Source organism: Stegostoma tigrinum, chromosome 2 (assembly GCF_030684315.1).
Source record: "Stegostoma tigrinum isolate sSteTig4 chromosome 2, sSteTig4.hap1, whole genome shotgun sequence".
NCBI lineage: Eukaryota > Metazoa > Chordata > Chondrichthyes > Orectolobiformes > Stegostomatidae > Stegostoma > Stegostoma tigrinum.
In genome coordinates, this window is record NC_081355.1 from 108489304 (window position 1) to 108750786 (window position 261483).

A 261483-nucleotide genomic window follows, 5' to 3' on the forward strand; every position below is an offset into this window, starting at 1 on the left:
CAAATTTTGACTAAATGTCATTTTCAAGGAGTTCCATGGAGTGTTTCTCTCCACTAGTCCTGGCGAGTTTTCTCACACAATTTTATACTGCTCTCCACATTCAGTATGTATCCCCCTCTCATGCTGTTGCTCTCATGGAAACTTGTGCTCAGTTATGCCTGAGGTAATACCGTGTCAATATTCCGGAGGAATGTACGGCATTACAACAGGAATGTCACTGACCTTCTGTACTCCACAAGGATAAGTCCCACCATCTTCTCTCTGCTACCTCACTCTCACGCTGATTTTACTGATACACCCACCTCCCATCAAGATCTACCACTCTCACGCCTGCATGCAGCATCCTCACTCAATCATTCTCACCCATCCCATCTCCCCGAACTATGAAACTCTCCTACTCTCTACAGTCCTCACTCATGTACTCAGGATACCTCACTACCTTTCCTGACTGTGCAAATCACCCCAAGACTGACCAAAGATCTCCCATTGACCTTCATTTTGATGTTCAAATGTAACCATTTGGTTCAGGCTTGCTCGGAAGGAGCTCAAAAGTGGACTGAGGAGGGCCAGGAGGGGGTACAAAAAAGGCTTGGCAGGAAGGATTAGGGAGAACCCAAAGGCATTTTACTCATACGTGAGGAATAAGAGAATGATCAGGGAGAAGGTAAGGCCGATCAGGGATAGCGTAGGGAACTTGTGCGTGGAGTCTGAGCAGATACAGGAAGCCCTAAATGAGTTTTTTGCTTCGGTTTTCACTAAGGAAAGGGACATTCTTGTGAATGAGAACTTTGAGGAGCAGGAAAACAGGCTTGAACAGATCGAGATTGAGGAAGTTGATGTGCTGGAAATTTTGGCAAACATTAAGATTGATAAGTCTCCAGGGCCAGACCAGATTTATCCTAGGTTGCTCCGGGAAGCGAGAAAGGAGGTTGCTAAGCAGCTGGTGAAGATCTTTGCTTCCTTACTCTCCATGGGAGTCGTACCGGAAGATTGGAGGGAGGCAAATGTTGTTCCTCTTTTCAAGAAAGGGAATAGGGAAATCCCTGGAAATTATAGATCAGTCAGTCTTACGTCTGTGGTCAGCAAGGTTTTGGAAAGAATTCTGAGGGATAGGATTTATGACTATTTGGAAAAGCATAGCGTGATTAAAGGGAGTCAGCATGGCTTTGTGAGGGGCAGGTCATGCCTTACAAATCTTATTGAGTTCTTTGAGGAAGTCATAAGACAGGTTGATGAGGGTCGAGCAGTGGATGTGGTGTACATGGACTTCAGCAAGGCATTTGATACGGTTCCCCACGGCAGGCTCATTCATAAAGTCAGGAGGTATGGGCTACAGGGTGATTTGGCTGTCTGGATTCAGAATTGGTTGGCTGACAGGAGGCAGAGAGTGGTTGTAGATGGTAAGTATTCTGCCTGGAGGTCAGTGCTGAGTGGTGTCCTACAGGGCTCTGTTCTTGGGCCTCTGCTCTTTGTAGTTTTTATAAATGACTTGGATGAGGAAGTTGAAGGGTGGGTTAGTATGTTTGCTGATGACACAAAGGTTGGAGGTGCTGTTGATAGTATCGAGGGCCATGGCAGGCTTCAGCAAGACATTGACAGAATGCAGAGCTGGGCTGAGAAATGGCAGATGGAGTTCAACCTGGATAAATGCGAAGTGATGCATTTTGGAAGGTCAAACTTAAATGCTGAATACAGGATTAAAGGAAGGATTCTCGGCAGTATGGAGGAACAGCGGGATTTTGGTGTTCAAGTGCATAGCTCCCTCAAAGTTCCCACCCAAGTGGATAAGGTTGTTAAGAAAGCATATGGTGTTTTGGCTTTCATTAACAGGGGGATCGAGTTTAAGAGCTGTGAGGGTTTTGCTGAAGCTCTACAAAACCCTGGTGAAACCACACTTGGAATATTGTGTCCAGTTCTGATCACCCTAGTATAGGAAAGATGTGGAGGCTTTGGAGAGGGTGCAAAGGAGGTTTACCAGGATGCTGCCTGGACTGGAGGGCTTGTTTTACAAGGAGAGGTTGACTGAGTTCGTACTTTTCTCTCTGGAGAGAAGGAGGAAGAGAGGTGACCTGATCGAGGTGTACAAGGTAATGAGAGGCTTGGATAGAGTCGATAGCCAGAGACTTTTCCCCAGGGCAGGATTGACTGCCACGAGGGGTTATAGTTTTAAGGTGTTAGAAGAGGGTATAGAGGAGACGTCAGAGGGAGGTTCTTCACCCAGAGAGTTGTGAGCGCATGGAATAGTTTGCCAGTGGAAGTCGTGGAAGCAGAGTCATTCGTGACGTTTAAGCGACTGCTGGATATGCACATGGACAGCAGTGAATTGAGGGGAATGTAGGTTAGGTTATTTTATTTTTGGGTTAGGATTATTCCACGGCACAACATCGTGGGCCAATGGGACTGTTCTGTGCTGTACTTTTCTATGTTCTATGCATTGCAGCCATATAACTGCATGTTCTGATTACAGAATTTTCCTGTCCATTGAAAGTAACAGATGTAAAATCATAAGCTGGAGCTCATGCATTTTCATGATGCATGCTCTCAGTCCGAATGGAATTTTTACTTTATTGTGCCACTATTGCTGATTTTGACTCAGAGAATTTTTCTTTTTTTTGTCATTACTGCTGCAGGAAGTAATTTTATTTATCAATGTTCAAGCTGTTCAGTAGTAAAATGTAAGATTAGAAAATAACAACCACATATTTTAGAGACAGGTCAGGTGCTATGGCTTGTACATTATTCTGTTTTGGTTTAATTGGCCATTCAAATTTTAGCCTTCAAACAATCATCAACATTTTTACTAACTTGTGTTGAAAATTTAACAGCTGTCAAAATTTTGTTCATCTATCTGCATTTGTTTGTGGTTATCAGCTCACAAAACTTTATTATGTACTGGTCACAAATTAAAACACAAACATTCCAATCAGACTTCTTACACTGAAGAGGGGTCTTGACCTGAAACATCAAGCTTTCCTGCTCCTCTGATGCTGCTTGGCCTGCTGTGTTCATCCAGCTTCACACCATGTTATCTCAGGCTTCTTACTCCATAGTATAATGACTATTGAAGAATGATCTCTCATTTGGAGACAGAAAGGCTAATAACAGGCCATCATATTTATCTGCAAACACTGCAGGAACTTCATGTGAGACCAGGTGCAAGATTAAAATTGGAAATTCAGAATTTCCTGTTGGTTTTGTATTTCCACTGTTAGCATTACCAACATGTCATGACTATGTCTGTCTTAACATTGAAATAACTTAGGCAGTAAAACAGCTTAGATTTTTATCAATCTATTTTTCTAACCAACCTGTTCAGAGATGTTATTACACACCCCAGAAGCAGGTTGGACTTGGACCAGGGTCTCCTGGTCCGGGGTAGGGACATTACCCCTGTGGCACAAGAGGGGCCCCCTACCAATATATGGTAGATTAAAATGAAATGAATCATAGAAGGTTAAACTGAAAGTGTAGATACATTTGCATCTGCCATTAATTTGCCTTCTCACCCAACCCATCGAGATCATGTTGAAGGATCTCAACTATTTTAGTTTAACTACATTTTTAACAATGTGGTAAGTGGTATTTTATTGGCAGTCAACCTCTGTGGCACTGGAAATTAAACATTGCTTCAGTGGAATCTCATTCTTTCAGATTTACCTTGTTGGAGATTTTACAGTTTTCTTCTGTTCCTTTTCTCACTCTATCGATCCAATTTTGCTTTCACACTTTATTTTACTTTCCGCACTTAGTGTTAAATTCCCTCGCTCCAACTTGCATTTTAATCTAAAGACTTACATGGTTAATTTCACAAGTCTTCCGATTGGCTGATGAGACACATAGTTGCTTGTTCTCTCAGCTCCCAGGTTTCAGCCTTCCTTCATTGTGTGGTTATCAGCTTGCATTTTCAGCCGCTTGCTACACAAGTCTATGTCAAAGTTTAATTTGAAATAGCAGGTCTCATCAATGGTTTATGCATTTTGATATCCTACCACTGTATATTGTAGCCCATTGAGAACACTGAGTTACTAGGAGTCACTTGATGTGAGATCATTTTTCTAATAATCACAGCCACTCACTGAGATAATGTTATTTTTAAACTGTAAAAGTAGGTCTGGCTCATTGATGCTGTGAGGATGGTGTTTTAGCAATAACGGTTCCCACGGCGACTGCAAAGAAACTTCTGTTACTTTGTCTGCATTGGGATTATTACTGTTAACGTGAAAAAAATGTGATCTACGAAAATATTGGAACATAAGGGATCAGTGCAGGGCCCCCAGTTATTCACAATATATATTAACAATTTGGATGAGGGAACAAAATGTAACATCTCCAAGTTTGCAGATGATACCAAGTTGGGTGGGAGGGTGAACTGTGATGAGGATGCACAGATCCTTCTGATGATCACAATGCATTGGGTGAGTGGGCGAATCAATGGCTGATGCAGCATAGTTTGGATAAATGTGAGATTATTCACTTCGGAAGCAAAAACAAGAAGGCAGATTACTACCTGCATGGTTGTAAATTGGATGAGGGGAGTGTGCAGCAGGACCTGGGTGTCCTTGTGCACACCAGTCGCTGAAGGTAAGCACGTGGGTGCAGCAGGCGTTAAAGTAGGCAAATGGTGTGGTGGCCTTCGCTGCGAGTAATTTTGAGCACAGGACCAGTGATGTGTTACAGTTGTACAGGGCCTTGGTGAGACCACACCTAGAATATTGTGTGCAGTTTTGGTCTCCTTTTCTGTGGAAGGATGCTCTTGCTCTTGAGGTTGTTCAGAGATGGTTTACAGGCTGATCCTGGGAATGGCGGGACTGATGCTTGAGGAGAGATTAACTAGGTTGGTGATAATGGGAACTGCAGACGCTGGAGAATCCAAGATAATAAAATGTGAGGCTGGATGAACACAGCAGGCCAAGCAGCATCTCAGGAGCACAAAAGCTAACGTTTCGGGCCTAGACCCTTCATCAGAGAGGGGGATGGGGTGAGGGTTCTGGAATAAATAGGGAGAGAGGGGGAGGCGGACCGAAGATGGAGAGAGAAGAAGATAGGTGGAGAGGAGAGTATGGGTGGGGAGGTAGGGAGGGAATAGGTCAGTCCAGGGAAGACAGACAGGTCAAGGAGGTGGGATGAGGTTAGTAGGTAGGAAATGGAGGTGCGGCTTGGGGTGGGAGGAAGGGATGGGTGAGAGGAAGAACAGGTTAGGGAGGCAGAGGCAGGCTGGACTCGTTTTGGGATGCAGTGGGTAGAGGGGAAGAGCTGGGCTGGTTGTGTGGTGCAGTGGGGGGAGGGGACGAACTGGGCTGGTTTTGGGATGCGGTGGGGGAAGGGGAGATTTTGAAGCTGGTGAAGTCCACATTGATGCCATTGGGCTGCAGGGTTCCCAAGCGGAATATGAGTTGCTGTTCTGCAACCTTCGGGTGGCATCATTGTGGCACTGCAGGAGGCCCATGATGGACATGTCATCTAAAGAATGGGAGGGGGAGTGGAAATGGTTCATGACTGGGAGGTGCAGTTGTTTATTGCGAACTGAGCAGAGGTGTTCTGCAAAGCGGTCTCCAAGCCTCCGCTTGGTTTACCCAATGTAGAGGAAGCCACACCGGGTATAATGGATACATTATGCCACATTGGCAGATGTGCAGGTGAATCTCTGCTTAATATGGAAAGTCATCTTGGGGCCTGGGATAGGGGTGAGGGAGGAGGTGTGGGGGCAAGTGTAGCATTTCCTGCGGTTGCAGGGGAAGGTTCCGGGTGTGGTGGGGTTGGAGGGCAGTGTGGAGCGAACAAGGGAGTCACGGAGAGAGTGGTCTCTCCGGGAAGCAGACAAGAGTGGGGATGGAAGAATGTCTTGGGTGGTGGGGTCGGATTGTAGATGGCGGAAGTGTCGGAGGATGATGCGTTGTATCCGGAGGTTGGTGGGGTGGTGTGTGAGAATGAGGGGGATCCTCTTTGGGCGGTTGTGGCGTGGGCGGGGTGTGAGGGATGTGTTGCGGGAAATGCGGGAGACGCGGTCAAGGGCGTTTTCGACCACTATGGGGGGAAAGTTGCGGTCCTTGAAGAACTTGGACATCTGGGATGTGCGGGAGTGGAATGCCTCATCCTGGGAGCAGATGCGGCGGAGGCGGAAGAATTGGCAATAGGGGATGGAATTTTTGCAGGAGGGTGGGTGGGAGGGGGTGTATTCTAGGTAGCTGTGGGAGTCGGTGTGCTTGAAATGGACATCAGTTACAAGCTGGTTGCCTGAGATGGAGACTGAGAGGTCCAGGAAGGTGAGGGATGTGCTGGAGATGGCCCAGGTGAACTGAAGGTTGGGGTGGAAGGTGTTGGTGAAGTGGATGAACTGTTTGAGCTCCTCTGGGGAGCAAGAGGCATCAATGGGGTTTGGGGCCTGTGTAGGTGCGGAAGAAGGACTGTTCCACGTAACCTACAAAGAGGCAGGCATAGCTGGGGCCCATGCGGGTGCCCATGGCCACCCCCTTTGTCTGTAGGAAGTGGGACGAATCGAAAGAGAAGTTGTTGAGGGTGAGGATGAGTTCGGCTAGGCTATTGAGGGTGTTGGTGGAGGGGGACTGGTCGGGCCTGTGGGACAGGAAGAAGCAGAGGGCTTTGAGGCCATCTGCATGAGGAATACAGGTGTATAGGGACTGGACGTCCATGGTGAAAATGAGGTGTTGGGGGCCAGGGAATTGGAAGTCCTGGAGAAGGTAGAGGGCGTGGGTGGTGTCACGGACATAGGTAGGGAGTTCCTGGACCAAAGGGGAGAAAATGGAGTCCAGATAGGTGGAGATGAGTTCGGTGGGGCAGGAGCAGGCTGAGACGATGGGTCAACCAGGGCAGGCAGGTTTGTGGATTTTGGGAAGGAGATGGAAACGGGCCGTGCGGGGTTGGGGAACAATGAGGTTGGAGGCTGTGGGTGGGAGGTCCCCTGAGGTGATGAGGTTATGAATGGTGTTGGAGATGATGGTTTGGTGCTCGGGTGTGGGGTCATGATCAAGGGGGCGGTAGGAGGTGGTGTCGGAGAGTTGGCGTCTGGCCTCGGCGATGTAGAGGTCAGTGCGCCATACTACCACTGCGCCACCCTTGTCTGCGGGTTTGATGGTGAGGTTGGGGTTGGAGCGGAGGGCTGCCCGTTCTGCAGGGAGAGGTTGGAGTGGGTGAGAGGGGTGGAGAGGTTGAGGCGGTTAATGTCTCGACGGCAGGTGGAGATGAAGAGGTCGAGAAAAGGTAGGAGGCCTGGGGGTGGTGTCCAGGAGGAGGACTTGTGTTGGAAATGGGCGAAGGGGTCAGTGGAGGAAGGGTTAGGTTCCCAGTTGAAGAAGTAAGCGTGGAGGCGAAGGCGGCGGAAAAACTGTTCTATGTCCAACTGTGACTGGCATTCATTGATGTGTGGTTGTAGGGGGACAAAGGTGAGCCCCTTGCTAAGGACTGACCGTTCGTCCTCAGTCAGTGGGAGGTCTGGGGGGATGGTGAAGATGCGGCAGGCCTCAGTGTGGCTGTCTCCTCTGGGGTGGCTGGCTGTGGAGGTTGTGGACGGAGCGATGAGGTCGTCGGCCGTGGGCGGGGTTCCATTGGCGTCGGCCGTGGGCGGGGTTCCGTCGGCGGTGGGGGGGGTTCCGTCGGCGTCGGCCGTGGGCGGGGTGGGCGGCAGCAGCAGCGGTGAGGGTGGTGGGTGTGGTGTTGTAACTGGAAGTGGAGGTGGTGACTGCAGCAGTGGTCCCGGAAGTGGTGTGCCCGGCGGTGGCAGATGTGATGTCATCGGCGGGGAACACCGGCCGTGTCCTCGTGGTCAATGGCAGTGGGTGCATGGTGGGGGAGGGGCGGGGACAGACTCGGGCTTTGGGAGGCGCAGGAATCCTCTTGTGGGTGGCAGGGGCCAGTGAGTTGGTTGTACTTACGATTTTTGGTGTCCAGTAAAGCTGAGTGGAACTGGGTGTTCAGTCTGTGGATCCTGCGGAGGATAAAAAACAGCAGAGGTCCCTTTGCAGGTCTGGGAGAGGGAGGATCTGAGCTGGGGCAGGTTGGATTGCAGTGTGTGGAGGTGCCGTCGCATGGCCGTGAGTGTCTGTTTCAGGACTTGCAGGGAGAATCACCTCTGAAGGGTCTGAATGTTCTGGGTGTAGAGGTGGTCACGGCTGGGGCCAAATTGGGAAGGCTGAAATGTAGACTGTAGTCCCTTGGGGATGATCTGGTTTCGTAGGCAGGTGCTGAGGAAGGTGATGTGGCTGTGGTACCTGGTTTGCTTCAGGATATGGTCGAGAAGTTTCAAGGCCGAAGAGATTACAAGAGAGTTGCAGTGGGAGAGAGATTCCCTGAGGTTGGTATGGAGGGAGGAGGGTAACTTCTTCAAGTTAGGCATCCCCAGAAGAGGCTTCGCAGTGGGGTTAAAATTGTATCAGTGATAATGGGAACTGCAGACGCTGCAGAATCCAAGATAATAAAATGTGAGGCTGGATGAACACAGCAGGCCCAGCAGCATCTCAGGAGCACAAAAGCTAACATTTCGGGCCTAGACCCTTCATCAGAGAGGGGGATGGGGTGAGGGTTCTAGAATAAATAGGGAGAGAGGGGGAGGCGGACCGAAGATGGAGAGAAAAGAAGATAGGTGGAGAGGAGAGTATAGGTGGGGAGGTAGGGAGGGTATAGGTCAGTCCAGGGAAGACGGACAGGTCAAGGAAGCGGGATGAGGTTAGTAGGAAGGAGATGGGGGTGCGGCTTGGGGTGGGAGGAAGGGATGGGTGAGGGGAAGAACAGGTTAGGGAGGCAGAGACAGGCTGGGGGAGAGATAATGGGAACTGCAGATGCTGGAGAATTCCAAGATAATAAAATGTGAGGCTGGATGAACACAGCAGGCCAAGCAGCATCTCAGGAGCACAAAAGCTGACGTTTCGGGCCTAGACCCTTCATCAGAGAGGGGGATGCGGTGAGGGCTCTGGAATAAATAGGGAGAGAGGGGGAGGCGGACCGAAGATGGAGAGTAAAGAAGATAGGTGGAGAGAGTATAGGTGGGGACGTAGGGAGGGGATAGGTCAGTCCAGGGAAGACGGACAGGTCAAGGAGGTGGGATGAGGTTAGTAGGTAGATGAGGGTGCGGCCTGGGATGGGAGGAAGGGTTGGGTGAGAGGAAGAACAGGTTAGGGAGGCAGAGACAGGTTGGACTGGTTTTGGGATGCAGTGGGTGGGGGGGAAGAGCTGGGCTGGTTGTGTGGTGCAGTGGAGGGAGGGGAGGAACTGGGCTGGTTTAGGGATGTAGTTGGGGAAGGGGAGATTTTGAAACTGGTGAAGTCCACATTGATACCATTGGGCTGCAGGGTTCCCAGGCGGAATATGAGTTGCTGCAACCTTCGGGTGGCATCATTGTGGCACTGCAGGAGGCCCATGATGGACATGTCATCTAAAGAATGGGAGGGGGAGTGGAAATAGTTTGCGACTGGGAGGTGCAGTTGTTTGTTGCAAACTGAGCGGAGGTGTTCTGCAAAGCGGTCTCCAAGCCTCCGCTTGGTTTCCCCAATGTAGAGGCAGCCACACCGGGTACAGTGGATGGAGTATACCACATTGGCAGATGTGCAGGTGAACCTCTGCTTAATGTGGTTTGTCATCTTGGTGCCTGGATAGGGGTGAGGGAGGAGGTGTGGGGGCAAGTGTAGCATTTCCTGCAGTTGCAGGGGAAGGTGCCGAGTGTGGTGGGGTTGGAGGGCGGTGTGGAGCGAACAAGGGAGTCACGGAGAGAGTGCTCTCTCCGGAAAGCAGACAGGGGTGGGGATGGAAAACTGTCTTCGGTGGTGGGGTCGGATTGTAGTTGGCGGAAGTGTCGGAGGATGATGCGTTGTATCCGGAGGTTGGTAGGGTGGTGTGTGAGAACGAGGGGAATCCTCTTTGGGCGGCTGTGGCGGGGGCGGGGTGTGAGGGATGTGTTGCGGGAAATACGGGAGACGCGGTCAAGGGCGTTCTCGATCACTGTGGGGGGAAAGTTGCGGTCCTGGAAGAACTCGGACATCTGGGATGTGCGGGAGTGGAATGCCTCATCGTGGGAGCAGATGCGGCGGAGGCGGAGGAATTGGGAATAGGGGATGGAATTTTTGCAGGAGGGTGGGTGGGAGGAGGTGTATTCTAGGTAGCTGTGGGAGTCGGTGGGCTTGAAATGGACATCAGTTACAAGCTGGTTGCCTGAGATGGAGACTGAGAGGTCCAGGAAGGTGAGGGATGTGCTGGAGATGGCCCAGGTGAACTGAAGGTTGGGGTGGAAGGTGTTGGTGAAGTGGATGAACTGTTTGAGCTCCTCTGGGGAGCAAGAGGCGGCGCCGATACAGTCATCAATGTAACGGAGGAAGAGGTGGGGTTTGGGGCCTGTGTAGGTGCGGAAGAGGGACAGTTCCACGTAACCTACAAAGAGGCAAGCATAGCTGGGGCCCATGCGGGTGCCTATGGCCACCCCCTTAGTCTGTAGGAAGTGGGAGGAGTCTAAAGAGAAGTTGTTGAGGGTGAGGACGAGTTCAGCTAGGCAAAGACAGGCTGGACTGGTTTTGGCCCTCCGCTTCTTCCCGTCCTGCAGGCCCGACCAGTCCCCCTCCACCGACACCCTCATCTGCCTAGCCGAACTCGTCCTCACCCTCAACAACTTCACTTTCGATTCCTCCCACTTCCTACAGACAAAGGGGGTGGCCATGGGCACCTGCATGGGCCCCATCTATGCCTGCCTCTTTGTAGGTTACGTGGAACAGTCCCTCTTCCGCACCTACACAGGCCCCAAACCCCACCTCTTCCTCCGTTACATTGATGGCTGTATCGGCGCCGCCTCTTGCTCCCCAGTGGAGCTTGAACAGTTCATCCACTTCACCAACACCTTCCACCCCAACCGTCAGTTCACCTGGGCCATCTCCAACACATCCCACACCTTCCTGGACCTCTCAGTCTCCATCTCAGGCAACCAGCTTGTAACCGATGTCCATTTTAAGCCCACCGACTCCCACAGCTACCTAGAATACACCTCCTCCCACCCACCCTCCTGCAAAAATTCCATCCCCTATTGCCAATTCCTCCGCCTCCGCCGCATCTGCTCCCACGATGAGGCATTCCACTCCCGCACATCCCAGATGTCCAAGTTCTTCAAGGACCGTAACTTTCCCTCCACAGTGGTCGAGAACGCCCTTGACCGCATCTTCTGCATTTCCCGCAACACATCCCTCACACCCCGAACCCGCCACAACTGCCCAAAGAGGATCCCCCTCGTTCTCACACACCACCCCACCGACCTCCGGATACAACGCATCATCCTCCGACACTTCCGCCATTTACAATCCGACCCCACCACCCAAGACATTTTTCCATCCCCACCTTTGTCTGCTTCCCGGAGAGACCACTCTCTCCGTGACTCCCTTGTTCGCTCCCCACTGCCCTCCAACCCCACCACACCCGGCACCTTCCCCTGAAACCGCAGGAAATGCTACACTTGCCCCCACACCTCCTCCCTCACCCCTATCCCAGGCCCCAAGATGGCTTTCCATACTAAGCAGAGGTTCACCTGCACATCTGCCAATGTGGTATACTGTATCCATTGTACCCAGTGTGGCTTCCTCTACATTGGGGAAACCAAGCGGAGGCTTGGGGACCGCCTTGCAGAACACCTCCGCTCAGTTCGCAATAAACAACTGCGCCTCCCAGTCGCGAACCATTTCCACTCCCCCGTCTCATTCTTTAGATGACATGTCCATCATGGGCCTCCTGCAGTGCCACAATGATGCCACCCGAAGGTTGCAAGCACAGCAACTCATATTCCGCTTGGGAACCCTGCAGCCCAATGGCATCAATGTGGACTTCACCAGCTTCAAAATCTCCCCTTCCCCCACCGCATCCCAAAACCAGCCCAGTTCATCCCCTCCCCCCACTGCACCACACAACCAGCCCAGCTCATCCCCTCCACCCACTGCATCCCAAAACCAGCCCAGCCTGTCTCTGCCTCCCTAACCGGTTCTTCCTCTCACCCATCCCTTCCTCCCACCCCAAGCTGCACCTCCATCTCCTACCTACTAACCTCATCCCACCTCCTTGACCTGTCCGTCTTCCCTGGACTGACCTATCCCCTCCCTACCTCCCAACCTATACTCTCCACTTATCTTCTTTTCTCTCCATCTTCGGTCCGCCTCCCCCTCTCTCCCTATTTATTCCAGAACCCTCACCCCATCCCCCTCTCTGAAGGAGCTTTTGTGCTCCTGAGATGCTGCTGGGTTTGCTGTGTTCATTCAGCCTCACATTATCTTAACTAGGTTGGGATTGTTTTCATTAAGGTTCAGATGAATGAGGGGGGCATCATGGTAATGAGAATTAAAAAATTCAACAGGACTAGACAGCGTAGATGCAGGGAAGATGTTCCCGATGGTGGTTGTGTCCACAAAACAGGGGTCACGATCTGAGGAATCAGAGTAGGCCATTAGGACGGAGATGAGGAGGCATTTCTTCACCTAAAGAGTGGTGAACCTGTGGAATTCACCACCACAGGAAGTAATTGACGCCAAAGCATTGAATGTATTCAAGAGGCGACTAGATATAGCACTTGGAGTGAATGGGGTCAAAGGTTATAGGATCAAAGCAGGATGGGGCTATTGAGTTGGACGATCAGCCTTGATCATGAAGAATAGCGGAACAGGCTCAAAGGGCTGAATGGTTTCCTCCTGCTCCTATTTTCTATGTTTCTATTTTTGGTGGCATAGTCCAGTGGATGATTTTAGATTACATTCCCGACTCAAACAAACAATATCTGGTGAAATATACTTTGCATAAAGAAACCACAGATAATAAGGACAAACCTAAATAGTACACTTAAAGAAATAGAAAGTACTGGAGAAACTCAGCAGATCTCGCAGCTGAGAAACAAAATTGATATTCAGTCCATTATGTCATATTGGTAACCTACTGATTTAATTCCACTTTGACAACAAGTGTCACCACTCTAGCATTTATTATACTTTTCCAGATTAATCTGTTTGAGACATTGTTAGCTATTTTGGATATCCAGCAAGAATGGCTCTATTTCATTAAATCAAATCTGACACCAAAAAAAAAGAACAGGCAAAAAGTCATCTGTCAAGCCTGGCCCGTTTGAATCTTCTGGAGAAGTGGACCTTCTCTCCACCAACCTTAGGGACCTATGAACAGGAGCAGACAATTTAATCCTTCAAGACTGTTCCACAATTCAATGTGATCATGGCTAGCCTGTGACTCAAGTCCTTATTATCAACCTTTGGCCATACCCCTTAATACATTAGGTTAAGAAAAAATGTATCATTCCCTGCTTTAAAATTAACACGTTTTTAGCATCAATTGCCATTTGTAAAACAGAGTTCTGACCTTCCACCACTGTTTGTGAAGGGATTTCACCTAAATTTTACCCCTTTAAGATGTAATTTTTGGACATTGCCTCATGAGATGGCATGGTTAGTTCTCAACCAGTGGTTAGCTCTACAGCCTCACCAAACCTGGTTTCAATTCCAGTCTAGGATAATAAAATGTGAGGCTGGATGAACACAGCAGGCCCAGCAGCATCTCAGGAGCACAAAAGCTGACGTTTCGGGCCTAGACCCTTCATCAGAGAGGGGGATGGGGTGAGGGTTCTGGAATGAATAGGGAGAGAGGGGGAGGCGGACCGAAGATGGAGAGAAAAGAAGATAGGTGGAGAGGAGAGTATAGGTGGGGAGGTAGGGGCGGTAGAGGTCAGTCCAGGGAAGACGGACAGGTCAAGGAGATGGGATGAGGTTAGTAGGTAGGAGATGGAGGTGCAGCTTAGGGTGGGAGGAAGGGATGGGTGAGAGGAAGAACAGGTTAGGGAGGCAGAGACAGGTTGGACTGGTTTTGGGATGCAGTGGGTGGAGGGGAAGAGCTGGGTTGGTTGTGTGGTGCAGTGCGGGGATGGGACGAACTGGGCTGGTTTAGGGATGCGGTGGGGGAAGGGGAGATTTTGAAGCTGGTGAAGTCCACATTGATGCCATTGGGCTGCAGGGTTCCCAGGCGGAATATGAGTTGCTGTTCCTGCAACCCTCGGGTGGCATCATTGTAATCCCAGTCTGGGGTGACTGTGCAAACTCCACACAGACATTCTCCGTGTCATTGTGGGTTTCTGCTGTTTCTCTGATCTCCACCCATAATCCAAAGGTTTGCAGGTTAGCTGGATTAGCCATGGGAAATGCAGGGATGGGTCTAGGTGGAATGTTCTTTGGAGGGTTGGTGTGGACTCACTGGGTTGAATGGTTTGCTTCCACGCTGTAGGGATTCTGTGATTCTTGGACCTAAACTTAACCATAGGAAATAGTTTGCCTCAACATATATCTGTTTTTCTTAATACCTTTAAATCTTTGATGAAATTACTTGTTAACCTTCCAAATTTCATGAAATACAACCAGTTTTATAATTTCTCATCGTATCTTAATTCTTGTGTCATCATTCTGGTAAGTCTACCCTGCACTCTCTCCCTAAGGTGTAGTACCCAGAATTCCTCGGTGAACAAAAGAGAAATGGATTCTGAATTGTGGGGCACTGGCAACAGTATTTTGGGGGAAAAGAGGCCTGTTCAATTGGAAAAGGCTTCATTTGGTCCATACCAAGGCTAGAGTCCTGGTAAATCATGTAACTGCGGCTGTAGTTAGGGTTTTAAACCACTAATGGTGGGAGGAGGTTTCAATTGAAGAGAAGTTTTAAAAAAAGTTTAAGAAGAAACAAGAAAAGTTGCAGGGAAATGAGAAGGCAAATGATCGTTAAAGTATGACGGACAGGGATAGAAAAAGTGCAGCATAAGTTAGAACTAGAGTAAGTAACAATAATAAAAAGCCAATGCTTGGGTTCTTTATCTGATTGCATGCAAGATTTGTAACAAGATAGAAGAATTATTGGCACAACTAGAAATAAATGAATCTGACTTGATAGCTACAAGGAAGATGTATAAATCAAGCAATAATGAAAGTTTTGAGAAGATTTGTAGCTCAGGTTGAGGTTCTGGATGTGAGTTTGCTCGCTGAGCTGCAAGGTTAGTTTTCAGAGGTTTCATCACCATTCTAGGTAACATCATCAGTGAGCCTCCGACGAAGCTTCGTCGGAGGCTCACTGATGTTACCTAGAATAGTGACGAAACGTCTGAAAACTAACCTTCCAGCTCAGCAAGCAAACTCACATCCAGAATAATGAAATTGTGTAAGAAAGGCACTGCAGTCATAATGGATAATCTTAATCAGCATATTGACTGGAAAAATCAGATGAGCAAGGGTAACATAGAGTATAAGTTTGTAGAGTGCAGGGGCGGCATGGTGGCAAGGTGGTTAGCACTGCAGCCTCACAGTGCCAGGGGCCTGGGTTCAATTCCATCCTCAGGCAACTGTATGTGTGTGGAGTTTCTATGTTCTCCCTGTGTCTGTGTGGGTTTCCTCTGGGTGTTCTGGTTTTCTTCCACAGTTCAAAGATGTGCAGCCTAAGTGGACTGGCCATGCTAAATTTCCTGCAGTGTTCAGATATGTGTAGATTAGGTGTGTTAATGGGAGGTGGCTTTGGGTGGGATGTGCCGAGGGTTGATGTGGACTTGTTGGGCTGAAGGGCCTGTTTCCATGCTGTAGGGAATCTATAACTAGGGCTTTGTAGAATTCAAGCATTTATTCCACCCCTCTACCCTATAATTTAGTTACAACTGCCTGCATTCCTTTAGTCGCTTTGAATTTTTTTTTGTACCTGTACATGACATTTTAAAGATCTATGAACAACAGCCCCCAATTTTCTTTGGATGTTAATTTGGGACCTTTCATAGTCACACTATTTTCTAGATAAATTCAGAAAAATTCTGCCACTAATTTAGGAAAAGCTTTTGAGTCCTGCCTTTCCCAGTAATCTTGGCATCTCACACTTTAACTGGAAATAGCTTCCTCGCTCAGAAACTTGTCTGACTCTCTTTCAAGGGGCCATAGCAAATTAATAATCACCAGATGCTTTGATAATCTGCTTCTGCAGGCATTGTCTGTGATAAATACCTGCTAAAGTCTAGTCTAGCACAAATCCAACCTGATCAAATCTAGTCTTTTCATCAGTTTAAAACATTAATCGTGTCTCCACTACGGCTAGATTCTTCCAAAAAGAGATTTCCTTGAATCTATTTTGACAATCAAATCTCTCAAAATTAGTTAGGATATTGACTGCTCTTCTCTGTATCTTCTCCAGCCCTCAGAATCACTTAAAACAAAGTACTGCAATTCTGAAATTTTGAAAAAAAACAAACATAATCTTTTGGAATGAACCAGGTCTAGAATTTTTTTTATTCATTTGTGGGATGTGGGTATTGCTGGCTGGCCAGCATTTCTTGCCCATCCTTAGTTGCCCTTGAGAAGGTGGTGGTGAGTTGCCTTTTTGAACTGCTGCAGTCCTCCTGCTGTGGGTTGACCCTCAATGCGATTAGGGAGGGAATTGCAGGATTCTGACATAGCGACAGTGAAGGAATGTTGATACATTTCCAAATGAGCATGGTGGGTGACTTGGAGGGGAACTTAGAGGTGGTGGTGTGGCCTTATATCAGCTGCCCTTGTCCTTTTATATGGAAATGGCCGTGGGTTTGGAAGGTGCTGTCTGATGATCTTTGGTGAACTTCTGCAGTGCATCCTGTAGATAGTACACACTGCTGCTATTCAGCTTCGGTGGTGGGGGGAGTGGATGCTTGTGGATGTAGTGCCAATCAAGGGGGCTGCTTTGTCCTGGATGGTGTCAAGCTTTTTGAGTGCTATTGGGGCTGCACTCATCCAGGCATGTGGGGAGTATTCCATCACACTCCTGACTTGTGCCTTGTACATGGTGGACAGGCTTTGAGGAGTCAGGAGGTGAGTTACTCGATGCAGTATTCCTAGTTTCTGGCCTGCTCTTCTAGCCATGCTGTTAATGCGGTGAGTCCAGTTGAGTTTCTGGTCAATGATAATCCCCAGGATGTTGATAGTGGGGGATTCAGTGATGGTCACACCATTGAATGTCAAGGGGTGGTGGTTAGATTGTCTCTTATTGGTGTTGGTCATAGCCTGGCATTTGTGTGACGTGAATGTCACTTGCCACTTGTCAGCCCAAGCCTGGGTATTGTCCAGATCTTGTTGCATGTGAACATGGACTGCTTCAGTATCTGCGGAGCCATGAATGGTGCTGAACATTGTGCAATCGTTGGCAAACATCCCTATTTTGACCTTATGATGGAGGGAACGTCATTGATGAAGCAGCTGAAATTAGCTGGGCCTAGGATGCTACCCTGAGGAACTCCTGCAGAGATGTCCTGGGGCTGACATGATCATCTTCCTATGTGTCAGATATGACTCCAACCACTGGAGAGTTTGTCCCCTGATACCCATTGGTTCCAGTTTTGCTAGGGCCCCTTGATGCCACACTTGGTCAAGTGCAGCCTTGATATCAAGGACTGTGACTCTCACCTCACCTCTGGAATTCAGCTCTTTTGTCCATGTTTGAATAAGGCTGTAATGAGATCAAGAGCTGAGTGGCCCTGTTGGAACCCAAACTGGGTATCACTGAGCAGGATCTTTCTGAGCAAGTGCTGTGTGATAGCACTGTTGATGACACCTTCCATCACTTTACTGATGATCGAGAGGAGACTGTTGGGGCAGTAATTGGCCAGGTTGGATTTGTCCTGCTTTTTGTGTACAGGACATACTTGGGCAATTTTCCACATTGGAGCACAAGTCTTCAGTACTATTGCCAGAATATTTTCAGGGCCGGTAGCCTTTGCAGTATCCAGTGCCTCCAACTGTTTCTGATATCATGTGAAGTGAATCGAATTAGCTGAAGACTGGTATCTGTAATGCTGGGGGACCACTAGCGAAGGCTGAGATGAATCATCCGCTTGGCACTTCTGGCTGAAAATTGCGGCAAATGCTCCAGCCTTATTTTTTGCACTGATGTGCTCGGCTCTTCCATCATTGAAGATGGGAATATTTATGGAACCTCCTCTTCCCACGAGTTGTTTAATTGTCCACCACCATTCACGACTGGATGTGGCAGAACGGCAGAGCTGAAATCTGATCCATTGGTTGTGGGGTCGTTTAGCTCTATCACTTGGTGCTTTTGCTGTTTGGTGTGCAAGTACTCCTGTTTGGTGGCTTCACCAGGTTGATACCTCATCTTCAGGCAAGCCTGGTGCTGCTCCTGGCATGCCCTCCTGCACTCCCCATTGAACCAGGGTTGATCCCCTGACTTGATGGTAATGGTTGAGTGGGGGATATGCTGGGCCATGAGGTTACAGATTGTGATGGAGTACAATTCTGCTGCTGTTGATGGCCCACAGCACCTCATGGATGCCCACTCTTGAGTTGTTAGATTTGTGCGAAGTCTGTCCCATTTTGCTCAGTGATAGTGCCACACAACACGATGGATGTTGTTCTCAATGTGAAGGCAGGTTTTCAGCTCCACAAGGACTATGCAATGGTCACTTTTACCGATACTGTCATGGACAGATGCAACTGCAGATGGCAGATTGGTAAGGATGAGGTAAAGTATGTTTTTCACTCTTGTTGATTCCCTCACCACCTGCCACAGACCCAGTCTAACAACTATGTCCTTTAGAGCCTGACCAGCTTGATCAGTAGTACTGCTGCCGGGCCACTCTTGGTGGTGGGCAATGAAACCCTCCACCCAGAGTACATCTTGTGCCCTTGCCATCCTCAGAGCTTCCTCTAAGTGTTGTTCAACATTGAGGAGTACTGAGTCATCAGCTGAGGGAGGACGGTATGTGGCAATCAGGAGGTTTCCTTGTCCATGTTTAACTTGAAGACATGAGACTTCATGGGTTCCAGAGTCAATGTTGAGGACTCCTGGTGCAATTCCCTCCCGATTGTATAGCACTGTGCTGCCCTTTTGCTGGGTCTGTCCTGCCAATGAGACAGGACATATCCGGTGATGGTGATGTGTGGGACATTGTTGGTAAGATATGATTCTGTGAGTATGACTATGTCAGGCTATTGCTTGACTAGTCTGTAAGACAGCTCTCCCAATTTTGGCGCTATCCCCCAGATGTTAATGAGGAGAACCTTGCAGGGTCAACGGGTATGTTGCTGCTGTCTTTTCCAGTGCCTAGGTCAATGCCAGGTGATCTGCCCAGTTTCATTTCTTTGAGTCTTTACAGCGATTGGTACGACTGAGTGGCTCACTAGGCCATTTCAGAGGGCAGTTGAGAGTCAAACACATTGCTGTGGGTCTGGAGTCACATATATGCCAAACCAGGTCAGGGTGGCAGATTTCGTCCCCTGAAAGACATTAGTGAACCATTAGTGAACGGGATTTTCCTGACATTCGGCAATGATTTCATGGTGATCAGTAGATTCTTAATTTTAGATTTTTTAAAAATTCTAATGCCACCATCTGCTGTGGTGGGATTCAAACACATGTCCCAAGAACATCAGATGGGTTTCTGGATTAATAATCTAGTGATAATACCACTAGGCCATCACCTACCCCACTTGGACAGAATGTTTCAATGATTGCTCCACCTAAGCTCTGAACAACCCATTAATGATAATCTCAGTTTCATATCACACTGTAATGCCAGTACAACATGAAATATTTTTTTCAAAATTTGATACAACTCAATGGTCAACTCCCATCATTGCATTTAATCTGAATCAGAATTGAATTTAATATAACAAAGTGTGGGGCTGGATGAACACAGCAGGCCAAGCAGCATCTTAGGAGCACAAAAGCTGATGTCTCGGGCCTAGACACTTCATCAGAAAAGGGGGAGGGGGAGAGGGCTGTGAAATAAATAGGGAGAAAGGGGGAGGAGGATCAAAGATGGATAGAGAAGACAGGTGGAGAGGAGACAAACAAGTTAAAGAGGCAGTGGAGGTAAGTGTAGGCGAGGAGGTAGAGAGAGGATAGGTCAGTCCGGGGAGGACGGACAAGTCAAGGGGGTGAGATGAGGTTAGTAGGTAGGAAACGGGGGTGTAGATTGAGGTGGGAGGAGAGGATAGTTGAGAGCAAGAACAGGTTAGAGAGGGGGGGATGATGTGGGGCCTGGGATAGGGGTGAGGGGATGCTGTGGGTGGGAGGTAACCTGAGGTGATGAGGTTGTGGATGGTTTGGGAGGTGATGGTTTGGCGCTTGGAGGTTGGTCCAACCATCCCCCCCTTGTCTGCTTTCCAGAGAGATCACTCTCTCTGTGACTCCCTTGTCCACTCCACACTCCCCTCCAACACCACCACACCCAGCACTTTCCCCTGCAACCGCAGGAAGTGCTACACTTGCTCCCATACCTCCTCCCTCACTCCCAACCCAGACCCCAAGAAGACTTTTCACATCAAGCAGATGTTCACCTGCACATCTGTCAATGTGAAATACTGCATCCGCTGTACCCATTGTGGTGTCCTCTACATCGGGGAAACCAAGTGGAGGCTTGGAGACCGCTTTGCAGAACACCTACACTTGGTTCGCAATAAACAACTGTACCTCCCAGTCGCGAACCATTTCAACTCCCCCTCCCATTCCTTAGACGATATGTCCATCCTGGGCCTCCTGCAGTGCCACAACGATGCCACCTGAAGGTTGCAGGAACAGCAAAGCATATTCCACTTGGGAAACCTGCAGCCCAATGGTATCAACGTGGATTTCACAAGCTTCAAAATCTCCCCTCCCCCCACTGCATCCCAAAACCAGCCCAGCTTGTCCCCACCTCCCTAACCTGTTCTTCTCACCTATCCTCTTCTCCCACCTCCATTTTCTACCTACTAACTTCATCCCGCCCCCTGGACCTGCCTGTCCTCCCCAGACTGGCCTATCCCCTCCCTACCTCCCCACTGCACTCACCTCCACTGGCTCCATCCCCACCCCTTTAACGTTTCTGTCTCCTCTCCCATCTTCTCCTCTATCCATCTTCGATCCGCCTCCCCCTCTCTCCCTCCCCCTTTTCTGATGAAGGGTCTAGGCCCAAAACGTCAGCTTTTGTGCTCCTAAGATGCCGCTTGGCCTGCTGTGTTCATCCAGCTCCACACTTTGTTATCTTGGATTCTCCAGCATCTGCAGTTCCCATTATCTCAGAATTGAATTTAACAGTTTCAGATCATTACCACTGCTCCTATTACCGTCAGCAAATTTTATTGACAGCTCTCCTATTCTAATTTACACTTCATGTAGACCCATGTTTTGTTTATTTTCCCCAAATCCATTTGCCTTCGACCAATATCCCTTCAGTTAATTTCTCCTTCGCTGCGATTAACACAGATCTTTTTGTTCTTTCCTTAATAGGTTAGTAACCGGAAATGTTTTTTCTGCTTTTTTCATGACAGATACCGTCTGATTTATTAAGCATTTCAGCATTTTCTGTTGCATTTTTGATATATAGTTTCTGCTGTATTTTCTTTTCCAATTTTTAATGAATCCAGCTGTATCAGAAGATCACCTACAATGGCTTCTCTTCCTCATTACCATTACCACACAGATGCCTATCCTTGCCCCCCCCTCCTGTTTTTCATTTCCATTCTGCCCCTAGTTATAGCATCCAGTGACCTGACTGAACTCTCATTATTTTATGTCGCTTATCAACCAACAGAAACTCCCTGAGAAAGACAAATAGAAGCAAAACGCTAGCCAGCAGCAAGAGTCACCATAATCATTTCAATAAAAGAACCTAAGATCACAGACTACAGAATTGTATTTCCAGCTTTATTCCCCTTTGCCCATAACCTATTTAACCCTATCGGGCTGTGCATGCACTCGTGCATGTTTAATGGGGTAGGGGGAATTTGTTTGGTGACTAAAATTTTAATTAGCAGTGCTACATGCCACAAATTTATAACTGTATACCTGTTGCTATAGTCTAATAACTCGTAATAAAGTCATTATTTTTTAGTGCAGAAACCTGGTCCATGCTTTCTATCAAACTAGTTCTGAAAATCAAGTAGATTGAGGAATCTTGCATACTGTATAAAATCTTTAACTTTTGTGATGATTCAGAATACTGGGGGTCCATTTCCTATGCACTGCCCAATAAAATTTGCAGTAAGTATGATCCACAAATTCTGCACAGCTGAGCCTTTCCAGAGGCATCGCACACAACTGGAAAGAGATTGAATGGACCTGCCTCTAGCTCAAATTCCATCTCTCAGGTCTTCGTACTGACGTACATATCCATTGAAAGTGTATCTCCATGCATGGAGTATTAGATACAGAATGCACCCAAGAGCATGTTTGCCCTGACCAACAGTCTACCTGTTTATTAACCCAGTTTAACCAAAATTGTGGGAAGCCTCACCTCATCTTTCAGCACTTCAAGTGCAACAAACTCTTGGCTAGCAAGGAAATGTTGGCGGACCACAAGAGAGATACAAGTGGAGACTCTGCTCAAAGTACTTCTATTGCCTTGTCCACAACCCACTCATTCAGAAACCTACATGCAGTTTTCACTTGTGTTAAATGCAGTCACATATTGTCATGGCAACTCAGGCAGTTCAGTGGAGAAAAATTGGACATGGTTGTGGAAATGATAAGAGCAGTTAACACTTACACTAATTTCAGAATTTTTATACCCTTACCAAGCCAAAGCGCGCACTGCATTTTTTTTTCAGTTTCTCCACAGAGTGCAGAAGAATTATAATCACATTCAAGATCATCAGGTTTTGAAAATTTCTGGAGTTAAAGTTCACCTTAATTTCTACAAGTCAACTTCACACCTTCTTCCTCGTAATTTTAATTTAATTTTGCCCAATCAATATAATCTTCAGAGTAGAAGCCATACAAATAGATGTGTATCACATCAAAGGATCAATTCAAAATTACTTTTCATTAAAACAATTATTCTGCTGCCCCATTACAGCAAAGACAGTGTCAAATTTTATAAAAGTACAACTTCAACTTACAAAACCTGACAACTGAGAAACTACCAAGTCCTATTTAGAATTGACATTTTAAGTCTGATCAAGAAAACAGAAAACAAAGAAAATAATACACTTAGAGAAATTCCAAGTCTTCTCCAATTACAGTAATTTCTAAATAGTTAAAACAAAAAGTACACACAAACATTTCATAGGCAATTTGTTTTTTTAATGTACAAAATTACATTATTGTACATTTTAATGTACAATATTCCCAACATCTGCAAATCTGTTTATTGGAGGATGGAGATTCGGCAACTTGAATCTAAATGTGGCACAATGTACAGATCCACAGAAAATACTTAGTAACATACAAATACCATATTTAAATTGAAAAAGCTCACCAACATTCTGCAGAAATTGCAATCTCATGTCAAAAATAGGTCTTGCCATACTAATTCTAACAAAGGTCAAGACTAAATTTCTGGAGTTCATGAACCTCACGCAGACAACTTTGAACCCAGTGATGTGGCCTAATGGGCAAACTTTGTACTTCAGACATGTTAAAAATGAACAACAGCTCGCCGGTTAATCAGGCTAAAGTTCAGCTAATATTGTACAAATACTAACTTATTTTAAGAAAGATTTGATGCCTTGGCTATAAACTGTTTCCTATTGATTCTTTCACCGTTATTGCAGGGGTTGGTCCAACACGAGTCCAGATGTACCCTTTCTCAGGTCTGGTTGGAATAACTGGAAAGGGAGTAGATCGTGATTTGAAATATTCTGAAGGTGCATGGCAAATAAATTCAAAATGTTCCATTTTTCTTGGTAGGTCTTCTTCTGGCCCTATAGTTAAAGGAAAATTTTGTCATAAAATCTATAAAGGTGGCTATCACTAGTACTGAATACAAGCAGCGCAAACGGTTTGTTTGTGAGACTTACCCATGATTCAAAACAACTTTTAAAACGTTTGTTTTGTAATTTGTTACATTTTCAAACTGCTGATTCATAGTAGGATTATGCCTGTTACAATATGCCATATAGCAGCTTTCGAAGTGAAAGGCTTAAGGACAGCAGGTGCTGAATATATTGCTGATATAAAACAATTACGCTGCAATGTCAACAAACTTTTTTTAATACAACTTCCATCATGGATTAGTTGAGTCATGGAATTGTAGTGTCAGTGAGGCTTTGTACCTTCAACACGTTAGAAGACAATGTCACGTTAGAGACAATGTCACACACTGGGGCAGCATGCTAATCACTGTGTTAATGGTTGGAGATTTTTTGGCACTTAGCTTTTGAACTGCTACCCAATGAGTGAAAGCCATTCTCTTCATGGTTTTTAGATGTCAACCTATAACCTACTCAATGCCACACATTTGCAATTCACTAACATTTTCATTGCGTCCAGACTAGCAGATTGACAGAAAGAATTAATTTTGGGCTAGATCAGATCCATATTGTATTAGCACCTGTCCCCTGAAACTACAGTATCCTGCTGGAAAGTGGTCTGAGAGATCCTAGCAGCATTCCAGTGTTGGTCAGCTATTTCACTGGTGAAGAACTGCATGCACGCCTCTGGAGAATTTATAAAGGCCAGACATGCCATTTTCAGTCAAGTCCCCCGGATAGCGATCAGATAGAGCAACGCAGCTTATCCTTTCCCGATTAAAAGCAAAATGCTGCAGATATGGAAATCTGAAACAGAACAAGTGCTGGAGAAATTCAGCGAATCTGGCAGCATCCATGGAGAAAGAGCGGTAATGTTTCATGTACATTTGAGGAAGAGTCATATCGGACAAGAAACTTCAACTCCTCTCTCCACAGTTGCTGCCAGGCTCACTGAGCATCTCCAGCGTTCTCTGTGTTGGTTACCTTTTCTCTTCCAGCCAGTCAAAATAGCCTCATCGATAAATTTAACAAATTGGAGCTAAATAGCAATCAGCAATTAAACTGGGATTTTCTGGATTAAACAATTTAAACAGCACCATTCTTGCTCGACCGCTGTCATGAAAATTCATGTACTAAACAACCAGTTATAATGTACTTAATTTTCTTTTGGGTTTCCTTTCATCTGAAATGAAAAAATAAATGACAGCAGTTATTTTCTGGTGTGAAAGACCAAATGGTTAGTTTATTCCTAGAGCTTTTTGAATGTTGCTTTAACAGGCTGGCTTGGATCAACTGTGATCTAATATTCTCTCCTTGTGGAAAAAGACCTGGGTTCCACGCTGTACTTTTAACGACAAAAGAGACCTAAAATAAAAACAAGTGGTAGTGAAACTAAGCAAGTCTGGCAGCATCTGTGGACAAGAAAACAAAGTTGTTGTTGAGAGTCTACTGAAGAAAATTGTGTTTATTCATTTGTTACGGAACCCTGTTCTAAAACATGGAACCTCGTTGGGTTATTGTTTCAGCTATCACTTGTAAGTTTAAACCGCTCTTTAAATGTTACAGGTCTCTATGGGGATTATATCTTATCATAAAGACTGCCTTTATTGATGATTGTTCATATGTTAATTTCAAATAAAAATCACAGTCTCGAATGTAAAATGCCACAGGCCGCATTAGAAACTAATGCATAGCTGACGGAAAGTGATATTTTTACAACAGTTTTGAAAAGATGTGTGAACAGAATGTAGTGAAGGGATGAAATGAAAGGTTCTAGAATATTTCACAAAGAAATCTATTGTGCTAATTATGTAGTTTACAGTTGTGCTCATTAAATACACCTAGCCAACAGCTGTATTATATTGACAAAGTGGGTGTGAAAAGAATATTTCCTCTCGTGGAAGAATCTCGAACTAAAGGCTCACTTTTTAAAAAAGTGGTGGCCCACTTAAAAGAGGGTCGTGAACTTTTCTTTCCACTGCCTTTTGAGGAACAGGGTTTCAGTCTTTGAATATTGAAGGCAGATGTAGATAGACTCGTTAAATAAGAGATGGAAAATTATTGGGGTAGGGAATACTGAGTAATCAGATCAGCTGTGATCTTATTAAATTGCACAGCAGGCTCAAGGGACCAAGTGTCTTACTGTGCTCCTATTTCGTATATACGTTCATATCAGAAAATACTGGGTGGTGTTTCGGAATGGCAACTGGTGACGAGTGGTGTCCCGCAGGGTTCGGTGTTGGGGCCACAGCTGTTCACCTTATATGTTAATGATCTAGATGAAGGGACTGGGGGCATTCTGGTGAAGTTTGCCAATGATACGAAAATAGGTGGACAGGCAGGTAGTACTGAGGAGGTGGGGAAGCTGCAGAAAGATTTAGACAGTTTAGGAGAGTGGTCCAGGAAATGGCTGATGAAATTCAATGTGAGTAAATGTGAGGTTTTGCACTTTGGATAAAAGAATACAGGCATGGACTATTTTCTAAATGGTGAGAAAATTCGCAAATTGGAAGTGCGAAGGGATCTGGGAGTGTTGGTCCAGGATTCTCTAAAGGTTAACTTGCAGGTAGAGTCCGTAATTAAGAAAGCGCATGTAATGTTGTCGTTTATCTCAAGAGGGTTGGAATATAAAAGCAGCGATGTGCTTCTGAGGCTTTATAAGGCTCTAGTTAGGCCCCATTTAGAATACTGTGTCCAATTTTGGGCCCCACACCTCAGGAAGGACATACTAGCCCTGGAGCGTGTCTAGCGGAGATTCACACGGATGATCCCTGGAATGGTAGGTTTAACGTGTCATGAACGGCTAAGGATCCTGGGATTGTACTCATTAGAGTTCAGAAGGTTGAGGGGAGATCTAATAGAAACTTACAAGATAATGTATGGTTTAGAAGGGGTGGACGCTAGGAAGTTGTTTCTGTTAGGCAGGGAGACTAGGGCCCGTGGGCACAGCCTTAAAATTAGAGGGGGTAAATTTAAAACTGAAATGAGATGACATTTCTACAGCCAGAGAGTGGTGGGCTTGTGGAATTCATTGCCGCAGAGTGCAGTGGAGGCCGGGACACTGGATGCCTCCAAGGCAGAGGTTGACAAATTCTTGATCTCAGAAGGAATCAAGGGCTACGGGGAGAGTGCAGGGAAGTGGTGTTGAAATGCCCATCAGCCATGATTTAAATGGCGGAGTGGACTTGATGGGCCGAATGGCCTTACTTCCACTCCTATGTCTTATGGTCTAAGTCAGCTAACCGAAGCCAGGGCAATGACAGGGGCGTGAATATTAGGCTCAGTGCTTGGGGGAAAACTGATTAATGCTGAAAGCCTAATACGGATATCAGATAAAGGTAGTTTCAGAAACAAACACAGAAAGCTGCAGAAGCTTAGCAGAACTGGTAGCATCTTTGGGAAGGGGAACAGAGCTAATGCTTTGAGTTTGGCATGACTCTTGCTGACGTTTACCAACATAATTCACATGTGATGGCCTCATTATAACATGTTGAAAGACTAATAACACCTTAGAAGCACACCAGAGTAAGATGCTTTCACAGAAACTTTAGGAGACTGCATTGCTAAGATGAGAGGAAAAAAATAATTAACATTGTGAACCAGCAAAACAATGCAACTTCTAAGAGTATAGAGAACAATTACCAGTATAAATAACCCCTCCAGTAAGAAAACCTGAAACTGTAACAGGCACTGGTGACGTAATCCCAGTAAGTGCACAATTCTGGATTCAAAGCATTGAAAATATTGGCATCCCTCTAACCAGAGTAGATTTAAAACTTAAATATGTCCACCTAAATCAAATCAGAACTTATCCAACTTGAATGCAGATTTCTAAAAGGTGGGAAACCAGGTAGGGAAGGGCCTGAACTTCAACGACATCCGACATCTTCGTGAGTCAAAATTATTGACAGTCTCTTTAGAAATGCTATGAAGAAAGTTGCTGTGCCATAACATTTTTGTTATGTGGCCTGATGGGCAAACTTTGTACTACAGACATAAAAAAAACTTAATACATACCAAGTATATAAGTTGCTGCATCGAAGTGATCTTTGGAGCTTGCCCGAGTTGGGATAAGCCATGTGATCACTGCACTCTTTTCACAATATTGATCCTGCACGAATCCTCTGATCTGAGCATAGTAAACCTTTTCATCATCTTCATCCACAACAGAGACGATATCTCCAATTTGGTAGTATATACCCTAAAACACATTGAAAAAGCACACATCTTTAAATAAAATATGCAAACTCTAAAGTTTCTGAAAATCTCAGTCAATTTGGGGTCAGTAGGTAAATGGACTCGGAGTCCAAAAACTCAGAGTACAGAGTAGTAAGCTGTTGACAACAACACCCTGGCAGATATATAAATTTAAAAGTACAAAGTTTTACAAAATAATTGTGTTTTAGACTACATTTTTAAGACAAAATGGAGTGAGCTGTGTGTTGTTATAACGCATATACCAGGTTCTAACGTCTAGCAACAAAAGACAGAAGCAGATGTTCCTGATAACATTGACTTTGACAGATTTTGAACAGAAACAGAGAGGGAGAGATAAGGAACAGCAGTTACTGTGACAGATTGCTGGGAAAGCTAATCCACTGGTTTAAAACAAGAAGTCACAGTGATTTAAGGATACTGGAAGACTTGACTGGAGTCAGAAGAAGAAATTACTAGAGTAGACCTTGCTGCTGAAAATTAGTGCAAAAATCATCAGAGGACTGTGAAAGAGGGCTGTCAATTATTGTTGGACATTACAACTTGACAAAACAGGAAGTTTTGGAAGCTTCAGTCTTTAGAATGTTTCCTGAACAAGACTACAATTCTGCAAAAAAATTCAGTACCGTACATTCACAGCACAGAGTTTGTTAAAGCAAAGTCTTAAAACTTGACATGTTCTCATGTGAAAGTCAGGAATAGGATATTCAAATATCTTTTTATAAGTTATCAGTCTCTAAAATGATCGTTCATATGAAGGACTATTGCTCAGGAAATAGGTTATTTAAAATAACGTTTTAAAAATATGTATAATAGCAGATGTTTCCTATGTAGCAGTACAAAATTACATACTGCTGAAAAGTACTTACCCCATAGAAAATAGATTCACTTGTGATTATTGTAGACACAGATTTTGGAGCTTTAATTGGCTGCAAAATATCACAGTAATCTCAGTAAATGAAATTTCAGACCATTCCAAGCAAGCATTCAAAATACTACTTCATATTATTCCAGGAGCAAACGATCGTGCATCACAGACTGAGCAGCAGGACTAACTATCACGACGATCTGCAAGTTGACCATACTTCCAACTATCAAACCATGATCTAGATTCGCCTTGTTAAGTATATCAGTGCTATATAAGGTTCAGCAGTTTTCTGTTACAATTCTGATAGCCAATAGGTCCCTTATTAAATGTCAGTGTTAACATGCCCCAATTCAAAATGGAAATATTACTCATAATAAAGCCATATTGATATTGCTACAATTTTTTTAGCATGCCTTCGTTAGAAGGTTTCATTGATTTAACAGGGAAATATGGCTTAACCCATTGCATCACGTCAAAGAATGACAAACAGTGGGCGAAATATACTCATAACAATAATACATTGCTAGAGTACGTAAAGGCCATAACTTGAGAATTCTCTGCCAAACACAGTTCCTGGGATGGCTCGTTACAGGGTCAAAAATTTAAATACACACTGCAAAGCAATCATTTCAGCAAGTTTTAGTAAAAAAAATTGTAATAAATCATAGAAAAATATATTGACAAAGTAGTCCTTCAAAAATATCCTGATCCTTTTAAGTTCTAAATTTAATAAGGGATCCATTACTTACCAGAATGCAAAAAAGATTCCCATCAGCAATTCAGGATGGAGATTTACTTTAAAGAACAAAAATAAGGCATCAACAATTAATGAGTCTGCTACACAAGAAAGATCATCTGAAAAACTGAAAATTTGAAAAATTATTTAATAGACAACACTATAATATAAGCTTAGGACCACTGTCTTACCAATTGAAGAAATGTTTTCTTCCCTTCCCCACCTAATCTTAAATATGCCGATGTTGTACTTTTTTAATAGACTTACGTTTTTTAATTTGAATATATGTCTACGCCCCTTTCCTTTTGTAGAAACTTTCTTTTCGGCAGGTGGCATGGACCTATATTTTGTGTTCCGTAACCTTGCAGACCGCCTATGAATTTCTTGCTTTGCCTGTCAAAACAGAAGAGAAAATAAACAAGGACAAACACAGTATCGGCAAAAAATTCATAGTTACTCCAAAATTATTTATGAACAAGGAACAGTATGCTGTCTATCTCCTTGAGCTTGCTCCTTTATTCAATAAGATCACAGGGGTTGAATTTTAATCTCAACTCCACAATCTTGCTTACTCCTGAATTCATTATGGAATAACATAACTTCAACAGAATAATGAACACAGTCCAGTACAATAAATTCATTCTCGAAGTAAAAAGAATACTTGCGGTCACGTAGCGAAAAAGGCATCTCTTAGCGTGAGATAACACGTGTGAAGCTGGACGAACACAGCCGGCCAAGAAGAAGGGTCCCGACCTGAAACTCCTCTGATGCTACTTGGCCTGCTGTGTTCATCCAGCTTCACACCGTGTCATCTCAGATTCTCCAGCATCGGCAGTTCCTACTATCTCTCTTCGTCTGAGTTTATCTGTAGTTATTCAGTGACAGCACGTCATTCGTCTCATTATGCTATTAATACTGAAGAAACACCGACATAGATCAAGTTTATTTTGCTGAAACCACTTCAATAATGGCCTTAGAAAATAAAATATCAAAATGCAGAGACAGTAGGAACTACAGGTTCTGCAGAATCTGAGATAACAAGGTATAAAGCTGGATGAACACAGCAGGCCAAGGGTCTAGGCCCAAAACGTTAGTTTGCCTGCTCCTCTGATGCTACTTGGCCTGCTGTGTTCATTCAGCCCTACACCTTGTTATATCAAAATACGAGATGGCTTTGAAAAGGAAACTAAATGGGGGCATCCATAGAAAGTAAATCTAAAACTATACAAGATATTAATCAGACCAGAGCTGGAACGCTGAATAGTTTTGGGACCCTTTCTGGGATTAACAGATCAGCCAAGATCTCAATGAATGCAGGAACAGACTCTATGGGCAGGACAAGTCATATTACCATAGGACAGAAATCTCTCAATGAGCTAAGCTCATAGAAGTTCCTATAACTTTCACTTCTAGTTGGTATTGAATCAATTCAACCAGAAAGTGGAATACTAAGACTACTCAAACCTGCTGGACTGGATGAAAAATGTATCCAGTTGTTTAGATTGGGAAATCCATGTATGGATGTTTGATAAGAGCCAATCAACCTCAATAATAGGTCTGATGAAAAGATACAAACCTGAAATATTAATCGTGTTTTACCTTCTGCAGATACTGCCAGGTCTACTAAAGTACTGCAAGCATTTTCTGTTTTTACATTGACTAAACAGCCAGTTAATGCTGACCATTAAGGCAGGAATTTCAACAGCATTTGAGGATCACATCTTTCATCCCTGTCCCCAGTTTCTCATAAAAGATAAATATTTCAGGTTCGATTAAGCTCTAACATGTCATTAAACATGATATTATATGTCTTCACACTCTGCTGTGCAAAGGCAAAAACAGTGACTGCCCAGTCCTGATATGACTCCCAGTCTCCCTCTTCTGAAGTTACCCCCACACCCTGGAGTCCATGGAAAAGGAACATGTGGTGTCCACTGAAACAGTCAAGGACTTCTATGGCTGTTGGAAAATGGAGGGGCTCCAATGTATTATTACTTTCTGAAAAGACAACTTAATTTGAGCTTTGAGATAGTAGGAACTGCAAATGCTGGAGAATCTGAGCTAACAAGGTGTAGAGCTGGATGAACACAACAGGCTTAGGCAGCATCAGAGGAGCAGGGAAGCTGATGTTTCAGGTCTGGAAGCTTTGTTAACTTACATTTTGAACCTCCAGTGCCCCTTTTAGGTTTATGAAAGCTTTAATCTGATTTAACCGCCATCTTGACAGAGGGAATGGACAGGGTGAAAAGTTAAGGTTTTACTCCACAGGGTAGGAAAGTCCAAAACTAGAGAGCATTGGTTTAAGATGAGAGGGGAAAGATATAAAAAGGACCTAAGGGGCAAATTTTTCACAATGAGGGTGGTGCAAAGACGGAACGAGCTGCCAGAGGAAGTGATGGAGGTTGGTACAATTACAACATTTAAAAGGCATCTGGACGGATCTGTGAGGGTTGAGAGGGATTATAGTATAAATTCGGACAAGTGGTACTAGATTTATTTAGGATATCTGCTCGGCATCTACGAGTTGGACCGAAGAGTCTGTTTCCGTGCTTTACAGCTCTGATTCTGTTTGATTTAACTGATGAAAGAAGTACTCCTAGTCTCAGGCTGGCGCCTCTTCCCCAGGTCATCCTCTACCCTGGACAGGAATTTGAAACAGCTCAGAGCGGCCTTCTCTTCAGGCTTCTCCCAGCCTCAGAGATAATGGGAACTGCAGATGCTGGAGAATTCCAAGATAATAAAATGTGAGGCTGGATGAACACAGCAGGCCAAGCAGCATCTCAGGAGCACAAAAGCTGACGTTTCGGGCCTAGACCCTTCATCAGAGAGACCCTTCTCCCAGCCTCACCTGTTTGCCGCCTCCGCCACTGCCGCCACCGTTGCTCTGCTGAGCAGCCGGAGCTGATCCGGACCCCGCGGTCAAGCCTGAAACGGAGACGGGTCCGGGGCTTTTGCCAGCGCAGTTGTTGCAGATGATCTCGCCCTGACTGCTCTTCCTCCACATGGCCGAAGAATTGGCCTTGCACACACTGCAGGACGGCTTCAGACCCAACGGCATGTTCTCCGCGTCTCCAGCAACAACCCACACAGACGCGGCCTCCCCTCCCCAGATACAACGGGATCGCCACCGCCCCACCTACTGGTGGGAGGACCGAGTGACCGTGACCGTGACCGCCACCGCCACCGCCCAGAGCCTTCGTACAGGAGGGAGGACCGAGTGCCGGCGCTCCCCTAGCGGCGGGAGGGCCATCTAACTGCGTCCCCCCGCCCCCGAGAGGGAGGAGGCGACCGGGACGCAGTGAAGAACTGGGAAACGCCGCCCCCTTGCCGCGAGAGGATTAAATTCGCATGGAAATGAATCATAGAATTGTTACCGCGCGGACCATTTGGCCCATTGTACCCGCACAGGCTCTTCAAAGTAACATCATTTACTTAGTGCCATCCGCCTGATTTTCGCACATAACCTTTGCAAAGTATTTCTATCCAAATAATCATCCAGTGACTTCTTGAATAGCTCATTCGAACCTACCTCCACCACAGTGGCAGGCGGTGCATTCCAAACCTGAATTTTGGATTGTTACATGTTATTTTTCCAACGTTACAATGATCACTATCTCCTAAATGATCTCCTACTGACACTTGATCCACCTCATTTCCAAGGAGAGTCTAACTCTTTACCAAGGACCAGGTACAACAAAACTCACTCTTTCTTGTTGGACCCAACATTTATCTCCTAAACATGTTGAAAGGGGGGGGGGGCAGATTTTTCTTTAATTACCCAACTCTATGCTAGGAATCTGAAGTCCCTCATAAAAACAACTCATAGAATGGTGGTAATAAAGTGTGGAGCTGGATGAACACAGCAGGCCAAGCAGCATCTTAGGAGCACAAAAGCTGACGTTTCGGGCCTAGACCCTTCATCAGAAAAGGGGGATGGGGAGAGGGTTCTAAAATAAATAGGGAGGTAGGGGGAGGCGGATCGAAGATGGATAGAGGAGAAGATAGGTGGAGAGGAGACAGACAAGTTAAAGGGACAGGGATGGAGCCAGTAGAAGTGAGTATAGGTGGGGAGGGGTTAGGTCAGGTCAGGGAGGATGGACAGGTCAAGGGGGTGCGATGAGTTTAGTAGGTAGGAAATGGGGGTGCGGCTTGAAGTGGGAGCAAAAGATAGGTGAGAGGAAGAACAGGTTAGGGAGGCAGGGACGAGCTGGGCTGGTTTTGTTAGGCAGTTGCGGGGAGGGGAGATTTTGAAGCTTATGAAGTCCACATTGATACCATTGGGCTGCAGGGTTCCCAAGCAGAATATGAGTTGCTGATCCTGCAACCGTCGGGTGACATCATTGTGCCAATACAGGAGGCCCAGGATGGACGTGTCGTCTAAGGAATGGGAGGGGGAGTTGAAATGGTTTGCGACTGGGAGGTGCAGTTGTTTGTTGTGAGCCAAGCGTAGATGTTCTGCAAAACGATTGCCAAACCTCCACATGGTTTCCCCAATGTAGAGGGAGCCATAACGGGTACAGCGGATGCAGTATACCACATTGGCAGATGCGCAGGCTGCACAAGGGATCCAGGGAGAGCTAGCTAATTGTACACAGAATTGGATTAAGAGTAGGAGACAGAGATTGGCAGTAGAGGTAACACAGTGTGGAGCTGGAGGAACACAGCAGGCCAGGCAGCGTCAGAGGAGCAGGAAAGCTGATGTTTTGGGTTAGGATCCTTAGGGGCAGCACGGTGGCTCAGTGGTCGGCACTACAGCCTCACAGCACCAGGGGCCCGGGTTTGATTCCAGCTTCAGGTAACTATGTGTGCGGAGTTTGCACATTCTCCCCGTGTCTGCGTGGGTTTCTTCTGGGTGCTCCGGTTTCCTCCTACAGTCCACAGATGTGCAGGCTAGGTGGATTGGTCATGCTAAATTGCCTGTAGTATTCAGGGGTGCGTGGATTATAGGGGGATAGGTCTGGGTGGGATGTCGCAAGGGGCAGTGTGGACTTGTTGAGCGGAAGGGCCTGTTTCCACACTGTAGGGAATCTATTCTTCAGAAATTCAAAACATCAGCTTTCCTGCTCCCTTGATGCTGCCAGGCCTACTGTGTTCCTCCAGCTCCACACTATTATCTCTGATTCCAGTATCAGCAATTCTCATTATTTCTTGGCAGTAGAGGGTGTTTTTCAGACTGGAGGCCTATGACCAGTGTGCCACAAGCAGTGATGCTGGGTCCACTGTTGTTTGTCATTTGTATTGATGATTTGGAGGGGAATACAACAGGCATAGTTAGTAAATTTGCAGATGACACCAAAATTGGTGGTACAGCAGACAACAAAGATGATTATCCAACAGTACAATGGAACCTTGATCAACTGGGTCAGTGGGCTGAGTTGTCGCAGAAGGAGTTTAATGCAGATAAATGTGAATTGTTGCATTTTGCTCAGTGTTGTTGAACAGAGAGACCAAGGGGTACAGATACATTGTTCCTTGAAGGTGGCATTACAGGTGAACAGGATGATGATGAAGGCAGCATTTTGCACACTTGCCTTCATTGGTCAGAGGACTGAGCGCAGGGATCGGCCGTCATGTCACAACTATAATTCTGGTCGTCCCAGAAAAGGGTGTAGAAAAGATCTACAAGGATGTTGTTTAAACTGAAGGGTTAGAGTTGCAAGGAAAGGCTGGGATTTCTTTTCCTGAAGAGTGGGAGGCTGTGGGGGTGACTTTATAGAGGTTTATAAAATTATGATGGGAATAAATAAAGTGAACAGCCAAAGTCTTTTACCGAGGGTAGGCAAGTTGAAAACTGCAGGGCATAAGTTTAAGGTGAGGGGGGAAAACAAATTTAAAAGGGATCAGAAGGACAACTGTTTCCACACAGATGGTGGTACACATATGGAACGAACTGCCAGAGGAAATGGTAGAGACAGATACAATTACAACATTTAAAAGACATTTGGACAAGTACATGGTTAAGAAAGGCTTAGAGGGATATAGGCCAAACTTTGGCAGATAGGACTAATTCAATTTAGGAAACCTGATCAGCAAGGACGAGATAGGCTGAAGGGCCTGTATCCATGCTGAATACCTCTGATTCCTATTTGTGTACTCATTTGTACGTAACACTGGGTCGAGGTTTATTTGGACTGTTTATTTTGAGGGGAGAGCGATAGAGGTTTTCAAAATCACGAGGGATCTAGACAGAATAGCCACTGAGAAACTGTTCCATGTTGATTACAGGACTGAGAACCAGATGGCACGGATTTTAAGAGATAATGGGGACTGCAGATGCTGGAGAATTCAAAGATAATAAAATGTGAGGCTGGATGAACACAGCAGGCCAAGCAGCATCTCAGGAGCACAAAAGCTGACGTCTCTGATGAAGGGTCTAGGCCCGAAACGTCAGCTTTTGTGCTCCTGAGATGCTGCTTGGCCTGCTGTGTTCATCCAGCCTCACATTGGCACGGATTTTAAACTGGTTTCCAAAAGCAGCAAATATGAGATGAGAAAACGTTTTCAATAGGTAGTTGGTCTGGTCTAGAATGAATTGCATGGAAGCATGGTAGATGTGGGTTCAATGGAGGCATTCAAGAGAACATTGAATTGGAAACAATAATCATCCAATATTCAGGGTAACAGGGAACAGGCAGGTATTTAGCAATGCTTAGAGAGCTGTTGCAGTCACAATGGATTGAGTGGCTTTCTTCTTCACCCTAACATTTCTGTCACAGTCCTGTGGAAGGATCACCGCACCTGAAATGTTAACTCTGTTTTTTCCTTCACCGATGCTGCCAGACCTGCTGAGCTTTTCCAGTAACTTTGTTTTTATTTCTGTCACCGTGTCATGCATTATTCTCTCATCATTTCTCTGTAGCTGCTGAAATGGTGTATCACCTCTCCTTACTACTACAGTTTCATCATCCACAGTGTTGTGCTTTAGTGTTAATTACAATCTGTTCTGCATAAAGTTTATGCTTTAGTGGCATTTGAGTTTTAAATGTTTTGACACTTCATGGTGTTGCAGGATACTGCTACTCAATCTTCCTCAGATAATTTCAAACTGTTACAATGCAAACAGCTCTCAAAAGAACACATCCGCTATCAGGAATTCACCTGGTGTTCCTCAAACAAACTGTTGGTAATACTCATAATTCAGAAAGCATCAATGCGTAATGACAGAGCAATGTTTCAGGTTGACTATCTTTTCTACTGATCTGAACTGTTAACTCAGTTTATCGCTCCAAAGATGCTGCTTGACCTGCTGGAGTATTTTCTAGTACCTAGTTTATGTTTTATATTCCAACCATTTCCACGTTCAGATTTCATATTAATAGTCTACAATACATCTAGCAATTGTCTCAGTGCTCTTGGTGGGAACAGTGTGTACAAATTGGCTGCAGGTTCCTCCAATAAAACTATGATTACATATCAAAAGTACTCAGATGTACATCTTACCTCCCTTCTTCCAAGTTTCATCATACTTTGTTTTGCAATTTCTTTGCCATTTTTATATCTCCCCTTTCATTTCTTTATTAAATTGGGAAAATTGCCACGTTAGGAAATGTGGAATGAAGCAAGGTAAGAGGGAGGAACAGACTGAGAAGAGAAAGTACATTGCAATAGAAGTTAAGAACATCCAAAAGTAGATTGATTATCTGTCTTGACTCCTTTCCCAAACCCCTAATTTCCTCAGCATCCAAAATTCTATTTATTTCAGCCTCAAGTATTCTTTAAGTTTGAACAACCACAGCCACAGATAGACAATTCTAAAGATCCCCAATATTCAGTGTGAAGAAATTTCTCATCTCAACATTAAATGATCAGTTCTTTATCCCAAGGCTAAGACACATGCAGTGCTTGAGATTCCCTAAGCAGGAGAAAACAGCTTTTAATATCTACTCTGTGAACACCTTCAGAATCTTATGTTTCAGTGAGATGACTTCTCTTTGGGAAGCTCTTGTTATGACTAACTATCTAACACTGGGGACAACTGAAGAGCTGCAACTATAACCGCTGTACTTCCCCATTGGGTAGGCAAGGGCTTAGTGGTATTATCGCTGGACTATTAATCCAGAGACCCAGATAATGTTCTGGGGACGTGGGTTTGAATCCTGCCATAGCAGATGGTAGAATTTGAATTTCATAAAAAAAAATCTGGAATTAAGAATATAATGATGACCATGAATCCATTGTTGATTGTCGGGAACACCCAGCTGGATCACTAATGTCTTTTAGGGAAGGCAACTGCCATCTTTACTTGAGTTGGCCTACATATGACTCCAGACACACAGCAATGTGGTTAACTCTTCACTGCTCGCTGGGCAATTAGGGATGGGCAATAAATGCTGCCTAGCCAGCGACACCCTCATCCTGTGAATGAAGTTTTTTTAAAAAATCCATCCATGAATGCTACCCAACTGCTCACATGGTACTGCTCAAATTAAGTCACAGTTGTTTTACAACAATAGAATTATGTATTCCATGCAATGTATATTATCAAACAGCCAATATGCTGTTGTATCAAGACAACTGCAAGTGCAGACAGCAATATCAAGATCTACATATGCTGTTAAGAAATTTAAAGCGTAAACAAAGACAGTCAACCTAGTCCGTGGCCTATTCTCAAAGCTAAGATGTTGGCATGTTTGAACAAGTTATTCAGATTCTAAGATGTCTGATGCCTTTGTGTTAAAGAGTGCCATAAAGCAAGGATACATTGTGGCTCCCTAACTCTTCATTCTTATTTGCAAAAATTGCACAGACATATTCACAGGTGTTATTAGGTTCTGCTCAGTGAAGTTCTTTGATCTTTCCAGACTCTGTGTCTCTAACAAACTCTAACAGGTAGCATTTAGAGAGTTTGCGTGCACAGTTAAGAGTGTTCTAATTGCCCACAACAAGGAAGACATCCAGAATATGGCAAAAAAAATGAAGTGCTCCCAAAAATCTTCAAATCATATTTCAAGGACTTAAGCTCATGATTTATGTCAGTCAGCACTAAGGACATGGTTATGAAGGACCACACTTAATCATGATTCGGAATAAGCATGATGCTGAACATTACCCAATCTTTAAACATTCTCATGTCTGCCTTTATGAAGGGAAGGTCATGAATGGAACTGATGAAGATGGTTGGACCTAGCATTCTGCCTTGAGGAATTTCTGTAGCAATGTTATGCAATGAAGAAGATTGACCTCCAACTTGCATGTTAGGAACAATTTCAACCAGCAGACAGTTGTCCTGATTCCTATTGACTCTGATTTTCCAAGGATTTCTTGATACCACACTAGGTAAAACACTGCCTTCATGCCCAGACCAGTTTTTTGAACCAAAGCTGTAATGAAGTCAGTAGGTGAGTGGTCTTGTCAGTTGCCAAAGTGAACATCATTGAGTGGGTTAATGCTAAGCAAGCACTGCTTGATAGGACGACTGGGGACACTGTCCATCATTTTCCTGATGATCAGGGGTAGACTGCCGGGACAGTAATTGACCAGGTTGGATTTGTTTTACTTTTTGTGTACTTGCAAACAAAGGCAATTTTCCACATTGTTGGTAGATGCCAGTGTTGACCTGCTTTGATATCGCTTGGCACATAAGTAATCCTGTGCTAAGCTTTAACTGGTTGACAACTCATTTTTAGATATGCCTGGTGTTGATCTTGGTATGTCATCGTGCATTAATCATTGAACCATGGTTAATTCTCTGGCAGAGTATGGGAAATGCCAGGGCATGAGGCTACAGATTGTTTGAGTACAATTCTGCTGCTGTTATCCCACAATGCCTCATGGATGTAGAGTCTTTCATTGCTAAAACTATTCAAAGCCTTTCCTATTTGGCTTTGGTGCCACACAACTTCCATCTAAAATTGTAATTGACTTGAGTCTTACAATTATAGTCAAACTGTTACACATTTTCATTTGCATTAAGACATAAAAACATCCAAGTCTGGGCTTGCAAGTAGCAAATAACAGTCCTACCACACTAATGGTGGGCAATGACCAGTCCAATTAGACATAATCAAAGCATCGCTATTTGATGTTCAACAGCATTACCATTGCTGAATTCCTCCTACTATCAGCATCCTGAGCTTTTCCTGTAAACAGAAATGGAAATGATCTGGCTCAAGCACTGAGGCTACAACAGCAAGTCAGACTCAGAATTCTGCAGAGAAACTCACTCCTGTCTTCCCAGTCCCTGTCCAACATTTGCAATGCACAAATCAGAAATATGGTGCAATTGTTTCCATTTAGATTGTGTAAGTCCAACAACACTCAAAAAGCTTAATTCCATTCAGAACAAAGTGGACTGTTTGACTGGCACTCAATCCACCAACTTCAACATTCATTTTCTTCCCCACCGACACACAATGGAAGTACAATGATGGTTGTAAATGGTACACAAACTCACCTATGGTTCTTTGACAGCACCTTTCAAACATCTAACCTCTGCCACCTAGAAGGATAACATCAGCAGATGCATGGGAACACCACCACCTACAAATGTCTCTCCAAGTTTCACACTATCCTGACTTAGAACTTTGAATCAGATCTCCACTTTTACCACTGTCACGACCAAGAATAGTAGGAGGAATTCAGCAATGGTAATGCTATTGAACGAAGAGCGATGGTTCAATTATCGCTTCAGCAATTTAATTAATGACCTTTGTTCTAACACAAGGTCAAAAGTAAGGATATTCATTCATGATTGCAATGCTTATTATTATTATGAAATCCTCAGTTATTAAAGCAGACCATATCTGCATGCAGCAAGATCCAGGAATAATTTAAGCTGGGGCTGCTACATGGCAAGCAGCATCTATGCTACCCAAGCACCTGGCAATGAGTGCCTTCATGAAGAGAAAATCTATCCGTCTTTCTTGGACTTTCAATGACAATCCCATCACTACATCACTCTCAACCAACATCTTGTGATGAATGGTTTACCTTGGACTAAAATCATAGGAATGTAGGAGTGGGAGTAGGCAATGCAGCCCTATGGACCCACTCCACCATTTAACATGATCATGACTGATCTTATCCTGGATCCAATTCCACATTCCTGCCTGTTCCCCTTAGTCCTTTATTCCATTTTTCATCAGAAATGTATCGACTTCTTTTTTGAATCTGTTGGTTGCTCTGCCTTTATTGGTGTATGGGGCAGTGAGTTCTGCAACCCCCTGACAGTGGTAATTTCTCCTCATCTCAGTTTTGAACCTACCTCCTCTCAACCTATGATTGTCCCATTAAGGTGAACATCTGTTCAACGTCTACCTTATCAATCTCCTTTAGCATTTTATATACTTCAATCAGATCGCTCCATATTCTTCAAAAGTCCAGCAAATATAAACCCAAGCTTTTCACTCGCTCCTTGTATGATAGCCCTTTCATCCCTGGAATCAATTGGTGAACATCCTCTTGAACTGCCTCCAGTGCTACCACATTCTCACTGAATCAAATCAACAGTTATGGGCAGTGAACACTTCAGAGGTTTGGAATTTTACGCTGCATAACTCATCTTCATATTTCTAATGTCAGTTCACCTTTGACAAAGTGTAAGTCAGGAATGTGATGAAACTCTATCCATTCCCTGTATTCCAGGTATAGCTGAACAACACAAATACCAACACCATCCAGGACAAAGCATATTGCTTGACAGGAAAATAATCCACCACCTTGAACACTGACTTCCCACTCCATCAGCACTTAGTAGCAGCAGTGTCTACGTCAATAAGAAGCATCTTGACAAAGTCTTTTCAACAGCACACGGCAACCAATGACCTCTACTAACCAGAAGAATAAGGGCAGCAGATGCATAGTAGCGCCACCACCCGCAAAAGCCCAAATCCAGGGCCATACAATTCTGACTTGAAATATCACTGTTCCTTTTTTGGCACTATGCCAAAATTCTGGCCATTCCTCTGTAATGGCACTGTTGATCCAACTATATCATGAGTCAGTGGCTTTAAATAGATTTTTTTTATAGAAGTAATTTTCACTTATTAAACGTTAAATTTTCCACAGGTGGAGGGCTAGATACGGATCTAACATGCTTAACTGGTCATGAATCAATTTTCTGTCTACAAAGAAAATGGTATCAGGTTACTATCTTTAAACAGAAAGAAGAATACAATTAAATGCAACACTTAAGTTGTTTTAAGAAACAAAATAACTGCAGATGCTGTAATCCAGGTAGACAAACAGGAGGCATATATGAGAGGCGGGGAAAGGGTAGAGCCAGAATGGTGGTGATAGGTGGACATTGGTAGTAGGCATGGCCTCATTGGTCAGCAGGAGGGATCAATCCGGTTGGTGGCCATCTCCCACCCATCCCCTGGCTCCCCTTCCAACCTCACCTCCTCCCTTCCATTCCACCTTCTGACCCTCCTTTCCAGCCACCAACTGGATTCATCCCTCCTGTCTACTGACCAGGTCTTACCTACTACCAGTGTCCGCCTATCACCACCATTCCACCCCTCTTTATCTGCAGCTGTTCCTACCCCCACATCCAGTCCTGAAGAAGGGTAATATCCAAAATGTTGACTGCTCCTTTCCTCTACATGCTGCCTGCCTTGCTGTAATCTTCCAGCCCCGTTTTAAGAGACAGCCTGATTGTATTGGTTCTTTGGAGATCTTATGCTTGGAAGCATGCATTTCAACTTAGAGACAACTTCAGGGAAAATTCAGTTTGCAAAAACTAATGATTTGCATCCAGTTCACAGACTCTACCTAAAAGGACAAACTCTTGGCTCTAAGCCTTCAGGTTCTTTTAATCTTTTTAAGCAGTATGTTCATATTTCTGTATATGGTGGAATATAATCATTGAAAGTGAGGTGATGACTGCCAGAAGTTTTTGGATAATAACCACTTTTTAATTTTGTTTCTAAAAAGTACATGGGGCCATTTATCACACCCTGACCAATGCCTCAAATTCAGACTAGTCAGCTCAGCAGTTTCCAGGGACTCAGCCAGAGACCAGCCTTGTCCATATACGTTGCTGCTAACTGGATCACTCTTATGTAAAAGCAATCGAGCATATCTGCAATTTCAGCATTATGCCAAACAAACATCAACTATTTCTATTTTAAAAAGTTCAGAAATGTGAATTTATTATAAATATTAATTTACAATTGTTGCTCAAACTACTATCCACTTCCATGATATTACATTTAATAAAAGGAAATTATACTTTGAAAACAGTAAATATAGAACTGCAGTTTTCACTGAAACCAACAACATGAGAATGAACTGAATTTTATTGTTTGACTTCACAGGAAGAGTATTGGCTTGCAAAATTTAAAACAGAATTATAGGAGCTTGAGAAAGAAAGAAAAATGAAAATTCAGGTTTTCTTCACAAATCCAGGTAGGTGGTCCGACTATGAAGTTAAACAATTTGCAGATTTTCGTTCTTTAGAACAATATGTCCAATTAAAAGCTTAATTTTGTACAGTTTAACTGTTTTAAGGACTTTGCATTGGCCAAGCATCTCAATATTACTGTTATCAATATATAAAGTGGGAATGTATCAAGTATAGTACTATGAAAGTGCAAATAGTAACATTTTTGCAGAGAAAAATCAAGGTTAACAGTTGGCTTTATTATAAAATTCCCATTGTCTTAAAAAATAGTCTTGCATTTTTTTCTGATTTTCAAATTATTCCAAGACATTTAAAATTTGTAACAGAATGTACAATTTTAAATCCGAATGACCTTGTGACCATGCACAGCCAACATTACATTGAATGGACCATGGTTCAAACTCCACAAATTAAACAATGCTTTTACAAAAACAAAACCCCACAAAACTACTAACTCCATATATAACACCCTTACATATCTCAACTTTGCAGTACATATTCAATGCCATGTAAAACATCTCTTTTTATTTCCAATACCAAACTCAAATTACTTCAATATACTACATTGTCACAGACTGACTCAAGGTAAAACTGAACTGAGAGAGAAACATCTCAAACTTAAAACCAGTTACACATCTTGGGCTTTGCATGGTTGATATTTAAGCTCCAAATTTTAAAAACTGAATTAAATTCTCCAAGTTAAAAAAGCAACTTGGTTTAAAGCATGATGGTTTTAAAAATAAAAACTTTTCTAATAAAAATTAGCACAATTAGTTCATTCCAGATAATGATTTAGTCCTTGGAAAAAGCTTAATTTTTTTTGTATGACAACCAAATTTTAGCATTCTGTGAAACTTATCACTAAAAACCTCCACAGAACAATACCCAATATTTGATGCAAAACTGTCCACCCAAAATACAACTGGCAACAATCAAGCTAAAGTATTTTCAAAGTCATACTTGCGTTCATCTGATCTTAAAGTGATAGTCTCTGATGCTTCAAAAATATGTGGCAACCAACCAAGTGGGTCAGGCAAAGGCACAATGATGGACTGACTGAGTAGGCCAGACTTTTGATTGATTGTTGTGGCTTTCATGTCATTTGTATTTTTTTTTGCCTATAAGGGATGGCTTTGCATTAAAGATTTCTTCGGCCTATATTTCAAGTCTGTTAAGACCAGTGGCACTGACAGTGCTTTTAACTGAATACTTCTTTATAGTAAGGAAAAGACTCTACGATTGCACTTACAATAAAGTGTTTATGGAGTTCAAACGCAGTGCGCCTGTTAATATCCACTTCTGATTTTAAAAAAATGATCTGTTTTAAAACAGCAACCACTGAACAAATCAAAGTATGAGCTACATTTCTGCAGCACCCATGCCATTTGAGTTCCAATTAGCATCAAATTCCATTAAAAGATGCCACCTCCTGGAGATGACTCCAAAGAGTTCTGATTCGTTCAGACTAGTGCAGGCACAAGCTGAATGTAATAAAGTTAGATTTACTTGGATTAAACTGCTTAAATTTTGGCACCACATTTCACTTATAGTAGGCAGTGCTTCCTTTTCTTTGCAATCAGCTTCTACGTATTCCAAAAGGCTCTCTCTAGTGCATTTCTTGGTGATAGCAACAGTACTGTTGGATAAGATAGCCTCTTTTCCATGTTTCTACCAGTAATTTTACTTTAGTTTAGATCCTTTAGAATTGCTAGTTGGTAAGTACAATAAGTTAAAGACCAAGGATCCAAAAGTTTTATGCTCTTCATTGAAAACTCAGGGACTGGTGTGGGACTGACAACTGAAACAGCCTTTTGAGAGCTCAAACCTTTTATGGATCCCACTACCACTGATGGGTTCCCCATCCCTCCTAAATGATACATCAGCCTAGGGTCCGTGCTGAACTAAGCTTTTGGGACAAAACGTAAGTGACTGCAACAGATACCTACACTGTTGCATTTACACCAAATGAATTTGTTCTTCCCATTCATTTGATGACGTGTTAATCTGCTGGGAGTTATCACCCAACAACATTACACTTCTGCTGTCACTCACACCTGATGTTTCTGCTTGTGGCTCAGATTTTGTAGCACCAATACTTTCTGAAACTTCTTCAACTTGGGTTCCTTTACCTTCACTCATGACTGTAGCCTCAAACAGTGCATGGTCCTCGTGAAGGCTCTGGAGCATCTCAAGTCTGCTTGATCCTTGTTCCTCTGCACTGCTGAGTTGCTGAGAATTTATGTCAGTTTCAGAAGATGCTGAAGGAATTAATGCAATGCTCTGAGGATTCATGTCATGGAACCATGCCATGATATTCCCAAGGAGATTTGCATTCATGGCAGGATCTGCATCTGTGGATTCAGTTCCTTCAGCAGACAAAAATAATCTACTTTGTACATCAAAAGGCTGAGAGCCACCAAACCTGCTGGAGTAAGGATCACTGTTACCCAATCTCATAAAGCTGTCTTCCAAATCCGTCAGCTGAGAGTTGCTCAAAGCTTCAGCAGTGTCTGTACTTCTCTGGGTTGCATCAAGCTTTGAGGGTAAAGAAGTACCAATGGCCCCTAAAGATAACTCGTTGCTAAGGAAGTCTTGCGGCTGACCACCGACTGCAAGGGCAGACTCTTGCAGAGACAGCTGGATAGCTAGCAGGATATTTGGGTCATCATCATCAAGTGAGCTCAAAGCCTAACAGAAAGGAAACAATTGTATCATAAATGCCAAGACTTTGTCAATGGTTTTCTTCTATGCTTTCAGATATGCAGATTAGAAACTATTTTAACGATTTGAACAGAATCTTACAATGAAAAACAGCAGACTACCCAAAACACAGTAATATCGAGTTTTGAGAAGATTTGTAGCTCAGGTTGAGTTTCTGGATGTGAGTTTGCTCGCTGAGCTCGAAGGTTAGTTTTCAGACATTTTGTCACCATTGTAGGTAACATCATCAGTGAGCCTTCGATGAAGCTTCATCGGAGGCTCACTGATGATGTTACCTAGAATGGTGATGAAACGTCTGAAAACTAACCTTCCAGCTCAGCGATCAAACTCACATCCAGACACAATAATATGTTTTAAGAATGACAGGGTTGGAAGTACAAGTCCATTTCCAATTAAAATCTATGGATGCAAACAGAACAAACAAGAAATACCATTTGCTAACAACAGTAAGCTTTACAAATTGCAGGCAGACAATTAATTGTTACACAGGACTTTGGGGGGAGAAAAGGGGTTCATCTGAGTGTACTTTTTGTTCAAAGTGGCAGGTTGGTATAATGTCAGATCTTTCCATTGACAGATAAACCGAAGTAATGATGCAAAGTAGTGCATTCATAATTCCCGACACAGCAAATTTCCATCCTTGTTTGGCCACACAGATGCTGAGCAGAGGTGAGTACCCACCCACAGACTGAAAGATAAGTTACTTGAGTTGTAAAACAAAATCCTCCTTTGCTTACTCCTGCCTACCATAATGCAGAGCAGCTTTTGTAGAAAACTGGCAGCTCAGCACTGCGAAATCAAATACTTGAAGAAAACCAAAGTCATGGAGCAGTCAATAAAAAAAAAACCCAAAGAAATGAAATACATCCAAACAATTTTCTTCAAGTATTCTGATTCTGTACCTATTCAACTTCAAAACTGAAATGGCTTAATTTTTTTAAAAATCTACAATCTACAGATAATAGTTACACAAAAATGCTCATTACAATCCCTCTGACAGGTTTTTTGTGGGATACTTAATAGGGATTTATCACATTAATTACCAGCCCTCAACTTCAGTTTCTGTTTCAGTGATTAGCAAGTTCAAGGTTTGATATTACCGACGTAAGTACAAGTGACTTATGGCAGAGTGTGATGTCAGTTACATAACCAAAAACTAGATTGTGAAGAATTCTTTCCATGGATTCTCAAATATAGGCAATTTAGTTGTTTAGTTGTGAATCACTAAATATCTGATAAATTGTAGAACATTAATCAAAATAAATGCAACTGTGCAAAATTTATGACTTTTCCAACCTAAACATGCAGCAAAGCAAAAACAGTTGCAAGATAGTGGATCGCACTAAGAGAAATACCTGTAGAGAGTCTTGATTCTCAGAGTGACTGACAGGTGTATACTCATGAAGCGAAGAGCTGTGCAAAATACTCATGGATGCTGAACTCACCATGGAAGCATGTCGTCTGCTGTTACCTTCATGGGTATCTAGAATGAAACAACAAAACAAAATACAACTAAAATAGTAGTTCTAAAGTGAACGCATGTTTGGATTGGTACGAATGATCATCTTTGTTCTCTGTGGAAATAGCTCATCAATAACTTCTATATTTAAGTAGATATTTCCTGCAACTTGAACAAATTGACTAAAGCATAATAGAGTCAGATATATTGCCATTGAAAAGATAACTAGCTCAAAATAAATAAGGCTAAAAATGTACTAAACTATGTTCACTTTTTATTCTTCATCTATGTTTTGACCACATGCTGTAATCTGAATTGAATATCCTAATTTCTTTGGCTTTATGATAAATTCATGGGATGTGGGCATTGTAGGCCAGCATTTCTCATCCTTCAACTGCAGAATCTTGGAAGACAGTAAAAAGACCAGCTAAGGATAGCAGATTTCTTTATTTTCAGGCCTTTTACGACAATCAACAGTGGTTATATGGTTAACATTATTGAATTCAAACAGTCTAATTTATTGAGTCTAATTACAATCACGTAATCAAGTTGACCAGCACCTGCTATGGTGGGATTCGAACCTATGTCCTCAGAAAATAGACCTGTGTCCCTGGATTAATACTCCAATGACATAATGATGACACCACTACTCATTAACCACTGTTCACATGAATTAAAACTGCTGGTAAAAAGGACTTTCAAATCATGCAGATTAAGCATTGACAGCAGAATAAAAGTATGTAGAAAAGCATTGTAACTAAAAAATACCTTACGTTCGCTGCACCAACAAGCATTTCCAGATTTTTTTTCAACTTCATTCATTGACCACACTCAATTTCGGAGGAAGTGACTGCACAAAGACTCCAAGTGCACACGAGTCAATTTTTCGTTTGTATGAATAATGAGTTAATGCATCCCTTCCTTTCCTAAGCTATCTCCAAGAAATAAAATACCAGGCTCTAGTTGACTGAGCAGGTAACTACTGCTGCCATGTAACAAATTTTCACAGGCTCTTGTGGTGCAATGCTAGTGTTCCTACCTCTGGACCAGGAGACCCCAGGTTCTAGTCCCATTTGCTCCACAGGTGTGTCAAAAGCATGTACAGACAAATTGATTAAAAGTACTATAAACAAGCTTTCACAAGTGAAACATCAGTTTTCAGCTAGAATCTACCCAACGCCAGAGATTTGGAACTTATTGTGGGTGAATCTCTGGATGAATACACATACATTGTGTATGCTGTCACAGACACAATGAAGTAGTATAGATGCAGCACTCTAAAAAAAATTCTTTCATAATCCGCACAGCTGCTGGCTAATACTATTGTACTCAATTGTTTAAGGACTTGTCGATGTTGTTGAGGTTGGTTGGCTTGCTGAGCTGGTTTGTTGTTTTGCAGACTTTTCGTTACCTTGCTTGGTAACATCCTCAGTACAGCCTCCGATGAAGCGTCGGTGCATTCTCCCACTTGGTTTTTAAACTCTGGGGTCCGTTGAGATGGATTGCCTCACTTCCAAGTTTCCTTCATAGTGGAATGTATATGGGATCGAATCCAATGGGTTTATTAATAGCATGCTTTGTGGAGTGCCATGCTTCCAGGAATTCTCGTGCTCATCTCTGCCTAGCCTGTTTCAGGATCTTGGCGCTGTCCCAGTTGAAGCCGGGTTCTTCTTGTCCATGTGGATTGAGATGAGTGAGTATTGGTCGCGTCTTTTTGTAGCCAGCTGGGGTTCATGTATTCTTGTTGTCAATTTCATTCCTGTTTGTCCGATGTAGTGTTTCTCGCAGTCTCTGCAGTGGATTTCGTAGATTACATTAGTCCTGTCCATGGTGGGGAGTAGGTCTTTATTTCAGGTGAGCAGTTGTCGTAGGGTTGGCGTGGGCTTGTATGCCACTCTGATGCCCAGCGGTTGTAGGAGCCTTGTGGTGAGTTCTGACGTGTTCCTGATGTAGCGTAGTGTGATGAGTGTGTCAGGGCGTGTAGAAGCTTTTTGATGCTGTTCTTGTAGGCATCTTCTGACCTAGTTTTTTGGATATCCATTATCCTTGAACACTTGGAAGAGGTATTCTTCTTTCTCTTGGCATAGTTCTGTGTTGCTGCCCTTTTAAACAGTGTTCACACACAGCTTTGTGTGTGTGTGCTGGGATGATTACTATTGAAGTTCAGTACCTGGTCTGTGTGTGTGGCTTTACGGTGTACTTTCGTTTGCCGTTCCCTACTTGTCTTGCACTCTACCATGATGTCCAGGAATGGGAGCTGTTTGTTCTTCTCCTCCTCTCTGGTGAATCTCATTCTGGTGAGGGTGTTGTTTATAAATCTGTGCGTCTGTTCTAATTTGGTGCGTTTAATGATGACATTCCGCTATGAAGGAAACCCAGAAGTGAGGCAATCCATCGCAACAGACCAGAGTTTAAAAACCAGGCAGGAAAACCGAAGCTTCATCAGAGGCTGCACTGAGGATGTTACCAAGCATGGTAATGCAACGTCTGCAAAACAAACCAGCTCGGCGGGCCAACCAACCTCAACACCCACAACTTCAGCTTCAGATCTACACTAAAACCTTAGTGTTGTCTAAGATACTGCCTTCAGGTTCTTGGGTACTGTAAAAATACTTTTATCTAATTCTGTGGTAAATAACATAAATACCTCAGCATTGGCATTGGGATGTGTTATTGTTTAAAAGTTTGAAGAGACAAAAGGGAGAGGCAGGAATGCATCGTTTTAATTAAAAACAATTACACATTTTAGGCTTTTGTTTTATCATTTCAAAACAACATTGTTATAAAGTAACTCCTGATATTTGAGTGGCTTTAATATTACAATGTCAGCATGTGATCCAAAGCCGTGATGTGTGAATCATGGAATAATAGAATCCCTATGATTTGTGACTTGAAGACTTCAGAAATATACGACTGGAGGAAAATTTTCACTGTTTGCACATCTGCAGGAAATCTTAAGACTAAAAACCAACGCATACTAATTTGAGCTTAAAAATAGTGTACCTAATTAAGCTAGCATTTCTATTTTAAATAGATCATGAATACAAATGCTATAAATTTCTTGCACATTGTCCAAAAAATGTTCAAGACCCAAATTCATAAGAATAATTAGATTATAGTAGTGCTTAATTTCTGTACCCCTTATTTTCCAAGTAATACTGTTTTCTGAATGAAATGCAGTTTGGTGTTGTGGAATCAGCAAGGCTAGGCTGAAGACTATCCATGCTGAGTTTTATTTGGAGTTTTACTGCCAACGGAGTGAAAAGTTTGTAATTTCATCACTCTGGTCCTAGTCCGAACTTAGTTTCTATCAGTGAAATAAAAAGTCAAGTTCACCAAATAACTTAGAGTACAGAATAAATGAAACTTAATAGCAGCTTAACATTTTTAACATTTAAAAAAAAATTCAAAGTTTTGAAAAATAAGAATAATGTGAATAATGAGTTTTCACTGTTACCTATGGTGCTATCACTGGGCTCTTCGGGATCTGGAGTATTACTGCGAAGGCTATGCATATCTCGCCGCCGTTGTCTATGTCGTCGTCTGTACTGGAATTCAGCATATTCCTAAATTCAGCAAATAAGTGGTTGCATCTTCAGGAACAGATTGCACAGTACTTGAACATATAGCTATAAAACAGTAAAAATGTAGCCAACACCAGCCCACAAAAATCTTACATCTTGTCAACTTCTGCCATTAAGGTACAACAATATCCTTTGATCTTTTCATATTGCAATTGTACCCAACTGCCAATGCTGACACAGAAGTACCTTGCTTTTGCACCCCTCAGTTCTTCAGCCTTTGATGTTTGTACTGTATGTACAGAAACTTCTATGCTAAAGTTGTGTACTCGATAGTTTTGAAAACTGTTCTATGTATTACTATTTAAGTATAAACACAGAATCAGAATAAGTCATACTGAAATAAAAACCAAAGTCATGGCTTGTTATTCTTCATCTTTAAACCTATTTAAATGGAAAACCACATCTGGTCCTGATGTAGTTAATAATATACTTAAATGATTGATATAAATGCACTAGTTGCAATTTGCTGGAATGCAGTTTCACAGTTAATTGAGTACAAGGCAATACAGCACAGCTGAGGCCAACTTGTTCGCATCTTAGTACCAGATACCTATTTTCTAGGTGCCACTGAGAACCAATTGAGGAGAGGGACAGGAAACTTCATCTTTTTCTTTATCTGAAGACACCAAAGGCTAATTGTAACAAACTAACTCTGCTCCTTTAATCAGCTGATTTAGTACAGACCAACAAGTGCATCTTTGACCTTTGGGTTTGTATGGCTTTGTTCCTCATGCAGTATACCTTGTCCAATCAAATTTGTGTTGTTTAAATGACACCAATTCACCCAGTATGCAGACTGCAATCAGTAAGGATAGGTGACATCTCCTCCACAATAATAGTCAAAACCAGCAGCCCACAAAGCTATACTCCTAATACAGTCACAACTGTGTGGCCAAATTCAGCTCTAACTCCACCTACAAATTTGCTGATGACACCACCTCAGTGGATCGGATGTCAAACAACGAGACAGAGTACAGGAAAGAGATAGTTTACTCGCGTTGTGTAAAGACTACAACCTCTCTTTCAATATCAGCAAAACAAAAAGTGCCGGTCACTGACTTCAGAAAGTGGAGTAGAGGACACTCCCCTGTATGTATCAATGGTACTGAGGCAGAGGTGATGGAGAGCTTCATGTTCCTCTGTGTAAATATCAGCACTGATATATCCCTGGTCCATCAAGATCAACATGACAATCAAGTAAACACACAAATGCCTCTACTTCTTTAGATGGCTAAGGAAATTCAGTGTGTCCACAAAGACTTACCAATTTTTATAGATGCACCATAGGAAGCATCCTATCCGTATGGATCACAGCTTGATATGGTAACTGCTCTTCCCAAGACCACAAGAAATTACAGAGAATCGTGACTGCAGCCCAGTCCATCATGAAAACCAGCCTTCCTTCCACTGACTCCATCTACGCTTCCTGCTGCATCAGGTGTGGCCAACATCATAGACCACCCCCAGCCCAGTTATACTTTCTTCCACCCTCTTCAATAGGGTAGAAGATACATAAATTTGAAAACACATACCAACAGCTTTAAAGCTGACGTTTCAGGCCTAGACCCTTCATCAGAGAGGGGGATGGGGAGAGGGAACTGGAATAAATAGGGAGAGAGGGGGAGGTGGACCGAAGATGGAGAGTAAAGAAGATAGGTGGAGAGAGTATAGGTGGGGAGGTAGGGAGGGGATAAGTCAGTCCAGGGAAGACAGACAGGTCAAGGAGGTGGGATGAGGTTAGTAGGTAGCTGGGGGTGCAGCTTGGGGTGGGAGGAAGGGATGGGTGAGAGGAAGAACCGGTTAGGGAGGCAGAGACAGGTTGGACTGGTTTTGGGATGCAGTGGGTGGGGGGGAAGAGCTGGGCTGGTTGTGTGGTGCAGTGGGGGGAGGGGACGAACTGGGCTGGTTTAGGGATGCAGTAGGGGAAGGGGAGATTTTGAAACTGGTGAAGTCCACATTGATACCATATGGCTGCAGGGTTCCCAGGCGGAATATGAGTTGCTGTTCCTGCAACCTTCGGGTGGCATCATTGTGGCAGTGCAGGAGGCCCACGATGGACATGTCATCTAGAGAATGGGAGGGGGAGTGGAAATGGTTTGCAACTGGGAGGTGCAGTTGTTTGTTGCGAACTGAGCGGAGGTGTTCTGCAAAGCGGTCCCCAAGCCTCCGCTTGGTTTCCCCAATGTAGAGGAAGCCGCACCGGGTACAGTGGATGCAGTATACCACATTGGCAGATGTGCAGGTGAACCTCTGCTTAATGTGGAATGTCATCTTGGGGCCTGGGATGGGGGTGAGGGAGGTGGTGTGGGGGCAAGTGTAGCATTTCCTGCGGTTGCAGGGGAAGGTGCCAGGTGTGGTGGGGTTGGAGGGCAGTGTGGAGCGAACAAGGGAGTCACGGAGAGAGTGGTCTCTCCGGAAAGCAGACAGGGGAGGGGATGGAAAAATGTCTTGGGTGGTGGGGTCGGATTGTAAATGGCGGAAGTGTCGGAGGATAATGCGTTGTATCCGGAGGTTGGTAGGGTGGTGTGTGAGAACGAGGGGGTTCCTCTTGGGGCAGTTGTGGCGGGGGCGGGGTGTGAGGGATGTGTTGCGGGAAATACGGGAGACGCGGTCAAGGACGTTCTCGATCACTGTGGGGGGAAAGTTGCGGTCCTTAAAGAACTTGGACATCTGGGATGTGCGGGAGTGGAATGTCTTATCGTGGGAGCAGATGCGGCGGAGGCGGAGGAATTCGGAATAGGGGATGGAATTTTTGCAGGAGGGTGGGTGGGAGGAGGTGTATTCTAGGTAGCTGTGGGAGTCGGTGGGCTTGAAATGGACATCAGTTACAAGCTGGTTGCCTGAGATGGAGACTGAGAGGTCCAGGAAGGTGAGGCATGTGCTGGAGATCGCCCAGGTGAACTGAAGGTTGGGGTGGAAGGTGTTGGTGAAGTGGATGAACTGTTTGAGCTCCTCTGGGGAGCAAGAGGCGGCGCCGATACAGTCATCAATGTACCGGAGGAAGAGGTGGGGTTTGGGGCCCGTGTAGGTGCGGAAGAGGGACTGTTCCACGTAACCTACAAAGAGGCAGGCATAGCTGGGGCCCATGCGGGTGCCCATGGCCACCCCCTTAGTCTGTAGGAAGTGGGAGGAGTCAAAAGAGAAGTTGTTGAGTGTGAGGACGAGTTCAGCTAGGCAGTAACCAGCTTGTAACTGATGTCCATTTCAAGCCCACCGACTCCCACAGCTACGTAGAATACACCTCCTCCCACCCACCCTCCTGCAAAAATTCCATCCCCTATTCCCATTTCCTCCGCCTCCGCCGCATCTGCTCCCATGATAAGACATTCCACTCCCGCACATCCCAGATGTCCAAGTTCTTTAAGGACCGCAACTTTCCCCCCACAGTGATCGAGAACGCCCTTGACCGTGTCTCCCGTATTTCCCGCAACACATCCCTCACACCCCGCCCCCGCCACAACTGCCCCAAGAGGATCCCCCTCGTTCTCACACACCACCCTAACAACCTCCGGATACAACGCATTATCCTCCGACATTTCCGCCATTTACAATCCGACCCCACCACCCAAGACATTTTTCCATCCCCTCCCATGTCTGCTTTCCGGAGAGACCACTCTCTCCGTGACTCCCTTGTTCGCTCCACACTGCCCTCCAACCCCACCACACCCGGCACCTTCCCCTGCAACCGCAGGAAATGCTACACTTGTCCCCACACCTCCTCCCTCACCCCTATCCCAGGCCCCAAGATGACATTCCACATTAAGCAGAGGTTCACCTGCACATCTGCCAATGTGGTATACTGCATCCACTGTACCCGGTGCGGCTTCCTCTACATTGGGGAAACCAAGCGGAGGCTTGGGGACCGCTTTGCAGAACACCTCCGCTCAGTTCGCAACAAACAACTGCACCTCCCAGTCGCAAACCATTTCCACTCCCCCTCCCATTCTCTAGATGACATGTCCATCGTGGGCCTCCTGCACTGCCACAATGATGCCACCCGAAGGTTGCAGGAACAGCAACTCATATTCCGCCTGGGAACCCTGCAGCCATATGGTATCAATGTGGACTTCACCAGTTTCAAAATCTCCCCTTCCCCTACTGCATCCCTAAACCAGCCCAGTTCGTCCCCTCCCCCCACTGCACCACACAACCAGCCCAGCTCTTCCCCCCCACCCACTGCATCCCAAAACCAGTCCAACCTGTCTCTGCCTCCCTAACCGGTTCTTCCTCTCACCCATCCCTTCCTCCCACCCCAAGCCGCACCCCCAGCTACCTACTAACCTCATCCCACCTCCTTGACCTGTCCGTCTTCCCTGGACTGACCTATCCCCTCCCTACCTCCCCACCTACACTCTCTCCACCTATCTTCTTTACTCTCCATCTTCGGTCCGCCTCCCCCTCTCTCCCTATTTATTCCAGTTCCCTCTCCCCATCCCCCTCTCTGATGAAGGGTCTAGACCCGAAACGTCAGCTTTTGTGCTCCTGAGATGCTGCTTGGCCTGCTGTGTTCATCCAGCCTCACATTTTATTATCTTGGAATTCTCCAGCATCTGCAGTTCCCATTATCCCCAACAGCTTTAAAACCAGCTTCTTCTCCACTGTTATCAGTCTTATGAATGGACCTCTCATATGAGAGCTGATTGTTCTCTGCACCTTCTGATTGTAATACTATATTCTGCATTCTGTTCTGTTGCCCTGATGTAGTTATGTAAGGTATGATTTGTCTGATAGCATGCAAAACAATACTTTTCATTGTATCTCCATACATGGGAGAACAATAAATGAACTCAAAATCAAATCATGTATTACAGTATATTTAGTCACACACATCTTGAATGCAAAACAGGTAACTACTTTACATGTACATTTAAGTAACAAGTATCTACCTGCATTCAATGTGAATGTGGCAGATTCTTTATTAAAGTTTGGCACAAATTTGCCAGACAACACATTCTCGTGAAGCTACATTATATCAAAAAGATGCACATAACTGGAATCTATATTAGAAGAGAAGTCACTTAAAGGAGCTGTCCTGTGTAGTAACTGCAGCCTGAAAAGGCTTTTAAATATAAATCATGAAACCCTTACCTGCAGGCCTTCTACGTCTTGTCCTCCATACCTGCAGGCCGTTTTGCATAAAGAAAATAAGTAAAAAATTATTTTTAACGTATCACACCCACAAAAGGCTGACATCTGGCATATGTGGTCTTCCCGGGATAGACAGACAGAAAGTAGTAGCGAACCTACTGTGTCTGTGTCTAAACCAAGATCAATTTATAGAAATGGTGTCAGGCTGCAAAAATAGTGCACTGAAGTGGAAAAGCCTGGCACAGAGAAAAGTAATAATTTTAGTTAATACAAGGTAAAACAAAATCCTACATTTTAAAATTAATGATCATTGGCCCCAGAATTGGTGGTACCATTCACTACCAGCTCCTATTCAGGATAGCTCCTTTAAATAAAGGTCCTCCTATAAACTGTGCACTGAAAGGGCTATATGATATAACCACAAGCAGTGGATACCTACCTCTGGTGATGCAAAACCTAAATATTCCCAATCCCAGGTTCCACCAGCAAAACTGTAACAAACAATTCAAAATTCTGTCAATATGGCACTTACTTAATCTAAATTGAGTTACATGGGCAGCCAATAATAAGTTTTTGAATTAATGATCAACATCTGTAATTTACTGACTTGTTTTGAAGTAAAAATTCAAACATTCAGTTGTTCTACAGCTGTTTATAAGTTAATGTAGCTTTCAGAGTACAATTCAGGGCTAACACTACACATGTAGTTAACAGCACTGTGCTATGTTTAACTGAATATCTATACATTATTAAATAGTTTAAATTAAGTGGGGTGACTGAAATTTATGTGAAGAATTTAACAATTTTCTACTTCTGTTAAAAATAATCTACTGAGAGCCAAAAACATGGAACCTCCAATTATGAGATATATACAGACAAAAACTGTACCCATATTTATCGCTACATAACAGTGGTTCTCAGGAATGCACCATATATGATTAATATACCAGTATTCTACATATTTGTGATCAGAGATAATGGGAACTGCAGATGCTGGAGAATCCAAGATAACAAAGTGTGAAGCTTGATAAACACAGCATGCCAAGCAGCATCTTAGGAGCACCAAGGTTGACGTTTCAGGCCTAGACCCTTCATCAGAGGGAGGGATGGGGAGAGGGTTCTGAAATAAATAGGGAGGGGGGGGGAGGCGGACCAAAGATGGATACAGGAGATGATAGGTGGAGAGAAGATCTTCTCCTCTATTCATCTTCGGTCCGCCTCCCCCTCTCTCCCTATCTATTTCAGAATCCTCTCCCCATCCCCCTCTCTGATGAAGGGTCTAGGCCCGAAACGTCAGCTTTTGTGCTCCTAAAATGCTGCTTGGCCTGCTGTGTTCATCCAGCTCCACACTTTGTTATCTTCTACACATTTGTGCCCTTTTACAATTTCTGCAAAAGAAGAATGCACTTTTGCTCTAGGTCCCAGATGTTTAAATGAGATTTCAGCTTCACATGTTCCTCAGCAAAAGAAAAATCTATGGTGTTTTCAACCCATTCAAACCGACACCAAAGATTACACGGTGTGAAGCTGGATGAACACAGCAGGCCAAGCAGCATCAGAGGAGCAGGAAAGCTGATGTTTCGGGTCGAGACCCATCTTCAGAAATGGAGGAGGGGAAGGGATTCTGAAATAAGTAGGGAGAAAAAGGGGAGGTGGATAGAAGATGGATAAAGGAGAAGACAGAGTGACAAGGACGCAGACGGGTCAAAGAGGCAGGGTTAGAGCCGGTGAAGGTGAATGTAGGTGTGGAGTTAGAGAGGGGATAGGTCGGTCGAGGGAGGACGGACAGGTCAAGGAGGCAGGATGAGGTTAGTGGGTAGGAGATGGGGGTGCGGCTTGAGGTGGGAGGAATGGTTAGGGAGGTGGGGACTAGCTGGGCTGGTTTTGCGATGTGGTCAGGGGAGGGGAGATTTTGAAGCTTGTGAAGTCCATATTGATACCCTTGGGCTGCAGGGTTCCCAGTGAAATATGAGATACTGTTCCTGCAATCTTCGGGTGGTGTCATTGTGGCAATGCAGGAGGCCCAGGATGGACGTGTCGTCTGAGGAGTGGGGGGTGGGGGTTGGGGGGGGGGGGGGGGGTGGCAGCGGGGATGAATTGAAATGGTTCGCGACTGGGAGATGTAGTTGTTTGTTGCAAACTGAGCGTAGGAATTCCACGAAGCAGTCCCCAAGCCTCCGCCTGGTTTCCCCGACATAGAGGAGGCCACAACGGGAACAGCAGATACAGTACATCACATTAGTGACGTGAGGGTGAACATCTGTTTGAGGTGAAAAGTCTTCTTAGGGCCTGGGATAGGGGTGAGGGGCAAGGCATGGGGCAGGTGTAGCACTTGCTTCGGTTGCAGGGAAATGTGCTGGGGATGGTGGGGCTGGAGGGGAGTGCGGAGTGGACAAGGGAGTCACGGTGAGAATGGTCCCTCCGGAAAGCACATAAGGGTAGGGAGGGAAAGATGTCTTTGATAGTGGGGTCAGATTGCAGATGGCAGAAATGTCGGAGGATGACGCATTGGATTTGGAGGTTGGTGGGGTGGTATGTGAGGACGAAGGGGATTCTGTTTTAGTTATTATTGCGGATAGTGGGTGTGATGGATGAGTTGCGGGAAATGCGGGAGACATGGTTGAGGGCATTTTTGATCACTTTGGAGGGGAAGTTGCGGTTCCTGAAAAAAAGAGGACATCTGGGATGTTTGGAAGCAGATGCGACGGAGGCGAAGGAATTGGGAATAGGGGATGGCCTTTTTCCAGGAAGGTGGGTGAGAGGAGGAATATTCTAGGTAGTTGTGGGAGTCGGTCGGTTTAAAATGGATATCGGTTTCCTGGTGGATGCCAGAGATGGAGACAGAGGCGCTTTCCTGGCTCTAACCCCGTCTCTTTAACCTGTCTATCTCCTCTCACCCTATCTTCTCCTTTATCCGTCTTCTATCCGCCTCCCCGTCTCCCTATTTATTTCAGAATCCCCTTCCCCTCCCTCATTTCTGGAGAAGGGTCTCGACCCAAAGCGTCAAACGTTCCTCCTCCTCTGGTGCGGCTTGGCCTGCTGTGTTCATCCAGCTTTACATCATGTTATCTCAGATTCTCCAGCATCGACAGTTCCTACTATCTCTGACACCGTAGATTCCCACTTTATGTTTCATAGGTTGTAAACACAATGTGAGTTAATTTAAGTATTAACAATGCACACACTTGTATTTATTCAAGAAATGGATGGTTTTCCAGACACATGTGAATACTACTTATAAAGTTTTAATGGACAGGAAAACAGGACAAGTTAAACTGGGATTGGGCTAAGATGGATCTTTGTACCTATCCAAATGCAGAACTTCAGAGTTTATGATTAACAAAGTCTAATTAGAGGACTTGGGCAGTTTACTTTCTGAGCCAAATCCTTTCATGCAAGGAAGGAAGGCACTAAAACACTAATGAGTCTGATCTGCACCATTTTCATTGGCAAGAACAGTAAAACACATCCATAGAAATATTCTAAATTACTGTAAATGTTGTCACACAGCGAAATATGCCATTAAAAGGCTTTGCTTTAAAATGAATTCTTCATAGTATTTTAGTTTGGTATATCAATTTCTTCCGTAAAGCAATGGAAATGACTATTAAAGTAACGTATTACTGGGCAAGTACCTGCGTCTCTGCACTTCTGGGGAGTCTGCAGGAGCAACACCACGAGCCACTGAGGCCAGAAACTCTTGTCTTTTTTGCTGAACGAGACATGCTGCTCGGATAATTTTATGGCGAGGAGTGCGGAGGTAAGGGCGGTTTACTTTCTGAGCCAAGTCCTCAGTCACCATCTCTAGGTCCGTCTGTTTGAATAGAGCAGATGTAAATTATATTACATTGCATCAGCACTCAAATGCAACTTCTTGGCATAGGCTCGTTTAGTGGATGAAAAACAGCCCTATTTGCTTCTGGATCTTAGAATTTCTGTTTAGGTAGCAAGGATTCAAAAGTGTACTGACCGTAAATGGGACATGAATGAAGTGTCTTTATGAATGAAATGGTGATATTTGTAAGAATCCTAATGAGTCCATCACACAATATCAGATGCTATTTCAATCACTATTTTGTGCAAACAAAGATTGCAATGGCCTGGCATTTTACACATACAAACAGAAAGTCATTAAGGTATTGACTGGAATGACGTCAGTCAGGTGGACCTCAGTATATAAGTTCCCTGGTTGGAGCTGCTAATCTGGTCCATTCTGGGAGTCCTGACTGACAGATATAAACAGGAGTATGAGCAGTTCTATCACTCTAGGGGCCAACTCCGAGCTCGCTGGGTCTGTTTCATGTACTATGCACAAATAAATAAAGGGTGACTTAGTGACAGGATACTGGCTTTGATGGAGTTATTTCAGTTAGGCATTGGTAACAGTTCAGACAAAGTTTACTAGACTAATACCTGGAATGAGCAGATTAGCTTATGAGGAATGGCTAGACAGGCTAGGTTTGTATCCTCTGGAGTTTAGAAGAGTTATATGACAGAGTTGAAGTTAAAATCAGAACAGCATCATCATACTGAATGGCCGAACAGGGCTAAAGGGCCAAGTGGCCTATACTTGTTCCTTGTTCATGTATTCATAAGCAAGATATCCTGGCAAGCTGTGCGTGTGCGTGTGCTGGAACACCAAACAAACGAAAGCAAAATGCTGCGTATACCGGAAATCTGAAAGAAATTTAGATTGCTAGAGACATCAAGTCGGTCCACTAGCAGGTGATAGTAAGGACTGTGGATGCTGGAGTCAGAGATAACCAACTGTGGAGCTGGAGGAACACAGCAGGCCAGGCAGCATCAGAGGCTGATTTTGCCTGGCAATAGCTTGGTGGTATGATTACTCAACTATTATTCCACTAACTCCAATAACATTCTGCAGTCCAGTGTCTGAATCCCACCATGACAGATGGTGGAATCTGAATTCAACAGAAAATTTCTGTAATTAAGAATCTACTCATAACCATGAAACCATTGTTGTTGGTCAGGAAAGCCCATCTCGCTCCCTATGTACTTCAGGGAAAGAAGTCTGCCATCCTCATCTGGTCCGACCTATATGGGATTTCAGACCCACAGCAGTGTGATTGACTCTCAACTGTCCTCTGCCCTCACCAAATACGCCCTTAATCTACTCACTAAAACGATGAGCAAAAGGCCCAGCAGAAAATTCCTTGCCTATTAGAAGGCTTTGCATGGTCAACAGAGATCACAAAAAAAAGTGAGACAAGGCCCGAGTGAGCACATGGTATGAGGAATTTGGGGCAGCATGGGAATAGAACTGGTAAATATTTCTTTGCTTTCTCCACTTTAAAACTTTAAAATTCAGTAGTCTGTTGAAAAGGTTATGGAAGTTACGAGCAGGCCTCCTAGCAGTTGACAGGATGTGGAGAAGAAAATAAACGAGGAAATAGAAAAAGTATTAAGAGATGTACTATTACAATAATCATGGAGGACATTCAGTATGCAAGTGGGTGGGAAAATTAGGTTGGTAGCAGATCTCAAGAAAAGGAGCAGGCAATTCTGGATGTGTAATGAGGCAGACTTATTTGGGGAGTTAAAGGTAGAGGGACTTCTGGGGGCAGCAAACATAATATGATAGAATTCAAACTGTAGTTTGAGAGGGAGAAGGCCTAAGCAGATGTAATGGTATTACAATTAAGTAAAGGTTACTGCAAAGACATGAAGGAGGAGCTGACTAGAGTTGAACGGAAAGGGTGTCTAGATGTGAAGATGGCAGAGCAGCAATGGCAGGAGTGTCTGGTGGTAATTCAGGAGTCACAGCAGAAATTCATCCTGACGAAGCAGAAACACACCAAGGCGAAGATGAGGCAACCATGGCTGACAAGGGCTGTCAGAGACAGCATAAACTCAAAGCAAAAAGTGTGCAAGATTAGTGTGAAGCCACAGGATTAGGAAGCATTTAAAAACCAGCAGAGGATAACGTTAAAAAAATAAGAAGGGGAGGGTACGGAGAAGAAAGATGAGTAAACTAGCTAGAAATATAAAAGAAGAGTTATTTTTAGATATATAAAAGGCAAGCGAGGCGAGCGTGGATATTGTACCACTGGAAAATGAATCTGGAGAAGTTACAATGAAGAATAAAGATATGGCAAGGAACTGAATAGGTACTTTGTATCAGTTTTCACAGTGGAAGATACCAGCAGCATACCTGGGGCAGAGGTGAGTGTAGTGGCTATCACTGAGGAAATGGTGCCTTGGAAGGTGGAAGGTCTGAAAGTGGATAAATCACTTGGTCCAGATGTACTACACCCCAGAGTTCTAAAGGAGATAGCTGACGAGATTGTATAGACATTGGTGATTTGGATTTAGGTTTTGTTGTCATGTGTACTCCGGCACAGGAATTCAGTGAAAAGTGTACAAAGTCACCATTTTACTAAGCAAAAGTCAAGATTAAAAATAGAAAACACAAAAGAATTAGGCAAAAGAAAAGGAAACATACAGATCACTTCAGAACCTCCATAAATCCTCGCAGCCAGAAAAATAAAGCCCCTAGAGACCCCACACACCACCCCAGCTAGAATGCCACCACCTCCACCATCATGAACTCAAGCCCAGCCGTAGCCTGGAGCCGCACTAGCACTGCTGGAACCATAACAGCCATTCTTTGGCACTATCTTGCCTCTACTGATATTGTTGCTGCCATGAATCCGCTGAAGCTGCCAGGTCCCAAACTAGGCTCAAACATGATGCTGGGCCCAGCACACCAAAGTAAATGGTCCCTTGTTCTGGTTTATATGATTGCCACTGCCCACTTCGGGGACCGCCATTTCAGCAAAGGAACCTGTTACTGCTGACACTCAAAGGGGGCCACTCCTGCCACTGCTGACATTCCAGGAAGGGGACTGATGTCAACAAAAGAAAAAGGAAAAAGAAAGAAAGAGAAAGAAAAGGAAAAGAGAGGAAAAATAAAACAGATGAGTCCCAGGCTCAGATTCTGGGCCAAACACTGCTACTCTGCTGGCGCCAACTTGGATTGTATTTGGAGGTGATCTTTCAGGAATCACTGAAGTCAGGGAGGATTCTAGGGCACTGGAAAACAGCTAATGTAACACCCCTTTTTAAGAAGGGAGGGAGGCAAGCAGGCAGAAGAAAGGAAACAATAGGCTGGGTAGCCTAACCTTGGTCACTGTTAAGATTTTAACGGTCCATTATTAAGGATGAGATTATGGAGTGCTTGGTAAAATAGGGCTAAGTCAGCCTAGCTTCATCAAGAGGAGGTCACAACTGACAAATCTGTTAGAATTCTTTGAGAAGATAACAAACAAGTAGATAAAGGAGAGCTAGTGGACATAATCAAAGACTTTGATGAGGTGCTGCACAGGAGGCTGCTAAATAAGCCAAGAGTCCACTGTGCTAGGAGCAAAGTACTGGCATGGATAGAGGATTGGTTGATTAGCATAAGGCAGACAGCAGGGATAAATTTTTCAGGATAGCAGCCAGTGATGAGCGGAGTTCAGTGGGGACCAGTGTTGGGACTGCAATTATTCACATTATACATTAACAATCTGGACAAAGGAACTGAAGGCATTGATGCTAAGTTTGGAATTGACACAAAAATAGGTCAAGAAACAGGTAGTGTTGAGGAAATGGGGACACTGCAGAAGGACTTAGACAGACTAGGAAAGTGGGCAAAGAACTGGCAGATGGAATATAATGTGGAAAAGTGTGCACTTATGTAGTAAGAATACAGGCATAGACTATTTTCGAAGTGGGAAAGGCTTTGGAAATCTAAAGCACAAAGGGACTTGGGAGACCTAGTTCAGGATTTTCTCAGAGTTAACATGCAGGTTCAGTTGTCACTTAGGAAGGCAAATAAAATATTAGCATTCATTTCAAGAGAGTTAGAATACAAGAGGAAAGATATACTGCTGTGTCCATATAAGGGTCTAGTCAGACCGCATTTGGAATATTGAGTGCAGTTTTGGGCCCTGTATCCGACGAAGGACGTGCCGACATTGGAAGCAGTCTACAGAAGGTTGACAAGAATGATCCCGGGGGTGAAGGGCTTATCACGTGAGGAGCGACTGAGGACTCTGCATCTATACTCACCAGAATTTAGTAGGAGGAGGAAGAATCTGATTGAAATTGTTGAGAGGACTCGGAGGTCTGGACAGAGTCGACATGGAGAAAATATTTATACTAGTAGGAGATTAGGACTCGAGGGCACAGCCTCAAATTGAAGGGGCGACCCTTTAAATTGAGTTGAGGAGGAATTTGGTCAGCTAGAGGATAGTGAATCTGTGGAACTCATTGCCGCAGAGGGCCAAGTCACTGTGTGTATTTATGACAGAGCTATACAGGATCTTGCTTAGTAAGCGGATCAAGGGTTATAGGGAGAAGGCAGGAGAAGGGGGTTGAGAAACAATCAGCCATAATTGAATGGCAGAGCAGACCTGATAGGAATAGAGTTAGACCATTCAGCCTTTGTTTTAAGGTCTTTTGATTTCCTTTCCTGACTAAGGGGGAAGAATTGGCCACTACTTTGCACTGTGACTGAAGTTGAGTGGATGGGTGTCTGGAAATAAAGACAATATTTCTCCTCTGTGGTGGTCCAATTAATTTTCCACAAAATACTGAAACTCCAATAGCATGCAAATAAAAAAAAACATGAATAAGTAGAAACAGAGTTCTAAATGACAAGCAGTAAAAGGACAGACTCCAAAGTTCCAAAAATGAAACATTTTGTAACTGCAAGTTCAAAGGTACACACTACAGTGCATAAAAATTGAATAAGATCAGGGTACTGCCGTCAAGGCCAGAATTTATTGCCTGGCCGAATTGCACTTGACCTATTTCAGAGGGCAGTTAGGAGTCAGACACATTGCTGTCGGTCTAGACTCAAGTGGACCAGTTTAGGCAAGGATAGCAGATTCCTTTTCCTAAAAAAGAGGACATAGGTAAACCAGATGTGTACTCAACATTTGCCGTAACTGTCATGCTCAACATTACTAAGATCAGCAGTACATTTCAGATTTATTAACAGAATTAAAATTCCTCAAATGTTCTGTGGTAGAATTTGAACCCACATCTCCACAGCACTGGTTTTGGCATCTATCCCAATGATATTACCAATGCTGCCTTCGGTCCTGCCACAATAAACATAAAATATTGTGAAATTATTGTATTTTATTGAGATTTTGAACTCAATGGCCAAGTAAGACATTGGAAAAGTTTGCTGAACATTCTCTTGGTTTGATGCTTATTAAGTTAATAACTGAATCAGGTAATGGGATTATGGATTAGGGTTTTAGCAATAGCATGGGCCGGCTAGATCAAAGGTGTACACCATTAAGGCCTCATTGATTAATAGAACGCATAATTTAAAACTCAGTGATGATTAAACAGAACATTGAGGTTTTATGACATTTATTTCAGCCTGAGAAAGTATCTGGCAAAATGGAGAGAGCTAAAACAAAGGGCACAAAGTTTGGCAGGATTAATAAGCCGCATGCGATTTTTTTCCATGAAAAATTACTGCTGATTGTCTGCCAAAACAAAGACAGTCATTCATGGAATCAGAGGAAAAGCTGGGTTTGTACAACAAGCTCAACAATCACGCTGCAGCTATGAATGTGGTGAGACAATCTTACGTCTCATTGCTTGTAACACTGACAGTTTATCCTTCATTTTCAGACCATTATAGCACTGTAAAAGCTTCAGTGATCTTCAGCGTTGGCATTTAAGATTTGCTATAGCTTGGGAAAAGCCTTTGGTTTAAAGGGAATGCCCCTTTTCTCAGTGAGAAGGAGCCTGTATATGATCCAAACCTGGTGAATGCAGAAGATTCAACCTTAAATTTGGAGTTGACATCCAGTGACATATACACATCTAGTGCATGCAGATGCTACCCCCTTGTTGTATGGATTGAGGTTGCACAAAAACAACCTGCTGTGTAAGGCAGTCATTGGTTGCCCCTTGATTAGAAGATGGTTACTTATGGATAGTAAGGTTCTTCTAGGAGTCTGTGTGTGTTTGAACAGGCTATTCTTGGAGTTTAAGATCATTAGAGATTAAGAATTGGGAGGTTATCCTGGAGTTACACAAAGTTGGTTAGATTATGTACAGTTTGGAGTCCATATTATAATGAGTTTTTAGTTACAGGGAAGGGCACTGAAGATGGTTACCAGGATGTTGCCTGGACTGGAGAGTTTCAGCTATGGAGAGATTGGACAGATTGAGCAGAGGGGGGCACGATTGAGATGTATAAAATTATAAGGGGACACAGACGAAAAGGAACATTTTGCCTTGGTGGAGGGATAGATGATCAGGGCAGAGATTTGAGGTAAAGGGCAGGAGGTTTAGATGGGATGTGAGGAAAACTCTTTCACCCAGATGACGGCAAAAATCTGGGACTGTCTTTTAGAGTGGTATAGACAGAAACCCTCAAAATTTTAGCAGTATTTAGATGTACAAAGTATACAAGGATTTGGACTAGGTGCTGGAAAATGGGATTAGAGTAGTTTGGTGGTTGTTTCTGACTAGCCTGACTTGATGGGCCAACGGGCCTTTGTGTGTACTGTAGAACTCTATGACTATTGAGCATACAGGGCAGAATGTTCCATAAGTAATAAATTCCAAATTGCAGGATTGGATTCTTTTCCTTCTTACTCTGCCTCATCATCAAGGCCTTGTGACTGAAAGTGTGATGGGCAAGTTGCTGCCATTTTGAACAACTGTCACACGTTCCTCCCAGTCATTAATGTCAATGCACTTCGGGGAGCACTTCAACATGTCCAGGAAGCTTTTCTTTACTCCCTCATCAAATGCTGGCCATTTAAATTGAGAAAAGAGAACCTCTTTGGGAGGCACTTTTCAGTATTTGGATACGATACCCGGTCCAAAGTTAATTTTGTAGGAGTTGTGCCTGAATGCTTGAAGAGCAAGAAGACACTAGTTTGTTTGATGGTCCTCCCACATGTTGTGGCCGAGGCAAAGCAATGAAGAAATTTCACCAGCTAAGTGCCGATGATAGAGTCCAGATATGACCAAGTGCAATATATGATGACAACTGCTTTTTACAATGGACTACTGTTGACAACCACGACCTCTGCAAGTCAGTGAAAGTATTGGAGGTTTCAACATATTTCAACTTGGAGAGGAGATCAAATATTTTGCTGATTAGGTATGGGGTGATACAGAAGTTTTGTTTCAGCAACATTCAACTAGAGACCAAGCTTCTTGTCCAGCGGAGATTCACACAGATGATCCCTGGAATGGTAGATTTAATGTATGGTGAATGGCTAAGGATCCTGGGATTGTACTCATTAGAGTTTAGAAGGTTGAGGGGAGATCTAATAGAAACTCACAAGATAATGTATCGTCTAGAAGGGGTGGACGCTAGGAAGTTGTTTCCGTGAGGCGGGGAGACTAGGACCCGTGGGCACAGCCTTAAAAATTAGAGGGGGTAAATTTAAACCTGAAATGAGACGACATTTCTTCAGCCAGAGAGTGGTGGGTTTGTGGAATTCACTGCTGCAGAGTGCAGTGGAGGCCAGGATGTTGGATGCCTTCAAGGCAGAGATCGACAAATTCTTGATCTCAAAAGTAATAAAGGGCTATGGGGAGAGTGCAGGGAAGTGGTGTTGAAATGCCCATCAGCCATGATTTAAATGGCGGAGTGGACTTGATGGGCTGAATGGCCTTACTCCCACTCCTATGTCTTATGGTCTTATGCAAATTTGGAGGAAGAGTGGTATGCAAATCTTGTGCAGATTAAGCGATAACACTGCGTGATATGCAAACTGTATATCATACATGTCTGCAATGGTTTGTTTAACCTTGACATTGAAGAATTTTCTAAGTATTGAGACACAAATCAACAGTCTTCTGATGTGATCTAACTACTTACTTTATTGCCTGTTTAAGGACAGGTACAGTCAGGGAAGGAGCACCCAGATTTTGGTCTACCAGACTTTTACCTATCATATAAAATCTTCCGCGACTCCTGTTATGAAGATCTGAAATACCCCATAAAATGAGATTTTAAAAAAACAGAATGCTGAAAGTCTCCAAAAGATCAGATAGCATCTGTAGACAGAAAGAATTATTTCAGGTGAGACTCTTCAGACCTGTTAAATTAACTGTCACCTCTCCATAGACGCTACTTCATCTTTTGAAGACTTGCAGTATTTTTTTTGCTTTTATTTCAGATTACGAGCACCTGCAACATTTTGCCTTTTTTTCTCCCCACCAATATTTCTAAACAGGGACAAATCCAGTCTCTTTAGGTTATCAATGTTTTAACTAGTTTAGTTGCCCGAATCCATGATGAAGAAATATTGCCATTGCACAGTTTAAATATTGACTCAAAAACATTGGATCTTATTATGCCTAGTAGAAAGCTTAATGACGTTATATAGCTTAGCACAACACAAGTTTCCTAGTACATTGTGTACTCTCTTCTAAATTTATCATTACACTAATTAATCACAAACTTTTAGCAAATACAATACTAATATATCATTTTTTGGCAAAAATACCTGCATAAGCTCAAATATTTCTTTCTTTGTGCTTTTAGGTTCCAGAAAAAATCCGTAAGGGTAGGAGCACTTCAAGATACGTCGTGTTTTCAAGAGTTCAAGTACTGCTTCTTCAATAAAAGTGGTATCTGGAGACCCTCCTTCAACTGATAAGATAAAGCACAAAATATTACACTGTAAAGAATAATACTTCATTATTTACTGTCACTTTTTCAAAAGAAAAGTACAGAAGCAGCTGAAGCCACCTCCAAGCTCCCTGATGGACTAACCCAAAGCAACTTCACATTTTTGTTTAATTGTATTGCTTCATACTGACTTACAAGACCCAAGGTAAACCCAAAAATGGCATAGTAGAGTGTATTCCTTGACAAAAAAAATTGCTTGATATTGAAGTAATGCAAAAAGTCTCACAGATCGCTTTTACTCTTGCTTATCCCTGTCTTCACTCACAGACTTTGCCTCAATTACTCTTCTGATTGTGCTGCATCACAATGAACTAAATCAATCTACTAATTCAGCTCACTGGTCTATCTGCCACAGCTCCTATCGAAGCCACAGAGGGTAACGCAAATTGTTACAGCTACATTAACCTTCAGCCAACCCCAGTTACAGAGGTAAATATTATGGGTAGCATACTGCACCCAGTGCAAATTCTGCAGCACAGATCTTAGCAGAGTTACAGACTTTTGAAGTGAATTGAGTCTGTTCTCTCAAGAGGCTTTCTGGGATCCATATGGCTGGAGTCATGGTAAACTAGACAAAATTTGGCAGCCCGTATAACAGACTCTCAAAGAGGAGCTCTGGAGCCCTGACTCATTGGAGGTTGATGAACAAAAATGTGCCAAGAAAATCCACGAAGAGATTTTTTCCTAGCGACAAGCTCAACGTCCACAGTAATGTTTGTAATTTAGTCAAATCTACGGTTATTTCTACAAGTGGATATTCCAACTGTTATGGACCAGATCAACCCCCCTCAAAATATACTAAGAAAACAGCCTAGACCCTAACCTTTACTTTTTTTAAAAAGCAAGTGCCAGGTGTTGAGTTCCAGATACAATTTGATTGGTCAAAATACCAGGTTTGAAGCAAAACATACTTTATTCATACACCATAGTTAAAATACAAGAAAAAAAACTGGAATAACTTCAAAGAATAATACATTATTTAACTACCAAACAGTAATTGTTCCATTATAGTAACATTCCACAAATGCACCCTCGGTAAAAAGCAAATTGGGTCAAATACAATGTCTCACACGAAATTCAACATTCCAGTAGGAATAGAACTTCCAACTTTTAGATGTAACTGAGAAAGGTGAAACTGCTAGTTTCAAGACACCAGCAGTTGCTACTGAAACCTAAAACTAAAAATCCTCGTTTGGTGGAAGCTTGCCCCCATTCATTCAGGCTGCTTCTATTCCAACTTGAAGAAAGTCCTCAAGGCCTCACAAACTGTTTACTCTAGTGGCTCCTAGTAGACTTCTTGTTAGCTCTCTCTCAATATTTCTTCACAAAAAGGGACAAAATACACCTCTTAAAGCCAAAATATCGTCACACAACCCATGATGAGATATTTCTATTTTCCTTCTAATCAATGATAGGGCAGACTGTAAGTTTGTTACACTAAAAAGCCAGAGTTTGAATGGCAGTTACAATGTTTACAAACTCAGGCTGCGTGAAAGACCTTTTAATTAGGATTGTAGGTCATAATGCAGCAACTTTTAAAGAAGTGAGAAGACTTAAATCTATAAGAACTATGTATGTTTTTGAACACGAAGATTTGTTTGAGGAAAATAAGTCCATAGATAATGGAAATGTAGTGGACCTGGTGTGCACGCTTTTGTTCAAAAGCTTTTTGCTGGAAGGTTTGCTGCCAAACTGAAGTTATGTGACATTGAACAGAATCCAGGAACATTGATGTGCATATATATAAAAAAGTAATGTGAACTGGTTTGAAAGAGCAAAACATCACTTTGCTACAATACAAAAGTTAAAAGATGTGTCCTGCAAGTAACTGAGAAGGAAACTTAAAATTTAATAGGTGGTGAGAGATGGATGCTGGATGAGTTTACGGAGGAAAAGTGTACTGAGATACATTCAGGGAGGAAGAATGCTAGGAACAAGCTTCATTATTAAATATCAGCACAAGAACAGATAGTCTCAAGGACTGGACTGGAAAGATGGTGGCTTAATAGTTAAGCCACTGGAGAAGAAATCCTGAAGCCCAGAATAATGCTCTGGAAACATGTTCAAATCCCACCAATGGCAGCTGGTGGAATTTGAACTCAAATTCAACGATTACATCTGCACAATAAGGCTAGTCTTAGTAATGTTGCAGAAACTCATTTAATTTTCTCTGCTAATTAAACAGGGTATCCTTGCCCTATCTAGCCTATATGAGACTTAAGACACCTAACAATTTGATTAGTTCTGAAAGGGCACAGCAAATCATTCAGCTCAAGTACAATCAGCAACAGGCAACAAATTCTGAGTGTCACTGGTAAGGCCAGATCCTTTGAAAGAAATCTTTTTGTTTTAAAAATCTGATCTTCAGATTAGACTGCTTCACTTTCTATCCAAATGATGCTATGGTCATTTTCCACTAAAGAACCTACACAACAAGACTATTATTTAACCCTCTTCTCATTGCACAATACCAAACCTCGGATAGTCTTTTCCTTAGTCGGCTCCTGAACATACCAGATTTAAAATCCATTCTGTGCACACTTCAAAATGCATTTGCCAATGTAAGGGAAGTTGGGCAGGAGATGGCTACAACAGATGAGTTAGATTGAGAAGGCAGCTGAGAGGGGTTTATGAAATAAAGTCTGCAATAGATGCGAAGGGAAATTAGGAGGATCCAAATAGGGACGCAGGAAGGAGGTTACAAGAAGGGTGCAGTAAAAGAAGGAACTGCATGAGGGATATCGGAAAATAATGAGGCCTCGAGTGTGTTTGGTGTGAGAGGATATATTCAAGGTGGGGTGGTGAGAGAGAAAGGAGCGACGCTACAAAAAAAAAAGAGATATCATTTTAATACGTCAAATGAAGGAACACGCAGCTAACTGGGATCCAAAAAAACTTCAAATCACTGACGTTACAAATTCCTTGTGAACAAACGTAGAATAGTTGAAGGTTGCGTACTTCAAGAGTTACTACACTTGGAAAAACTGAAGTGATTCTTATTGAAATGTACACTGTCGACTTTAAATTTAAGTCTGAGATTGCATTCGGAGCTGCAGTAGATAGGGTTGTAACCGCCTTGTTGAAGTCTTCCAATTTTGCGCATGTGCTTTGCAGTTTTACAGGAGCATAACTTTCCTTGTGAGACATGGCTTCACATTTAATGGAGACATGATAATATTGAGAATATGCATGAATTATTCCAAATCTACTCCTGTGCACGTCAAAATACCTTATATACCATCACAAGTACAGGTATTGTTATTATTTGACATATCAACTAATAAAATGTGGCATGAATGAAAAAACCCTAAGAGAAAAGCCACTGAAAAATGATTTTGACCACTGCTCCCAGGGTTGATGATCGACCTTCCACAATTACAATCAAACTGCAAGTTATCTGAACTTCTGGAAAGTGTTGAAAATTACTAAACACTTTAATAAGGTAAACAGATTCAATGCATTTTCACTCTCTGGCTAGTCATTAACATTGTGATAGGAATTGAAGATGGCCACTAACTGAGTTAAGGGAAAAGAGGAGGGGCGGCACGTTGGCTCAATGGTTGACACTGCTGCCTCTCAGTGCCAGGATATTGGGTTCAATTCCACCCTTTGGGGACCATCTGTGTCAAGTCTGCACACTCTCCCTAGGTCTGCATGGGTTTCCTCCCAAAGTCCAAAGATGTCCATGTTAGGTGGATTGGCCATGCTAAATTGCCTATAGTGGAATGTGAAGATGAGGTGGGTCATAGTGGGAAAGGTCTGGGTAAGATGCTCTGAGGGTCAGTGTGGACTTGTTGGGCTGAAGGGCCTGTTCCAACACTGTAAGAATTCTGTGAATTGTTATTAAATGTAGAGGATGGTTGGTTCACAGATTGTGGAATGTGGAAAACAGAAGTGGAAGTAAAATCATTCATAGTTTTCAACATAAACTAATATTCTTTAAAGTTTATCATCATTTGCTGCATTAAATGTAGCCTACAGATGAGGTGGGACTAACAAAGAGAAAACTGGATTTTGGATACAGATGCAAATCAAATTCCGTAATAACATTAGGTGAAGGCATTTTTAAAAGAAATTAGATTAGATTCCCTACAGCGTGGAAACAGGCCCTTCTGCCCAACAAGTCCACACCACCCCTTGGAGCATCCTACCCACACCCATCCCCCTATAACCCACACCCCTGAACACTATGGGCAATTTAGCATGGCCGATCCACCTAGCCTGCACATCCTTGGACTGTGGGAAGAAACCGGAGCACCCGGAGGAAACCCACGCAGACACAGGGAGAACGTGCAAACTCTACATGGGCAGTTACCCAAGGCTGGAATCAAACCCGGGTCCCTGGCGCTGTGAGGCTGCAGTGCTAACCACTGAGCCACCGTGCCGCCCCAAATTCTTGGTTCACAGAATCAGCAAATTGTTATGGTGCAGAAGAGTGTCATTCAACCCATCTTGTCTACATTAGATTGTGTTCTAAAGGAAAACATGCAGCAATTTCAGATACAGGAAACTGCAGCAACAAGAACTTACGCATTTCCACGCAGCTCAGACTGAGGAGTTGAATGACTCAAATTTTAAGTGCTACACAACAGGAGGATGTGCTTGCAGTGTGACAAGTTTACATGTGTGAGTTTCTACTAAGTAACCACAGAAATGTCTTTGACAAAAGGTCACAAAAGAGCAACAGAAGTATGACAACAGGAAGTAACCTTTCATAGACAGGACATTGTACAGTCTGAAGATATTGAAGAGCAAGTAAGAACATTGGTTTCAGTTTCTAGTCTTTCAGAAAGTTGCCACGGCCTTAGTCGTCAAAATTCTGCCTTCTGTAAAACGTTATAAAAGAAAATAACCCACTTTGTAACTCCAGGCTGTTTTCTGAGCTTCTGTATATCAGATTCCCAGCCATAAAACAGTAGCATTGGTCTCTTTAGACTATATTAATTACTGACTTTAACACCTACCTCCCTTTAGAGCTCTGCTTAGTTGTTCCATCTTTTCTTTGGCAGTTTTCAGAAGACGTTGCTCTAACTACAAGACAAAAAAGGCTTGTTTTTATTTGACTCAAATTTGGCAGTATTAAATGACAAATAGTTCGTCCATAACATACCTTGTAACTATGCTCATGGTTTTTAAACCTTGTGTAGTAGTGCATAAATCTGTCTAGTTCCTGAAATTTTTTGTGCTTTTTCTCAGCCTGAAATAGAAGATGGATTTTTCAATTGTGTATTTCTTGACAAAAAAAGCTCCAGGTATCAGTGCATTTTGACAAAAATACAGTGTTTACTGTAAAAGGAGGATTGAGATAAGAGGTTGAACAGATATTCTACATCGTCAGAAGTCAAGAGAAATGTATAAAAGGAAGAACAATACAAGCTAAACACGTCTACATGAGACATTTTATAAAAAGCACATTATATACCAGCACACTTTGTTGAAAAACTATTACCATTATTTCTTCCTCCATTAACCCAACCGCCTCTGTCGTTACTGATCAAGTAATGAAGTTAGTAAAAGTGAATAAGCAAGGAAAGCAGAAAGAACAAACCACAGAAACTTAAAGAAGGTAATCACAATGAAAATGTTTGCTGAAAATATCAACTTATTAATTTCACTTCCAAAAAAAAATGCTTACTTCAGCCGTCATTTCCTTGGACTGTTCTTCAACTTGTTGGATCACTTCATATCGAGTGCATCTATAGTAGCCTCCAGTGGATGAGCTGTGCTTTTTCCATTCTTCCAAACATATCCAACAAAAATCATATTTGCACTGTGGAGGATGCAGAGATGCTTCAGTACGATATGGGTATGCTGAGAGTGTGGGCAAATGCATGATAATGTGGATAAGTGTGAGGTTATCCACCTTACTTGCAAAAAAAAATAGGAAGGCTAGTTATCTGAATGGCGACAAATTGGAAAATCACAGGTTCAATGAGATCCGGATGCCCTCGTACACCAGTCACTGAAAACATGCACTGAAGAAGGCAGATAGTATGGTGACCTTCCAAGTGACAGCATTTCAGCACAGAAGCAGGCATTTCTTGCTGCAATTTGCATAGGGCCTTTATGAAACCACACCTGTCCTGCCTTGTGCAATTTTGGTCTCCTTATCTGCAGAATGATGTTTTTCCTACACAGGAAGAGCAGCGAAGGTTAACAAAACCGATTTCTTGGATGGAAAGGTTAACATATGAGAAGAGGTTGAACTGGTTGGGATTATATTCCCTGGGCTTCGGGGAGAAAGAGAAGCTCATATTAACCTATAAATTTGTAACAGGACGACACAGGGGAATTGCAGGAAGGATGCTTCTGACAACCAGTCTAAGGATATCGAGTAGGTATTTCAGACTGAGAGGAGAAGAAACTTCTTACCCAGCCTGTGAAACTCTCTGCCAGAGAAATGTTTAAGGCCAAAAATAGTGAATGTTTTCAAGAAGGATTTAGATATCGTTCTTAGGCCTAAAGGGATCAAAGGATATGGGGAGAAAGTGGGAAAAGGTATGGAGTTGAATGATCAGACATGATCATATTGAATGGTGTAGCAAGCTTGGTAGGCCAAACAGCTTACTCCTGCTCCTACGTTCTATGTTTTTAAAGATACTGTAACATCTGGTTCCAATATTAAAAGGTCCACAATTCAAATAGTTCACTTTTGAAGTGCATTTCTCTCTATAAATTATGATAAATTTATCCAAATATATTTCAATGTAACTGCACAGAATAAATAATATATTGAAAGATAACATAACCCATACATTATGGCTCTGTCCACATTCAAGCATTCCGTGGTCATTAAAGGTCACAGACTATGGTCAATAACAATGCTACCTTAGTGAAGGGTATCCAACCATGTCTACATTCTCAGATAAATCCAGAAAAGGCCATTTAACTAAATAGATGATTCTATTCTCCAACAAACAGCAGAATTAAGACAAATGTCTACTAAGTAAAAGTGAAATGTATTCCAGAATCTATTCATGGCCTATTTGGAATTTGATCAATCTGAGACTCTGTAGCAGTGTTAAACCCCAAGAGAAAATATGTATCATAAATGTCAGAAAAAGAGCAAAATGCAATTATTCAAGTTTTCTATACTTGGATTAAAACAAAGGGTAGAAGTAGTTCTGGAAAAAAAAACAGAAAAGTGACGGCAAAAGGAAAAAAAATACTGAGTGGGATTTTTTGGGGACAAGCATAAAGAATAGGCTGAATGAGTATTGGATGCCCAAAATTAAGAAGAATTTGCTTTATTTTCTAACCATGTTAACTATTCCTATTGCAAGATGTCAAAGTTAAGAACCAGTGTTTGAAATTAAATATAACATGATGACTTTAACTCACCAAATAGATTATGGAAATACGTAATTCCACAACCTACCTGGATATCATCATTAATATAAAACAATGTTAATGTATCACAAATTTGCCCCATATACAGTTGGTAAAACACTGCTTTCAAGTAATTTAGAATGAGCAGGGCAACATCTCTCTCTGGATGGTCAATTTACAATGCTCACCTTGGCACATTGCATGTGATTGCACCCCTCATTCTTCTGAATTGGAGATTTGCAGTTGGCGCATGGTTTAGAGTTAGACAGCAACCAAAGACAATTGGCAGCATCTTCAAAAGCTTCATTTACACCAGCAACTATTAGCATAACAGAAGATGGTTAGCCATTTAACTGGTTTTGTTTTGCTATGAACTTAAATTATTATTTTCAACCACTGTGAACATTCAACATTGTGAAAAGCTATAAATTACACAAAATACTTTCTTTCTAGGCAATGCTCAAGTGTGCATTGCTTTGACAGCCAAGTACGCAGATTTGTTTCTCAATTTCAATTATATTGTCATGGGAAAGTGACAGAAAGCACGCAGGATTGATTACATGCTAATTCATCCAGACAACTGTCATGTGTTTGCTGAGCTTGTAACTGACAGAAATTTGGCAGGTTAGTTACAGTCAATGAAAACAAACTGCTTAAGAATGCTCCCTCTCTGATGAAGGGTCTAGGCCCGAAACGTCAGCTTTTGTTCTCCTGAGATGCTGCTTGGCCTGCTGTGTTCATCCAGCTTCACACTTTATTATCATTGCTTAAGAAACTCAGCGGGTCTGGCAGCATCTGTGGAAAGAAAGCAGTGTTAATGTTTTGTGTTCAGTGATCCTTCTTCAGAACTACTGGCAGCAAGGAAAGGGTAGTCTATATGCAGAGGATAGAGCCTGCCACTTCAACACACCATTACATTTCCTGGCCAACAATTGCGGCCTGCTGCAGTATTCCAGCAAGGCATAGATCAAACTGGAAGAATAATACATTTTGCCCTTGCTTGGGGGATTTCAAGCCTTCAAGATTCAATTCTGGAACCTGAAAGCTTTGCTTGAGGGCTTTCACCACCACCACAGGCTACAACCTGTCATGACATGGGCTGCTTTCAGCACAAACATCAACTTTTCCTCCTTCACGGTCCCCCTTATCAGACTTTTTTCTCTCTAACGTTCCCTCATCTACCCCTTCCTGTCTAAGTGTCTTTCTCTCCCTCCATCTCAACCTATTTGCTTACTCTTCTCTTCCTCTTCCACATGACCCACCCCAATCCCCCAGGCCTGATTTCCTAGCTGCTAATAGTTCTGAGGAAGGATCATTGGATTTCTTCACAGCTGTTGCCAGATCCACTAAGTTTCTCCTGTAATTTCTGTTTTGTTTCCAGCATTCACGGTTTTGTTTTTAATTTTAGCTACAGCCAATGTAGGTTTTGAAAGTAAAAAAGAATCAGGTGGACAAAGAAAGTCGCAGCATTTTGCCTTTTATAATGCTGGACACTCAATTCCACAGAATGGAACTAAAGTTGCATGCATACAAAGCATCCCCAAAGTCCTAACAAGTAGCATTGATCCATCCCACTACAGTCAGACTGTACATTATAAGATTTATATTCTGATATCAACCTTTTGAATATGCAGCTAAAGTGAGAAGACTCTAAATACTGGAAGTCTTCTCCCAGAGAAATAGAGGTGGAGGATGAAATTTAACAAATGTACACAATTCTGAAACTGTTTGATCATTCTACATATATGAGAGGAGAGTGAAGACAGACAATTTTGCAGGTTAAAAATTACCGGTTTGGTCTTATAAAGTGCATTATCTTGGTTTACTTTTCCTCAGTAGATTATTTATTGTGTTGTTCTATAATTAAGAAATTTGGGAGTGGGGCAGCAATGAGAAAGCCAACAACAGTAAGCTTGGACTGAGTTGACGGTTGGGATAGATTGAAAGGCAGATTGTGAAATGTTCAAATTTCAGTACTGTCACGAGCTACAAAAATGCAAAAATAAAAATCTTTAAAAGAATCAGACAAGAATGCAAAGCAAATCTTACGTTCTTCTGGTTTCATTTCTGTGATTTTCTGGAGCCAGTTTTTCCATGTTGAACAATCACAGGGTTCATGGGCTTCTCCTAGACACTCCCTAAGGGAAATAATATATTAACATCCTAAAAAGTTCAATTGAAAGAAATAATTTCAAAATAATGAATCGATTTGGAGCAAAATAATTAGGATATTGGCCACCCAATGGTACAAAGGATCTGCGTTACAGTATGGAAGTGCACCAGGAATGAGGGTCCATTGAATTATTATTTCATGCAAATTCTGATTTCCATTAGCATATTGAAAAGAGCAACTGAATCATCCAAAAAACACTGGAGAAAAAGATCATTCAGTTGATTGGGTCTGCTCTGCCATTCAATGAGATCACAGCTGATCTGTGAATCTTCAACTACACTTTCCTATCTTTTACAATGAGCCTCTATTCCCTTACTAATGAAAAATCTATATCTCAACATACTATTTACTTAATGCCAGAGTCTTGACAGCCTTTTGCAGTAAAAAAATTCCGAAGATTCACGATCTTCAGAGAAGGAATTCCTCCTCATTGCTGTCCTAACTAAGTGATCCCTTACTCGAAGATTGTGCCCTCTAGTTCTGGACTCTCCCACAAGGGAAAATAGCATCTCAGTATCTACCCAACCCAGTCCTGTAAGAATCCTGCTCTCAATCTAAACTCCAACAAGTGCAGGCCCAAATTACACAACCTCCTCTGATGAGGAAAATCCCTGGGATTAACCGAGTGAACCCTTCTCTCTGGTCTGTTTTCAATGCCAATGCAGCCTTTCTTAGATAAGGGGATCAAAACTGTTCACAGTTTTTCAGGTGTGATCTAACTACTACCCTGTATAGTTTAAGCAAGAATTTCAGATCTTTGTATTCCAGTTTCTTTGAAATATACACAATTGCTTGTGAGGGAAATAAAGAAAATTTCCATTTCCTATTGTCCAATGAACTTAATGCTAGCTTTTTATGATTCCGTAGGACCCATAAAGTTATAGGAGCAGAATGGAGGCCATTCAGCTCATTGAGTTTATTTTGCCATTCTATCAAGGTGAGCATATTTCTCAACTTCATTCTCTTACCTTCTCCCTTCAATCCCTGATCCCCTTACTAAACAAGAATCTATCAATCTCTCTCAAATACACTAAATGACTTAGCTTCCACAGTCCTTGCAGCAATGAATTCCATAGAGTCACCACCCTCTTGCTGAAGAAATTCCTTCTCAATTCAGTTCTAAAAGGCCATGTCTTCTCCCCGAGCCCCCGCCTCCCCTGCTAATGGTAACATCTTTTCCACACTAAGTTTCAATCAAACCAACCCCCTCATCCTTCTAAACTCCATCAATTACAGACGTACAGTCCTCAACCACTTCTCATGTGACAAGCCCTTCATCCCCAGGATCATTCTTGTAAATGTCCTCTGGGGTCCTCCAACGCAGCACATTTTTCCTTAGATATGGGGCCCAGAACTGCACACAAATTCCAAATGCAGATTCAACAGAGCCTTATAAAGTCTCAAAAGCACATCTTTCCTTCTGTATTCTAGTCCTCTCAAAAAGAATGTTAACATTGCATTTGCCTTCCTAACTGCCAACTGAGTCTGCATGTTAACCTTAAGAACATCTTGAACCAGGACCCTCAGTCCCTTTGTGCTTCAGACTTCCCAGTTTAGAAAATATTATACACGTCTATTCTTCCTACCAAAGTACTTATAATTACATTCTCCCATAGTATATACAATCTGCTACTTCTTTTTCCACTCGCCTAGCATGCCCAAGTCCTTCTGCAAACACACCGTCTCCTCAACACCACTTGCCCCTCAATCTATTTTTGTGTCATCTGCAAACTCAGTAACAATGCCATCAGTTCCTTTGTCCTTCATAATTCATGCACAAGAACCCCCAATCCCTTTGCGCTGCAGCTTTTTGCAGTCTTTTCCCGTTAATACAATATTCAGCTTCTCGACCCTTCCTGCCAAACCTCCCATTTTTTCACATTACATTCCAACTAGAAGTGTTGATTAAGTAAAAGTGAGTGGGTGAAGCCATAAGACACAAGAACAGAAAGCCATAAGACAAAAGAACAGGAGTTGGCCTTTTGGCCCCTCCAGCCCCGATCTGGCATTCCTCACATCCACTTCACTGTTCTTTCCCCTTATTCCTCAATTCTCCCAGTAACCAAGAATCTAATCTTAATTATACAAGAGGACTCTGCCCCCGTAACTCTTAGTGGCAAGGAGTTCCAAAGACTCGAATCCTCAGAAAAAATTCTAGAGAGTGACAGACAGCATGCGAGAGAAGCACCGAGGGAGGGAGGGAGAGAGAGAGAGCGAGAGAGAGCATGCGAGAGCGAGAGAGAGCGCGCGAGAGCGAGAGAGAGCGCGCGAGAGCGAGAGAGAGCGCGCGAGAGCGAGAGAGAGCGCGCGAGAGCGAGAGCGAGAGAGAGAGCGAGAGAGAGAGCGAGAGCGAGAGAGAGAGAGCGAGAGAGAGCGAGAGAGAGAGCGAGAGAGAGCGAGAGAGAGAGCGAGAGAGAGAGAGCGAGAGAGAGAGAGCGCGAGAGAGAGAGCGAGAGAGAGAGCGCGAGAGAGAGAGCGCGAGAGAGAGAGCGCGAGAGAGAGAGAGCGAGAGAGAGAGAGCGAGAGAGAGAGAGCGAGAGACAGACAGACAAGGACTGAAGGAGTAAAGATGGCAACTTATGAGGATAAGAAGGTTCAATTATTTGAAGTATTGTACAAAATGGAAGGTTTCAACTTCTTGGAATATTGATATCAGTTCTACAACTGAAGCCTCTGGTTAATGAAGGACAGGTTATATTTTAACAGTCTGAACCTGTGGTGCTCCTCGTCAGGTTCATGTTGTGAGTTGACAGAGAGTGAACTAAGGTGGCAAAGGATAGCATTAGAATATGGTACAAGAGAGCAGAGGTAGGATAAAACAAATGTTTTGAATAGCATACAGAAGGAGTAGCACTGCATAAATTAGGTTCAAACTGAGAGTATAAGGAAAACAAATAAAGGTTTACAATTCATGGATGTAAACAGGCAAGTGAATAATGCTTGATGAATAAGATTGGTAACCTGCAAGTGCAACCAGTGTTTCCAAGAATTGGGTGGTTAGTATTCAGGAATATGTATTATTGAGAAATAGACAAGTAAAAATGGGAAGTAGGGCAGAAATACTGGTTAGAAAAATATGCTGTAATGTCAGTAAGAGCATGCCTTGAAGGGTTAAAATTCAGAGGATATATGGTAGTGAGGAAAGTTTGCAAGTAGGCTGCAAAGTTTTGTTGACAGCAAGTCTGTGCAGACTTAACATTTTTATTGATTATACGTAAATGTTAACATCATACTATCTTCATCTACAGCATGGCTGACCCACTGAGCAACAGAACCATGGGACAAAATGAGAAGCATGACAGCAAGGAAAAAATCTGAGTAAAGCAGAGATAAGCAGAAAATGATTTATGGCCATACTGTGCATTATTCAGTAGTGTCTAACCTCCAAATTTAAATTAGCCAATTTTCAAAATTAACAGGAAAAAGCCCAAAATTCCATGTAATAAATGGAGATTAGAACAAAGAAAATTACAGTTCAGAAACAGGCTCTTCAGCCCTCCAAGCCTGCACCGACATGCTACCTGTCACAACTAAAACCCCACACCCTTCTGGGGACCATATCCCTCTTCTAATCCTATTCATATATTTGTCAAGACGCCCTTTAAAAGTCTCTATAGTATCTGCTTCCACTAACTCCCCTGGCAGCCAGTTCCAGGCACCACCTCCCTCTGTGTAAAAAAAACTTGCCTCGTACATCACCTTTAAACCTTACCCCTCGCACCTTAAACCCATGGCCCCTGGTAACTGACTCTTCCACCCTGGGAAAAAGCTTCTGACTGTCCAGTCTGTCCATGCCCTTTATAATCTTGTAGACCTCTATCAGGTCACCCCTCAACATTTGTTGTTCCAGTCAGGACAATCCAAGTTTCTCCAACCTCTCCTCATAGCTAATGCCCCCCCATACTAGGCATCATCCTGGTAAATCTTTTCTGTACCCTCGCCAAAGCCACCACATCCTTCCGGTAGTGTGGCGACCAGAATTGAACACAATATTCCAAATTCGACCTAACTAAGGTTCTATAAAGCTGCAACATTACCTTCCCTTTTTTAAAATTCAATGCCCCGGCCGAGGGAGGCAAGCATGCCATATGCCTTATTGATCACCTTTTCCACTAGGGTTGCCACTTTCAGTGACCTGTGCACCTGTACACCCAGATCCCTCTGCCTATCAGTACTCTTAAGGGTTCTGCCATTTACCGTATATTTTCCATCTGGATTAGACCTTCCAAAATGAATTACATTTTTCCAGATTAAACTCCAAATGCCATCTCTCTGCCAAAGTCATCAACTGATCTATATCCCGCTGTATCCTTTGACGGTCCTCATCGCTATCCACAATTCTACCAACCATTGTCATCAGCAAACTTACTAATCAGACCAGTTACATTCTCTTCCAAATCATTTATATATCTTAGAAACAGCAAAGGTCCCAACATTGATTCCTGAGGAATGCCACTAGTCACAGTCCTCTATTCAGAAATGTACCCTTCCACTGCTACCCTCTGTCTTCTATGACCGAGCCAGTTTTTTTTTTTATCCATGTTGCAAGCTCACCTCGACCCCATGCGACTTTACCTTTTGTATCAGCCTGCCATGAGGGACATTGTCAAAGGCCTTACTGAAGTCCATGTAGACAACATCCACTGCCCGGCCCTCATCAATCATCTTTGTCACGTCCTCAAAAAAGTCAACGAAGTTAGTGAGACACGACCTCTTCTTCACAAAACCATGTTGCCTCTCACTAATATGCCCATTGATTTACAGATTGGAATAAATCCTACCTCGAAAAATCCTCTCCAATAATTTCCCTACCCCTGATCTAAGGCTTAACAGCCTTTAATTAGCTGGATTATCCTTGCCACCCTTCTTAAGCATTGGAACAACACTGGCTATTCTCCAATCCTCTGGGACCTCCCTGTAGCCAGTGAGATACAAAGATTTCCCTCAAGGCTCCAGCAATGTCCTCCCTTGCCTCTCTCAGTAATTTCATCCAATAAGTACAAAAATCAACAAATCAAGTACAGTATGAATTCATTAGCAATGATCACATAAAATGAGCACAGGGTTAAGGCTGCACTCTGATGCTGAAGGATTCGTGAATTATCTTCTGGGATCCAACTGATTTGAGGTATGCTATGTTCAATAAAGAATGCATATAATCATGAAAGAATGACAATCGTATGCCCTAAGAAAGTGCAAATAACCACCTGGTGACTCCTTACAATAAAGATTCACAATAGAAAAGTAAGTCTGTAGAAATTAGTAACTGAATATTTTTTTAAAATCTGCAACTTAAATTTCTCAGCACTAACCAACAGAAGAGGTGCCCCTTTCCACAATCCACTGCTGGTGCACTTAGTAGAGGAAAACTTAGTTGGTCCATTGTAGAACCTGATCTTTGACAGGTTAATCTTACTGCTCTTTCACAACCAGGAGTGGGACACCATCTGATAACTGGGTTATTTTCCACAAAAGCCTAAAATGAAAAAAAATTAACGCATTGAAATTTGACAAAGAACAATCATTAAGAACCAAAGAAGTGGTTGGTTTAATGCTTTCACATTTACACAAGCTGGATCAAAACCCAACTCAGGCCAGGTATCCAATTTTGTTTTTTGTTTTTTTTATATACAGACTTCTCCATCCTCAGTATTTTGTTTGTAAGAGACAGAAGTAAAACTGGAGCCTCAAAATTTATTAAGATCCGTTGTGTCAATACATTTTCAATAACAACTTTTGAAATTATATTTCTTCATGTTAAATCTTTATGCAAGTGTGTGAAAATTTCCTTCATAACAATGCATTTAACACATCAAAATTTGCCTCAAAAGGACAGATAAAAGGAGGGCACAGCATGTTTGGCTTGTTTGTGTCAGTGTTCCCTTGGGGCATATCAGAGGATAGTTGCAAACATGTCAAGGTAGTTTTCAGTACCATACCGGAGAATGGTCATTGGAGTGTGCTGGGAATGAGTGATATCAGGACAGTCAACCAAATTTAACGTGCTCCAATCTAAAGATCATGCACCCAACAGTGTTACTCAATAGTGTTAAAAACATAGAAAACCTGGGTGATAATTCATTTTCTGCTGATTGCCTAAGATTACTGGTCTATAATACATCATTTGTACCTTCTGGCATTAATGTTCAGACTAGTGCTTGCTCAATGATGCAACTCAGGATGAAAAGTGAACAGATCAGATCAGTCTGAACACATGCTTGGGTCATTTTGAAAAAAGTATCTACAGTTTCTATTCAGTCAGTGCTACTTGAAAACAAAGCAAGTAAACACGAGGAGTCTGGTTCTACAGAGATATGACTGTGAAAATTGGGTTCAAAAGATCAGACTTCTTTTTGCCTTTCATCCAGTACCAGCATATGCAAATCTTGTGATGTGCTGTACCTCCTTCACTGTGGTTTACTGGTTTGGTTACTTTTTGCTGTTTCAGTGTCCTGTTTTCAGCTGGAACACCCCAGACTCAAAGTACAATGGAGGTCAGGCAACATAAAGAAACAACAGGAAATGTTCAAGAAGGGGCAAAAAAATTGGAGCGTGCGGAAGTTATCAACAAAATGAGCAGTGGAACCAAATAATAATGTATCACTGATTAAATGTGGAATTTAATTGACTTAAGGAAGTTGAAGATGAGCAAGGTACAAGAAAAGAACATTTAGCAAAGACAATGGGATAAGTAGCATAGGGAGTTGATGTTTAATATTGCTCCATTTAGCATAGTGCTGTTTTAACATTAAGTTATTGGGGCCATAAAACATGTTAAACATCACTATATTGATTTTAACTTTGTTCGCTGCAGTAGTTGACTGAATTGGTGCCAGTTTAGTACAACTGCTACCTCACAGACTGGGTGTTGCCTCGAAAGACCAACCTTCCTGCACCACATCACTGTTTGATATCTGAATCAAGGATGCCACACCCACGAGGCTCAATGACCACACACCAAAGCCACTGCTCAATCCTGCCTGACAACATCCCCACCAACTGCCAGTAACCCCATGATCTGCTCTGACATGACAGAAATGCCCATTTGCAAACCGCAAGGCTCCGATCACCATGCACTTACTCCTTTGTGTTCTTCCTTCACCCCTCAAAAAACAGAGCATCCAGAATCCAGTTGCTCAACTCCACTGCAACAAAGGTTGGGAAAAATGATCTGCTGCAAGAGCCCATTTTTTTTGCAAAGGGGGAGAAACGGAATGAGGTTAAGGAACTGATGTTGTTAAAAAAGGGTGTAACATTTCTGTCAGTACATGGTAAGGTTTTCAGCATGGTGCTCCTTAACAGATTTAAAGTAGAAGATGGTTACTTTACTGAAGCTGGTTTGGGGGGGGGGGGGGGGGCACAGATCGTGCAGTGAGCAGATCTTTATGCTCAGAACAACTCAGAGCAAATTCTCAGCCAACAGGAACTACTTGTTTTCAATCTCCTTGATTTCAGGAAAGCCTTCAATAATGTCCATTGCAAGCATTCTGATATTCAGCAAGGCACAACGGCACCCTGGAGAGGTAGATTAGTATTTGAGGCATAATTAAAAATCTCAGTTTTGACTAATAAACTTACCATGGATTCCTTGAACATCACAGAAATAGGGCAAGGCTGCAAATCTCTCCAACCCTTTTTGTCTTAGTTACTGATATCATGAGAATGGTAATGATTGGTCATAGGTTCAGGGGGAACAGCTTTAGTTCACAAACCTGGATTTTGCATATGACGTTGCCTTGCTGGGCTCAAGAACTGAATGCACCCTTACGGTTTAGACGGACATAGGCCAAACGCTGGTTAATGGGGCTAGATTAATTTAGGATATCCTTATCCAAGAAAATCTACACTATCATTGTTGGTTGTCCAGAGAACATTCACTATACTGATACCAGGTATGGAGTGACTGTGTTAAGAGGAGAGGTTGAGTAGTTCGGGCCTACATCCATTGGAATTTAGAAGACTGAGACGTGACTTTATTGAAGTTTACAAGATTCTTAGGGGATTTACAGTATAGATGGGGAAAGATCATTTCCCCATGGATGGGACCCAGGAGTAGAACAAAATTCCAATCCTTTTCTTCTGCATGGACCCAAGATCTTTGCGGGCAGCCACATCTGGAATCAGATGTCAATGCTACCATCTGAACTGGTACATCGATCATCCTGCATGGAACATTAGAGCACCTGAGCATTCTCATCACAAAGAACCTGCTGAACCCAAGGTCATAGTCCCAGAATAAAGGGTTCACACGGTTAAGATAGAGATGAGGAGGAATTTCTTCTCTCAGAAGGTGATGAATCCATGGAATTCTTAACTGCAGACAGGTGTTGAGCCTGGGCTATCGAGCATATTCAAAGCTGTGGCAGAGTTTTAAATCACTAGGGGAATCAAGGGTTATGTAGAAGAGAACAAAGCAGAATTGAGTATTATCAGATCAGCCACAATTTTACTGAGCAAAATCAATGTCCTGAATGGCCCATTTCTGCTCCTATGTCTTCTGGCCTCCGTACTTCATAGCACACAGTTACACACTACCTTCATGATCAATACTATTAGAAAGCAACTCAAGATTTTCTAATATTTCCTCTAATATCCTTTGAAATATAAACCCAAAACTAAAAGTAACACAAGCCTAAAGAACAAGCAATTGTCTTCAATGATACTGTCAACACCTGTCATCATTGTTCCTCTGAAAGTGACAACAACTGGAATCTATACTAGTAACTTTCTTAAGGCAGATTGAGTTCATAATCACAGCTGAGTCATCTCGTTGGTCCTAAAAAAATCTAATTTTACATTTTTCAAATGCAGTTTGCTTGCATGATGATAGAAATGTTTTACAAGTAATATAAAAGCTTTCAATACTTTCCTATCTCTCTAATCCCTCATATGTCCACTGCTAATATCATTTTACTGACAGTGAAATAAAACAGACAAGGATAATCAGTGTTTTAAATTTCCTAGTTTGTCATTTGTGAAAATTAATGCAATTGGCTGCTTGCTTTAGTTGAATTTCTGTAGCTGTTTCCCCGGATCATCCCTCAATTTGTACTTAAAGAGTTACAATGATTAAAGTTCTTGTCATCGTAACAATGCCATTAGTCATCAAGTTCCCATTAATCTATTGCATATGATGTTTTCTACACTTTACTTAAAAGCTTATTACATTGCAACTTAGTTTGCGGGATGGCTGGTTTGCAATGCTTCGCCATGCCAACAGCATAGGTTCATTTCCTGCACTGGCTTAACACTACCATGAAGGTCTGTCATTTTTGACCTCGCCCCTCACCTAAGGCATGAAGACCCTCCGGTTAAACGACCATCAGCCATCTCTCTCTAATGAGAGCACAGCTCTGTAGTCTTTTGGGACTATGGTGACCTCTTTACTTATCATATAAGCGAACAATGTTAGTATCCTAACAAACATTTTTAAGTATATATTATGTAACCAAATACATGAATACTGAATTAAGTAGTTTAAATCACCCTCAGTGGTTATCAGATTGCAAAGCTTACCTTAATGTCAAACTGCAAATAACGTTTGTCCATTTCTCTGGAAACCAAGTTTTCTATGATATCTACAGGAACTAGCTGAAAGCAGTCAAAGGCGGGACAAATTATATTGTGGGCTTCTCCCTCTTGAATCTTGATATTCAAAAACCTATTGAAAGTATAGCTATTAGTATAAACATTAGGGAATTGGACGTGCCTTAATAGTTAATTACGAGTTCAAACCAGCCAAAACTTAACTGCTCAGATTTTGAGATTAGCAGTGATTGAACCAGTTACTGGCTGTGTTACATTTTAAACAGATTTTATGTCTTAGACAGTTTAGATTTGCACTGCAACTTGTTTCAATTAGAGATTTCAGTACACATGGTGGACAAATTAATCTTTATTAAAACATTAAACTTAAACCCAAGAATATCATTGGCAGTGCCTGTTGAGTATAATTGAGAAATCTGTAGTCAGGATCAATTACCTAAATTTTAACTGGCAATGCCAACATGATCAACAAAAAAAAACCAAATTTCTGTCAGTGAATACTTAATTATGACATTATCCGGTATCTGGAATGTTGGAGATCGGACCCAATTTGGGAAACCCATGTCAGGATCCCACAGAAGGCCTATTGGGCACATATGTCCAAGACATCTATCGAAGATACAGGGTGATTTGCCTGCATACTTACCCTATGTCATGCTGGTTGATACATGTTTAACTCAAACATCAAGAAGCATAACTAGCTGAGCATCACACCTGTACAATGAGCCACTCCTACAGACACCATCAGTGATAACTGTACTGACTGGAGACTTTCATTGGGATGAGATGTCCCGGGTGAAAGATCAGCAATTGGTTGGCTCACAGAAGTTGGGTCAAAGAAATCTTTCTGGTCATATCAATGCATGCAACTTTGAGGCTGACTTGTAGGTCTGAGGCAAAATGTTTTGCAGGCTGCATGTGAATTATTGCGTACAGTTCTGGTCGCTGCATTATAGGAAGGATGTGGAAGCATTGGAAACGGTGCAGAGGAGATTTACCAGGATGGTATGGAGGGAAGGTCTTATGAGGAAAGGCAAGGACATGCGGCTGTTTTCGTTAGAGAGAAGAAGGTTAAGAGGTGACCTAATAGAGATATACAAGATGATCAGAGGATTAGATGGGGTGGATAGTGAGAGCCTTTTTCCTTGGATGGTGATGTTAGCACAAGGGGACATGGAAATTGAGGGGAGATACATATAGAACAGATGTCAGAGGTAGGTTCTTTACTCAGTAGTAAGGGCGTGGAATGCCCTACCTGCAACAGTCATAGACTTGCCAAGTTTAAGGGCATTTAAATGGTCGTTGGATAAACATATGGATGACAACGGAATAGTGTAGGTTAGATGGGCTTCAGGTTGGTTTCACAGGTCGGCGCAACACCGAGGGCCGAAGGGCCTGTACTGCGCTGCAATGTTCTAATATCTAAATAAACAATACCGACGTGTCCTTCTAGCGTTGTTTTACATTGTAATGTGATTGTATTCATTTTCTCAAACTAGAAACTAAAGAATTCAAGGAGGTAATTTGCAAAAGAAAAAGGAATCTTGAGGAGAATGATACAAGTGTGAGGGTGGCTTGGGCAAGAAAAACAAAATCAGTCATGAGTAGAAAGAGGAGAACATCACTGTTAAACAAGATCTTAGAATCTCCCCTGATTCACACTGGAGCTCACTAAAAATCATTCATGTTGTGGTATTTGGTTTTACTCATTTTCAGCACCAGTCACAGTCTTTTGGAAATGAGTTGCCAAACCTCCTGTACTGGAAACCTGCTGGACAATGCTGCCTCAGAAAGGTGACTTTAGATGTTTCAAATCTGGAATTTCAATTTTAGATTCTTTTGAACACTTATATACAGTATAATTATATGAAAGATATGGGGCAGGAATGTTGAAAGCACTGCAACATCACTGCGTATTATTTTAAGTGCTGATTGCTGCTCATCTTTAAACACCAGCTTTTTTTTCTCAGCATTGCTGGCCATTCGTATTTTCTGACCCAACTCCACAAGGTCTGACTATACAAGCATAAAGCAATATATTAGATAATACATCAAGTTTTGCTTACAGGCGAGAAATTTTGTGAAATTGTTCAGTAGTTGTGACATAATTTTTAAGGGAAACTTGCTTTGAGGTATGCAATCTATTATTTTTATGCACAGATGTCACAAACAAGGGGCACAGAGAGATGTACAGATCTTTCACGGCTACGTGGAAACACAGCACAGGAAATCGCTGAGCTGGCCAACCTTGCTATGTCTTATGTTTCAGGGCACCTTCTGCAATCACGAGTTAGTCCAGAGGCTTGTTGCCCACAATGCAACTGGCACTGGTGTTCATTGATTTACACTGGATCATCACCAAACAACCGAAATTTTAAAATTCTACATTATTAAATTTCTTCATGACCTCACCTGCTCACCCCATCGCTCTTAATCTGTGATCTCTTCCTACCCTTCAACTTTCAAAAGAATTTCTTGTGTTTTAGAGTGCCCTAAACAAAACTGTTAGAACACAGGAGGCCACTTTTTGGCCCATGCTTTTACTGCCTCTACTACTCTCCAGGAATGCACTGCAGATCTTACTTCATGAAAGCGTCACTTTTGCATCTATTACCAATTACATCAAATCTGCGCCCTGTCGTTTTGATCCCTTCACAAAGTTTTACAGAAAACAGTTACCTATTATTTAAGGTTAACATCCTGGAAGATAAACTACTTTTTTTAAACTGGCTCGTTCAAGGGCAAGAAGTCTGCTGTTCCAGCAGCAGCAAAATATCAAGACACCATACCATCTTAAGTATAAAAGTTATCCCAAGATATTTAAATTGTGTTTATTCAGTTTTTTAGCATAATAAAACATCCCAAGACAGTTCACAGGAAACTTATAAAGAAAATGTGACATTAAGGCATACTAAGAGATTTGAGATTTGCTTTGCAAAAGTCATGGATTTTCAGGAGCGTTCAAAGAAGGCGAATATGAGAAGTGGTGATATTTGGCAAAGAAATTCCAGAATTTTGGGGATGAATTAATTGTCGTGGCATTTCACAAGAGTCATTCAAAGCAAAATTAGACAAAATTAAGGCAGTGCAGTGGCTCAGTCGCTAGCACTACTGCCTCAGTGCTAGGGACCAGGTTCAGTTCCAACCTTAGGTGACCGTTTGTGTGGAGTTTGCACATTTTCCCTACATCTGCGTTGGTTTCCTCCCCCAATCCAAAGATGTGCAAGTTAGGTGGCTTAGCCACATTAAATTGCCAGTGTCTAGGAGTGTGCAGGATAGGTGGATTATAGAGAAATATAGGAAAATATAGAGTTACAGGGATGGAGGATGAGCGGGGGTCTGGGTCTGGGTGGGATGTTCTTCAGGACGGTCAGTGTGAACTCGATGGGGCAAAGACCTATTTCTATGCTGTAGGGATTCAATAGTTACACTGAACTGTGTAATGCGATATTAGGATTTATCATCAAAAGTGCTTGGTCAAAGAGGTAAGTTTCAAGAATTGTTTTAAAAGGATGGACAAGAAACTGAGGGGTTCAAGGGAGAGAATTCCTGAGCTAGGGCACGGACAAAAAGGAAGGAAAAGAAGAAAAAAGCTTAAATGAAAGGAAGTAAAAAGGGATGAGTTCAGGTCTTCATTAACAGGCAAAATGTGTGCAAGAGTGGACACAGGGAATGCTCAGCTACACAGATAAAAGACTTGACATTAATAAATCGTCTATTTGCATGGCATCTTATCCAAAAGTATTTGCATACCAAGGTTGTGTCAATTGGGCGATCTAAATTATTATCAGCATTTTTTTCTCCAGTATTATATAATTATAATTATAAATCTTCAAGTCTATTAACATTAAAAATTCAAAAGCCATCTATTTTCCCTAGAAGTCACACCAAACATCCTTTCTTTGTCATGAAGTACACTTTAACAATCCCTTCTATAAACTTGCCTTGAACTCGAGTGACTTTGTAAATTCCCATTTCTAACTCACTGAACTGCAAGCCTACATAGACCTCTTTCCGGATCACAGGCAAGATTTTTGCCTCCAATGAACTGCTGAATGCTTGTGTCAATGACTGGCAAAGGACAGTCCCCTTTCTTTAACAGCCCGTGGCCAAATGCATTAATCTGATCAGTTTGGAAATATCTTATTCCATCTAGGTAGAACTGCATCCATTTGGTCCTTTTAAATTTTTTTATTGTGTCAACTACAAGAGAAGCATTTTCTCTTCAGCTGTAAACATAACATGCCTCGGATTTAATATACCAGACAGCAAAATAGAAGAATAAGCAAAAATACTTTCTACAGTGGTTCCCAAGATACCTGCAGAATAGAAAGCATAATATTTAGTACCGTAATTACAGGATTAGAAATGGGAAAGGGGTGGGGTAGTACCTTTGAAAAAGACATTTCTGCACTCTGATGTAAGCTACTTCCCCATTGTTTCAAGAAAAAGGAGTGAAACTCTGAAAGCTTGTGATTCCAAATAAACCTGGTGTCGTGATTTTTAATCTTGTCCACCCCAGTCCAACACCGGCACCTCCACATCAATTTCAGCATGATACTTACCCTTCCCAGCATCCTCGGCAAAATTCATGACCACAAGGCACATCTACAGGATCTTCAAACACAGAAATGTTGCACAAGCAAATGCCACACTGTGGAAAATAAATTATTGCAAATTATTATTAAAGTTGCATGTTTTTGTTTTACATAAGACTGTGAACCATTATCACAATTTTCAAACTGTTCCAATTTGGACACAAGTCTGTTTTTTGTGGAAAGGCACCCTGGTTTTCTTTTGCTTACAACTAGTGGGAGAAGTCTCCGTTGATCCACGAAGCCTCGTGGCAGTAAGCGAACAGCTTGAATAGTTCGGCTGTAAAGCGCCTCAGAGAGCAGACTTAACCAAAAGTGATGAAAGAATTCACATCTCATAGGTAACCGTGAAGAATGGCAAAGCATACAAAGGAGAATTCAAATATATGCCAACTGGAAGTAGCATACCTACTATGCTGGACCCAGGAAAAACGAATTGAATTTATGATTTCATAATACAAGGGAACTCTTCAGGTGATAATGGGAACTGCAGATGCTGGAGAATCCAAGATAATAAAATGTGAGGCTGGATGAACACAGCAGGCCAAGCAGCATCTCAGGAGCACAAAAGCTGACATTTCGAGACCTCTCTGATGAGGGGTCTAGGCCCAAAACGTCAGCTTTTGTGCTCCTGAGATGCTGCTTGGCCTGCTGTGTTCATCCAGCCTCACATTTTATTATCTTGAACTCTTCAGGCGTTGGTGGAGAAGGATAAAATTTAGAACTGAGCTGATAGCATCAGCTACGCAAGAAATTTGTATTAAAATACGAAATATTGCACTGTAGTCCTTTTGGTTGATCGCTAGGTTTTCAAATTTCTTTTTTGAATGTTAAAATTCAACAAGTTTATAAAAATTTCCCAAAATTCACATTTGAGAATATTAGCTCAAATTTTCTGTTGGCTAGTTACAGTCATAGAGTCAATGAGTAATGGAAACAGTCATTTTAGCCAAAACCGCTCTATGCTGGCCATGGTACCTGCTCAGCTAGTTCAAATTAGCCGCATTTAGTCCATATCCCTCTAAATCCCTCTCATCCATTTACCTATCCAAATGTTTTTAAAATGTTTTTATCGTGCTGTCTCGACCACTCTCTGGTAGTCCATTCCATATACGCACCACTCTCTGCGTGACAAAGTTGCCCCTCAGGTCGTTCTTAAATCTATTCCCTCTAGTTAAACCTTAAACCTATGCCCTCTAGTTTTCAATTCTCCAGCCCTGGGAAAAAGACTATAAGCCTCCATCCTATCTATGTCCCTCATTATTTTATACACCTCAATAAGGTCATCCCTCCTTCTCCTACGTACCAAGGAATAAAGTTGTATCCTGGCCAACCTCTCCCTATAACTCGGGCCAACTAGTCCTGGCAACATCCTCAAATCTTCTTTGCACACTTTCCTGTTTAGCTATGTCTTTCCTATAACAGGCTGATCAAAACTCTACACAATACTCCTAATCCGGCCTCTCCAATGACTTACATAATTGTAACATGATGTCCCAATGCTTACACTCAATGCCTTGACTGACGGAAGACAAGCATGCCAAATGCGTTCTTCACTACCTTGTCCACCTGTGATGCCGCTTTTGATGAACCATGTACTTGTACTCCTCGGTGTCTCGGTTCCACGACACTCCTCAGGACCTTACCATTTACAGTATAAGTCCTACCTTGGTTGGACTTTCCAAAGTGCAACACCTCACACTTATCTGTATTGAATTGCATTTGCCAATCCTCAGCCTACTTCCCCATCTGATCCCTCTAATTTTTCACGAGCTTCCTCACTAGCATCAATACGTCTCAATTTTGCACCATCCGCAAACTTATTAATTATGCCTTGTACATTCACATCCAGGACATTTACGTAAATAACAAAGGTCCCCGCACTGACCCCTGTGGCACACCACTAGTCACATGCCTCCAGTCTGAGTAACAACCTTCACCCATCAACCTCCGCTTCCCACCATTCAGCCAATTTTGAATCCAATTAGCTAGCTCTCCCTGGATTCCATATGACCTAACATTCATGACTAGCATGCTGTGTAGGATCCTGTCAAAGGCCTTTCTAAAGTCCAGAAAGACAACATCCACTCCGCTACCCTTATCTATCCTCTTGGTTATCTCTTCAAAAAGCTCCAAATGATTTGTCAGGCCAGAAGCTGGGAATACTTCTTAAAGTCAGTCCAACTTCTACAAGGCACAAGTCAGAAGCACGATAGAATATTTCCTACGTGCTTAGATGGGTGCAGCCCCAATGACTCTCAAGAAGCTTGACAAAGCAGCCCGCTTGACTGGCATTACATCCACAAGAATCCACTCCCTCCACCGCCGACGCTCAGTAGCAGCAGTGTGTACTATCTACAAGAATGAACTGCAGAAATTCACCAAAGATCTTCAGACAGCACCTTCCAAACCCACGACCACTTCCTTCTAGAAGAACAAGGGCAGCAGATATATGGGAACACCATCACCTCCAAGTCACATCATCTTGACTTGGAAGTATATCGCAGTTCCTTCACTGTCACTAGGTCAAAAACCTGGAATTCCCTCCCTAATCACATTGTGGTTCACCCCACAGCAGGAGGACTGTAGCAGTTCAAAAAGGCAGCTCACCACTGAGTAAGCACTGAGGAGAAACATTCATTAAAAATCACCCCCACTTCCTGTGGCTCCACACATAGATGGCCATGCTTATCTTTAAGGGACCGATTCTCTCCTTAGCCACCCTCTTACTCTTAATATAAAACTTTAGAACCTGTTGGGATTCTCTTTAACCTTATCTGCTAGATCCATCTCAGACCCTCTTTTTGCTCTTCTGATTTCCCTTTCGAGTGCGCTCCTACACTTTTTATTATCATCTAAGAATTCACTTGAGCCCAATAGCTTAGACCCAATGTATGCCTCCTTCTTTTTCCTGACCAGTGCCTCAATATCTCTCATCAGCCAGGGAGCCCTAACCCTGTCAGCTTTTCCCCTTCACCCCTACAGGACATATTGTCCCTGGACTCTGAAGATCAGTCTTTTAAAAGCCTCCCATTTGCCAGTCGTGCCTTTTCCTTCAAATAGACTTTCCAATCGATCTTTGTTAGATCCTGCCTAATGGCCCCAAAATCAGCCCTGCTCTAGGTCAGCGGCTTAACCTGTGGACCTGTCCTTTTTTTTTATAACCACTTTAAAACTATGATGGTTATGGTCACAGGACCCAAAGTGCTCTCTGACTGATGCTTCAGTCACGAGTCTGAACTCATTTCCTAACAGAAGGACCAGTGTTGCACCCTCCCAAGTAGAGCGCTCTGCATATTGATTTAGGAAACTTTCTTGGACACATTTGACAAATTCCACCCGGTCCAGGCCTTTTACATTCTGGATGACCCACTCAATACTGGGGAAATTAAAATCTCCAACCAATAGTATTCTATTATTCCTACAGGTATCTGCAATGTCTCTACACACCTGCTCCTCCAGTACCTACTGGCTATTTGGGGGCCTATAATATAGTCGCAACAGAGTGACCATCCCCTTCTTGTTCCTAAGTTCTAACCACATGGCCTCATTTCTGAAGAAGGGTCTAGGCCCGAAACATCAGCCTTCCTGCTCCTCTGATGCTGCTCGGCCTGCTGTGCTCATCCATGTTACCTCTGGCCTCATTTGGTGATCCCTTGAGAATATCCTTTAAGCGCCGTTGTTATGTCCTGCCTTATCAAAAGGCAAACTTCCCTCTCCTCACTTACTTATATTTCTGTCATACGTGTAGCTTCTGTATCCTGGAACACTGAACTGCCAGTCCTGTCCTTCTCTCAGCCATGTTTCTGTTATGGCTATAACATCTCAGTCCCCAGAGCCAATCCGTGCTCTGAGCTCATCTGCCTTACCAGTCAGGCCTCATACTTGAAATAAATGCACTTTAAACCAGTAATCTTTTCCCTCCCTTTCCTGTGCCCCTGGCTATCCTGAATAGTAAACTGGTTTTCGATGGCCAATGTTTTATTCCCAACCTCTCGATGACTCCTCTCTTATTCAGAGTCTCACACCCCTAACAAACTAGTTTAAACTCTCCTGGGTAACACTAACAAATCTCCCTGCAAGGATTTTGGATCCTGTCCAGTTCAAGTGTAACTTGTCCTTGTTGTACAGGTCACCTCTACCCCCAGAAGAGATCCCAATAATCCAGGAACTGAAAACCCAGCCCCCTACACCAGGTCCCCAGTCACGCATTCATCTGGCCTATCTTTGTATTTCCAGCCTCACTATTATTCCAACATAGATGGGAGGATTGCTTTCTGAAGGTACTACCACCTGGGAAATCGAACATTTCACTAGGCAAGAAAAAAAAATACGTAGGAAGGCAAATGGTGAGGATGACAAGAGTTTGCAGAGGTTTTGCTAATACAAATCTACACAACTATACAAGATCACAGCAAGAATACTGTAGCCCTTAATGAAGGAAACATATACTGCATTAGAGGTAGTCGAGAGAAATTCACTAGGCTGCTCCCAAGGATGGAGGGATGGTTTTCTGAGAAGCTAACTGGTTAAGGCTTATATTTACTGTGGTTTAGAAGAATGAGAGGTGACTTTTATGTTTCGCATGCTATATCTGATAAAACTAGTCAATAAAGATGTGGCTCCTTAATGTGAAGTATCCGTTATTTGCACAGCATATCAAGTTTTGACTCATTTAAGGTCTGCTTAACGATGCTACCTTTTGTGGTAGGTGGCGCAATGATTCAGTGACTAGCACTGCTTCCTCAGCGCCAGGAACGTGGGCTCGAGCACACCCGCAGGCGACTGTGTGGAGATTGCACGTTCTCCCCGAGTCTATGTGGGTTTCCTGCGGGTGCTTCAGTTTCATCCCACAGTCCAAAGATGTGCCAGCTGGGTGGATTGGTCATACTAAATTGCCCATAGTGTTCGGGGATGTGTAAAATAGGTGGGTTAAAGGGGGATGGGTCTGGGTGGGATGCTCTAAGGGTCAGTGTGGACTTGTTGGGCTGAAGGGCCTGTTTTCACACTGTAGAGATTCTATGATTCTTAGAGGACTTGACAGGGTAGATGCAGAGAGGTTGTTTCCCCTTGTACGGCAGTCTAGGACCAGAGGACTTAATCTCAGAACAAAGGTGTAACCGAGGTCTGAGAGAGATGAGCAAGAATTTCTTCTCTTAGAGTGGGGAATCTGTGGAATTCCTTACTGCAGACTATTGTTAAGGCTAGATTGTCATGTATATTCAACAGTGAGGTAGACATATTTTCAATAACTAAGATAATTAAGGATAATGGGTAAACAGAAGGGAAGTGGAGGTGAAAAATATCACCCTAAAAACCAACAATTCTGGCAAAGATGGTCGGAAAACTATGACAAATAGCAATTATTCATATGGCATACAGATTCGAAGTTATATCACTTCAGTGCATCTCTAAAATTCCGTTCAATCAAACAAAGTTTTGGTAAATAAAAGATTTGACTATATATAACTCATGTTCGTATCCTTGTACAAATCTTGAAGTTAAGGCTACTTTTATATTCTGCAAGCAGAGGATTCATTAGCCAAATATTTTCCAAGTAAAATCACTAACATACCACAAGTGTGTCCTCATCAGTGGGAGATAAACTGACATCATCTGGAGATGTGACTGAGGAACGGGTGGTACGAGGGGTTCGAGGTGAGGGGAGAGTGTCCCATGCATTATATCCACTAGGTGGTGGAATTGGCATCTGAATGCCTGAACGTTGGCAACAGTCTTCAGGGTTTAACATCCAGGCTTCAAGCAGTTTTTCTCGATCCCAGTCTATGAAAATACACATTGAAAACAGGAAACACAAAGTTAGTACTGTTAAAAGTGGCCTTAAATTACTGTGGTTTGATTACGGTTCTTATTTGACTGTATTTTCATGACAGGTTTACAAACTGGAGGAAAAATGGCATTAATCAATTCTTCCCACTGAGCTACCACAAAACGCACTCACCAGACCATAGGGATGATTCATGGGAAGGAGAAAGAACAAGGGAGAAGAAAGAAAAAGGAATTTTGTGCCACGATAGTGGAGAAAGAAACATTGCAACCAAGAAAAAGTGTAGCAACTCTGATCTTGTGGAATGGAAGATGCTGAAAAAGCAGAGGAAAAGACAAAGAAAAACATGTCCAAAAAGGATCAAAAGTTAACGGTTTAAAAGCATTACAGGCTGGAAATAAGGCTTTATTGTTAGACACAGAGGGGAACAGGAGTCATGTTTCCAATCAAATTTCCAGTTTTAACCAATTCTTGCCACATTTCCTGTCATCTCGTATTTATTTTTTCTCCCTTGTCCAGTTTATTTCTGCTAATACCCACAACTCTCTCATGGTCTTCCACAACTTCAAGAAATTCCTCAACTGAACTGCTTCTGTCACAACAGACATCCAGCACCCTCTATTTTGCATCCCCTTTGGTCATGAGCAATGTTCAGGCCTGGGCCAATGTCGTACAACTTGGCTGAACTTCTCACACAAAACTCCTCCTCAGATTCACGCTTAAATAAATTCTGCTCTGGGAATCTGTATCAGCTCTAGATACGTCTTCTTTCTCTTTGGTTACATGAAACATTCTTAGTTTCTTTCCAACTCTGATTCCCTCCATTACCTCATTTTCCCTGTCTTTTGATAACTGCACATCAGCACCACTTCTTGACTTACCTTTGACCAAGAGAATTTCCATTTTGCTTCCAACTTTTGCAATCTTGATTTTCACATGGTCCGTATTCAAATTTTCCCATTTATATTTCAGTTTCTGAGGATAGGCTATTGATCAACATGCATGGTTTACCCACCGATTCCCAAAATTATTTTGATTACACCTCCTTCTACTCCACTTCCTGAAAGCATAATATTCCAATAAGCCCTTAATAATTCCCAATCTATTTCCCACATTTTCTCTCCCACCTTTTCCCCATTCCCAAAACCAGAGTAGGGCTCACATGCTCCCCACTTTCCAACCCACCAGCCTTCACGTTCGACAAACAAATCTTCACTATTTCTGCTACTTGCAGTGTGAAGTCATTACCTATCACATCTTCCCTTTGTGTCCTCTATTGATACATTTCACAAGAACTGCCCCAAATCACAACGGCACTTTGAGACCAAACACTTAAAAGAATGTACCTACATGTCAATTAGCATCTAGTAACCAACAAGCAATTATTGAAACACAAAATTTGAATTTGGACACTGAATTGTAAAAGGAGCAGCAAAGTTGTGACAGAATATTTAAATCGATGACCTCAACAATTAATAAAGTTACCGTGAGCTCGGAGCAGTGCCTCTGCAGTAAAAAGTGGGGCTTGAAGCATGTCTGCAGTTTCCACTATCAGCATATCTTTCAGCCTCCTTAGGTCCTGTGGCCTTAGGCCCTCATATGGCTTCAGAGTGGGTGGGTGGGTGAGAAGAGAAAGAAAAATTAATTGGATAGATAGTGGTAAATTGAACATCCAGCTCCTCCAATGATATTCTGTACATGTCATCTATTGTTAGAAAGTTTATCATAAACATGGAAATCACTTGCAAAAAGATTCTTATTTTATCTTAAATGTTGAAACTACGATGAACAACTCATCAGGATAGAGGAGTTAACATGTCAAAACGCTAAAACAAGGCAACAGTTTCAAATTGAACAATAATCATATCTATTTTAGGAGAAATTGGTTACCAGCTTCTTCACTTCCCAGACTTAACTTAGTTCCATGAAATTTCCATGATTGAAATGGGAATGGTGACCTGGAACAGGTCAGTAAAAACAAAACTGATGCTGAAGGGTAAAGAGTATTTTTGACAGGCTTTGGCTGGCAGAGTTCTCAATATGTTGACAGCTTTCTCTTTTCATATAGTGAATCATCCAAATGTTGGCAAGGAGAGAGTTAGAGAAGTTGAGCCGAGACAATGCAGAGATTGCTAAACACAGAAGGGTGTAAAAATGGAAGAAGAAGCCAGTTGCATGCGAGATCAGAAGAAATAGTATGACAGCAAAGGTGGCAATGCTTGAAATATGGATTTATGGAATTAAATGTAAATGAAATTGAGACTTTCAGTTCAGCAGTCACCACCGACGAACAAATAATACTGGAACAGTAGGTCATTTGGCTCCTCAAGTTTACGTCTATTGTCTACCTGACATTCAGTAATATCATGGTTGGTCTGGTTGCATTTAGAATTCCAAATTCCCTTCAACCTGACTATCTTGGATTCTGTAGCATAAGTAAAAAAACCTGCTTCTGCCTTGAAAATATTCAATGACCCTGCTACTGCCTCTTTTATCTTCAAAGGCACAAAGCTCCAAAGTTTAACAACATTCTCATATTAAAAAAAGATCATTCAAGGGATATGGGGTTATCTGGCTTGGTAGCATTTATTGCCAATCCTTAATTGCCCTCAAGTCATGGTAAGCTGTATTCTGGAACTGTCGCAGTCCATTTGGTGCAGGCACACCCACAATTCTGTTAGGGAGGAAGTGCAAGGATTTTGACTCAACATCGAAGGAATGGCGATATACTTCCAAGTGAGGATGTGGGGTGGCTTGGAAAGGTATTTGCAGGTGGTGGTACTGCCAAGTATCCACTGTCTGTGATCTTCTAAATGGTAGAGGTTGTGGGCTTGGAAGATTGCTGATAAGCTTTGGTAAGTATCAGCACAACACCTTAAACATGTTTCTAGTCAAAAGCAATCCCCAGGATTTTGATAGAGGGGCAAATTCAGTATAGTTACGTCATTGAAAATCAATGGGTGAGGGCAAGACTCTCTCTTGTTGGAGATGATCATTGCCTCACACTCGCAAGACGTATTACTTACAAGAAATCTAGATATTGTTCAGATCTTGATGCATTTGAACTCTGACTACTTTGGTATCTGAGGAATCACGAATGGTGCTAAATATTGTGCAGTGAACATCTGCACTTCTGACCTTAATAGAACAATGCTGTATGGAACAGGCCCACGTTGGTGCTGACCACGATACTGTTCTGAACAAATCCCATCTGTTTGCACGTTGTCTGTAATCTTTTATTCCTTGCGTGTTCGTGAATCTGTCTAAATGCCTTTTAAATGTTGCCTTTGTATCTGCTTCTACCATCCGTCCTGGCAGAATATTCCAGGCACATCCTACCGTCTGGGTAAAAAGCAACTTTCCTCGCACATCTCCTTTCATCTTTTCCTCTCTCTTCTTAAACCTATGCACCTTAGTATTGACATTTCCACCCTGGGAAAAAAAACTCCAACCATCTATCCTGTCCACGCTGCTCATAATTTTATATATTTCTACCAGGTCACACCATCCATCTGACCATGACCAGCCTCCGATGCGCTAGTGAAAACAACCCAAGTTTGTCCAACCTCTCACGGAAATCACAGAACCCCTACAATGTGGAAACAGGCCCTTCGGCCCAACAAGTCCGCACTAATGCACGGAGCATCTCACCCAGACCCATCCCTAATCTACACATCCCTGAACACTACGGGCAATTTACCATGGTCAATCCACCTAGCCTGCACATCTTTGGACTGTGGAAGGAAACCGAAGCACCCAGTTGAAACCCAAGCAGACACGGGGAGAATGTAAAAACTCCACACAGACAGTCACACAAGGCAGGAATTGAACCCAGGTCACTGGCGCTGTGAGGCAGCAGTGCTAACCACTGAGCCACTGTGCTGTCCTTACACTCGAATCCAGGCAACATCCTGGTAAACTTCTTCTCCAATAGGTTGGCCACTTGAACTGCACACAATACTCCAATTGTGGCCGAACTGAAATTTTATATAGCTGCAACATGTCTTGGCAACTTTTACATTCAGTGATGAAGACAATAGTCCTGTATACCTTGTTCAGCATCTTAGCCACTTCTACTGCCACTTTCAGGGAGCTATGGACTTGCATCCCAAGACTTGTACCTAGGTACGCTGTACCTAAGACGGTGCTGGTAAGGGGCGAGATTGTAAACTTTTCACTGTGCTTGAGTATATGTGATAATAACCTAATTCTAATATCAGAGATAATGGGAACTGCTGATGCTGGAGAATCTGAGATCACAAAGTGTGTAGCTGGATGAACACAGCAGGCCAAGCATCTTAGGAGCCCAAAAGCTGACGTTTCGGGTCTAGAACTTTCACCCGAAACATCAGCTTTTGTGCTCCTAAGATGCTGCTTGGCCTGCTGTGTTCATCCAGCTCCACCTTGTTATCTCTAATATCAACATACTGCTTCCTAATTTCACCATAAGCAATGTCCCTCTTGGTGAAATCCAATACAAAGTACTCATTAAGGACCTTGTCCGCTTCTTTTGGCTGCGTGCACAAATTCCTTCCATGATTCTTGAATAAACCTATCCTTTCCCGAGTTATCCTCTTGATCATAATATATGTATAAAATGCCTTGGAATTCTCCTCAATTCTACTTACCAAGGACATTTCATGACCATTTGTTGCCCTCTTAGTTCCTTGTTTCAGTTTCTTCCTGCATCCTTTACATTAAAGGACCTACTCTGATTTCAGCTTCCTAAACCTTATACATGCTTCCTCTATCTTTTTAACTAAATTTTCAATATCTCTCAATCTCCATGGCTCCTGAATCTTCCTACTCTTATCTTTCATCTTCTGGTCCTGAACTCTGATCCACTAGCCTTTTAAAAGACTCCCATATGTCAGATGTGGATTTACCTTCGACAGCCACCCCCATTTCTTATTTCTCCAGTTCAAGACTAATGCAGCTGTAATTAGACTGCTCCCAATTGTACCTGAATATTAACATCTTGTGCTTAATATACTAAAATATTTAGATTCTTCTGCAGGAGCAAATTGCTGCACATGCTGAAATCTCAACTGAAAACAAAAAAAATGCTGGAGATCACAGTGGGTAGGCAACATCCATTGTCACAAAGCAAGCTAACATTGAGTCTAGATCAATCTTCAACAAAGCAGAAGTACAGCTTAGATTCTTCTGCATCTTGGAATTCCACAGCCACCTTCTATTTCTACAATACTGCTTATTTTCTTCCTATCCAAGTGAATAACATCACATTTTCCCAAATTATATGCTACATGCCAGGCTTTTGCTCACTCAAATCAACCAATCCATAACTGTTTGCAGATTCTTTACATTTTCTTCACAATGCCCTTTCCGATCTATGTCGGTGATCTTGGAATTTATCTCTTAATGCTTCTCTCCACTCCACTTATGTAAGTCAATTATGTAAATTGTAAAACTTTGAAGCCTCAGCACAGATGCTCCACCCTGCCCCCACCCCCACCTCGAGGGATTCTACTTGGCATATCCTGCCAACAAAACTTTTCCATCTCCGCCCTCTGATTCTGTTTGATTTGACTAATGAATATGTAGAAAATAACTGGTTGCACAGTTAACAACAGATTTATGAATGGGAAATCTTGCCTGGCAAACCTTATAGACATTTTAATTTCATAGAATCTCTACAGTGTGGAAGCAGGCCATTTGGTCCATCAAGTCCACGGGACCCTCTGAAGAGCATCCCATCCAGACCCACACCCCTATCCTATCTCCGTAATCCTACATTTCCCATGGCTAATACACCCAACCTCCACATCCCTGAACACTATGGGGCAATTCAGCGTGGCCAATCCAACTAATTTGCCTATCTCTGGACTGCCAGAGGAAACTGGTGCATTTGGAGGAAACCTACGCAGACACAGACAGGATGGGCAAACTCCACACAGACAGTTGGTTGAACCTGGGTCCCCGGCACTGTGAGGCAGCAGTGCTAACTACTGAGTCATCATACTGCCCTTTGAACGAAGGTGAGTTTTGAGAGAGTTACCAGCCCAGTTGATAAGGGGACAAAACCTATGGTGTGTTTAGATTTTCATAAGATTTGATATAGTCCCACACAGGTTAGTAAACAAAATTAAACTATGTGGGGTAATATACCAGCATGGCTGAAGGATTTATCAACTGGCAGAAAACAAGTTAGGATTAATTGGCATTCCAAGGCTGTCAGGCTGTGATATAAACATGAACACAGAAGGAAATGTAGGCTACTCAGCCTCTTGAGGCTGGTCTGTCATTCAAAATAATTCTGGTTGATCTTCTACAGACAATCACTCAAACACCATATTTCACTCTCCCCAAACTGCTTGACATCTTTAGCATCTGGAAATCTATTTCTTTGAGGTTGTTGACTTGCTCAGCGAGCTGGCTTGTTCTTGTTCAGACATTTCGTCACCATGCTATCTTCAGCAGAGCCTCCAATGAAGTGATGTTATTCTACTCTGCTTGGAATTTATACTGTCTGGTCCATTATGGGGAGTACTGCCATTTCCAGTTTTGATCTATATGGGTTTGTATAAGTGGTCCAATTCTATATGTTTGTTTGCATTACGGTTGGAGAACCATGCCTCTAGGAATTCCCGTGTGTGTCTGTCTTTGGCTTGGGCTGCCATGGTTGCCTTGTTCCAGTTAAACTGATGGCCTTCATTGTCTGAGTGTACCGATATTAAGGAGAGCTCATAGTGCCGTTTTGCTGCTAGTTGATGTTCATATGTTCTGATGGCTAGTTTCCTTCCTGTCTGTCCGATGTAATGTTTGTGGCTATTTCATTGAAGTGTACAAAATTGTACAGGTGTTAGACACAGCAGATGCAGAAAGGATATTTCTCCTAGCATGGGGTTACAGAATCAGGGGACAATCTCAACATAAAGCTGGGGGTGAGGCAGCGGCAGCAATACCCCTGTGGTATTATTGCTAGACTGTTAGTAGAGACACTCAGATAATGTTCTGGAGACCAAGGTTTGAATCCCGCCATGGCAGATGGTGGCCTTTGAATTCAATAAATATCTGGAATTAAAGAGTCTAATGATGACCATGAACCCATTGTTGATTTTCAGGAAAAAACCCACTGGTTCACTAATATCTTTTAGGGAAGGAAACTGCCATCTTTACGCGGTCTGGCCTAGATCTAATGTGGGTCTGAAAGCAATGTGGGTGACTCTTAACAACCCTCTGGGTAATTAGGGATTGGCAATAAATGCTGCCTAACCAGTGATACCTTCTTCCTGTGAATGAATTAAACAAAAACAAAAGGGAAGGCTTTTATAACTGTGAGGAAGAAGTTCTTTGTTAAGAGTGGCAAACATTTGGATTTCTCTAGCCAAGGGGGCTATGGAAGTTCAATTGTTATGTAAGTTCCCATTACTTATGACATTGAGGGATAATGAAAGAGCACAGAAATATGGTATTGAGGTGTAATGTAACCATGAGCAAGAATGACATCACAGGTACAAGAGGGTGAGCGGCCTATCCATGCAACTTTGTTCACGTTCCCACATCAACCTTCCCACTAGACTCCCGCTTATCCTCATCCAAACTACTTATCATTCTGTAGCTTCTCTCATGTCATTCCCATGTCCTATCCAAACTCAACCCAGCCTTCAACCTCATCTCACTATACTCCCAAAAATTGAACTTGCTTCGTATACCATAAATTTCAACACAGTATCCACGTTGATTTATGTTGGTTTCTAGTCTCCCCACCATTCCCTTAAATCTGAAGGGTCTATAGTCCTGCAATGGCCATCCTTGTTACCAAGCTCTGCAACTTCAGGTCTTAACATACTCTCAAAGGACTTGGTCCTTTTGACCTCTGGTCCATTCCAACATCTTTTTCCCTATCATTTATCAATTTCAATGTACAAACAAAACCATTTCATATTCATGATAACAAAGTGTGGGGCTGGATGAACACAGCAGGCCAAGCAGCATCTCAGGAGCACAAAGCTGACGTTTCGGGCCTAGACCCTTCATCAGATGCTCTCTGATGAAGGGTCTAGGCCCGAAACGTCAGCTTTTGTGCTCCTGAGATGCTGCTTGGCCTGCTGTGTTCATCCGGCTCCACACTTTGTTATCTTGGATTCTCCAGCATCTGCAGTTCCCATTATCACATTTCATATTCATGTCTGCTCTCCAAGGTCCTCCTTTCAAACCCTCCTGCACTCCTATTTAATAACCACTGTTCAACCATTTATGGATTGCAAGCCAAGCCAAACCAAATCAGGCTTCCCAAGACTGGATTCATAACACAGAGCAATTAAAACATTCAATGACTTCCAACATTGCTCAAATTGTTCCTAACCAGAAATTACAATGAAAGATCTTGAACACCAAGTTGGTAAGTTAAACAAAAATTAACTGATTATCAAGAATGTTACTTTGGCATAGCATGTGTAAATTACAAGGCAATTAATTCTCTAAGTCTAATCTTCTTTGAATACAAACTCCAACTTGTGCACCAACATAGTTAAGGGAAAAATTAAGAAGAAAATAAGAGGATTGTAATTTACCAATTCATCATCGATGAATACCAGCCCTTTGTGAAATCTTGTGACTATGAGCTGTATTACAGATGTAGGACTATATATCTTAATTAAATTGCAAAGTCACGAGTTAATGCAAACTGGTCTTGACCTTTTACTTACTTTTTAGAATTCCATTCATATCTTAGAAAAGTCAACAAATCGATAACCAAGAATAATTAGAGAACAAAACTCCAAAAACAAAAGTTTCCCAGTCCACAGCTTTGAAAACAATACTACCTCTTGGCCAAAACTGCAATCAGAACCAACTCACTATGCTTTTCTGTGATTGGCTGGCTCATGACCAATTCTCCTTTGATTAACCAATTCACCAACCAATTAGCAGCCAGTCCCTGAGCCATAACATCTCAGTACCACATCATCTGCAGTGTTCTTAGACAAGCAATGAATCTGCATTATCTTTCCAAGTTGGTTCCAAGCAGAAAAGTGGTCTTTTGTTCTCCCCTCTCTTTTTAAAAATAAACAAGCTGCTGATTGAAGTTTAAAGCCCAATTCTCGACTGCAACTCCATTTAAAAACCAAAGGTGAGAAAAAGAAAACAAATAGTTACAACAGCCCCTAAAATATTTTCATCTTCAGCCAAGAGTTGATTTATGGTGGTTAAATACAATTTGTTTCAGCATAATTGGGAACAAACCAGAATGGATTGTTTAGATTGAGAATTCAATTGCGTGCAGTTCATTTATTCAGTGCTACTAGTATCCAAACAGCTGTGAAAACAACTCTTTGTACCTCTCTTCTATCCAGTGCTGCATACTCTGCTTCCACTTCTTCAGCTTCTGGATCTCGTGAAAATACCATGCGTGACTCGAGACTGAGAGCAAGATCCTTGTGATGCTGTTTCTCCGCACAGTCACAAGGAGTGTCTCGGTTTTCATTTTCTGCAAACAGGTCTGCATCATACTTAACTAAAAGCTGAAATCAAAGAAAATTTACAAAGCTAAATCTTTTTCTCTAAGTTTCAGCATGGTCACTTACTTCAGACTTTGCAAATGCAAGTCATAAATTGGTGATATTTTCAGTGAATCTCAGCACAACAGTTGGACATTACACATGAGCACTCGCCACTGTCACTAAATAGGAAGTGCTTGATTCTTACTACTTCTAGGGGACAGCAAACCCCTACTCATGATATTTAGATTAAGAAAAATATACTGTTAATATATCTTTATAACAACTTGCACGGATTTGATTATCTACATTATCATGAATGAACTTTGCCATTAGTAAAGCCCAAGATTTTGACGGTGGTACCAGCAGTGCTAATGTGGTTGAATAACAAGAGAAGACCACTTCTCGTAATGGATGGTCATCACCTTGCACTCCTGTCATATATGTTACTTGTCATAAATTAGCTCAAACGTAAATTTTGTTTAGTATTTTGTACACACGTGTGCAGACTACTTAATTGTCTAGGAATTACAGATAAGAATGCAACAACAGTTTTGATTATTAGTGGTCGTCATCTGATTTCTTAATGGATGGAAGGTCATTGATGAGGTTGACTGAGCCAGAATATCCCCAGGAAACTCCAGCACCAATATGTCCTGACTGTGACTATCAACCAGCTCCTGAGCAAGATACAACCTTGATTAGCACTCCTTCCCACACTGACTACAATTTTAATTGGTCTTCTTAGTACCATACTGCACTAACAAAGGCAACTACTGAAATAACTCTAAGCAACGTGGTTGAATTTCACAGAACACAGCAAGTGTTTCAACTATACTTCAATGTCTTGTAGAATTTGCCTCAATTTCTGAGTAACTTTGATTTTGGAAGGTATACAGAGAGGTTCCTCTTATTGCTGCCAACCAAGTTGGGTTCAGCCAACCACATAAACTTGATAGCAAATAGGAGTACCTGGGCAATCACCGCAAGATCTGTGTTGCCCAAGGAAGTAACTCAAAGGTGACAATTATCCTGTAAAACTGTGGTGATTTCAAGACTTGTTATTTTTTTCCCACACGCAAGTATCTGCCACTGGTTTGCTCTCCCCGAGAAGTAGTAAGAATAAAGACTGCACCAGAAAAAAAATGGAGAGAATTGTTTCGCCAACCCTCCTGGCCCACCATTTTGTATTTAAACGATGTTTCTCCACGTTTCATGTTTCAGCAAAACTTAAATTATTGAGTCAAAAAATTATGTGCACAAAAGTATCATAACAGAGACACATGATCATTATGACTTTTTTGCAAATTCTCCCCATGATATTTTAAAAACAACGTTAAATTTGAAAATTGAATTAAGTATTTAAGAGTTGATTTCACTGAAGAGGACAAAAGATCAAAAAAAAAATCAGCAAACAGGCTTCTGGAAAAGCAATACAATCTCTCGTTTTATAGAATGCAAGTATCCAAACTGGGAATTATTGAAACCATGCCATGGAAATTACCTCTACACATGTTTTCATCCCTGAGGCAGCAGCATAGTGCAAAGGTGTAAACTTTTTGTTATCAGTGGCATTGCTTTCAGCTTTCTCGAACTCGCCTTGATCTAGCCTTGCACCCTTCCACTTAAGAATCAATTGAAGACATTCTGCTCTCTTGCCATCATCTTCATTGGGTCGTGTAAGGCGGGGCTGCAGGGCTGCTTCAGGTAGCATGATATGTGGTCCCATACACAACAAATGTAAAGCAGTTTCATTATGTACATTCCGTTTGTTTGGATTCCCATCTTTGTTATAAAGGAATATTCTGTTTGGCAGAAGAGAACTGACATTAAAAGCCAAGTTAAATGATCATCCACATAGATTTCTGCTATTTAATCTAATATCAATTGCTTTGATTAAACCCACTTATGTGCTGTACAATAAAGTATTCAATTCTGACCTTTATTAAAAATATTGCAGTGCAGAGACCAAAAGTTTCCTATTATAACTAGCCTGGGGGCATAAAACACTTCCAAATAATCTCCAATACTTTGGCATATTCTTTATGATCTTTTGGCAAAAAGTTGAAGCAAGTTACAACATAAACAAATTTTATTCTTGAATGTGAAACACAATCTTTGCTAGCAAACATATGGTGTTAGCATATCAAACCTGTTAACAAAAGCCTAGATTCTTCAGCTAGCAGTGAAGTAACGGCATTCAGTGCTAACCTCACAGTAATTCAAAAGTACCTAACAACTACGTAGGCATGGATTTGTCTTTCCCACCAGTTTCTGCTAAAGTTAAAGAGATTGTCAGATGTTCATAGAAGTCACATTGCAAGGACATTACAAGGGGCAGGAGTAAGCAATTCAGGTTCTTGAGCCAGCTCTGCCATTTCATATGATAATGGCTGATCCCAGTTCAGTTTCAATTCCAATTCCCTGTCTCTTCATAACTGTTCAACCCATTATTAATTAAAAATGTCTATTTCCTCCTTAAATATATTCAATGACTTAGCATTCACCATATTTTGCTGTAGCGAGTGCCAGATTCATGACCCCATGACAGAAGTAATTTCTCATTACTCAAATTTACTACTCCTAATCCTAAAGCTATGATCTTTCATTCTAGATTGCCAAATGTGAAATGTCTACTTTGTCAATCCCTTTCACGAATTTATATACCTCAATTAAATCTCCTATCATTCTTCTCCATTCCAGAAAATTTAGGCCTAAACTGCTCAAACGCCATTCATAAGACAAACCCTGCTTTGCTGGAATCGATCTAGTGAATCTCCAATACAACTACTTCTCTCTAAAGTAAAGGGACCAAAAAATTGTGCACAATACTCCATGTGTGTTTTCATTAATGCCTTGTACACTGGAGCAACGCTTCCATACTTTTATACTTTATTTCTTTAGCAAGAAGTGCTAAAATTCCATTTGCCTTATTACCTGCTGTACCTGCATACCTTTTTTTGCAATTCATGCACAAGAAGCCCTCTGCAAAGCACTGTAAAGTTCCTCTCTACTTAGATAATAAGTTGCTTTTTGAGTTCTACAACCAAAATGGATAATCTCACACTTACTCGTGTTAAATGTCATCTGCCAAATTTTGGCATTCACCTAACCTATCCATACTGGCTTTTAAATTTCTGACTTTTTCATTCTAACTTCCTTCCCACCTATTTTAAAGGCATCTACAAATTTGGCTTTAGTACTTTAGAACACAGAACAGTACAGCACATTATAGGCCCTTCAGCCCATGCTGTTGTGCCGACCTGTTATCCTACTAAGGTCAATCTACCCTGTATACTCTACATTTTACTATATCCATGTGCCTATCCAAGAGTCATTGAAAAGCCTCTAAAGAATCTGACTCCACTACCACTGCCAGCAGCGCATTCCACATGCCAACCACTCTCTGTATGAAGAACCTACCTCTGACATCTCCCCTATACCTTCCTCCAATCACCTTCAAATTATGCCCCCTCGTAATAGTCATTTCCACACTGGGAAAAAGTCTGACTATCCATTTCATCTATGCCTCTCATCATCTTGTAAACTTCTATCAAGTCACCTCTCTTCCTTCTTCGCTCGAATGAAAAAAGCTCTAGCTCCCTCAACCTTTCCTCATAAGACCTGTCCTCCAGTCCAGGCAGCATCCTGGTAAATGTCTTCTGCACCCGCTCTAAAGCTTCCACATCCTTCCTAAAATGAGGTGACCAGAACTGAACACAATATTCCAAGTGTGGTCTAACCAGAGTTTTAGTAGAGCTACAGCATAACCTCACGGTTCTTAAACTCAATTCCCCTGCCAATGAAAGCCAACACACCAGATGCCTTCTTTACAACCCTATCAACTCGAGTAGCAACTTTCAGGGATCTATGGACGTGGACCCCAAGATCCCACTGTTCTTCCACACTTTTGAGAATCCTGCCATTAACCCTGTATTCTAAATTCAAATTCAACCTTCCAATATGAATCACTTCACACTTTATATCCCTGCCTCCAAGTTATGAATACAGATCGCAAATGACTGGTGCCCATGGACTGAATCCTGTAGGACGCCACTAGTTACATCTTGCAAACCAGAAAAAAAAGTCACATTTATCCCAAGATTCTGCTTTTTGTTGGTTAACCAATCTTTTATACAAGTTAATAAATTACCCCTAACACCCATGTGATCTTACTTTGTGTATTAACCTTTTGTGCAGCCCCCAATCAATTGCTTTCTGGAAGTCCAGATATATTACATCTACAGGATCCCAATTATCCACACTGCTTGTTAAATCATCAACGAACTCTTGCAAATTAGTCAAACATGATTTACCCTTCATAAAACTACGCTGATTGATGGATTGTGTTTTGACTTACTAAATGTCCTGTTATTACTTCCTAAATAATGGATTCTAACAACTTCTCAAATAAACATGTTAAACTAACTGGTCTTTAATTTTCTATTTCATGCCTCCACCCTTTTTGAATAGGGTGTTATATTAACATTTTTCCAATCTACTGAAACCTTTCTTGCATTCAGGGAACTTTGGAATGTTCTAACCAATGGACCTACTAGCTCTGCTGTCACTTCCTGTAAAATCCGAGGATGTAGGCTATTTGGCCCCTGAGAAAACAAACAAAATATTAAATCTTCAAGAAGAGAAAGCATTTAAATTTTGAAATATCCTCAATAGTAACAAACCAAGAAATAATCTGATCATTCTTCATTTATGATCAAATTTTAGAAAATACAAAATCCATGGATTGGACTGACATGCGTAGGTCCAGATACAGACCGAACTATCATAGAAAAATTTGTGATATTTTAGAACAATGAAGAAATTTGACATTTAAAATTGAACAGGTTACGGCTTTTATCAGATATTATTCCAGTGAAATGAATATGTAACATACAAGAGAAAGATCTAGTCAATTCAGTGCTTGCAATTTGATTTGAAACAGTGGGTGGGCAAGGGGTAAGAACACGAGCAACGCAAACTCTGGAAAGAATTTCAGAAACTTCTGTATTTCTATCCTGCATTACACATGTGCAGACTCCAAAGATTGCTGTTCTTTACAGAAGTGTAATGACTGTGAATGCAAGAGCTTTGCCTTCATATGCTAAACCCAGATCAAAATGAGAGCTATTGTGTATTAAATGGATTGGGAGCAACATTGTTAGCTTATTTACTGCCAAGTAGGAAAATGATAAAATAATGAATGAACCGCACTATGAGAAAGTCACAAATATTTTGCCCATAGAATTACCACTGACACAAGTTGTCTGATTAAAGTATTTTTTAAGTATTTAGTTTAAATCCTTATTCAGCTTAATACTGTTAGTTTTGCATTCATTAGGTACAAGGCAGGAGCAATTGATGCATTGGTGAAATAATCTTGTTGACAATATTAACGCATGCCCTATATCTTGGGTTCATCTACATCCACAAGTTAAAAGCAGGCTTAAACTAGTTCCTCATTGGCATGATGTCAGCATTAAATTTCAGGTGAATTCAGCACTGACCAGTAATATTCTATATAATTACTAAGGCACTATAGAGAAGGTTCAGCGGTGTGGTTCCTGTGGCTAAAGAAACCAGTGAAAATGCTGTGCAATGCTTCAGGGCGTGATATATTGCTTGGGTTGCACAAGATCTCCATATTGTGCGCATGAGGCCAACAGCTCAACAGTTGGTGGGAAAAAACAGTTCTATTCCACTGCAGTAACAACATCTCAATCTAATAGTGGCATTTTTCAAGCAAAAACAATTCACTGTTCAAAACCAGTAACAAATGTTTTCATCAATTCATACTTGCTCAACATCAGTTCCAAAGATTTTTTTTGCCTGCTGATTAGACAGCTGGTGGCAAGAGTTGAATTCAAAACACCAATGAGATCAGGTCACCAGCTGCTCCAACAACAGGCTGGTAGGAGTTACAATGCTAACATAAATATTGGCAAGGAGATATTGGTTACTGCACTAAGGTAAATCTAAGTCACGCAAGTCTTAGTGATTCAAGGACAATGCAAATACTGAATTCAAGGTTCTACATGTGAAGAAGTGCTGCACTCATTGTCAAGTTTTAAAAATGGAAAATAAACATATAGTTTGTAATACCGACAGAGGCTACAAGGAGCAGCTGGCTAGATACAAGACAGGGACAATATCTGTAGAGGCAAATAGAAACCAAATATTTTCCATATTGTAAGGCACCCTTTATTCTCCACGTTCAAAATAACAGCAGGGTCAGGGAAATTACATCATGGAGGAAAAAGGTTAAAAAGCCCTGTTTCAGACAAACTGAATCACTCTTTCTGCGTATAATAGTTTCCCCAGTAGCAACACAAAAGATGACCCTTCTTAAAAGGTAAAGAGCAAAACTGTTCAAAATCAGAAAATTATAGAGCCAAATAATATCACAGATGTTCACTTCATATTCCAGACCCTACACAGTATGCAAATAACTTTTGATTATCCTGCAACGTTAGCCTCTTATGCATTCCCAATTTCCAGAACTCCACTTGGAAATGCTGTCTAAAGTTTTATTATGTTAGCAATGCAAGCTGTTGCTGCTTTATTCATTAAAAGTCCACATTCAACTTGATGTCCTTTGTAAATTGCTGCTTTGCCTCCACAGCCTCCTCCTCCTTTCCTCCAAAATGCTTGATCACACTGTTCATTCCCAAAAGGTGCGCCCACTTTTTCCGTAACACCATGCTGGACTCTGTTCTCAAACTTGCATTCCTGCCGTACCAACAAGTGACCTTAAATCAAAGAATGGATTCTTTGCACCACAACTGTACATGCAGCAGGGTGTGATATCCTTTAATCTTCTCAAACTTTCTGGAGCCTGATAGTCGTCAACCTCCCCTATTACAGCTCAGTTGGACTCTCATTTATTCCATGCAATAGGCTGAAGGCCCCTCTTCTGTGCTGGAGAACTCTATGACTTTGTTGCCAATGTAACTATAGCCAAACGACCTAATATCTAGCAACGGCTTCTCTTCTAAGGCCTACAACATTATCTGGAGATTTCCAAAAGTTTGTACTCAGACTTCACTTTTGTCTCAGTATGCGTTCAGATATTTTACAACTGTAAATGCACTGAATAAAAGCCACCAGCTGTTTTCTTATGCTAGATTCACAGGCAACTTCATTTTCAGATACTGATTGATTCAATTTAGTCTGAATTGTACTCGTAAATGCTTTAAATTGCACATTTGCCTGTTCTAATGACTGTATGGTTTTTTTCACTTCAACTATGATAAATCAACTGCATAAAAAGATTTAATTTAATGACTATTAAACAACACACTAACAGTGTCATATACCATGGAAATAGATCCTTACGTCCAACTAGTCTATGCTAGTTCAGTTTGGGAACATGGTTGGCATGGGCTGGCTGGACCAGAGGGTCTGTTTCCATGCCGAATGACTCTGGCTTGCCCCATTTGGCCCAAGTCCGTCCAAACTTTTCCGATTCATGTACTTAATCAAGTGTCTTTTAAATGTTCTAACTGTACCTGCATCCACCATTTCCTCTGGCAGTTCATTCCACATACAAACCACTCCCTATGTAAAAAAACCGCTGCCTCTTAGGTCCCTTTTAAATCTTTCTCCGCTCACCCTAAAAATATGCTCCTAATTTTGATCTCCACCCTTGCTATTCACCTTATCTGAACCCTTTACTAAATTTATAAACCTCTGAAGGTCACCCCTCAACCTACAACACTCCAGTGAAAGGAATTCCAGCCTGTCTTTGTGACTCAAACTCTCCCTTCCTGGCAACATGCTGGTAATTTTTTTCTGAACACTTGCCAATGTAATAACATTCTTCCAAGAATAAGGCGACCAGACTGCACATGGTACTCCAGAAGAGGCCTCACCAACATCCTATACAACCTCAACATGATGTCTCAACTTCTGCATTCAACAGGTCTGAGCAATGAAGGCAAGCAAACTAAATGCCTTAACTACCTTAGCTACACAGAACGCAAATTTCAAAGATTTATGTACCTGAAACCCTAGGTCCCTCTATTCTTCAACATTACTCATGCTATCAAAGTAGGTGGTATCTGTTTGGAGGTGTAGCACAATGAACACAGTTTTTCTTTCCTAAAATCATGAATTTTATTTTTCAGTGATTTGTTCCTCTTTCACTCCAGCTTCTCCAGAAGATTTGTCACTGCAAATCCAAATTACAAGGATTCCCATGCTTAGTCATGATTCCAACCTCTCGCAAGAGCAAAATTTTAAGCATAACAGGAGCCAAAGGAATGACACAGTGTAGACCATGGCTTATAAAGTAAACCACAGCAAAATTAGTTATTTGACCATCATAAACAAAGAAACAACTGGTATTTTACGGTGATCACTTCATGTGTCAAATTCAACATTACCTATGGCTCCTCAAAAGTAAATATTTGTCACTTATTCAAATAATTTCACATTATTATTTTAGAAAATAGGTCTGCTTGTACGAATTTGCTAGACCATATACCCAATAAACTGCAGATGATCCAAGTTTCCTTCCAGACATTAGCCAATATTGTTTCTTTTCCTCTCCAAGAGGACTGTTCTGTTCCTCGATAAATCTACCTCCATTATCACCTTGTCCAAACAAAAATCAAGCCCTTGAACAGGTCACTTTCTGAATGTTTGCTCATCTTTTCCAGAACTCCATGACTGAATCCCTCTAATTGGATTACTGCCTCTGCCAATGCGATAAACCCTCTTATCTAATACCATAAAACTGACCTCCTATGTGACCTTGACAAAGGTGAGCCATCTCTCCTGGAGAGTCGAAACCCTTTGACATATTCGACTACACCACCCTTCTTTAACACTGCCATACCACTGAACCAATTTCTATAACAATTTCCCAGTTTAAATGGCCACCATCATTGAATGGGTTATGCTAAAGCTTAGATCATGAAGAAATCGAAATTTGGAAAGGAAACAAAATTTCAATGCATCCAACAGATGTTCAGTATCTTTGTATGCTACAGTGCACAAATCAAATTGTTCATAATCTAGTTTCCTGCATCAACTTCACCTTTAACTGAACAACTAGTCTACAAATTTTTGACTCAGAAATCAGCCCAAATTAAGGTATTAAAATTTCACTGTATAATTTGAATTTCAGAAAACCTCTCTGCACTCAAATATAAAACATTCATTCAGTTCAGATCACTTGCACAAAGCAATCTCTATATAGTAGGACTTCAAACATGACAAATTAAAGTCACAAACTTTTTATACCTTCAAACATGAAATGAAACAATTCACTACCAAATACTCACCGCAGCAACTTGCTCATAGCATGCTTGGCAGCATAATGAAGGGGCGTGTTATGCTGATAAGGCTCTCCATAAGAGGTATTTGGATCCAGAGACTCCTTGAACTGAGGATTGCTCTCATACACTTGATAGGCTAAAGATTCATCGCCATTTATAAGCGCCTTGCGAAATTTTGTTGTGGTATTCCCCATACTTTATTGACAATTGTTGGCACTTTTCAGCTTCAGCCACTTGAATCTCTGAGCTCCGAATGCATGCTTCACATCCTGTAGAAAATAACAAATTTCGAGTTGATGTTCCTGTCAAATAGCAATGTGATTTGCAATCAAGTGTAAAAGTACTTACATCTTCATTCCCAATTATCAGTTCAAGCCAGTTCCTTGTGTCATTAACAAAGTAACATTCACTTCGCACAATAGCAAATCCAACCATCCTTCCTCAACATTCAATTGCATTACTATCATCGAACCAGAGCAGCCAAATAAATGCTGTGGCAACACAGTACATCAGAGGGTGGGAATTCTGCACCAAGTAACTCACCTTCCGACTCAAGCCTGTCCACAAGGCACTGTCAGGAACATAAGGGGATATTTTTCACTTGCTTGGATGATCTCAGCTCCAACAGTACATAAAAATCCTGATGCCATTCAGAACAAAACTGCATGCTTGACTGGCAGCCTAACACCTTCAACAGGCACTTTCTTCACTTCTGACAATCAGTGGCAGCAATGTGAACCATCCTAAGATGGCATCTTCCAAGCCCACCACCTCGACCACCTAGAAAGACAAGCACTGTAGATACATGGAAACATCACTGCCTAAAACTTCCAACTCAAACTGATGTATCGCTTGGAGGGAACGATATTGCTGCTCTTTTAGATGTTGTGGATCAAAATCCTGAAACTCCTTGCCAAACAGCATCATCTCCGATGGACCACAGTAGTTAGAAAAGGTAGTCTATAACGACTCTCTCCAGGGCATTTAAAGGTGGGCAGTAAATGCTGGCTGAGGCAGCAGCTTCCACATCCCATGAACGATTTCAAAAAAAAGATGTTACACAGATACCAAAGTGTGGATTCTCAGCTTCAATGTTGCACCCAACAAAACAACCGTTACACCTAAAATAACAAGGTGTGGAGCTGGATGAACACACTAGGCCAGGATGGCATCAGAGGAACAGGAAAGCTGACGTTTCCGGAAAGACTGCTGCCTGGCCTGCTGTGTTCATCCAGTTCCACACCTTATCTCAGACTCCAACATCGGCAGTTCCTACTATCTCTAACCGTTACTAACTGCGAAATTTTGTTGTGGTACTCCCCATACTTTATTGACAATTGTTGGCACTTTTCAGCTTCAGCCACTTGAATTTCTATCATCGAATTAATTAAATTAAAATAACAGCCTCAAATTGAAGAAATTAGTCCAGAAACTTCTGTGCCTTCTACTTGGTTATTCAATCCTGCTTTCAATCACACCATGATCCAAGGTCACAGATAATGGATTGATAACTGCTTCTAAGCAAAAGTGAGTCGATCGTCCAAAAAAGAAACCCATATCCTGATTGAGTTTGCTGGCAGTGAGCTGTAACTTATCACCAATGCACCACATCCGTGTTTCAAAAGGCATAAGTCGTGAAATTTTTAAAATGTTAATTCTTGACTCCGTTTAAAAGGAAGAAATAAATTACACCTACAAAAGATAGCAACCTGAGATAAGATGAATTAAAAACAGCTTTGTAGTGCTTGATCATTGTCATGATCAAGAAAACACATAACATGAAGAAAAGTAGTCCACAGCTGTTTCACAAAGGAAAGGAAACAATGAGCTCACGGAACAAAAGGAGGAGCGTGAAGGAAGGCTTAGTCAGCAAGATAGATTTTTAACAGGTACTTTGAAAAGGTTGGAAAATAAAGGGAAAGATCTAATGAGGAAATTCTAAAAGCCATCTGAAGATAGGCACCAACCTTAGGGCAATAAAGAACTGGAGAGTTTTTAAATGGCAGTGAAGAAAATCAGTAAGAAACAATTTGGAAAGCTTGCAGGGGAGAATAATCTTATTGAGGCACATGAAATCAAACAACATAGAAAAGGAAGAAAGAGATAACAAAGTGTGAAGCTGGATGAACACAGCAGGCCAAGCAGCATCTCAGGAGCACAAAAGCTGACATTTCGGGTCAAAACGTCAGCTTTAGTGCTCCTCTGATGCTGCTTGGCCTGCTGTGTTCATCCAGAGTCACACTTTGTTATCTCGGATTCTCCAGCATCTGCAGTTCCCATTATCTCTGACGAGAAAAGGAAGAAAAGTTGCTGCTAAAAGAGTGCTAGTAGTTAAAAGTTAAAACAAAAAACAGAGTCTTGGGAGTAATGATTTCTAAATTATTATCCAAGCTCTGTGTAAATTGGTGGTGGTGTGGTGATGGTCAAGAGTTATTAGCCTTTCCAGCCAAAATTACCAAAAGACAAGGAAAAGAAGTGAACTCATGAGGTTACAAGCACCACTGATGTCAATTTTCAGACATCAATAATTGGCTAAAGCCTCGGATGGGATCAAAGCCCTGGGCCCTGACCGCACTCTGGTGTTGGTAGTGAAGACATATATACCTCAACTAGCTGTACCCCTTGCTACACCGTTCCAGTGTAGCTACAACACCAGCATCTATCCAGCACTGTAGAAAATTACCCAACTGTGTCTTATTCATAAGTAGAAGAAAAATCCAATTAAGTCAGTTACCATCCCATCAGCCTCTACTTAAGCATTAGCAAAGAGATTTATGGCATTCTTGACAGTGCTGAATTTCAGAGGCAAAGCAACAGTGACTGATCTTCAGATCAAGGCAGCACTTGCCCAAGTAAGGAATTAAGGAGCCCTAGAGATATTGCAGTACATTATACTCGGGGAAAAGTTGCCTATTGCTGGTCGCTGTCATACCCAGCATGAGATAATATGGTTGCAATCATTGGAGGTTAATCAACTCAACTCCAGGATCTCTCTGCAGTCGTTTCTCAGGATAGTGACCTAGTTGCTCCAATAGCATTCATTCCATTTCTGGTCTGATGATTGCACAATGTTCAGTTCCATTCATAACACTTCAGATACTGAAGCAGTCCACATCTAAATGTAGCAGGACATGGTCAACACCTAGGTTTAGGCTGCCAAATGACATTGGCTCACACAGGTACAAGGTAATAACCATCTCCAGAGAATCAAACCATTTCTCCTTGATATTCAATAGCATTACCATCACTGAAATCCTATCTGCTTAACACTGAAGAGGAACTGTACCAGAGGAGCCATTTGTATATGATGGCTTTAAGAGTGGGTCAGAGGCTAAGAATTCTGCAGCAAGTAACTCATCTCCTGTCTACGCAATGCCTGTCCACCACTGAAATGACACTAGTCAAGAGTGAGGTGGAATACTCTCCACTTGCCTGGATGAGTACAGCTCATGCAATGCTCAAGATGAGCAACATCCAGGACAAACATCCAATTGTGCAGTACCCCAACTACAAACTTCAAAATTCACTCCCCTTGTCATTGCATTACTGCACACTGACACTAAACTAATGCTTAGCTGTACATAAGTTAAACATGCTAAAAAAACAAGGAGGTTGAAGTTTTTTTGTCTTGCTCATCTGAACTAGGACACAAGAAAAGACAGATTTTAAGAAAAGAAATTTTATTTTATACAGTGTGCGAAGACTGTTAAGGCTATCAGAGGCATGGAGATAAGGCAAAACAGCTCACTGTCAATCTTCATTCCTGGTCTAGGTGGGTAGATTGTGATAACCATAGAGATGCAGCAGAATTTGGCTGTGTCCATGACAGCTCTTTTGAAAAATGGGCCAATGCACAAATTCCTTTCACCTACATAAAACAGCGTCCTCAGTATTTAGGTACACAGTTTCTGGTGAATACAAATGTGCCACACAGTGAAACCAGCTGATAAATTGGTTCTCAGTATGACTCTTTGCACAGTTCAGATTATTTAATAAAGGATTTCCAATAGCAGAATCACATCTTATTGGCTGATGTATATTTCCAAGACTTGCAACCATGGGCTACTTGAGCATAAACAGCATACTTCTAGCTGCAAACAGTCAACAAGATGCTTTGTTGGATACAATTTGTCAGTCATTGGGATACACGGACTATATACTTGGCATTACACTGGCACTGGAACTCAAATCACATTCTTCTTTGAGTGGGAGGGAAAACGTCTTGAATTAACAGTGGCATCCTTTTAGTGCAGAAAGCCATTTTTGGATTCATTACATTGTAGCGATGGGTGCTACAAAAGAGGTGGACATATGTCCTTTCATGAGCTTTTGTGATATGCGGTGAGGGATAATTTGATCAGGCATACTTGCATTATAAGAATGTCAAGTCAAGAGTGCAACAGAATACTGCACTTGCCTGGATGAGTGCAGCTCATACAATGCCCAAGATGAACACCACCCAGGACAAACATCCAGTTGTGCAACATTTTCCAGCAACAAATTTCAAAATTCATTCCCTTCATCACTGCACTACAATGCACTGGTAGTAAATAAACACTTAGCTCTTCAGAAGTTAAACACTACAAAAACACAAGAGGTTGAAGCAAGATGAAGAGACTCAACTTCTCTCCTTGAGCAAGTGTCAGCAATTTTACCATCTACACGATGCACTCGAACAGTCAGTCAACAATACTCCATTGACCACAGTTTCAAACCTACAATGTCTACCTAGAAGGAAAAGCGCAGAAAACACACAGGAACACCAACACCTCCAGGTTCCCCTCTGAGCTGGCCAACTTAGATTTACAGCATATTCGATTTTCTTCATTGTTACTGGATCAAAATCTGAGGACTCCCTTCCAAATGGTACCATGCAAGAGCCTATGCCAGATGCTCTGCTGCAGTTCAATGAAAAGGATAAGCACTGTCTTCAACAGCAAATGGAACTGGGAACAAATTCTTGCCAGCAATGCTCATGCTCCGAAGTGTTAAGAAAAAATTCCTTGACAGATACCTTAAATCTTTGTCTTATCCAGTGTCTGTATAATTAGCTAAAGGGAAGAGCTTTACTTCTCTACTGTAAGAAATCTGTCATTTACTGTTATCAAATCTACTCTCAATCTCATCTGTCCCCAGGAAAACAGCCTAAACTTCTCCAAATCAACCACCCAGACAAGATCTCCATTCCCCAAAGCCAATTTGGTTCAGCTCTACTGTGTGTTCTCAAATCAATCAAATCTTTCCTGAAGCGTGATGACCAGAGTTAGAGGCAATACTTTAATTACGAGCTAGGCACAGCATTATAGAATAACTTCTTTGTTGTTGCACTTGATACCTCTATTTATGAAGATATGCCTCAGGAACCAGCCTAGCACATACAACATTCTAGATTTATCAACCCCCTACTGTCCCTCCTCTTACTGTGCCTATGTCTACATGGCCTCCCTGAATCTCTTCTGCTAAAAGAAATCTTACACTTTTCAGCATTACATTCAATCTGCCACAATGGGATAAATTATTGAAAATAGCACAGCAGATTGAGATAGTTATTAGCAATGCTGCTCAGACCCTTGGCTTAATAAATGGGATACAGAGTACAAAAGCAAACAATGTTACAAAGAACCTTTATAAATGACTGATTTGGTCTCAATTATAGTTGGGCACTGCAGTTTAGAAAGGACACAAAAGGTTTTAGATCGATTATTAAAAGGACTTACAACAATGGTGCCAAGGATAAGAAATTTCAGATACACGAACAGGTAAGAATCACTCAAGCTTCTTCAAAGAAAAAGCCTGAGAAATAATTTGATGTAGGTGAAAAAAGGCAGGATTTTGACAATGAGAGAAAAGTGGTTTTTATTGATGCAAGAGAGCCAGAGGACAGATATTTTAAAAACGTATTCTTTGAATGCGAGCATCACAGGCAAGTTCAGCATATAATGCATATCTGTAACAGCCCTTACTATTGCAGTCCATGTGGTGTAGATGTACCCACACCACTATTCTGCAGCAATTTGATACCACTGAGTAACTCATTAAACAACCTTTTTAAATAGCATAAAGTCAACCACAATACAGTCACATGTAGGCCAGGGTGGCAGATTCTCTCCAGAGGAGGACGCGAGTGAACAATCTGGATCTTTCTGGACCACCTGGAAGTTTCATGAACATTATATAATGGGATGAGTAATATATTCCAGATGTATTAATTAATTTACTTTAGTTTCCTATTGCTGCTAGGATTGGATTTCAATTCACTTCACGAAAGCATTAGGCCAAGCTTCTGGATAACTAATTTAGTAAAATTATCACGATGTTATGGTGCCCCTTTTAAGATTGAAATAGGCACATAAATGAAGAGAAGGAATACTGGGCCATGCAGATAGACTGAAAGTGTGAGATTAGTTGAGTAGCTTTTGTAGAGAATCAACAGGGCATAATAGTGTTCAAAGACCTCCTTCTGTGCTATAACCATTCTATAACTCTACAAGTAAACTCAGGAGGACAATACCACGGGTCTTGACAGATCACTCCATGCATTTTAAAGGAAACTAGTAAGGATAAAGCAGAGGCTTTGTTAGACATATTTTTATAAAGCACTAGAGAAAATCAGCAGATTTGACAACCTCTGTGGAAAGAGAAATGGAGTTAACAATGAGCCCACCATAACGCTGCTTCAGAACTGTGTTCAAGGATTTCTTCAAAATAACTTGACAATTCTCGACACATCTTTCCATTAGCTCAGAGCTAATGTGTTACCATTGCATGTGCTGAAAATTTTGCAAGCTTTCAAAAAGACAATTACAACCCTATTTACTGACTCCTGGATCTCAACATCAGATTTAAAATGTATCTACTGACAGCATTCATTATTCACTATACTTTTTCTCAGGTATAGTGATAGTTGAACTTAGACAAACTTGAATAAGAGATTTGACACGATAGGGTTCCGAGGAAGGGTCACCGGACCCGAAATGTTAACTGTTTTCTCCTTCACAGATGCTGCCAGACCTGCTGAGCTTTTCCAGCAACTGTGTTTTGGTTCCTGATTTACAGCATCCACAATTCTTTTGGTTTTTATAAGAAATTCCACTCTCATTTCCAAGGATTTTGTGATCTCGGATATTAGATGTTTACTTAGATCCAAGTTAGCTGCATTTGTTGGTGGGTTTAAAAGTTAATCCTCCATTGCAGGTCCCACTCCCACTAAATTCTGCCTCCATTTTTCCTCCTCAACCCCTGCTTGCAGCTGCCTCCTCCTTCCTATCCTCAACTATACTTAAACAGCACCCCCTAATTTGAGTCTCAACAAGAGGGAACATCTTCCCAGTATCTACCCAAACAAGCCACATCAGGATCTTGTATATTTTCATAAGAACTTCTAAACTCTTAACCTTCTCAGCTCAAGTGGGTATGGGCTCAATTTTTCTTCATAAGTCCTTCATCCCAGGAATGAGTTCAGTGAGCCTTCTCTGAAATGCTTCTCAATTATATCATTTTGCAAAGTGCAAAGAGATAATGTTTCAAGTCCAACATTAATGTACTGGAGTATCATCCTAGATGCTGTGCACAAGACCTGGAGCACAATATGAACCTACAATTTTCTGACTTAAGAGGTGACAGAACTACAGGCTGAGCCACAGCTAGCAGGGAGGGATTCAAAACATGAAAAATGACTAATTGCAGACAATAAGTGAAATGGACCTGATGGGATACATCCTGGGATATTAAAAGTAGCAGCAGCAGAGATAATGGATGCTTTGGTTGTAATCGCCCAAATAACTTGAATTCTAGAAATGTCCCAGAGAATTAGAAAAATGCTTAATGTGATAACATTTGAAAAGGGAAAGAGACAGAAAAATGATCAACTACAGACCAGTTAGCATAATGTCTGTTACTGGCAAAATGTTAAGAGTTTATTATAAAGGATGTATTAGCAAAGTATTCCAAAACACACAATATTAAACAGAGTCGGCATGGCTTCATGAAAGGAAGTCATGCGCAACAAATTGATGAGAATTCTTTGTGGAGGTAATAAGCAGGATAGATAAAGTTTGAATTGTGTTTAAGACCCGTGAAGTTATGCCGCAGCTCTATAAAACTCTGGTTAGACCATATTTGGAATATTGTGTTCAGTTCTGGTCACCTCATTATAGGAAAGATGTGGAAGCATTAGGGAGGGTGCAGAGGAGATTTATCAGGATGCTGCCTGGACTGGACGGCAGATCTTGTGAGGAAAGATTGAGGGAATTCGGGCTTTTTTCATTGGAACGAAGAAGAATGAGAGGTGACTTGATATAGGTTTACATGATGATGACGCATAGATAGAGTGCATAGTCAGAGGCTTGTTCCCAAGGCGGAAATGACTATTGAGGGGGGATAATTTTAAGGTGACTGGAGGAAGGTGTGGGGAGATGTCAGAGGTAGGTTCTTCATACAGGGAGTGGTGGGCATGTAGGATGTGCTGTCAGCTGTGGTAGTGGAGTCAGATACTTTAGACACTTTTAAGCGGCTCTTTGGATAGGCATATAGAGGATAGTAAAATGTAGGGTATGCAGGGTAGATTGATCTTAGTAGGATAACGGATAGGCACAACACCGCGAGCCGAAGGGCCGGTACTAGGCTGTACTGTTCTATAAAGGAGAAGCGGTGGATGTAATGTATTTGGTTTCTCTGGTGGGGTTCGATCAGATACCACATTACTTAACAAAATAACAGTCCATGGTCTTGGAAGTAGTATAATAACATGGATAGAGGGTTGGCTCGCAGATAGAAGACAGAGTTGGGATAAGGGCAATCAGTAATTAGTGGAAGGCCACTGGTGTCAGTACTGGGGGTACAAATGGATTGGGGTGTCCTCATGTGTGAATCACAAAAAGCTAGCACGCTTGTTCAATAGATAATAGGAAAGGCCTTTATATCAAATGCAATGGAATATAAAAATAAGAACATTTTGCTGAAACTATTCAAGGTAGATCGCAACTGTCATATACGAAGCACGTGAGTCCATTACCTAAGAAAAGATATAATGACACTGGATGCAGCCCAGAGGAGGTTCATTAAGTTGACTTCAGGAATGTAGGGAAGGCCTATGATGAGAAGTTGAGTAGGTAGGGAATATACTCGATGAGATTTAGAAGAATAAGAGGCAACGTTACCGAAAATGTATACAAGATTCTTAAAGGGCTTGACAGGGTAGAGGTTATTTCCTGTGGAATAGTCCAGAAATGCAGGCATAATCTCAGAGTAAGAGGTCACCCACTTAAGATCGAGATTTGAAAGCATGAGAAAGTGAATCTAATGAACTCTATACTGCAGAGATTTATCAAGGCTGAGCTTGTGAAGTATATTCAAGGTTGAGATCAACAGATTTTTAATCAGTAAGAGAATCAAGGGTTACAGAGAAAAAGGAGAGGAAAGTGGATTGGAGGATTATCAGATCAGCCATGATCACATTAAATGGCAGAGCAGATTCGATGGGCTGAATGACCCACTTCTTCTACCTCTGAAGTTCTTTTAATTGAAAATCATACTCTAAGCATCTTTGTTGTAGAGAGTTAGGGAGTTGAGAGATTTTGGTGCGTGTTCAATTCATTAACGTGTGATGTTTCTCTTTTCAGAATTGGTTAGCCTATGAAGTTGAGATGAAGTTTTTAAAAAAAAGGGCAATTTCTTCTAGCCATAAAAATTGTCTGGACTATCCTAAATTGCTATGCTCTTCCCAAAAATGTTTTGCAATCAATACTACTTGTTTGTCATCTTTGGGTGACTGTGAAAGAAATTAGGAGAAGCTAAATCCCCTTTCAATACATTTCAAAAGGTATTTGAGATAGCTTACCAAGGCATTTAGCCCATGTACCTCTAAACCTTTCCTATTCATGTACACATTCAGATGCCTTTTAAATGGCGTATACTTGCCTCCACCACCTTCTCTGGCAGCTCGTTCCAAGCACACACTACCCTCTGCATGAAAAACTTCTCGGTGAAAATCCAAAAAGCAATTACTTTCCACTTAAATGTCGAAAACTCCCTTTCTCTCAAAGCAATCCAAACTGTCAGGACTGTTTGTCTGGCATCCAGTACTCAATGAGTAGAAATTTTCCCAAAGTAATTCTTTTTGGTTTATACAAGGGCATTGCTGGCTGGGCCAACATTTATTGCCCCATTTAAATATTGGAAAGGGTCTAGGCAATGCCTTCAGCCTTGTCAATAAACCTTATTCCCTGGCCACTGACTCTAAACCACATGGAGTCATACTTGATCTGGACATGAGATTTTGACCACTTCTCCTATACCCACAGTGATAGAGAACAAAGCCCTGGAAAGACTCGAGAAAGACAAGAACATTGTAATCTTAGATAATGAAGTGTGAGGCTGGATGAACAGGCCCAGCAGCATCTCAGGAGCACAAAAGCTGACGTTTCGGGCCTAGACCCTTCATCAGAGAGCCTTGTAATCTTACCGGCAGACGAAGGACACATGACAGTAATCCTCAACAGAACCAAATACATCGAGAAAGTTAACGTGCTACTAGCAGATACCAGGCGCACTGACGACGTTACCTAGCAGGGCGATGAAACATTTGCAGCCAAACACAAACCGGCTCGGCAAGCATGTCTACAACCTCAGGTGAGTTAGTTGCCACAGTATTCCTAGCCTTCGACTTGTTCTTGTAGCCACTGTGATTATGTGGCGAGTTCAGTCCAGTTTCTGAGCAATGTTAACTCCCAGGATGTTGATAGTGGGGAATTCAGTGATGGTAGCACCACTGTATGTCAATGGGTAGTGGTGATGTTCATACGACGTAAATGGCAGGCTGTTACTTGCCACTTCTCAGTCCAAGTCTGGAGAGTGTCCCGATCTTGCTGAATTTGAACATGGACTGCTTCAGTATCTGAGGAGTCACACATGGTGCTGAACATTGTGTGATTACTGACAAACATCCCCACTTCTGACCTTATGCTGGAGGGGAGGCCATGAATGAAGCAGCTGAAGATGGTTCGGCCTTGGACAATATTCTGAGGAACTCATGCAGAAATGTCCTGGAGGTGAGATGCTTGACTTCCAACTACCACGACCATCTTCCTTTGTGTCAGGTATGACTCCAACCGAGGGTTTGTCCTGATACCCACTGATTCCGGTTTTGCTACGGCTCCTTGATGCAACACTCGAACGAATGCAGTCTTGATGTCAAAGGCTGTCATTCTCACTTCATCTCTTGGATTCAGTTCTAAGTCTGCTCTTGGCAATAAACAGGTCCAGGCATCAGATTGTGGATGGGATCATCTCTGCCAACTTCCAGCCCCTCTTCCGCGGTCATGTTTGAGCCAAGTGACATTGGAGGAGGAGCACACATTGTCCACCAAAGCTCAATACCTTAGGAAAAAGATGCGTACTGCAGGGGTTGGAATACTTCATTTCTGCCTCCAACTATTTTGATTTTGCCCTTACCCTCCCCCCTTCACTTTCTTCATGAAAGCATTTCCCTTATCTGGCCCTTGCTTGTTAATGTTTCATGTGTGCTTTCCTGGTGGTGAAAAATATAGAACAAAGTTTTAGCACTGTTGCATCTTTTCACACACGCACACACAGCGACAGGTGATGTGGGGAAAATATAAGTACGACTGCCAAGTCTCCTTTCGGTGCAGTGGTAGTGTGGGGGTATTAAAGAGGAAAAAAAAAGAATTCAACTCTTTTATCCATGTTTGAACCAAGGCTATATTAAAGTTGGGAGCTGAGTGGTGTCACTGAGCAAGTTATTGCTGAGCAGATGCTGCTTGATAACACTACTGAAGACCCCTTCTATCACTTTACTGGTGATTAACAGTAGACTGATGGGGCCATAATTTGCTGGGTTAGATTTTTCCTGTCTTTTTTTTGCATACAAGACATAGCTGGGCAATTTTCTACATTGTCAGATAAATACCAATGTTGTAACTGTTATGGAAGGGCTTGTCTAGCAAAGTGTCAAGTTCTGGAGCACAAGTCTTCAGTACTATTACCGGAATGTTGTCAGGTCTAGTTGTCCAGACACAGTCAAGAGACAACGACATTCATGTGGGTTTGGAATCACATGTAGACCAGGCCAGGTAAGGATGGCAGTTTCCTCTCCTAAAGGATATTAGTGAACCAGATGGGTTTTTCCAAAAATCAACAATGGATTCAAGATCATTGTTAGAATCTTAATTCCAGATTTTACTGAATTCAAATTCTGCCATCTGCTGAGGTGGGATTCGACTGGGCCCTAGATTAATAGCCCAAAAATAATACCACTAGGCCATCATCTCATTTGCAGAGTTGGCACCTCATTTCAGGTATGCCTGATGCTGCTTGTGGCATGCCCTCCTCCATCGTCCATCGAGCCAGGGTTGATCACTTATGTTTGCTACAGCAATGCTTTAATTTTATAAGTTTCATCCTTGTTTCCAAATCTCTCCACAGCCTTGCCCCATCTTAGCACTCACTGCCTTAAAATCTATATCCTTCCAAGATAACTGTGCTCTTGAGCAAATCATCTTTTAAATAACTCCATCATTAGCAACCACTTCCCAAAGTTCCAGAATTCCCTCCCTCAACCTCTTTGCCTCTCTACCTTGCTTTCTTCCTGAAAATGCACATCTTTTAGTCATTTCCTCTAAAAGTTCCTCATGTGTCTCAGTGTCAAATTATGCTTTCTAATGCTCTGCTAAGTGCCACAAGGCATTAAGGCAATATTTAAAGATGGCGTGACAGCTTAAAAATCACTGCCACCATGCCTGCCATCTGGCCCAATTGTCAATTTTGTTGTCCATGTCACTACGTTGCAACTTTCATTACAGAACCAGGAGCAAATATCTTCAGATGGTAATTCAGCACAATGCTGAGTAAATGGTTTGCTGTTGCCTTTTAGGTTATCTGTTAAATCAAAGCATGTCTCAGATCAGACGTCTTTTGTTTTAAAAATGACATTAAAACTGTCCAAATGATAGTTAATTATGTCACTGTCATTTCAAAGACTGTGTACAAATTTGGCTGTCATGAACATTTGTAGGAGAGCATTTGAAATTCAAAACAGTAAACGGTATAGTTTTAATGACTTTTCAGTATAGCTCAGCACTCAAAAATTGAGTTTCAACCTTAATGTACTTAAGATGCATCCAATGAATTTTCAGTCAGCATACCTGATTTAACTGTTCTCAGGGAAACACAGTTAAATCTAAGTTAAAAGCTCAACTTAGATCAGTGAAGTAACACCATTTCTGTATAATTCATGTTTTCATCATGAATGTATACTAAAAGTGATACCAAACATTTGAAGCTTAAAACAAAATCATAGCATTCATTTTTAAAATACTTAATTAGACATATTTTAAACAGTTGTCAAGGAAACCGAATTCCAGGAAACACTGTTGTAGCTTTGCAAACTGCCATCCCTTTGAAGTTCTTCTCTTCTGACCCACCCACTGTACAGCATCTCTTTCTTCTGCCCAGCTGTGATGGTATCATTTTAAACAAGGAGAATTCTCATCTCAGCACCCTCATCTCAGCTTAACTGAAATGTTGAGCTAGACCATAAGATTGCATCAGCGCAGCTAATTTTTATTTTTAGAAGAGACCAACATCATTCTTACTGCTAAATGATCCAAGAAGAGGAGATGACTGCAAAAGAGTTCACATCCAATTTAATTAAAAGATTCAGTTAAGCGAACTAAAATTTTCAACAATTTATAACTGTCTGGAGAGCTCAGATCAGATGCTCTTACGCAACCCTCAAAGACTGCAATGGAATAGTCCAGACCAAGCAACAGCTCATTCTGCACTATTCTGCTTACTACTACTTTGTATAAATAACTTACAAACTACTTCTGCACCAGGTACATTATAAAGTTAAAATGCATCCACACACCAAAACATTGTCAAAATATGATCAAGCATCAAGGTGGCAACTAACATCCAAAGTGTTATTCCTCAGAAGTTTAAACAAATTTTGATCTTTTACACAAACAATATTCAGAACATAACCTGAAAACCAACTCAATTGGAGAAATTTAAAAATTGCAGCAGCTGTGTCAGGACAAAGCTTCTCCTCTTGGAATTTTACATATTATAATATTTTATGTGATCATTAAGACTGTTGAAGTAATATATAAAAGTAAAATTGGAGAACTTTCATTTGAAAAAGTTTTTAGCTTAATTTCATGATGGATCACAAGTGATCATATCCAGAAACTTAAAAGCCCTGCTCAATGAAATAGGAGCCCATTAGATATAGCAACAAGCGTAGGCCATTTGGCCGCTCATGTCTGTTCTGCCATTCAATAGGATCATCACATCCCATTTCCCATCACCCTCGACTCCCCTACTGATCAAGAATTTATTCATCCCAATCTGTGGTTTAAATAAAATCCTTATTTGTATTATACTAAAGTCTGCAATCCTGCTAAATTCCCCACCTTGCTTGGGCACTCAATATTGGTACCTCCAAAAGTATAGGAAGAAATTAAGGTGAAAGAGGTTGTGGAATTTTGATAACCATGTAACATTCAAATCAACAAAACGTTCATGAAGCAAAGTCCTTTTTCCTCCAATACTGCCAATATTTAGGAAGAATGAGTGACACAGCTATCTAAGACAATTGAGCCTGCCCCAGAGCAGGTAGTCAGAATTTTTTTTGGGAGGGGGAGCAGAATACAGATGTTCCACAGTCTCAGCTTAAAACCCGGTGACCAAGGGGTCATAAAGTAACCTTACTGGAAATCTAAAGCCTATTCTTTTGAAAACATTTTCCTTTCTGAAAGCCCTTACCACATTTGTTAAACTCTTTCCTGTAGAGAAGTACATCAGTATTCTGCTAGGGGAAGCAAATAAATTATTCACCAGAACACACATGTCCAACATTTCTTTGCACTGTCTGTACAAATCATCCACTAGCAGGGCAGCTACCACCAGTATATTGCAATTCTATCAAAGTACAAGATTAAACCGCAACCCAGTCACAGGGCATCATGCCACTCATCCTTGCATTTTAGCCCAAGTATGTTAAATATTTAATATGAATTTACTGGGAGAAAGATAGGCAAATAGGAGGGAAGCTGTTCCAGTATGAAACAAAAGAGTCACACATTGTTTGGAACAATCAACCAACAACATTTTGAGCCAACTACTGGAGCGGAAAGAACAGTGCAACAGATTCTTCTGAAGTCCACGAAGTGTTTGCCACTCAGTGTAATCAAAAATTGACACTCCAAAGATTTTATTAACCGACTGCAGTGTATGTTTCCCTTTGCTGCATTGGGTTTACCATACAAAATTTAAATTTGTTGTTTTAGACAATTAGGTTCAAGGAATAACATTCCAACTGGTTGGTCAAAGTTCAGTCCTTGAGAGTTTGTCCTCAACCTAATGGTTGTGATCACTGTATGGTAGCTCAAGATTGCACAGTTTAAAGCAGCACGCTGACAAGGTTTTGGGGAGAGAGGGCAACTAAGTCACATACATTTTAATTGGACTCAAGAGAAATCTCAGTGATATTTTCCTGTTTTCAGTGATGAATCTAAGTTCAAGGGTCCTTAGAACAATTGATATCCCCACAAAGACACCTTGCTGAACTAAAGAAAATTCTAATATGAACCACAACATTGAGAAATCTTTCAGATTCACCCATAGTTGCACTGGCATCCAGATTAGGGCATCAACCACTTACTTTCAATGCACTTACTACATAAAGAGTTTTGTTTGCCATGCCATTCATGTTAGATTTTACGTTAGCCCATTTTCAGTCATTAGTTATCTTATTAGTTTACATGGCTTAATTATATTATCCCCATGTTAAATTAGCAAAAGTAATTATAATATCAAGTTCCAAATTTCAGTTATTTCATACTTTAAGAAATGGCTACATTCTAACTGTCATCTCTTTTAAAGTTCATCTATCACTTTGGATGAAGGACCAGAGATTGAATTCCTCAATTACAGCATAAGTGAAGACACCTTTGTTGACATTAATTCTTTGCCTATGCTAATCTTTGTTCAAACAAAATTAAACATGAGTATCCATTTGATCTACACAGTTGGGGAAAGTGAAATAACTTGTACTTGATCGTCCACGATTATAATGTTAACAGTCACTACAGGATTAAACCTTAGTCGAATATATATAGTCACAGTAATCACAAGGTTAACCTCCGTAATCAATAAACACGACTGCGTAAGCAAAATACCAAACATGCCAGGTCCGGCACCTCGTCCACTTCATTCTGCTGTCAAAGAATAACAAACGTTAATCAGCTCCACAATTCTTTCAGACGGCAGAACAATCCAAGGCAATAGAATAATATCGTCCCTACGTGGGAACTTCCAGTTAACGTTCAGCTTCAATATGTTCTATGGAACAGTTATTTAACGAGGGGGGTTTAAAGTGTGCTTGCCGGCTGGACTCTGGCGTTATTCTCTTTTTGGAGCTAGAACCAGCTGTGGCCGTTTAGCGGCACTGCCGGCCCGACAAACAGAATTACAGAGGCAGCTGGAGGCGGGCCGAGACCGAGCATCACCGAGCCGGCACTCGGCCCAGTCTTGAAAGGCCCCGACCAAAGTGCCAACACGACCCCGACAACCGGCATCCAAAGACAGGATCTCTCAACCGAAAATACACCGCTCACCCTTCCCGGCGTGATTCGCACCCCCACCTCCTTCCCTCTTTCGTTCCTTCCTTCCTTCCTTTCCCTCCCTCCGTCCTCCAGGAAGGGGCAGCAGGACCCAGGGAGGGGTGAAGGGGGAGATGAGTCAATGTTACCCTGCACACATCGCCAAGCGATCTTTCCCAGCTTCAACCCCGACTGCGTGAAAACAAAAGCCCAGACCTCTGACCCGGAAGTATTTTCCAGCCCCTCCCACCGTGTGGAGCGTGCTGTTGGGAGGGATGGAGGGGAAAGAAGCTCTTTGACTCGGAAGGGCAGGTTCGCCTCCTCGCATTCCGTATCGCTCCAGCCGCGCATGCGCTGGAGAGTGGGGGCCAGGAGCCGAGAAGCGGATGCCGTTACCATGTTGGGGCTGCACGGGCAATTAGGACGGTAGAAGTCGGTGAGTTCTCGGTATGTTCGCGACTGTGTTACCGAGAGTGTGCGTCTCTCTCTCTCTCTATCTATCTATCTATCTCTTTTCTTCCCCCACTCCACCTTATCTCGACTTTCTCGGGCAGAGATTAATATTTGGAACGACTAATGGCCTATCGTTGGGGGGTGGGGGTTGCAGCTCCTCCAGGGAAACTGCGATTGCGGGCGGGGGGAGTTGAACTTCAGACCTCGGCGGACAACACCAATTCTACACTTTTGATCCTCTTCAACCATTTAAACAGTTAGGGGTTGAGACGGGTGGGGAGTGTGAGTTGTAATACTTGCATGGGTATGTAAATCAGTGAAGTGAGGAAAGGAAATAACAAAAGAAACACGCAGAAAGCGAAGAAACAGAAACTCGAGTCCTGAAGAAGAGTACTCCGGACTCGAAGCATTAACTCTGTTTCTGTCTCCACGGATGCTGCCGGACCTGCAGGTCTTCTCCAGCGTTTCATGTCTTAGTTTCGCATTTCCAGCGTCCGGATTATTTTTATTTAAGCGAATGAAAGAATTGCTCTACTGATTGCCCACGCTTTGGTTTTTGAAAATCTCTGCGTTATGAAGCAGCTGGAAGTAGTAGCATTTCCTCAAGCCCTCGGATATCTAAACCAGAATACCTGTATGACAGTGCAATAAGAAGGGGTGACCTTAGACTTCCCTACTATCCAACTATAGAAGCGAATACTTGGATTTCACATACGCTATGTATTTCTGAAGGAACTAGGATTGGAATCGCAATCTCCTTGTAAGATTTGGGCCTTTTTAAAAACTTCATTGCATACTTTGTTTAAATTTTGAGATTAGGATAAATTACAAGTCAGGATTTTGGAACTGCCTTTTATTGAGAAATTATGGAAAGATAGTGAAAGTGTTTTCTGTCATTCTGAATCGAAAGAACGTTGCACTTTTGTTCACGTTTGTTTCTTTCTATTTCATAAAATGACCATAATCCTATACAGTAGCACATTGAAGAAAATAATCACCGTTCTAGGCAGTCATAATGTGATTACCTTCATTTCAACCAGCAGTGTTGGTCGATTTGGTGGATTTATTTATTTGGAGGAGGTGGGAGGAAATGCATCCTTCTATTTCAAGTTAATGTCAAATGGATCAAAAGCCTTTTGTTGGGATGCAAGGATATGATGTTCTAGGTCCATTCCAGATACTGAAACACATACGGTATTGAACTCGGTCTGGATTAAGGGCGTGTTTAGTTGCACAGACACGTAGGTAAAATGAGATGTGAGTTGTTAAGTTCTATCTGCCCTCTCTACTGTTGCCAGCTGTTACTGCAAGGAGATATGCTGTATGTGTATGTTTTGCACTGCCAGGACACTTGCACCACAGCCTGTCTCCGACTGCCCTGTAATGTCCATTTTTGATTATACCTGGTTCAACCTGTTTTAACTGCCCACCATTTTTCCCTTTAAATGTTTTTTGCAGCTGACACTTTTCTGGATGTTGTTTTTGGGAGTTCTTTTTGCTCTTGCAGTTTTAAGCAATACTTAAAATTGCCTTATGGAATTTTCGAATGCTTCTTAGCATCCACCTTTCAAAGGCCTGTATTTCTTCTCCCCCATGCTCTTTATTTATAGCAAAAAGTCTCTGAGATACAGGAAAATAGACAGAAGTTGCATCTTACTGTTCTTTTCTTTCTTCTTCTAAGCTTGGGTATCTTGAAATAAAGATGTTTTGTCCTCAGCTGGATATCTCCGTTCTTCTGAGTTTGGAATTGCATCTCCTGTCCTCTATCGTTGATGGAAATAGCGGAATAAACCAAAATGTCAATGGCATCATCCACTTCATTTTTCTGTCTACTTTCTACTAATGTGTTCCTTCTACTCTTTTTTTTGACATTTGTACTCCATCCATATTCTGAATTTAGGCAGATATAAGATCCCTGGCTGTTTTTAAAAGAGCAGAAATTTCTCCCAGTATCCTGGCTAAAATACATCTCTGAACCAGAAAAACGGAATCAGTGGTTGTGGAACTTTCCACAGTGTAATTTGGGTGCAGCAATTCCCTGCATTATGGATCATGTTTCAAAAGCAGTTATTTGATCATGAAGCAGTTTAGGATATCCTGAAATCATAAAGATTACTAGATTAAGGCAAACTTCTACTGTGCAAGGGAGAAAGTAGTAAATGTTTGAAATAACTCCCGAGGCCAGTATGCTGTCACCAAATCACCCTTTATTTACATGTAGAAAGTCCTTGATAGTGGTCCGGTTCCCTCAGAGCCAGCTCCATGTCAGAATGTCTGACAGTCTGTCAGACAGGCCTCCCAATCTAGTCCCAACAAGGAACCATGAGCTTCACCTGGCCACTGTTGTTACAGTCACTAAATTTCTTTCCCCCTCAGAGTCAGGCTGGTTGTTTTCTTTTATAGTCCCTCCTGGGGTGTTTTAGCACCAGGTCAGCTACCTCAGTTGGAAACAGGCAGCATGTAACTCACAGGAGCTTTCCTCTTGCTCCTGGAGTGCCTTGAGAGAAATTCATTCTTCTGGTGGCAGAGGCATTAACATTTAGTGAGCTTGCACATTCTCCCCATGTCTGTATGGGTTTCCTCTGGGTGCTCCAGTTTCCTCCCAGAGTCCAAAGATGTAGGAGTTAGGTGGATTAGCCATGCTAAATTGCCCAGTGTTCAGAGAGGTGAAAAAGCTGCAGGTCCACTAGCTGCCAGGAGAATTACCCATTGCTTTTCATTTGCCTGGGAAAAAATAACCCGTCCTTTCCACATACAGGGCCCAGTCTTCAATGGCAGGGCTGAAAGATTGAAACTTCTCGAATCATGGTGTGATACCAGAAATGCTTACCTCAACTCAAATCAGACCGTTGCCAGCAGGTTCCTGCAGGACCATGCTTTATTCTCATTGCCACTGAAATAATTCCACAGAGGATGGTATCCTATCAACAAAAGTCACCCTTTTGTTTACAAGTGGGACATCCTTGATACTAAGATAACATTGTATGAACTTGGATGAACACAGCAGGCCAAGCAGCATCAGAGGAGCAGGAAAGCTTGACGTTTTGGGTCAGGACCCTTCTTCATCCTTGATACTAGTCCAGTTTCCTCAGAGCTAGTTCTCCAAGTGGACAAGAAGTCTGACAGACTGCTTTTTATCTGTCATCGAGGGCTCCCTTTTTGGTTCAGATAAAAAGCCTGAATCAAGGAACTGATTGAGATCCAACTGGCTGACCTTGTTACAATTAGTAAGATATTTGTTCTGTTAGTTTATCCAGGGCCTGAAAAATGAAGGTGCAGCAGGCAACTGTGGAAAAAATCAGTAGCTGTTATATTGAATGGTGAAGCATACTCAAAGTTTGAATGGCCTTGTGCTACTTCCATTTTTTCTATCCTGAAAAGAAAAATTTGAATGCCTTAAAAGTATGAGATTTGGCAACACAAAGGAGATACTTGTATGGTCAATCACCCATTTAAATAAAGAGGCCAGTGGAAAATAAAGCAAATGTGTATCATGTATGTGCCTATTGTGTTGAACATGTGCCTTGGCACTTCAATGCAGATTGCAACAAGGCTCATTTGTAAATATCTTTAAAAAGATTGTAATGTTGCATAAAATAACTACGTATAACAAAGATGCTGGAGAACCCAAGATAGCAAAGTGTGGAACTGGATGAACACAGGACACCAAGCAGCATCTTAGGAGCACAAAAGCTGACGTTTCTGGCCTTGACCCTTCATTCATCTGATGAAGGGTCGAGGCCCAAAACGTCAGCTTTTGTGCTCCTAAGATGCTGCTTGGCCTGCTGTGTTCATCCAGCTCCACATTACTTATAACAAGAGCTATTTTGAAGGCTGGCTTATAATGAAAATGACTTTGATTTACCTGTTGAATGTGTACTAATCAAATTACAGATCAAACGAAATTGGGAGTCAGTGGTTTTGGAATAGACAGCTCTGAAATTACAAAGTGTTGAAAAGAGTATATAAATGGCAATCACAGTAAGGTTGAATGCAAATAAAAGATCAAGAAGTTGAAATAGATTTGTTAGACAGTACTTTCAGCTGATACAAAGCCACATTTGATAATGCCAAAGTGATAGAATGCAAGTCAGAGGAAGCCGTCAATCAAATGTGTAATGTTCTTGTCAGATCACACCGCTGATCACGCTTGAGAGGCCCTTGAGTACTGGAGTTCATGCAGAGAAGCGCTATGAGTCTTATTGCTAAAGTTATAAGTTTGGGCGATGAAAAATTAGAGAAACTTGTATGCTCAGCTAAGAGTGCTAGGAGATCTTTTGAAGAAAAGTTTGTAAGATGGTGAATGATAAGCAGAAGGTAAATGATGAAAAGTACACACGTTTTTCTGAGGGGTCTGGAGTTTTGAGATTCTCTGTGGGGCATGTAGTACCGTTGTTGTGTTTTCACATAGAACAAGGTGGCACAGAGGCATGTTGTGAAAGGAAACTTGAGATCTGGTTAAAGTCCTGCTTCATGTGAAATATCAACAGTCTGTATTCAGAGTCTTTCAAGCGAAAAAATCATTTTGTTTCGGAACAATGAGAGAATTTTAAAAAATTATTTGTAGAATGTGAATTTAATTGGCTCGGTGAATTTTTATTGTCTTTCTCAGAATTGCCCTTGAGTTGGTAGTCATGAGCTACCTCCGTGATCTTTTAATGTTCTTATGCTGTTGGTACACTTGTGCCATTAGAATCATGGTGTGGAAGCAGACCGTTCGGCCCAGCGTGTCCATACCAACCATCCAAAGAGCATCCCACCAACACCGATTCCCCTCCCACCCTATCCCTGTAAGCCTACATTTTTCAATGGCCAATTCACCTAGCCTTCACATTCCTGGACACAATGGGGCAATTTAGCATGGCAGATCCATCTAACCTGCACATCTTTGGACTGTGGGATGAGCCTGGAGTATTTGGAGGAGACCCATGCAGACATGGAGAATATTCAAACTCCACACTGTTGCATGAGGGTGAAATTGAACTTGGGTCTGTGGTGTTATGAGCCAGCAGTGCCAACCCCTGTGCCACCATGATTTTTTGGTCCAGCAACAACAGAGGAATGGCAACAGAATTCTCAGTTAGGATCAAGTCTAAATTGTGGGAACCTTGCAGATGGTGGTATTCCTGTGTGTCAGCTGCCTTTGTTCTGTGGTCGAAGTTGTGGGTTGAGAGTTATTTATCTATATTTGTGGAAGGATAAGTACCTAAACTGCAGTCTTGTCCTTGAGCTGAGAGGCAAATTCAGCCAAAGTTCTTGTTTTCTGAGGTTTGATCTTGTTGGATAATGGATATTTGTGGGTTTTGCTTTGAGACAGGATATGACTAGAATATAAAGTGTGCTAACTCGCCCATAAAGAATGCAATATGAGCAGGGTACACAACGATTTTTTTGTGGAGAAGTGAATAAAAGCTTGGTTGCAAGTTTTAAGGCGGAGCTTAAATGCAGAGAAAAGAGCATATTCAGAGGATTCTACAATGTGGAGTCGAAAAAGCTTAAAGGCACCGTCGCCAGTGGTTGGATCAAGGGAATGATAAAGTGAGAGATTCGAGCATGTGAGGCTGTAGCATTGGAGGTGGAATAGAATTATTGAAGATAAGGCCATGAGTAGAGTGTAAATATGAAACTGAATTTATAGAGATATTGGGGATTGAGAGCCAACATAGGTTGATTAAGGGCAGGGGTGATAACTAAGTTTAGTGTCAGCTGGATACATGCACCATTTTAATTTGAGCTAAAGTTTGTAAAGAATAGAACACTGACATGTAGACCCATTGAATCATTCAACTCTGAAAGTTGCAAAGGTATGAATAGAGGTTTCATCAGCAGATGAGCTGAGGAACGGGCAGAGTAGTTACACAAGATGAAAGTAAATGCTCTTTATGATGGCGAAGTTGTGGAGATTTAACTTCAGCTTGTTAAATTGAGTACCAAGCTATCCAAATCAGGTTAAACCTGAGTCATTCATAGGGGAGTTTATGTGGAATCAATTGTGAGTATGCAATTTGTAGTGGTAACTCGTAAGAGTGTCATTTTTTTTGTTTCATTATTTCAGTGGACAGAATTGCAAGTTGAAGTCTGGATCTTGGATAAGCATAGGCAGCAAGACAGTCGACAAGGGTAAAGATTAGATTAGATTCCCTACAGTGTGGAAACAGGCCCTACGGCCCAACAAGTCCATGCCGCCCCTTGAAGAATCCCCTCATAACCCCCACACCCCTGAGCACTACGGGATGTACTGTTCGGCAAACTGGTGCATTCTCCTTTGTTTAATTTCTGTCGTGATTTAGAATTGTCTTCCTGGATATCTTTCTCATATATAAGCTTTCACCTTCAATGCTGCACATCTTGCTTGCACAAGTGCCATTCTGCATTGATGATCTTCCAACATCATCCCATAAGAGTCATTAAGAGCAAGTTCCCTTTGGAAGAATCACACTGACATAGAATCTGGAAGTAACTAGCTGATATATTTTGACTTATTGCTTAAAGAAGCATCTAAATGTGGTTTTTTAACATGTTACTCAATAACCTAATGCACCTTGCTAATCCTATTCCTCTTTTGTTAATTGCCTTTGTGCTCTTTTGCTGCACCATCTATCCTCATTTGAATTGAAAGCTTATAAAACACTGTAGGCTTCCTCATCCAATTGTTGCTGTGGGGAAAATGCGGCCTGCAACTATTGGCAGTTAACTTCCATTTCCTCTCACTTTCCCATCCGTTCTCAGTTCCATTGGGTTTTGCATCCCTTTGGCTTCCTACTGGCTACCTACCACCATTGTTTCTCTTCCCCCCCCTAAGAAATGGTCATTCACCTCCTACAATCAACAGCCTCTTGTGGTTTTCTCCTATCTGCCATACCCCTGCAGCTATTCCCACTCATCTTGTTTGTCACTTGTATACTATTTTCCTTAATGTTGGGCAACCCCTGGTTGCCGCCTCGTGTAATTCCCAACGTATAAGAGCTAATTCATTTTCTGTTTTCCCTGATGTTTGCACCAGCTTTCCAGTCATAAAATCGTAGAATCCCTGCTGTGGGGGGGCAGGCTATTTGGCCTATTGAGTCCACACAGACCCGCAGAAGAGAATCTGACTCTGACCCACCACCTATATCCTGTCCCTGAAACCCTGCATGTCCCTTGGCTAGTCCAACTAGCTTGCACATCCCTGATCACTATGGGTAATTTAGCATGGCCAGTCTGTCTAACCTGCAGGTCTTTGGACCGTGGGAAGAAACTGGAGCACCTGGAGGAAATCCACACAGTCTGGTGGAATCGAAGCCATGACCGTGGTGCTGTGAGGCATCAGTACAAACCACTCAGCTACTGTGCTGTCCTATGGCATGAGTTTGAATGGATAGACTTACTAGTAGAGTAGCTGTGCTATTTGTGATGTCAGGATCAATATAGTTTCCCAAAACAACACTTCGTGCTACTTGCCTTGGGCTGTTGTTGTCAACAGCAGTAAATTCAGGAGTGGTACGGGAAGTACATTAGATGATGCTTCTCTCTTCCCAGCACCTGAGACCAACCAGTTAATGATTACCTCAGTGGTAATAAAAAAAATACTGTCTGAGCTGGAGACAGCTTTATTTCCAGTCAGGCAAGCTAGCTGAATGCCTCAGCTAATGTCTATAACACAGAAATAAGACCATAAGACATAGAAGTGGAAGTAAGGCCATTTGGCCCATGGAGTCCACTCTGCCATTTAATCATGGCAGATAGGCATTTCAACTCCACTTACCCACACTCTCCCTGTAGCCCTTAATTCCTTGCGAGATCAAGAATTTATCAGTCTCTGACTTGAAGACGTTTAGCGTCCCGGCCTCCACTCCATGGCAATGAATTCCACAGGCCCATCACTCGCTGGCTGAAGAAATGTCGTCTCATTTCAGTTTTAAATTTCCCCCCTCTAATTTTAAGACTGTGCCCACGGGTCCTAGTCTCCCCGCCAACGGAAACAACTTTCTAGCGCCACCCCTTTCGAAGGCATACATTATTTTGTAAGTTTCTATTAGATCTTCCCTCAACCTTCTAAACTTTAACGAGTACAATCCCAGGATCCTTGGCCGTTCATCATATGTTAAACCTACCATTCCAGGGATCATCCGTGTGAATCTCTGCTGGACACGCTCCAGGGCTAGTATGTCCTTCCTGAGGTGTGGGGCCCAAAATTGGACACAGTATTCTAAATGGGGCCTAACAAGAGCTTTATAAAGCCTCAGAAGCACATCGCTGCTTTTAAATTCCAACCCTTTTGAGATAAACAACAACATTACATTTGCTTTCTTAATTATGGACTCTACCTGCAAGTTAACCTTTAGAGAATCCTGGACCAACACTCCCAGATCCCTTTGTACTTGTGCTTTACAAATTTTCTCATCATTTAGAAAATAGTCCATGCCTGTATTCTTTTATCCAAAGTGCAAAACCTCACATTTACTCACATTGAATTTCATCAGCCATTTCTTGGACCACTCTCCTAAACTGTCTAAATCTTTCTGCAGCTTCCCCACCTCTTCAGTACTACCTGCCTATCCACCTATCTTCGTATCATCGGCAAGCTTCGCCAGAATGCCTCCGGTCCCTTCTTCCAGATCACTAATATACAGGGTGAACAGCTGTGGCCCCAACATTGAATCCTGCGGGACGCTACTCGTCATCAGTTGCCATTCTGAAAAAGAGCCTTTTATCCCAACCCTCTGCCTTCTGTCAGACAGCCAACCCTCAATCCATGCCAGTAGTCACCTCGAACACCATGGGCCCTCACCTTGCTCAGCAGCCTCCTGTGAGGCACCGTATCAAAGGCCTTTTGGAAGTCTAGATAGATAACATCTACTGGGTTTCCCTGGTCTAACATACTTGTTACCTCTTCAAAGAATTTTAACAGGTTTGTCAGGCATGACCTCCCCTTACTAAATCCACACTGACTTGTTCTAATCTGACCCTGCACTTCCAGGAATTTAGAGATCTCATCCTTGACAATGGATTCAAGAATTTTACCAACTACTGAGGTTAGGCTAATCGGCCTATAATTTTCCGTCTTTTGCCTTGACCCTTTCTTAAACAAGGGGGTTACAACAGCAATTTTCCAATCATCTGGGACTTTCCCTGACTCCAGTGACTTTTGAAAGATCACAACCAAAACCTCTGCTATTTCATCAGCCACCTCCCTCAGAACTCTAGGATGTAGCCCATTGGGGCCAAGAGATTTATCAATTTTTAGACCTTTTAGCTTTTCTAGCACTTTCTCTTTTGTAATACCTACCATATTCAACTCTGCCCCCGACTCTCCCCAATTGTTGGCATACTACTCATGTCTTCCACCGTGAAGACTGACGCAAAGTACTTATTAAGTTCTTCAGCTATTTCCTTATCTCCCATCACTAGTCTTCCAGCGCCAGTTTGGTTTGCCAGTGGTTAACGCAAAAAAAACTCAAGGTTTTTGAGACACAAATACCTTATTTTTAAAACAAAAGCAGAAAAATTTCAAAATATTTTGAAGTTAGGCTGTATCTGTGGAGAGAGAAACAGTTAGCATTTCAATTTGCCTTTCAAAGGCCATCTCCAACTAGAATGTTAACTATTTCTTCCATCACAAATGTTGCTTGAGCTGCCAAGTATATCCAACATTTTCTGTTTTTATTTTGGATTTTCAGAATCCACGGCATTTTGCCTTAGTTAATAATTCTGGGTGATAACTTCATAAGAACTCTAAAGATTAGAAATATGATATCGCCTTACATTTTAAATCTAAGCTTTAGCTTGACACTTACTGTTTCCCAAAGACTTATGTAAAGAACGCTTGGAAGATGCATATAAATGCCATAAATTTCAATCTACTGGCCTAATCATATTTTGGTAGATAAAGCCTCAGTTATAACACTAATGCTAAGCAGCAGGTTTTCAAGAAGGAGCCCAGTTAAAATTCTCAGGCCTACAAAGTTTATAACTCAAGCTGTCAAGAAACAAATCAAAGTACAGATGTGATTCTATTGATTGACTTCGTGAATTGAATTCTCAAGGTTCAGTTGCATATAACTACAGGGAAATGGGTCTCAATGAAATGCCCTTTGGAGGGTTGATGCAGACTCGATGGGGAGAATGACCTCTGTCTGAACTGTAAGAATGCTAAAATTCCATGAATCTAACTGATGATTTGTGGCTGCATTTTGAACAAAATAAAATGGACATTTCTGGCATCTGTATCCGACAATTCGTCGGGCACTGTGCTTGGCGGATGTCTTGTGCTATCTTTCTTTGCGAATTCTCATTTTTGTTATAACAAAAATTTGTAAGTTGCAAGTTTGTACGCAAAGACCTTGTCAGTAAATTCTTTTTTTCATTTATGGGATTTATTTTCTGTTCATTCAGTGTTTGTGATATGCTGGCTTCCAACCTAGAGGATAGTTAAGTCAATTACATTGCTGTGGGCCCTGAGTCACAGACAAAGTAAGGATGGGAGTTTTCCTTCCCTTCAGATGGAACAGATGGTTTGTTTTTCTGACAATTGATAATTGATAGTCATCGCAAGACTTTTAATTCCACATTTTTATTGAATTCAAATTCCACCATCTGGGATTCAAACCCAGGTCCCAAGAACATTAGATAACAGTGTGGAGCTGGATGAACACAGCAGGCCAAGCAGCATCTCAGGAGCACAAAAGCTGACATTTCGGGCCTAGTCCCTTCTTCAGAGATCCTGGCTTTCTGGATTAATAGACTAGCAATAATACCACTAGGCCATTACCTCCCCTGAAGCATTACAGTACTTGGTCCTGGATGTGAACACTGATGTTTGGCACGCACTTACCTCCCTGGTGGCAAAGGTGATAGTCATTGGAGTGTAAAGATATCCATAGTGCAAAAAGGAAGGGAGTTCAAGGATGTTGATGCAGTCGTGATAAAGAAGTTTGTGAAGTTCCAAGTCAGGATCATGTGTGTCTTGGTGAGGAGCTTTCAGATGGTGACATTCCCAAACATCTGCTTCTCTTGTTTTTTGTGGTGATTCAGGTTACAAATTTGAAGGGTCGAGTTGAAAGAACCTGGATGCATAACTAAGGTGCAGCTTGTATATGATCTGTTCTGCTGCCGCTGCATTAGTGTTGAAGGTAGTGCATGGGGTTCTTATCAAGTGGGTTGCTTTATTGACTTAATACAGAAAATATAGGGTTCCTAATAATGTTTGAGGTTTTTTGAAGTTCCCACAACACCAACAAGTGATAATCTTATTAGTTGATGTTAATAATCGTAATTTTCATAAAATATGAAATGATTCCCTTCAATAGCAAATTAAACCATTGGTAATGTTTTCTGTTCACAGGTGAAGCTGTGCATATGGTTTCTCTGGTTCCAAATAGGCAAATGGAATGAAACAGCTATGGGCACTCTCAATGACCCAGAGGATACATATATTGCAGTGATTCGTCCTAAGAATGCTGCTAGTTTAAATTCTCGTGACTATCGAACAAAATCATATGAAGTAAGCCAGTAAATACTTCTAAACTATTTAAGATGTGTAAATGGCCAAAAGTAAATCTGTTGTCTTGGTTTATTGCTTTTCATGATGAGTGACAGTTAGTTTGTATTGAAGCTTCAATTTCAGCGACATAAATCTGATGTGTTTTTCTGCTTATGGAGCATTTTTTTGTTGGCACCCAAATGCAAAGTTGGTGAACAACTGTACAGGCCAGATTGACTACCATTGGTCATCATTTTTATATTGGAGGTATCTTAGTGAAATATTCGAGCACTGAAGACACCGTGCTTTTAAGAAAGTACACCTATCACACTGACAGGGAAATGGTAGCATGTAATTAAATAGAGTTCCTTAGAAATTACACAGAAGGCATGTAAATAAATTTATTAGATATGATTTTCAGAAAAAAGTTGCAACAATTTTGAGTATAAAGAAGTAAAGTAAATTTAAGACCTGTCCACTTGAATATTAGTTGAGAAGTAGGAATAGGAAATTGAGATAAGTGAAAAGGGTTGGATTGTCAAAAAGTGACAGGTAATCGTTCTCTTCTCCTAACCAAACCACCAGTCGATATTGTGTACTCCATTTTATCCACGGATGTTATTTTGGAGAGGAGTTGAGAGTGCCCAGTTCAGATGAAGTTTTTTTGTAGCTTCTGAAGAAGGGAGCTGAAAATGCTCAATGCAACAAAACAATGTACATTTTGGATTTCTTCAATTTTGAAGAAAAGTGCATTCTATAAATTCAGCCTCTGATTTCTTGTTAACAATATTTTTCTGCTTTTGTCTGAATATTTTGTTTTCACTTCATAATCTGAATAAACCATCGTAAAAATATAGTAATACTCTCCAGAAGCTCTCTTCCCTTTCATGCTGCTCCCTTAGCTGACCTGGACTGTCTTTGACCGCAGGATCCTGTAAAGCTCAGAGCTGACTTTAACCCTTGTATCCTATCCATTCTGATTACATCCAGCTTGGTGACATTACCTGCAAGCAGCCCTTCTCACGACTTCCAATGCAAAAATCATTGTTTTATATTCCTGAAGTAGACTAAATCTAATAAAATAATACATATTTCTTAAACTTCAGTTTTCCCAGAAATCATTTGAACACATTGGGGGTGGGGGTGGGAAGAAAGTGGGCTGAGAATGGGAATCGGGGGGCAGTGGGGACATGAACCAATTTGTGACACACCTAGCATAAAACAAGATTGTTGTGGTTGGCCAAAGCCAATTTTCTCATAACCAGGATCTCGATGCAGGAGTTTCTGAGGATTGTTTCCTAGGCTGTCCCAGTATCTTCAAAATCTCTGAACCCTACCATCCAGAGGGGCAACAGCAGGGAACTCCATCAACTGTAAGTTCCCTCTAATCCATGTATCATCCTGACTCACGCAGACACGCACATGTAAATCTATGGGTGAATTTGTATTTGCAGATACATTCCATTTTGTTCAAAAAACACAATTTATAGACAATGTGGCATTTTATAAATACCTACTTTAGAAATAAAACCAGTCTGGCTCCAAGCCAAAACAGATTCTAAACAAGGGCACACACCATTGCATTTTCTGACCTAAAATGTCACCTCTTCTTTAGACTGATAAAACCTTTAGTTCTCTAGGACAGTGACTTGAAAGGAATTTGGAGATTTACATATGCATATCAATCAATTAAAACCTTCTAATTGATCAAAAATTTAACAGCGTCTTAGGCTTGTTTAATACATCCTCATCAGTTGTGTGACCTTAGATCTTTTATCTATAAATTCTGTGTCTGATGCCACTTTTCTCATTAACACTTGAAGAGGGAGCGAGGCTCCAAAAGCTTGTGTTTTCAAATAAACCTGTTGGACTATAAACTAGTGTTGTGTGATTTCTGATCTTGTCCACCCCATTCCAACACTACCACCTTCACATCAAGGCATCCTATAATGAAAAGGAGATCTTACGATCTTTCTGGATGGATGAATTAAGGTAGACTAAATGCCTTTTCTCACCTGTAAATTATACTGTGATCTGGCAAAACCGATATCTTGCTTAACTGTACGCAAAAATGCTGAGCAGTTGAATTGTTGAACATGCACTGTATCATACAAAATAACTTAGATGAATGTAAGTGTTAAAAAATCTTCCATTTTAAAAGCCTTTCTTTCAAAACCAACTGACTGGTTTAATTTTGATGAATTTTGTATTTTTTCTGATGGTTCTTTGTGCCAAGCTCTGCTTAATGTATGCAGGTTTTAATATTAATGGTATCTTTGTTCTTGAATCTTAAACAGTTAATGCTATTCTGGGGTTTGTTGTAAGCAAAACAGGAGAGATAGAAGGCAGGAGCATTGGCATTCTGCAACAATGTACTGTGCCAAGGTATCTGGCTAGAATATGTAGTCAAATATACTGAGATAAGTGACCTGTTGTGGTCTTGACATCACTGCCTACACATCTATGTCAATTGTCAGCCTGGTCACTTGTCCCAACTTGCTGCTGTGCTGATTCCTGGCCCATATTCTTTGGCAATATTTTGCATACCGGAGAAGTCTATTAAATCAAGCTTTAAGTATATTTGGGTTAATGAAGCCCCAACTCAAAATGTAGAATCTAAATGGTTACATGCAGTTGTGTTGATGTTTGTCTTGTTCATCAGACCCATCTCCTGTTCTTCAGTCCTATTTTTAGTAAACTACTGACTACCAAACTTCTCTTCCTGGTTCCCGTACCTGATTATTGTTAGTTGTTCTGTCTCCTCTGATTCTGATCCTTCCTCCTTCAACCTTGTCTTCATTACCTTTCTCCGCAAAATACCAACCTGTGTCCCTTGATTCTTTCAAATGATGATCCTGTCTCAAACTTCCTTTTCCTTTACAGTGACCTTAACTGTTTTGCCTGTCAATTTATGCCCATCTTTTGGAGCTCTCTGTTCAACTGTTGCTATCAGGGTTATGTTTTGTCAGCAAATGACTCTTATCAAAGTTTGAAGTACCATCCTGTGTGACTGACAAAGCTAAAATATTCCTCTTTGCCGTTCTTAAGCTGTCCGCAACCTTGAATTTGGTTAATCACCATGTCCTCCTCCAAAGCACTGCCACAGCTGGCCAACTGAGACTGCAATTTTTAGTTCCATTGTTAACTATTTAGTTGTAGCTAGTGAATTTCCAGTATAGTTTCTATTCTCTCTTCCTCCACTGTCCACCCCCCTCCCAACCCCAACACCTGTACAGGTACCTCTGGTGTTCCCCAAGAATCTGTCTTTCACCCGTCCAATTTCTCATCTATTTGCTACCTGTCAGTGACATAATCTAAAATCATAACATTGTTTTTGATGTGAATGATGATAATGAAACCAGTTCTGCTTCCAAATCCTCCTTTTACCCTTGCACTGTCACAAAATTGGCAGTGTGATTTTCTGATATCCAATACTGCGCAGAAATGTTTTCCAGTTAAACATTGGGAAGACTTTAGCTATTGTCTTCAGCTCCAGTCATAAAGTTGACTCCGTCACCATCAATCTTTCTCTCTGGCAACTGTCTCAAGCTGAATAGACTATTTGCAGCCTTGGTGTCCTGTTTAGCTATGTGGTGAGTTTTTGCATCATGACTAGGACTGCCTATTCCCAGTCCCGTAACATTGCTTCCCTCCACCCCTGCCTCGGTTTGTTTGTTGCCGTAATACTTTCATTCTTCTGGACTTGATTATCCCAATTCAGTCTTGATTTGGTCTCCCACGTTCTATTTTCTACAAACTTAAGTTCAGCTAAAAGTTGCTGCCCATTTTTTTAACTTACATGCCTGTGCAGTGCTTCAGTGTGTTCTATTATGTTGAGCTAAATTATATTAAATGCAGCTTGTTGCTGTTGTAATTCTGTTAGCTGCTTGCATGTTTCCAAGGATTTATAGTTTCTAGTTGGAATTTTCAATTGCAGAATGTTGAACCAAGACGATGACAAGTTGTCGAGTTCTAGAAGTTTTGGTGCCAAATCTTACACCCTGTAAGAATGTTATCATTCACTGGAGCAGTTGCTTATTCATTGGTATTGAAAGGCCTAAAAGCAGAAAGACATTTTTTTGAACTACTGTTAGGATTCAATATCACATAATCTTTCGCAGTGCTGCAAATGACCATAGAACATCTTATCATTCTGTAACTTACGATGAAGGATGCTATCCAGGTCAGTACCAGAGAAATTTTTCTGAAGTTTGACCTCTGAAGTTCATGTAGGCATTTGGTCGCTTGTACTTGTACTTGTATTTACCTTGTATGTAATATTGCTGAAGAAAAGCTGAAAGAACTGCAGATGCTGTAAATCAGGAATATAAACAGAAGCTGCTGGAAAAGCTCAGCATGCCTGGCAACACTTGTGGAGAAAAATCAGAGTCAACATTTTGGGTCCAGTGATCCTTCCTCTGATTTTTCTTCACAGATGCTGCCAGGCATGCTGAGCTTTTCCAGCAGCTTCTGTTTTTGTTCAGGTAATATTGCTAATTGTGTACTTTGCATATATCCTCCTCCTGATTGTGAAAATTTTCATATTACTTGGATGTTTTGAAATTACCATTCTTATGAGAATTCTGACAATACTTTTGACATACATTTGGGATTCTGTGTAATACAGACTTCTGCTATATCTCCAGTGAAACCTCAGCACAAATACCTTTTTGATTCACGGAGCTTTGTTTAACTTTTAATAGCTCAGTTATTAAGATATCATGAGGGAGCATGTTTCATGAGAGGATAATGCCCCTCAGACTTGGAATTGTTGCTTGTTTTCTTAAACTATGATACTGAGCAGTTGTCACCACACTTCTGCACTTGAGTGACATATAAGCACACCAGAAAAATTCCACCCGATTTATAAACTCCGCATTCTGCTGATTCCTCTGAGACTTTCAAGCAAATGCTGGTATCTGTCTTGAAGCCAACTCTAGAAATAGTCATGGACTGGACACTATGATGAATGGTTGGAAAATATCTCCCCCAGCAGTACTGTTTTCTCAATTTTCAAGTAACCAGAATTCCAGGGAAGTCGATGAAAAAAGCTATGAAGACACTCTACAACTCTAAGTGTGTCAGCACTGATACTAATGACTGGGACGGGCTTGTAACCAATTGTTCAAAAAGGCGACCAACCTGTCCATCAAACTGCATCATGTTTGAGTACAAATGTTTTGCTGATGAGGATTAGCAGCAGCAGTGAAAGAAATAAAGTAAGCCAATCTTGCACTCTGGGTGAACAAACTGCCGGTAGCTCATCACTAATGAGCTCCAAGAGCCATGGGTTGACATCTGGCCTTTTCAGTTACATCAAGACCCAAAGCAGAAATTTGTGACCCTGAAAAGACATCCTATTTAAATTGAAGGAAAGCTAAAATGTGGTTCACACTTCTGCAAGACTAGCATTAGAGTTTCAAGTCCTATTGCTGGAGTCTTTTATGTGTTAGGTTTCTGTCCTTACTTTTTGTTTGGCTTCGTTGTTTTAAGATCAGTCCAGTAAGGGAAACTTGTGCGCTCCTTTATCTAACCAGTATTTCGATGAAGGTTACAAGATCTTCAACTTCAGTTGTCCATTCTTACCACTGCTTTCACCTCATCAGAGCACCTCAATGCAAAGTAGTCTATGGTAATACGCAAATGTTAGACCATGGCCTATTAAATAAGCAAATAAATAGTATCCAGTACAGATATTATATTCAAAGTTCATGAACTTTGCTATCCTCATTATTAAAACAAGATGTCGTAAGTTATCCCATATTGATTATCTTTGCCATCCATGCTTCAATTTCTTTCATGGTGAAATGCTACCATGGAATCACTGATGGTGTCAGTGTCTGCTCACCTCAGACTGACTGAGATAAAGTTAGCTGTATTAAACCTTTCCTTTAATGGTTGGAGGAAGTTTTTTATGTTTTCAAAACAAACATTTTGGTGTCAGTTTTATTTAGTGGCAGCAACTCTCGCCTGAGTCAGCCATCATAGATTCAAGTCCCACAAAAATGTTCAAGCACAACATCTAGACTGACGTTTTAGTTTAGTACTTGGGTGTGGGCTGCAATGTCAAAGGCCATCTTCTCGAATTGCTTAAACTGTCTGGATTTTAGATAACTTTTGATGGAAAACTCAGGGTTTTTTCCTCCTGGAGTATTGGCTGATATTGATGTGATGACTTAGTGAGGCACTGCACTGGAACTAAAGCCCCACTATTTCCAGAGTTGTCACAAATGTGAAAATTTGACTAAATCAACAAATTACTCTATTTTCCCCACATTATCTAATTTAAGTTAAAAGAATATGCATACCGATTTTTTTTCATGAACAAGGAAATAACTATTTACTGTTAACAGTTTTGAGCCAATGGCAATAAAGATACATGAATTGCTAACTTCTAAACTCCATAACTTAAACTCTTACCCTCTTTCAAAATTCATCTGCTAACCATAAAAATTGGTGGTCAGTACATACGTTGCTTTCAATAAGAATTGGCATGCTGCAGAATTGCTGATGTGTTTTCTGGAATCATAGAATTCTACAGTGTGAAAGCAGGCTATTAGGCCCACGGCGTCTGTACTGACCCTTCAAAGAGCATCCCATCCAGATCAGCCATACTGTTCTTCATTCTGAGTTTAATCCATTCCTGCTCCTTTGTTTTTGTGATATTTTGAGACACAGAATTTTTAAGTAAACATTATCTCATTTGGCATGTTTATTATGCTAGTATATCAGATTTTACTGTGTTCTGATGTACCATTTTCCGGACCACACTTGGTTGTGTACTTGTCTTTGTGAAGATCCTGCTGCTGGAGTTGCAAAATGAAGGCAAGGAGAAAAAGAGAAAGAAAGTTCTGCTACAAACAAAACTGAAGAGGGATGAAAATAAAGGACAAGACATTCTTGATTTTGTAGTTGAAGCTACCAAACTGATGTCACCTAACAACCAAGGAGTCAAAGGTACAACAAAAGCACGTTTTATTATACTACTCATGAGACATTTCTTCTGTTCGTTTGAAGTTTGGCATTGCTAATTGTAAAGAATCAGAAGTGGCTTTATGGAATGAATGAATATAAAAGTTCTGTTTTCATTATCTCTTATCAAATTATGTCAAGTATTGGTGCAAATGCTTTATTGGTATGTAGTGATGTTGGGATTGTTGCACTTTGAAGTTTTGGGAAGGAATTCTACTTTGATATATTGCACTAATTTGAAAAGAATCTGCCAACAAAATTGAAAGATGCAGCATTTAACTTTGTTGCCTGTGAAGTATTTTTGATATTTTAAGGCCAAGAAAAGCATGCCATAAATCGAAACTTCTCTCCTTTCTGTCTTTCCTTTCAAATACCCTGAAGAAACTGCTGTTTGCAAGTGCAAATAATAAACTGTGTAACATTTGAAAAAGACAGGAACAAAGATCAGTTGGACATGAGACAATGAATTTAGCAGATGAATGACATTTATCACAGAGGAGTGTAAAGTATTCATTTCAGTAGTAAGAATAAGGAGAAGTAGTACTTACTAAAAAGTAAAAATGTTCAAAGGAATGTGGAAATCTATAAAGTGTGTAGGATCATTGACTTTATGTACTCGGCTCTGAGTACAAAAGCAAGGTTGTCATTATAATCCTTCATAAACGCTAATTAAGCTTCAGCTCAAGTATTACGTTCAGACGCAAGCATGACATTTTAGAAAGGCTGTGGAAGATTTTCTTATTATTCAGTCACAGGATCTGTGTGTTGCTGGCAAGGCAAGCATTTATTGCCTATTTCTTATCATCTTTGAGAGGAAGCTGGTGAAATGTATCTTTGAACTACTGCAGTTTTCAATGAAGGAAATTCTTGAATTTTGGCCTGGAGATCAAGAAGGAATGGAAATACAGTCCCATGTCAACCTGGTGTGTGGCTTGGAGACAGACTTGCAGTTATTGGTGCTGGTGTGTATATGCTGTCTTTGTCCTACTAATTGGTAGATATCCGTGGTTTGGAATGTGCTTTTGAAGAAGTCTGCGTAAATGTCTGAAGTGCCAGAGGAAGTGCTGGAGGCTGGTACAATTTCAGCATATAACGCGAATCTGGATGTTTGTATGAATAGGAACAGTTTAGAGGGATATGGGGCAAATGGATTTAGGATATCTGGTTGGCATAGTCAAGTTGGATCGAAGAGTCTATTCCCATGCGGCGCAACTCTATCTCATAATGATACAGACTGCTGCAACTGAGAGTCTGTTATCAAGAGAGTGAATGCTCACGGTGGATAGGGTACCAGTCAAGTGGTTTGCTTTGTCCTGAATGGTGTCAATCATCTTGTGTTCTGAGAAATGCACTTCTCCAGGGAGGTAGAGAGTATTACATCCCAATCCTGACTTGTGCCTTGTAGATGTTGGAGAGATTTTGAGCTTATTTATTCACAGCAGAATTCCCAGCTTTTTCCCTACACTTGTAACTTCAGTGCCTATATGGCTAGTCCAGTTCAGTTTCTGCTCAATGGTATGCAGGATTTGATAGTGAAGGATTCAGCAGTAATAATGCAGTTAAATGTCAAGGGTTAGATTCTGCCATGTTGGAGGTGATGATTGCCTGGCATTTCTGTGGCATGTAAGTTACATGCATGAAGAATTGCAAATGGTGTAGAACAAATATTAGTGAACATTCCCACTTCTGACCTTATGACTTATGGAAGATAGTTAAAGAAGCAGCTGAAGCTGGTTTGGCTGAGTACACCACCTAGCAGAGATGTTCCAGGACTGGGGTGATTGACCTTAAAACCAAAGCCATCTTCCTGTGTAGTAGGTATTACTTGAACCAGCAGATAGTTTTCCCCCTGATTTTCATTGATTCAGGATGGAACTCCTGGATACCACACTTTGTCAAATGCTTCTTTAATGTTAGGGGCAGGTATTCTTCCCTACATTTGGGAGTTCAACTTTTCTGCCTACGTTTGTTTCAAGGTGACAGGAATATTGACCAGCAATGAAATACTTCGGTTATGTGGAGAGATGAAGCTGAGAATTTTCTCCTTGGAACAGGGATGTTTAAGAGGATAAAAATATCTTCAATGTGTTGAAAGTGGTAAAAGGTTTTAAGAAAGTAATTAAGGCAAAATTGTTTTGGGGTAAAAAAATTTAGTTGCTCGAGGTCACAAACTTCAGCTGATTGGTTCCTTTGCCAAAGGTAATGTGGGGACATTTTATTTGAATATAACAAGCTGTTGTCAAATCTGTTGCTTAAAAAGGTGATGGGAGCAGATTTGGTAGTACGATACAAATGTTTACAGGGCAATCGGAAAAGAACAGAAGAGTGGGACAAATTGAATTGCTCTTTCAAAGGAGCTGTCATTGGTGCAATGAACTGAATAGCTGCCTTAATGCTGCATCATTCAAAGTTTCTAAAATGTTGTTGTAAATAATTCAAGTGAGAATTGTTGGAAGTACTTGTGTTTTCTTCCTCATAACAGTGTGGAATAGACAACAAAATATTTGCTTCCCACTGACTAGTGCTCCAGAATAATTGGACGCAGGTGCACAAAAATGATCTCTGACATATAAAATTTTATTTTCCACTTTAGTATTGAGCTTTAACAATTCTATTGAATGGCTAAAATTCTGTTCTCTCATTTGACCTTGTCATCCTTTTTGTTATTGTCTGTCTTGCTTTTCCTCAATTGAAACAGTCAACTGCAGACTGGAAATGATACCGCTGAGTGCCTAAAATGTGTAGTTAAACCATTGCACGTGTGTACGAGAAGCAAAAATTGACAGGAGGAATGGCACAAATGAGAAAACAGAAAATGTTAGCAAACATAATTTTAACACGTTATAAACAAATGTGCATGCAACTCAGTTTCATGATTTATCTTTTTTCCCCATAGGTAAACGAGTGGTGTTGATAAAAGAATTTCCTGTCCATGGAGAAAATTCTTGCAGGGCAGCTGCACTCTATGTTGTACCAACAGCAGTTAAAGGTAAGAAAATTGTGATGCTGTAATACCTCAGTTTTATTTTATTATAAACCTGGTGGTGTGCTTGAGACTTGCTGCATCAATTTAGTGACTTCTATTTTGAGAAGCAATTTGTAATGAGTTGCTACTAAAACTGTTTGAACTCAACTTGCAAAATAGTTACTGAAAGACAAAGATGAGAGATCAAATACGAGATGAACTATTCCTTCCGAACTTGTAAATTTGCAAGCAAATGTTGGAATATTGCAGTTGATATTATTCTCTTTATGCTCTGTCTGAGAGCAAGAAAGCTTATTGTATGAATGACCTGTTCCTTCCTAGCTTTCTTTATTAAAGAAAAGGGTATAGGTAACTGATTGGAATAGCTGCTCCATAAACAAAATATTTTATTCATTATTCCATTTGATTTTACTAATATGTACAATAATTTAGGAAAACTTGATAGGGATTCTTTGTTGTTGTATAACATCAGTAGAAATGGCTTGCAATGTTCAGTGTAATTGTTTCCATTTGTATACAGATGAACTTCATTGCACCAGAATTTCAAGTTGATGAAAGGCATGTGCCATTTGAACACGTGCATGTAACAGTAGAGACTTTTCTTAGTTTGGGGAAAGTTTAGAGAAAGCTGAGCTGGTGCACCTAATCCTAAAAAAGGACAATTTGCCACTTTGAACAGATGATCACCTTGAGTTGAGGGGAGCTGACATTGAGTGTATATAAAAATACTGTTGTGGGTGAATCATCTCAGTTAGCTTCTAATTTAGCTACTTAATAAGAAATCTCACAGACATTTAAGTACTGAAACACCAATTTCAACTTCGTTGCATGTAGCCTCCAAAATAAAACACCCCTTAAGTCAGAAAGTTAAGCCTCACAACTCAAATCGGCTACTACTTGATTAGTGGTTGAATTTAACTACAGTTCTAACCAACCATGTCTGTCTCTGATGTCCAGAGTTTGATTCTTGTGCAGTGTTGTTCTTTTGAAGTTTTGCTGAAGGAGAGCTCTCATATTGGATTCTTATATGGTTTTATTAATTGTGAGATCTATCATGTGATATATTGATGATTCTTCAGATTCTTTCATCCAAATTATTGACTTCTCCTCTGAACCTATTAGTCATGGCATGCCTTCCTATCAGAAGTAACTCTTCTGCTTGTCGTCATATTTAGTGTTAGTCTGCTAAAGACACAGCTTTTAGGTGATTAACTGCTTAAATTCTTTGGCAGAGCAGTCATTGCTTCTTTTGGGGAAAAAAAAGTCAGTTATTAACCAGGTATCAAAACGGTTTTGTTCAAATAGTTTTGACTCCACCACCTCCTTCCAGAAATGGCTAATTGCTTTCAACTCCTGTGTAAGTTCACCCCTTTCCCTTAATAGTTTATTCCAGACTGAGTTATTGATGCTTGACAGGTGCTAAAATTCTGAAGCTTACACTATCAGATTATTTGTAGTTCAAAATTCAGTTCCAGGGTCTTGAATAATCCTTTGATGTCCAAACCATGTTTATATGCCTGAGTCTTCCTTTTATAGATGAATTGAACATTTTTTTTGTAACAATTGAATGTATTGATTGTAATGTGCATGAAGAGACTGTGTAACGTGCAAATTGTTGCACTATTAACTTAGTAATTTTACTACTTGCAGACAACAGCAAGGTATCCTATTGCCTTGGAGCACCAAGCTTTTATTGCTTCCAGGATATTATGCGTGTGTGCAGTGAATCTAGCGCTCATTTTTCCACACTGAGTGCAAAAATGCTGATTGCCTTGGACAAGTAAGGAAGTTTACAATTATTCAGTCTTTGCTGTATTGTAACATTGTTTTACATGTAAACAGGGAGCTATGTATAAAATCTGGGATCAAAAATAGTGAATATAATACATAATGGTTTGCAGTTCTCAATAAGTAGATCTTCATTGGTACTATACTTAAAGTGTAACTGAGAATTAATTAAGTCCACTTCTTCCCCGTACCATGTCTTTACTCCTGGTCAAATCTGAGATCAGAAGGTCAATATGGAGAAGATAATAGGTGTTAATACAGACTTTATCACTTGCCTTTTTTGAACTGGATTTGCATGATTTAAATATGACTTGGAAGGGTAGAGCCGTTGCAAACATGTGCAGTACCTATAATGTCCCAGGTTTGGTTGAAAGTATGATGGTATCATATCAATGCGTGCTGTTATTAATGCACATTTGGCCAAGGTTTGGCAGAGTGCAACAGAAACCTTCCAAAATTGTGAATTATCACAAACTGCTGAACAACTTGTGCCACTTCACAATTAGTGCCACTTCACAATTAGTATTGTGAAAAAAGAACTTGCAGTTGAACTCAAGCTTAGCTTGGTGATTATTAACTTAATCACGCTGTACCAAAATGACAACTTGATTCTGGCTGAAAAGGTGCACATTCCTGCAAATCTTTAATGTATTGCATTCATCAGACAATTGGCAAGAAATTCCAAAGTTACAGGAAAGCTACAATTGTGACCATGATTTATTACTGCCAATTAATGACTCTTTTGCCAATAGTAAGTAATCGTTCAGTGTGAATTCTCAGTTCTTCAGATTAAGATTGTTTGAGAGATCTTTAAAATGAAAAGTTCTATTTTTTCCTTACTGTGTTTTTCTGAATGCAGTCTGTCTTTTCATTCCTATTTTTCTTCTGCACTGGATCTTATATTGAATTCACCAAGGGAAATTCATTCCAGTAATCCTTTCTCTGCTTATTTGCCAGTCTTTAATTTTATTAACAAGATGACAGTGAGCAACAGGTAAAACAAAGATACCATAAAACCCAATGCCATTCTGTTATTGGCTTGTGCTTCAAGTAATTTTGTAGCCCTTTTTTTTAAAAAGAGAAACCTGTCCAAAAAGACACACCATGACATGTCCTGCTCCAGTAAAATTGGATCCGAGGTTGTTTCAGTCAGCTGTCATCCATTTGTTTCTTCTGAGCTTGTACATAATGTTTAAATACTATTAAGTATAGAAGGCGGGTATTGACAGCATGCTCAGCTGTTCTTCACAAAGCTACCTGTATGCTATATGTTTCAATCACTAGACTGTATAAGAGTTTATCATATGCTTCTGAGGATACTGATCGATGAATGTGCAAATGACTGCGTGAAACTTGAAGATAAGATGTATGCTGAAGAAATAGACCATTCAGTCCCACCAACCCATACCTGGAACACCTTGTATGTTGTATATAATCATTCATCATCTGACAATACCAGCATTTAGCAGCCTTGCCTAATTGGCCTTAACTATGTGGTGGTGGGCTATCTTAAACTCGTTGTAATGCATTTTGTGTAGATAAGCCGTCAGTGTAGTTTAAAAGTGATTTTGAGGGTTTTTTTTATTGGACCATGACAGCAAATGTATCATGTTTATAGCTCCAAGTCACGTGTGGTTTGGAGGAGAACTTGCAGATCTTCAAGCTCTTGTGTCTGTTGCATTTAACTGTGTATTTTTTTTTTAGATGCCTGCCTGGATCCCTTTTGCAGAGCCTAGCATATTAGTGCAAAAGACTTGGCTGAATTGTTTTACACAAATCTTCAGTGTATGATGCTGCTCGATACTCTTTTTAGCGTTTTGTCCTTTGGGCCCGATATTCATTCCAATGTCCAGCCAATTCCACTCACTTAAGTGGTTCTGAAAAATGGCTGACTCCTCTGTCCACAGCAAAAGCTGTTTGTTATGACAGTTTCCTAGGTGTAGTGCTGAGTGTTTGTTCAGACTGATCTAAACTCCTGGCTCAGCTGCTTTGTTAACAAAGCTGTTGAAATTGAGAAACAACACAACTATCTAAGAAATGATTGAAAAATTGTCCAGCCCTATCCATTCTATATAAAAACAAAAATTTTTTTTCACAGGGTGGCTCCATGGCTCATTGGTTAGCACTGCTGCCTCACAGTGCCAGGAACCCCTGTTTGGTTCCACCCTCCGGCGACTGTCTGGAGTTTGCACATTCTCCCCTTGACTGTGTGGGTTTTCTCTGGGTGCTCCAGAGTGCAGGAATGTACAGCTAGGTGGGTTAGCCATGGGAAATGCAGCATTACAGGGTAGGCTAGGGGTGTGAGCCTGGGTGGGATGTTCTTCGAAGAGCCAGTGTAGACTCGATGGGCCAAATGGCCTGTTGCCACACTAGTGATTCTTTTGAAATCTAACTTTGTCGATTGTGTGTAATGACAGGCATGTGTTCTAACTTGGTCAGTTTATGGAAAAGCACATTTGGGGACACAGGATTTCCTGGAGATTTAACAAATGATAAACTTACAGTGATCTGTACAACTAACTTATTTTAATTTTTAACATGAATAATTTGCTTTGAACCAGAATTAAATTTAACATTAACCTGATGAATTTTATCAATGAATTTAATGCAGACCGTCTATTTAAACTGTTAGACTTCAGAATTCTTTATTGGTTGGGATTTTCTTAATAGTAATATCAAGTGGGATGGCATTCAGTTTTGCATCACTTTGATTTTGTTATTGGTGTAATAATAGTTTGGGGTGTGGTGTGTTTTGTATGTATTTTCATATATTAATTAAATCCTTTTTTAATCATTGCATCAATGCCACTAGTTTGTTCTTGACTGAGGTATTACATCAAGTGGATATTGGAGGAGGTGCAGAAGATATTCATGGCAGCTGTTCTGGGAATGAGAAACCTAAGCCACGTAGATTGGAGTAAAGGTTGAGAGGAGATTTGATTCACTTATTCAAAATCATGATTCTGAACAGAGCAGATGAGAAGAAATTGATTCCATGAGTGATAAGATTGAGAAGAGTTACGCTCAGAATAATGGTAATTGGCAAAAGAAGCAGTGGTGACATGAGGAAAACTTTATGTAGCAAGTGGTTAGATCTAGAACACGGTGTCGAGTAGGAAATTCTGGTGTGAGTAATAAATGGTTTTCTGAATCAATACATTGAGGAGTCAACTGGAGAATAGGCCATCCAAGACTGAATAATATGTAATGAGAGAGGAATAATTAGTAGTCTGGCTGTTCAAGTCCCCCTGAGGGCCATAATATGATAATTCTTCATTAAGATGAAGTGACATTTAGATTCAGGACCCTAGTTTCAGTATCAACTAAAAGAAACACAATGGTATGAGGTGTGATGTGACTATAGTAAACTGAGGAGTATTACTTAAAGGGATGATGGTGGGTAGGAAATAGCAAACATTTAAACTGCAACAATTGTTCATTTCTGTCTGTGCAAAATTAAAATGGGAGAGTGAGTCTGACCGTAGCTAACCGGGGAATCAGAGTATTCTGCAGAAAACAGTGCTTAGACCCCAGCTATTCAGAATGGTTTATATGTAGGAACTAAATGTAAAAGCTAACATTTTGCAGTCAACACAAAGCTGGTTGGGAGAGTGAATTGTGAGGAGGCAGAGATATTTCATTGTGAATTGGACAAGTTTGGGTGAATGGCCAAATGTATGGCAGATGAAGGATTATGTGACATTTGGTATCAAAGGCAAATGGATTATTATCTGAATGGCAGTTGATTGGGAAAGTTGGAGATGCACAAGGCCTGGGTGTTCTTGTACATCAGTTGCTGAAAATAAGCGTACAAATGCAACAGGCAGTGAAGAAGACAAATGGTACGTTGATCTTCGTAGTGAAAAGAGTCAGGTACAGCAGAAGGGATATCTTGCTGTAATTGCACGGAGCTGTAATTAGACTATTGTATTGTGTGCAGTTTTTGGCTTCCTGATCAGAAGAAGGATCCTCAGGCTATAGAGGGAATGCAATGAAGGTTTGCCGGAGTGATTTCTTTGATAGCAGGTCTGATGTATGAAGAGAAAGATTGGTTAGTGCCGTATTCCCTGGAGTTCAGAAGAATGAGGATGTATCTCAGAAACCTCAAATTCTAACAGGACTAGACAGGTAAACACAAGAAAGATGTTATAGATGGTAGGGGAGTCCAGAACTGAGGTTCAGACTCAGGATAGGCTATTTAGGACTGATCTGAGAATTTCCTTCTCCCAGAGAATGATGAGCCTGTGGAATTCTCTGCCACAGAAAGCTGTGGAGGCCAATACATTGAATGTTTTCAAAAAGGATTTAGATATAGTTATTACAGCCAAATGGATAGATTGGGTAGAAAACATGATCAGGATACTGAGTTAGATGATTAGCCATGACCATTTTGAATGGCGGAATGGGCTTGAGGTGCTAAGTGGCCTATGTGTCTGAGAGTATGGTGAAGGCAGTTTCAATCATAGTATTCAAAGAAGAACTCGATTATTGTCTGAAAATATAGAATATGCAGGGCTATGGCAAAGAAGCAACAGAATGACATGTGGCGAATTTATCTTGTCAAGAGCTAACATGGACATGATGTGTCGAATAGCAGCCTCCTATGCTGTAACAATTCTTTAATGTTTGGTAGGAAGGGGAATTTACTAATCAGTGACCCCACCATCTAAAGATACTTATTTGAATGTATAAAGATAACATTGTGTGACTCGAATGGTCTTTTGCCAGTCAAATCCAATTGATCAGAGTTTTTCCTTTTGTTGATTGCCAGCTATTTATCAACCCTGTCCCAAAATAAACCTGTAATTCCAATTGTCTGTGTTCCTCCCAAATTGATTAGCTGATTCTAATTGAAGAAATGACTTCAGTGCGATGGTAACATTGGGAAAACTAACCAGTGTTTCCATTTACAACATTTTTGTTTTGCTGAAAACTTGAATTTTGAGGAAAGGCACAACTCGATGATTTTTGATACTCGTACCAATGTACATTTTCAAATAGTACGCACTTGAGTAAGATACCTAGGATGTCCAGCGTATGTGTACCACAAACAGGAGTGCAAGCTCTTGGGATGGGAGGAACAGTTGAAAAAAGTCTAATTGAAAATCATAAGCTTAAAAGATTTTTGAACATGTCTTTCTGGTTTCTTCACAGGTGGTTGGCAGAACAGCACACCATCTCCCATGCCATTCCAGGTCTCTTTAGACCATCGCCTCTTGACAGACTCAAATCTTGTGTAGCAAACCCTGCTTACATCAAAGAAATGGATCAGCATGAAAATACACTAAATGTGGGCTACACTGCTTTGGAAATAAAAAGTAAAATGTTGGCACTGGAAAAAGCTGACCTCTGTATCTACAATCCACTTTTTGGATCAGACTTGCAGTACACAAATAGGGTAGGATACACAACACTATCCGCTAAATGTACTGTTTTAGAAAAGCAATGATTGTGATGTTTGTCATTCTAATGTAAGCTTGATATTATGCTTATATTGACTTCAGAAGCAGGCTGCCAGACCACCATGAGCAGTCTTTTATCTATTTCTTGGTCAACACAAATACAGTGAAGAATAGTCGGCAGTTTCACTGGCTGTTAACTGCAATTTAAAAACTTGGAAATGCTTGTTTTTTGCCTGAAACATGTAATAATGATTAATAATAGCTGCAATGTTCTAAAAACATTGGATAGTAGACCTTAAAAATATTTTTTGTGTTGTGCGTAATGATGGCATCTGCAGGTAAATTCTGACCTCTCTTGTGAACACAATGCAGTGACAGTGTGCAATACACTGGAAAACTAAAGAGGCTGCCACGATTAGCAGATTCCTTGTAAACCACAAGCCTGATTTTTGTATTGCTTCCCCCCCTCCCCCCACCGTCTTCTCTGGCTGAGTTACTTTTTGCCATAGTTGTAGCTTATTTCTTTTGCAGTCTTTTATTTCTCTATAATCTAATCAAAGTAAACTTTTGCACTACTTTAATAGCCTCCTTTTAAGCAGGTTGCAAATTTGTCAAAAGACTCATTACCTTTCTTATATTTACAGCATCTGTTTTCACCCCTCTAACCTTTTAAAAATCTGTTTACTACTTTCCCATTTTTCAGTTCTGAAGGAAGGCCTTGTTTAAGATTTTGACTAATCTCTTGTCTATATAGATGGATGTTTTCCAGCCTTTAATGTTTGCTTGAATAAATGTTATGATCATTTTTAAATATAATTTCATCCAAATTTGGAATCGTTCCAATATGTTAATCTAAAGTAGATAGAATAATGAGCAGGAATACAAATATATCAGCCATGAACTTATTCATTGGAGGAGCAATCTCAGTGTTGTACAGTCTAATTCTGCTCCTATTTCATGCATTTGAATGCAGTGAGTATTATTCTGTTAAACAGATCAAGATTTGTAACAAATCCTTTGTCATTTAGCGGTGATAATGGGAACTGCAGATGCTGGAGAATCCAAGATAACGAAGTGTGAAGCTGGATGAACACAGCAGGCCAAGCAGCATCTCAGGAGCCTGAAATGTCAGCTTTTGTGCTCCTGAGATGCTGCTTGGCCTGCTGTGTTCATCCAGCTTCACACTTTGAAATGATTGCTAAATGACAAAGAAAACAGTGGTCAGGCTTGTAAATACCAAGAAACGGAAGAGAGTGCTTTAATTACTTTGACTTTTACTTTGCCGTGTGAAATAATAACTGTAAAAGTAACATTGCTAAAATTGCATTTGGTTATTTTTTGAAATAGCAAACTCTTTGCAGACATCCAGAGTAGGAGATGGCTAATATGTGAATTGCCTTTCTTTTTAATGATTTTGTTCATAGGTAGATAAAGTAGTTATAAATCCGTACTTTGGCTTGGGAGCACCTGATTATTCTAAGATACAGATTCCAAAACGTGAAAAATGGCAGCGTAGTATGAGTAGCATAATGGAGGACAAGTAAGTATATAAACAAATGAAATTACAAACTAACTTCTGACATAACTGCCAACATGTTGAGATCTGGCAATTTTAATTGTTTTCACTGAAAGTAGGAACCAATGTGATACATAAATGAGCATTGACTGCAAGAGTGCCGCACAACATAAAGAATCTGGTATCTGAAGCTAGTTGGTGTGTGCTTTGGTCAACTAAAATTTTGTGAAAATGTGAGATGTATGGATAAATGTTTGCTGTAGTGATGGCACAGTGATAATATCACTGGACTAGTAATCCAGAGCCCCAGGCTAATGTTTGTGGGACATGGGTTGAAATCCCAGATGGTAATATTTGAATTAATCAAAATTTGGAATTAAGGCCTAGTTGAGTGGTGACCAGGTAGCCATTGTCAATTGTTGCAAAAACTCATGTGGTTCACTGGTATCATTTGATAGAAGAAAATTTGCTGTTTTCATCTGGTCTGACCTACAAGTGACTTTAAACCCACAGCAATGTGATTGGTTTTTTTTAAACTACCCTCCGAAATATTCCAGCAAGCCACTCAGTTGCATCAAACTGTAACAAAATCTAATCAATGGAATGAAGCTAGATGGACCACCTGAATCAACTTCAGCACTGGAAACAAGGATAGCCAACACAAGCCTGTTGACCCTGCAAAGTCCTACTGACCAACAGAGAGACTTGTGCTAAAATTGAGAAGGATTTCACGTAGATAAGTAAAAGTCTGACATTGTCTGCAAATTAGGATTCTGTTACTACATCCCACATATCACCAACATCTTTTGGTATGAACTGTCTCACTGGCAGGTCTGACCCGCGAGAAATGCTGGCAGAGTGCAATACATTAAGCAGATTGTTAGCCTGGAGACTTCAACATTTCAGTCTGGATCCCGTGAAGTCTCATGGCATCCGGGCAAGAAAACCTTGTGCTGATTGCCACGTATCGTGCAGAAAGTAAGAGAGCATACCTAATGTTATGATCTTTTCTTAAACACATGGGATGTGGGCATCCCTGGTTGGGCCAACACTTCTCTGTCTGCAGTTGGCCTTGGGAAGGTGATGTTGAAATGTAGTCCATGTGCTACAAGAGAGGGAATTCCTGGATTTTGACTTAACAACACTGAAGGAACAGCATACTTCGCAAAATGGATGGTGAGTGGCTTAGAGGGAAACTTGAAGGTCAGTGTGTTCCCATTTAACCACTGCCCTGGTCCTTTTTGATGGAAGGGGTAGTAGGAACTGTAGATGCTGGAGAATCTGAGACAACAAGGTGTAGAGCTGGATGAACTCAGCAGGCCAAGCAGCATCAGAGGAGCAGGAAGGCTGACGTTTCGGGCCTAGGCCCTTCTTCAGAAATGGGGGAGGGGAAGGGGGTTCTGAAATAAATAGGGAGAGGGAGAGAGGTGGATCGAAGATGGATAGAGGAGAAGATAGGTGGAGAGGAGACAGACTAGGCAAAGATGCAGGGATGGAGCCAGTAAAGGTGAGTGTAGTTGGAGAGCTAGGGAGGAGATAGGTCAGTCCAGGGAGGACGAACAGGTCAAGGGGGAGGGATGAGGTTTTTCGGTAGGAAATGGCGGTGGGGCTTGATGTGGGGGGAGGGGCCTCCCTAACCTGTCCTTCCACCCACCTATCCCCTCGATCCGTCTTCTATCCGCCTCCCCCCTCCCTATTTATTTCAGCCCCCCCCCCCAAATTCTGAAGAAGGGTCAAGGCCCGAAACGTCAGCTCTCCTCCTATGATGCTGCTTGGCCTGCTGTGTTCATCCAGCTCTGTGCCTTGTTATCTCATGGGTTTGGAAGGGGCTGGCTTCAGGAACTTTGGTGAATTTCAGCAATGAATCTTGTAGATGGTTTAGAAAGCATTTGTGGTTGTGCCAGACAATTGGGCTACACTGTTCTGGACAGTGACAAGCTGTTTAGAGCTGTGCTTATCCAGTCAAGCGGGGAGTATGCCATCATGCTCCTGACTTGTGCCTTGCAGACCGTGGACAGACTTTGGGAGTTGAGAGGCAAGTTACTCATTGTAGAATTACTAGCCGCTGATCTGCTCTCTTACCCACTGTATGTGCATGGCTAGACCAGTTCAATTTCTGCTTTGTGATCATGGGTGATTATGGTGGTGGTAATGGCATTGAATGTCAAGGGGTGATGGTTAGATTGTCTCTTATTGTCTGGCATTTGCATGGCATGGATGTAACTTGCCAGTTTATAGGCTGAGCCTGCAATATTGTCCAGATCTTGTTGCAGTTGGATGTGGAATTGCCAGATAGTTAAGCAGTCTGTGAATTACTCTGAACATTTTCAGATCACATGGAACATGCCCACCTTTGCCCTTATGATAGGTGATCAGCTGTTAATGAAGCAGCTGAAAATGGTTTGGTCAAAAACGCTACCCTGAAGAACTTCTGAAGAGATGCCCTGGAGCTGAGATGATTGACCTTCAGCAGCCACAACTAGGATTGACTCCAACCAGCAGACAACTTTTTTCCCTGATTTCCACTAAGTCCAGTTTTGCTATGGCTACTTGATGCACAACTCTGGCAAATGTGATTTTCATGTTAAGAGTAGTCATTATTTTACCTCTGAAATTCAGCTGTTTTGTTCATGTTTGAACCAAGGCTGAATAAGTCCAGATTCCAGTGGAAAACCAACTTTTCTGATGAAGGGTCTAGGCCCGAAACATCAGCTTTTGTGCTCCTAAGATGCTGAATGGCCTGCTGTGTTCATCCAGCTCCACACTTTGTTATCTTTAATAATCACAAGTTTCAGTTTTGCAGTTTTTGGTTACTTTGCTGATTTGTTATTGAAGATATTCACATAAGTTTATTGCAAAAAAGGGAAAGCAAACTGCTGCACATGTATGAAAATTTGGAAAGATCTCAACATAAACAATGAAAGTAAAGATTGAACTTTTTTTTGTCAAAATTATGCTTTACAGATACTTAATTCCAGTGAACTAACATGCCTGTTTTTAAGGTTTATTACCCAACTGAGTCTTTCCATTTTTGATGGCCAGGTGATCTAGACTTGCACTTCTGACACAAACTTGATTCGTGGCTCTGGCCATCTGCCTTGTAACCATAAGAATCAACTTTGCAAACATACAGCCACTAACGTCCTAGGTCGCCGATTTAAGATATTCAACTTAATTCACATGATCTGTTGAAAGTAATGTCTTCAGTTCACTGTTCCAAATTACATTCTGACCTCTTTTATAAAAACAGTTACAGTTAAAGTCTTCACTCTAGTGTAATAAGGCTTTTTTAATGAAGTATAAACCTGATGAAGCTACAAAACTGGATACCGTGCATGCTAAGCAGTGCAAGCAGCATGCAGTAAACAGGTCTAAGCAATACCATAACCAGTGGATCAGATCTAAACCTCGCAGTTGTCACCTCCAGTCGGGAATGGTGATGGACAGTTAAACAACTAGTAGAAGGTGGAGGTTCCATGAATATTCCCACCAAGGGAGACCCCAGAACATCGGTCTAAAATGAGGCTGAAGCATTTGTATCCATTATCTGCCAGAAATCATTGAATCCTACAATGTGGATAGAGGCCGTTTGGCCCACTGAGTCCAAGCTGACCCTTAGTGTCCCACACAAACCATACCCCCAACCCTCAAAATCCTATCCCTGTAACCCTGCATTTACCATGGCTAATTTACCTAGCCTGCATATTTCCTGGACATTATGGGCAAATTAGCATGGCCAATCCACCTACCTTCACATCTTTTGAAGTGTGTGAGGAAACAGGAATACCCAGAGAAATCCACGCAAGCACAGGAAGAATGTGCAAACTGCACAGTCATCTGGATGGAATTGAACTCACGTGCTTGGTATGTGGTGTATGTGATCCATCTCCATCTCCATCTCCTCAGGTCCAAAGCATCACATACCCAATCTTCAACCAATTTGATTTCCTTCACAAATCAAAAAAAAGGCTGAAGTAGCTGAAGGCACTAGATGCTGATCATCTGATTGATGTTTGAGGGTGTTGCTGGTGATGGTATGAAGTGGCTGTTGCAACGATGTAACCTGCTGACTGGTTTTCAGTTTGGCTTCTGTCAGGGCAGCTAGGCCCTGGCTGCATTACAGCCTTGGTTCAGACATGGATAAAGAATCTGAACTCCATAGGTGAGGAGAGAGTGACGGTCCGTGATAGCAAAGCAGCATTTGATTGTGTGATGTCAGGGAGTGTCAGCAGAACTGGAATCGGAAGGAATTCTGGAAAATTCTGATGAAGAGTCTCAACCTGAAATGTCGACATTCCTGTTCCTCTGCTGTCTGACCTACGTGTTCTCCAGCTCCACACACTGACTGCAGCATCAGTGTTCTTGTTATCACCTAGGGAAAATTCTCCACTGGCTGGAGGCATACCTAGCATAAAGGAAGAAGCAACACCGATGGACGTGGGGGATAAAAATCACTGATAGCAATAACTGCAGATGCTGGAGTCAGATAATGGTGTAGAGCTGGACAAGCACAGCAGGCCAGGCAGCATCAGAGGAACAGGAAAGCTGAAGTATCAAGTCGGGACCCTTCTTCAAAAAACTTGGGGGATACTTTGTGTATGAAATGTGCAAGTGCACAGGTGCCGCTGGTAATCAGGAAGGTCCATGGAATGTTGACCCTTGCTTCAGGGAGGTTGGAATATAAAAGTAGGGAAGACTTACTGTAACTGTACAAGGTGCTGTTAAGACTATGTCTGGAGTACTAAGAGTACTTGTAGTCCCCTTAGTTATGGAAAGATATTATTTCATTAGAGTCAGTTCAGAGAAGGTTCGCTAGGGTGATCCCTGGTATGGAGAGATTGTCTCATGAGCAGAGGCTAGAGAGTTTGGGACTCATTGGAGCTTAGAAAAATAAGAGATGATCTCATTGAAATGTATAGGATTCTTAAGGGACTTGACAGGGTAAATGCTGAGAGAATGTTTCCCTTCATGGAAGAGTCTAAAGCCATAGAGCATGGTCTCAGAATAAAGAAGTACCAATTTAGACTGAGCTGAGGAATTTGTTCTGAGAGTCTTTGGAACTCTTTGTGACAGGTAGCTGTGGGGGCAGAGTTCCTATGTATTATTAAAAGCCGAGATAAATTCTTGATCAGTTGGGGAATCAAGGGTTACAGGGACGGGTTAGGTTCAGCCATGACCTTGTTGAATGGTGGGTCAGGCTCAAGGGAATGAATGGTCTACCTCTATTCCTATTTCTTATGGTCTAAGATGGTTGTGGTTGGAAGTCGCATCACTCCTAATGTCCTATGCCAAATTCTGCAACAACTGACTTACCACCTATCTCCACTCATGTCTGCCATCTACAAGACATCAGTTAGGAGTATGACAGTATACATCCCACTTGTCTGGATGAGTGCAGCTCCAACAGTAATCAAAGCCTTGATGCCATCCAGGACACAGCAGCTGCTTGACTATCACCCTATCCACCAATTTCAATAATTGTTCTCTTCACTACTAATGCACACTGTGTACCATCTACAAGGTGTAGTACAATAGATTGCTGCAGCTCCTTCAACAGCATCTTCCAAACTTGTGACCGCTGCCATCTCTGAAGGATGAGGTCAGCAGATGTTTGAGAGCATTACCACCTGTGAGTTCCCTTCCAATTGACATACCATCCTGACTTGAACTAGATTCCTATCCCTTCACTGTTGCTGACTAAGTACTGTACCGTTGGAAATGACATCATTCAGATATAGATCTAAAGCCCTATGTAGCCCATCTGTTAGATGGATGTATAAGATTCCATGGCACAATTTGAAAAGAAGTAGGCAACTTCTGATGCAATAGGTAGCATTCATCCTAATACCACTGAAACAAATTAACTGTTCAGTTATTTCATTGCCAATTTTGGGACCTGACTACCCATTTATTGAATGTTGAATTTGCCTACATTACAACTGATGACTAATACTTTGAAGTATTTTGGGAATCCTAAGGACCATGTATAGAAATATATGCCAGTTATTTTTAAAAGCTGAGAATTGACAATTTATGAAGAAACATTTGCTGATGTATTAATTATCAGAAGAGAATCAGATGTATGCTTTTCTTGTGACTGTTCAATTTGAAAAGTTTTTTTTAAATGAATTTCATTTCTCTTTAAGGGAACGACAATGGGTGGATGATTTTCCTCTTCATCGCAGTGCCTGTGAAGGTGTTACGGAGTTGCTGAGCAAACTTCTAGATAGTGGCTTTTCAGTTAATCAGTTGGACAGTGATCATTGGGCACCTATTCATTATGCTTGTTGGTATGTAATTTGGCTTCGACCAAACTTTTCATTATTTTCCATAATTAAAACTTATTAAAAGAATCCATGAAAATAAAGTTGTTCATGTTAAGTAAAGCCAAGAATGAAGTCTGCCACAGATTTTTATTTTTCTGACTTAGGCAGTGCCTGGTTCTTCCATAGCAGTGTTATAGTTCAAGGGATTTGTCGTCATTTTTCACCAGTATTCCTTGGTTATGTCACAATTTCTGTTCTTGCACTTTGGTCGTCTTGTATGCTGCGTTGGATCTTGCTGGTATCACAAACATTTGGTGAGATTTTCCATTCCCAGAGGTAGTGAGACCAAAAGTGAATGTGATGACATAATTGGAAATCTGATTATTGCCGTTGCAATTTTGGAAACTAAGTTCGCCACACCTCACCTTCTCCACCCCACACCCTCCCCCGCCCCCTGAGATGCTGAAATGACTTTCTCGCAGAAAATCTATCTGCATACATTTGCACCTCATTAGTTAACTCCCTTGAATTAAATCCATTTTCCGACTAGCTTCTGCTCAATCAAGAATAATACTTGATTCTTTGGAAATTCGACTACAACATGGTTTTCTCACTGGGCAACTGCTCCACATCCTTCATATCCACGCCCTTGTTAACCGTCTGGCTGCTGTGACGTTTTATCCTGGCATCCAGCAATTGTTGGGGCTTCCTATTTGGGAATTCCTCTTTTCTATCAAGAATTTAACATGACTGATGTACACAGCAATCTGGTGCAATAAAGTTTAAGGTGATTCAAAGCCTCTCAGGGTGCCTTTTGTCTTTTGCAAATCGCTATATTCTGTACACTTTTGAAGGGCCCACCCTGTTGTTATTGTTTTGTACCTGACATGAAAGTACAGTATGGCCTGAATTGGCTTTTTGTGATCTTGCTGGCCTCCATAAGTCGATGGAGCCAGGCATAGTTTCTTGAAATCCAGTTTTGCCAATAGCAATAATGCACAGTTGTTAAGACTGTAAGCCATGATGATGCAACTGGCATATCCCCTGTTGAGATGAAGGGTGCTATGAGAGGTCTCCAGTAAAGACTGTATAGTCAGTTTTTAACCAGTCAGTGCATCTCTTTTCCCCTTGCTGTTGCGAGTCTGTCAGCTTGGTCATTGAGATTTTTGGAAAATGGTACTCGTTTAGGGTGCAGTTGCAGCCCTTTTATCATGATACAGCATCTTCATCAAAAGGATTCCACTGCCATCATTTTGAAATCTTCCATGAGGTCACTGCAGCTAGCTAATGCAATTCAGTGCTGGGTTTCTCGATAGCAGCCATGGCTCTTGGACCCTGGCCCATTCACAGGCGTCGGCTTCTTTGGCAGGCAGTTGGCCTACACGGAATTTTGCTGGGCCACGGAGGATACTCTCCCCACACTTGGCCGAAGTTATATCTAAGAAATCCTCAGCCTGCTGATTAGAGATATGGCACTGCCCGTGCTTCAGCCACGGCCAGAGACCTGAAGATGCGATTCCAGTGCCTGGATTGTTCAGGTATACTTCAGACAGGCTGCCCATATCATTGTTGTCTGCTGCATCCTCCACAGTCTCGGCCACCAATGGTGGGAGGGGGATGTGTTTACTGAGGAGATGATGCAGGAAATGAAGAGGAAGTTGGGAGTGAAAATTTTGCCATGGGTCAAAATAACCATTTGAGAGAGGAAGAGAGGGAAAATATCAGCTGAACCACGGAGACCAGAGACCACCTTCTAGTCACCAGCTTCCAGGAGGCCAAGCTGTCCAGAGACACTGTTATGTTTTCATTTGTGCATTTTGCTGTTCCCTTCTGTACGTTCCTCAAAGATTTTCATTTGATTTATGATAACACTTACTTCCTCTCACGTGTGGCTGGGATCCTTTTTCTGTAAAAGCACGTGTGGACACAAATCTTGTCCCAGATTAAGAGATAACAAGGTGTAGAGCTGGATGAACATAGCAGGCCAAGCAGCAGCATAGGAGCAGGAAAGCTGATGTTTTGGGCCTAGAACCTTCTTCTGAAATACTAGATGAAGAGGTCAAGGGAGGGGATGAGGCCTTGGGGTGGTGTCCAGGAGGAGGTGATGTGGGAAAAGGGGTCAGTAGAGGGAGGGTTAGGCTCACGGCTAAAGAATTGAGCGTGGAGGCAGCGGATAAACTGCTCAATGTCCAAGCGTGACCGGTACTTGTTGATGTGTGGATAAAGGGGAACAGAGGTGAGCCCTGTACTGAGGACTGACCATTCGTCCTCAGTAAGGGGGAGGTCTGGTGGGATGGTGAAGTCTGCAGGTCTAGCTGTCTTGCCGTGGATTAAGATGGCTTTAAAGCACTGTGATGTTGAGCACTACTGCATTCAGCTCCAGGATGCTTGTGTTAAAATGGTCCTTGCATGCAAGTCCCATCAAGGAGTACACTCCATTTTGAATACCACCTTGTTGCTTATGTAGGGGAGGCAATGGCATAGTGGCATTATCGCTGGATTGTTGATCCAGAGCCCCAGGTGATGTTCTGGAGACCTGGGTTTGAATCCTGTGGTGATGGAATTTGAATTCAATAAATATCTGGAATTAATAATCTAATGATGGCCATGGATCCATTGTCGTTTGTCAGGAAAAACCCATCTGGTTCACTAATGCCATTTAGGGAAGGAAACTGCCATCCTTACCTGGTCTGGCGTATGTGTGACTCCAGACCCACAGCAATGTGGGTGACTCTGAATTGCCTGCTGGGCAGTTGGGAATGGGTAATAATTGCTGCCCAGCCAGAGATTCTGTCATCCTGTGAATGAATAAACAAGAAAAATGTGCTTTAGTCAGTTTCCCTGGAAAGCTTCAGAGTGCAAAGTGCTTTCACTGTACCCTCGTAATCTCCAAGCATCTTCGCTGGTGACTCTTCCACTACTATGCACTCTGAAGTTTGGATTTCTTAGCGAAAATACTTTTAGCAGCACTTGTATTAGAAACTGAAATGAGATGTGGCCTTTGTTGATCTCCCCCTTAAATTGTCTTGTGTTGCTTGGACAAACTCGGACAGGTGGCAGACCTTTTCCCATTGATCCTGTAGATACATGATAGGTTTGCCATCTTTTCCATGATGAGTGTGTGCAGGTTCCACCAGTTGAACATCCAAGAGCACTTGCAAAAGGGTGTCACTGAAATTGAGGCTTCTGTGTCCTAGGAGACATTTAGTTGATGTTAGAAACAGACGCCATAGAATCTAGGGATGCTCCTGGCATGCAGTGTTGAAATGGCATCTAGCTGGTCTACCAGGATTGAGAACCTACTTGCTCACCACGTGATTGGCCCCATCATTCGTGTACGTGTCACTTGAATAGGTAATGAGGTAAAAAGTGTGCAGTCATCACCCGTGATAGCACACGGAGTGTGATGCCGATCAAGACGCACTGTCGTAGTTTAAGCCAAAAATGGAAAATCTGTCATTACTTTTCGTATTCTGAAAATACATACAGCTTTCTAATTTTTGTCTTGATCATAACATCTGCTCCAATATTTAGTGAAGGAGATGGCAACAAGTATTGTGGTTATTTTGGGTAACCACTGTGTGTTAAATTTTTATTTCCTATTTTTGTGGTTCCTAGGATTCAGAATCACGTGATTTGGCCGAATGAACCTGTGAACAAGCGACTGGATTTGAATTGATTTGTTCAGCTGTCTAATAATTAACACTAATTTTCTTGGAGAAATCGTACTTGTACTGATTTAATTTTACTTATCACTTGAAAATGGCATTTCATGTCCTTTGGTTTGTGCTGCTTCCAATTGCTTGTAATTATTCCATTACATCAGAAGAATCAGACATTTGATCCATTTATTCAATGTTGTGTTCATCTTCAATATGCTCACATGCTGGCAGTTGCCCTTAACCCATTCCATAGTCAATCTTATCTCGTATTAGAAGTAATGCATATTTAAATCAAGAAAATATTTTTCGCATGTATAAAGATTTTGATATAATCTGTCTAAAATTTTATTCAAGCCTGGAAAGGTAAAGTAATAAACTTAACTTCAATTTCATTTTTCTTCCTGCCTGCTATTTCCTTTTTAGGTATGGAAAGGTTGAAGCTACTCGTATCCTAATAGAAAAGGGAAAGTGTAATCCCAACCTTTTAAATGGACAGCTTAGTTCACCACTTCATTTTGCAGCTGGTGGGGGACGTGCAGAAATTGTGCAGCTTTTACTACAGCATCCTGAGATTGATCGGGTATGGTTCAGATAATTTCTTAGCACGTTCTGTTCAAATCTTCATATAAGCTAGAGCTTTGTTACATTGACCCTTGATTGTGTCTGTATTTTTTTTGGAGCAGATTTAGTGTGCTATTATTAGAAGTTATCAGTTTACGAATGCTAGCTGATTGAAACTAGCAATGAGATACAAAATTGTTGGTGAATCTTCCAGCCTTCCAAGATTCTGACTTCACTGAAAAATTGACTGCATTCAGATTTTCCTCTCATCGTTAAAATACTGCAGATATAAATACGCATTGCACTATCAAGCTGCATATTTATTCCCATTTATCCTTATTTCCCTATTCAAACAGTGTTTTATATACTGCTTTGCATAGAGGTAATGAAGAAATAGATATTTCCACAGCCTATCTATCCACTGCTTCGGTATTTTCTAATTAACCTGTTCAGAAATGCTTTTACTTAAGTGCTGTCTCGGTGGAACCTAAACCTATGCGTTCTCTACTGCTTTGTTTATTGTTTAATCAACCCATTCAGTGATGTTCTTGCATACCACTTGAGCAGGTGTGACTGGAGCCCAGGGTTCCTGGCCCAGAGGTAGGGATACTACACCTGCACCGCAAAAGCCCTTCAAATATTTTTGGTGGTTTCAAACCAGAGACTGTTCGCATCTTGAAGGAATGTGATAACCACCACATCGCAGCAAAGGGTCCTTTCTCTGCTTTGTTCACCCCAAACCTGATGTCATAGGTCTTGTGGTGATAATGTTCCTCCCTCAGCCCATTCAATGTTGTGGAACAAGTCCAGAAGTCTTTCATTTCGAATATGCATGGACAGGCTTCTGATGTTCATGTCTATTAAAAGTCAATTGTAGGACAGGTTTTTAATACATGAGTCCAAGGGAGAATCAACACAGACTGTGTTTTATTTGTTCATAGAATGTGGCCATCTTCTGCTTGGCTTGCACTTATAGGCCATTCTAATTGCATAGTGGGCAGTTGAGTGACACCTGCATTGTTGAGAATCTGAAGCCACATGTTGCCAGATCAAGTAAAGGGTGCTAGATCTCCTTCCCTAATGATATGAAAAACCAAATGGGTTTTTACAACAATCATCAGTGGCTATATAATTACCAATTAGTTTTCTTTTTAAATATTCAGACTTCAATAGAATTCAGATTTTGCTGTCTGCCATGATTGAATTGAAATCCATTTGTCCTGAACATGAAAATAAGTTATAGATTGCAGGTCCAGTGACATTACTGCTTTGGTGCTGTCGACTAAGCTTAATCTGTCAGTTCATAATCTTCTGGAAACCAATTGTTATCATATTCACACAACCAGATATTGAGAAAGTCCACGATAATAAAATGTGAGGCTGGATGAACACAGCAGGCTCAGCAGCATCTCAGGAGCACAAAAGCTGACGTTTCGGGCCTAGACCCTTCATCAGAGAGGGGGATGGGGAGAGGGAACTGGAATAAATAGGGAGAGAGGGGGAGGCGGACCGAAGATGGAGAGAAAAGAAGATAGGTGGAGAGAGTATAGGTGGGGAGGTAGGGAGGGGATAGGTCAGTCCAGGGAAGACGGACAGGTCAAGGAGGTGCGATGAGGTTAGTAGGTAGATGGGGGTGCGGCTTGGGGTGGGAGGAAGGGATGGGTGAGAGGAAGAACCGGTTAGGGAGGCAGAGACAGGTTGGACTGGTTTTGGGATGCAGTGGGTGGGGGGGAAGAGCTGGGCTGGTTGTGTGGTGCAGTGGGGGAAGGGGAGATTTTGAAACTGGTGAAGTCCACATTGATACCATAAGGCTGCAGGGTTCCCAGGCGGAATATGAGTTGCTGTTCCTGCAACCTTCGGGTGGCATCATTGTGGCACAATGATGCCACCCGAAGGTTGCAGGAACAGCAACTCATATTCCGCCTGGGAACCCTGCAGCCTAATGGTATCAATGTGGCCTTCACCAGTTTCAAAATCTCCCCTTCCCCCACCGCATCCCTAAACCAGCCCAGTTCGTCCCCTCCCCCCACTGCACCACACAACCAGCCCAGCTCCTCCACTCCACCCACTGCATCCCAAAACCAGTCCAACCTGTCTCTGCCTCCCTAACCGGTTCTTCCTCTCACCCATCCCTTCCTCCCACCCCAAGCCGCACCCCCATCTACCTACTAACCTCATCCCACCTCCTTGATGTGTCTATCTTCCCTGGACTGACTTATCCCCTCCCTACCTCCCCACCTATACTCTCTCCACCTATCTTCTTTTCTCTCCATCTTCGGTCCGCCTCCCCCCCTCTCCCTATTTATTCCAGTTCCCTCTCCCCATCCCCCTCTCTGATGAAGGGTCTAGGCCCGAAACGTCAGCTTTTGTGCTCCTGAGATGCTGCTTGGCCTGCTGTGTTCATCCAGCCTCACATTTTATTATCTTCGAATTCTCCAGCATCTGCAGTTCCCATTATCATTGAGAAAGTCCAGCCATGTTTGAAACACTCCAAAACTAAACAAATTTAAGTTGTGTAGTCCAGTTTAGCACTTCATTCCCATGAGAGAAATGTGTTCAAATTCACCTATTGCAACAAATGATGAGAAATTTCTTCACACAGAATCATTATTTTATGATTAGAAACATTGCTTAAACTATGCTTTGCATATCATTCTGAAATTGTTTTATGTTTGGTGACTATTACAGCATATTGTGGATCAGCAAGGAAGGACAGCATTGCAGGTCTGTGAAGAGAATAAGCAAAATGATTGGGAAACAACAGTACAACTCCTAAATGATGCATTGAATAAACCAGTAAGTTCATTTACCGAGGTTTTTCCATCACTAAACTGCACAAATCTCCAGATGTTTGACAGTGTTTTGCACGTATTTAGAGAGTTAAAGATTGCGAGTCCAGTGATATTACTGCTTTGGTACTGTCGACCTAGCTTAATCGGTCACTTCATGATCTTCTGGAAACCAATTGTTATCATTTTCACACAACTAGATACTGAGAAAGTACAAGATAATAAAATGTGAGGCTGGATGAACACAGCAGGCCAAGCAGCATCTCAGGAGCACAAAAGCTGACGTTTCGGGCCTAGACCGTCTAGGCCCGAAACGTCAGCTTTTGTGCTCCTGAGATGCTGCTTGGCCTGCTGTGTTCATCCAGCCTCACATTTTATTATCTTGGAATCTCCAGCATCTGCAGTTCCCATTATCACTGAGAAAGTACAGCCATGTTTGAAACACTCTAAAACTAAACAACTTTAAGTTCTGTAGTCCACTTTAGCACTTCATTGAACATTGAGTTGCATGACCAAAATATGCATTTTAGTTAATTGTACAAATGGATATGTAGTACTTTCAGCATGTAATTTTGATTTATTAATTAACCGTCATCTTTTTGTACAAGTGGCTGAAATTTCATAATTATCCAACATCGGAAGATCACAGCAAGCCACCAAGTGAATCAAAAAAGGTGGTGGGTGAATGTCAGATAAGAATAATTCATGTAATCGATAAGAATGAATAGTCAGCAAAACCTGTACTTGAGCTGTCTGAAGTTGTAATTCTGGAGATGGAGAGTAGAACCAGTTCAATCTTTCGAATTAGCTTGATATTCTCTCACTTAAGTCAAGCAGGCCTGCAGTAATCAGTAATATGGATTGACCAAAGAGTTTGGTTCATTGGATAGAATCTGTAGACACAGTTCTTGCCACTTAAATTCCAAAGTTGTATTTGGTAGGATGGCTGTGGTTGGCCAGGAATGGAAAGCTTGCTTGTCGTCTGCTCTGGAAAGCTGTCTGGCTTTAGGTAGTCAAACTGTCACAGTGCCTCCTGCATTTTTTCTCAGTTGTTTAGTCTTGGCGCAGGGCACAAGGTCAGGCTATTTGGGTAATTTGGATGTATGTGGCATGATCATTGTGTATCATTGGCAAATAGGGGCCCTCAACTGGACATGGATTTATCAAGAACAAGAACAGAAATTGTGGAGAAATTCAGCAGATCTAGCATAATTTGTCGAGAGAAAGCACAGTTAACATATTGAGTCCAATGACGCTCCCTCGGAACACCTTTTTGTAAATGGATTTTTCAGGACCTGAATTTGGAACAAGTTAAACACAACAATGTGTCTCCACTTATGTGCTGGATGCACAAATGGAAATAGCTGATGTAATGTAATATTTGCTCTTAATTAGACTTTGTTATTGCTGTAATAAAATACACAGAACTCTAATACATTTGATTCAACTTTGTTATACTTGATAAATGATGTGCAGATTTTCCATTTTATAAAGATTTATAGAGATATTTAGTAAACAGTATGTTAGATTAATCTTAATGTGCTTTAGATATTCGTGATTAAACATTAAAGACTCTGGTATCTTGCTTAAAGCATCATGCTGATATTAGAAATGATTATTGATTATCTTCAGAGATTTATAAAACACTAATCTGTTTGACACATTATTATTAAGAAATCAGAGTACCGAAGTTGTGATCTAAATCTGTGGTCTATATTTGTGGTGAAGTCCAAATATGGCAAGAATACGTAGTGCACTTTTACAAATGTCATCTGAAACAATCTTGATCTGATAGCTGTTGAACCTGAACTTAACACAGTAGTAATACAATTCAAATAAACTTTAAATATTTTGTAAACTACTATTTTTAAATTTTAATTTGAACTTTTTTGTTGCATTATCAGTATGAGAAAGTTAGAATTTATCGTACCGACGGGTCTTATCGTGCTGTTGAGCTGAGGCATGGTAACAATACCACAGTGCAGCAAATTATGGAGGGCATGCGGCTGTCACCAGAAACACAACAGTACTTTACAATCTGGATCTGCTCTGAGAACCTCAGTAAGAAAGATGATTAAATTGATTTTTTTTTTAAGTTTAAGTAATGGTTTAACTAAAATAATGCTAAAATGGTTAAATCTTGCAGAAAATGTTATTTTCAAATAAATTGTTAAAATAAGAGAAAAGATGAATGCATTTTAGTGGGACGATTCCTTGCAAATGTTATTAATTGGTTTTCCCATTTTTAAATAGCACTGGGATGATGAATTCATGATGCTCATGCTAATTCACATCGCAGATTCTCAATATAAGGGAGAAGGACAATTTGTTTAGCTTTGTAAAAATTCTTGTTCAATGCTGGTGGCATGTTCTTTTGCGCTATTGCAAGGAAATATGACCCATTGTTAGCTTGAAGCACTTGCACATTGCACCAGCCACCTTGCAGTCTGTGGATGAGATTAGGGACAGTTTAAGACCACATTTATTCTGGTAGGATTATGCATATTTTATATTGGGTACTCAAAACCAACAAGTAAAGCTGACTTTTTTTGTCCTAGCGATCTGGTCTAGATTTGAATACAGCTCCCAGAAATGATATACTATTGTTAACCCATTGAACTATCCCACTCCTTCATTTCTCCTCTCTTAAAAAGTAATAAGTAAATTTAATGGTGAAGACATTGCCACGTTATCATTCAGTTTTTTTTCCTCTAGGTTTGCAGCTCAAACCGTACCATAAATCACTACAGCACTTGCGAGACTGGCCAGAAATTGTTGCAGAATTAACAAGCCTTGATCCACATTTGGAAAAACCACAACTCTTCCTGCGCAGGGATGTACGGCTTCCACTGGAAACTGAAAAGAAGGTTAGTGCTAAAGTGCAGCATTATAAACAGAAGTTTTGCTTGAGGAGCAATACAAATTTATAAGGCCTTGCCCTTCTTTCACTGCTGAAAATGGTTTTCAGCAATTGTATATGCATGATTCATTTGTGAAAACCGATGGGATTTCGAATGGTTTGAGAGGATGGTTTTCTATTCCGAAGCCATGCTTTAAACAATATTTAGTTCAACTGTAGTGAAGATGTGAGCTATTCAATTCTGTTGTTGTCGTTTCTTTGATTGCACTTGTCATGTGTGGATGATTAGTTAATTAACAAAATAAGATTCTAAGGTATTGTCACTGATAAAAATGTTCAGAGTATTTTTTTTCCAGCAGGGTACATTCTTGAAAATGGCCAAGATGTTCCAATGGCCAGATAGTCATTGAAGCAGCATGGACTGGAGTTCTGCATTGGGACCATATGAAATCCCAGGTGCAACCCACTCTCAGGAAATTGACCAGGAACGTAAAGATTCCGATGGGCAGTTTCCTGCATCTAGGACCCTCTGGTAGAATCCATTTAACGTTGAAGAGTTTAGAGTGTTCAGCTTCAGTGAAGCCAGTTGCTACCCAGGAAAATTCAGGATTAAAGCCTACTACTCTCGCCCCTACTCCACCAGCACAACTCAAGTTGTAGGATGCAACACATCCACCAGTGGCAACACTTACCTCAACCCTCCAAAGCACATGCTGACTGAGAGGCATTTACTGCAAATTGATTGACTTAACTTTACATCACAGACCAACAGACTACTTTATTTGCATTGCTTTCTTGTGTATTAGGCAGTTATCATTTAGCTGCAGTTTCCCAGTTCACTAGGATGTCTACAACTATCAGTATTTCCAGAGTGTGATACAGTTATGTCTAACAATATTATATAAATGCAACTAAGCAGTGTTGTATCAAAAACTGTGTAGGTAAATCTTTTGTCCTGACTGGTTTATTATTTTGTTCAACAGCGACGTTCTTGGCTTTTCATTGATTTGGCTCATTGCTAATGCGATAACTGGTCAGTCAATGTTACTGACTGACTTTGCTCCTGCTTCAAATATAAATAACGTTTTTATCAAGTTATGTCAGACTTAGCATCATGAAGCTTCCAAGTCTACATAACTAAATTGCTGAGTTACATTGAGTGAGAAATATCTTAGTTATAATTTTAATTACACCTAAGTATAAACATTGTATTTGTAGTATTGGGCAGGACAGTTGCAGAAGAATTCATGTGAATGTGCGAGATTATCCAGTCTGAAAATATAACATGAGAATTACAAGCAGGAGTAGGTTATTCTGTCTCTTTAGCCTGCACCACCGTTCATAAAGATCCCAGTTGATCTGCCCCAGACCTCTACTACTTTTTCATGGTTGCTGCTTATAACTGTCAACTCCATGATATTTTAAAACCCTATCTACATAGAACATAGAATAGTACAGCACAGAACAGGCCCTTTGGCCCTCGATGTTGCGCCGACCTGTGAACTAATCTAAGCCCCTCCCCCTACACTATCCCATCATTATCCATATGCTTATCCAAGGACTGTTTAAATGCCCCTAATGTGGCTGAGTTAACTACATTGGCAGGCAGGGCGTTCCACACCCTTACCACTCTGAGTAAAGAACCTGCCTCTGACGTCTGCCTTAAATCTACCACCCATCAATTTGCAGCTATGCCCCCTCGTACAAGCCAATGTCGTCATCCTAGGAAAAATATTCTCACTGTCCACCCTATCTAATCCTCTGATCATCTTGTATGTCTCTGTTAAATGCCCTCTTAGGTCTGCCCTCATTGAAGAGAAGAAGGCTAAGTCCCTCAGCCTTTCCTCATAAGACCTTCGCTCCAGACCAGGCAACATCCTGGTAAATCTCCTCTGCACCTTTTCCAATGCTTCCACATCTTCCTATAATGGGGTGACCTCTTTAAATGTTAGCCTTGACAACTGTCTGGGGTATAGAATTCCAGATATCACTACCCTCTGAGAGAAGAAAGTCTTTGTCATCTTGCTTTTAAATGTGTTCCCTTATTCTGTAACTTTGTCCACTAGTTTGAGATTTTAACCATTCAGAGAAACATTATCTCAACATCTAACCTGTCACTAGGATCACCTCTCATTCTTATAAACCTAATGGATAAAGGTCTAAGGTGTTTAGCTGTTCTTGGAACGTCAAGCCCTTCACCCAAGGAATCAGCCTAGTGAATCTTTTTTTGAATTGCCTGCAATCACCAACACCATGCAGTTGTAACAAGACTTCTGTGTTTTTAAACTCCAACTCCTGAGCAATCAATCACAAAACTCCGTTTGCCCTCATGATTACTTACTGCATTGGCATACCAATGTTTTGTGTTTCATGTGCAAGAACACCCAAATCCCTCTATGCTGCACTACTTTGGTGTCACCCTTCACTAATTAATATTTCTTTTCATTCCTGCTAACAAAGTGCATGACACCAAACTTGCCCACATTAAACTTTCTGCTACATTTTTGCCCTCAGAGTATTTTTATTAGCATGCAAATTCCTTTAGTCCTTGTTATAACATGCCTCATCCCACCTATTTTTGTCTGATCAGCAACTTTGCACACTTTCTCATTGCTTCACTACCAAGATGCTAATATGGATAGTAGTAATTGAGGTCATGTGACTGGCTTTTGTGGTATTCAACGTGTCATGTCTTTGCAGCCTCAAAAAAACCCATTAATCCTGACTGCCTGTTTTCTGTGTATTAACCAATCCTCAATCTGTGCTGATACATTACTCCCAATAGTGTGAGTTCCTGTCTTGTGCAATAATGTATTATGTGACAGTTTACCGAATGTCTTCTGGAAATCCAAAATACACCACATCTACTAAATCTCCTTTATCAACTCTCTTTGTTATATCATCAAAGAACTCAGCAAATTTGTCAAATTGTTTTCCCTTTCACAAAATCATGTTGATTCTGTTTGATTTTATTAAGCTTTCCTAAATGTACTGCTATTTCTTCCATTTTAATGAGCTCCAGCATTTTCTGACTGACATGTTAAACTGACTAACCTATGATTCTTGCTTTCTATCTCTCTCATGTCTTGTACAAGAGCTTCACGTTAAAAGTTTTCCAGTCCTCCGGAACAGTTGTAGAATCCAGTGAGTTCTGGAAGATTTAAGCTAATGCTTCCAATATTTCTGTAGCCACTTCCTTTAAAACTTTTGAATGCAGACCATCAGGTACTGGCACATTGTCTACTTTAGTCCTATTAGCTGTTCAAATACTTAGGGCTGTAGAGAGGATTTTAAACTAATTACTGAGCAAAGAATTTGGGAGAGGGAAAATGTAGGACGTCAAAGCAAGAGGATACAACGTTATTGGGAAGCTATTTGGATACCAATACCCAGGGTAGAACAGGAAGAGGTGGAGTGCACAAACATAGAAAACCAGCAAGATATTGGGTCAAGCGGGGGATAAAATGGTGAAGAGAGAAGATTAATGCTATTCACTTGAATACACATAGTATTTAAACTAAAATAATTTAATTAATAGCACAAATACAGGTAAATGGGTATGACCTTGTAGCCATTACAAAGACATGGTACAAGCAGATCAAAACTGGGAATTAAATATCCAGTGACTTTTTGAGAGGATAGGCTGGAAGGAAAAGGTGATAAGGTAGCAGTTTTAGGACAGGATGGAATAAGTATTATAACAAGAAATGATCTTAGGACAAAAGCTATAGTACCCGTATGGGTGGAAGTGAGAAATAACAAGAGAAAGATGACACCAGTAGGAGTAGTCTATAGTCCTCCTACTGTTTGGTAAAACAACAATAAATCAGGAGGTAATGAAGACCTATGATAATGGCAGTGCATTAATCAATGGTGACTTTCATCATCTTGTAAATAGCTAGATTCACAAAGGTAGCCACAAGGAAGAATTTGTAGTACGAATTAAGGTCAGTTTCCTAGAACAAAATATTGTGGATCCAATCAGGTATGACACTGTTTTGGGTAAGGTGATAGCTTTAATGAATCATGTGGTAAAAGAGTGGCTTGGAAACAGTGAACATGACACAGCAACATTTAGCATTTGATTTGGTAGTGAGGATCTTGGGTTGCAAGCATAAATCTGCGTAATTACATAGAAATGAGGACAGAGCAGGATGGATTGGTTTGGGAAGGGGGTTTAATGGCTAAGGCAGTTGAGAAACAATGGCTTAAGAAAGCTTTTCATAGCTAGATCAAAATCCCTGGAATTTCCTCCCTAAGGGTAATGGGGGTCTACCTGTAGCACATGGACTACAGTGGTTCAAGAGGGCAGATCACGACTACCAGCTGACGGTCAACTAGTGGTGGATGATAGGTGCTGGCCAGCCGTTGTCCCAACGCCCATGTTCCATGAGTAGATAAGTCAAATATATTTTAGTGTAAAAGAAGGATTCTAGGAATAGAATGAATCAACCATCGGTAACTAAAGAAGTTAAAGACAATATCAAATTGAAAGAAAAAAAACTGTGGCAAAGATTAATGGTGAGGCAGAGGATTCGGAAGATTTTAAAACTAACAAAAGACAACCTGAAAAAGGAAGGGATAAAGTTTGAGGGTAAAATTGCATGTCATTTCAAAATGGACAGCAAGAGCTTCCTGAAGTAAATGAAGAGAAGCCAGTGAGGTTGGGGAAATAACAATGGGGAACCAGGAAATGGTTGAGGACTCTCCTAACTCTGAAGTGTTAACTCTGATTTCTTTTCACAGATGTTGCCAGACCTGCTGAGTTTCTCAGCAGTATATTGGGTCAAGCAAGGGGAGAAATGGGGAAAAGGCAAAATTAATGGTTATTTAATGTTTGTTTCAGATCACTTATTAATCTTAATTATATATTACTGGGGAGGTGGGGGTGTGATGGGGGCTGCCTTTTAGCTCAATTGGTTGACTGTCTGATTTGGAATGCAGCATTCACTTTCCCCAGGCTGAGGTTATGGTGAAGGACTCTCCTCCTTACCCTCAGCCTTGCCTGGGGTGTGGCGACCCTGAGCCCCTCTAATGAGAGAGTAACTCTGTAATCCAGCAGAATTACAGCAGCCCTTTTTACGAGATCTAAAATTACATACCTGAGTAAGGTGAGCCAATACTGTTCTAAGAAAGAATCCTGATGCACTCTACAGATTTGTCTTCCATGTCACCCTTGCCCATCTGATTTATCCAGTCAATATGCAGGTTAAATCAGCAATTAAAATTGTAGTATCCTGCTTGCATGCCTGACTCCTACCATGATTTCTTTATCTTGCTATTCCTTACTTCCACCCAAACTGATCTACATCACAGTATGTTGCACTTGTGACACTACTCAGCACACTGATAATTTCCATTATTAACAGCATCCTTTTCGTTCTTGCCTTTGCTTCCAAAATGTCAAATACTCTTGAATATTGGATTCCCACTCTTGCTGACTCTGCAACGTAATAGTTATCAAGTTATATTCATTTATTTTTGTTTGTACTGCCAATTCTTCTATCTTGTTAGAAATGCTGCATGCCTCTCAGATAAAGAGCTCTAGGCTTTGACTTCTACCTTTATTATGACTCTGGCTTTAATTGCTGCTGCACTTTTCTACAAATGTGTTTACCTCTTTCTGTAACATTTTGATTATTGTTCCTCTTCACTTTATGCTTTTGCACTCTCATCTCTTTTTGAAACTTATTTAAAACTTTGTTTCAGTTGAATAGTTTTAGAAGAATGAGTGGTGATTTCATTGAATATAGGAAAATATACTGAGTAGAAAGGATATTGTGGTGGCTTTGTGTCTTTGATTCAAAACAATCTCAGAACTAAGCACAAATTATTAGAACAGAGATTACAAAGAATTTTCTTTCTCCAGAGTGCAGTGAATCATTAAAATTCCCTACCCCAGAGGGCTGTAGATGCTTAGTCATTGCCTATATTCAAAACACACATTGATAAATTTCAAGCTACTAATGATATCAAGCAGTAGAGAGGGAAAATAGTGTTGAGGTAGATAAGCCATGATGTAGAATAGTGGAGCAGGCTCAAGGGAATAAATGGCCCGCTCCTGCTTTTGTATTTCTTTATATGGTTGCTGTGCAAATTGACATTAATTTTGTTTAATGAGCATAACATGCTGTTAAATGTGTACATTGTTTATGTATATAGTACATATTTTAATTTGTTTATTTAAGGTGGATGATCCACTGGCAATCCTTATCCTATTTGATGAGGCACGTAGTAGCCTGCTGAAAGGATTATACCCATGTCCTGACAGTCAGTTGATAACATTGGCCGGTCTTCTCCTTCAAATCATCTATGGAAATTACGAAAGTAAAAAACATAAGCAGGGATTCCTCAAGTGAGTACATCTTTTAAGTGATTTATCAAATGTAGAGAGCTGCAGGAAAACTGCAGGTCAGGCAGCATCAGAGGAGCAGGAGAGTGAGTCCTGATGAAAGGTCTAGGCTTGAAACTTCAACTCTCTTGCTCCTTTGTTGCCTGACCTGTTGTGTTCTTGCAGCTCCACACTATCGGCTCTGACTCCAGCATCTGTAGTTCTTGCTATCACTGTCAAATGTAGAGAGTTTGGTCAGAGCCTCAGGGATTTCCATTTTAAGATATTGATCATTCTTTCTACTGTACCTTCCAGCAGATTTTTATTCAAAGTCTGGGCTAACATCCTTGCATTATTTAGTATTATAAACAATTCTGTGTCATTCACATAATTATATTTGAGAACTCAATTATTGCTTTTTTAGTTATTGGACCAGGATATTATTAATAGGATGGCCAGTACTTCTCAACCTTGAATTCAGGGATTTAAAATGCGCAACGTACTTTTGCTTTTTGAAGCATGTTGTCTTTGTATTGTAATTTTGGCCTTGTAGAGAGATGCTATTTCTAATCTCTGTCTTCTGTAAACCAGACTACTAGAGAATAGTACACAAAACAGATTATGAACGAACCAGTTGGCTGGCTAACTGAAGCCACTCACCACCAAATGAACTCGTGATTCAATTCCTCTTGGTTGAGGCAGATCTCAACTTGATTCCAAATATGCATGAAAGATCAGTTTCCATTAAATTAGAAACTGAATATTTCCTAAGATTAACAAGATGTATGCTGTTTGGAAGGGAAAGGTAATGATAATATGTTATGTCGTCATGCTTTCCACAGTACATTCTTTTTCCATGACTAGAAAATTAAGGATTTTAAATATGTGCAGTTTTTATCACCACAATTGCAATTATTTCAACAACTGCAGCAAAGGCAAAGTTCCAGACAAAAGTAAATAATGGATTAAGGAAGATGTTTTGATTTTCTACTATGCACTGGCTGCGTGATTGGTATTTTGCTCTTTAAAAGGATGCCACCGGTAGTCCAAATAAGAAATTCTGCTTATGATACAATTGAGCTACCTCGCGTGTCAATTTCAATAAGGGGCAATGGCCGAGACTTGGCTGCATGTCTCAGTTTCATTTTATTTCAGATGTTCATAATAGGCAAAGTACAGACTGTACTCAATCGACCTGCACTTGCAAAACCCAAACAAGGGTCCATTCTGTCCCACCTTGCCAAAGCAGCTCCTGCTGATGCAGAAAGGTCTCATACTGGGCCCAAACCGACCTCTGCTACCACCTCCACGCATCTGTGTGGATGTAGAAGTTGTGGGGAACCCAAACTCGCCCCTGTTTCCACCATAATTCTGTGCAGGACTCACCTCACCACCGGTGATGCTGTTGTTGCCAACGTCATTGTCATGACCAAGCTCTTCACAAGAGGCAAGTAAACAAAAGAAAAACAACAAGAGGGAGACAACAAAAGTGGACAGAGCAAATGAGCTCCCAGCTCAGGAGCCCTACTCCTCCACCATCATGGATTAGCTGCATATTAAAGCCATCTGAATTCTCCCTTCACCTAATATTGTTAGGTATGTACTCTATGTGACAGGACAAGAAGAGTGCACAATTAATCCTCTAGTCCAGGATTGCTAAAGTTGTGTTTCGGAATTTTTCTCAATGAAGATCAGGTAAATTCAATATAGTGCAAAAATTGAATTTCTGGCCTGGCTGAGTTTCATAATAGAATGCATTCACCACTATTGAGGCAATTATTTTGCGTTATTTCAGAAAATGTTTATCTTAAGCATGTTTCACTGTTCAGCTATTAGTGAGCATTGATTATTTATTTTGTTATCTATAATGTTGAATATCTTTTACTGAATAAAATTCTATGCATTTCAGTGAAGAAAATCTTAAATGTATCTTGCCATGTACCAAACTAAAAAGCAAGGCTCCACACTGGATCAATAGGATTTTACATGAATACAAGGTCAGTTCGTATAAATCTTTGAAATTTTGATCTCCCCATTAATTCTTTCCTTTCTCGATTACTTGACATTTTATTTAAAAAAAGCACTTGAACATATGTTACTACTTCAATGTGATTATGAAATTATCTTCAAAACTGCTGTACGAGTGGAAGTAAGTTAGTGTAACTTTAAGGTATGGTAAGGATAGCCTTAGATTACAGGAGGACATACAAAGGCTGATCAGATGTGCTGATCAATGGCAAGTGGAATTCCGGATAAGTGAGATAATGCGTTTGGGCTGGACAAATAAAGCAAGGGAAAACATGAACGGTAAGACCCTGGGAAGCGCCAATGATCGGGGACCTTGTGCATGTACACCTTTAAAGTATCAAAACAGGTGAATACGAAGGTATACTTGCCTTTATTAACCATGGCATAGAGGTTAGAACAGAGGGATTATGCTGGAACTGTATCAAATGTCGGTTAGGCCACAGCTCAAGTACTGTATGCAGTTGTAGAATCCACATAATAGGAGTGATGTCATAGCTTTGGAAAGGGTGCTGAGATGATTTGCCAGGAAGTTGTCTTGGCTAGAGTTATTGAAGAGATTGGACAGCCTGGGTTAGGATAGAGGGTGGTGATCGATGATTGATTGTTTTCTGGACTAGAGGCCTGTGACCTGTGGTGTTCTGCAGGAATCAGTGTTCAGTCCACTGTTTGTCATTTATGAAGGATTTGGCTGAGAATTTAGGAGGCACAGTTAGTGGGTTTGCAGATGACGCCAAAATTGGTGGTACAGTCAATAGTGAAGAAGGTCATCTGCGATTACAAAGGAACCTTTTAGTTTGAATAAATACAAGGTATTACATTTTGGTAAAACTAACAAGGGCAGGACTTACTACAGTTTATTATAGGGCCCTGGATAGTCTCATCAAACAGACCATGGGGTGTAGGTAAATATTTTTTGAACGTTGTATCTCAGGTAGACAGAGTTGTTAAGAAGGTATTTAGCACACTTGCCTTCATTGCTCAGACCACTGAGTATAAGAGTTGGGACATAATGTTGAAGTTGTACAGGATGTTGATGAGGCTACTTTTGGAGTACTGTGTACATTTCTGGTCACCCTGTTGTAGGAAGGATATTATTAAATTGAAGAGCATTCAGAAAATATTTTCCAGGATGTCGCTGGGACAAGAGGATTTGAGTTATAGGGAGAAGCTGAATAAGCTGGGACTTTTTTCTCTGGAGTGGAAGGTATTGAGAGGTGACCTTATAGAGGTTAATAAAATCATGAGGGATATAGATAACGTTACTAGCAAAGGTCTTTTTCCTAGGGTGGGACAAGTTCAAAACTAGGGAGCGTGTTTTTAAGGTGAGAGGAGAAAGATTTAAAATGGGCCCGAGGGACAACTTTTCACACCAGAGGGTTGTTCCTGTGTGGGATGAACTGCCAGAGGAAGTGGTAGATGCAGATATGATTACAACATTTAAAAGACATTTGGATAGGTACCTGAATAGGTAGGGTTTAAAGGGATATCTGCTAAATGTAGGCAAGTGGAACAATTTTAGTTTGGGAGACTTAGTTGGCATGGACTTCGTAGACCAAAAGGTCTGTTTCCGTGCTGTATGGTTCTGACTCTAAATTCCTTACAGCAGAGGATATTGAGAACCGACATGATTGAGAGATACAAAATTACAAGCAGAATTAGGTTAGACAGTAAGAAACATGGACATGCCCATCAGCCATGATTTAAATGGCGGAATGGACTTGATGGGCCGAATGGCCTTATTCCACTCCTATGTCTTATGGTCTTATTTTCCCCTTGATTGAGGAATCATTAATCATGGATTTAAGGTAAAGGGCACAAGCTTCAAATGGAATGTGAGGAAAAACTTTTGCATCGAGAGGTTGGTGGAAATCTGGAAGGGTGGTAGAGGCAGTAACCCTCAAAACATTTAAGATTATTTAATTGTGCACTTGAGATGTCATGGCATACTAAGTCATGGGCCAAGTGCCAGAGGTTGGATGGTTGTTTTTAATCTGCATGGACCCAATGGGCTGAAGGGCCTGTTGCTGTTCTGTAAACCTCAGACTCTACATATTACTTTGAATTACGTTGGTTTATGGAGAGTAGAAAAAAATTAGGTTGGGCCTCAGGCATGCTCAAACTTCAAGTGGTCTTGTTCTCAAGCAAAATCCCTTATTAGATTAGTATTCTAGTATTTTTTTACAAGTTGAAACGAATGAATTTTATTCGTGACTGCTAACCCTTTTTTGAACTTGTAATTCAAACTTTGAGCAATCATGTTTAATCAGCGCAAATGAATATTGTGTACTTTTCTTACCACTCCCCAGGTGTTGAATGCTTTTATATGTATGTAGAAAATGAAATGGAGTTGCACTCATTTCTCCAGGCTAACCCTGTTTACATAACCCTCCTGTTTACATCTGAACTGGAAGTAGCATGAATGAAATCTGTGCTGTCAGATTCACTGCCCTTTTAGGTCATGATGCAAGGCACAGCAAAGGTTGATCAGTGTTAAGGTTGATGGTTAAGGAATGTTTAATTACAGTTACAAAAGGGGAATTAGTGTGCAGTTAATAAGCAGCCTAATACTTCCCTAATGGCAAGTGTCAATTTTGCAGCTGCCACAGGTAAGAATCTCAATTGAAAATGAGAGTCCAATCAGAAGCTTGAATCAAATAAGTAACTTGAAACTGACCTGATTAATTAACCATAAAAATAATCAATGCCTGTGGCAACACTTGGCCAGACAATTCCAAAATTACTTCTCAGAACTTGCTTTATATTGTTTCCTACTTAATAAAATTTTCCAGTTTTCCCTTAAAAGTCTTTGCTTCAAACTTTCATGCTCCAGCAAGAATGTGTTTTTAAAAAGAAGCACCTGACTTGTCTCCTCAGCTTCCCTTAGTCCAGTATAGTTCTACCGTTCTAAGACAACTTGTAATGAGAGTTTGCCACCATTTAAATTGGTGAATCTATGCACATTCTCTGGCTTTCATGTCTTATGTTTAACAGTCTGCCCAAAACAGCTTTTTGGTCTCTCCAATTGTGTATGCATTGTGAAAGAATACTTCTCTGACATTATAGCGAAAAGGAAAGTTGTTCTTCCTCAAACTGTCAGCTGTGAATTGGTTAGCAGGTACTACAAACAAAGGTTTTTTTTGCTCTACTTTTCGGTCCGCACCACTCTGCACGCCCCCACCCCCAACATCAACCCCACCAACAAGGTACATAGTCAGACTCTCACTCTCACACAGACTTCTAAGAGTGTTCCAGAAGTATAAATGCTTTATTATTGTTTGTGTTCAAGTATTTTAGCTGATGACACATGGGGGAAATAAATAAGTCACAAATCTGTCCTGAACTACAAGCTAATCCTCTGTACAAACTGTAAACCAAAGTCTTAATTAAAAAATTCCGCCAACAGCATTGGCTGCAGTTCTTTAAACAGTGATTGGATGTGATGAGAATATTTTTCATATGTATCCTTTTATGCACAGCTAACTTTTACTTTGCAATATAAATCTTGAAAGTTGATCAATCTTAAAATCTTTAACAGAGTCTTAGCAGCCGTGAAGGAATTAGTAAGGAGATGCACCACCTTCAGCGTCTTTTCCTGCAGATTTGCTGGGAGTTTCCAACTTATGGAGCAGCCTTTTTCACAGGACAAGTATATACCAAATCAAGCTCAAGTAGTCATAAAGTTGTCAAAGTATACGTTGGGGTAAACACGAAAGGCCTGCATTTGCTAAACATGGAAACGAAGGTAAATTGACAGTGATCCCTGATGAATTTATGATTTAACAAATGTGTGTTTTGATATTGCCCAGAAGGAGACATTTTGTTGAACCTTTGTCTTGCAGTCATCAGGACAAAATTACAAACGTGTAATTTGCACAAAGGAGTAATGTAATATGTGTTTCAGTGCCTGACTGGCGGTTCATATCAAACAAAATGTTTGCAACAAGCAAGATACTGACTGGACTCAAACAACTCATGCTTGTAAAGCTCAAAGATATGATTCTGCAGTTGACAACATTTGTTGTACAATTTTGAGTGTGCGAATGCATCCAATTTAGGATTGTCCGTTGGGTTTGCAGTGTGATGCATTTCCCTGAACTGCAATCTGTATATACCAATATACAGAGTCCTGTTCCTTACTGAAAAAAAAATATACACCGCTCCTGTGACAGTTCAGCAAAATAGGTGGCAACCATTCACTGGTTCATTTCTTAGAGCAGTGCCCTGACCAGAGTCAACTTGTCTTGTACGAAATTTTAACACTGGCAGTAAACTGTTGATCACTACATGCTACATGGTGACTCCTTCTATCAGTCACCCTCCACTTGTCGACCAACCAGCACTCTAGTCTCTCAATAAAAACTGAAAGAACTGTGGATGCTGTAAATGAGAAACAAAAGCAGAAGTTGCTGGAGACACTCAGCAGGTCTGGCAGCATCTGTGACACAAAATCAGAGTTAACATTTTGTGTCTGGTGACCCTTCCTCAGACCTGAAATGTTAACTCTGCTTTCTCTTCACAGATGCTCCCAGACCTGCTGAGTGTCTCCAGCAACTTCTGCTTTTGTTGAGCATTCTTCTCTCATTCAGTATAGATGTTTGCTTCTTTTTAAAGTGATTTTCTTGTGAATTGTCATGATGAATGCAAGTCACAAGCTTTAACAGTATTTTTTACAGTAATTCTCAAGTTCTGTACTACCAAATAACTATTTGTAAACATGCATTTATCTGATCCCTTCCCAACCAATTATGTGATGGATTACTTCTGAAGAACTGAGACTTTCCATCGGCATTTGTTATGAGAAGACCAGTTCCTCAATTCTGTATTAAAACATCTTTTCTCTTTTCCAAGTATAATATTTTATCTATTTGCCATAATCTGTGTAATTATAGTTATAAGAACTAAGATTGTGAACCTTTGGCTTCCTGTTAAACCTGGCATGAGTTGAAAATTTTGCATTCTATTCAACACACAACTTGCATATTTCCACTTTAAGTGTTGCAACAAAGAGCCATTATGTCAAAATTTTTGTAATGAATGCAAGACAAAGTTTCAACTTTGTCTATTTTTTTTCGGTGTTTATTCTGAATCATGAGCAATTATTTTCACTTTTTAATATTGCCCACCCTGTAATCAGCCCCTGGGAAATAGTGGAATTGTCCTGAGCATGTTTGCTCTTGAATTTCCTTTTGGTAATGTGGATGAGATTTACTAGCTGTAAGTGATATTAACCACCTCTATCAGCTCATGACTGAAAATCTTTGCAACGCCATCGGCTGAATTCCAAATGCATTGCCACAAACTGTATCACATAGGAGTTCTTCACTATTTAAGGCTCTGATAAATTATCTTCTGAACTGCAAATGCAATTGGTAATATTAATTTTTTTCTTACCACTATTTTTCCAGGCTTTGTTGATTAGCCTTAAGTATGGCTCCCTCATGTGGCAATTGGGTGAAGCAGATGCCTACTTTCAAATTCACAGTTTGGAAAATAAAATGAGCCTTGTTGTGCATACAAAGCAGGTAAAATGTCCATTCTCATCACTGTTCAGAAGAAGGTGAAACCTTTCAGTTTTATTTAGGAACGTAACTAATGCAAGGGTCTTTTTCTTTTAATTTTGTAACACCAGTACTTGAAGTGAATGATAGTTAATGGAGTTGATATAGCTAGCTCATTATAAACTGATCAAACTGGTATTATAGTAATGGAACTGTGTATTTTTTAAAATTCTGAAATTTTCTTTCAGTAGAAGTCCTCCAAAACGTTAGGATAGTTACTTTTTGAAAGAAAAGAACAAATAATTAATTACCTGTGTAAAGGAACCTTTAAGGATGAGTGTAATTTTAAATTGTTTCTGAAAGTGAGATTGTTCAGCCTGAAGCAAGGGTGTTAAATTTGAATGAGAAATTATGGAAATGCGAGACACAAGATGGTTAAGTTGAATTTAGAAAATACATTAAAAGGCATGACTGTACATAGGCAATGAACAGTTTTCAAATCTGTGGATTTCTTTTCCCCTGTGGCTTTAGATGATGCGCCATTAAGTATGTTCATGGTTGAGAGATTTTTAACCAGTAAGAGGATCAGACTTTGGGGGAAATGCAGGAAGGTGGAGTTGAGGCCTTTGATTTGAATACAGGACTAGTGAAGTCTTGCTTCAGTACTATAGGAGCATGGTTAGACTGCATCTGGAGTACTATGTGTAGTTTTGTCTCCATACATCAGGAAAGACGTCACTGCTATGGAGGTTGCACAGCAGAAATTCAACAGACTTGTTCCTGCAATGGAGTGATTGTCCTGTGAAGAAATATTAGGCAAACTGGGCCTGTATTCTCTAGAGTTTTGAAGAATAAGTAGTTATTTCTTTGAAATCTACAAAATATTTTAAGAGTTAAGCAGTGTGGGTGCAGGTCATAAAACAGAAGTTGCTGAACAAACTTGCCATTTGAAGAAGGGCCCCAGGACTCAATGTTAACTCTGCTTTTTGTTAACTCTCCATGCAATCAGTTAAGTTGTTTCCCCTGGCTGGGGAGTCTAAACCAGATGGTACAACTTGAAAAGAAAGGGGATGCCATTTACGACCGGGTTGAGGAGAATTTTTTTTCCTATGTGATTCTTTGAAATTCCCTACCCCAGAGGGCTGTGAAAGCTCAATCTTTTGAGTATGTTTAAAGTAGAGGTTGGGTTTCTGATTACTAATTGTTTCAAAGATTATGGAGATGGTGTGGGTAAAAGGCATGAAGCATTTGATCAGCTGTAACTAAACTAAATAGTGGAGCAGCCTCAAAGGGTTGATTGGTCTACTCCTGTTGCTATGTTCATAACTGTGTGCTCAGTATTTTAAATTGACTGCAATATTTATATATTTCAATAGAAGTCGGAAGGGTATTCTCAAACTGAGACTTGTGCAGTATCTTTATTGTTTCTTGTGTATGTACCTTTCAGTAACACTTATTTCTGCCTCCATCTTGCAGGCTGGTCTGATTGTGAAATTACTGATGAAATTAAGTGGCCAACTGAGTGTAAATGAAAGAAATCTGACAGAGAGACATGGCTACGGGTAACCCTTAAATATTGTGAGATCTTTATCTTGACAAGGCCATTCCTGTTGAACTGAAGTGCTTTAGATTACTAAGAAGCCAAAAAAACCCACTGTGATTTAGCATTCCATGTATATTTGTATGATAGTGAAGAATTGTATACCTTATTTGTATTTTAAAGCAAACTACGCATTGTGTATGTCGATTATTTCAATGTCTGTTTATTGTGCTAAAGAAAAAAGCTTTTTGGTTCTAAGAACAAAATTCTGACTTACTGTATGCATTATAGCAATAGTTGTGCTCTTCAGTATAGTTTGTAAAGCATTTTAGAAATGTATCACAATATTGACATTTTTTTGCTATGAATTAAAACAGGATCTTTTAGAATTTTAGTTAATTTTCATTTTTCAGAACTATTATGATCCAGAAGAAGGCCATTAATCCTATTAAGTCTGCACTGGAATGAAACCAGCAGACGGTCTGACATCAACGAAGGGCCCAGAAACAACAATGGCAAACTCAGCTCTTTTGACCCTGCAAGGTCCTCCTTTGTTAAATCAGGGGACTAGTGCCAAATTGAGAGAACTGCCTCACAGACTAGCCCACCAAATAGACAGATATGGTCATATCCACGGAATGATACCTTACAATGTCCCAGAAACCACCACCAGCATCCCTGGGTATGTCCTATTTTATCAGTATGGCGGACCTAGCAGAGGTGACAATGCAGTGATATGCAGTTGACAGGGAACTTCTCTAGGTTCTCAACATTGCCTCTGGCTCCCATAAATTCTTATGGCTTCAGGTCAAAGGTGGGTAAGGAAACCGGCCTGCTGAATACCCCATTTCACTCCCTACCAAAGTGGCTCAGTAGCGATTGGTCAAGTGCTTAAGGACATTGCTGCTAGTCTGGATTGACAGGTGATGAGGGAAAAATACACTTGACCTCATTGTCACCAGTCTTCCTATCGCAGATGCATCTGTCCATGACAGTATTGGCTGAAATGACCGTTGTACAATTCTTGTGGAGAAATCCCATGTTCATTTTGAGGATCCATCATGTTGTGCAGCCTACCACAGAGCTAAATAGGATGGATTTAGGACAGATCTAACAGCTGAAGACTGAACATCCATGAGGCACCATGGGTCATCAACAGCAGCAGAAATGTCCTAAAACACAGTCTGTAAACAGATAGCTCATTGTGTCCCCTTTTAGCCATTGCCATCAAACCAGGTGATCAAGCATGGTTCAATGAATAGTGCAGGAGCAACACCAGGTTTTATGTAGCAGATGATAGTTGGGACCATGCAATTTCACTACCAGTGGATTAAAGCTCTGCAGTTCTGCCACATCCAATTGTGTATGATGGTGGACAATCAACCAACTCACTGAATGATGAGGCTGAAGCATATGCAACAAACTCTAGCCAGATTTGTCCAATGAACAAACCATTTCAGCTTCCTTCCGAAGTCCCTACTTTTACTGCTGCCAGTCTTCTTTCAATTCACTCGATGTGATATCAACAAACAGTTGGAGGGCACAAAATACTGCAAATGTAATGGTTCTGGCAATGTTCTGACAAAACTACTAAACACCTGTGCAGCAGAACTGGCCACACCCCTAGCCAAGTTGTTCCGGTACAACTAAAACACTGGCATCTACCTGAGCTCATGGAAAATTCCCCAGTCATGTTCTGTGTACAAAATCCAACCTGGTCTGTTGCCATCCCATCAGTCTCCTCTCGATCATCGGTAAAGTGATGGAAGGTGTCATCAACAGTGCTATCAAGCAGCACCTGCTCATTGAAGCTCATTTTGGGTTTCCCCAAGCCACTCAGCTCCTGACCTCATTACAGCCTTGACTCAAACATGGACAAGAATTGAAGTCCAGTGAGAGCTACAAATGACAGCCCTTGACAATTAAGGCTACTTTTGACCACATGGCATCAAGCAGTGTTAGCAAAATGAGAGTCACTGGGAATTAGAGAATACATTTTTCTGGTTGGAGTCATGCCTAACACAAAGGGTGATGGTGTTAGGAGTGAGTCCTCTAAGCTGCAGGACATCTTGGCTGGAATCCTCAAGGTAGTGTCCTAGGCCCTACCAACTTCAGCTGCTTTGTCAATGATTTTCCCTTTGCCATAAGGTCAGAGATGGGGATGTTTGCTGATGATTGCTCTGTGCTCCACACTGTTCCTGGCCCCTCAGATGTTGAAAAAGTCCATGATCAAATGCAGTAAGACCTGGACAATATCTAGGCCACGGCTGCCAATCTAAGTCATACAAGTGCCAAGCAATGACATTCACTGGTATTACCATCACTGAAACCAGCAGCTGTAAGTTTCCCCTCCAAGCCAGTTACCATCCTGACTGACAAATATATATCTTTATTCCTTCACAGTCACTGGATCAAAATCCAGGAACTCCCTCCCAACGGCATTTCAGGTGTGTCAAATGGACCTCATGTTTTTAGAAAGCAGCTCATTCCCACCTTCTCCAGGGCAGGCAATAAATGCTAGCCCACTGAACAAAACCAATGTCCTGTGAATGCTATGTTTTAAAAGTGCCCTCCAAATGGGCATAATTGTGCTATTCTGCACTTTCTCCATTCCCTGTGCACTGTTTATACTTAACTAATCACATAATAACCCCTTTGGTTAACCCTGACTCCTCCACTCTTGCGCGCAATGCCTTCCAGGGCCTGAACCATGAGCTGTTTTTTCTCACATCACATTTCCATCTGTCTTCACATTTAATTGCATTTTCATACATTAATGATGTAAAATATTTCAGTTGATGACGACAAGAAGAAACCCAAAGAACTGCGGATGCTGGAAATGAGAAAATAGTTCAGCTAATTTGGAAATTTATGAAGAGGACAACATAAACTAAATGGAAAAAAACACTAGGAAGGCTCAGTGAATAAAGTCACTGCATGTTTAGCTTTGTTGTAAACATAGTCAATAAGTACAGTCAAAAGCTGATGACATGCTGGCCTTCACAAAAGACGCAGAAAATGAAAGTTAATTGGAGTACTGAGTTGTACAATGTATTTGTCAGAACTCATTTGAAATAGTGATATTACAAGGTGTAGAGCTGGATGAACACAGCAGGCCGAGCAGTAAGGCTGATGTTTCTGGCCTAGACCCTTCTTCCGAAATGGAGGAGTGGAAGGGCGTTCTGAAATAAATAGAGAGGGGGAGGCAGATAGAGGAGAAGATAGGTGGAGAGGAGACAGACTGGTCAAAGAGGCAGGGAAAGAGCCAGTAAAGGTGAGTGTAGGTGGGGAGGTAAGGAGGAGATAGGTCAGTCCAGGGAGGAAGGACAGGTCAAGGGCATGGGGATGAGCTGGGCTGGTTAAGTAGGAGATGGGGTTGGGCTTGAGGTGGGAAGAGGATATAGGTGGGAGGAAGGACAGGTTAGTGAGGTGGGGATGAGCTGGGATGCAGTAGGGGAGGGGAGATTTTGAAGCTTGTGAAGTCCACATTGATATCATTGGGCTGCAGGGTTCCTAAGGGGAATATGACTTGCTTTTCCTGCAACCTTTGGGGAGCATACTCATGTTCTGCTTGGGAACCCTGCAGCCCAATGATATCAATGTGGACTTCACAAGCTTCAAAATCTCCCCTCCCCTGCTGCATCCCAGCTCATCCCCACCTCGCTAACCTGTCCTTCCTCTCACCTATCCCTCCTCCCACCTCAAGCCCCAACCCATCTGCCCACTAAACTCGTCCCACCTTCCTCCCTCCTCCAACCTCTCCCTCCTCCCTGGAATGACACATCTCCATGCTACCTCCCCACCTACACTCGCCTTTACTGGCTCCATCCCCGCCTCTTTGACTGGTCTGTCTCCTTTCCAACTATCTTCTCCTCTATCCATCTTCTTTCTGCCTCCCCCTTTCTCCCTATTTATTTCAGAACTCCCTTCCCCTCCCCCACTTCTGAAGAAGGGTCTAGGCCCGAAACGTCAGCCTTCCTGCTCCTCTGATGCTGCTTGGCCTGCTGTGTTCATCCAGCTGTACACCTTGTTGTCTCAGACGCTCCAGCATCTGCAGTTCCTACTATCTCTGAAACATTTGAAATAATGTTTGCTTTTAGCCACCCTATTTCGGTTGTTATGAGATTGTAAATTTAAGTTTTATTTTCTGAAGATGGGAAATGATCTAATTGAGTTTAGATTTTGTATGGAATTTTCACAGATAATTAAGCCATTTAGAGAAATTCAAAGCAGGGGAATATAGTCCTGATGTTAAAATTGGAACAATAAATTGAAAGATAATTGAGGGTAAGTATAAATGCTGTATGGAGAATAAAATTGGCACCTGAAGAATCTTTAACTTTTCAAATAGTTGTAGAAACGTACTCAGTTTTTAATGTTTTAGCTAGATTTTACTCTCCCCCTTCTTTTTTCAGTCATTCTCTTGCTGGTTTTTCAATTCTGTCCAGTCTTTAGTCCAGCCACTTAGAACATAAACAGACCCTTTCGTCCAACTTGTCCAGGCTGACCAGATGTCCTAAATTAATCTAGTCCCATTTGGCTCATATCCCTCTGAACCCTTCCTAATCATATATCTATCCAGATACCTTTTAAATGTTATTATTGTACCAACCTCTACCACTTCCTCTGGCAGTTCATTCCGTACATGTACAACCCTTTGTGTGAATAAGTTGCCCTTCAGATCCCTTTTAAATCTTTTCCTTCTCATCTTAAACCTATGCCCTCTAGCTTTGGACTCCCCCCACCCTGGGGAAAAGGCATTGTCTGTTCACTATTTCCATGCCCCTGATGATTTTAGAAACCTCTACAAGGTCACTTGTCAGCCTCCAACGCTCCAGGGAGAATTGCCCCAGCCAATTCAACCTCTCTGTATAGCTCAAATCCTCCAATCTTGGCAGCATTCTTGTAAATCCATTCTGAACGTGTTCAAGTTTCACAGCATCTTTCCTATAACAGGGCGACCAGAATTGAGCACCTTATTCCAAAGTGCCCTAACCAATGGCCTGTACAACTGCAATGTGATCTCCCAACACCTATACTCAAAGTACTGACCAATAAATGTAAACAGAGCAAACACCGCCTTCACTATCCTATCTACCTGTGACTCCACGTTCAAGGAACTTTGAATGTACTCTCCAAGACCTTTCTGCTTGGCAACACGTCCCCAGGACTTTACAATTATGTATATGTTCAGCCCTGATTTGCCTTACCAGAATGCTGCACCTCACATTTATCTGGATTAAACTCCATTTATCACTCCTCAGCCCATCTGATCTAAGTCCTGTTGTACTCTTAGATAACTTTTTTTTATTCAGGAACAAAAACAGAAGGTACTGGAAAAGATCAGGTCTGGCAGTAGCCGCGAAGAAAAACTCAGTTAACTTTTTGGGTCTGTTGACCCATCCTCAGAACGGTTTTGTTTTTGTTCCTGATTTACAGTATCTGCAATATCTACAGTATCTGGTGGTATCTGCAAAGTTCCTAACGATACTTCATGTGTTCACATCCAAATCATTGATATAAATGACAAAAAGCAGTGGACCCAGCACCGATCTTTGCAGCACACCTCTGGTCACATGCCTGCAGTCCGAAAAACAACTCTCCACCACCACCTGTGTCTTCTCCCATCGAGCTAATTTTGTATCCAAATGGATAGTTGAACAAACTTGAAAGCTTTTCTTTCTTTCAGTTTGATACTGACTTTAATGGTGGTTCAGTGGTTAGCATAGCTGCCTCAGTGCAAGGAGCCCAGGTTTTATTCCACCCCGAACCCACTGTCTGAGTGGAGTTTACATGTCCTCCCCATGCCTGTGTGCGTTTTCTCCCCCCCCTCCCCACTCAGTGTCCACAGGTGTGCAGGTTAGGTGGATTGGCCATGCTACATTGCCCATAGTGTTCAGGGATGTGCAGGCTAGGTAGATGACCCTTGTGAAATGCAGGGTTACGGGTATAGAATAGGGGGTGGGGCTGAGTAAATTGATGGACTGAATGGCCTGCTTCCATACTGTAGGGATTCTATAATTCTTTGACTGGTTTGTAGCAGTTACTGTGTATCTCCTTACATGCTTTCTTGAGAGAGACTGTCAATTTACCACTTGCTAATCCTCTGGCAGCTTCCCCATATCTAGGGAAGATTGGAAGGTTATGGCAAGCTCTTCCACTATACCTATCTTTATCCTCATTTCCTTTCACAACTTATGATGCAAACCAACAAGACCAGGTAACATCCATTCTAAATGTAGCTAATCATTACAGTACACAGTGTTTGTCAATTTTCACGCCTTTTGTTATATCCACCATCTAGGCTTCTGGTGATAATTTGCCAGCATCCTTTTTCTTAATACTCAACTTTCTTAGTGCTTAACTATTCTATCTTTGCTCAGTGCCTCTCAGTACACGTGACGTTTGGGATCTCTTTTATGCTGATTGTCATTCCATTCTCATGGTCTTTTTCACAGCTTCCTTTTTGTTTCCCTCTGTGTTCATTACCTCTACTGCCTCTGCTTCCGGTGAGGGTGTGCCAGCATCCCTTGGAAATAGCCCTCTTGCAATTTAGAAATCATATTTTAATGAAGAAGGACAAGTAAAAATTTAATCTAAACATTGAGATCACTTTTATCCAAGTGTTCCTCACAGCCACTGGGTGTGGCCTTTTCCAAATCACTTAAAAACAAACTCTGGCATATTTAGCCTTGAATATGGCAAGAAAAAAAAATAGCTTGCCCATCTAGGCAAATACTGGGAAATAAGAGTCTTTGTGTTGCCACAGATAATCAGAGCCTTGTATACAGTGATGAGTGGTGAAATGTTTTCTGCAGACACTGACATGAAGCAAAGGTAAACTCATTCCTGACTGCAAATGTTTTTAACTTTTTTTTGGAAAACAGTACTGATTATAACAGCCAGGGTTCTGAAGAAGGGTCACTGGACCTGAAATATTAAGTTTGGTTTTGTTTTCTTCGTGGATGCTGCCAGACCTGCTGAGCTTTTCCAGCAACTTCTGATTTGTAATGTATAAAATGCCTAATGGAAGTCCATATATTTCTACATAACAGCATTTGTCTCATCTAGTGGTTTAAGAAGGCAGCTCGGGGTGGGCAAGAAATACTGGCCAGTTAGCAATGCCCACATCTCTCAAAAATGGATAGAAAAAAAGATAAAAAATTTGTTACCTCATCAAAAAAATTCCAGCAAGTTAAACATAATTTAACTGTAACAACAGTATGCTAATTTTCCTGAATAAATCTACATTTACTGAAGTGACTACTAATTTTATTTGAATTATTGTTTCTAGAAAGCTTTCCCACCACCAAAATTAAACTGACAGGTCTGTAGTTACTGAGTTTATCTTTAGACTACTGTGTGTATATTTAAAAAAATCACCTGGCACTATCCCGGATTCTAAGAAAGACTAGAAAGTTATTGCCAGTGCTTCAACAATTTCTACACTCATTTCTTTCAGTATCATTGGATGCTGCCATCCAGTGCTAGTAACTTAGATTCTATATACTTCAACTTATTATCAAACTCACCTGAGGTGGTTAAAACTCTGAGGTGGACTTTGCAGAATGGGGTTTGAAAGCAGGTTACATTTCAGTCTAGGTTTTTCTCCTCTCCAGGCTGTTTTTTGGATAGATTTTTTAAGACATGGATCAGTGAATGTATCTCTAGCTCACTGAGTCTGTGTTCACGCATGCGGTTACTCACACCCAGACACACACCAGCCTCTCTCACTTGAGCCTATCATGCACCCTAACTCCGCTGGACATGTGCACACTCCTTCATTCTTTTTACTTGTTCCCCCTCTCTTGTCCCACTTGTTCAATAACCCAATCACTGCTACCCTCTGTCTTCCCTCACTTTCCCTTTCTCTCAAACTCCCCCTCCCCTGCCCCCCTTCTCTTTTTGCTTCCCTCCCCTTCTTTTATTCCCACACAGTGCAAGGGCTCAGATCAACCATTCTGCTAGTTTGATTACAACTCACAGGGGACTAATTCCTGCGTGGGAAGAAGTGTCTTCCACCTAACCCACTTCTCAACCTAGAGCCTCATGTCCCACCTCCCAACCCCCCAACATGTGCATTGACAAGACTGCTGAGCCACTCACCCATCCAGTTGGCAACCTGTCCCTTGCAGTCTTCCCTGGAGACTGCAGACTCAGTATTCCATGTGTTCAGGCTTCCAGGTGAATTAAGGTTGGATGGTCAGCAAGCTTTGCTAACATTTCTGTCAGAGGCTCCTTCCTTGATTTCATCATCAAAGGTGGGAAAGTGTTTGCCTTTGACTGGGGGAGCAGCTTCTTCCAGAACTGTCCACATGTACTTCACTGTATTTGTAAACGGGTTGTGGGCCACATAGGACACCTTGGAAGACCATATGTGCCGTCTCACCAAATATGTTCTATCCTTGCTCTTCTAGGATGTTCTCTTTCTCCAGCACAATATTCTCCTTATTTCTGCCACCCTCACTATTCCTTCCTGAACAATGACAGAAAAGATGATGCACACAGTCTGTGGACGGATGTAGACAGGTTAAGCAAGTGGGAAAATCTTGGCAGATGGGATATAATGTGGGAAAATGTGTTTATGCGCTTTGGTAGACTGATTCCTGGGATGATGGGACTGACATAGGGGAGACACCATCAGTTTGGATTATATTCACTAGAGTTTAGAAGAATGATAGAGATGTTTAAAGTACCCATAAAATTTCAACAGAGAAGATGCAGGATAGATATTTTCAATAAACAGGAGTACAGACCCAAGGGCTGCAGTCTCAGGTAGACCTTTTAGGACACAAATGAGTAGAAATTACTTCGGAGAGAGTGCTGATCTTGTCGAACTCTCTGCCACAGAAAACTGTTGAGGCCAAAACATTGAAGATTTTCAAGAAAGATACAGATCTAGTTGTTAAGATGAAAGGGATATGGGGAGAAAACGGGAATTCGCTATGGAGCTGGATGATGAGCTGTGATCATATTGAATGATGGAACAGGCTTAAAGGCCTGAATGGCCTACTCCTGCTAGCATATTCTATGTTCCTGTGGCAGAAAAGATACAGGAGCTAGTTATTCAAATGAAAGACTTTGGAGTTTTCTTCAATAATCACAAAAAGCTGGCATCAAGTTCAGTGGGTAATAGGGAAGGCAAGTGGAATATTGGCTATTATTGGAAAGGAATGAACATAAAAATATGGAGGTTTTGTTAATACTACACAAGGCACTAGTCCAACTACAGTTAGAGAACTGAACATCTCTGGGTCCCTTATTTAAGGAAAGATATACTGGCACTGAAGGCATTCCAGAGAAGATTCACAGTGCTCATAGCAGGTCTGGAGGGACTATCTTATTAGGAGAGATTAAGTAGGTTGGCCCTGTATTTATTGGAGTTTAGACCAATGAGAAGCGACCTTATTGAACGATACAAGATTTTTAGCAGTAATAGTGGAAAGATTGATCCCTCATGAGGGACAGTCAAGGATCATTGGGCATAATCTCAGAATAAGAGGTCTCATTTTGTATTGAATTAAACCTAGAAACATATAAAATAGGTGCGGGAGCAGGCCATTTGGCTCTTTTAGCCTGCACCACCATTCAATATGATCATGCAATTTTAGTATCCCACTCCTGTTTTCTCTCCATACTCTTGATCCTTTTGGCCACAAGAACAACATCCAGTTCTCTATTGAATATATCCAACAAACTGACCCCAACAACTTTCTGTGGTAGAGAATTACTGAGTAAAGAAATCCTTGCTCTTCTCAGTCCTGAAATGGCTTACCTGTGGTTCTTAGACTATGACCCCTAGTTCTGGACTTCCCCAAAGTTGGGAGCATTCTTCCTACATCTAGTCTGCCCAGTCCCATCAAGGTTTTATGTATTTATGAGATTCCCCTCATTCTTCTAAATTCCAGTGAGTGCAAGCCAGGTCAATCCAGTCTTTCTTCATATGTCAGTCCTGTCATTCCAGGAATCAAGTCTGCTGAACCGTCACTGGACTCCCTAAATAGCAATGAGGCTTTCTTCTCTCAGAATTGGGGGAATTCTTTACTACAGAAGGCTTACAAGGCTAGTTTGTTAAGTATATTCAAGGCTGAGAATTTTAGTCAGTAAGAGAATCCAGGTTTATGGAGAAAAGGCAGGAAAATGGAGTTGAGAAATAATCAGATCAGGAGCAGACTTGATGAGCAGAATGACCTACTTTGTCCCTATGGCTTGTACTCTAGACTTGTACACAGGAATGTTTAAGGATTCACTCCTGCCCTTCGTCCACTGTTCCTATTTGTCATAAGCTGTGTATTAACATACATGTACTGTAACCATGATTTTAAACTTTATTGTCTTGCTCTGAACTCATCTAAAAACTTACTATTTCTTGTCTTAATGTTAGTTATCTCTCCCAGAATTTTGTGCTCTTAGTGTTCATTGAGCTTTCCTGTAAACGTCCTTCAAGTGCTCTGTTCCCTTTACTCTGTCATGGATGGCTGTGCCTTCAGCTATCTATAGCCCAATGCTTCGAATTTGAGTTCAATTAATAAATCATAGGAAATAGGAACAGGAGTAGGCCATTCAGCCCCTTGAGCCTGCTCTGCCATTCAATAGGATCATCATTGATCCAATCCTTTATTTCTGTACTTATCAAGAATCTATCTATCTGAGCCTTAAATATACACATGGACTCTTCTTCCTCAACTCTCTGTGGCAAGTAATTCCAAAGATTCTCAATGATCTGAAAGAATAAATTTATCTTCCTCTGACTTAATTGGCAGCCCTTTATTCTGAGACTATGCTCTCTCACTTTTGATTCTCCCATGAGGCAAAATATCCTCTCAGCATTTACCCTGGCCTTAAGAATCCCATGTGCTTCAATGAGATCACCTCTCATTCTTCTAAGCTCCAGCGACCAGAATCCCAACCAGTTTAGCCTCTGCTCATAAAACAATTCCTACATACTGGGAATCATCTTAGTGAACCTTCTCTGAAAAGCCTCCAATAAAATACCATCATTCCATAAGGGGACCAAAACTGTTCACAGTATTCCAAATGTGGTCTCACCAGTACCTTGTACAGTTGTAATAAGACTTCCTTACTGTTATACACCACTCCCTTCAATTAAGGGCCTACCCTCCATTAGCCTTCACAATCACCACTGTGCTAGTTTTCTGTATTTCTTGCACTGGTACTTCCAAGTCGCTTTGTATTGCAGCTTTCTACAGTTTTTCTACATTTAAATAATACACTTGTTCTGTCCAAAATGAACAACTTATTATCCTGCATTATACTCTATTTGCCCACTTTTTGCCCACCTATCTCTCTGTAAACTGTTTGAATGCCCCTCATAATTGTCTTTGCAAGTATTTTTTGTGACATCTGCAAATTTGCTTATACTACATTTGCTTCCATCTTCCAATTTATTCATACATTTTGTAAACAGTTGAGGTCTTAGCACTGATCCTTGTTGAACCATAAAAACTGAAAGAACTGCAGATGCAGAGCTGCAAAAAAATCTGTGAAGAAAGAATCAGTTAATGTTTTGGCACAGATACTGCCAGACCTGCTGGGCTTTTTCAGCAATAAATAGGGAGAGAGGGGGAGGCGGACCGAAGATGGAGAGAAAAGAAGATAGGTGGAGAGGAGAGTATGGGTGGGGAGGTAGGGAGGGGATAGGTCAGTCCAGGGAAGACAGACAGGTCAAGGAGGTGGGATGAGGTTAGTAGGTAGGAAATGGAGGTGCGGCTTGAGGTGGGAGGAAGGGATGGGTGAGAGGAAGAACAGGTTAGGGAAGCAGAGACAGGCTGGACTGGTTGTGGGATGCAGTGGGGGGAGGGGACGAACTGGGCTGGTTGTGGGATGCGGTGGGGGAAGGGGAGATTTTGAAGCTGGTGAAGTCCACATTGATACCATTGGGCTGCAGGGTTCCCAAGTGGAATATGAGTTGCTGTTCCTGCAACCTTCGGGTGGCATCCTTGTGGGACTGCAGGAGGCCTATGATGGACATGTCATCTGAAGAATGGGAGGGGGAGTTAAAATGGTTTGCGACTGGGAGGTGCAGTTGTTTATTGCGAACCGAGCGGAGGTGTTCTGCAAAGCAGTCCCCAAACCTCCGCTTGGTTTCCCCAATGTAGAGGTAGCCACACCGGGTACAATGGATACAGTATACCACATTGGCGAATGTGCAGGTGAACCTCTGCTTAATATGGAAAGTCATCTTGGGGCCTGGGATGGGGGTGAGGGAGGAGGTGTGGGGGCAAGTGTAGCACTTCCTGCGGTTGCAGGGGAAGGTGCCAGGTGTGGTGGGGTTGGAGGGCAGTGTGGAGCGAACAAGGGAGTCTCGGAGAGAGTGGTCTCTCCGGAAGGCAGACAAGGGTGGGGATGGAAAAATGTCTTGGGTGTTGGGGTCGGATTGTAAATGGCGCAAGTGTCGGAGGATGATGCGTTGTATCTGGAGGTTGGTGGGTGGTGTGTGAGAGCGAGGGGGATCCTCTTTGGCCGGTTGTGGCGGGGGCGGGGTGTGAGGGATGTGTTGCGGGAAATGCGGGAGACGCAGTCAAGGGCGTTCTCGACCACTGCGGGGGGAAAGTTGCGGTCCTTGAAGAACTTGGACATCTGGAATGTGTGGGAGTGGAATGCCTCATCCTGGGAGCAGATGCGGTGGAGGTGGAGGAATTGGGAATAGGGGATCGAAATTTTGCTGGAGGGTGGGTGGGAGGAGGTGTATTCTAGGTAGCTGTGGGAGTCGGTGGGCTTGAAATGGACATCAGTAACTCCCCCTCCCATTCTTCAGATGACATGTCAATCATGGGCCTCCTGCAGTGCCACAAGGATGCCACCCGAAGGTTGCAGGAACAGCAACTCATATTCCGCCCGGGAACCCTTCAGCCTAATGGTATCAATGTGGACTTCACCAGCTTCAAAATCTCCCCTTCCCCACTGCATCCCACAACCAGCCCAGTTCGTCCCCTCCCCCCACTGCATCACACAACCAGCCCAGCTCATCCCCTCCCCCCACTGCATCCCAAAAGCAGCCCAGCCTGTCTCTGCCTCCTTACCTGTTCTTCCTCTCACCTATCCCCTCCTCCCATCTCAAGCCGCACCTCCATTTCCTACCTACTAACCTCATCCCACCTCCTTGACCTGTCCGTCTTCCCTGGACTGACCTATCCCCTCCCTACCTCCCCACCTATACTCTCCTCTCCACCTATCTTTTCTCTCCACCTTCGGTCTGCCTCCCCCTCTCTCCCTATTTATTCCACAACCCTTTCCCCATCCCCCTCTCTGATGAAGGGTCTCGGCCTGAAACGTCAGCTTTTGTGCTCCTGAGATGCTGCTTGGCCTGCTGTGTTCATCCAGCTCCACAATCTGTTATCTTGGATTCTCCAGCATCTGCAGTTCCCATTATCTCTTTTTCAGCAAGTTCTGTTTTTGTCCCTGTGGAACCATGCTGGTTACAGGTTGTCAACCTAAAAAGCATCCCCGCTCGCTGCTTACTGCTATCTAATTCTCTGTCTCTACCACTATACTACCTCGAACACTCCTATTTTGTGAAGTACTTTGTTGAACGTCTTTAAATTTTTCAATAAAAACAGTCAGTAATGATGACAGTAACAACTGCCAACAATTGTGAAGACCTTCATGGAAGGAATTCTGCCTATTCCTACGCATACTGGCAGTTCAGCCGTGCTAGTTCTGCCCATGTCCTGTGAAAGACTAATTTAAAATGATGTAAACTCTCAGTAACTTAGATTTCCAGCTTCTGTGTAGTTTATGCCATTAACTATGTAAGCTGCCTTTCTTCTGATGCCTAGGACGTTTTACTTGCAGAAGGAAAATTTGGTAAACGTGGACAGGTATTGGGACGTTCCTGTGGAAGGACATTTGGAGGAGGATCGCTGGGGTAGGAGGGGCTCTTCGCTGAGGGCGCGCCTGCCGTTATGACATCAAATAGTCAGACATGAGTAGAGCGACAATTAGCCAATGGGAGCTGCAGGGCTGAGTGTAGCCAGTCTGTAGCCGCTGCGGGTGGATTGGTCGCTCGCTTAGCACCATCCACTGTCAGAGTGAGAACAGCAGACACAATCCCACCGGCTCTGGGCAGGGAGATACTGTATCTAACTGCTGCTGAGAGAGGGATATGCTGTTTCCTACTAGCACCGATGGAGGGATATATCGTATCCTACTGCCATTGCGGGACGTGTTGTAGCTCACTGCCTCAGTGAGAAGGACATACTCTATCCCTCTGCCTGTAAGAGAGGCAAACAGTATCCCACTGCCTCTGAGAGTGGAATATATTGTATCCCACTTCCTTGGTGAGAAGGACATAACCCACTGCTTCAGCGAGAAGGATATTGTCCCGTTATCTCAACGAGAGGGACATATTGTATCTTATTGCCTCTTCGAGAGGACATTGTCTCACTCCCTCAGTGTGAGGCTCACTGTTCCACTACCTCAGTGAGAGGCCGCCGATCCGCTGGCTCTCTGAGAGGATTACTGTCCCGCTGCCTCAGTGAAAGAACGCATTTGCATTGCATTTCAGCTCAGACTCCACCAGATTTTCCCGCAGTCACAGCCGCCTGGTCTGCCAAAGTTAGCTGGTGCACAGGGGGAGAAGGAGGAGGACGATGTTGCCGCTGCTGGAGGCTGGCACGTCTCTGATAGGAAATGCCGTGGAAAGGGTGGTGGAGGGCAGCTTGACATCCACGGTGCTGGTCACTTCAGCTTTTATCTTGAGTGTGGCATATTTCTCAAAAATGACTTTAAAACAGGCGGAAGATCAGAAGGGTTTGGTATGTATGACATTCTTTAAAAATGTTATTTTTATTGTTGTCTTTACATATTAAAAATATTCATTCGGATTTATTAATGGGCATGAAAAAACTGCTGACATGTTTACTTCATCTCACATCTCCCTTTTTACCCGCTATTTCGCCTGTAGTTTGGCGTTGGGTCAGAATTACAGCGAATCATTTTTTTCTAATGTGATCAAAATTAGAACCAAAATTCAAAATGTTTAATCGTGAATAATAGGTTTGTTTTGAATGTGATTATGATGTTTGAATTAGTCCATCAGGAGCCTGCTTTGATGATGTAATGGTTTCCGTCAGGTTGGATTGCAACGAATATAGTCGTCGGCACTTTGTTGATGCCCGTTGAAAAAATCATCCTAGGGTTTCATGATTTCTGTATTGCAGTTTTAATAGAATGTAAGGCAAACTGTTTTGTCATATACCCACTTGAAACAAAGATTCCTTTTGGCAAAAGTAGTGTGCGGAGAACTTCGTGCAGTTGAATCGAAACATAAAAAAGTAAATGCGTCAAAATGAAACTTAATAAATGAACAATTATAATCGACAACTGATTGAAATATTACTGAAAAGAATAGCTAGTCCAAAGGAACTCCATTCTTAGGTGTAGAGCTGGATGAACACAGCAGGCCAAGCAGCATCTTAGGAGCACAAAAGCTGGTGTTTCGGCCCTAGACCCTTTTCTGATGAAGGGCCTAGGCCCGAAACGTCAGCTTTTGTGCTCCTGAGATGCTGCTTGACCTGCTGTGTTCATCCAGCTTCACACTTTGTTATCTGTCTTCATTCTTAGGTGTCATGTTAATAGGTGCAGGCATTGATACAATAGTGGGAATTTACATTTGGTTTTTGCTTACCAGTAGACATTTCCTGAAGTGGTTGCTGGTGACATGTGATGTTATGAAACTTTTTTGACAGGAACTTAATCTAGGTATCAGCTGTGGACCAAAAACAACAGAAGTGTATACCACCACAATCTATAATCCCCTGGCCTGGCACATCTCTCATACTACTTATTATAACTGTGAAACCGGGTGACCAAATTATATGTGTGCAAGAGCAACACCAGGTCTATCTGCAAATTAGATGGAAACCTGGTGGCGTTTTGATGTGGGACTATATGCATGCTGAACAGCAGAAGCAGCTGTTGGAGACAGCCAAGTGATCCTGTAGATGACAGTTCAGATTAACACTCTGCCATTCTGCCACAATGGTGGTGAGCAGTTAAAGGACAAATAGGAGGACAGGGCATCTCCAAATGCATCACTATCCTCAATAACACTTAACCCAGCACATGAATGCAAACAACAAGGATAAAGCATTCACAACCATTTCAACCAGAAGGCCTTGATTGGATGATCCATCTCAGTCTACATCTATGATTCCCCACTATCACAGATGCCAAACTTTAACAAATTTGATTCACGCCACATGATGCCAACAAACAACTGATCACACTAGAAATATTGAAGGCTAGAAATTCTGAAAAAAATCCAACAATAATGTTGAAGCCTGCTCTGAAAGAAGAATGTTTCTACCCACGCTGTCCCAGAAAAGCTACAACATTCATCCATCTGACAAAGCAAGAAGCTGTTCAGCCATGTCTCTTCCACAAAAAGTAGGACATCCAATGAAACTAGTTGTCATCAGCGCACTCTTGCCCTTCAGCACAATGATGGAAGATGTTGGCCACAGACTTACATAGTTCCACGTGCTTGCATTGGCTCCTTTGCTCAGTTTGAATACAGCCAGCTCTACAGCCACCACTACCTGGAGGCCCAGGATGGACATGTCGTCTAAGGAATGGGAGGGGGAATTGAAATGGTTCACGACTGGGAGGTGCAGTTGTTTGTTGCAAACCAAGTGTAGGTGTTCTGCAAAGCAGTCCCCAAGTCTCCGCTTAGTTTCCCCGATTGTAGAGGAGGCCACAACGGGTACAGTGGATGCAGTATACCACATTGGCAGATGTGCAGGTGAACCTCTGCTTGATGTGGAATGTCATCTTGGGGCCTGGGATAGGGGTGAGGGGGGAGGTGTGGGGGCAAGTGTAGCACTTCCTGAGGTTGCAGGGTAAAGTAAACAACTGCACCTCCCAGTCGTGAACCATTTCCACTCCCCCTCCCATTCCTCAGACGCCATGTCCATCCTGGGCCTCCTGCAGTGCCACAATGATGCCACCCGAAGGTTGCAGGAACAGCAACTCATATTCCGCTTGGAAACCCTGCAGCCCAATGGTATCAATGTGGATTTCACAAGCTTCAAAATCTCCCCTCCCCCCACTGCATCCCAAAACCAGCCCAGCTCATCCCCGCCTCCCTAACCTGTTCTTCCTCTCACCTATCCCCTCCTCCCACCCCAAGCCGCACCTCCATTTCCTACCTACTAACCTCATCCCATCTCCTTGACCTGTCTGTCCTCCCCGGACTGACCTATCCCGTCCCTACCTCCCCACCTATACTCTCCTCTTCACCTATCTTCTCCTCTATCCATCTTCGGCACGCTTCCCCCTCTCTCCCTATTTATTTCAGAACCCTGTCTCCATCCTCCTTTTCTGATGAAGGGTCTAGGCCCGAAACGTCAGCTTTTGTGCTCCTGAGATGCTGCTTGGCCTGCTGTGTTCATCCAGCTCCACACTTTGTTATCTTGGATTCTCCAGCATCTGCAGTTCCCATTATTTCTCTCACCCATGTTCCAAGTTCTCCATCGTCCTGATTTGGAAATACGTTGTTGCCAGATTAAAATGCTGAATGTTTCTACATAGTGCATTGTTGGCATATCTTCACATCACATATTACAGTGTTTCAAACGGCAACCTACTGCTGCCAATTACTGTTAATAAACCCTCGCTTTGTCATTGATGCCCGCATTCCCAAATAATAGTAATATTACTCACTAAGAGTAAGGAGTTTGGATTTAGGCTGAGAATATAGGAGATATGGGCAGTTCTCAGAATGATTGCCGTGGGTAGTGATGTCCCAGAAGGGTTCACCTTTAGTGCTGCAGCTCTGAAAAAATATCAGTAATTTTGGTTACAGAGGGAGTTGTAAGATAACTGGAGATATATTTAATTTTCTGGACCAAAGAAATGTGCAAAAGTGATTGTTAGGATGGTGGGCAGGAGGATCAAAAATGCATCAGATGTACATATAACTAATGGCAATACTTGAAGTTGATAAGGCCATTAAAATGATAATTAGAGTGCTATGCAATGTTAAGCTCCACACAATTGCAAGGATAGTGAGGCTTCCGAAGGTGAAAGTAGGATACTCCTTAGTATGAAAAATACAAATGAGAAGTCTTGAAAATTGCAAAGTTTCATTCAAAACATGCTGATTATGGGGTGATTATAATATTAAATGACTATCTTATGAACATTATCCTATTATGGGTAGATTATTTTCAGTTGTGAAGGACTTTTTTTTAGGAAATCAAATACAATTTTTTTTGTGGAGGAAGCACTGTCTTGATTTGTGAGACTGAAATTGCTAATGTTAAAGGTGCAATTGGGTCACTCGGGTGTAGAAATAGAATGGGTAAATGTGACTAGAATTATGTGCTTAGATGGTAGATAAACATTAACTCGGACTGTTTGGACAAATGAAAAATTTCATGTTCTGTCAATCCATTATTTTTGATTGCTGAGTTATTTATGAGACTGTTATTTTCCTTTTCAGAAATACCCACCTTATATTCATTCCAGTATCCCATTCCTTGGACATGCAATTGCTTTTGGAAGAAGTCCAATTGAATTCTTAGAAAATGCATACTATAAGGTTAGTGCTAATTTCAGTACATTGCAGCATGCAAGCTAATCGATGAAGATACTAAATAGACCAAAAATAGGGGTTGAAATGGGTGCCCAGTATAAATTGTGATGCTCTATGTTGGTTTGATAATCACCATTTTGAAATGTGAAAGAACAGCACCAGTAATTCATCCATTGTTGCACCAGTCTTTTTCTTTTTGCAATACAATTAATGAAGAATTTACCAAAGCCAGTTTCACATTTAATTCTTTTTGCCAGATTTTGTTATTCTGTTCCTGTGTGCAGTCTGAAGAGTGTGCCATGTCTTAAATTCTTGCACATCTTCTTGGCAATATGGCATGTACTGCCTGCTTGATCCCAAGTGCTGATACATCATCCGAATGAAATATGCATTTCTGATGAGAAATATTGAGTTTGACTCCTAATATAAGGATTGCATTTCTTTGCAACAAATAAGGAAGTTAACCTACTTACCATGATCTATCATATGTTCCTCAATTCTCCCCACCACCCCTCACCGAGAACAGTGCATTAGGTTTCAGTTCCTCCCTTTGCACGGTCTCTGTTATTATTACAGTGGGGCAAACTTTTTATTCATTGAACTTGTGGTACCAGGAGTGTGCCGGTTGATCATATATTCCACTTAATCACTGTAAAAACACACACTGAGCAATTCAAGGTGTACAAGCATCATTGTTATATTTTATTTACAGCGTAAATCACTTAATCATACAACTTTGCCTTAAATCAAACTTACAAGCAGAGGGTCTTCTTACACCCTCAGCTGACTACTTGGACATTGCAATAATACAGTAAACTTTTAGTATTTGAGGTATATAAATTTTGCTGGTTTATAGGGTGCTGGTTCATAAGGTGCTGGCTAATATAAGATTTGCTGTAAATGGAGTTAGTCCTTGCATAGAATGTTAGGTTTTGAATTGAAGATTGTATTAGGTGGAGAGATGCAATGGGGAAGAATGCTGTCTACCTGTCAAACCCTTTGTACCAAATATAATTTGGACTTTTGAACTATTGTGTACACTTTTAAACTTATTAAATCTTAGAAGGGAAATGTAAATTTCTGAGGATATAGCACTACAGTCTTGTTTACATCAAACAACTGAGTGGTAATCCAGCATTTACATTTACATTAATTAACTCCGATTTCAAGGATGAAATTCTTCTGCTGCCATTGGACTGAAAACATTCGTAAAAATGTTGTTCCTAAAATCATTTTTTATAATGTGCTTCCTATCACTGTATGAGACAACTGGCTTCTCCTGCTGTTTACATTTTTGAAACGCACTCCATCAAATGCTGCCTTGGTGTCAAGGCAGTCAGTCTCGTCTTGTTTCTAGAAATCAACTCTTCTGTTCACACTTGGACAGAGGCTGTAATGTAATTTGGAATTGAATGCTTTGCTAAGTATTGTTGAAATGGGTTATTGGTTAGAAATTTTCTCTCAATAACACTGTTGAAGACGCCTTCGTCACTTTGTATTTGCCACGACTAATGGTCTATTCCAGCCTATGCTTCTTGTACTTGTTTCTGCCTCTTAGAGCCATGCATGGCAGCAACCTCTGGAATAGACCATTCCTTGCACATTATCCCTGAAGATATAAGTGAAGTTATGAATAGAGTTAGAAATGTAGCTTTAATTCTGGAATTTACAGAAGATTAGCTTGACCTGTAATGAGACATCCTGGAGCTGCTATTCTTGATTATAACCAGCCAGGTTCATTACCTGACTTGTCTCAAGTCAATATAATTTGTCTTTGCAAAGTATTCCACACACTCTGAATTTATCAATTATGTTTCTGTACAAATGGATATTATATGTTGAGGTAATCTTGATGGTTTTGTGTAGTCTGATCCTGTTTGACCAAAATTGTATATTTATATCCACATTAAAATCCGTCTGCCAAACCTGGTTTCATCCAGTTTAGTGGTACTGATCCCATTGAAAGCTGTTTCCCAGTTCACCTGCCCAATAGTTGGTGGTTATCAAGTTGATTACACTATTGTCAAATTGCATCCAATTTGAAAATCTAATACATCAGTGTGTTGTGCTGTAAATATTAAGTGCAATTTTAAACTGTGTCTTCTGAATTTTTAGAAGCTGCTGTTTTAAAATATGATGAATGTGAACAAATGGAGTTGATAAAACAGGTTTTATTTAATTGGCACTCATGCAGAGAATCGTTGAACTGCAATTAAGAGAATTTTTTTTTGAAAAGAATGTGAATTAATTTGGTTATTTTTATATCTCTTCTTAATCTGTGTCACTCTGTTTTTTGAACAGTATGGTCCAGTGTTTAGTTTTACAATGGTTGGGAAGACATTTACCTATTTGCTGGGGAGTGACTCGGCAGCTTTGCTGTTCAACAGTAAAAACGAAGATCTGAATGCTGAGGATGTTTACTCCAGGCTGACAACACCAGTTTTTGGCAAAGGAGTTGCTTATGATGTCCCAAACCCAGTACGTATGTTCCAATGTTGTACTGTGAATATGACGCAAGTAGCATCCTAGCATCTGAAATCCATCTTATAATTAGTTTGCTTTTTTTTTGTACAGTCTTGTTTCTCTTTAGAGGTATAGCTTACTGCCAGTTTACTTGTGGTGGTCCACGAGCATCATCCTTGAAAGTTGCCACCCAGGTTGACAGGGCTGTTAAGAAGGCATTCAGTGTTTTAGCTTTTATTATTAGAGGGATCGAGTTTCGGAACCAAGAGGTTATGCTGCAGCTGTACAAAACTCTGGTGCAGCCGCACTTGGAGTATTGCGTACAGTTCTGGTCACTGCATTATAAGAAGGATGTGGAAGCTTTGGAAAGGGTGCAGAGGAGATTTACTAGGATGTTGCCTGGTATGGAGGGAAGGTCTTACGAGGAAAGGCTGAGGGACTTGAGGCTGTTTTCGTTAGAGAGAAGAAGGTTGAGAGGTGACTTAATTGAAACATATAAAATAATCAGAGGGTTAGATAGGGTGGACAGGGAGAGCCTTTTTCCTAGGATGGTGACAGCGAGCACGAGGGGGCATAGCTTTAAATTGAGGGGTGAAAGATATAGGACAGATGTCAGAGGTAGTTTCTTTACTCAGAGTAGGAAGGGAATGGAACGCATTGCCTGCAACGGTAGTAGATTCGCCAACTTTAGGTACATGGAATAGTGTAGGTTAGCTGGGCTTCAGATCAGTATGACAGGTCGGCACAACATCGAGGGCCGAAGGACCTGTACTGTGCTGTAATGTTCGATGTTCTATCACTTTCAGCATGTTTCAGTAACTGTTGACTATGAAAATAGCCTCATTAAAGAGGCAATCAAATCGTGAGTGTCAGGAAGATTATGCAGGTTACAGGAAGATATGGAGGCATTGGTCAGATGGGCAGACCAGTGGAGATGGCATTTAACCCTGATAAATGCAAGGTGATGCATTGTGGAAGAAGAAGCAAGATGAACGAGTCTTTAATGAATGGCAGGATACTGAGGAACTTAGAGGAATAGTGGGATCTTAGGGTAATTGTTGACAGATTTCCGGAAGTTGGCAGAACAAGTGAATATGATAGTTAAGACATACGGGACTTGCTTGATGTGGGCTGGATGGGCCAAAGAGCCTTTTCTGAACTCTATGCCTTTATGAATTGCTCCAAAATGAAACTTATTTTTCACAGTAACCTGCAAAACAATGAATTTTTGTTACAAAAGAGCTAGCAAATGATCCTAGAGTTTGACCATGTTTATAATCTACATTCAAAAAACCCAAAGAACTGCAAATGCTGGATATCCAAAACAAAAGTAAAAATTGCTGGAAAAATACAGGAGGTCTTTCAGCATCAGCAAGGAGAAAGCAGAGTTGGCATTTCAGATGCAGTGATGCTTCTTCAGAACTGATGTAGTTAATATATGGTAAGTAAGGGATGGGGGGGGAGGGGGAACGAGTTAATAATGGGTGGAGATGGAGCCCAAGGAGAGAGGAAGGACAGTTGGACATTTGAAGGAAGGTCAGTGGGAGAATGAAAGCTGCAAATGGGTCCATGGTAGCTGACAATGGGACAATGGGCTGTTCCAACAAACCACTCCACTGTCTGGAGTCTTGCTCTACCAAATAGCAACCAGCAACTGACTTAGAATCCCAGAGCTGCAGATGTTTTTATACAGCCTGCTCAGAGATGTTATGAAAAACTTTTGAAGCAGTTAGGACCTGAGCCCAAGCCTTCTGGCTCAGAGGTAGGGACACTAGCATTGTACCAGATTAGCTCCCATCCCAAAGTTGTATACTTCAGCATTTCACAAAGCTTATACCTCAGTCATGTTTTAAAGACAGGTATTTCAGCTGCCAACGGCCTGTCTTGGTGGGCTAATTGGAATGTCGTGCTTTGCATCTCTTCCGCCCCGCTGACTCCACCCCGAACTTCTATTGTTTGATGAAAAGGTAGTTGTAAAAGCATGAGCACCTATTTTAACATAGTGGGTTTTGAGGCTTGCCTCTATCCAAATATGACTGGAGGAGATGACTCATTGTGAAGCCAGTCATGCCAGCTTTATTTGGAACTTCCATATAATGCAGGGGGTTCAGAACCATGTGGATGTAAAATCATGGCGATCAGCATCACCTGTTTTGAGCCAAGCAAGGTTGTTTGTTTTTAAAAGAATCAAGTTAAACACAAAAATAAAAATGACAATAGTCTTATCATACACTCTGGCCATGACGTGAGGATTATAACAGCTGACCATTCAACAGGGGGTGCTTAAACACTGCTAAACTTAGTCAAAACTGCCACTGTGTATTGGAAACATTCCCAACACACATGCATCATGCATATCTACCTTCCTTTATGTAATGGGGTAATTCCCTGAGTTGCAGTCTAGCAGAACTTATATGTAACATCCTCTCTGTCAGGTTGTGTTATCATCCTTTGCGTCAGTATCATAACATTAATGTCATAAGCTATCCATCAGTCTATCTGATTCCATTTTCACTTTATTTAATAACATGGGATGTATTTCATGATATACATTTGTGGAAAAAGACATTGTGAATTTGATATAATTAATGTTGTTTATACCTTGAATCTGATGTCTGGTTTGAGAGCCAGTTGTTTTTTCTCATTTGATAAGGTTACTTCGGTGCTTGCTAGCCATAACTAAGCTGCATTATAGGAACTGCAGCCATTTATTCTATGTTAGCTTTGCAAAAGAACTGTTATGTTTTGTCCTACATCCATTTTGCCCATAACCCTACAAGTTTCTCATCCTAAAGTTCTTCATTTCCTTTCAAAATTATGGAAACAGCTTCCACCGCCTTTTCAAGTATACTGTTTGAGATTCCCGCTTTTGATTGAAAATGTTTCTCCTTGTTTCCCTTCTAAATCTTCCAATGACTTTGCAGCAATGACCTCAGATATTGGTCTGCAATGGGAATATTTATTCTGTATCTACTCTGTAAAAACCTTTCAATCTAAAAAGCCTCTATTAAGTCATCTCTCAGTTCCATCTGTTCCAAGCAAGAAGGTCCGAACTTTTCTAAGCTCTTAGAATCTGAAGTCCCTTATCTCTTGCAATATCCTGGTAAACCTTCCACTTCAGCTGTCCTAAGCTATTTACATCTTTCCTGAACTGTTACCTCGATTGTCAAAATACTCCACAGTAGGTAATGTAGCTATTGCTGTCTGCTTTGGTGTCACTTAACTTGAGGATGAGAAGATAGGAATGAGAAAGTGTTAGCAAGCTCAGCAGAGAAGGTTCTTTAGGTTGATCCTGAGCATGAAAAGATTGACTTATGAGGAGAGGTTGAGTAGGATGGACCTTATTTATTGAAGTTTAGAAGACTTAGAGAAAACCATAGTGAAGAAAAAATAGGGTCTAGGCCCGAAACGTCAGCTTTTGTGCTCCTACAATGTTGCTTGGCCTGTTGTGTTCATCCAGCTCCACACTTTGTTATCTAAAATTCTTAGGCGGTTTAACAGAATAGATGTGGCAAGATTGTTTCCCCTGAGGACCGGAGCATAATCTCAGAGTAAGAGGTTGCCTATTTGAGATTGTGATGAGGGGGAAATTCTTCTGACCGTAGCAGGGTGATAAAATTCTTTACTGTACAGGGTTGTAGATGGTTGGCCATTCAGCATATTCAAGGCTGAGAAAGACAGATCTTTAATCACTAAGGAAATCAAGAATTATGGGGAAAAGACTGGAAAGTCCAGTTGAGGATAATCAATCAGCCATATTCTTGAATGGCAGAACAGTTGCAATGGGCCGAATGGCCTAATTCTGCTCTGATGAATTATTGCCATTGATCCAATGATCATGGGTCCATGAAATTGATCCATAATCTGTGCCTCCAGCAATCTCCATCTTATTTTTAAGACATATGTTGTAAATATCATTATCCAGGAATGTTTCTTCTGAGTGTCACCTCTACAGCCTTTCACTTTTGTCATCTTGCTTTATCCTCATCAGTTATATTAATTGTTCTCCTTTCTAACTTGTTGTGTTAGAGATAGTAGGAACTGCAGATGCTGGAGAATCTGCAATAACAAGGTGTAGAGCTGGATGAACACAGCAGGCTAAGCATCATCAGAGGAGCAGAAAGGCTGACATTTTGGGCCTAGGCCCTTCTTCAGAAATGGGAGAGAGGAAAGGGATTCTGAAATAAATAGGGAGAAAGGGGGAGGCAGATAGAAGATGGATAAAAGAGAAGATTGGTGGAGAGGTGACAGACAGGTCAAAGAGGCTGGAGCCAGTAAAGGTGATTGTAAGTGGGGAGGTAGGGAGGGAATAGGTCAGTCCAGGGAGTACAGACAGGTCAAGGGACAGGATGAGGCCAGTAGGTAGGAGTTGAGGTGGGTCGAGGGGATAGGTGGGAAGGAGGACAGGTCTTTTTTGTTAATAATTTTAGCAAAAGACAAATATCTGTCCCACTTCCTTTTTATCCCCACACCCAATTCCTTGAATATATCTGTTGACCTAACACTGATTTTTACTGACTAACTGCATTTTTCTTGAGAATGCACTAATTTAGAGAATGGGATCCCAGTTTGAATTAAAGTTCCCTATAAGATTTTGTTTGGGAATGTTCCATCCAACTTTCAGCATGTGGTTGCATTCCTTCAAATACCCTCTAATTATTTGAAATTTACTCATGAGATGTGGGTATTGCTGCCCATCTCTAGTTGCCTTTGAGAAGGTGGTGGTAAGCTGTCATCTTGAACCACTGTAGATCGTTGCCATTGGGGAGATATCTCCGGAATTTTGATGCAGCAATAGTGAAGGAACAGCAATATATTTCCAAGTCAGGATGGTGAGTAGCATGGAGGGGAGCTTGTAGGTGGTGGTGTTTCCATATATCTGCTGCTCTTATCCTTCTAAATGGGTTTTGAAGGTGCTACCTGAATGATCTTTGGTGAATTTCTGCACTGTATCTTGTAGAGAGTATACACTGCTGCTGCTTAGCATCAGTGTTGGAGGGAGTCGATGCTTCCAATCAAGTGGCTGCCTTGTCCTGGAAGGTGTCAAGCTTCTTGAGTGTTATGAGCTGAGGGATGTGCAGGGGGTGCTGTAGCTAGAATGGCATTCTGTTTTAGTGTGATGGTTTAAGATCAGAGGCACCTGAGGACAAGTAAAGGAAGTCTTACTCTGCCATTACCTTCACATGGGAGTGACCTGTAGTGTATCCAAAATGAGAAGTGTTTCAACTTTGAGGCAAAATAATTGTTTTCATAGTAATTTAAGAAGTTGTTGTTCCAAATTGTGTAAGATAACTGTTTTGCTTTGAATTCTCTTTTTAAATGAAAATTGTTCTGATATGCCTTCATCAACTTATTGTTGTTACCTGCTTGTCTTAAAAGGTATTTTTGGAACAAAAGAAGATGCTCAAAACTGGTCTGAACATTGCTCAATTTAAACAGTACATCTCTCTCATTGAAGAGGAAACCCATGAGTATTTTAAACGCTGGGGTGATAGTGGAGTTAAAAGTAAGTATTCAAATATATCTTCCTCATAATTGTGCACAAAGTCATAAATTGTTCATTTTGACCTGTGAAGATGTTTTGCAAATTTGGTTAAACTTTGAAGGCCCTGTTTATTATCAGCATATAACTTGCCTGATACTGAAAGGAACCAATGTGTAAGCTCACCTGCAGCTCACTGTGCAAATGTAATACCGAGCATAGCAGAATTTGAAGATCCCATTTCGTTGCTAGGCCTGGAATTTATTTGATGATGTTAATCATTCGGTGCCGTCTTAGAGTCATACAGCACGGAAACAGACCCTTCAGTCCAACTTGTCCATGCTGACCACATCCTAAACTAAGCTAGTCCCATTTGCAAGTCCTGCGTAGTGAGATGCTGCCTTGACCTGCTACAATCCATTTGATATAAGTGGGCTCACAATGATGTTAGGAAATGAACTCCAGGATTTTGATTCAAAAGCACTGAAAGAACAGTGATGTATTTCCATGTCGGGATAGTGAGTGGCTTCAAGAGGAACTTGCAGGTGGTGGTGTTCCATGTATCTGCTGCCGTTGTTCTTATCAATAGTAATGGCTGTGGGTTTGGAAGGTGCTGGCTAAGGACCCTCTTTCCACCTTCCTTTTTACTTATTTCCCTGCTGTCCATTGCCATCACCACCATTTTAGCTGCAGTTTTAATTCCATTACATTCTATACTCTCAATGAATTCCTGATCCCCATTTAGTTCCAGACATTGGTCAGTACAAGCAGTCCTGGGACTTCACCTGCTACCTCCAGCACCAACCTCTGCCCGCAAAATGGAATCTTATCAAAACCAGTAGTGACTGCGATTTATCATTATTTAAATTTTTGTTGCATTTGTTTTATACTTACATTTTACAGTAGCATGGAGGGGATTGTTTTATTAATAAATGTAGGCATTTAAAACGTGCACCATTTCCAATTGTAAGGTTTGGAAGCTTTTCCGTGAGAAAAATCCTGAAGTAGCTGTCCGCATTCATTTTATGTTTATTAAATTTTTTTTTTTGCAAGTTATTTCCATGAACAATGCTCAGTACTCATGATATTCTTTCATGGAGTATGGGTGTAACTGTTGATGTTGTTATTCATCTCTAGTTGTCCTTGGACTGAGTAGCTTACACAGCCCTTTCATTGGTCAGTTAAGAGTCCATGTCGGTCTGGTGTCATAGGTAGGCCAGACCATAGAAGGACTTACTTCCCTAAATTATATTTGAGAACCAGAAGCTTTTTTTATGGCAGTTGAGGGTAGTTTTCTGGCACCAATATTGAGACAAACTTTCAGTTTCACATCTTAACAACTGAATTTAAATCCCACCAGTTGCTATGATGGGATTTGAACGGTGTCCCCTGTGCATTAATCTGGATGAATGCGATCAAGATTGGTAGTCCAGTGACATTAACACAATGCCACTGCCTCCCCTCGGGTTTGGTTTCTCTGGCAAGAAACATCCTGAATCAACTTTTACATAAATCCTATAGAAATCACTGTTCCATTTAAAGTTGTGATTTTCAGTACCACAGCCACACCTTACATGAGGATACATTGGAAGCCAAAGGAGCATGACTCTGCAAGTATGGGACTGGGTGTGGAGATGGATGTTATCTTTTAAAGTGTTAAATTTCATGCACTTGGAGTTTTCATAATGAGAGCTGGCAAACTGTTGATCCTTTTAGATGAAAGTAGTGATTAAAATTTCAGACTTTTAGGATTCCAAATATCTCTAAGCAAACAGTGGCAGTAAAGGATTTTGACTTGCTTTCGTTATGCAAAGTGTTATATCCAAAAGATCTGAATATGTTTATATTTAATGCCAGTATGTTATTTTCTAGCATAAAATATTAGAGTTCAAAATACGTTTCCTATTTACTGACTCTCTTATTTGCTCTTCCATTTGTTGATTTTTAGATTTGTTTGAGGCTTTGTCTGAACTGATCATTTTAACAGCTAGTTGTTGCTTACATGGGAAAGAGATACGAAACCTGCTGAATGAACAGATTGCACAGCTCTATGCTGACCTCGATGGTGGATTTACCCATGCTGCTTGGCTTCTTCCTGGTTGGTTACCGCTTCCCAGTTTTAGGTAACGAACAGTAGGAAAAGTGGAAAATCATGACCTCTAGCCCAAACAGTAATTCTTTAGAAAAACTTAGATTAGAATTCCCATGTTTTAAACAGTAATATTCCACGTGTGTAATGTGTGACTTTTAAGCTTACTATTTTTGCTGCCATGTGACTTTCTTGTAGCATTTCTTATCAAAGGATTACACTATTCTAAAACAAAAAAAAATTAAACACTTCAGAATATAATCTGGTAGGCTGATATATGGTGCTTTAAGACTTTGCTTTGCATACTTGCATGTTTTCATGAGTTACAGGTGAGGTTTTAGGCCGGAAATCTGTTGTGTATATACATGGCAATTAAGCTGCATCCATTCTGGGTTCAGTTTCTTTTGTTCTTTAAGGCCAGCATTTATTGCTCATTCTGATCTGCCCTTGAGAGGCTGATGGTTAGTCACCTTCTTGGATTGCTGCAGTCCATGTGGTGTAGGTCGACCCACAATGCTGTTAGGAAGGGAGCAGCAGGAGTTTGACCCGGTGATATGAATGAACAGTGCATAGTTGGATGGTGTGTTGCTTGGAACAGACCTGATGAGAAATAAGGAAGTGGTGGGTACATTGAGCAGATGTTTCTTTAATCTCTTTTCTCAGCAGAAGACGCAAATAACGTCCCTGAAATATGTGAACTAAGAAATGAACTTTATGAACTAAACCAGTGGGTTCCCCCCAACACCAAGGTGTAAAACTTAAGTCAGCACACCCATTAAAAATTACCTCCTGAAGTGGCTTGCTAGTCATTTAGCTGAAATCATATGGTTTCTTTCAAAATTCTTCACTCATTGTTCAAAATGCCTTTCTGACCTTATAGAAAAAGGAACTAAAGATTAAAATCCATTTTTCTTTTACTTTGGAACCAAAATTTCCAAGCAATAATATGAGCTTTCACATAAGAACTGCAAAGATATTGGTCTGCAGACACTATAAATGATTAGGAAGACAAATGGAATGCTGTAATTTATTTTAAGTCAAATGAATATAAATATTTTGCTGGGTTGGACAGAGATGTGGTGTGACCACATATGGCGTACTGTATTCAGTCTTGGCCTGTATTGTTTAAAGATTTAGTTGCATTACAAACAGTGTAGAGAAGGTTCACCTCACTGATTATTGGGATGAAAATGAATCCTCCTACGAGGTAAGGCTGAACAAATTTTGCCTACATCCATTGGAGATTAGAAGGGTTAGCATCATTTAGAGATGAAGGTACAGCTGTAGGAAGAGATTAAAATTGAATATGCACACAAGGTTGGCTTTAAAGAAGCTCAGGTATCCAGGAGAGCTGTGGGCTGAGACCATGTTATAGAGCTAGGGAGGAACAAGGCAGTAGAGAGATTTAAAGCAAAAGAGAATTTTAAAAGTAAGGCATTGCTTGAACGGGCAGCTGTATGGATAATCAAGCACAGGGATAATGGTTGAACAGGGTTGTTGCAATTTAGACAGGGATGAAGTTGGCCACTGTCCCTGCGTTGGAAATAGATGCTGTGGATATACGCGTGGAAGTGTATCTCTGTTTGAGCATGACTCAAATTATACTTGGTCTGGTTCAGCCTCAAGCAATGTTCAGAGAGCAGGGTGAAGTTAATGGCTAGTGCACTGATTTTGTGATAGGCACCAAAACCCAGGCTTTCCTAAAATATTTAACTGGTAGTGGTTGACAGAGCAGTGGTTTAGAGATGGTGGAGGAGCCAAGAATGGTTATGGTAAAAGAATGGTGTGGCCAGCAAATGTTTGGAAACTGACATAGTTCTAGATGATGCAGCCAAGGTGAAACATGTTGATGAAAAGTAGGTGGAGACCAAGGACAAATTCCTTGAGCACATCAGAGATCTTTTGAGGGTGAGAGAAGTGAAGTCATTGCTGATGATTCACTGTCTACAATTAGATATAAATGGAACCAGCTGACTGTAGTCCCGTTTATCTGGACAGCATTGAGAGGCATCAGAGGATGGTGGGCTGCTTAGCTGTGTCAAAGGCTGCAGCCAAACTAGGAAAGACAAAGAAGAATAGCCCACTTCTGTCACAGAAATGAAGGAAAGCATTTGTGATTACAGGAGTTCCAGGAAAAATGACTGATTTTGACTGGAATGCATTCAAGACCATTGGAGATAGGGTAACAGTTTGCCGGGCAGAAAATCAAGGATTTTTTTTTCAGTAGGGAGGTGATAATGGTAGATCTGAAAGTGGCTAGTTGAGAAAAAAGGAGAAAAGTCTCTGTGTATTGAGAGAGGGCATCTTTGATTGCAGTTATTAATATTTTTAAGATAATGTAACAATAAGATGTAAAATAAAATTAACAAGGAAGTACATTTGTGGAAGGAAATGCTTTAGCTCTTCAATCCGCCTCCCCCTCTCTCTCTCTCTCTCTTTATTTCAGAACCCTCTTCCCCTCCCCCCATTTCTGATGAAGGGTCTAGGCCCGAAACGTCAGCCTTCCTGCTCCTCTGATACTGCTTGGCCTGCTGTGTTCATCCAGCTCTACACCTTGTTATTTCTGCTTTAGCTGTGGACTGCTTTATGCGTTCCCAAGCTCTATTGGGAAGAGTGTACAGCTAATTGAGGTACATAGAGGGGGTGGCTGTCAGCGTGATGAGATATTCCCTGGTAAGCAGCAAATACCTTCATGAAATTGCTGGTGAAAAAGGGAAGAGGGAATACTACATTGTAAAATAGAACATTTGCCTGAATGCAGCTTGTGATATTGATTTGTGCAAATTGATTTGTATTCTCAATGAGAACTAGCTGGCATGTATGTGCTTTTGCCATCATTTTAAGCTGCCTTTGTCGGATTTTTCATGCACATCTTTTCATTTTGATTCATTAAAACATCCATCTGTCTTTCTGGATAGGCGGAGGGACAGAGCACACCGAGAAATCAAGAACATCTTCTTTAAGGTAATCCAGAAACGGAGGGGTTCATGTGAGAAGGCGAATGACATACTGCAGACCTTATTGGAGGCTACCTACAAGTAAGTGTTATGGCCAAGTGTGGAGGGATGAATAAATTCTTCTCTTTCCACTCTTGTAGTTGGAATAACAAAGTTTAAATTTTTATAAAGGTAGTGCTTTTCAATTCAGTATGTGCTATGTTTATCGATTACTTTGGCTCTCTTCAGTTTAAAATTGTGCATCTGTTTTTATGCTATTTGTGCCATAGTCTGTTAGGATAATAATCTTTCAACAGATAATTGGATTTTTGAGAAGGAAGAACTTGCGTTGGTCTAGGGAAGCAGTTGATATTAGAAGTTTTTATAAAACAAAGACTTGCAAATGCTGGAGATCTGAGTAAAAAATAGAAATTGCCAGAGAAACTCAGCAGGTCTGAACACATCTGTAGGGAGAAAGCTTAGGTAAGTCTTAAGTCTGGTCATTCTTCATCAGAACTGTTCTGATTTATTAATTAACTCTTACAAAGAGCAAGCATGGTGGAGTGAATCGACTCTTGCTGCTATTTGTAACTATGTGGAAAGCAGCAACATTGTACCCACTGTAACCTTTTACTGAGTTCCTGAACTCAATTTTGTTGAGTACTACCTGATTTTTTTCACCAAGGTCTAAGGCAAAGCTTTTCATACAGCTCCTAGTCTGCTCCTTCCAGTTAAGGAAATGATTTCGTATCTTTCATTTGTTTCCTGCTGGCTTACTTCGTTGTATTTTTTCCAGGGACGGTACCCCTCTAACCGATGATGAAATTGCAGGCTTGCTTATTGGTCTACTGTTGGCAGGGCAACATACTTCCTCCACTACTAGTGCCTGGATGGGATTTTTCTTGGCTAAAGACAAAGAGCTTCAGGAACGTTGTTATGCAGAGCAGAAAGCTGTATGTGGAGAGGATTTGCCACCACTACAGTATGATCAGGTACATGCCTGATCTAAACTGTGAAATATAGGAAGATTTGTAAGCTATGAGTGTTTAGCAGATAATAGGTTAAGTAGAAATTGTACAAAAGGCTCTGTGCTTTAGTGCTTGCATTTTAACACAACAGATCTCTCTTGGATTGTGGTAGTATTCATGCAGGGGGTCTGGGGGAAATGAACATCATACAGTGTACAGGTGGATCCACAACTTCTGATTTTCTACCCATTTTTAAAAGGAAATAAATGCTCATATTTCTTGAGAGTCCCTAAAAACCTGCCCTTCATTTTTTAAAAATTTAATTAATTTGTTTTCCTGCTTAATATAATTTGTGTTCTCAAAAGTGAAGAATGGAACATAGAAACACAGAATATAGAAAATAGGAGCTGGGGGACGTCCTTTGAATCTGTTTCACCATTCAATATGTTTGGAACTGAGCATCTAACTCAGTACCCTGTTCCTGCTTCCTACCCATATCCTTTGGACAATTTAAAATTTTTCCATAATCACTTACAGGTTTTTACTGTACCAAACATTACCAAATTCCTTTTAGTAATCTGTCCCTAATCAAACCTCTTTAACCTTGGAGCATTGCTGTGAATATTTCTATTTCCACTTTAATACCAGTATAACTACTGAATTCTGAAAATATTTCTATTAAACCTGTTCAGAGATGTTCTTACGCACATCTGGAACAGGTGGGACTTGAACCCAGGATTTTTGGTCCAGAGATAGGGAGACCATTGTCATTACAGTCCCTTCCTTCTGAGTCATTTTAGATCTGTGGACTTGATTGGAGAAATTCAATACAGAACTCAGTAAATTTTCTTTTTTTGAATTGTCCTTTTAAATTATTTAATTGAATCAGTGCCTTGACTAGATTGTAATTATTGTAGCTGGAACCTGATCAAGCATTTGCAACTTGGGAGTGACCTATTAGTGCACTGTAAAAGTTTTGTGAACTGCACTCTTTCCTAGGCTGAAGCGAATCTCTTATAAGGTTAATTAAGTTGAACCTGTAGCCATTAGAGTTTGGAAGACTGAGCAGCGATCTCATTGAAACTTGTAAGATCTTGGGGGCAGTTGGCAGTTTGGATGCTGAGAGAATGGCAGAATTTAGAAGATAGTTTAAAAATATAGAGAATTGTCAGTCTATGGGACTCTTCCCCAGAGAAAACCGGAAGCATTGAATATATTTCAGGCATGCTTTGTAAGAAAGGCCCTTGATTAACAAAGGTTCTAGGATTATTTGGGGCAGGTAGGAATGTGGAATTGAGGCTACAGTCAAATTAGCCATGATCTCATCAAGGGATGGAGCAGGCATAAAGAGCCAAATTAGCTTCTGCTACTTTTAATTTCATGTTCTATTATTTGATAGTAAAAGAAACTCGGTTTAAAAAAAAAAGTAATGGTCTGGGTCTGACCTGGGTTAGATTTATTGTCGCACAGTCAACATTGTACTTTTTGTTTTATTTGTAGCTGAAGGACATGAATTTGTTGGATCGCTGTTTAAAAGAAACACTGAGGCTCCGTCCTCCAATAATGACGATGATGAGGATGGCAAGAACACCACAGGTGTGTAAGGAACCTGAAAGAGCAGTTAGTTTTTGGTATTGAGACTGACCTATCCCCTCCCTACCTCCCCACCTACACTCACCTCTACTGGCACCATCCCCGCCTCTTTAAACTTGTCTGTCTCCTCTCCACCTATCTTCTCTATCCATCTTCGATCTGCTTCCCCCCACTATCCATCTTCGATCCGCCTCCTCCCCCTCACTATTTATTTCAGAACCCCACCACCATTTCTGATGAAGGGTCTCGGCCCGAAACGTCAGCCTTCCTGCTCCTAAGATGCTGTTTGGCCTGCTGTGTTCATCCAGCTCCACACTGAGTTATTTTGGTATTGATTTTGGTTTTAGAAATGTCATTGTGGATTCTGTTTAGCTGAGAACTACTGTACTTCTGATTGTGTTGTTCAACTTGTGACTTCGTTCAGAAAAAGTAGTTAAATATCTGCTTACAACCACAAAGCTTTTCAGTAGATTTACTGACAGTTGATTGCATCAATGAACAATTTAGATACATACCAATGTCAAGTGATATCCTGTGAAAAGGTGTAGCCAACAATTATTCTCACCATTGCTGTATTTGGGTTAATCAGGATTGAATAATAAGAGTATTTCCTATCAATACTCTTGGACAGTTTAGTGCGTAATTCATTGTTCTGTTAGTGAATAAAATGGATTGAGGTTCAGTACCCTACTGAGTCAGTAGGGTGGCAATGACATTTCACATTTGGCTTCAGTGTTGCAAGGGTGGGAAAGATCAACAAGAAATAGATCATTTGATGTTTGTTTGGACAGTATGAGACGCTGCTTCACAGTAAACCCTATCCTAAATTACCATTATATCCTTCGATGACACTTTCAATTTGCAAGCAAATGGTATTAAATATCTTTTGCCTTTATTTGATCTAAATCTATTTACTGTTCTCCTGTTGATTGTAATTCTTGCAGTCCTTCTCCTTACTAATTCTGAGTTTAATTTGGGGTCGACAATTTTTTAAGCTGCTTACTCTGTTAGTCAATTAAAGATTAACAAGGCCTTAAGTTGTTATTTGTGCAATTGAAATACTTAGGCAAGATTAGAAATTAATTACTGGCATTTTCATTCAATATTCTACCACTTTTTTTACTTCTAATTAGTAATTATATCAATGAGCTGAGAAATATTTGTATTCTTGAGCTTTAATTCCTTCACAGGCTGTAGCTGGTTACACCATTCCTCCTGGTCACCAAGTGTGTGTGTCTCCTACTGTCAACCATAGACTTCGGGACACCTGGACTGAGCGGCTTGATTTCAACCCAGATCGCTTTCTCCAAGATAACCCAGCAGCCCAGCAGAAGTTTGCATATGTACCTTTTGGTGCAGGTAGGCCTTATTAGTCTCAAGTCTTTTCTGAGACTTAGTTATCATATAGACATTTAAATCTCTGGGCAGAATAACTGGAGTAGATAGCTAGTGAACTAATGTACTGCAACGTTTTGGGTTGATGGTGGCTCAACTTATTGATTTATTCCATACAGGAGACTCTTAATCCGAGAATGAACGTTTCAAAGAACACAGAAAATTATAGCACAGGAACAGGCCCTTTTGGCCCTCCAAGCCTATGCTGATCCAAATCCAAACCTGTCGCCTATTTTTCAAGGATCTGTATCCCTCTACTCCCTGTCCATCCATCTATCTGTCTAGATAGATCTTAAATGATGCTATCATGCCCGCCTCTAACACCTCTGCTGACAATGCGTTCCAGGCACCCACCACCCTCTGCGTAAAGAACTTTCCATGCATATCTCCCTTAAACTTTTCCCCTCACGTTGAAATCATGACCCAGATGATAATTACATAGCAGTCATAGAATCCCTAGTGCGGAAAGAGGCCCATTAAGTTTGCACTGACCCTCCAAAAAGCATCCCACCCACGTCCTGACCTCAGCCTTTCCCTGTAACCCACATTTACCATGGCTAATCCAACTGACCTGCACATCTTTGGACTATGGGAGGAAACCAGAGCACAAAGTGGAAAACTACTCACAGAACATGTAAAGTTCACACTGACAACCACCTAAGGCTAGGATCAAACCCAAGTCCCTAGTATGGCAAGGCAACAGCGCTAACCACTAAGCCACTGTGCCACTTCTGATTTTGATTCACTACTTGATCAAAATCAGCAAAGGAACATAAAAATATTTATTAAACACAGTCCTTTTTTATAGGTCAACTTCCCTAAATGCATTGTCCACTTAGGTATCCTGTCTGACTTTTCCCTCTTATTGTTTAGGCACTAATTTTTAATGAACAATCTTGAATGAACCTTGAATGAACAATCTGCTTTTTAAAGTAACTTCCCTTTACTACTTTGCAAAATATCATTGTTCAAAAGTAAAATCAAGCCCATAATTGATTTGTATGAAATAATGTCAGTTACTGACTCCCTTCCTTAGTTCCTGCAGTAGAGGCAAGTATGAGGAGTAACATAAATAGGCAGAGGAATAAGGCTGGATCCTGGAGGTAATATTAAAGGCACAGTTCAAGAATGAGGGAGAATGGGGAAAGAAATGACTGCACCTTGGCATGCCACTTGGTTAATGTAGTGTCATACCCAGACCAAGTGAATTAGTGATAACAAAGTGTAGAGCTGGATGAACACAGTAGGCCAAGTAGCATCTTTTTTTGCTTGGCCTGCGGTGTTCATCCAGCTCCACACTTTGTAGGGAATCTAGTCTTTAAAAAAAAGTGTGGAAACAGGCCCTTCGGCCCAACAAGTCCACACCGTTCTTTGGAGTATCCCACCCAGACCCATCCCCCTATAATCCACACACCCCTGAACACTACAGGCAATTTAGCATGGCCGATCCACTTAGCCTGCACACCTTTGGACTGTGGGAGGAAACCCACGCAGGCACAGGGAGAATGTGCAAACTCCACACAGACAGTCGCCTGAGGTGGGAATTGAACCCAAGTCCCTGGCGCAGTGGGGCAGCAGTGCTAACCACTGAGCCGCCCTTAACTCGGATTCTCCAGCATCTGTAGTTCCCATTATCTCTGATACAAGTGAATTAGTACTGTTTACTATATTTTTAGTATAAGATGCTAATCACCTAACCCCTCTACCTTAAGTCTGCAGTTAAGGCATGTTAATGATGATTTAATAGGATAACCCTAGATCTTATACCTTTTTTGGTTTGTTTTTAAATTCATGAGTAATACATGGATGCATCATTAAATCATTAATTAATAAGGAAGCTCAGCTACTGCCTTAAGTTTTAGTTATCAGACTTGTAACTTTCTTTCTTTTCCTCTGTCTAGGTCGCCATCGGTGTATTGGAGAAAATTTTGCATTTGTACAGATCAAGACTATCTGGTCCACTTTAATTCGGTTGTACGAATTTGATCTTCTTGATGGATACTTTCCAACAGTAAATTACACAACTATGATACATACCCCTAATAATCCAGTAATCAGCTACAAGAGGAGAATACAATGAAAACTGAACTAATAAAAGTAATTTTTGTTGTATTCAGTCACTCATTTAGGTTTTGGCCCTAAAATTTATCTCATTGATCTATTATAGGTATACCACTAAAATTTAAATGAGATCATTTAGTACTGACTAGTTATTACATGCAAGATGGTACTGTAAGCCCATTAATTTCATTTTTAGAATTTAAATCCCAACTGCTAAGAGGCTTTTCCAGCTTGCTTCTTGAAGAGTAATATCCCTTATGCTGGGATTCTGAATCCTTCTCTTATTAAACAAAATCAAATCTAATTAGACTTCAAAACAACATATCAGGTTTTTTAGTCAATTACATGCTTTTTTGGTTCATTAATAAATTGAAAAAATGAATCTGGGTCCTGTTTCCTTTGGCAGTACAGAATCATCAGAAATTAAGCAGCGTATTCAGGTCACTTGTATTTTTGATTCCCTGCAGTATAATTATGCCCCAAATTCAAATATGAAATTTTGTAATATCATTTGACAATTTACACTAATTTCCCTTGTGACAATTATTTTTAAATAAGTACATTGAGGAAATATAATTTTTTTTGTGGTTTTCTTACGTTGAAAGTGTGGAAACGGGGTTCTAACATGAATATTAGAATGGGTAAACTGATATTCATTTAATTTATAATTGTTGAAATGATGATCAGATTTGGGCAAATTTAGGTATCTCTGTCGAGAGGCTACATACTGTGTTGAAAGTTTGAACCATTTTGACCCCAGCCTCAAGTCGGGCATCACAATTTATAGCTTCAGCTGTCTCATTTGCTTGTAATGTTGGATAAAATGAACAATTGTCTAATGTGACCAGATATTTTGTGATTAATGCAAGTTGTTGCAGTATGACTATCTGACTGTTTTAAGAATGTGCCCTTGAAGTAAAGTCCACTACTTAAATATTGAAAGTTAAATTGTTTCTTGCAGTAAATTCAGCGAATCTACTGATAGCTTGTTTAGTATTGGTATTTATGATAGGTGGCACTTCTTTAGCTGGAGAAATAAACTTTACATGGCTGAGGATTCAGCCCGATAAGAACAGACACTGGATTTATGAAGATTAGAGTAAATTTGTGCTTTTAGAATGAAACAATGGTGTTCTAAGCAAAGGAAAGTTCTTTAATTCACCACACTTTCCATTGCTAAACACCGGCTCTGATGCTCCCTATGATTTAACGTAAAATGGCTCTACACACGGCAGTTAAGTGCACAGGTTATATAGGTGCTTTATATCCAAGTCCAGGTTGGGAATTTCCTTAGTCAAACGATCCAAACAATACAATTACTTTGTGACGTGTAATATTGTTTGTGCTGGAGGTAGCGTTTGCAGTTTTAAAATAAGTATTCAAGGGGTGAGTATTTCATTGGCTGACCTAGCATTTTTGCCCATCTAGTTGCCCTTAAGATGGTGATGGTTAGCTGCCTTCTTGGACCACTGCAATTCATTTGGTGTAGATATACACACCCACAATGCCATTAGATTGGTAAATGCTTTCTTTCAAGCTAAGTGTAGTCAGACACATTTACCACTGTGGATACGGTGAGACGAGCTGAATTGCTTGTGCAGAGAACCAACTCAGACTAGATGGGCCAAGTGGCCTCTTTGTGTGCTGTAACCATTTCATGACTGCATTTAATATACCTACTCCATTCACAGCCACTACCATCTAGAAAGGGCAGTAGATACCCAGAAACACTCTGACGTTCAACTTCCATCAAGCTGATCAATATTTTGTCAGTGTCACTTGGTCAAAATCTAGAATGTCTTCCCTAATGGCATTGTGGGTCAGTTACACCATTGGGACTGCAGTGATTCAAAAAAGCAGCTTATCACCATCTTTTCAATAGCAATTAGGAACAGATAAAAAAAAATCTTATCTGAGCCCGTGATGCCTGCGTCCAGTGAATAAATTACTAAAACTGTAATTTAGTTACTCTTTAATACAGTTACTCTTTGCCTAAATTTCATTGTCCTGGTTTTACTGGCTGATGATTATGAGGGGTGGCAATGGCATTGCCACTGGACTAATAAACATAAGACCAAGGCTGATGCTGTGGGAACATGATTTTGAATCCTATGGATGAAAGTTAAATCAATCAATGAAAATATAGATTTTAAAAAAAAACAGCCTAATGGAAAATATATAGCCATGAAGTTATTAAAACCTGATCTGGTTCATTAATGTCCTTAAAACAAGGAAATCTGTCATCATTACTTGGTTGAACCCACGTGACTTCAATCTGAAGTAGTTACTTCAAGTCGCAACCAGGAATGGGCAGTAAATACTGCCCAATCAGCAATGCCAATACACCATAAAATTTTTAAAAATGGCATTAAATGACCTATAATGTGACACTGAAATTGCTAACTTCAGCCTTATTATTTTATTCAAATTTATCACCACTCTTTAACTCTCCACTATTTATATAAAAAAAGGATTGGATTGTTACATGCATTTTCATGGAATTATGTATTCGATAGCCCAAGTTTCTCTGTTCATCCATCCTTTGAGCACTCTCATTCCTATGTTGCCCGAGTGCTATTGATTGCAACAATCCAACTTACTTTTTACAATAGTGAAGGGACAGTGTGCAGCAGGGTAAGCTTTGCAATTACTTACACCAGGTTATTAACTTAGCCAGAAATGCAAAACAACATTTTGTGTTTGCCATTTCAAGAGCTTAGCTGAACACGTCCAGGGGCCTGTTCTATGTTCTATGCTTTATATCACCACAATATAGAGGAAATGGATCCAAGATCAGAAATAAAAATAGTGCTGTAGATATAAACAAATCAGGCAGTATGTTAGAGAGTAACATCTCAGATGTTGCCAAATCTGTTACCTGCATTTTCAGTTTTATTTCATATTTACAACATCTGTAGTATTTTGCTTTTGTTCCAATAAAAACATTTTTACAAATGCCAAGCCATTTGGCCAAACGCTGCAGCAGAGTGACGGCATTCAAAGTTAGTTGCACAAATTAAATAGATAAGTTAAGTTAAGGAATAACAAAGTTTAATGTAGATAAATGTAAAGCAACATGCATTGTTACAGGAAATATGAAACTGGCATACAATACACAGATGCTATTTTGAAACATTACTTTTGTAGTTCAGCCACTTAACAGGCAAACAACGAGATGAATAATCATGTGTCCTGGTGGCATTTATGAACAAACATTGGCCAGGGTAACAGGAAACATTATTCTTCTTTTTGGGCTGCTTGACCATCTAAATAAGCAGATGATATCTTGGTTTAAATTCACAGTCAGATTGCTGCTCATTTCAGTTGGATTCTTTAACATTCACTAAAATAAGCCAGTTAACCCAGCTTCAGATAAATAATCATCAATAAGACTAACGAAGTAGTGGAAAATACTGGCAATATTTGACCATGCTCATTTAAATCTAATTGCAAAAATGGGCACATTTTAATTTCAGTTGCTCCAACTTTAGAAACCCAGTTGATGCATTTGACAGAGTTCAGCAAAATTATGAGGATATATTTAAAGAATTTAATGGACTAAAATCCTCCCTTAGTCAAGGTCCCAGCAGCTGCCCAGAAAGTAGGAAAAACTGGGACATATTCATCTGCAATACTCAGCTTTAAACCACCGGGAAAGTTGATTTGGTATTTTAAATACTGAAAACCCCAAGTAATTTGTATGGTGGGAGGTTATTTGTGACTTCCAGTACTACAGCATATTTGTATAAACCTGGCAAACCTCAGTACAGCTAATTCATATTAGAATAAAATTTTAACACTGCTTTTCCTGAGTAGATCTTTTAGTGCAATGAAGGTTTTTTTTTAAGAAAAGAGCAAGAATATAAGATTTGAAAGTGTTTGATGAATTCACTCCTTCCAATAGGTTGGAAAAATGTAGTTAAAGGCAGCATTAACTGTTTTAAGGCTACATATAGAAATTGTTTAACAAATACGCTGGAACTTCAATTTCAGCTTTGAAATGATGATATAATTTATGAAATTCTATTTGTGTTCGATAAGGCAGAATGTGATGTTAAGACTACCTCCCCGGAGGTTTCGTTAAATTAATCTGAATTAAGAGAAATTTCAGATAACTGTTCGAAATCTTATCAGCTGTTATCTGCATCCCTCAAGAATTAAACGATTTGGATTACATTCACAAAGGTACAAGCTAGACATGGTTATTTGTGGGAAGGAGTGACCTGAAGGAGAATGGACCACATTTTTACATTTCATATTGAAAGATTATCATATTGAAAGAGAAGAAAATTCAATTAGACACAACCTCAGACACATGGAAGTGGCAACGGCCCTAGGATTACTTCTATTTGTTGCCCACATTACAAGTAAAAGATCTTACTAAAAGAATGGGAAAACACAAATGCAGAAATTTGCCACCGTTACAGCAGGTTAGATTATTGGAACATTTTGAATCCAATTTCAGGGTCTAATGTATCAAATTCCAGTTTGCAAGAGATAGTGCATACTACTACAAAAAGAGTCTTTTTTAAACTTGTTGAAAGAGCAAATCTTAAGGAATTAGCCCACCTAGAGAGTTTTAACTTTATCTTCATACATGTACTTCACAGAGAAAATGGCAAGTTTCAAAAATTTTAATTTTTAATTCATATTTATTGTAGTACTTTGACAAAATGCCCATATAATTCAAAACTTCTACCATTACAAAAATAATTCCTCTACAAACTGTGTACTGTCCACAATGCCATAGTTATTTATGGATCATGTAGTGTAAAAGCTCAGCAGTCATTAGAGGGACTGCAGTGCACTTGAAACCATTTAATAAACATTTTTCCTTTCACCCTTTAAATAAACAGTATTAAATTATCATTATTTTTAAATTAGCATTCCACAAATATACACAAATTGTTTAGACAGATTGTATTGTGCACACTGGAAGCTTAAACTTATATAAAGGATAAAACTCATTTAAGTTATTTTGTTTGGACTTGCAGGCAAGAGACATTTTCATTATTAAATCCATGATGGTCCCACAATATACATAAAATAGAAAAACAAAGCTCAGCTTCAACAGCAATTCAGTTTCAAGTCAAAATCTACTTCCAAGACTCTATCTTCTGGTTCCACAGTACATCTGAGCATAAGTTGTTGAACCTATGTAAGCAGAGAACACAGACCAGTTAACAGTTATACACAGCACTTTAACAACATTAGTCATTCCATGTTACAAAATGTATAAAAGGTAACAGGTGCAAAAATTCAAACGCTTAAAAAGATCTGTGAGGATATCCAGGTTGAATTATCGAGGCTTTCACTAGGTTGGAATAAATTCAGATTTTTTTTAAACTAACAGCTTTCTTATCATTGGCTATACACACCAACAATTATTGCTGCTTTCATCATCTTCAACGGTGTCCACAACTGTCCTAAACATTTGGACTGAAAATTGACATAAATCACCTGAAAATAAGCAACCTATTGTGCTGGCAGAAGTTCTTACATTTAATGGACCTGACAAATCTTTAGCAATAAAGGTGGCTCAGTGGTTAGCATTGCTGCCTCACAGTGCCAGGGACCTAGGTTTGATTCCACCCTTAGAAGACTGTCTACGTGGAGTTTGCACATTCTCTCCATGTCTGCATGGGGGCTTCATCTGGGTGCTCTGGTTTCCTCTCACAGTCCAAAGATGTGCAGGTTAGGTGGATTGGCCATGCAGGGTTAGGTGGATTAGCCAGAGCAAATGCAGGGTTACAGGGATGGGTTGGGGGGGTGGGTCCAGGCGGGATGCTCTTTGGAGGTTCGTTGTTAAATCAAGGGGCCAAATGGCCTGTTTCCACACTGTCGGGATTCTGTGATTCTAAGAATGACTATAACTAAAACAGAGCAGTTTTCCTCAAACAATTATATTTACATTCTAAGATAATAAAATGTGAGGCTGGATGAACACAGCAGGCCAAGCAGCATCTCAGGAGCACAAAAGCTGACGTTTCGGGCCTAGACCTGATGAAGGGTCTAGGCCCGAAACGTCAGCTTTTGTGCTCCTGAGATGCTGCTTGGCCTGCTGTGTTCATCCAGCCTCACATTTTATTATCTTGGAATCTCCAGCATCTGCAGTTCCCATTATCTCTGATATTTACATTCTAGACTGATGAAGTGTTGATTAACAGCTGCCTGTGCATCTTCTGCATTTTCATATAATTCATTTTACTATTTTCAGCAAATCCATACATTCCATAGATTGATGTAATCTTATGGACAGAGATAATTACTTATACAACTGGGGAATGTCCATCAACATGACTTGATATGACAGTCACAAAAATGCCACATAACAGGCTCATGGAAGTGGTCAGGAACAAAACCCAATAACGCCTAAATGTTTCTTCTCCTGCTATATAGTCATAGTTAAAAGTACAGTATGGAATGAATGGGAAATCATTATACTTTTGATTATCATCTTTCAATAACTATTTTTTCCTCAAATGTGCTGATAGCTGGAAAGTCTATTACTTCACTCCAATAAATGAGCACGATGTTGTTTAAATTCACTCTGGTTATTAAAATCCAGGTCTGCCACACATTAAACATATTCCATCTTTTCAGCATTCAATTTTCTTTCCCTTCCTTGTCTTAAGAAATTTAACAGTAGCCCAAAGCAGTGGAACTGTTAAAGGTTTTAGTCAAAATTTATAAATAACATAACAATTTAAATCATTTTATTAGTCACACAAATAATGGGCTGATTCTCAATGGATGTTTTATGCACTGCGTTTGGACATGATGCCCATTACTTCTGTGCAAGAAGTTGAAGTTGAAGATATTGCATTATGTGTGCTTGATCAAATGGCAGCATAGGCGAATCATTTATATGATGATTAAGTCCAGGCATCAAATAATAGGTATGCAAATTCTTTTATTAACCCACTGCTGGTACTTTCTTAAACAGTGTGATCACCTTCCCTCATCTCCACCCCTTAGTGATCTCTCCTCCTTCATCCCTGCCCAGCACAGTGATTATCCCACCCTCAGCCCTGACAATGATCACAACTGATAATGTTCTCCTTTCCATATGATGCCAACGCACATCCTTCTCCTAACCCCAAACGCACGTGCACATATATATATATATATATATAAAATATATATAATACACACACACACACACACACACACACACACATAACCACAACACATACATGCACACAGTTTACTAAGTTGGAAGTATCAGGCTGGGAGGACGGATGTTGATGTGAAGTCTTAGGTGCAGGCTGACGTTCCAATCTCGCAGTGGGGAGTAGGGTGGGTGTCAGGTCCAGCATGTTTGGAGTGGCAGTGTCTACATTTCTACAAGACTTTAATGCTTTCTATAGTTTCAGTTTTGAAAACATCTAAGCATCTACCTCACCACATCCTGTAGCGTGTTCTATTGATTTTAAACGTTCTGTACAAATGACAGTTCCCAGGCATGGATGTACCAACCTTTGGGCCTGCATCTCGGAACAGAGCATATCTTGGAGAAGCAGAATCCATAGACCGCTTTTAGATGCAGCAGGTGGATGAAGGGAGAAGATTTCTTAAAGGTTCCTATGTGCCAAGGATCTTGAGGAAGCAATTTTCCTTAGCAAGGAACCTTAGCAAGAAAGTTTGCATGGGTCTGCACTTCACTGAGGTGTTGGTCACTGAAATACACTCAATTGTTTCAATACAATTGTAGCTTCAATGTAGGGTTAGGTTGACAATGCCAATGGTTATGAAGCTGATTATGACAAACTTTTCAGTTTTATTACTTTCAGGTTAGAGGCAATTATCAGCAACATCTCACAGCACGACATCCTCTGTTACATAAGCGAGGTCAATGACCCTCTAAAAGACAAAGTCATTTTGCAGTCTTGCCAAAGACAAGCAGACAGAGCACACCAGAATTTGTTCAAATTGTAGACTTTACCATGGCACAGAACGCCATCGGATGTGGAGAGAGTTCCGGGCCCCAGCAATGGAAGTGAGTTAGCAATGACTCATGGCTTCAGGGATGGAGGTCTACTTACCTTATGGAGATAAGGTTTTTAGATATGGACATTTCCCTTTCTTCTTGGCTCTGTTTCTGTATTTCTGCTTTTGTTCTTTTTTTTAAATGGTTGTTTTGGTTTTGTATCTAAGATGGTTGCTTCTATTAAGTTTGTTTTTTTGCACCTAAATGGTGCTGGAGAATGGGGATTGTGTCCACTTTTTCAATGTACTCCTGTATCCCTGTACTTGAGTATACGTGACAATAAAACTTAATTCTAATTGTAATTCTAAAATTCATTACCTTTATGCAATCCTAAAGTCCTCCATGCATATTTGCCTGTGACTGTTCCTACATAGTGCTAATCCAGACTGCTGACTTTCAGTGGAGGGGGACTACAGATGGAGAATGCCTGTGTATCTTCTCAACATGGGTGGCAGCACACAGAGTTGGCTGGTTGACCGATAGTAAAAACAGTTGCACGCAGCATCACAGGCACATGTTAATTAAGTATTACAATGCCTGACACTTAATCTAATTTATCCCCCAGAAGTTCACGACAAAATTAGGATTCGGTAGTCCTATAAAGCTCACTCAAAAAACACAATTTGGATGGATGAAAGTAGTTATCAAAATGTACCATTAAGTGCAGAATAATTAGGCATGTCATCCTAGCTCAGGTTGATCATCGTCAGAAATAATCCAATGAGCAATACTGAAGATGACCAAAAACAGATTACTGGCCTGTCCTCGCAGCCTTGAAGCAAGCTAAATTACTCATAACACCCATCCTCAGGAGAGATTAAAATCTGTTTTTCTGTACTGAAAAATACATTACCTGATTGCACACTCCCCAGTCGTCTCTGCAACGCTTCTAATCTATTAATATAATCAGTCAAAGCTCTGTCAGGGTCATAATTTTGCAGGTGTGAAGATACCAAAGAACTTGGATTAGAATCAAGTAGGCTTGATTGATACCTAGGACAGAGAGGGGAAAAAAATACATACCTAGAACCACAGTTCCAATGAACATTTACTCAAACTGACACAGTAATCATTTACTAATGAACTAATGACATCTGTGAGTTTTGAGAAGATTTGTAGCTCAGGTTGAGTTTCTGGATGTGAGTTTGTTCGCTGAGCTGGAAGGTTAGTTTTCAGACGTTTCGTCACCATTCTAGGTAACATCATCAGTGAGCCTCCAGTGAAGCGCTGGTGTTATGTCCCGCTTTCTATTTATCTGGTTAGGTTTCCCTGGGTTGGTGATGTCATTTCCTGTTCTTTTTGTCAGAGGGTGGTAGATTGATTTGGAGCCAATGTGTTTGTTGATGGAGTTCCGGTTGGAATGCCATGCTTCTAGGATGTACATCAAAGACATTTCGGAAATGACTGCCAGACTACTCAGACCCCTTGGCATCATGGTAGCCCACAAACCCACTAAAACAGCAGCTAATGAACTTAAAAGACCCTATACAGACAACAAGCAAAACGAACGTCATCTACAAAATACCTTGCAAGAACTGTGACAAACACTACATTGGACAAACAGGCAGAAAGCTAGCCACCAGGATACATGAACATCAACTAGCCACAAAAAGACATGACCCACTATCACTAGTATCCTTACATACAGATGAGGAAGGACACCACTTTGATTGGGACAACACATCCATCCTAGGACAAGCCAAACAGAGACACGCACGAGAATTCCTAGAAGCATGGCACTCCAACCGGAACTCCATCAACAAACACATTGGCTCCAAATCAATCTACCACCCTCTGACAAAAAGAACAGGAAATGACATCACCAATGCAGGAAATGACATCACCGACCCAACGAAACCGAAACACATAAATTGAAAGCGGGACATAACATCAGCACTTCACCGGAGGCTCACTGATGATGTTATCTAGACTGGTGACGAAACGTCTGAAAACTAACCTTCCAGCTCAGCGAGCAAACTCACATCCATCTAATGACATAGCAGTTTCCTAAACCAGTGGAAGATGACTGCAGTTGTGTGTAAAAATTACAAGTGACATCGCAAACATTTTTGTTCATTTATAATGACATGCAATGAGAACAGGATAGTAAAAAAAAATTTAAAACTTTACAGTACAAAAGCAGTCCCTGCATTTTCAAATTGGTGTTGGAGAGGCACAAATGAGGTGTTTTGATATAGCTGTCATGCTGTGGAGGTGCTGGTGTTGGACTGGAGTGAACAAAGTCAGAAGTAACAGGACACCAGGTTATAGTCCAACAGGTTTAGAACATAGAACATAGAACAGTACAGCACAGAACAGGCCCTTCAGCCCACAATGTTGTGCCGACCATTGATCCTCATGTATGCACCCTCAAATTTCTGTGACCATATACATGTCCAGCAGTCTCTTAAATGACCCCAATGACCTTGCTTCCACAACTGCTGCTGGCAACGCATTCCATGCTCTCACAACTCTCTGCGTAAAGAACCTGCCTCTGACATCCCCTCGATACTTTCCACCAACCAGCTTAAAACTATGACCCCTCGTGCTAGCCATTTCTGCCCTGGGAAATAGTCTCTGGCTATCAACTCTATCTATGCCTCTCATTATCTTGAATACCTCAATTAGGTCCCCTCTCCTCCTCCTTTTCTCCAATGAAAAGAGACCAAGCTCAGTCAACCTCTCTTCATAAGATAAGCCCTCCAGTCCAGGCAGCATCCTGGTAAACCTCCTCTGAACCCTCTCCAAAGCATCCACATCTTTCCTATAATAGGGCGCCCAGAACTGGACGCAGTATTCCAAGCGCGGTCTAACCAAAGTTTTATAGAGCTGCAACAAGATCTCACGACTCTTAAACTCAATCCCCCTGTTAATGAAAGCCAAAACACCATATGCTTTCTTAACAACCCTGTCCACTTGGGTGGCCATTTTAAGGGATCTATGTATCTGCACACCAAGATCCCTCTGTTCCTCCACGCTGCCAAGAATCCTATCCTTAATCCTGTACTCAGCTTTCAAATTCGACCTTCCAAAATGCATCACCTCGCATTTATCCAGGTTGAACTCCATCTGCCACCTCTCGGCCCATCTCTGCATCCTGTCAATGTCCCGCTGCAGCCTACAACAGCCCTCTACACTGTCAACGACACCTCCGACCTTTGTGTCGTCTGCAAACTTGCTGACCCATCCTTCAATTCCCTCGTCCAAGTCATTAATAAAAATTACAAACAGTAGAGGCCCAAGGACAGAGCCCTGTGGAACTCCACTCACCACTGACTTCCAGGCAGAATATTTTCCTTCTACTACCACTCGCTGTCTTCTGTTGGCCAGCCAATTCTGTATCCAAGCAGCTAAGTTCCCCTGAATCCCATTCCTCCTGACCTTCTGAATGAGCCTACCATGGGGAACCTTATCAAATGCCTTACTGAAGTCCATATACACCACATCCACAGCTCGACCCTCATCAACCTTTCTAGTCACATCCTCAAAAAAACTCGATAAGGTTTGTAAGGCATGACCTACCCCTCACAAAGCCGTGTTGACTGTATTTGATCAAGCCATGCTCTTCCAGATGGTCATAAATCTTATCCCTCAGAATCCTTTCTAACACCTTGCAGACGACAGACGTGAGACTTACCGGTCTATAATTGCCGGGGATTTCCCTATTTCCTTTCTTGAAGAGTGGAATTACATTTGCCTCTCTCCAGTCCTCAGGTACGACTCCAGTGGAGAGCGAGGATGCAAAGATCTTCGCAAGTGGCGAAGCAATTGCATTTCTCGCTTCCCAAAGCAGCCGAGGACACAAGCTTTTGGAGTCTTATTCCTTCTTTAGGTGTTAGTGAGAGAGGTAGTATCAGACAGAGAATTTATATGTACAAGATATAAGAGTCACACCACTGATGAGGACGTATTAAACAAATCTAAGATGCTGTTAAATCTTTATTCAGTTAGAAGGTTTTAATTGATTAATAAGTACATGTAAATCCTCAAATTCCTTTCACCTCTTTACTCTGATTAAACCTTTCCTTCTCTCAGGATAGTGACTTCAAAGGAATTAGGGGATTTATATTTACATATTATCAATTAAAACTTTCTAACTGATTAAACATTTAACAACATCTCAGGTTTGTTTAGTGCATCCTCATCAGTGGTGCGACCCTTTGATCTTTCACTTATAAATTCTGTGTCTGATACTACTCCGGTCACTAACATCCAAAGGAGGAGCAAGACTTCGAAAGCTTGGGTTTTCAAATAAACCTGTTGGACTGTAACCTCATGTCATGTAATTTCTGACCCTGATACAGTTGTGACAATGAAACTTAAATGTAACTTATTCTTCTCCTTACATGTACAGATTTTATAAAGGATTCAAATCTTTTACAAACATCATTACAGAGGTTTCAATAAATTATGTTTGTAATGGGTCTGATTGGTTATACATTTCCGCACTTTACATGATACAATAACTATGTATGAAAAAATTACCTGGATTGAGAATTTGTAATTGATCTTGGAGATTCTTGACCAGACCTTTGCCTACTTGTGCTGTGTCTATGTTCTCCAAACAATTCTTTTGACAGGCTTGATTCCAAAGATATGCTCCCAGAATGCAGGAAAGGAGAATCTGCTCTTGGTTCATTAGCTAGGTTTTACATAAAATTGAAGGCATGAGTGGGAAACGGTAGCCTATTTCATGGTACTTGATTCACAAATAAAGTTTGGTATCTCAGATTGAGGTCTTGTTTAAAGCATTGCAATCATATTACTAATTCACAAGATGGTAAGCTTTGTTATAGTAGAAGAGAAACTATCACTCTACAGTTTTCTGATTAAAAACAAAGAATCACCAGCAATGACACTGTTATGACAAAGTCTCTAACATGGACTGGCATAATCTACAAACTAAGCTGCCTATTACTAACAGAAGCAGCGAGACAGAAATTATGGGACAAATATCCAAGTGATTTTAGGCTCCCTTTCATTACAATACAGTATGTTTTTACAAGTAAATAAATATACTTGTTTAACGGTCCACTGTGTGCTGTAAAAACGTCTGTAACACTTGTTATTACTGTGGAGTTTCCAACTCCAAGAGCAGAAAACCAAAGGTATTTATTTAGTGGTTGGATAACAAAGTGTGAGGCTGGATGAACACAGCAGGCCAAGCAGCATCTCAGGAGCACAAAGGCTGACATTTTGGACCTAGACCCTTCATCAGAGAGGGGGATGGGGAGAGGGTTCTGGAATAACTAGGGAGAGAGGGGGAGGCGGACCGAAGATGGATAGAGGAGAAGACAGGTGGGGAGGGGATAGGTCAGTCTGGGGAGGACGGACAGGTCAAGGAGGCGGGATGAGGTTGGTAGGTGGGAAATGGAGGTGTGGCTTGAGGTGGGAGGAAGAGATAGGTGAGAGGAAGAACAGGTTAGGGAGGCAGGCTCGAGCTGGGCTGGTTTTGTGATGCAGTTGGGGGAGGGGACGAGCTGGGCTGGTTATGGGATGCGGTGGGGGAAGGGGAGATTTTGAAGCTTGTGAAGTCCACATTGATACCATTGGGCTGCAGGGTTCCCAAGCGGAATATGAGTTGCTGTTCCTGCACCCTTTGGGTGGCATCATTGTGGCACTGCAAGAGGCCCATGATGGACATGTCGTCTAAGGAATGGGAGGGGGAGTTGAAATGGTTCGCAACTGGGAGGTGCAGTTGTTTATTGCGAACCGAACAGAAGTGTTCTGCAAAGCGGTCCCCAAGCCTCCGCTAGGTTTCCCCAATGTAGAGGAGGCCACACTGGGTACAGCATACTACATTGGCAGATGTGCAGGTGAACATCTGCTTAATATGGAAAGTGGTTGCTCTGTACAATTTCAAAATTGAACAAGTACACAATGTACTGAGAGATTATAGTACATTAAGACTGTTTCATTTTGCAGAAGGTTTTAACGTCAGCACTGATGCCATTTGTTCACTGATATTAGTGTGTTTACCTGACACCTGATCGTGACCATTCCGATTACCAGTCAAACCGCTTGATCCAGCAACTCGAAACCATCTGCGGACCAAAAATCGCAACCTATGGAGAAGATTTAAAAAAAAACGATGTCAAGAATTGAAATATAATTTACCTAATCACAATGATGTGAAAATGTAACAATAACCAACTGGTTTTAAAATGGTTGCTATATTAAATTACACCTATAATCCTGAGGATATGACTAGAAAAAGTCAACTAAAATTCAAAGGTTAAATCTACTTATAAAATAAATACTCAAATGTGTGCGTGAATGAATGAAAAATGCCGGATATAGTCATAGGTTTCGACAGCATCTATGCAGAGCAATACAGAATTAACAATGTGAATTTTCCCAGCTTCATGATGTTAAGCTTGGAGGCAATGTAGCTGTAAAAACACAAATGGCAGCTGCCATGCTGGGATGACTCTATGTTGCATTCCTGCTGCTGAGGAATTCTGCAGGAAGGATTGGTTATTTGCTCCACATATGTGGGGAGCTATACTGGCAGACTGGCGTGCAGAGACTGCCCATCTCAATAAATGCAGTCTGCCAGGCCATCAAAGACTGAAGGTCCATGACTCAATGAAAGAAGTCATTGAGTGTTGGCCATGCCCAATCTAGGGCAGATTTTATAAGCTCTTTTGTGGATTTAGCAGAATAGATTTTGTTTATTTCTTCACTATTGCATAATTCAGCAAGGGCATCTACTTGCTGAGGCAATGCCACATTTGCTACAACAGTGCCCATCTCTCAAGATGGAGCAATCAAGATTTCAGTGCTGAGAGCCCTCAGATTAAGCCTGTAAAACAGCTCATTAAACGTGGGATCAGCCAATTAGCATTTTCTTCTTTACTGTGGATTTCCAGCAACTGCGTTAGTTCACGGAATAGTCCAGAAAAGGTTCACTTGACTCATACCTGGGGTGGTAGGACAGGGATTATCCAATGAGGAAAGCTTGGACAGGCTGGGCCTGTATCCAAAGAAAAGATAAGTGTTAACGTTTCAGGTCCAATAACCCTTCCTCAGAAGTTCTCAGGAAGGGTCACCAGGCCCAAAATGTTAACTGTGATTTTTGCCTTCACAGATGCTGCCAGACCTGCTGAGCTTTTCCAGCAACTTCTGTTTTTGTTCCTGATTTACAGTATCTGCAGGTCTTTCAGGTTTTTATTGGGCCTGTTCCAACTGACTTTACAATAATGAGAAATGATCTTATGGAAATATATAAGATATTGGAGGGATTAGACAGGGTAACTGTTGAAAGGTTGTCTCCCCTTGTAGGAAAGACTAGAAATAGCTTAAAACTCAAAAGTTTTCCATACATGACTGAAATTAGGAGGATTTTTTTCTCTCAGAATGTTGAATGCCTTTGGAATCCTCTTCATTAGGCAGCAGTGGAAGTGCAGTCATTAAATATTTTTAAGGTGGGGTAAATAAATTCCTGACTACCAAGGGTGTCAAAGGATTTTGAGGATGTACAGGAATGCCGATTTGAAGCACAAGCAAATCAACCATGTTCTAATTAAACGGTGGAGCAGGCTAGAGGGGCAAAATGGCTTACTCCTGCTCCTAATTCATAAGCACATGCTCATATGTTTGTAACTTTTCTATAATGCTCATACAATTATCTCTGAATAGATTTAATTGGAAAATCTGAGTTTTATAATAGCTTTGAAACCAATTAGTAATTTGTTTTCTTTCCCAGACAGCAAAGCTAAACAGATCATCATGGGGTCATTTAAGAGACTGCTGGACATGCATATGGTCACAGAAATTTGAGGGTGCATACATGAGGATCAATGGTCGGCACAACATCGTGGGCTGAAGGGCCTGTTCTGTGCTGTACTGTTCTATGTTCTATCTCATTTATACAAAATTCGTGTCACTGATCATAATGGATTGAAACAAGTAGCAGCAAATTATGGGCGATTTTTATGTGAATCTGTGAGTCACCTACTAAAATTTTCAGTTCTGGCAAATGGTACTTATTCACATTTGGCATGGTACAGAAAGAATCTGACAAATTACATCGAAAGATGACCTAACTACTTTAGTTGTTTTATACCTTCTGATGGTTGGAGGAGGCTTTATTTCAATATCATTTACAGAAATAATACCCAATGAGAGATAAAAAAATCCCAACCACCAAAACTATTTGTTTTAATTTGTTAGGGCTAGCTCTTAAGCTATGGTTGATGTATAACTTCCCATTTATACAATAGCTGCAAACAAATGAACATTGAGGGATTCCATGATACAGCAAATGCCTTAATGTCACCTTTAGAACATCTCTTACATATTAATGTTCACCGTGTCTTTTAGGTAACATTTCCTAAACAGAACTGAAGTTATGTGCCTTGTGCTCTTGTCTTTGACAAACTGAGTTAATACTGATCAAAACTGTGGAGGATAAGATTCCTAAATCCGTAACTCCATTGTAAACTTCATTTGCTCACCTTGAGACTGCTATGGAAACCCTAACCACCGAGCGGAATCTGGTAAAACCTCTGGAACGACGGGTAATAACCTGTAAATCGGTACAAGATGGGTGACCTCCCAATCGAGCTATAAACGAAAGTGTTGCTTGCTCACATTCTTGAAATCCGCCGAGGAGGAGTAACAAATATTTCTTTTGATAAATTAGAGCTTTTCGGAACCCTTCCGCCCGCAGATACTTGCCGTAAATTCTCTAAAAGAGTTTTCACAAAGAAACGTTCCTGTTAAAATGCCGCATCTCATTTCTAGTTCATTTCCTTCCAGTTACACATTAATCTACTTTCAAAGGCAATACAGAACTGAGACCCCAGGACAATCTTTAAGTTCTTCAAGTTTATGTTGTGACTCTTTACATATATTACAAATGCAAATCTACAATAAGACCATAAGACATAGGAGTGGAAGTAAGGCCATTCGGCTCATGAAGTCCTCTCCGCCATTTAAATCATGGCTGATGGGCATTTCAACTCCACTTCCCTGCACTCTCCCCGTAGCCCTTGATTCCTTCTGAGATCAAGAATTTGTCGATCTCTGCCTTGAAGGCATGTAACGTCCCGGCCTCCACTGCACTCAGTGGCAATGAATTCCACAAGCCCACCACTCTCTGGCTGAAGAAATGTCTCCTCATTTCCGTTTTAAATTTATCCCCTCTAATTTTAAGGCTGTGCCCACAGGTCCTAGTCTCCCCGCCTAACGAAAACAACTTCCTAGCGTCCACCCCTTCTAAACCATACATTATATTGTACGTTTCTGTTAGATCTCCCCTCAACCTTCTAAACTCTAATGAGTACAATTCCAGGATTCTTGGCCGTTCATTATACGTTAAACCTACCAGTCCAGGGATCATCCGTGTGAATCTCCGCTGGACACGCTCCAGGGCTAGTATGCCCTTCCTGAGGTGTGGGGCCCAAAATTGGACACAGTATTCTAAATGGAGCCTAACTAGAGCTTTATAAAGCCTCAGAAGCACATCGCTGCTTTTATATTCCAACTCTCTTGAGATAAACGACAACATTACATTCGCTTTCTTAATTACGGACTCTACCTGCAAGTTAACTTTTAGAGAATCCTAGACCAACAGTCCCAGATCCCTTTGTACTTCTGCTTTACAAATTTCCTCACCATTTAGAAAATAGTCCATGCCCATATTCTTTTTTCCAAAGTGCAAAACCTCACATTTACTCACATTGCATTTCATCAGCCATTTCCTGGGCCACTCTCCTAAACTGTCTAAATCTTTCTGCAGCTTCCCCACCTCCTCAGTACTACCTGCCTGTCCACCTATCTTTGCATCATCAGCAAACTTCGCCAGAATGCCCCCAGTCCCTTCATCCAGATCAATAATATACAAGGGGCAGCATGGTGGCACAGTGGTTAGCACTGCAGCCTCACAGCACCAGGGACCCGGGTTCGATTCCAACCTCGGGCAACTGTCTGTGCGGAGTTTGCACATTCTCCCCGTGTCTGCGTGGGTTTCCTCCGGGTGCTCCGGTTTCCTCCCACAGTCCAAAGATGTGCAGGCTAGGTGGATCGATCATGCTAAATTGCCCGTAGTGTTCAGGGGTGTGTAGGTTATAGGGGGATGGGTTGGGGTGGGGTGCTTCAAGGGGCAGTGTGGACTTGTTGGGCCGAAGGGCCTGTTTCCACACTGTAGGGAATCTAAAAGGTGATAAAACATAATAAACATAGTTATGTCTATTATGTAATTTTTTTTAAAGTTAAGTATAACAAACTATAGTCAAAACAATATGCACTTTCAAGTAAGTTACCTTTACAGCAACAGTTTCAGAAATTGATCCAAGCAACTCTGCGTGTAAAGAATCACTTCTGGCTTCTGCCTTCATTTTAGATAGTTCTGCCTGTGCCAGCTTTAAGGCCTTCTGTAGCTTAGATTTTTCTCTAGCCCAAACTGTTCTCTCTGATCTTATTAGGGCATCAACACAGTCTTGATTATCCACTGGCCTTCTTGATAACTGAAAAATGAAAAACAAATATACCAACAGCTAAACACATGAAGAAAAGAGACAGAGACAGTAGGAACTGCGGATGCTGGAGAATCTGAGATAACAAGGTGTAGAGCTGGATGAACAGAGCAGGCCAAACAGCATCAGAGGAGCAGGAAAGCTGACTTTTCAAGCCTAGACCCTTCTTCAGAAAGGGTCCTTTCTGAAGGGACCTTTCTGAAGAAGGGTCTAGGCCCGAAATGTCAGCTTTCCTGCTCCTCTGATGCTGCTTGACCTGCTGTGTTATCCAGCTCTTCACCTTGTTACCTCTGATACCCGGGATGATAGGGTTATCTTATGATGAAAAATTGAACAGGCTGGATCTGTATTCACTGGAGTTAAGAAGCATGAAAGGTGATCTTATATAAAAAAAAATTGAGATCCTGTGGGAAAATGACAGGTTGGGCACTTCAAGGAAACGGTTTGCCACACAGTGAGTGGATTGGGGGAGGTGTCTAGGGGTATGTGGAGAACAGGAGAGCAAGAACTACAGGACACTGCATAAAAGTGAGGAGTCTTCCTTTCTCCCTCCCCCACAATGTTGACACATTTTTGACTAACACAGGAATCAAACGTCACTGACAAGAGATAATGGGAACTGCAGATGCTGGAGAATCCAAGATAACAAAGTGTGGGGCTGGATGAACACAGCAGGCCAAGCAGCATCCTAGGAGCACAATGGCTGGTGTTTCGGGCCTAGACCCTTCAAACGTCAGCTTTTGTGCTCCTAGGATGCTGCTTGGCCTGCTGCGTTCATCCAGCCCCACACTTTGTAATCAAAGGTCGCTATCAGGTGTAGGTGGGAATGTTGAAGTTGACACCACAAACAATGAGCTGTGATCCACTGACTAGTGGAGTAGGCGTGAAGCCCCAAGTGGTCTGTTTCATAAATCTTCAAATGACTAATCTATTAATTTTGACCATTGTCACCAGGAATTGGAATTGGCTTGGTGCTATCAAAAGGCTGCATCTTCTGCTATGCATTTAAAAACAGGATTTCACATTATCATTGAACTGTTTCTTAATATTTAGAAGACCTTTTATATGTTCATTTAAGTAAACAAGAGCATTTACTAAATATCGTACACCTTCACGCAGAAAGCCTTTTTGAGACAAACATATCTTGAAATTTAGAACTAGTAAAATTGTAATGAAGTTTATTAGATAATTCAGTTCTTATTTTACGTACACAAATATAAAACCTTTTGCCTTCATAGTGTAGGCATTTGCTAACCAAGTTCTGAGGAATGCAGTTAAAACTGCCAAATTTGCTGCTGTTTTTATTTTATCATCAATTGTAACATTTACTGAACAGCATGTTTGGATTTACATTTTATTTACTTTGATCAGTTTTTATTAATAAAACACACCTGATCACTACTCCAACTTCGCTGACGGTATTTTCGAACCTCCTCCTGTAATTTCAATAGACTGTTGTGCAGGTCATTCTTTTCTTCAGTGAGTCTGCTGACAAAGCTGGTCAGGTCGGCATTTTGCTTCAGAAGCTGCTCAGTGAGAGCGGCTGTTGATCCACTAGAGGGAATTATATTCTGTTGGAAAATCATAATTAAACATTTGTTGTAATGAAAGATATTAATGTGAAAGGTTTTCAATGTTAAATGTTTTGGTCTCAGCAGACACAATAAAGATGAAAATAGATCTGGTCTTAGAACAAAATGAGATAGTCTCTATAGGTTAAAAAACAAATTGTTGCAAACAGGATGTATACTTCAAAATTATCCATTTAAAACCAGTCCATCTTCCCTGTTGCTGACTATAATTGCTTTTGCCTGCACCGTTCATGTAAATGGTAGGTGCCAGGGAAACCAGTGCTCTACAATCCTGACTTATTTGTGCAATACTAACCACTGTAACATTCTGTGGGATGTGGTTGCAAAACCACAAAATTCTCACTTCTACTTCCATACAGATGTAATCTCCAGACATAATTTTCTTACAATACACTCACACTTCGATGATACTTTATTGGCTATAATGTGCCCTGGGACATTCTTAAGGACAATGAAAGATACAAAATAAGTACAAGTCTTCCGTAACTTTCCAAATGAATTTTTCCTGAAGTTTCATATCCCAATGCCCTTAGCTTTCAGCCTCTGGCAAGTTAGATCCAAAGATTTGTTCAATTTCCTGGAGAATCCATGGGCTTTCACTTCCACTACAAGTCTGTCATGTGGTATATTGTCAAAAGCTTTGTAAATCTGATACACACTACATAAAATGCTCAACTTATCTAGTCTTCAACTCCATAAAACATTTAGTCATATTGTTCAGACAAGACCTTGTTTAAAAAATCCATGCTGACTGTCTTTGATTAAGCCATGCTTTTCTAAATGGAGATTTCTCCCATTTCTCAGAATTATCTTCAATAATTTTCCCACTGATCTATCTCTAATTATCTATTAATTATCCTTCTTTCCCTCTTAATAATGATATATTGTTAGCTGTTCTCTAGGCCTTTAGCACCACAACTGTAGCCAGAGGGGACTGAAAAATTATGTCAGAGTTCCTGCTGCGTTTTTTTCTCTTGCTTCCTAGCCTAGAATAGATTCTGTTTGGGGCTGTATGCACAAACGGAACATGTACAGTTGTATATATTGAAAAGAAGTTAAGCTTCATAATGCTTCATTTCTCACTATGTTATTTTCACTTAATGTCTCATACTCACAACACACGGGTTACCCTTATGGTCCTTGTTTCAATAATAACTAAAAAAGATATCTTACTCACAAGGAATTAAATCCGCTACCATTCATTTGTTTTATTCCCTTTATTTCTTGCATTGGTGTGTATATCTTTTAGCATTGTCAAATTCCCAGACTGTCTGTAGTTTTTGGCCTTCACTTCCTTTCCCTTCCAAATATATTTACTAATCTTATGCCTTTCATTTCCACCTTTTCATCTCACCCTTCTGAATCCACTCTTAGCATACCAATCCCAGACCAAGTTATTTCAGACCTTCCTGAATAGCTTCTGCAATGATACTTTACCGAAACTCGTTTAGGTGCAACCTGTTGGCTTGTAGATTGTATCTCACCAGAACCAGTCACAACACCTCAGAATTAAAGATCCATTTTACCTCCCGATTTTTTTTAAAGGAACCAGCAGCAATGACTAAAAAAGCTAATAAAAGGGAGAAGGTTGATTAACAAAGTAGTAGTGAATGTGGAGGGGATATTTCTTCTTACGACATAGGCCAGAACAAGAAATCATAGCTTCAGGATAAGGAGTAGCAAATTTAAAACAGCGATGAGGAGAAATTATTTCTCCCAAATGCTCATGAATCTGTGGAATTCACTATCCCATAGTGTGGTGGACGGTGGGTCATTGCGTGATTTTAAGGAGCAAACAGGCAAGATTTTTTAAATTAGTAATGGGTTATGAAGAGCGAGCAGACAAGTGGAATTGAGGCCGAGATAAGGCATGATGATCATACTGGATGGCAGAGCAGGCCTAAACGGTTGAATAGCCTACTGCCACTTCCAGTTCTTACATTTTTACATTCTAAATATAATAACCAACTGCAAGGGTTCCAGGGGACATAAAAAGAAAGTAACTAAAGTGAGTGTAGGGCCCTTGAAGGATGCAAGGGGAGATTTGATAATGGGGAACTGGAAAACAGCAGATAATTTAAACCAATACTTTATATTGGTCTTTATGGTAGATAAAACTACACACTTCCCAAAGACATCAAATAAACAAGTTGCTAATGGGAGGTGAGGTTTTCTAACAGTTTCTATCATAAGTGACAAAATATCTGGCAAATTAATCAGACTGAAGGCAGACAAGGTCTAAAGGAAGTGGGAACATTAGTTGAAATATTCCAGAATTCACTGAATTCTGGGAGGATTCCTGTAGATTGCTAAGCTTCTGATGTGACATCCCTGTTCAAGAAAGAAGGGAAATGAAAACAGGAAGCTAAATGTCAGCTAACCATTTTCCATTGGGAAAATGTTAGAGTCCATAAATAAGGAAGACAAAGCAGGACATTTAAAAAGCTAATGAAATCAAACGGAATCAACATGGTTTCGTGAAAAAGAAATTATGTTTCACAAACTTGCTACAATTCCTTGAGGATGTAATAAGCAGAGTTGACAAACTGGAGCCAATAGGCATAGAACTTAGATTTCCAGAAAACATTCGATTAGGAGCCATACAAAACGTTAATGCACAAGTTGGAACTAAAGATATTATTAGCAATGGAGTGAGGTGAACGCACAGAGAGCAGAGCGTCGCAATTAAAGGTACTTTTTCAGGCTGGAATGGCGTAACAAATTGTCACAAAGAGCAGTCCTATGGCCTCAATTATTCATTACCTACATCAATGATTTAGAAGACAAAGGGACTTGAGGGGCAACTTTTTCATTCAGAGGGTGGCGCATGTATGGAACAAGGTATCAGAGGAAGTGGTGGAGGCTGGCACAATAGCAACAGTTAAAAGGTGTCTGGATGGGTATATAAATAGAAAGAGTTTAAAGGGATATGGGCCAAATGCTGGCAAATGGAACTAGATTAATTTAGGATGCCTGGTTGGCATCGACGATTTAGAAGGAAGGGTCCATTTCTGTGCTGTACAGCTCTATGACTGGGTAGAGTGTGATATATCCAAATTTGCTTTTAATACAAAAACAGATGGGAGGTCAAGTCCCGAAGAAAGCATAGGTAATCTAGACTGGGTGAGTGACCGGGTAAAGTCTGGGTAGATGGAGTTTAATTTAGGAAATGAGAGGTCATGCACTTTGGTGGGAAGAGTCAAAAGGCAAAATAATTAATATTAGTTAAATAGAGTGACATTTGAAAAAAAATGCAGCAAGGGGTGCGCTTGTGCATGAAACACAAAAGATTAGCATGCATGTGCTGCAAGTAATTAAGGCAGGAAATAAAACTTTGGCCTTCATTGCAAACAAGTTGGAGTTTAAAACTAGGGAAGTCTTGTTACAACTGCACAGGGTGTAGGTGATATTGTGGAATATTGTGTACAGTTTTGGTTCCCGTATTTAAGAAAGGATATTTTGGCACTGGAGGCAGTTCAAAAGAAGTTCATAGGCTGATTTCTGGGACGAAGTGGTTGACTGAGTACAGTCTTTGTTCATTATAGTAGAATGAGGAGTGATTTTATTGAAACATACAAGATTCTGAGGAGAGTTAACAAGGTAGATATTGAGAAGATTTTTCTGAGTGAAGGGATATTGAGTTTGGGGACATGGTTACAGAATAAGGGGGCATTTATTTAAAACTGAGATACAAAGTAAGTTTTTCTCTCATAGGGTAGTGAATGTGTGGATTTTTCTATCCCAGGCAATTGTGGAGGCTAAATCACAAAAGCCTTTAAAAAGGGAGTAGACAGATCTTAATATCAAAAATGTTACAGAATGACAAAGCAAGCTTAAGGGACTGAATGGCCTACTCCTGCTCTTATTTCTTATGCGGTGTTCTGCATATGACATCGGTGCCCAAACGATAATTGCATTTTAATAAGAACACTAGAGTCTGCTCAAACTAATGGGTGCACTTTACATATTGTAACCATGACACTAAAAAGTGGTAGTGCTATTTACATATGCAAAAGAGCTAATGGGACCATACTGGACCAGACCAGCAACACATGGTAGTAGTTGCTATTCTAATTAGATGGCTTACTGATGCAGTGGAAGACCCTCAAGAACACTGCAAAGTTTGACCCAGAAAACACTGCATTCATCATATCCAAAATTTAACTGTTAAGACTTAAAAATCACAACCTAAGGACTTGCAGAAATCTTCGAATCTCCAGAAAACAAAAAAAATTAGGTAACTTTCTGCATTTTGAAGAAGGGTTTTGTATGTTGAGTTACTTTATTTCATCTGCTTCTTGAGGGGAAGGAGCTAAGTTACAACTGGTGTCTTCTATGAGGAAATAAGGGATTAATGTTCAAGGCTAGTCAGGAGGTAAATCTGGCTATATGTTGAAACAATTCTTTCAAATAAAGTTCTGCCACCCAAAGCTCAACAGTCAAATCTTAACTTATCCAGGCGGGGTCAAATTGAAAAGGATGATATTTCTACAGTTAAGCTGCTGTTAAATTTTATCAGGTGTAAAAAGCTCCATTTTGTTGCTCAGCTCCCAATGTCAGCAGGAGAAAAGATAACTAAGAGACCACTGAGTTGAATGCAGAAAACAAAACCAGATCTTTTGCGTAGTTTAACCTCACCTCTGGTACAGGGATTTGCAACTGCTGTAGCTGCAATGCAATGTCCTGAATGTTATTCTGTAACCAGATCAGGTCATCGTCATCTGTGGTTTCACTGCTGTGCTGCATCCTGTTATAAATGAATAATACATTTCAGCAAAAGGAACTGACAATGGTAAAATTGGCACAAATACGAAGGTCAAGTAATGTTAACATTTCAATTGTTTTGTTCAGTACGTTTCTTTCCTTATGTCATACAAAAGTCACACCAAACAGTGAACATAATATTCTCTTCAGCGCTTGCCACTTAGGTGACACAAATGTCTCCAATGTCAAGTGCCATTTTTATTCAGGAGTGAAGAGGATGAATGTTTAAAAAAAACTTTAAAAACTTTAATTACAAATGTTAAGTAATTGTATTGTGTGAAATACACTAAAACTAAAAGATTCATCAGCTACACAGAAATACAAGAATAATTTTCAATCTTTTAAAAATTGTTTCTTCCAATGACATTAGCCAAAGAACAAACTGAACATTTAAAATAAGGACGGACAATAATTGCTGGCCTAGCCAACAGTGCCCACATTCTATAAGACCGTGAGACATATGCACAGAAGTTAGGCCATTCAGCCCATCGAGACCCCAATCTCTACCCCATTCTCCCACTTTCTCCGCATAACCCTTGATTCCCTTGATAATCGAGAACCTTTCTATCTCCATTTTAAATATACTCAATGACCTGGCCTCCACAGCCTTCTGTGGCAGTGAATTCCATAGATTCACCACTCTCTGGCTAAAGAGATTTCTCCTCATCTCTGTTCTAAAAGGGCTTCCCTTTACGCTAAGGATGTACCCTCAAGTCCCAGTCTCTCTTACCAATGAAAACACTTTCCCAACATCCACTCTGTCAAAAGGGCTTCCCTTTACGCTAAGGATGTACCCTCAAGTCCCAGTCTCTCTTACCATTGAAAACATTTTCCCAACATCCACTCTGTCAAGGCCATTCAGTATTCTGTAACTTTCGATTAGATCCCCCCTCATCTTGATAAACTCCATCGAGTATAGACCCAGAGTCCTCAAATGTTCCTCATATGTTAAGCTTTTCATTCCTGGGACCATTCTCGTGAACCTTCTGTGAATCTGCTCCAGGGCCAGTACATCCTTCCTGAGATGTGGGGTCTAAAGCTGCACACAATACTTCAAATGTGGCCTGACCAGAGCTTATAGAGCCTGAGAAGTGCATCCCTGTTTTTATATTCAAGTACAATCAAAATAAATGCTAAAATTGCATTCGCCTTCCTAACTACTGACTGAACGTGCAAGTTTACCTTGAGAGAATCATGGGCTAGAACTCCCAAGCCTCTTTGCACTTCAGACTTCTGAATTTTCTCCCCATTTGGAAAATAGTCCATAATCTGATCTTCTTACCAAAGTAGATGACCTCACACTTTCCCGTGAGTGAATAAGAAAAATGTCCACTTGTCACTTTCAGAGTGAACTTTTCACTACAGCAAATATAGCTGACACGTGTGATTATGGATTCTTTTGCATAAACGTTTAAGGGAGGGAACTGAGAGCATGATAACAGGTTTGTTGAGTAAAGGAGAAGATAAAGAAAGCTCAGGATTGCAGAGACCCCGCTGAATGTAACAGAGGAATCTCACTAATATTTTGGCATTCTGTTGCCCATCTAACGGCCAGGAAAGTGGACGTTGGCTGTTTTCTGGCTCAGGGACTGAATGGGAGAGGGTAGCAAAGGTCAGGCATGTCTGAAAGAACTGTAACAAAACAATTAGGAGAGACAGAAAAAAAAAACAATTAGTGCAAGAGAGAGGGCTCCATCTACAATAACCAGTGGCATGGAGGGAAGCAAAGGCTGGGAAATTCATGCCAGCTGGAGGTTCAAGTATTTGGATTGAGAACTGTTAATGCTCGCAAGCAGTGGTATAAAAAACAAATAAATTCATTCAACTGTTCCTCTCTCCATTAGGTGCAGAATCATGCAAAACCTCAGGCCCAGCCCGAAATTTTAATCAAGTTTCCTACTGCCCAGGTGAAAACCTATTTAAACACTAGAATGAAGGTCCTAGCTCTCAACAGTGGGATAGAACATAGAACAATACAGGGCAGAACAGGCCCTTCGGCCCTCGATGTTGCGCTGATCTGTGAACTAATCTAAGCCTCTCCCCCTACACTATCCCATCATTATCCATGCAGACATACAACCTAATGACAGACAAAAGAAAGCATTCACATACAAGAGAAAGTTCAGTCACAACACAGTTACATTGTCAGATCCCTATTATTCATTTTAACACTATTTATACCTAGTAGTAACTTTGTTGGCCATCATTCTAAGTTTGGAAATAATCAGCTGCATCTTCTGTCTGATGCATTCCACGTTAACATTTGCTCCAGATGCACTGCCTCCTCCATTAATTTCAGTGCCATTTACTGACTCAGTATACCACTGCTCGTTAAAAATGGAGGCATCCTTTCCGTTCTCTGTTGCTGCCAACTTTTGGTGCATAATCCAGTTTCTCGTTCTGTCAGTTGAAAGCCCAATGTTGCAAGTATTCTGCAATTGCAGCAAAACAAAAATTAGTTAAAACAATGTATATGAAAAATATCACTCATGTGCACGCTTGTGACCACAAGTATTTATGTATACACCAGAATAATGTGTTTCAGCTTGATGTTGATCATCAATGCACTATGCATTCTTTTGATCTGTCTCGAAAAGATATCACTTTTGGCAACAAGGTGAGAAAGCTTTAAAAACTGAGTTGTATAAACTTCTGGCAAGCCAAGAGAGGAATTTAAGTTTGATTTTTCTCAAAAATAGGTTTCCAAATCTGGGAGAATAAGGTGAGGATCTGGATGAACACAACAGGCCAAGCAACATCTTCAGAGCAGGAAAGGTGATGTTTCAGGCCTAGATCCTTCATCAGAAATCAGGGAGGGGAAGAGAGTTCCCCGCTGTGGCCTCTTCTACATTGGGGAAACCAAGCGGAGGCTTGGGGACTGCTCTGCAGAACACCTACGCTCGGTTCGCAATAAACAGCTGCACCTCCCAGTTGCGAACCATTTCAACTCCCCCTGCCATTCCTCAGATGACATGTCCATCCTGGGCCTCCTGCAGTGCCACAACGATGCCACCCGAAGGGTGCAGGAACAGCAACAGCAACTCATATTCCGCTTGGGAACCCTGCAGCCCAATGGTATCAGTGTGGATTTCACAAGCTTCAAAATTTCCGCTCCCCCTACCGCATCCCAAAACCAGCCCAATTCATCTTGGTCTCCATAACCTGTTCTTCCTCTTACCTACGCGCTCCTCCCACCTCGAGCCTGCACCCCCATTTCCTACCTACTAACCTCATTCCGCCTCCTTGACCTGTCTGTCCTCCCTGGACTGACCTATCTCCTCCCTACGTCCCTACCTACAGTTATCTTTGCTGGCTCCATCCCCGCCTCTTTAACTTGTCCGTCACCTCCCCACCTATCTTCCCCTCTATCCATCTTCGATCCGCCTCCCCCCATCCCTATTTATTTCAGAACCCTCTCCCCATCCCCCCTTTTCTGATGAAGGGTCTAGGCCCAAAACGTCAACTTTCCTGCCCCTAAGATGCTGCTTGGCCTGCTGTGTTCATCCAGCTCCATAACTTGTTATCTCAGATTCTCCAGCATCTGCAGTTCCCATTATCTCTTCCAAATCTGGTCCTTGTAGAAAAGCTGTTTGCACACATGGGTGTTTGTGCTCCTGAGATGCTGCTTGGCCTGTGTTCATCCAGCTTCACACTTTATTATCTTGGATTCTCCAGCATCTGCAGTTCCCATTATCACTGCACACCTGAGTTGGTTGCCTTTCAAAGTTAGTTGCACCAACTGTTATTAATGGAGAGTATGATCAAGAAACTTTCAGTGCATATGTATAGTGGCTTGAGA

The 261483-nt window shown here is 41.3% G+C and overlaps 5 protein-coding genes across 20 annotated transcripts in view; 2 read left to right on the forward strand and 3 right to left on the reverse strand.

Annotated features, from left to right (window-relative positions):
- Positions 1-23012: 23012 nt before the first annotated feature.
- On the reverse strand, positions 23013-32716 carry gatad1 (GATA zinc finger domain containing 1). The gene is made up of 5 exons (XM_048523538.2): positions 32370-32716; positions 29789-29914; positions 28787-28846; positions 27720-27903; positions 23013-23654 (listed from the first exon to the last, which is right to left on the reverse strand). The coding sequence occupies exons 1-5, from the start codon at positions 32577-32579 to the stop codon at positions 23464-23466; spliced, it is 771 nt and encodes a 256-aa protein (XP_048379495.1). The 5' UTR covers positions 32580-32716; the 3' UTR covers positions 23013-23463.
- Positions 32717-42579: 9863 nt separating this feature from the next.
- Positions 42580-133436, reverse strand: ankib1a (ankyrin repeat and IBR domain containing 1a). 6 transcript variants are annotated; one of them, XM_059638397.1, is made up of 21 exons: positions 133348-133400; positions 117120-117356; positions 116583-116845; positions 108800-109100; positions 107137-107319; positions 99320-99437; positions 97622-97830; positions 92017-92105; positions 87422-87566; positions 83218-83381; positions 77782-77870; positions 75921-76051; positions 74039-74173; positions 73514-73600; positions 73368-73434; positions 68219-68364; positions 59351-59529; positions 56155-56206; positions 50501-50609; positions 46940-47067; positions 42580-45551 (listed from the first exon to the last, which is right to left on the reverse strand). In XM_059638397.1, exons 3-21 carry the CDS (start codon positions 116768-116770, stop codon positions 44820-44822), a joined length of 3252 nt encoding a protein of 1083 aa, XP_059494380.1. In that variant the 5' UTR covers positions 116771-116845; positions 117120-117356; positions 133348-133400; the 3' UTR covers positions 42580-44819. The 6 variants fall into 6 exon arrangements, with proteins under 6 accessions (XP_059494380.1, XP_048410184.1, XP_048410174.1 ...); XM_048554227.2 differs by lacking the exon at positions 117120-117356 and adding an exon at positions 132776-132814 and having other exon boundaries at positions 133348-133392; XM_048554217.2 differs by lacking the exon at positions 117120-117356 and having other exon boundaries at positions 133348-133436.
- Positions 133437-133462: 26 nt separating this feature from the next.
- On the forward strand, positions 133463-195706 carry krit1 (KRIT1 ankyrin repeat containing). Of its 7 annotated transcripts, none has more exons than XM_048554259.2 (17): positions 133468-133645; positions 144975-145133; positions 151910-152069; positions 154981-155073; positions 156721-156850; positions 162013-162256; positions 163685-163800; positions 169923-170066; positions 174128-174284; positions 176954-177061; positions 178959-179115; positions 179770-179921; positions 186103-186269; positions 188155-188242; positions 191809-192015; positions 193679-193795; positions 195248-195705. In XM_048554259.2, the coding sequence occupies exons 2-17, from the start codon at positions 145032-145034 to the stop codon at positions 195335-195337; spliced, it is 2232 nt and encodes a 743-aa protein (XP_048410216.1). In that variant the 5' UTR covers positions 133468-133645; positions 144975-145031; the 3' UTR covers positions 195338-195705. The 7 variants fall into 7 exon arrangements, with proteins under 7 accessions (XP_048410243.1, XP_059494402.1, XP_048410216.1 ...); XM_048554250.2 differs by having other exon boundaries at positions 133468-133634; XM_048554268.2 differs by lacking the exon at positions 133468-133645 and adding an exon at positions 149234-149295 and having other exon boundaries at positions 145065-145133.
- Positions 195707-209307: 13601 nt separating this feature from the next.
- On the forward strand, positions 209308-237042 carry LOC125465813 (lanosterol 14-alpha demethylase). Its single transcript, XM_048559700.2, has 10 exons — positions 209308-210088; positions 213778-213876; positions 216172-216348; positions 221713-221839; positions 223764-223938; positions 226823-226942; positions 227637-227832; positions 229309-229404; positions 230592-230760; positions 232698-237042. Exons 1-10 carry the CDS (start codon positions 209924-209926, stop codon positions 232874-232876), a joined length of 1503 nt encoding a protein of 500 aa, XP_048415657.1. The 5' UTR covers positions 209308-209923; the 3' UTR covers positions 232877-237042.
- Positions 235730-261483, reverse strand: part of akap9 (A kinase (PRKA) anchor protein 9) — a 245974-nt gene continuing 220220 nt past the window's right edge. For all 5 annotated transcript variants that reach the window (XM_048559679.2, XM_048559688.2, XM_048559659.2 and 2 more), the window contains 9 exons: positions 259866-260116; positions 257559-257667; positions 252720-252899; positions 251116-251319; positions 249307-249539; positions 246827-246912; positions 245333-245489; positions 241701-241840; positions 235730-238011 (listed from right to left, as the gene is read on the reverse strand). In XM_048559679.2, coding sequence (XP_048415636.2) covers positions 237968-238011; positions 241701-241840; positions 245333-245489; positions 246827-246912; positions 249307-249539; positions 251116-251319; positions 252720-252899; positions 257559-257667; positions 259866-260116 — 1404 coding nt within the window. In that variant the 3' untranslated portion in view covers positions 235730-237967. The remainder of the gene's footprint in view (positions 238012-241700; positions 241841-245332; positions 245490-246826; positions 246913-249306; positions 249540-251115; positions 251320-252719; positions 252900-257558; positions 257668-259865; positions 260117-261483) is intronic.

Excerpts from the sequence above, each read along its gene's own strand:
- ankib1a (XM_048554217.2), bottom strand. The coding sequence starts at position 116,770 with ATGGGGAATACCACAACAAAATTTCGCAAGGCGCTTATAAATGGCGAT. Across the intron at positions 99,438-107,136 it reads CAGCACTGGATAGAAGAGAG|CCATATGAGGGCCTAAGGCC; the intron begins GTACAAAGAGTT and ends CCCACTCTGAAG. Across the intron at positions 50,610-56,154 it reads TAGGTTTTGCATCACCAGAG|GAATATGCTGAATTCCAGTA; the intron begins GTAGGTATCCAC and ends TGCTGAATTTAG.
- LOC125465813 (XM_048559700.2), top strand. The coding sequence starts at position 209,924 with ATGTTGCCGCTGCTGGAGGCTGGCACGTCTCTGATAGGAAATGCCGTG. Across the intron at positions 210,089-213,777 it reads CGGAAGATCAGAAGGGTTTG|AAATACCCACCTTATATTCA; the intron begins GTATGTATGACA and ends TTTCCTTTTCAG. Across the intron at positions 226,943-227,636 it reads TTATTGGAGGCTACCTACAA|GGACGGTACCCCTCTAACCG; the intron begins GTAAGTGTTATG and ends TATTTTTTCCAG.
- krit1 (XM_048554259.2), top strand. The coding sequence starts at position 145,032 with ATGGGCACTCTCAATGACCCAGAGGATACATATATTGCAGTGATTCGT. Across the intron at positions 152,070-154,980 it reads TAACAACCAAGGAGTCAAAG|GTAAACGAGTGGTGTTGATA; the intron begins GTACAACAAAAG and ends TTTTCCCCATAG. Across the intron at positions 179,922-186,102 it reads CACTGGAAACTGAAAAGAAG|GTGGATGATCCACTGGCAAT; the intron begins GTTAGTGCTAAA and ends TGTTTATTTAAG.
- gatad1 (XM_048523538.2), bottom strand. The coding sequence starts at position 32,579 with ATGCCGTTGGGTCTGAAGCCGTCCTGCAGTGTGTGCAAGGCCAATTCT. Across the intron at positions 29,915-32,369 it reads GTGGCGGAGGCGGCAAACAG|GCAAAGCAAGAAATTCATAG; the intron begins GTGAGGCTGGGA and ends CTGTTTTGACAG. Across the intron at positions 28,847-29,788 it reads ATATATTCAAATTAAAAAAC|CCAATTAAAGCTCCAAAATC; the intron begins GTAAGTCTATTA and ends GATATTTTGCAG.